The 206,193-nt window shown below is 42.2% G+C and overlaps 1 protein-coding gene and 1 long non-coding RNA gene across 14 annotated transcripts; one reads left to right on the top strand and one right to left on the bottom strand.

The window, feature by feature from the left end:
- Window positions 1-37,455: 37,455 nt before the first annotated feature.
- Window positions 37,456-184,434, bottom strand: EPB41L3 (erythrocyte membrane protein band 4.1 like 3). 13 transcript variants are annotated; one of them, XM_039219342.1, is made up of 24 exons: window positions 184,331-184,434; window positions 128,557-128,768; window positions 124,167-124,364; window positions 90,391-90,495; window positions 89,171-89,213; window positions 81,260-81,335; window positions 78,791-79,009; window positions 78,371-78,458; window positions 72,914-73,066; window positions 68,901-68,998; window positions 67,791-67,966; window positions 64,317-64,537; window positions 55,196-55,249; window positions 52,454-52,489; window positions 51,541-51,732; window positions 46,877-46,951; window positions 46,445-46,543; window positions 44,116-44,238; window positions 43,097-43,480; window positions 42,164-42,295; window positions 41,593-41,691; window positions 40,427-40,507; window positions 40,041-40,157; window positions 37,456-38,585 (listed from the first exon to the last, which is right to left on the bottom strand). In XM_039219342.1, exons 2-23 carry the CDS (start codon window positions 128,755-128,757, stop codon window positions 40,047-40,049), a joined length of 2,964 nt encoding a protein of 987 aa, XP_039075273.1. In that variant the 5' UTR covers window positions 128,758-128,768; window positions 184,331-184,434; the 3' UTR covers window positions 37,456-38,585; window positions 40,041-40,046. The 13 variants fall into 13 exon arrangements, with proteins under 13 accessions (XP_039075273.1, XP_039075272.1, XP_039075274.1 ...); XM_039219341.1 differs by lacking the exons at window positions 52,454-52,489; window positions 184,331-184,434; XM_039219343.1 differs by lacking the exons at window positions 46,445-46,543; window positions 46,877-46,951; window positions 184,331-184,434.
- Window positions 138,311-147,607, top strand: LOC120221778. Its single transcript, XR_005525891.1, has 2 exons — window positions 138,311-138,572; window positions 147,409-147,607. It is a non-coding gene; the product is annotated as an uncharacterized LOC120221778 (long non-coding RNA).
- Window positions 184,435-206,193: the final 21,759 nt, after the last annotated feature.

The raw sequence follows: 206,193 nt of genomic DNA, 5'->3' as shown, positions 1-206,193 counted from the left end.
CCCCCCCACATCCATCAGTCCTCAGTTTTTGTCAGCATTCAAGAGTCTCTCATGGTTTGCCTCTCTCCCTTTCCCCCACCATTTCCGCCCTTCTTCTCCCCCTTGTTCCTCCATCAAGTACCTCCTAATCCTCCTATACGTGCAAACATATGATATTTGTCCTTCTCTGCCTCTTAAGTGTGTTTTAAGGACTACTCTGACAGGGTCTAATTTGATCATTTCTCTAGATCAGTTATTTCAAAGACAATAACTTGCCTTATAAACTGACTGAAATTACCTTCACCTTGATGTGGGTTTCTCAAAATTGCACTTTGTGAATAAGCCAGAACGATGTACATGGGTCCATGGGTCACATACTTCGTATCCTTGTGCCTCTCCTCCTTGAAGGCAGATGAGATCCTAGAAGAAGAGGGTAGGAAAACCCAAATGACCACCTATGAGGGGGAGGGGACAATCACACAAGTCAGGCCCCTTCTCCTCCCATAGCCAGAATGGAGCATACTTCACTGCCCCACTGCGTCTAGCAACTGAGGTTCTCCTGCTGCGGTGTTTGAAGATTAGACATGTGGAGGGAGAGTCAAATTCTGATGATGTAAAGAAGGTGGCAATCTGCTGGTTTTCCTGGCCAGTCTCGCCCCATGTGTAGTGCAGGACTCAGAGTGAATGCTATTTACCCATCTGTAAGTTGGCCTCATCACCACTCTCTTCTCACCAACATTCCAATCTGATTCAGGCAGAGTCATGCCTCAAAGTTAAAGTTGTGATTTACTGAATTATTCAGTAGCTACCAGATGACTTTTGTTAGTTATACTCCTTCCTGAGAGGTGGCAATGCACCTTGCCATAAGAGACAGGACTTCCTAAATCTACGTACTGCTCAGGAGCTATGAGTCCCCTTCCCACGGCGAAAGGACACAGGAAGTCTTAAGAATTGTGACACCCAGCAAAGACCTGCAGATGTGGCCTGATGGTCTCTCAGAGAAATAACTGCTTTAGGACCTTGGAGCTTTAGGTTTACTTTGGGCAATTCTCATTCAAGCTCCCAGACTGAATGACTTGTGAGATTTGTGGAAAATGAAGAGAACGTAGTGGAGATTTGCAAAGCTACCTAAAGCAAGTTAAACAAGTGCTTTTATCACCTCAGGCAAAAAAGAATGGCCAGGTTCTCAGGAAATCTAATTTGTTCAATAACAAATCCCAGAAAAATGGCAACTCATGCTCAAAATGTCACAAGCCTAGTCGTGCAATATCCCTGTATTGAGTCATTTATTCAGTATTATTGACTGTCACCTAGATGTTATAGCTCAAAGGAAAACATCAAGTTATGCAATATTTTATCTGTAGTACATATGTCAAGCTCAAAAGTAAACCATATTTAACCATTAACAAAGGTGTTGGAGTGTTTCTGGACCCTTGAAAATGGCAAAATGCTTTTGATACTCAGGTTACCATTCCCAGATAATATCCTTCAGCTCGATGACACAGGGGATGCCACCACCACTCCATGCAGGCGTTGGGCTGGAAGAACAATATGTAGTTTCCAATGACAGGAGTAAAGGACAAACGTTGTGTCACATTAAAGTTTCTGGTTACATGAAAAACTATGCTCACCTTGACCCCCGCCCTTCACCAAAGGAGTAAGAGTACGATTGATAAAAAATGCAACACAGGGAGTGAAGATGATTTAGTAGAGGCCAAATGCATATAAGAAATACTGTTATGCAGTGTGGAGGTTCCTCAGGAAACTAACAATAGAACTCCCCTATGACCCAGCAATAGCACTGCTAGGAATTTACCCAAGAGATACAGAAATGCTGATGCATAGGGGCACATGGACCCCAATGTTCATAGCAGCACTCTCCACAATAGCTAAAACATGGAAAGAGCCTAAGTGTCCATCAACAGACGAATGGATCAAGAAGATGTGGTTTATCTATACCATGGAATACTACATGGCAATGAGAAACAATGAAATCTGGCCATGTGTAGCAACATGGATGGACCTTGAGGGTGTTATGCTGAGCGAAATAAGTCAGGCAGAGAAGGACAAATATCATATGTTTGCACGTATAGGAGGATTAGGAGGAACTTGACGGAGGACCAAGGGGGAGAAGAAGGGCGGAAATGGTGGGGGAAAGGGAGAGAGGCAAACCATGAGAGACTCTTGAATGCTGACAAAAACTGAGGACTGATGGATGTGGGGGGGAGGGAGGGCACTTGTGGGGATGCGCACTGGGTGTTATGTGGAAACTAATTTGACAATAAACTATTTGTAAAAAAAAAAAAAATACTGTTATGGTCCTTTGTATGTAGTCCAATGACGAGGTCACAAAGGCTCGGAGGTGCATTTTTACCTTTGTCCTCATTTCTTCCAATAGTGTAAAAGTAAAACATAACACGAAGTGTAGGGCAACAAAATGAAACAGTCTGTAAAATATGACATGATCACATTAGAAACCGCTTCCATAGTAAGGTTGTTTTCAACGATGTGGGCTCTCTATGGCATAGGAGGGCAGACGGCTTGGGAGACAGGGGTGAGAGGGTGAACTAACCTGTTGAATAAAATTTTTACAGCATTTCAGGCAAATTGGTTGTGTCTCTAAAGACTGATAACGAGAAAAAAGAAAAGAGAAAATAATTTCATTTACAACACATCGAAAAGATAAATAAAATACTTAGGAATAAAGCGGCAGAAGTGTTATACCCTAAAAAATACAAAACATTGCTGAAATAAGTTAAAGAAAATACAAAGAAATGGATGGACATCCTGTAGTCATGAATTGGAAATGTAATTATTGTTAAGATGTTACTACTACCCAAAGTGATCTATAGATTCAATGCAGTCCCTATCAAAATCCCATTAGTGTTTTTTGCAGAAATAGAAACATTGATCCTAAAATTTCTATGAAATCTCAAAGGACTCTGAATAGGCCAAATAATCTTGAAAAAAAAAACAAAGCTGGAAGTCCCATCCTTCCTAATTTCAAAACTTATTACAAAACTACAGTAACCAAAACAGATGTAATGACCAATGGAATAGATTGGAGAGCCTAGAAATAAATCTTCACATACTTCGTCAAATGATTTTCGATACAGGTGCCAAGACCATCTGATGTGGAAAAAACAGTCTTCTAAACAAATGTGCTGGGAAAACAATAGCCATATTTAATAAAACAAAGTTGGTCTCTCATTTTATAACATATGCAAAAATTAACTCAAAATAGATTAAAGACCTAAATGTAAGATCTCTAACTATAAAACTCTTATTTAAAAAAAGACATAAGGGAAAGCCACATGACATTGGATTTAGCAGCGAACTCTTGGATATATAATATCAAAAGCAAGGATAACAAAAGAAAAAGTTGGTAAGTGGGACTTCATCAAAAACAAAAACTTTTGTGCATTAAAGCATGCTATTAACACAGAGAAAAGGTAACCCACGGAATGGAAGAAAATATTTACAAATCGCATATCTAATAAGGGGCTAATACCCAGAATATATAACGAATGGATAGAACTCAACAGCAACAACAAAAAACCCCCAAGCAACCAGATTTAAACAATGGAGAAAGGTCCTGAATAGACATTTTTCCAGACGCATACAAGTGACCAATAAGCACATGCAAAGATGTTCCACATCACCAATATTTAGGGAAATGCAAGCCCAACCTACAATCAGATATTACTTTACCCCCATTAGGATGACTATTACGTCAGACAACAACAAAAACAGAAAATAACAAGTGTGGTTGAACACGTGGACAAACTGGACTTCCTGTGCACCATTGGTGGGAATGGAAAATGGTGTCTCCATGATGGCAAACACTATAGTGGCTCCTCAAAAACTTAAAAACAAAATGATCATATGACCTCACACTTCCATTTTTGATTATATGTCCAAAAGAACTGAGAGCAGGCTCTTAAAGACATACATGTATAACAAGGTTCACAATGGTATTATTCACAGTAGCTAAAAGGTGAAAGTAACCCAGTCCACATCAATAGATGACCAGATAAACAAAAATATGGCACGATGGAATGTTATTCAGTCTTTAAAGGGAAGCAAATTTTAACATGTGACAACATGGATGGACCTTAAAGATATTATGCTAAGCGTAGAAGCCAGTCACAAAAAGGTAATAAGCACTGATTCTACTCAAATGAATACCTCCAGAAGTCAAATTTATAGAGAAGAAAGGATAATGGTGGCTGCCAGGGCTGGAGGGCTGTGGAGGGAATGCGAAATTAATGCTTAATGGGAAGTGTTTCTGTTTGGAACGATGTAAAAGTTCTGGAGGTAAATAATGGTGATGGTTACACACAATGTGAACGTACTTAATGCCACTGAATTACACACTTAAAATGGTATATCTTCTTTCACGTTAATTTTATCACAGTACAAAAGAATTGCAGGTAAAATTATAAGTAGGATTTAGGATACAGTCATTTAAAGACCAGAGGATGTTGTGTATCCTGTCTGACTGATAAAGTAACACAAAATGTTCTAAGTATGACATGTGTCACATTGATATTAGATGCAGAAGTATTATATAATCTAAATATGTTCTGATTTCTACATTGCAACCTAGAGCAATAAAAATAGAAAGTTAAAACTTATTGATTTATTGGGGCATCTGGATGGCTCAGTCGGTTAAGCACTGGACTTTGGCGCAGGTGATGCACAATCTTGCAGTTTGTGAGTTTTAGCCTTGTTCAGGCTCACTGGTGTCAGCGTGCGGAGCCTGTCTTGGAGCCTCTGTACATACCCTCTCTGCGTCTCTCTCTCTCTCTTTCCTTCTCTCAAAAATAAATAAGCATTTGAAAAAATTTGACTTATTGTTTGATTCCCATACTTACACTGTGAAAGCATTTGAAACATGAATGCAACATATCCAGAATTAAACATATTTTTCCAGAATTATCAGTAGCTAGAAGAAAATGTAGTAATGGGAAGAAGTACATTTGTTTCCAAAGAGAATTCTCAGAAACATTTCTAAGCTTCAGATTGTATTGAACTATTTCTGGGAATGTTGCCTTTAAAGATTTATCCAGAAAGGCCTCGGGCCAGTGAGAAAATGTGTTCAGGGATTGGAAAGGCAGAAAGATAATGGATCAATAAAGCTTTTTTCAAAAAGTAACATAGGGGGCGCCTGGGTGGCTCAGTAGGTTGAGGATTCAACTTTGGTTCAGGTCATGATCTCCTGGTTCATGAGTTCGGGCCCTGCATATCAGGCTCTCTGCTCTCAACACAGAACCTGCTTCAGATTCTCATTCTCCCTCTCTCTCTGCCCTCTCTAGCTTGCACTTGCTCACTCTTTCTCTCTCTCAAAAATAAAAACAAACATTAAGAAAATTTAAAAATTAAAAAAAGTAACATAGAACTCCTTGATAGGACATTTACAATTTGTCATTACTATTTTTATGTTTTGTTTACCTTTGTTTTAATATTTTTATTATTGAGACAGAGGGAAACAGAGCGTGAGCAGGGGAGGGTCAGGGAGAGAGGGGGAGACAGAATCTGAAGCAGGCTCCAGGCTCCCAGCTGTCAGCACAGAGCCGGACGTGGGGCTCAAACCCACAAACTATGAGATCATGATCTGAGCCAAAGCCAGACACTCAACTGACTGAGTCACCCAGGCGCCCCTGTTTACCTCTTTACTCTCTGTCACAGCAGAATATAAGCTCCATGAAGACAGAGATCTTATCTACCTAAATCACCATGTACCACTAGATATACAACAAAATCTAGCATATAGCAAATATCTGTATATACTTGCTGAATAAGTAACTGACTTTTATATCCAACAGCACCTAACATGGTCTTAAGCATGGTAGGTAATAATAATAAATAGCTATTGATCTCATTATGTTTGCAAAAAAACAGATGTTAGTTGAGTAGAAGTTTAGGACGACATAATAAAAGTCACTGAGACCTTAAGGAATGGGTATTGTATTTTACTTAGGACGCCATTGATTGTGAGATAAATAATTAGTTTCGGAAGCGTTAAGAAAGAAAACATTTTGCTGCTTAAGTTGTGACCCACCATTAAGTGTGATACACATCTTGATTACAGAGATTTTAAGAGTGTGAAAAATGTGCTTCTCAAAATGTAAAAAATATAGTATATAACATAGGCTTTTCTCTAAGACCTATTTTAATGTGTTTTTTTTTTTTTCACGGTAATCTTGAACTGAAAGGACCTTAATAGGCATTAGTCTAAATTTTCATAACTACTAAGGCAAATGGGTGCTTATAGAATGATGCGGATGAAATTAAGGTCCATATAAACCCAGGTATGTTTAAACAGCATTTGAGATGAGGAAGATGATCAGATTCCAAGCACATATTCTTATAAGAAGGAAACAGAAAGAAACATCAGAGGGGAAGGATGAAGGGATCTTGATCAGATTTATCTTCTAAAGATCACCTTGTATGCTGTGACATGTGGATCCCAAAGAGGACACAGAGACACCAGCCAGAGGGCTACCGGTTAGCCATACTGGTAACTTGGACTATCATGGGTAGGCTGGGAAGACGTACACAGATTCAGGAGATATTGTAGTGGCAACATGGACAGGATTTAGTGATGCATTAAATTTTGCTCCCAACCATCTTTTAAAATTATTTGGCAAAGACTTATAGTGACATATGCCTCCGATTCTAAGTTTAAACAATAGCACACCTTAGGAAATATTCCATTATTTTTTAAAACATATTATTTGACTTATTTTGGTTGGCAGAAATAGTAAGGCTCCCATGTTTCTGGGGATATTATAAATTTAATTAATTTCTTTCTTTTAATGTTTATTTTTGAGAGAGACAGAGAGACAGAGTCTGAATGGGGGAGGGGTAGAGAGAGAGGGAGACACAGAATTGGAAGTAGGCTCCAAGCTCTGAGCTGTCAGCACAGAGCCTGGTGCAGTTCTTGAACCCACAAACTGTGAGATCATGACCTGAGCCGAAGTCGGACTCTCAAGCAACTGGGCCACCGAGGTGCCCCGAATTAATTCATTTTTAAGTAATAGATTTCTTCGTGCCAGAATTTCTAGTGTCAGATTCGCATAAAATGATAAAGGTACGCTGTTTCTCTAAGGGCCTGGTTTCAGGGGCCATTAAGTTAGGGGAAGACACTTGCTCTCCCAAATCTGTCATTTGTGTGTGACATGACATGTCATGGTAATCAGGGCCAAGTTGGAGAAACTTCTGAACAGATGCATACAGCAAATTCTCTTTGTGCTGTAAATTCTCAAGCCACTTTTTTTTTAATGTTTTTTTTTAATTTATTTCTAGGAGAGAGAGAGAGAGACAGCGTGAGCAGGGGAGGGTCAGAGAGAGAGGGAGTCACAGACTGAAACAGGCTCCAGGCCCTGAGCTGGCAGTCAGCACAGAGCCCGACGCGGGGCCCGAACCCACGAACCGCGAGATCATGACCTAAGCGAAAGTCGGACGCTCAACCGACTAAGCCACCCAGGCGCCCCACAAGCCACTTTTTAAAGAGTCTCCAAAGGGCAAACAGAAAAAATAACATCAAACTTCACACGAGAGGTTTTAATTAAAACCGAAAGTTCTTTGAACTATTATTATAAAGGGTAGAGAAGGCAAATGCCTTGAGGGTTTTACCTCCATCACGAGCCGTGGATGCCTTTGTTCCTTCCTCTTGCATCACACACTCTCCTGTTGTATGTTGACCTAGATTATGAATGGATATAAAGGTCAAGGGTAAACCGAAGTAAAGTGAATAAAATTACAATTGTATGTGCGTGTGATTTATGAGCAAGATATTCAAGAAGAAAAAAATTACTAGCACAGTTCCTAGTGCGTATAAAACACTGCAGCAATTAAAAACAAGGGCAACTTTATATTTTATAATATTCATGTGTATGCACAGTACTTACATAGGAAGTAGGAAATGCTAGAGGCAATCACTACAGTGACTTCTGATGGTGGTAGAGGGTTATGGGGTGGCTGTGGGGGTAAATTTTCAAAGACACAGCAGAAACAAGACCTGTAACTGTAAGGGTTTAGTGGTGGGGCAGAGACAGAGCTTGTAACTGAATCCTCCAACTCTTGCTGGAAGCTCATTCCACAAAAGACTTTGCCAGAGACCCTTATCATGGGATAGTCTACAATTGCCTTTTCTACTTTCTTTTTCCCTCATTATACCTTATCTTTAAGATGTAGGAATGTGGCTTTTCCCTCACTTCTCTTTCTTTTCCCTCACTTAACTTTTATTCTTTACTTACAAAGACGACTAAATATATTTGACCATTAGATTCTACTTAGGCTGCAGAAAGGTATTTTTTAAAGGAGATTCACCTCTCTGCTCAATAAACATCTGTTGTGGATTGAATCATATCCTCAAACAAGATATGCTGAAATTCTAACCGCCAGCACCTATGGATGGGACCCTATTTGGAAATGGGGCTGTTACCCGATGGAATTCGTTGAGATGAGGTAATACCAGACCAGGGTAGGCTGGCGTCCTTGTAAGAGAAGAGGCGGAGACACAGACACGCAAGGGAAGAACGCCATATGAGGCAGAGGTTGAAGCATGCGGCTGCTAGCCACTGAATGCCAAGGATGGACAGCAAACCACCAGAAGCTGGAAAAAAATGGAAGATTCTCTGCTGGAAGTTTCAGAGGAGCACGGTCCTGCCAGCACCTTAATGTCAGACATCTGGACTCCAGAACTGTGAGACAGTATGTTTCTGTTGTTTTAAGCCACCCAGATTATGGTATTTGTTTAAGCGGCCCTAGGAAACTAACAAACCATTCATCTGTCCATCTATCCCTGCCTCCATCCATCCATTCATCTACCTATTCATTCAAATGGCATTTATTTAGCACTTGCTGTGTACTAGGCACTGTATACGGTACAGTAGATTTGAGGGGACAAAGATGAGAAGGAAACCATCTCTGGTTCTAAGAGCTTTTAATCTCAGGAGACAAGATACTTGGGGGACACAGAGAGGACGGACCCTCTCTCCGTGGCACGTGCAGATGGCGGTGGTGTTGGTCTTAGCAGAAAAGAAACTTAAAGAGGGAGTAGACAATTTTGGGCAAAACAAAACCAAAAAAACAAAACAAGCAAAAAAACCCATTTCCAGATATAAGAACATAGAATCCAATGTTGAAAGGGAATTTACAGGTTACCCTAAATTTTTAAAAATTTTTATTTACTCTTGAGAGAAAGATAGGGTGTGAGCAGGGGAAAAGCATAGAGAGAGAGAGAGACAAATACACAGAATCTGAAGCAGGCTCCAGGACCTGAGCTGTCAGCACAGAGCCTGATGCGGGGCTCAAACTCATGAGCCGTGAGATCATGACCTGAGATGACATTGGACGCTCAACTGACTCAGCCACCCAGGTGCCCCTACAGGTTACTCTGTCTAACCTGTTAGCTCTGTGTAATGAACCCGATGCCCTTACAGGTTGTGATTAGCGCCGAATCACACAGCCAGGGGCCAGGCTGGACCAATATTACTGTGGGCCATGCACAGAGCGAGTGCTTTCCCTGCACTAACTCCCTTAATCTTCACCTCAACCCTCCTTTTACAAACAAGGAACCTTAAGGTGCAGAGACATGAAATGATTGGCCCGAGGAAGGTGGATTGTCTGTTAAATGGCCAGCCTCGGGTCAGAGCCAGCTTCAGGGCCTCAGGCCCCTGCCCTGTGCAACAACTGCACAGGTTTAGAAATTCCAGATCTCGTTCTCTTTCCACTGTCCCACATTGTCTTACAACAATTTATAAAATGTCACATTAAAGCCAGTTCCCTGTAATGTAAATTAAAACTACTAGAAAGAGATTAGAATTAAAAATGTAATTGTGCCTTTAGGCCTCACATTCTTTTAGCCTCAATGGAATGTGCTGTTCATAAATCACGTGAATGGTACAGGAATATTCATGCATTCATGTAAATATTGAAATTAAATTACCATTTCTATTGTGACTGCAATCATCACAGATAGGGATAAGATTTATTTCTCTTTCAAATTTCAAAGGGAGAGAAATCTAATGAAAATTATTGTTATACATTGATGTGCAGTGGTTAGGATACCAAGATGAGTTATTCTCGTGAATATCTCCAAACAAATTTAGTTCACATGCATATTGATGGTCGTGGAGTTTGTACGTAAAAATACAATTTATATAGATTAAGAACTTTGAATTATTCAACAAGTATTGTCATCCTAGGATAAAGGGGTCTATTTTGAGGCTTGAAGAAACAAACTAAGGACAAATACAAGTAATTCTACTCTACATAGGAATGGTAAGCTTATGTTTGCATTGTCCCAGGAGGCGAAGGTGGTAGAAACTGCGATTATAATGGTGTCGCCAAATCCTTAGACTTTTCGTGCTGTGGTCCACCAGGAGCTTTGCAAAGCAGGGACAGGGCTGGGATGTTTACCGGATGCTTGGGAAAATGAATGGGAAGGAGCTGCAAGGAACCGTGATGTTTAAATATCTCACTTAATCTACCTCACGCATCTTCTGTTACAAGTGGCTTCATAGTTGTGAGACCCTCTCGGGTCTGATAACTGAGTCTATCTTTATATCTACGAGGTGTGGGTCACTTCACAGATGTCTATACCCCTGAGACCTATTTGTAGCCTCCATTTCCTGAACACTAACCTCTTTCATGTGTCCCACATCTAGGAAAGGACTGTACCTTCTAGGGTGAATTAGGACTTCCCCACAGGGCTAGGGGATATTCCTAGGCAGGGGCATTTGTTATATTCTCCAGGGATACAGGTGCAACACTCCCCCACCCCAATCTACATAAACAAGTCACACATCCAGGCATGCCTGTGGTGGGGAGGGCCTTTCCCTACAAGGAGGGTCAGATTTTCTCGCAACTTCTATTTGTTCAGCAGGATCAGGAACTGCAGAGAGTCACCATGGCTTTCCGCAGGCATCACTTAAGAGTTTCAGGTCATAGAATTTGCGCCCACTTACGTATTTCTTCACTGAACTCTTCACGGAAACGGTAAATAGTAGGCATGTCATTTGGCTACAAGACACATAACTGATTTCCATTCCTGGCTTAGAGAAATCAGCCTCTTTACTTATAGTGGTAACATATAAGAAGCCAGTTCTCTTATCTGATTTAAAAATGATTTTCCTGTTCTATCACTGATCTAGTGATTTTGTTTATAGTATCTTTTCCCAACAGAGGTTTTATATATTCCTATATTTTTTGGTATTAGCTTCTAGGTTTCCAGCCTTGAACGATAAGTTCTCCCTCGTTGCTGGATTGTATAGGTACAATCTCATAGATTCTCTTGTAGTATTTTAATTATTTTATTACTTATAGGTGCTTCTTATTTGCATCTGGCATGAATTTTTGACTATGCCTAAGTTGGCAGCCACTTTTATTTTCTAGCTATTTATGCCAGCACCATTTATTAATAGTCTATTTCTCCTACTGAATTAAACTTTTTTCACATAGTAATTCTCATTCGCTGATGCAGTTTTTCCTCCTTGCTCTATCGCACCGACCGCCTTTCTGTTCGTGCACCAACGCCATCTGGGTCTGGTGGCAGTGGCTTTCCTGTGTGGTGCATACCTGGTCTGGTGCAGCCGGCACAGGTTCCCTCGGGCCTCGCTCACGAAGAACTTGACGTTCAGCCGTGAGGAGCTGAGCAAGCAGACGAAGGCACTGGGAGGGCCTGGCCATTTCTGCCCAGGGGAGGGACTCTACCAACGGCAACATTTTTGCTTACGAGCTCTCCCCGGGGTTGGCTGGGACTCTGTCACATCTGCATAGCAGTGGTGGCTCCTCCTGGCTCTTTCCTTTCACAGGTGTCAGATCCCATCAGGAGCCCAAGACTTCCCCTGTCCCATCCTGCTTCCTCCCCCTCCTCACATTTACCTCTTCAACTGCCTCTGGCTCAGCCGCTGCTTTTCAAGGACTCACGCTGACACCTAAGGCTGATTCTCCTTATCCGCAGCTGTACCCCATCTCCTTCTCTTGGCTAGCCTTCATCTTTTGTTCTTCCAGGTAAACATTATTAGCATCTAGGATTGCAGAATTATCTCCATAAAAATAATAGGTTGGGGGGTGCCTGGGTGGCTCCTTCGGTTAAGCATCCTACTCTTGGTTTCAGCTCAGGTCATGATCTCATGGTCTGTGGGTTCGAGCCCTGCACAGGGCTCTATGCTGGCAGTGCAGAGCTTGCTTGGGATTCTCTTCCTCTTTCTTTCTGTCCCCCCCACCCCCGCCGTCTCTGTCTCTTTCCCAAAAAGAAGCAAACATTAAAAAAAGAATTCTTTTTAAGTATTAGAATAAGGACCAAAGCATTAACAAATTCAACTCGGAAGCCAGGACATAACACTCTGCTCTCTTCCACCATCCCCACCACTTCTAACAAGAGGAAAGGAAGCGGAGCGTAGGCAAAGGGCAAGTTCGGATTATATTTCTTTCACTCAATAGCCAAGTGGCCTTGCAAAATGTACCTTTGTGTTTCCAAGCCTCCCTTCTGTGGTATCTAGAGGAACAAGGATATTGCCTTTCTCACCTGTTCTTCATCAGGCAAGCATGCATCCGGCTCACCTGGAGAGGCTTTCATTTTGTTTTGAACCAAAAACACAGGAGCCTAGGTCTCAACTTGGGAGGGGGCCTTGGTGCTCAGGTGATTGTGATGTGGACTCTTTTCAGTCAGAAAGGTCTAAGTTATGCTGCAGCATTAAGAGGACTCTGAATTTCTTATGGCTTAACACATAAAAGTTTATTTCTTCCTCATGTTACATGTCCCTTGGGGGCTGTAATGGAGAGAGGGGCTCTGTCTCACAATCGTTGAGGCCTCAGAATCACATGGGCTCCACTGTCTGGAACATTCGCATTACCACGGCAGAGTCTTTACTTTGCTGTGAAATATGGTAAGTACTGCACATATAGGGCTATTTAAATTTAAATTAGTTAAAACTAAATAAAATTTAAGTCAGTCATAGCAGCCACACTTCAAGGCTCTGAAGCCACGTGGGGCTGTGGCTACTCCACCAGACAGCCCAGGTGTGAAAGATTTCCATCACTGCGGAAAGCTCTATACTGGACAAGGCTGGTCCAGTATACATTCGCTCTCCTTCCCTTGCATGCCAAAATTCTAGTGTTATACCTCTCCACACAGCCTCTGAGTGCATAGAAATGCTCTGACAATGGTACTGGGAATTGCTCAGAAGCTTTCCATGAGGAAGGACGTTTGCAAGCTACAACGCTCCTAAGGCAGAGTATGCGGGTGTGGTGCCGGGGGAAGATGGGGGCTTTATTTCTAGTTAGCAAAGCTAATGATAAAGGGACAGACCAGGAAAGAATAGATGTACTTGAAAAAGCATCCTGTGAAATACTGGTGTGTCCAAAAGGGGACACCAATGGTTGTAAAACCAAACCTATAAGGATTCTATTATGATTGAATAAGTTGAGAGGGCAAAGAGGACTGACTTCATATGCTTTTAGAAATAAGAATCTTATGCATAGTAAGTGGGCTAACTAACCTCCATCTCTACTGAAAACAAAATAAATGATGGGATTACATTTATGAGTGAGGAAATTCATTTATGTATAGGGTAGGATGTTTTAGGAATGAAAAATATCTAATTGAAAATAATCATCTATAGGGGCACCTGGGTGGCTCAGTTGGTTGAGCATTTGACCTTGGCTCAGGTCATGATCTCACACTTCACGGGTTCGAGCCCTGCATCAGACTCTGTGCTGACAGCTAGCTCAGAGCCTGCAGTCTGTTTCAGATTCTGTGTCTCCCTCTCTCTCTGACCCTCCCCTGCTCATGCCGTCTCTCTCTCTCTCTCTCTCTCTCTCTCAGAAATAAAATATTTTAAAAAATTAAAAAAAAATATTCATCTATAGTATTATAAAATGGAAGCTGTTTTCTATATTTATAGAATGGAAACTATTATACTCCATATTAGTACTCCATGCTCTGTAATATTTGAAAATGTCGGACAGATTTAAAATTTTACTACATGGTCTCTCAATGCCTTTTCCAAAATTGTGATTCTAGGGGCACCTAGGTGGCTCAGTCAGTTAAGCGTCTGACTTCAGCTCAGAGCTGTCATGATCTCACAGCTCATGAGTTCAAGCCCCGCATTGGGCTCTGTGCTGACAGCTCAGAGCCTGGAGCCTGCTTCAGATTCTGTCTCCCCCTCTCTCTCTGCCTCTCCCCTGCTCATGCTCTCTCTCTCTCCTTCTCTCTCTCTCAAGAATAAATGAACATTTAAAAAAAGTTGTGATTCTATTTAGGGGCCTGTTGCATATCCAGTGGCCTATGAATTGTGATATTTTAGGACAGTGATTCTCAAAGAACTTTCAAACTGTTTTCCTAATAATACAGAGATGTTATTTACCCTTTTTATAGTGTGAAAAAACAATAGTGGCTAAAACTGCTGGCTCTTTAGAACAAATCCAGGTAGTGGGGAAAAACTCTCCCAGCAGTCATGTTATTCAGCACAATGCACTTGTAGTGGAAAGGAAAGAAGGAAGGAAGGAAGGGAGGAAGGAAGGAAGGAAGGAAGGAAGGAAGGAAGGAAGGAAGGAAGGAAGGAAGGAAAGAAGGAAGGAAGGAAGGAAAGAAGGGAGGAAGGGAGGAAGGGAAGAAAGAGAAAGAAAGAAAAAGAAAGAGTAAGGAAGAAAGATGCTCTTTATAGAGCAATAAAAATTACTAATTTTATTTGATCTCAACTCTTCATATGTCTTTTAGTATTTTTGATGGTGAGATTGGAAGTATGTAAAAGCACTTTTGTTGCCTACCAATGTATGATATTTGTTCTGAGGAAATGCACTTGTGTGGCCATTTGAGTTGCAAAGCAAACTAACCAATTTATGCTTTGGGGTAGGATTGATCAAGAGACAAACTACACTTGGGTTTTGGCAGACATTTTCTCAAAACAAATGAAAAGAGCTGGCTGCTTCAAAGAAAACTACTTCAACTGAAATTAGTTTTGCCAATGATGACATTTAGGCTTTCAAGTTAAAATTAGAGCACTAGAAAACTTGTCTTTGCTACTATAAGATTTGCAGCTCTGCAACTTAAAGATTTTGAGTATTATAGTATTAGTGGTTATACTAATGAATGAGATTTTTGAGCTTTATATAATTAAATATATCCACACTTAAAAGATCTGCATAACCTGGCGAACCAATATTTTCCAAATGACCAATGCATAATATTACAATCATAAATTAAGTCATAAGTACAAGATACAAACCAATGTACTACAGTGTAAAGGAATATAAGAAGTATGATGATATGGCTTTAGATTCTCTGTATATCACTTGAGTTTTGGTGTCATATTAAGAATGTACAGGGGCACCTGGGTGGCTCAGTTGGTTAAGTGTCCGACTCTTGATTTTGGCTCAGGTCATGATTTCATGATTCATGGGATTGAGCCCCGTGTTGGGCTCTGTGCTGACAGCCTGGAGCCTACTTGGGATTCTCTCTCTCCTTTTCTCTTTGCCCCTCCCTTGCTCACGTACACGCTCTCTCTCTTTCAACATAAATAAATAAACGTTAAAAAAAAAGAACATCCAAAATTTTGTAAAAAGACCACTAAAATATTCTACCTTTCCAACCACGTATCTTTCTGAGGCTCGATTTTCTTCATATTCTTCAACCAAAGTAATATATTGCAACAGATTGAATGCAAAAGCAGATATGAAAATTCACCTCTTTTTCCATTAATCTAGACATTAAGGAAAGCTTTAAAAATATAAAACAATCCCACTATCCTTACTGAGTATTTCAGTTTTGGAAAATAGAGCTATTGTTAATTTAAAAAATATGCTATTTATGCTAACATATACTTGATTTATTATTTTTAAATGAATTAAATTTTTTAACATTTCTCCACTTCAATTTCAAATAACATAAATATTTGGTAGACATGACTGAAAAAACACCTCTTGTGGGGTTCTGAATTATTTTTAAGAGTATGAAGAAGTCATAAAAATAAAACATTTGAGAACCACTTGCTTGGGACTAACTCAGAACTTGATTGAACACCATGGACAGCTCCAACCGCTGCCACAACAACACTAGAAATTCCCAAGGTCTCAGTCTAGTACACAGAATTCCACAATTCCATGTATTGACTCTATAGACCTTAAGTCACTGTAGGCCATGAATTTTTTTTCAGAGAGTTTTAGAAAAATATTTCTGAACTGAACTTAGGGAATATTTATTGTTCTTGATCTGTTCCTTAAAAGTATATTAAATTTTTAAGATCGAAAATATCTCATGAAAATGATCTAAATAAACTTGCCAGAATGACACATATTATGCGATAATATGTTTTATTCCTCATACATATGAATAAAACATAAGAACATCTTGTTTAAAAGGCTAAGTCATTTAGAAGAACAGTTCTACACACAAAAAAGGAATTATATGAGCAGAGGTACTAATTGCCCTTTAGTTGCCACAGAAGCATTTCTGGGGTAAGTTTTCTTGCTGTATAAACTCTTCTATTCTACCACTTAGAGTAGAATAACTTATTTTAATAAACTTAAAGTCCTTGTCACTTTGTAAGTATGTGACATGAAACAACATGCACTGTGATTTGACAGGACAGTTGTTAAATAAAAAGTCAGGCACAATCATTAAAGAAAGCATTCTAAAAATAACTTTCTTCCAAACTCTGCAGGCTGCTAAGAATATGCAGTTACCTTCCTGATTAAAAATGGTTTGTTTTTCATTCTATTTTTTTAAAAAGCAAAATTATTCTACTTCATTAAACTTACTGTAGAATATTTTAAGGATTTCCCAATATTATTAAATAAGATGTATGTTGGAAATTTCCGAATGTCACTATATAATTACAGCCCAAAGTTACATCTATGTCTGTTCTTTGAATGACTAATTAAACTAACCTTTTGTACCCCAAACCACAAACAGATAAAAAATGAAATATGGATATTATTGATCAATTTTATTATACCTGGTGTTTTCATATGTTGATAACTTTGTTAACTTTGGGGGACTGTAATAGCCATCAAATTATAGTTACATGTGAGTGAGCAGAATGATGTTAACATGGAACATGGAAATATCTAAATATTGGCTTTTATGACGTGGAAGCTTCAAAGAGACACAGACTTTGGAGAGGAATGACCAAGTATACTGATGTCTTTTCCTTTGGAATTTACTCTACATTTTTTTGAGGGTTTCTCTTTAGTCTTTGGAAAGACATGAATATAATGTGGAATGGAGGTTTTCATAATTAGATTTTATATTTAAAAACTTATTTTTTTAATGTTTTTATTTATTTCTGAGAGAGAGAGAGAGAGCAGGGGAGGGTCACAGAGAGAGGGAGACACAGAATCTGAAACAGGCTCCAGGCTCTGAGCTGGCTGTCAGCATAGAGCCCGACGTGGGGCTCGAACCCACGAACCGTGAGATCATGACCTGAGCAGAAGCTGGATGCTCAACTGACTGAGCCACCCAGGAGCCCAAAAAACATCTTATTTTTAATTGCTGTATAGTTAATATGAAATATTAGTTTCCTGTGTACAGTTTAGCAATTTGACAATTACGTACATTACAAAATGCTCACCCCCAAGTACAGTTACCCCCTTTTGCCATATAAAGTTATTACAATATTTATTGATTGTATTTCCTATACTGTCCTTTCACTCCCCTGATGTATTGATTTCATATTAGGAAGTTTGTACCTCTTCATCCTCTTCACCTATTTTTTAACAAAATTTCATCTAAGGAATCAAATCCCAACCTGAATGTTTACTAAATAATGTTCATAATCACTCTCTAAAGCATAGTTTGTGGAACTAGAAACTAGAGTTTGTGGAACAGTCTGTAAGTATTTTGCATTTATGGTCTGTATTATCACTGTGCTAAGTCAATACATACATTAGAGTATGTATTGAATACATGATCCTAATCTGCATGAAACCTAGGTGGAGCAGTGGATGAAAAACATAGAATCACAGAAAACAGACAACGTACAAAGTTACTTGGTTCTGGATAGAATTCGGACAAGGAAGAAATCAATTTGGACTATGTGAAATTGTTGAATAGACTTTACAGACAGGGGAGTCTGAGTTTCACAAACAACGTGGAAGTTCATGGCAATGTAGACGTAGATAGGATATCATCTCTGACCACTGAAAACCTAGAGTCTGGTAGGAAAGGAAGGTACAAAGCAATGCCTTCAACATGATGCTGTGCCTCTAACAGCAGGGGAAGGCAAAGGAGTCCTTTGTTTGGAGCGTTAGCCATGGACAGTTGGCCAGGATGCCTGGATTAAGCTCTGAAGAATGAGTTAGATCACCTGTTAAAGAAAGTGGACAGAGGCTTCACACAGAGGGAGTAGCAAGAATAAAGTCATAGAGCTGTGAGGTGGCGACCAGTCTGTGGAGAACGTAAATTATTTACTATGGAATAGATGTAGGCAAAAGGTGAGGCCAGGTCTAAATCTTGTGCGGATAGTGGTCATGGGCAGTGGGTCAGTGAGGAGCTGGAGCAGGGCCGGGGAGCCAAGCCTTAGGAGGATGATAGGGGACTCTTGGTGTCCTAACCTCTCCTTCCCCCAGGTGCACACCACACTCACATCTATAGAAGATTCTATTCATCTCAGGCTCAGAGCTGAGAGAAACCTAGACTGAAGGTATTGCTGGTATGGCTCGGGGGGAGCACCCAGAGAAGGACCCCGGAGCGATTTCTCCAGGTGGCATTAGTGCAAATGCAGGGAGCACTGCCCCTGAGTCTGTGCGTCCCCAGGATGAGGACACGGCTGAACTCATGACAGAGCCTAATGCTGTCACCTCTCCTTGAGAATGAACAGATCGAGCTAAGGCTGTGGCATAGGAAAATCATCTAATTTCAAGAATGTGGTTTGACTGTTTAAACTTGGGTTCAGGGGTTAGGGTTGCTTAAACTTCGAGTCAATGTTCCTGGAATATATGTAAAATTAAAATCTGGAACGGAAACACTTAAGGTCCCTACGGACCTTCCTTTGGCTCAGTCTATGGATTCTGCAGAGCAAAGCTTCCCAGTTGGTGAACCGTGGCATCTAGGCATAATACAAATGGGCCAAAAGATGGGTTGTGAAATGTTGGTTTTCCTAGTCTATCATCTGTGGACTGCATTACTGCAAAGACCCCCTAACTGTCCTCTCTGTTGTGATCCTCGCCCCTTTGTAGTCTGTGACAGTTAATGTTGTGTCAACTCGACTGGCCATGGGATGCCCAGATAGCTTATAAAACATTAGTTTCTGGTGTGTCTATACAGGTGCTTCTGGAAGAGATTAGCATTTGATTTAGTGGACTGAGTTAGGAGGTCTGCCCTTGCCAATGGGGTGGGCATCACCCAATGCAATGGAGTCCCGAATAGAACAAAAGGTGGAAGGAAAGGGGAATTCCCGCTCTCTTCTTGAGCTGAAACATCCATCTTCTCCTGCCCTTGGACATCAGTGCTCCTGGTTCTCAGTCCTTTGACTTCAGACCTTAGTTATACCATCAACTCCCCTAGTTCTCAGGCCTTGGGACTTAGAGAATGATACCACCTGCTTTTTTTGGGTCTTCTGCCTGACAGATGGCAGATTGTGGGATTTGGCTTCCATAACTGTGTGAGCCAATTCCCATAATAAATTTCCTCATACACATATTTCCATATATATCTCTTATTGGTTCTGGTTCTCTGGAGAACCCTAACTATTACATAGTCTATCCTCAACACAGAGGATAAAGTCATCTTTTCAATCATATATGTTTTATCCTTCCTCTGCTATCAAACCTGCCTTGGTTTCTCAATCTCACTTGGAGGAAGTCCTCACAGTAGCCAGTAGAGCTCTCCATTATCTCACCTCTGTCATTTGTCCTGTTTCATATCACACGATTGCCTGACGTGGTTATTTTGCTCAACGTGCAACACTTATGAAACAATGTTTCTTAAACAAGCTGGTTACATTCTTATCTCCGCTTTGCATATGCTTCTGACTCCTGGCTGGAATGCTCTTTTCCCACATAGCCATCTGACTCATTCCCTCATCTTTTCCAGGTCTTTGTTTAGAAATCATCTTCTTGGTGAGGTCTTCCCTGACCACTCTATTCAAAATTGGCCAGCACTACCATAGGCCAGCACTATCATTGCTCTACAACCCTAAATTTTACTTTATAGTTTGTCTCCTCTGACCAGGATGTAAACTCTATGACGGCAGGGACTTTTTAAAATTGTTATTCATTGCTGAATCCCTGCTACTTAGAGAACTTGACAAAGAATAAAAGCTCAATAACACTTTTTTGTATGAATGAATAAGCAAATAAATTTTGACACAATGGAATAAAAAGTTCAACTGGATTTAAAATCTATTATCACAAGAATTTAAAAATTACATTTGTCAATATGAGCGCCATTGTGGTATTTAAATGTATCAATGCCTTATTAATTTAAAATAATTATAAAATCAATGGCTTATATATTTTTATTACCTTGTTATTTAAAAATAACATCAATAGAGACTACCAGAATTTGAATAAATCATCAGTACAATTTCTTGTGCAGGAATCATAATGGAAACATTTCAAGCATTAAAAACAGATATTAAAAATATATGTTCATAGAAACACCATGTAAAATTGATCATAAACATTGAAAATATATTAAAAACATTATTTAAAAATCGGAATTGTATATCTGTTAAAATATACTGTCTTTATATTTTACCATAATTATATGAAGGAGAACTATTATTTTTTTTCAAAAAGCCCATCATACATCCCCATCATACATACCCCATTTTCCATGCAAAATTATGATATATTATGTATGCTGTTAAGTAAATAAGGTCGGCAAGTGCTGGTCTAGAGGGCTCACCATGAACCAATATCCAAAGTGTGAATGGGGCTTGAGGGATGGGGACTCGAAGTGTCTACACTCTAGGCCGTGGGTGAGTTGTGAAGTCTCTTGTGTTGATGCTGGAAAGGTGGGTACGTTCTCAGCATGAGTTGCCTTGAATGTCACAATAAAGTTTGGCCTTCATTTTATGGGGATAGAGCAAGTTGTGGCAAATGTTCATGAAATATTAGACCATATCTATGGCATTTTGCGGGCCAAATGATCTATCAGCATATTCATAATGGTCATGATTTGCTAGAATATGATTTTTTACTCATTGGTCTCACTCTTTCAGATGCAAGTCCTAATCTACTCTCTGCCCCTTTTCTATACTGCATCACCTCCCACATGAAAATCAACTTTAGAGATAGTTGTCTCCTTAAGTTGACAAGTAGGCCTTGATCACGGCCTGTTTTAATTTGGCGGCCCAGGTATACAGAAGGCCAAAGCTACCTGTTCTTCTTGATAAGAGTGTGAGAAGACTGAGGAGGAAGAGGCTCATATAAATTTTGCTGTGATTTTCAAAGTTCCTGATATTTTCTTTCAGATAAGGAGACGAGGTTCTTTTAAGCGGAGCCCATGCCTTCATGGTCAGGACAATAGTTGGTGTTCCAGTCATAGGGAAGGAAAGGAGATGAGAAAAAGAGTAGTCTCAATCTCCCATCTGAGTACTAACCAGGCCCGACCCTGCTTAGTTTCCAAAATCAGACAAGACTGAGCATTCAGGGTGGTACAGCCGTAGACAAGAGTCATCTAAATCTCAGCAGCACTTAAGAAATCCTGTAATTGCCAACACTTGTGGTGACTTGGGTTATCACCCCTGGGTGCAAAGAGTCTGCAGGCATCATACCATTGAGGGTGACTTTAGATTTCAGGTACTATTGAGGATGACTAGACATGTTGTCCCATCCAAAAGACTTGAAAAGTTTCCAGAAAAGAGTAGGAGCTGGTGATGTTTAGGCTGAGCACTCCTGGTGATGGACAACACACCTCATAGGGGTGCTGGTGGTCATGTGATCAAGCTGATGAAAAGCTGGCCGACAGTAACCCTGAAACATGGAGGGCGATCTCAGAGCATATATGAAATCTAAGTCAAAACCTTGAGTTAGAGTAGATAGAGCATGCAATGATCTTGAAAATGGACCTGAAGATTCAGGTCCTGGGTCATATGGAAAGGTCTGGAAGGAGAGTGATGGTTCCATGGGTCCCACCAGGTGTAGAGCTAGTCGGATTCTCCCCACAGTGCCCCCATGCCCTTGATTCAGCTGAGATGGGCCCTTATTTCTGTCCAGGAATCAGGATCAGATATTATCCAACTTCTGCACTCATTTCAGTGGTTTACTAGACACAGGTGTATCAGGTATTCTACTAGCTGCTGGGAATAACAAAACACAACGTAGTTTATCTCTTCTCAAAAGCTGGCTGGCCGCTGGGATTCTAGATTGCTGACAGGTAACAATGGTGGATCCCACCAGGGGAATTGTAGCAGTGGGGGAGTCCTGGGAAAGAATTCACTCAGCCTTCATTCGGAAAAGAGATATTCTGCGTAGGATCTTGGCCACCTTAATTTGGGAGCCTACCAAGATGTGGATTTGAGGCTTCCTACAAGCACAGCCACGGTCACTGTTCATAGTCCAGGCCAAGGGCCATCGTCTTAAGTTGAACTCAGGCAACTAGGACCATGAGGTTTGCTGATGAATAGATTATTTCCATTTGTGCTCTTCAAGATGTCATCAGAGTTGAGCCACACTTGCTGAGTAGTATCCCAGAGCTAATTGTTTAAATATAGGCCAATAGCTGAGGCTAATGAAAAAATTTACCTTACAGTCATCATGAGGTCCTCTGGAAGTCTGAGCTCGACGGAAGGCCAGACTTGGATTAGAAGTCCAGTCCTCACGTCTAGTCAGGAGGTAGCTAGCTCAGTGTCCAAAACTGCCTTGTGCCATTTGGCTTCTCCATCCTCAAGGACAACTCCTCTGAAACCAAACTAGGTAGCATTCCCCTAAATAGATTCAAGCCTCCTGACAAAACTGTTGAAAGCAGAGCAAAATGATCCCTGAAATGTAGCAATGTCTTGCAACATTGCAGCAAATACACTGGAAAGTGAAGTACAAATCTGGCAACATTTAAATATAGAACGCATGTGATATTTGCATGGGCTAAACCTGGATCAGACAGAAGACACACTAAGGAGGCTCTAAAATCTAGTACTAGTATTTTCTATTCTCTGAGTTAGGAAAAGGAATTATAGCATTATTTGGGTTACTCTTCATAGGCCAAGTTATATATCCTTAAAATACACTAGTATGCTAAATGTATGGATTTAGGATATAGTTTGGAAATGCACACAGACTCTCTCAGCATAAAAAGGAATCACAATTATACACATACAATAATGTCATGAAAAATGAAGACGTTGATAGTAGGACAACTTAATTCATTCTAGTAGACAAGGGGGAGAAAACCACTGTATTTGGATGAGTGGTCTTATCAGCCCTGAGCTCATTCCCAGAAACAGCTGGATAATCCCGTTCCAGAGTTCATTATCCTCCTCCTTCCACCCCGCCCCCCCAATGGTGGGTGGGTTTGACATCTCTTAGCAACAGTGCAGAAAAAGTGTTTCTATACCCAAGGCATACAGGAGTGCTGATGCATAGGGGCACATGTACCCCAATGTTCATAGCAGCACTCTCCACAATAGCTAAAACATGGAAAGAGCCTAAGTGTCCATCAACGGACGAATGGATCAAGAAGATGTGGTTTATCTATACAATGGAATACTACATGGCAACGAGAAAGAATGAAATCTGGCCATGTGTAGCAACGTGGATGGAACTCGAGGGTGTTATGCTGAGTGAAATAAGTCAGGAAGAGAAAGACAGACACCATATGTTCTCACTCATATGTGGAACTTGAGTAACTTACCAGAAGACCATGGAGGAGGAGAAGGGGGGAAAAGTTACAGAGAGGGAGAGAGGCAAACCATAAGAGACTCTTAAATACTGAGAATAAACTGAGGGCTGATGGGGTGGGGGAGAGGGGAAAGTGGATGATGGGCATTGAGGAGGGCACTTGGGATGAGCACTGGGTGTTGCATGTAAGCCAATTTGACAATAAATTATATTTTTAAAAAAGAAAATGTGTTTCCACTTTAAATTAATTAATATGCTACATCAATCCAGGGCTAGCCTTGTTATGAGTTCCTGCCAAATAGATTGTGCTCACGCGGCAGGGAAACCACTGATTCTACCGAAACAGCAGGACCTCTGAGGGGTGTCTGCTGCGTGCACACCAAAATCTGCAGAGGGTTCACGCCGTGGACTGTTTCTTTGGTAATCCACCTAACAAAAGTAAGGGAAGTATGGCCTCATTAGTACCTCCTTTGTACTTTAGCATATTATTTCAGAAGGGGAAGGCGATGTTTTACCCTTGTTATCTTCTCTTGATTCTTTAAATCTCTATGTATGCGTGGCCTCAGCAACTTCTTACTCAACATGTCTCCGGAGGCAAGGGAAACAAAGGCAAAAATGAACTACTGGGACCTCATCAAAATAAAAAGCATCTGCACAGTGAAGGAAACAATCAGCAAAACTAAAAGGTAACTGATGGAATGGGAGAAGATATTTGCAAGTGACATATCTGATAAAGGGTTAGTATCCAAAATCCATAAAAACTTATCAAATTCAATACCCAAAAAACAAACAACCTAGTGAAGAAATAGGTTAAAGATATGAACAGACACTTCTCCAAAGAAGACATCCAGATGGCCAACAGACACATGAAAAAATACTCAACATCACTCATCATCAGGGAAATACAAATCAAAACCACAATGAGGTACCACCTCACCCCTGTCAGAATGGCTAACATTTACAACCCAGGCAAAAACAGATGTTGGTGAGGACACAGAGAAAGAACTCTTTTGCACTGCTGGTGGGAATGCAAACTGGTGCAGCCACTCTGGAAAGCAGTATGGAGGTTCCTCAAAAAATTAAAAATGGAACTACCCTACGACCCAGCAATTGCACTACTAGGTATTTATCCAAAGGATACAGGAGTGCTGTTTTGAAGGGGCACACGCACCCCAATGTTTATAGTAGCACTATCGACAATAGCCCAAGTATGGAAAGAGCCCAAATGTCCGTCGATGGATGAATGGATAAAGAAGATGTGGTATATACATACAATGGAGTATTACATCGCAATCAAGAAGAATGAAATCTTGCCATTTACAACTACATGGATGGAACTAGAGGGTATCATGCTAAGCGAAATTAGTCAGAGAAAGACAAATATCATGTGACTTCACTCATATGAGGAATTTAAGATACAAAACAGATGAGCATAGGGAAGGGAAGTAAAAATAACATAAAAACAGGGAGGGGGACAAAAACATAAGAGACACTTAAATACGGAGAACAAACAGAGGGTTACTGGAGGGGTGGGAGGGGGATGGGCTAAATGGGTGAAGGGCATTAAGGAATCTACTCTTGAAATCACTGTTGTACTACATGCTAACTAACTTGGATGTAAATTTAAAAAAATTATTAAAAAAAAATAAAAGTTCATTATCCAAAAAAATTAAATCTATATGTATGCTTTAGTTCCTTAATATTTTATTTGCATGAACACATTCTAAACTCAGTCCAAAGGTGAAGGCATTTAGGACCTGGTTGGGACCTAGTACCGAGAAGCAGGATTTCAGAAAATTTGAGTTTCAACGGTAAAGGACAACCTTTGAGAAGTTTTGGTGTCATTTAGAAGTTGGCAGATTACAGGGTAAGCCAGAGCTAGAATAATTGAGCTTTAAAGACAAGGCTACCATTAGCATGGGGACAGTGGCGTGCAAACAGGCACATACGTATGTTTTGATTTATCTGGAGCATTCTCACCTGCGGCAAATTACACCCAGCGACAACCTGAGCTCTGCTTTAGCTTTCTTTGTGATATATTCAGTCAGCCAGGTAGGTTCTCATCACCCTACCTCCCACTCCAAGCCCAACAAGTTACATTTATTTATAAAACGTCTGAAATCCAGAACACATGTTCCAGAAAAACAAAATTACACTGCAGATCTTGAGCCAACTACGTGAGCCCACAGAACCTTGAAGGTTAACTGCTATGCAGTCAAGTATTAACAGTGCCATTAAGACCGAACCATCATGCAGGATGACGTGTCTGTTGAGAAAATTCTGTTGAGAGATGCCAGGAGCGTTCTGTGCCCGTGGTAATGGTAGTGGAGAGTGCTGGCGCTACACCAGCTGGCCCATGGGGGTGAAAATCCCCTGTGGGGCAAGACCAGCAGAGGTTGGGAATCGGTGCCTCTTACCCTCAAAGGGTTTGAATTTGCCTCTGGCCTCGGTGAGGAGGAGTCGTACAATAAATGAGCATCCTCAGGGGCGCCTGGGTGGCTTAGTCGATTAAGTGTCCGACTTTCGCTTAGGTCATGATCTCACGGTCCGTGGGTTCAAGCCCCGCGTCGGGCTCTGTGTTGACTGCCAGCTCAGAGCCTGGAGCCTATTTCAGAGTCTGTATCTCCCTCTCTCTCTGACCCTCCCCTGCTCACGCTGTCTCTCTCTCCTAGAAATAAAAATATTTAAAAAAAATGAGCATCCTCAACTTGGGAGCAGGGAGAGGAGGCAGCACAGACTTGCTCTCCTTGGGCAAACACAGAATTCATCGGGTCTGAGTGTCGCAACCAGAAAGGAGTCATTGCTTACAATAGGTCAGGCACTATCTGAATCGCTTAACGCTTAACTAGTTCTCACGGCACACATGAACTTGCCATTTCTGTTGGTCTGAGCTGGTCAAATGTTGTCATTTTGACATGGTTTAAACTATCGCCGTACACATTTTCCCACCTTACAGATTTGAAAGACTTGCTAAAAACTTGCCCAGTGTCACAAAGCTAGTAAGTTGTTACAGATCAGGTGTTCTTTCTTGTAGGGACAAATAGTACATGTGAAAGGGGACGATGGAAGAAATGTAATGACAGATTGTTTACCAATGGGTTTAAAGGGAAATCCAGAAGGATGGGGAACCTCCTGGAAAGGCCACTCTAGAGACGTGAAGGAAATGGACACGAATGTGTCCTGGCCTCAGGACAGAGTGAGCACTGGGAGGCAGATGGCATGGAAGGAAGGGTTGAGTTGAGCAAAATATCAAAAGAGTGTGTGTGTGTGTGTGTGTGTGTGTGTGTGTGTGTGTGTGTGTAGAGTGGAGGACTGTAAGTCACCACTACTCATGCATGGCCTTATAAATGGTGTTAGCATTTTTCTTTTTTCATATTTAAAAGGGCTGGAGTCAGGTGTTTATGCTTTTTAATACACAGTCCCTGTCAAAAAATTCCATAGGCGCCATTCTGGGCACAGCAGGGGCATTTCATGGGCCACTGAAATGGAACGACAGCTAGAAATTAGTCATTAGTTCTTAAATAACATTCATTTATTGTCAAGCCTTAATTAATAGGTATCCAACTGGCCAGGACACTCAACTAGACTTCTGTGTCCCCTTCAGCTCCTGCTCCCTGCCAGCTCACGTGTAGGAGGAAGGAGGAATGACAAGCAAACATGCAAATAGTTTTAAAAAGCCATCAATACCCAGAGGAGCAAGTCCTTAGTAAGCTCCTGGCCTCTGCCAGTCATGCCCGACTCGTCTCTCAATCCTCTGTTTTCTTACCTGTCTGTTGCCAACCTTCATTGCTGTTCCGACCTGTGGTTTTCTGACCTGTGACAGTGCCCTGACTCTGGTCTCGCCGCAGCCTCTGTGATTCAGGTAAGTTCAGGCCCAGGTAACTCGTGGCTGTGCCGGCTGGTCCCTCCTGTTCTCGATGGTCCTCAGGTCCCCATGTACCCCCTTCCTCCACGGACTTCCATCTGCTGACACTGGTGTGTGGGAAACTTGGCCTTTCTCAGAAATCACTGGAACAAACATGAGCAATGATTTCCACAGAAGGAAGCCAGGCTGTGTGAGGAAGTCTTCAATCCGAAGGATAATTTCTTTTATTTTAAAAATGTCAGAGGGGTGCCTGGGTGGCTCAGTTGGTTGAGCGTTGGACTTGGGCTCAGGTCATGATCTCAGTTCATTAGTTCCAGCCCTGCATCAGGCCGTCTGCTGTTAGCAGAGCCTGCTTTAGATCCCCTGTCCCCTCTCTCCCTGCCCCTCCCCCGCTCATGCCCCCCCTTTCAAAAATAAATATTAAAAAATAATAAAATGTCAGAACACCACAATCATACCAAAGCTATCCAAGTTGACCTGATTTGCAAAGACGCCCCTGACAATCTATCTGGTGCTCTCCGAACATTAAATGTGAGAGTTGATGACATGCTTCATGCTTCCAGTGGGTCATCTGTATTTCTGTTCACAGGAAACTCCTCTTCACCTTAATCTGTTTTTAAAAGTTCAAAGCACTTAATGTTTGCACATGAAGTGAGTTTTATACTAAGTTTTGATGAGAAAGTCGCATAACAAACAGGCTGTTACAAGGAATTTATTCCAAAAAGCAACTTTCAGGGTCTGTCTTGAGGTCAGTACACATTCGTGTCCATTTCCTTCACCCCCCATCTCCATAACGCTATATAGTGACAAGAAGTGTTAATATGAAGACTCTGATACATGGAAAAAATCCCGGAAGGGTGTTCTGAATCATCAAATCAGAAATTCATAGTGTCATTGGCATTAGTATTGTCTTTAAACAGTGTAAAGTCATCCATGAACCATATAGTGCAAACTAATCAGACTAGTTTTCCCCAACTATCTCTGAGAATTGAGAGATTTCAAACAAAAAAAAAAATTCCATTGAATCATTAGTTCTATCTTTTCCAAAAGTTCAGATTATCCATGTACTGGAAGCACCTGCTCTTCTATTTTTAAACTGCCCTTACATGTCACCTATACGATACAGATTAGGAATTATAACACTGGAAGCACTACTTGATAAGAAATCCAGCCCATTTCCACACCGCTTGCAGGATATCATAAGCCTGGCCTGAAAGCTGACATTTGCTGTCCATCTTGTTTTTCCTTTACCATCTCTGGAGAGGAGATTCCCCACCGCCCGCATCTCCCCCTCCAGGTCATCTCCATCCTTCCCCCACCCCTCCCTCCTCTCTAATCCTGTCTTCAGACTTGGCTCAGCTCCTCTGGTAGCAGGATTTGCAATCAGAACCGGCAGGTGGCGCCCTTGGGTGACCCTCAGTCATTCACACTGGCGTGTTTCTCTTGGGACCTTCCCTTTATACCTCCTCTGGTCTCCATTAAATTGTCAGTTAGGTTAATGCTCCCACAGTTACCAGAGCAGGGGACAGCTCTGGCAGATGGCAGCTGTCTGGAATCATAAGGTGCCAGGCCTGTGAAGCATTCCTGGGTGACAGGCTTCTGTTTTCTGAGAGTCCTGTCCCTCGTCTCTTTACGCCCCTCCCCCAACTCACCCCTCTTATAAGAAAGCCAGCCACATCTCACTTCACGGTCCTCCCAACCCCCCCCCCCCCCCNCCCCCCCCCCCCCCCCCCGCCCATTACATTGCCCCTCACATTCTCTTGCATACTTTTTGTTTGCCTGCATGCCTTTTTATGAACAGCTTTGCGGGCCACGATTGCTTTTTCTCCAGTGATGATTTACTTCAAGGCTTTTTGAAGAGTCTGCGTGTAAGGCCAGTCTTGTGTGGTTACAACAAAGGAACGCTGAAGCACTTTTGAGGGCCTCACTGCAATAACTTATTATTATTGGTGCCTCCTTGGAAACTCGTGAATTTTTTTGCCACTTTGGTTATTCTTATTGGGGTTTACTAGGCCGTTCCTGCTGTGCCTTGGAGACACAGCTCCTGGGGCCCCTGGGTGGCCCAGTCGGTTGAGCGTGTGACTTCGGCTCAGGTCATGATCTCGCGGTTTGTGAGTTGGGGCCCCGCGTTGGGCTCTGTGCTGACAGCTCAGAGCCTGGAGCCTGCTTCGGATTCTGTGGCCCCCTCCCCCTCTCTCTGCTCGTCCTCCGCTCATGTTCTGTCTCTCTCTCTTTCAAAGATAAATAAACACCAGCAAAAAAGACACAACTCCTTGTTCTGGTACCATTATTTCCATCCTGACTAGTGGCGTTGCTGGTTTTTGCTTTTGTCATTTTGCCATCCTTGGTCTCTCAAAGTTCCTGGGGATCACAGTACTCTGTCTCACAGCCTCCCAACATGCGGCGGATAACGGTATTGCCCTGGGCATATTCAGCACTAGAAACATTCCATGCGTGACGTTCAGAATATGGCCTCAATAAATCCCCACAACAATTTGTACGGGGATAAGTTAATTTTCTTTTACCGACAATGAATCACAGGTGAAAGACTTACCCCCCCCAGCAATCCTCAATCCTAAATTATTGCTCTTTCCACCAGGCCAGTAGTTCTCCAAGTGCGGTTTCCACACTTTGACAGCAGCAGCACTGAGAACTTGCTAGAAATGCTAATTCTCAGACCTTGCCCCAGACCTACTGAATCAGAAACACTGGCAGTGGGACCCAGGGTTTCATTGCTTTTTTTTTTTTTAATGTTTGTTTAATTTTGAGACAGAGAGTGACAGAGAGAGAGTTGGGGAGGGGCAAAGAGAGAGGGAAACAAAATCTGAAGCAGGCTCCAGGCTCCGAGCTGTCAGCACAGAGCCCTGTGCAGGGCTCAAACCCACAAACTATGAGATCATGACCTGAGCCAAAGTAGGATGCTTAGCTGACTGAGCCACCAGGCACCCCATGGGCCCAGGGTTTGAATGTGTCCTCTGTGTATTCTGATGCATGCTTAAGTCTGAGAGTCACTTTATGAGGCCATTGATTCTCCACACTGGCCATACATTAGATTCATTTGCGAAGTGTTAAAAAAACAAACAAACTGTAATACCTGGGCCCCACCTCCAGACCAATTAGCTCAGAATCTTCGGAGGCCGAGACTTCAGTATCATTAAAAACCAAAGCCCCAAGCGGATGTAATGTGCCACTAGCCACCATCAATGGCTCTAGATGATGCAGAGTCTACTCTGTGAATTCCTTCTTAGTCGTCAAGAAGCATCCCCAGTGGGGCACCTGGGTGGCTTAGTCAGTTGAGTGTTTGACTTTGGCGCGGGTCATGATTTCGTGGTTTGTGGGTTCCAGTCCCGCATCGGGCTCTGTGCTGACAGTTCGGAGCCTGGAACCTGCTTCGGGTTCTGTGTCTCCCTCTCTCTCTCTGCCCCTCCCCCACTCACACTCTGTCTCTCTTCAAAAATAAGTATAAAAAAAAGGGTTGCCTAAATATTTAAAAAAAAAAAAAAAAAAAGAGCATGCCCAGGAAAGGTGTGACATGAACATAGTCAAGCACACAAGTGGTTTTTCGAATTGTGCAATGTTAAAACCTATTAACTCTGTGTATTCGGACAGTAAGCATCCCAGAAAATGCAGTAAATATAGCTAATCCACAAGTATGTACACACCTTAGCCAACAATTAGTGCAACAATCATAAGAAGCTGTGTGCTTAGGATCTGGATTCAATGCACATTTATTATATGCTTAATATTGTCAGGCGTGCTAGCCGCTTCATATTCACTGTATCGCTGACAATATTAGCTAGATCTTCCCCATAGCAAAAGCACGAACCACCTACAGAGGGGTCATCATACATGATGGGGGGGTTTTTTTTTCGCCTCTGAACAAAGTGAAAATTGGCCGATACAGGGAAGGATCCTAGCTGTGGTCACTCACATCACAAGGAATCAACAAGAAAAGGATTTTGCAGCTTCTGGATTCTTTCCCCAAGCTAAGGAATATTTTTTTCTCAGAGGCAATTAGCTATTTCTGCGATAAACTAGTTTGGGTTCTCATGCACAGAATAAGTGATGCATGGTGTTGAGGGGAGAAAAGGCAGAATGAAACTCCATTTTATATTTTACAAAGAACATCTCATACATCCTATTGGGTCACGTACTTTCTCATGGAGCTAGAGGCTTTCCACCATATAACCTTTGTAGCTGGCTATCGGTCCCTACTTAACTATGAGTAAACTCAGGCTCAATGTTTAAGTCACTGGCTGTTGGTGACAAAATTAGTGACAGGGCACAAGATTGCTGAGTCCAGTCTTTTGATTTATCTAGTTTTTGAGTTCATATTTATTTAAAGATGGGGGTAGTGACAGGGGGCTTTATGCAGAGGGAAGCAAAGGTTAAGCAAACCGAAAGAAGCATGATCTTTCAATTATACTGTGGAAACACGGAAAATTACTTTTACGGTTTACTAACTACTACCCTTCAAAAGCAAATATGCTGCCTAAACTGCTAATGTGCATTCAAGGCAAGGCTTATTCATTTGGAAAGATCCAGCATCGGGTGTTACTATAAATAACCTCATTCTCTGTAATAGAAACTCATCTATCACCATTCTAATTAGAACGTGACTAAAGAAGTCAGTAGTTAACAAAGGCATTTGTAACATTTGGCGATTGTAATAATGGCTTTGAAGTTCCAGGGAAACGTCACTTTTCCAGCTTCCTTCTCATTTATGTATGGTTCACTCTCCATTATTCTCAGGCTGTAAATAAAATTATTGGTATTACTTCATAAACTTAAAAACATGTATATAATATTGGTTTTAAGACACTCAATGAAACTAGAAAAATAGAACAGCACAGGGAAGAAAGAAAATCATTATACATTCTGCCATCAGAGACAGGAAATCACTGCTACCATTTTGTACAGCTCTATGCATTTTTTGTGAGTAAACATTTTTACCTGCTTAAACTGTTTTATCCAGTTTTACACTAATTAACATATTAGGATTATTTCCTCCATAAGGTCAGTATTTTACAATTTTGGGTGGTTGCACAGTATTCTATCTTATGTCGTTTCCATTATTTACTTACAAATTTCCTACTGCTATTTACTGTTAAAACTTTCATTTTTATGAGCAACACGGAGCTAAATAAACATCCTCCTCGTACATTACTTCCTGTACAACTCTGTGTCTTATTTAGGAAAAATCCCAAGTGGATTTGCTGGGTCAACATCTTTGCAAAAAATTTAGGAATATGTCTTATTGATCCTACTCCAGACAAATCAGCAACTTCCACTTCCACCACAAGCGGCTTTTGCTTTGCATCCTCAACCAGGCTTGGAATTAAGAGGATGCTTTGGCCAACTGATTGTTGGAAAATTATACTGTGTTAAAAATGTGCATTTCTTTGTCATTGCTTGTCTTCAGAGATCATTTTGACTTCAGTATTATTCAAAGGGAATAAGTAAGCCTGAAATTCAGCCAAAAAATATTCTAGCTCCTTCTTGTTGCATAGGGCACTATGAAAATCCGCACAGGGGCGCCTGGGTAGCTCAGTCGTTTAAGTGTCTGACTCTTGTTTTTGGCTCAGGTCATGATCTCAGGATCATGAGATCAAGCGCCATGTCCAAGCTCTATGCTGGGTGCAGAGCCTGCTTAAGATTCTCTCTCCCCTTCTCCATCCGCCCCTCCCCTGCTCTCTCTCACTCACTCTCTCTCTTCAAAAAAACAAAAACAAAATCCATATACTATCTTGGCTGATAAGCTCTTCCTTAAACTTGTAAAACAAGAACCTGGCCAATCTCTTAAAAGATTACATTTATCTCATAGAAACATGACAAGCCATTGTGTGGGCGTGTGTTAGCAACTACACTGGGGGGAAAGCATTAGCTCCTTTTCTTACCCTTCTTCAGAGTTAATCAGCTCTGATAAAAACCATTTGTCAAAATGAAATGTCTTTTTGAGAATACAATTTTACATGCACCAATGGCCTGCCACAAAATAGTTTTTTTAAATGCAATAATCCAATTTCACTCAAAGAGTAAATGCTCATTAAAACATAAGGCCACCTTGATGGCAATCCAAGACAGATGCTTCTGACACTGGTTAATTTACTGTAGTGAGAACGATAAAAAAGCTTTTAATGGAAGGTACATATAACCTTCCTTTGTAATTCAGAAGCAATTCTGGATCCATGTTCCAGAGTCCACGTTAGTGTTTTTAAAATGGCTGGGGTTGACAGTAATAGATGTGCTGGAAAGAAGTCAGCAAAACTGAGGAAATGGATTACAGTAATTGTAAAAAAAAAAAAAAAGGGGGGGGGGAGGCGGTGGACTGAATAGTTCTACAAGGTGTGTGATCTAACACACTATGCCCAGGAAGAAGGGACGTGGTGGTCTGTGGAATTTGGAAGGAGTACAAAGAACATGGACAATTCCCCTGGGAGAGTGAAACTGCGTGGAATTCCCACGCTGCTGGCACCGCCCTCAGCCCTCTTGCTGGGGCAGTGGACCTGTCACTATCAGTGCACGTCCATCCGCGAATCTCAGCACTAAGGCAGGAGAGGAAGATGTCCACACAGGCTGAGGACTCGCCACCCAGGCTAAGCTCCACCTGAGCTGCACTGAATGGAAAGCAGGGGGCATTTTGCCTAAAGGAAAGTTACCATCTGGACTCAGCAATTCACTCTCTGACTCCAGAGAAAGGATCCTATGGATTGTTCTAAGTCTGGCAATTCTGTAACTGATGTTTCTTCAGATCTCTGCGAGATCAGCATGGAGATGCAGGTTACCAATGGCTGCACCATATTGCCTTTAGGCTTGCAATTTATTTTTCTGCTCATTTGAGAGAACCATAGATGCTCGTTTTCTTACACACTGCATCTTTGAGAAGCAAAGTGTTTCTTTTTTGTGGGGGAAATTGCTAACGAGGTGGAATTCTTCAGTTTCAGAAAGTGTGATCTCCAGGGTCTTCTCCACACCTAATGCATTGCTACATTTTTCTGTATTGGCAGTAATGGAAAAATGTTCTGAGATTACCTGAGAGTTTAGCAATGAGCATAAGCCAATTGTATACATTAGCAGCATCTAGCTTTAACACTGTTGAGTTAGGGAATGTTAGTGAATTTAAATTTTAAATTTCTTGGTGCTGTCAACAGAACCTTGTGACTTGCTTCTAATCAACAGGACATGGCAGAAGTAAAGAAAAGCCACTCCCTTGATTATGTTACGTTACGGAAAATTATCTTGCTAGCAGACACTTTAGAGTCTCCTCCTTCATTGCTGGTTTTGAAAAAAAGCAAGCTTCCGAGGGTCCTACAGCCAAAGGAAAATGAATTCTGCAAACAACCGTAGAGAGCTTGGAAGTGAATCCTTCCCAGTTGAGCTAGCAGAGGAGACCCCGGCCCTGGCTGACACCTTGACTGCAGCCTTTTAGAGGAGCCAGTAAAACCATGGCCAGACCGCTGAACCATAGAAACTGAGAGATAATAATTATGCATTCTTTTAAGCTAATTGTGTGGTAATTTGTTATGAAGCAATAAAAGCAGATACTGATTTTATAAGTGGCCATCCGGCACTGCTGTCATAAATACCCCAAAATGTAGGAGTGATTTTGGAATCCCCAAATAATGATGCAGGCTAGAAAAATTATGAGGAGCATAACAGAAGGAAAAGAAACCTTGATAATATATAATTTTACGAAAATGAATAAGCACGTATGGCTGGGGACAGAGAACCATGAAAACACTAGGTTTGGTTTTAAACAGTGAACACGGACAGTGTGGTGACTACTGTTAATACTGTATTGAATATCTGGAAGTTGCTAAAATAGTAAATCTTAAAAGGTCTCATCACAAGAAAAATTTGTAACCATTAATGGTGATGTATGTTAACTAGACTTATGGTGATCACAACATATACAAATATTGAATGATTATGTTGTACACCTGAAACTAACAATGTTATGTTGTGTACACTTAAATAAAAAATTAAAATTACATTTTTACATTCTTACATTTTTAAATTCCAGTATAATTCACATACAGTGTTGTTAGTGATTCAGCAATTCTATACATTACTCAGGGCTCATCATGAAAAGTGAACTCTTACTCCTCTTCACCTATCTCACCTACCCACCTCACATCCCCTCTGGGAACCCTCTGCTTGTTTTCTATAGCTAGGAGTCTGGCTTTTGGTTTTGCTTTTTCCTTTGTTCATTTGTTTCTTAAATCCCACATATGGGTGAAATCATATTTTTCTCTTATTTCACTTAGCATTATGCCCTCTAGCTCCAACCATGTTGTTGCAAATGGCATGATTCCATTCTTTTTTGTGGCTGGGTAATATTCCATTGTGTGTGTATGTGTGTATATATATATATATATATATATATATACACACACATATACACACACATACACACACACACACACACACACAATCTTTACCCATTCATCTATTGGTGGGCACTTGGGCTACTTCCATAATGTGGCTATTATAAATAATCCTGCAATAATCATAAGGGTGTATACTTGCAAATTAGTGTTTCTGTATTCTTTAGGTAAATATTCAGTAGTGTTGATTCCTGGATAAGAGCAATTCTATTTTTAATATCTGAGGAACTTCCATATTGTCTTCCACAATGGCTGCACCAATTTGCATTCCCACCAGCAGTGCATGAAGGTTCCTTTTTTCCACATTGTCACCGACACTTATTTCTTGTGTTTAGCCATTCTGACAGGGGTGAGGTGATATTTCATTGTAATTTTGATTTGCATTTCTCTGGTGGAGTGATGCTGAACTTCCTTTCATGTGCCTTTTGACCATCTGTATGTCTTTGGAGAAATGTCTGTTCATGTCTTCTGCCCATTTTTTAAGTGGATTTTTTTTTTTTTTTGCTGTTGATTTGTATAGGTTCTTTATATATTTTGGATACTAACCCTTTATCAGATATGTCATTTGCAAATATCTTCTCCCATTCAGTAGGTTGTCTTTTAGTTTTGTTGTTTCCTTCGCCATGCAGAAGCACTTTGATGCAATTCCAATAGTTTATTGTTGCTGTTGTTTCCCTTGCCTTAGGAGAACTGTCTAGAAAAATGTTGCTATTGCCGGTATGTCAGAGAAATTACTGCCTGTGTTCTCTTTTGGATTTTTATGGTTTCAGGTCTCACATTTAGGTCTTTAATCCATTTTATTTTTGTGTATGGTCCTCAACACATTTTTTCATTGGTTTCAAACACAAAATGATGCTCCTAAAATGAATATGTAGTATTGACAATCAGGACAAATGGATAACTTCTTCACAGATAAATAAGAATCTGATTCCCCCCTAAGACCAAGATATGTGGTCAAATCTAACAATTTCCAGGGGGAAATATATTTTTTTAATTAAAGAGTTTTTGAAAAAAATCAGCAGGTTAGGTAAAGTGTGACACAAGTGTACGCCAGCAAGTGGATTTGGGTGTTAGATCGGCAGTTCGTAATAAAAGTCTTATTCTCAGACCCTGGCATGAAGGGGTTTGACGTGGATGAACTGTGGGAACACACTGCATGGGCCCTTCTAGAATGCCCCAGCTCATCTGTTCAGCTATGGCGTGGATTTGAGAGAGGGAGGGGTCTCTCTGGTAGATTAAAAGCACCCAGAAACACCGGGGTTTATAGGAGACCCTCTTTTCTTATAAAAAAGGTAAAAACTTAAAATTTTGAAAATGAGATTGTGTGGTATCTAGATGTACTTGGAGCAGGCTTTGAAGTCATGCAAATGCTACCTCTTGGCTAGATACACGCAATACTGCAATTATTACACGCAGAGAATTTAGAGCTTTAAATGCATTTACCATTTTTATTTTGCTATGCAGAAACATACATTCACCATGGGCTGAGTGATGCAGTTGACAATATAATGGAGAATAGATCTTTTTGAAGGCTATTTATAACTAAACACTAAATACTTTAATTACAGTGGAAATTCTGTACAATTTAAGGCTTGGCTCTGAACTAGATTGTAAATATGGACCAGATTTGGAAATAAAACACTTTTTTTCAAGTAAAAGAAAAAAAAAATCAACTTAAGAAAACATGAGGAAGAAGGAACGAAGAAAGAAAACAAAGCAACCGAAGCCCGATAGGTTTTTCTGGAGTGCAATTTCATAATGTTGTAAACTAACAAAAATGGAGGTTTTCTTCCCCCAAATAATGACAATTTACATACTTAGGACTTGTCAGGGAAACTCTCGGAAGCTTTCCAGATTGGACGCAGACCAAAGTGAACGAGGAAGAAATTTCACATTAATATGCTAAAATCAGTACTACCTTGTAACGGATTAAATCAGACACACAAAGCAGGATTGTAAGCATTAAATATTTCCGGACGATCGGGAGTCGTTGCTGTGTGCGGGCGAGAGGAATAAAACCAAGGGAAACAAGTACAAGATCCAAGTTGTTTACTGAAGAAACGCGGTTATTGGCACATCTAATCTGGAATAAACCTGACACATTGGACGTAGACAGCTTCTAGCATTTTAGAGTCATCTTCACCTGTCTGTAAACAAAAGATCTGTCACCTAAGAAACTGCAATTTTGTTGAGACTTTGATAAACTATGAAAGGCATGGATTGTTTATGTGTTACATGAGATCACGGTTTATACTGTTGGTTATGAACGTGCAGGTATAGCTGAAAACTTAGACACTTGGTGGAAATTAAAAATGCTACTCTTTTTGTAATTTTATCGTTGCTTCATGCAATATCAGTTTCGTGATGCTGATTCGGATTGCTTTATTATGGGAAGATCTCTCTGCCAGTATCTTTATTAATGGTCAAGGTCAGTTCTTCCGGATTGAAATTTTCCATGGGCAGATACGAGTCAGTTGGGTTAGAAGAGGGAACTCCATATAGGCTCTGGTTTTCCTAATGGTTTGCATGACTGGATTCATGTGCAGGCTAAGTTAGTCCTGTAGGAAAGAGATTTGATCAGTTACTCGTTGGAAAACACCCGAGAGTCTTCCTCTGATGAAGGCCACAAAAAAAGTATCTTGAGGTTATGAAATGAACTTTTTGTCAAGATACTGTAAAATACCAGCGTAAGTCACTGACATGGATTCTCTTAAATAACTACAACATCACCCACATGGTGGAAGCTCACTGAAGGAAACCTTTTTCTTTTCTCTTGTTTTTAAAAAAATTTTTTTAAATTGTTTTTATTTATTTCTGAGAGACAGCATGGGCAGGGGAGGGTCAGAGAGAGATGGAGACACAGAATTTGAAACAGGCTCCAGGTTCTGAGCTAGCTATCAGCACAGAGCCTGACACGGGGCTCGAACCCACGAACTGTGAGATCATGACCTGAGCCGAAGTCGGGCGCTCAACCAAATGAGCCACCCAGACGCCCCCAAGAAAGCTTTTTCTGCTCTGTCTTCCCAATTATATTATTTATTTGAACATAATAAGTGACTTTTGCATTTTGTCCTTTGAGAGGCCACTCATCAATCCATATGCCTGACAGCAGTGGTAGAGACCTCCTTATTTCGCTTATGCACGTAAAGGGTTCGAGAGACTTCTATCACGCAAGCAAGTGTGCAAGTAGTGCAACTGTTGCATTCGGCATTCAAAACCCTCTGGGGATGCTCGGGGCCCGGGGATCCTTGCGCAGCAGGTTAGTATGTATAACCTGTCTGTGCACACACACAAGATGTTATCTGCTCATGATGCGAGCCAAAGAGCCACTGAAAAGGCATGCACACAGGTTCTGCAGAAAAGCAGGACCACAGGACTGCATTTTTGCCTCCTCCTGAGACATGATGCTGTACTAAGCAGCGAAAAAATCATCCCAAAGAATACAGAAAATGTAAGACATCTGACATGGAAGTGGGTGCCTGGGTTTCAAATGAAGAAACAAAGCAAAAACAAGAGCATGAACAGTAGCATAAACCAAACACAGCTGCAGAGGAAGCTTACGATGAATGGGGTAAGGGTGCTGTCCAAAGAAGAAAGGGGTACAGTTTATTTCCCGAGTATCTGGAACACACAAATTGTACCTTTCAGTATGAAACGGCCTTAGTTCTGATTAGGCCTCATGGCCGGTGAAATCAAATCTGAACTTTCAAATTTGGATCATGAAGAGTGCAGGGCATGGATGAAAAAGGAAACACCAGTGAGGGCATGCAAGCAGAGACTGCTTCTTTCTTGATCCTCTAACTGGCAGAGTATGCAAAATGTCCACAGTATGGAGCCCCCAAATCTGAAACAAACCAGCACCCGGAAACCAACTCTCCATCCCTTTGGTGAGTAGCCCTGCAAAATGCCAGTGAGAAGAAAGATAGAGGCGGCGGCAGGGGAAGGAGAGGGGGAAGTGTCCCATGCCACATGCCAGCCGAGGCCAAGTCTAGAGAATCAGCGTCGCCTCTTACCTGGGGTCAATCCTCTCCATCCTCTGGTGTGATCTCGGTCTCTTTATGGACCACTACTTTGGTCACTGACATGTCAGGGTGCTGCTCTTTGGCCTCTTTAATTGCCTGAGCCAGAGCCTATCCCCAGGAAGTCACAGAAGGGCAAAGACAAAAAGGGGGTGGAACATGCATGATCAGTAGCGAGGTGGAGACTTACGAGCTAGATCTATCTACGCCATTTACAAATGAGGTACAATGACTGCAAAAGGAATTGTATGCTGCATATTGGAAAGTTAATTCCGAAAACAGTTTAGACCGCATGATGGACTAGAAGGACAGCACTGGGAAGGGTAAGGCTGATCCCTCCGTTTCTCGGCCCAGGGTTTTTACCCTCTTGCGCACACTACCTGATCATGGTCAATGTCCGCATCTCCTGTGATGACTATTCGCTTCTCAATCCTGGTCTCTGAAATGCCTCCTTTCACAGTCTGCGAGGGACAGAAAAGTGTCATAAATTGACCCACTCGGAGAAACAGTCACTGTTCAATGGGGAATTGGCAGAAAATGCTAACGGAGTTTTAAATAACATCATTCATTAAGAACTGAAACAATTCTTTGGCAATTACTTAAAACTGTTAATTTCAGAAGTGAGCCCGGCACCCTCCTACACTGTTGGTGGAAATGTAAACTGGTGCAGCCCCTCTGGAAAACAATGTGGAGGTTCCTCAAAAAATTAACAACAGTACTCCCCTATGACCCAGCAATAGCACTGCTAGGAATTCACCCAAGGGATACAGGAGTGCTGATGCACAGGGGCACATGTACCCCAATGTTCACAGCAGCACTCTCCACAATAGCCAAAACATGGAAAGAGCCCAAGCGTCCATCAACTGATGAATGCATCAAGAAGATGTGGTATATTTATACAATGGAATACTACATGGCAATGAGAAACAATGAAATCTGGCCATGTGTAGCAACATGGATGGAACTTGAGGGTGTTATGCTGAGCGAAATAAGTCAGGCAGAGAAGGACAGATACCATGTTTTCACTCACATGTGATATAGGAGAAACTTAACGGAGGACCATGGGGGAGGGGAAGGGGAAAAATAGGGAGAGGGAAGAAGGCAAACCATGAGAGACTCTTGAATACTGAGAACAAACTGAGGGCTGATGGGGGAGGGGGAGAAGGGAAGGGAGGTGATGGGCATGGAGGAGGGCACTTGTTGGGATGAGCACTGGGTGTTATACGGAAACCAACTTGACAATAAACTATAAAAGAAAAAGAAAAAAAAAGAAATGAGCCCGGAATGCAGTTCTCTGGGTGGGGCTGGTCAGTACTTCTAGAACATCTACCATGTGCTAAGCACTGGACTTCTATGTTAAGCAAAGGGTATTAGAATGCACATTCCTAAACAGAGACTGGCACATAAGGACAACTGTCCCAGAGAGGGGCGTGAGAGGGCTCTAACGTGGGCTTCCTGATGGTCACAGAACTCTGGGCCTGTGCAGCTCAACCAGGAAAAAGTGCTGTGTGACTGCCTTCCTTTTATCTGTTCCCACCCCACTTACTTTGGTGATGTGGGTGGTGGTCGTGGTGCTGGTGGTTTCAGATGTGATCGTCTGAGCGCTCATTAGCACACCTGGCTCCAGATCGGCAGCAGGATCGACCTGCGTGAGCAGAGGAACGGATACCACACTCAAACACTTACCCTCCGGACGTTTGCTGTGTTAGGTCAGGGCATTACAATGACGGGCTTCTCTCCCACACCTGCCGTGCCGTTCAGTCAGCACACGGGAGCTCTGGCTACGCGTACGGCGCAACCCAGTGCAGCCAGAGTGAACCATCGTTAAGAAACTTGGACTTCAGAATGGTGAGTCGTGTCTGCCTGAACTATTTTTCCTGATCCGTGGCTATGGAAATAGGTGCCTGAGCCTTGTTCTCCGTTTTGGGATATATGAAGACCTGCTTAAAGTCACCTGAGGCTTTTTTGCTTGGTAATAAAGTTATGCTTATTACCATTATTGCTCCTGACAGACACAGCTCGGCTAGGTAAGTGTCGTGTGCTTCTACTCAAATGCAGTAAGCCAGTAAAGGGCCAAAACAAGGTGCCGGGGCTCCAGTCTCTACAGGCGGCCTTACCTGTGATGACTCATACGTTATGGTTTTTGTTTCTGTGTGAACTACCGGCACTTCCTTGGTAGAAATTTCTAGCTTTACTCCTCCTGGTGAAACGCTGCCAAAACTGATGGTTTCTGTCTTCACAGTTGACGACTGTACCAACGGGAAGTAGGAAGAGTGGCTGTTACAGTTCGCACAAAGGCATAATTTTCGTTTCCCCCCCCGCCCTCTCTCTTGGTGGATATGAATAAGCACAGGTTAGTATGAAATAAACGTTCATGTACTACATGGGGAGGGTACACTGAGGAATGAAGCAGACACCAGATGCCAATCTTTCAGAATTACATTTTTTTCCCGTGGGATGTTCCAGGTAAAGGAAAGCATTTTGAAGGAGATGTTTAAAACAGGATTTTTATGTCCCCCCTCCTCTACTGCATAAATCAAAAATAATAAATCAGCCTTCTGTTTAATAGCTTCTTAGAAAGGAGGAATGGATACTAAGACATTAACTGCCTCCAACAGCATATTATACTTCAGGAATGTCAGAGAGATAAACAAAGTTCTGGCATTTGGTACCGGGGCAAGCATGGTCTCTGGGTAAGTACCCTGATCAAAAAAGGAAATTTATCAAATGCTCTATTCTCTTGGCTGGCCATGCACTGCCCAGGTTTACTGCCAATTACAGTAGTTACAGCAAAGGTAGAAACCATTTCCTGGAACTGCACATTATCAATAATCATCAAATGTGTGTGAAAATGATCCCAAAGATGGAAACCAGCATGGAGGCCCCTGAGATTGCCGTGCAAGAGGGAAATAAGAGGAGAACAAACTGCACTTGGAAAAGGTAAAAAATTCAGCTTAGCTCCTTCCACCTTTATGCTTAACTAAATTTCAGGGACTCCCATACATATCAGTTTTACATTCGTGCTGAAAGTAATATCAACTACTAGTTACCTCGAAATGAGGTTTTTGTTCGCAAGTTTCAGAAACGTGGACGGCTGCACTCTGCTCCTCCTCTGACTCATGGGAAGCAGTGGCCGTTCCTTCCTGTTCGAGGACAGCTGTACCGGCCACCTCCCCCTTTTCCTCTTTAGCCCCCTTTGTCAGGGCAGAGCCCTCCTTCCCTTTCAAGCCAGAAGCATCAGCAGATGCTGCCTGTGCCGCAGCATCCACATCCTCTCCAGCCGTGTAAGAAGCATCCCCACTCGCATGCACATTCATGACATGTCTTTCCTCCACCAACACGGTTTCCTGCACAACCTTCTCGGTGCTAAGTGGCTGGGGCTGCTGGCTTGCTTCCACCTCTGTTTTGCTGGGCTCTGTCTTGGTTTCTGTTTTCTGCATGGAAGAGATTGCAGTGTCAGTGGGGCTTTCCATAAACCAAGGGTCAAAAACCCAAAAATAAAAGCAGCCACTCACCAGGCCGCCTAAAGCCGGCATCAAGTGCTCATGACTAGAAACGCTTACAGAAAATATGAATTGGCTTTCATTCCTCCCACTAGCACCTCTGATGTGCGCCCCCGACCCGACACACACACACACACACACACACACACACACACACACACACACCCCACCCCGAGCCTGTGCTACATCTGGAGAGCCACAAAAGAAACGGGATGCAGTATAAAATGCAATTAAGACAAAACAAAAGTGCTGTAGCCCACCCCCACGGATTGTGGCAGCTTTCTTAGACCCAACAGAAGGCATCAAATGCTTAAAGTTAAACGCGATCACAGTTTCTCAACCTGATTGCTTCTGGAACATCTGAGGTATGTTCTCACGGTGGAACTACAGGCACAGGACAGCTATGCCGGGCAGGCACAATTGAAAATAACCGAAGACACCTCGGAGGTGTTTAAGGCAAAGCAGCTGGGATGCAACACACACGCGCACGCTCGCACACAGCCAAGAGGCATAAAGAAAGGCAGAGGAGCAGAGCCAGGAACACCAAGGAGGAAGCAATTGGCCACCTGAACCCAGCTTTGAGAAGTAGAAGTAACCCCTCCTATGAATTCTGTTGGTTTTCTCGCAGAGTCTAATAAACTGAAGATTTCAGAGCCATCCATGAGCTTTTCGGCAGAAGACTGTTTAGTCTGGGTGAACAAAGAAACGGACAGTCAAACACAGAGACAGGAACACAGGCGGGCACATTCACATTCACAGCCGGTTAGACAAAACTGTAAGGGAGGAAGGAAGGAGGTGGGAGGAAGGAGGAGGGAATCTACCAAAGTTGGGAAACAGAAAAGAATGGGAAATAAAATAGCAAATTGAGGCGACCATGAGCTCTGGTTTGGTAAAGCAGAGAGAGTTATTAGGACATGGGCGGTGCTGGTTTAAGCAGACCATTTTCCCTTCATTGCAAGCCGCAGCAGCACTACCACATCTCGGGATCGGGGAGCTGGAAACAAAACGCAAAGTGTTGTAACGCTTACGCTGGACTGCGGTGTTGATCTAAACCATGACAAAACTTAAAAAGCTTGGGTTGGCTGCTCTCAACGAAAAGCCAAACAGCGAGAGGAACGGAAAAGTTTAGGGTGGAAGGGCGCTGCCTCAAAAAAACGTCATGCTGGAATCTGAAACGGTGGCCCAAAGGAAAGGCACTGGTTACCACAACTCGGGATGAGGCGGACTCGGTAACGTAATGAGCAGTGGCCACGGTGAAGGCCGGCTCCTGCGAGTATCTCCACTCGGACAGGCTCTTCCGCCTGGGACCAAAGAGCCCCACTTTCAAGACCTCGCCCTCCGGCGCTGGCTCCGTCCTGGCCGGGCGCGCGCCCTCCGGGCCGCCCTGGGCCGCTGCGTCCCGGCCCAGCCCCGGGGCCCTCTGGAGCTCGTCGTCTTCGGGGCTCGGCCGCCGGGAATCGGCCTCCTTGATGGGAGCCAGGGATTCGGACAGTTTCCGCTTGGGGGTGTGCACCTCGGGTCCTCTCCTGGATTTCTCATCGGGGACAACGTCCAGGACCTCGTAATCGGCTGTGACCGGGATGATCTTCATGGACTCTGCCAACCCTCTGTCTGCTTTCTGAAGGGCTTCCAGACCGCAGGGCTGTACTGCCTTCTCCCCTTCCTTGACCTTTCCGGTCATGGTTACGATCTTGCCTGATACGGTGTCGTAGGATTTTCCTAGCGTGTATATTTTCTGTTTGCTTTCTCCTTTCAATTGCATTTCTCGGGCCAAGTCTTCGAAGCTCTGCATTTCAATGGCACCATATCTTAACAGATCGGCAGGGATGTCACCGGTTCTACTGCTCACGGTCACCACCTTGTAAGTCACAATCTTTTTCGAATCACCATCAACTACCTCAGTGGGTACTTTGTCTACAATAACCCAATCCTCTGTGCCCTATATTTGAAATATAAAAGCTAAATTAGAAATGCTGATGGTCTCATTTCCAAAATAAGAATCCTTCAAGAAACCGGGGCAAAAGCTACGCTGTGATGTGACTGCATAGGGCTGGTGCTATTATCTAGTAATTCTGGTTGTTAATCTCTTCTTATCCAAAACTTAGAAACTCTAACCTTCGACTTGGAATGCAGTCTGCACATAGAGTTGCAATTTCAGGTTTCTTTAAATAGGAACATAACTTGGTGGTAGATTTTTGCAAGAATATATCGGACCTTATGTTAAACGTCTAATTATTTCATATTTCAAGATTAAATGATGTTAGTGAAGGTGTTGTACGAGTTATTTCGCTTGTGTGGACACACAAAGACAGTTTTCCATGGTAACTAGAACACTGTACTTCATATCTGCTGTTTTCATAAAAAACTTGCCAGCATTCCACAAATTTCTGTGAATATCATATTTCATGTTTGTAAACTATAGTTTCTTATACAGGAGACCAAATCTCCCATAGCACTTACTATGCAATAAATACTGAGTGTGCTTGTAGTCAAGGCACTACAGTTGGGGGCATTGTTGGAGCCTCTTACAAATAGGTCATGGTGGCCCAATCGTATTTACAACCAAAGTTCATGGTGTGAGTGGTTTCTTGGCCACTTTCCTTAGTCTTAGTTCCAATACGACAGAAGAAATGAGAGCAAAGAGACTGGTGTCTGAGAAGGCTAAGAGGAGGAGTCCAGGCAGTTGACTAGTCTTAAGAGGTCACAAAGGAAAGGGAAACCAAACCAGGGGAGACGAGCACCTTGGCTTACATGTTAAACTACAGTGTCTCCTACTTCGCTGTTTGTCTTACTCTGAAAACTTGAATCTAGAAATATGTGTGCCTTAAGGAGAAAAAAAATACAGATCAGCCTACATGTTGGTGCTGGATTAAATGAAATGAATTGAAACATAACCTCTAGGGTCGATGGGACAGTTTTCTGGAAAATGATTTGACGAGAGGTAACCACAGAGCCCGCAGAGTCTCCTTCCTGCATTTTCTTTATCATACTCGGCTAGTGGGAAAACCAATAAAAGTTCAGAACTTTCAAAATCAGTCAAGTTCATCTAAATTAGTATCACTCTATGGGTAATGCAGATAGTAAGAAGTCCCAATAATATCATTAGAAAGCATAATATAGTCACCTAGTCGCAAAAGCCATAAAGAATGATTGCTGATAACTAAAATCGTAAGAAAGTTCCTTTTCCCCCTCCCCAGAATCTAAGCAAAAATGATATACATACCTTAGTTTTAAGCAAAGTAGATTTAAAAAGGAAAAGAAAAACTAATGACACTGAAATTTGAAGAGAATTCCCTTTTGGGAAATTCCTTTATGTTTGTTTTTTACCTGAGACTCAAGGAATGGAGGGCTTTCTTGCTGCAAAAATATAACTTTCTCAGAAATTTCTCTTTCTTCTTTGGTCTGTTTGAATAAAGGGGGTTGGGTTGGAGAAGAGGAAGTAGACAGTTTCCAAAAAAGGCAAGTTAGAAAGAGAGTTCTTTCATTGTGTTATACATATCATAGTCAAATTCATCTCTTTCTGAAGAAGTGAATTATTGTTTATGAATTTGAAAAAAATGGTCTGAAGCCATCTCCAAGTTTAATAATTACTTCCAAAAAGTAACAGATTGTTTTTTGAAGCTCTAGTGTAGGACTCACACGTTTTCCAAACACAAAACACACACGAACAATAGAAAGAGTTCCTTGGCCTTTGAACAGTATCTAGGTCAGTTGTCTGCAAAACTGCAGAAGTGAAAGATTAAGATTAAAAAAAAAATTAAGTGAGAAACAGAAGTCCTCACTCTTACATGGGACAAATCTTGCTTAATCCTGGGCAAGGGAATGAACAAGGGCCACTGCACCAGCGACTACTCTGAGCAAACCCAGTCAAGCCTGCATTGCTGTCTTTACTGTTCCACGAATAAACAAAGGGTACTCAAAAGTTACAGCTTTACTTGAACTTCTGTAAGATGGTGAGTGACTCTAAAAAGTCCATTTCAAAATATCTCGGTAAAAAGTAAGTACTTCAGATCCTGCTTTCTTTAACCTGTAACATTAAGAAATGTTGAAGTAGACATGTCATGTTAGCAGCCTGCTTTTTCCTTTTACCTACTTTTTGTTGCCTTCTTTAGTATTAGTAGGAATTTCAAGTGGCAAAGTATTAGCCACTGAGCCTAACTCTATGCATAGCGTATACTACTCCATGGAGCAGTGAGAGAAAGGGTATTTAGGAAGAGAATTCTAAAAAATAATAATAGAAAGCTCAAAGTTTCTAGGAGAACAGAGCTTTTAAAGTAAATCCTATTGTTGTAAACAATATAATTTAGCGAGAGCTATTTAATATTCCTACATGTGTACAAATCTATCAGTACTACATTTAATAGTTTCCCTATAAGAGGTTGTAAGGGAGCATCTGGAATATTCTCCTGGAGGACCTACTGACAGATTGTGATAGCATCATTCTCCCATGCCCCCTTTCTGATGAGGAACAAGCAAGAGATTTTCAAAGGGGAGGAAAAAAAAGTCCCTAGCCTTCCCCATTTTGGAGAAAGGTATTGGAAAAGACAAAATGTACTATGTGGAATCATTACATATGGATTTTTGTTTTGTTTTGCTTTCAATTTTAGCCCTTTTTTTCATAGAGAAATAAGAAACAGGAAGGAAAGGTCAAAATTATAGGTACTTTTCAGAATACCACTGCTAGGCCTCTAATTATAATCACCGAACTAAAGATTATTCCTAAGATGAAAGCCTGAAAAAACCCAATAATAGCAGGAAAACAGTGGTTTTCAGCATCTCCTGGTATCTGACATCAACGAATTTCAAAATATCTTTGTCTTTAATTGAGTGTATCAACACTGTCTGTATTCGGGATGGTGTACGTCCGCTGAGAGATAAGGTTAACATAAGGGGACAGATCTTAAAATAAAATCCTATATGTATGGTCAACCCCAATTCAGTTTGGCTAAAGACAAGGGATGAGACGCCAGTAAAAAAAAGAATCAGTGTTTACTTTTAATACGGGTCAGAATAGAGTCAGCTGTGTACCCCAAACCTTTTGTTTCATTACTTAAACATTCATCGTTATATCATAACTGGGAAATAAGGCTTTTACTGCTGTGCACAATGTACAGAAGTGTTACTCACTTTCAGGGGATTAGGGATTTCTGTAGAGCCATAACACTCATTTCTCCCTGGGCCAGGGCTGTTCAAACGGCTGTGCATTAGAATTACGTGGAGAGGTTGTAAATAATAGCAGTACGTGGGGTTGCAGCTCAGACTAACTAAATCAGACTCTGATCCCTGCCCCCTTTATTTTATAAAGTAGGCTCCATGCCTCAAGCAGGGCTTGAACTCATGACCTCGAGATCCAAGAGTCGTGTACTCCACCAACTGAGCCAGCCAGGGGCCCCCAGACTCTGATTTAATAGATCCCAGGCATCAGTATTTTAAAATTTTTCCTGTAGGTAATTTTAATATGCACTTAAGAGTTACCCCCAAGGCCTGGGTCACAGAAGTCAGATTCAGAGAATGAAGATAACTCTCCCTATGTGTAAATAGATGATCATGGTGAATGGGGTTTCTCTTGTTTTTGTTTTTTGTTTTGGCCCAAATCGAGGCCCATTCAAGACCTGAGTAGCAAGAATAGAGCTGGACTGGAAAGCAAATGCACAAGTAGTGTCAATTCTAGTTATTCATCATAATTATGTTCAGTGAAATCACCATGAAGAGTGTTAGAGAATACTGAACCACTGGCTTTATGGGAAATACATGGTTAAGGCTTCTGTGAGCTTCTGGTCATGATACTGTTAACTGCTCAATACATAACCTTGTCTTACATGTGTTTCAACTGCTCAGTACATAACCTTGTCTTACACGTGTTTTTGTTTCAAGACTCCTTATTTAAATACATATTATTGATCCATTAACGTTGAACTCACCGTCAACAGCACTATAACATGTTCCTGAAGGAAACTTCTCTTAACACATGCATTTTTCCAAAAGACACACCACAGCCTACTTGTGCTTCGGAACACTAGCTAGCAGTTCAGTACTACCTTTGGGGGTCATATTAAACAGCAAAATCACCCTCAAAAAGGCAGCACTAAATAGGTCATAAAAAGCGCATTTGTTTAGAGTATGAAAACGGAAACAAGAAGGCAGAACACGGCCTTGTTCAACCCAAGCTGGGAACGTGCACAGTGAGCGACTCCAAGGTTTCACCACCCTGTGGGGGCCTGCAGAGCACTGTGAAAGTGCCATTAACACTGATTTCAGGGTTCCAGTGAATTTTAGCAAGTAGGCCAATGTCCAAATATGGAATCTGGGAATAAGGAAGATTGGCTGTGCGAAGCTTACATACCTATAGAACTACCACCTACACGAAAAAAGAAGATGTACTGATGCTGCATAAGTGCTAACGGGTATTGCATTTTGGTTGTGGTTTGGAGACGTTGAGGATTCAAGTGACGGGGAGGGAATATACCTTAGCAGGGACTAAGCCAAGGTGCATCAGAAAAGGCTGTCTCGGGAGGGATGTGTGGACAGAAGACACACCTGGAGCCCTTCACGTACCATACATCTCTCCTTCCTGTGTGTGCTGGGCCCTGCATATGGGCTTGGCTATTTTCCCAAGTTAATGAGGAGCTGCTTTGGGGTATCCTTGCTACTTCTCTGCTGTTAACTCCATATTTGAAAGTTGAACCCACTGGCACTAAAATCCTCATTTTATAGTAAACATCCAATACATTCTTAGAATATAATCACCACGACTAGCTCACCATAGAGTACTCAAGTAATCTGACTGAAACTGATGTGTCATGGTACAGAAATACTCTGGTCCCAGTACTTTTCATTTATTCTGCATACAGGGCCCTTTTCAATGTAATTCAAATGGATAGAGACCTTGTCACTTTTTAGCTGGGATTGGAGCTGTTGTGAACATAGTGATTGGGGTCACTTTTGATCAACAGCTTTCAAGGGAAGTTTAGAAAATGATCAAAACGAGTATAATTATATTCTTCTTTCCACTGCAAGGAGCTAAGCATTGCATATAGACTATTATTTGGAGGGTTTTTCTGCCACAAAGTCCTAAGTTTTAATTTTCTTCTGTTCTGTCTCAGCTTTCTGGACAAATGTCTTACAGTAAAGGAGCCTTGAGAAGAAAGAAGGTAAGCAACGTAATGCTACAAAGAGAGTTCTACAAAACTACTTTCTTTTGGAAGACAGGGAAGGCAAGATGATGTCTAACAGCTGACAGTGGCCTCACTGCCATGTGTGGGTCCCAAGGTGGAGGCCTAGAAGTAGTGTCAGTGGATCCTCACAGTCTGGTGGTACATTTCAGAGAGCTTTCCAACACGGAAGACTCTTACTTAAAAAGGCATTGTGGGCTCTACGCAGTCCATTATAAAATAAAAATGGATTATAAATCTGTTAAAATAACCAATGAGGCATATTTTTAAAAATGGGTCAAAAATCAAAATCCAATCAAACCCTGATTGCATCAGGGAAAAAGCCCGATGTAGCGTCTTCAGAGTTAAAGAGGTGCTGAAATGTGGTCAGCTTCAGATGAGTGTCAGTCAAACATTAGACAAATCCATACACCTCATTTTGCAACTGATGAGAAACATTCATGAGGTTTCAGATCATTTCTTAAGAGGCAGCAGAAAAAGCATTTTCAGAAAAAAAAAAAAAAAGTTCATTAAGACAGTATCTCAAAGTTTCCCAGCTGTGAAATCTAGGTTTACAGTTAGAATGAACCCATCGGCATGCACTGTGGTTCCCGGGAGCCTCCCTGTTCCCTCCATGCACCCTGTGGCTCTACTACTCACTCCTCAGCCACCGCATGCTTTCACTTTGCAGCCCTGACTATGTTGGTTCAGGGTATACACAGACAGGGGGTAAGGCTGTCTACTCAGAAGCCTGCCCACTCCGTTCCCCAGGCGCAGACCCTGCAGAGAGGCAAGGCTGGTGAACAGAAAACAATGGCGATGCAGAGCCTGAATACCGACCTCTTCGGGTACGAGCGGTTCGATCATGGGTGCGTCCTCCTGCCTGGCGGCTAGTCGCACTGGGGAGGTAGAGAGCCTCTTTTCCCATTCGTTTGTGATGGCAGTGTCTGTGGAGGTTTCTAAAAAGGTTCTTTTCAGCTCACTAATATTGGTTTGATGTTTCATCAGGTCATCTTGAGTTTTATCTAGCTCCTATATTCAGAACATAAAGAATCCAACGGTCAACGTTTTACATTTGCCTTCCTATCTGTGTGCTTTTTGTTTTTAAAGTAATGCCAATCTCATTAGTAGTCAAAATAAAAGAATTCTGATCAGGGCTCATGACACTACCACAAGCACTTTGGTGAAAATGTGATATTGCTACGGAAAAGAGAAGGAAAAAAAAAGCTCTAGTTCACGCAAGCATAAAAACCAAAAGCGTTTTTAGAGGCAAACTGTAGAGTGTAATTCACACGTAACCAGAAAAAATTAAAATGAATACACACAGAAGAAGGGATCTATATCTAGGAGAGAGGAAGGAATCAGAGAAGGCTGAGAAGGTAGCCCCACTTATTCACAGGTGAGAGCACACGGTTCATGCATCACTGTATGAGCCCACGGGTATGCCACTAAAGGAAATGTCAACACGCAAAAGCATGCACTGGTATATACCAATACCAACCTCTAACATAAGATTACTATGTTTGACATACACATTTTCACCCTTTATTCGCTTAATCAGACTATTCTGAAAAAAGTGGAGAAGAAAGGGAAAGGTAAGGGACGCGGTAGTCACGGGAATCAATGCCGTCCTCCACACTGCACCGACAACACGGTCACCGGCTACGGAGCATGCTGGAAGACTGAACACCGTAGACAGACAATGACTTATCACGCACTGGTTTTTGCTTTTGGTTTCTTTTTAATTTTCTACCTGTGCCTTGAGCTCTGCATCTTCCTCCTGGTCCGACTGCCAGCGTCAAGAAAGAGTGGGAAATAAAGTCTTACCATGTAATTGACTCTAGGATCGCGGAACTATGGTCTATATCAACTTGCTAAAAGGGGACGCTAGTTTGCTCTTGTATCCGGATGTCATTTCTTTTATGCAAGTGGCCACATTCTCACATATAATAGGAGACAGGAGTAAAAGATTCCTTGCCTGGTGGGTCTTTGACACTTTAACCTGGAGACTTTTAAGTGGGATCAGCGCACACTCCTAAGTGGGAGGTGACAGCCAGGGCCTGGCCAGTTGTCCTTAATGAACACTAGGAAATGGCTCAGGAAGTAAGGGGAGCCCCACTGAAACAAATTCACAAGAATGGTTTTGATCACCCAATAATGAGTGCGCCCTTGGGATGTATGAATCTTTATCATCTCGTAGGGTAGCTATTATTTTCCCCAACTTGTAGGCCAGAGAACAGAAGCTCAAAGACTTTAATATAGAGGTCCCCACACTTAAGAATTTGTTGGAACCCTAAAAAAATTAAAAAATATATATTTAAATAAAAAATAATAATAATAAACAAAACAAAAAAGAATTTCTTGGAACCTTGAGTTTCTTAAACCCATATATACTTAAAAATAAATTTGGCAAGGGAGAAAACTGATATAGTGTAAGTCAAGAAGTTAAAAAAAGAATCACCTACCATCAACATTACCATCATTTCTTTCAAATGTTTTTGAAAAATACATTTATCTAAAAGCCACTTCATTATCCTCATTTTTCTAATCTCAAGAACCTGTTTAATCCTCGGACTGGTATTTAAGTGCCAGTAACTAGGTAACCAGGCCACGGCACTGCACACGGGCAGGCAGGAGGAAGCCTGTGTCTCTCCCGGGGTGGGGGTGGGGGGAGAACAGGGGTGCACCTGACCCAGGGCCTGGGCTCTGTGCTACAGGAGCTAGCCACAGGGTAATTATAGGTGAGAACACAGAGACGCCTGAGCAGGCGTCAAATTAGTCTATTGTGGCCTCCGCCTCCTCATCTCCTTAATGGGGCAAGACCGCCTGCCCGGCAGGCCTCACCCTGCACTACTGTGGTCCTGGCTCCTGAGAGGAAGGAGGGAAAGTGTTTAAAAAGGGTGAGAGTGCCCAGGTAACTCTAACACAGTGCTGGCAACACACTAATTCTTAACTGTGTCGTGCGTTCACAGATCTTTAGCTTTAAGCTTTACAATTACCCCTGTGGCAGGTAAGGGTTTTGCATGCTTCAAATGTTATAGAACAACCTTTAAAACTGCTATAAAGTATTTTTTTTTCATTTAGGGCACATATTAAGATTATAATGAAGTTTACTGAGTGTGTTAACATGTAGCTACGTGTAACTAATAATTCTTAACAAAATCAAGATATAATTTTGTTATATTTGGCACAGAAAATCATTAACTCATAATAAATTTATATGTGGTCGCTTAAAAGAACCTGGATAGTTGTTTTACAGTATTACTTAAAAAAAATTTTTTTAAGTAGGCTCTGTGCCCAAGCAGGGCTTGAACTCATGACCTCAAGATCAAGAGTTGCATGCTATACCAGCCAGGTGCCCCTACAATGTGGTGGTGGTGGTGGTGGTGGTGGTGGTGGTGATGTTTTTCAATGCCAGTGCTATTTTTTTAACTTAAAAATTATGATTTCCAAACTTTGAATTTAACTCTGGCATTTTCTAAGGATGAAACAAAGGAGTTTAACAAGACTCCTTTTTAAAAAGTTTTCCTAAAGATATTTTCAATTAAGTATTATACAGATGCTATTTACATTTTTAGTTCCTTAATATCGAACTTTAGAAAAGACTATCCTACCTGGATGATGTAAAAAAAAAAAAAAAAGAAAAAACAAAAGAAAAAAAACTTAAACATGATCACAAAGTAAAAAAAAAAAATTCTGCTAGCACTTTAGGAAAGGAATGTTTTGGCTTCTATTACTATAGATATGGCTTTTATAGAAATTTTCATTACTGGTAGAGAAGATTTAAAAAGCAACATTAAGCACACACATTTAATGTATCCTAAAGAATTTATAATGGATAAATGATAGCACAGTATCTTTCCTATCACTTTCGATGTAATCATTAAAAAAAAAGTACTAATAGTAACTTGCTCTTTTTTTTTTCTTAGAGAATCCTTTTCTTTTAAGGGACCTAGGTTGTATCCATCCAGTCTACAAAAATAAGTTAAGAGAAGTATGATTCTTTTAATAATTATTATGTGCCGATTTGGGATTTAAGGGATTTCAAAATATGTCTGTATCTAGTAAATAAACTCATTAATTGTGAACCCTCCTCCTCCCCCATCATGGCTACCACACATCAACAGCCTCTCATTTGGGACAGGGGAATACATTTTTTTTTTTTAAAGTATTGTTGGTTTATCCAAGGGTTCTCAAAATGTGATCCTAAAATGGGCAGAGTCAACATCCCTGGGAATTTGTCTGAAATGCAAATTCTCGACTCCTACCGCAGACCTTCTTCTTGACCGAGAAACATGAAGATGGGGCCCTGCAGAGGACTGAGAGTTTGAGACCCACTGGTCTAGGCAGTAGAATATATTTAATTTTCCTACTTTCTAAGTTAGAACTTGGCTCCACGTGAAAAGCTAATATGCAGAGTCCCCGACCGCAGAGCCACCCTCACAAGGCACTTGTGTTAGGCAACTCCTTCCGACACCTGCAGCAGGATACCAACCTCAGTGGCGGTGGTTTCCCCGTCAGCCGCGGTGTCCGTGCGCTCGCTGTCAGTCTATTGATCACAGAAGTGACCAGGGTCCGGGAGGAAGGCAGGAATAGAAAACAAACCCATTTGGTCAAATAAGGCATGGCACGGGTCAAACAGTTCACTCTCTTTCTATGTGATCAGTATGCTACTACCTTCCCACAAGAATGCAGATTCAAGCAAAAGCACAAGAAAGGCCAGAGCTAGGCTTTCTCAGCAGAGCCACTCAGAGGAAGACCAGAGGCGCACAGCCTGCGGGAACCGCAGGAACTGCATCAGCCGAGCTGACTTGTCTGGTTTCGTGTCTCGGGAAAACCAAATTGTCGTTCTTCCCCCCCCTTTTAATTAAGCCCCCGAGAAAGGTCTCTTAAGAATGTTTAATGCATATAAAATTGACGTTTATATCTGTTTTTCTATTCTTGTAACGGGTCACATTTGAAAGGTAAGGTATAATGTAAATTTAAATAAAAAGCTACTGTAACAGTCGCTGGACTTTCAGCCCCTCATTTATATCCTGTTAATAATTCGCACCCATTTATGACCATCAGGCTGTCTGCATTACTTATTAATTATAAAAGGCACATGCCAGTGACTCACAGGCATATGTTTTATATGTGAAAACAGAACTCAATTTTCGAGGAGCAGGGTTAGCTAGATTTTTTTTATAGACTAAACGTGGTGTTTATGTTGCCCCACCCTCCAATATAAAGAAGTATCTCAAAGTACGTATGTAAACATCTCTTTCCAAAACAACCATTCAAATGATGCAACTTATAATAAAAAAAATAAAGGGCGAGAAAGAGAGACGTCTACTCGTAAACATATAAAACAAAGCACAGCATTTGACAGGGCCTAAGTTTTTTTTGTTTTATTTTTTTTTAATGTTTTTTTTATTTATTTCTGAGAGAGAGAGAGATAGCATAAGCAGGGGAGGGTCAGAGAGAGAGGGAGACACAGAATCTGAAGCAGGCTCCAGGCTCTGAGCTGGCTGTCAGCACAGAGCCCGATGTGGGGGTCGAACCCACGAACCGTGAGATCATGACCTGAGCCAAAGTCGGATGCTTAACCGACTGAGCCACCCAGGCGCCCCAACAGAGCCTAAGTTTTTAAGGGAGAATCATAATGGCATTTTTAGGATTGGTTTTTAAGCTGTTTCATAGAGGTTTATGATTTAAAACAAACTAGTTTCTCTGGAGTCTAGGAGCACCATCACCGTTGAAAATGGGACGTTTACATGCCAGAATACAATATTAACTGGCTTTCCCTCTGCAAATGTCAGCTAATCATTAATAAGATTCCCTTGAGCAAGGATGAACGATTAATATTTTGAAAACAAAAATCAAAACTGGGGGCGGTAAGCTTGGGAACCTGCCTCTTCAAATCATCTTTCAATCCTGACAATAAGGAATGTCAAGAAGGATGACAGGGACAGTGTGATGTTCACATCCTCCTAACTCTGCCTAGGCTGACTTCTTGGCACTGTCCCGAATTTTCATTTGATATATTCCTACAAGAAAACACGTTAAAAATTCATGTTTGGTACGTGCGCCCGAAGTAGCCAGCTACCATGCTTCAGTAGAACACAGCTCCCAGGGGTTTGGTAAAGAATGTGTGCGGGCACGTTTTCATGACCTGTCTTGGCAACACCTGGTGGGGGAGGGGTGACCATTAGTTTTCTCTGAATGGTGATCATTGCTATGGTACTAGCATGGCGTCACTGACTGCCAGCCTAGGGAAAGGCTGACTTGACTTAGGGGGAGAGAGATGGGTTATTGTTCAAGTGTTCGGACTAACTCCAAGAAGCCTTGGGCTTTCAAGGACAAAGAATGACCTGTGTGTCCTGTGCTGACTAGTTTTGTGAAACACTTCCAAAGGGCTTGGAAGTATTTCTCTCTCCTCCTACATACTTTCCCTTATGGCTTTAAAATTCACTGAGGCATCTTGGCTTTTAGACTACAGTCATGGTTAAGAGTGGGGAATCTGATGTCAAACTGACATGAGCTCAAATCCTTGCTATTTAAATTTGTGACACACTGGACATGTTTCATATTTTAGTCCCAATTTCCTTTCAGTAAAATGGAGAAAGTAACAGCCCTATCTGTATCAGGTAATGGATATTTAACATCCAATATAATGGATATTGGATAATGGACATATAATTGGATATATAATATCCAATATAATGTCTGACACATACAGACCTGAAAGTGCCTACGGTAACTGTAATATGTTGATATTATTATATGCTAGTATCACATTATAACCTTATATAATTATCACTACTGCTTTTTCTAGCTATACAAAAAAAAAAAAAATAGTTTAGGCCATATCTAAAGTCCCTTAGATTCTTACTGACTCCGTAGCCAGTTATTCAATAAATGTAGTGCACAATCAGTAAATAGTTAATAAAAGGCTGAATAAAGCAGTTTTTATAGCAACTGCTCATTATATGACTGAATAAAACTACAGAAGGTACAACACGTCACAAACTATCAGATAATTCTCCGTTTACATAACTTAAAATGTGAAAAATCGGCTGATCAATTCATTTTTCCTCCAAATTTGAATCTTCTTCATATTTTGAAAAAATCCCTCACAAATTAACACATAATTACAATCTATGGTACGGTGGGCTAAATACAGCTCATGTTTCTTGACTGATGATGTAACATTCTGTTCCCTTTCTCATGTGACCATTCCTGAAGGTACAAAAGAGAAAAAATGATCGGCCAACAAGCTTTATAGTTGAAATGATTATGCCTTTTCTCCACTGGGGTTCGCTCTTGAGAAAGGAGGGAACTAATTAAGCCACTGCAAGATGTGAAAACCTGAAGCAGTGATGGTAGAATATTTGAAAAGCCATTAGTAATTTTGCAAAACGAACATGACACAGCTGAACCGTATGCTACACGAAATCACCCCGTTTAGCTGCCAAAGTGCTTGAGGCCTGGAGACTAAAACAGGCCATGTAAACAAATGGCTTTTTTTTTTTTTTCTTAAATGGAATGACCTACATAGGAGTCCTCTGGCTCAGCCTGACCCAGAGCGCACAGCTCTTAACACTTGGGGTTAAGAGAAGACACTGAACAGATGGCCACATGCGAAGTCTTGTGTCAGGAGAGCTGTCGTGGTTGACCCAGGCTGGAAAGGAGGGCTGAGGAGACCGTGGCAGCTAGAGCTGGCTCGCAGTCGCAGAGGTTTGCAAGGACAGGGACAGTTATCTGCTGGAAGGCTCCGGTCACGTGGTCCCTGGCTTGCGCCGGGTAACCGCTGTGATTTGTTTTGCTGATGTAATGCAGACATGCCCAAATTTAACATTAATTTTCATGCACTGATTACAACAAGATGTACACCCTGGATTAGGCACAAGATCTGTGTGGTTTTCTACAGAAAAGTTCGGTTATTTAGATTTCAGAAAAGCATACAATGGCAATCTTTTTTGGTTTATGTTAGCTTGACGACTAACTCCTTTGCTAAAGGCAAAATATACTTCCAGGTTGGAATCCAGCGCATACTACGGTCTTTAGAGATAATCATGTGTTCTTAATGTTGTATGTTCTAGTCCTACATTATTTGATAATATTGCCTCTATGAAAAAGAGTGATGGTAAAGGCTAGGATTCATTCTCTTAAAATATTTTCCACAGAAGAAAATTTAGTTCTGTATTAAATATATATTTGGAGCTAAGCAATATGATCTAAGAACCTTGATAAAGGGTGAAAAGGGCCAACTTTTATTTAAAGCATCTATGAGACCATTTCCATTTTTTTCCCCTTCTGCTAAGAAATGGTTGTAATATCACTAAATATAGACACACACCTTGCCATTCTATACGCTCACAGGTGCCCCTCAAATTATGATTTCTAGCTGAGCTGAAAACTGAATAGATTTTCCTTTTTTTTTTTTTTAGTGTTGCTTTGACTTTGTGACTTTTTTTTTTAAATGCTGGGAGTGCTGGGCTTGTCTCCTGCCACAAAAAGCCTTGCTCTGTGAGAACGGAAGAGCTGGAGGGGCCTGGGGAAGGTGTGGGCAGGCGGGTGGGTGACAGCCGGGCCCCGAGTTGGAGGCTTCTGTTCTTCTCCCCTGCGCTCTGTCTGAAGGGACTGCGGGGCTGTTCACACAGCTGTGGCATCATGTGACAGGAGAGCAGTTATGAGGCAAAGCTACTGGCTGCTGTGTCAACTCACCCGCTGGCTGGGGTAAAGGGCAGGAGATGGACAGGCAGCAGGTTTGCTAAGACAGAGGCGGAAGGCCCCATCCTTTCCGCCACGGAGCACATGCTTGGCTGAGAGCCACAGGTGCCTCTCCAGCCTCCCTGACCTCCCCAGACTGTCCCCCTGTGGGTGTCGATCTTTCGGCCCACGCCAGTATTGAAAGAATCGTGGCCACCCCGTCTCTGCACTGGTGTGGTCAGGGCGACGAAGTCTCTGCCTGTTTTTACAGTGTGTGGACATCTTAAAGGAGTTGCTTCCTAGGTGTGAAAACTGCAATCCCTTCGGGTCCTCCCTGCGGCCCTATCGCTGACTGAGGTCACGAGGGCCTTCTCAACTACTCAAGCATTTTTCTCTGACCCCACACGCCCTTGGGATCTGCCTGGATCACCTGCGTGAGTCACAGCGACAGTCTGGCAATGACAAAAGAAAAGCATCGTGGGGACATGTCAGAATCTGCAGGGAGGAGAGGCATTTCCAGTTTAGGGGAGCTACCCCACACCCCGATGAGGATGACACCCCTCCTGCGATGGTCACTGCCACTCGCCTTGAGTATCATTATGCCAGGATGCGTGCAGCTAACGCTCCATAAACCTGGGTCAAACTTATTTCTCCATCCTCTAGGTCATTTACTTTACGAAACGGTAAGCAACCAGAACCGTTAACCTAACCCGGATTTTTTAACAGCGCTCAGGGGTTGTTTGAAACTGACTTCTGAGTCCTTCAGCATCCGGAGAATTCAGTGGGTAGCGGAGCGATTCCGGGCTGGGCGCAGGCTGCTCCATCCACATGGTGTTGTGCCTAACCCTGGGGCCGGGTGGTACTCCCCGACACACAGAAACCTCTCACATGTCGGCACAGACAATAAATGAGGCTCTGAAAGGAGGGCCGCTAGTGCGGTAGGCGCCTAACACTGTTTCGGACCGAAGCCCCGACCACGACAGGGAAGTGTGTTCTGTGCCGAGGTACACACCTCTTCCTCTGAACTGTCACTCGGGTCATTGTCTAGTGAGGCACTCAAGGAGGCCGCCTTGGGCTCCAGGTAGCAGAGGCACATAGCCAGAGGGAAGGAGAGAGTGAGGGCATATGGCACTGAGAAGGAGGCGGAGAGCAGAAAGAAAAAGATGAAGAGGAAACAGGGCACGAGGGAGGGTGAGCGGATCGGGAGGTAATGCTGCAGGCTCTGGGGAAGGAGGCTGGTTTCCGACAGGTTGGGGAAAGAGAGGTACCCATCGTCGTCTAGAAGAGAAGGGAACGACTCCGGGAGCTGTAAGGAGAAGGAAAACAGAGTGGTCCCTTTGCCGGTTTGCTGTCTGTAGCTAAAAGCCACATCCTGGTCCCCTAAGGACGGCTTCCCTTTGCGGTCAGAGTCCGGGGCAGGCTCTCCGCGCACGGCGCCTGTGGCCGGCTCGACCCCCGGGGTCTGGTGGTCATTCTCCTTACACCTCCTTCGGAGCTCTGGGGGGGATGCGGGGGGACGATGGGCTGATGAGGGGGAAGGGGGGCATGAGTCAGTGCCAAGCCCAGGTGACTGATGTGAAAGAGACAGAGAGAGACAGAAAGCAGCAAACAGAGGTGCAAAAGGACAAAAAGAAAACTGCAATTAGTTACTTTTCTTATGGGTATCAATATAAAATTGTAAAACAAGAATTTTAGCACTAGGGTTGTTCATGTATTTAAAGTATTCAAGCTACATGCCAACGATGCCACGAATGGCTACCGTTTCCCCATCAGACCGTCGATTACAGGCTGGGCTCTTTAAAAAAAAAAAGTCAGAACCGAAGATATTGGTGGGCAATCTCAGAGTCTACATGTTTCACACCATCCACAATGTTTGTTTAGACTCAACACCTCTAGGAAGTTTCAGGGTTTTGAGAGCAAATGTTAACTCTCGGATAACTACTTAAATCAAGACTTTCAATAACGTCTCCTGATCTCCAGCTAACAGATCTGTTACTAAAGTTTGGTTGATTTGAAAAATAAAAATGAATCCAAGTTTTGATTATTTAAAGAAAAAAATCTTGAGCATCACCTTTCCTTGCTTAGTCAATCCCATCCCAAACGGGTGGGTTTCCAATCAAGAAGTTTCTGGCCCCACTCCCATCTGATCAGCAGTGCCACTCAGGGAGTTTGACAATTAGCAATTTAGGAACTTCTGCTCCACACAGAATTGAGGTTCCTTTGAAAACTTCTATTGGGGCTCCCTTCTCCATGATGCAAACAGAACTTAAAACTCAAATGAAGGTTTCAACAGGCTAACTAGCAAAACACCATGTGTTTTCTTGTGAAACACATCAGCCTTTACCTTTGGACTATTTGTGGTCCGTAAATGACAGAAAGGTACAATCTCCCAGCCTTCTAGTTTTTCTTAGCTTGTAATCTCTATATGTAACTCCCCTGGTTGGAGTCCTTAACAGAATGAATGATAAAGGCAGGCAGCCCCATAAAAGTGTCCCCAGGGAATTCATGCTTCTGCAGGGAAAGAGAGGCCCCCTTTCCATTCTCTCTGGCCCCTGTGGCCTCTAGAACCACAGCAGGCTTCCTCTCTGTAGGTGGTGGAGGGCTGCTGTGCAGGGGCAAGGAGGGGGGAGGGTGAGGGAAGCAAGCAAACTCCCCACAGGACCTAGCACAGCTCAGAAGTTCAATTCAAGGTCACACAGAGCCTGAAGCTAGACTCCCACTGCTCGCTGTGACACTCTGTGTGTGTACGTGTGTGTGCACATACACCTGTGTTTTGCCTAGAGACTTGAGAGCGTGGAAATTACCCAGCTTGCTTTCTAACTCCCAATCCTCACTTGGTAACTATAAAGACAGAGGGTAACAACATGTGCAAATAAAACTGTACCATGGATATATTAGAATTTAGAAGTGTCTCCTTTTAGGCACTAGACAAGTCTTTTCTCAAAACTCACATCTGATGTGAAGCATTGTGTTTTAAATAAACATGACCTTGCACAAGTCTCATTCAAGCGAGAATAATATATAAAACGTCCACGCTGACTTCTGCCTGCAGACTATGGTTCCCCTGGTGGTGGACGGCTTGCCTGGTCACCTGGGGCGATCATTAGCCTGGGAAACATTCCTCCTCTCAAAGCAACCTAGGGGACCAGCCTTTTTAGAACTCTTTTCAGTACTACTTTCATTTTGGTTAAAAAATGAGTACCCTCTTTGTTACTTGTTGAAGATGGAGAAGAATAAAATGAAGGTTTAGTTTTCCATGCTGCTTATTCAAGTGGTTTTTCAAGGACAGCTCTGCCCTGTAGAGAAGAAAGATGGCCATCTGCCTACCTAAGCACTAGGTCAGGGCCACTGCCTTTCTGAAGGCATTTGGGTCAAAGTGCTGGCTTCTCAGAGATTCAGACTAGGAGAGTCACAATTTTTTGTCCTTTTATTTTCCCATGGCATAAATGGCAAGGGGATGATAGTTTAGTGCTATATTTTATATAAACAAATCTGTGGTCTTTTCAAATTAAATAAAGAGACAGAGCCTGGGTCTATTTTGGGAGCAAATTAAAAGTAATTTCCTTTAACGTGCCACTTAATCACAGTTACACATCCATGAGAATTGTCAGCTGGCGGGGGTGATTTCAGGAAATCGTGGAAATCGTCTGCTTTTCACGCATACTACCTTTTTCTCACGTCCTATTCAAAAGCTGCCTTGACTTAATTGGAGGGTAAGAGTGTAGAAACAAAATTCAGAACAAAGCATGCTTTAACAGCAAAAGCGATCCAATATCCTTGCTGTCATCTCCTATCATGTTTTTATTTTTGTGTTGGGTAAATAAATGATCTTACCTTGAAGAAAATGATGGATAGGGTTTCACGTGGAAAAGTCTGACATAACTACCATATGTTGGGGATCTACTCATCCCTATGTAACTCTTGTCCAAAGGAGCATTTTTCTTTAGAGACCCACGTGAGTCCCAGCCACATAAATCTATGTTTGAAGAGCCCAAGTTCAAAAGAACACTTGTGAGTCTCATCTAGGCAAGTTTTAGCCTAACCTGTGAGCCACACAACATTTTTATTCTGCTATTTTACTCTGTACATTCCAGGAGCCGCTCTGTTTTGCTATGATCATTACCCACAAAAATCCCAATATGGGTTTTTATTTATTTATTTATTTACTTTTAGAGAGCTGCTCTGCTACTTATATGATCCTGAACCAGAAGCAGATTGTCTACAGGTTTCCTGACTTATTTTTCCAAAAAGTTGCTTTATAATTCCAGATTACCAAAAAATAAATATGCCGTAAGAAATACTGGATGAAATGAAGTTTAAAAAATATAATGAATAAAACACCTTGGAGAAATTGCTGCCAAATTCACCTTCCCTCTTCCCTTACAAAGTTCTGCTTTAATATCTCTTTTTAAAACATGTCTGCTTGCTACTTTGATGATTAGATTATGGTCACAAGGTTAAGAGGGGTAACAGTGTATAAATACACAGGCTATGGTCACTCAGTAACTTGCGCTCATATGAATGGCAATGTGGTTACTGGACAGCTAGAAAAATATACAGTCCTTGGGTAGGAGAATGGGGCCAGAAACAAAGAAAATAATTTTAGTGATAGTTCTGAAATGTGAGCCCAAAGAGAAGTGTCATATGGCACTAAATATATCTTTAAGGTATACAGACAGGATGGCTGTTGAAAGTCTTACAGAGCTCAAATAAAAATTTTCAAAAAGTTAAGGAAAAATCTTTCAGAAGAAAAAAGTCGTCAGAGGAAATGGCAATTTAAAAATTGACCACACGAACGTGACTAATGCTGAAATAGGAGTTACCCTAAGTCTGATGAGCACATTCCTGGTTTCTAGCCTCGGAATCATTAAGTAGTTTATAAAAGTCTAAGCAAGCTCTCGGAGGGAGTCTGGGAGATGTACCTTTCCCTCGTGCCGTACTGCTGCCACCGGCGTGGCTTCCTCTGCCTTTTTCCGTCTCTCTTCTTCCTCGTCCCGTTCCTCCTCGGCCTTTTTCTCCGGAGTCACAGTGGTGATCAAGTTGGTCTGAGAGATGCCCTTTGTTGTGGCGTACTGGCCAGTACCAACCTCTGCAGCAGACACAGAATCCTTCATGTATATTTCATGGTTTTCATTCACTGACGCTAAAAGCAAATATAATTGAAGAAAAAAATGTCTGAAATAGTTAAGGCAGAAGACCACCACCAATTATCCCATTATGGAAAAAAGTAGCCCTACCCACGTTTGTCTGAAAACTCCAGAGCACTGCAGGGACGCGCATCGAAATGCTATCAGAGACTCAGCTTTCTGCGTCTTCTACACCAGTGTCTTAAAATTATTTAAACGCTCATCACCTGAAGCCACCAGAGTAATTCTCAGGCTCTCTGGTGAGGATAAGCGTGAGCGTGGATGCGATGGAGGGGTTAAGAGGCTGGGCTGCTGCAAGCCTGTTACCCTACAGAGTAACTGGCTGGGCACCGGCACCAGGCACTAGTGGGCAAGTCCCGCAACTAACAGCAGTATTTGCAGCAGACAACTGCTCTCATACACTTGACTTTGAACGAATCTTTGGAAGTGCCATTCAGCAAGGAGCACTGAATTGGGTTCTTTAATTACAGTCATTAGTAATGGTTAAAGAGTCCATCACTCCTACAATATCAAAGTCCCATGGTTGATCATGAAAATTAATGATCTTGGTGGGATTATAAAATTTGGAGCGATTTTACAATCTAGATGGCAACTCTGTTCAGCTGGAGTGTGGAAATGTTTTAATTCTGACTGCACTTTAAACAGACTACCGTGATATGCATACACTCATTCATCTCTGGTATTTTGGGAAGACAAGACAAATGTTGCTAATGAAATCCATGCAGATGTAAGACATGCAAACACAAAAGGTAGAAGACACAGCCTTTCATCCCCGCTAAAATGTCTTAGTGAAAGATGCTTAATTCAGTTATGTTTTTAAAATCTGGTACTCATTAGTTTAGGCTGTAGGTATATACAACTTATTTAAACTTATAAATGATGCTTTTCAAATACACAGGAGCCAATCACGGGAAAAACATAATCAGCTTCATAGTTTAGGAAGTCTAAAATGTAAATGGAGAAAGATATTATAAAATGCTTTTATAACAGCTAAACCATTTCATTAAGATACTTTCACTAAGATATTTTATATTTCCTCATATTGATGAAAGAAAGCTCGTGTGAGACGCAGTTTTCCAATGGGTCAGTTAGGCTGTTCTACATAAGATGCAAACTTGCAAAAAGCAATTTGTGTTCCATCATGCAGCCAAGGCACCCCACTCGGCAGTGCAGAAAACATACTGGAACTGGCAGGACCCCAAAGAGTGAGAGACAACACATACTAACATCACTTTTGGGCAGGGAGGAAGAGACAGTATGGTATTAGTACATTTAGTTCACAATTGTCTTCTGTCTTGTCAACAGTCATTATCACATGAAAGGTCATGAGGAAAACAACATTCACAACAAATGTGTTCCCTTGGGTACACATCACTGAACAAAGTGGATGAGAGCCAGGGAAAAAAGAGGTGAGTCTACAAAAGTTCCTTCAACACTGACTTATGGAATACACAAAGAGTTTACGGAGATTCTCTAAAGCAAAAAGAAGAATAAATGGAACAAAGCAGTAAGAAAAACTTCAGTGTTAACGTGAATATTTCGTTATCTTAATTCAGCCCCAAACGGTCCTAATGAACATTGTACTCCGGAAGTTTAGCTCCACGTTAGAGATTTGAAAAACAGGCAACTATTAGAAAGTACAGAATGGTTAATTAAGTTCATAGGCCAGCTCACAAAAGCCTACAATAATAATTATGAATGTAATTATTATTACACCTATAACAAGAATGCTTTAAAACGTGTCTCATTCACTCTTTCTTTGCAAAGAGACTTCCTCCCATATTAGGGATGATGATGAAAACTGAGACCTGGCGAATTTAAATCATTTGCTGGGTGCTACCCAGATGGGCTTTTCTTCTTCACCAGTTAACATACATAATATAATGCTAATGACACAATTTTGACTTCCTCTACAAACTGTTTATAAAGGATTCCATAGCAAAAGGCAATCTTCTAAAGCAGAGGATGCAGGAAGTAGGTCACCCCACCAGCCACACTGGGCTACAGGGAAAGGGGAGAGAGAGCCAGGACTATGGTGAGCGGTGGCAAAAATGTGAGGAGGAAGGTGATCCCAGACAACGGTGACTTCATTATTTTACTATTTTAATTTCACAGGTTTTGCCTATTATTAAAATTGTACATACGTGCTAGAAACTTATGCTTTTTATATACACTGTATCTTCTATAAGACAACTAATGTCCAGGTAGAATTAGAAACAGAAACTTGGCCATGGGTCACTTTCTTTAATTTTTTTTTTTAATGTTTATTTATTTTTGAGAGAGACAGCATGAGTCGGGGATGAGCAAAGAGAAAGGAAGACAAAGAAGCAGGCTCTGGCCTCAAGCTGTCAGCACAGAGCCAGATGTGGGGCTCGAACGCGTGAATCATGGGATCACAACCTGAGTCCAAGTCGGAGGCTTAACCAACTGTGCCACCCATGAATCACTTTCTAAGTAAAGTATTATTCCAGCTGCCATGTGATGTTGAAGGAAGCCCATCTGTGCATAACCACGGACAGCAACACAAAACTGTCACATAAGACAAAAACTTGCTAAAAACTCACTACTATGTCATTTCTTAGAAATGTTATTTACGTGATTCTCTCCCTGTGTAACTTCCACAATTTGCCTTAACGGTGGAGAACGTTTACATGGCAATGCTCTCCCAGTCCATCTGGTGCAGTAATTAATATTAACAGGAGGATTTAACTTGGAGCCTTTGGATCTATCATTTAAATGCCATCCTTTCTACCGGCTATCATGCACTGACTGGTAACAGTCGCATTTCATCCCTGAAAATTCTGTAGAAATGGAGATAAATTTAACTTATGGTCTTCCTTCTGAAATAAATGGACTGAAACAAACCCGATAATCATTTAAGGTCTGCCAACAAGAGACCCAAATTATTTACAGAGTACGTGACAACTGTATTTAGAATGAGATCATCTTTCTCTACATTCAGGGTGCCGGCTGATGAAAGCTATGCTCTTCATTCCCTAAGCACCATTCTTTTATGGAATAATTTTATGTAAATATACCAATAACAGACATTAGAATCACATAGGCACTTTTTTTTTTTTTTTTTGGAGGGTGGGGGTTACAACTTGCCACTCGGTCACAGACCAAGGAGTGCTTTTGATTTCACTGTGGGGGATCTACGGTTATTGAAAGCTTGTGATGGTTTCACGCTATTTCTGGGTAGCCACTCATAATTATTATTAGTAGTAAGGATTAGGAAGTGATGCCTACCTCCATCCAAGCTGCGAGACATGGTATAGCGTTTGCTAGATGAGCGTTCGAAGTAAGGAGCAGGACGATCTATCAATGCACTGGCTCTTCTTGTTTGGGCTTGTGTTCTACCACTGTAACGGAACTTGGAGCCCAAGGTAAGGAATTTCTTTGGAGGTGCTTCTGGTAACAACAGTCTAAAGATATTAAAGAAAAAATACCAGAGAGACTATTGAGTCAAATATTAAGAATGCCATCTTAACTTTTTTAGTCAAAGGTAAAGTGTTTTGTATGGTTAACATATAAGATGTTAAATGAATGTTGTTTAAAAAATTTTTTTAATGTTTATTTTGGAGAGAGAGAGAGAGAGAGAGAAAGAGAGACAGAGAGAAAAACAAAGCATAAGTGGGAGAGGGGCAGAGAGAGAAGGAGACAGAATCTAAAGCAGGCTCCAGGCTCTGAGCTGTCAGCACAGAACCTGACTCAGGGCTCGAACCTGTGAGCCGTGAGATCATAACCTGAGCCGAAGTTGGATGCTTAACTGACTGAGTCACCCACGTACCCCAAATGAATGTGATTTTATAGGGAAAAAAATCAATTCTCACAGGTACATGTCAAGCAGGGAACTGTAGAGAGGCTATAAATACAATGGGGGCCAGCTTGGACTCCATGAACTTTAATGTCCCATGCGACTGAAGAGTTTATGGTTCTCTAAACCCAAAGAGCAATTAAATAGGTGATCTTAGTGAAGAAGAAAGGTGATAAAATTGTTATTTTGTAGAAACAAATCTGATAGTCTGAGTACTGTATGTAAACAAAGGAGCCCAGCGTATTAAGAAATGACTGAAATGGTAAGGAATGGAGTGAATCCTTGACGTGGACATCTTATAAAAATAATGAAAGGGCGCTAAAGGTAAAAAGAAAGGGGGGTAGATGCATAAGACAAATTAAGGAAAATCCTTCACTCAGAAGTTCTTTTAGGATTTCTTGTCAAGAAACCTGGTGACAGTGAACTTGAAGGAACAGAAAGGATATACTTCCACATTCTTCTTCCCAACCAACTTTTTCAGTAGAAGTGATTCCAATCAGTCTAAGTCTTCCTGAGGAAGAAACAAAATCATCCTTACCTACCTGAAAAATGTGTGATGCTCAACACATACTTTCCATAAACGCTTGGCAGCCCGATGGTTTGGTAGCTTAAACCCGATTGTGCTTTCAAATTGTTCAAACTAAATGAAGAAAAAAAAAAAAAACCACACAAACCACATGTTGAGTAGTAAAGGCAAGAGTGCAATTATAAATAACATAAAAGAAAATAATTTACAAAATCATGCCCCCTCTCACAAGTGTTTTCCTTTACTCACAAAATCAAGTGCTCTCTGCAGAATTCACGCTATACACATTGACTCGTTAAAAGACAATCTTGCATTTATTCTCCTTAACATGCTGCAGACATAGATAACCACATTATGTGTGTAAATGTTTTATGTACGAGTAGGGATGTTATGGAAACTGAATGCAAAAAGGACAGTATCTGGATTTCTTCCGGAGGCCAATTTGTCCTGATCTCGTTTTTAAGTCTCATTTTCATGGTGTCTCTCGGACACCATGACCAGAATGTACAGGAATATACCAAATGTTTAGAGTCGGCAGCATTTTCAGGATGACATTTTCTCCCCGGATGCGGTCAGAAAACGTGCGTATCTCCTAGGTAGCTGATGACCTGGTATCGGATTTGCTGATTGTTTACGCATTCTAGTATGCATTATTTGCTATCATATATAGATCACAGGTTGGGAGAACACAATTTCATTTCTTGCAGCATGTATAGCTCAGATGAAAGGAATCTTTCTTAGACTCAAAGGAATCTATCAGCTATTTGATTTCTCAAGGCGAAATATCTGACTTCCTGAGGAATGTTTTTTATTATTATTGCAAATGTTCAATATTTTTTAATTTTCTGATGACGGTATGCATCAGGCCACCAGAGGGCAATCATTTTAAACAGTAAAAGCTTTCCCAAAGAGCACAAAACAACCAGACTGTTGATGCAGTCAACAGAAAAAAAGTAATTTATGTACCAAAGAACCAAGAAGAGGGGCCTTGAGCGTGGCCTAGGAGATATAACTGTGCTTGGCTTTTTTTTTTCTTTTTAAAATTTGGTTAATATTTATTTATTCTTGAGAGGGAGGGAGGGAGGGAGGGAAAGAGAGAGAATGAGCAGGGGAGGGACAGAGAGGGAGAGAGACAGAGAATCAGAAGCAGGCTCCAGGCTCCAAGCCATCAGCACTGAGCCTGACACAGGGCTTGAACTCACAAACCATGAGATCATGGCCTGAGCTGAAGTTAGACACTTAACCCACCGAGCCACCCAGGTGCCCAACTATGCTTGACTTGTTTCTTAGTTGAGCAGGACTAGGTGGTGTTGGGGGCAGGGAGACTGGGAAATACATCACAAGCTGCTCCAATCACAATTGCCCCTCCCAATTTTTTACTCACTTGGGACATTCACGTGTAGGAGCAGTTGTGAAAGTCGCTATTGGCCAAGAGCCCCAGTCAGTCAGCACACTAGAGTATTCTGGATCGTGACTAAATCATCAGTTTATTCATCCTGCATCTAATGTGTACCATACGCTTGCTTGCTGCTACAAGAAGCCAGGACGATTTTCTTACTGCTGTCTTCCTTAGACCAGAGATGACCCTGCGCTTTTTGAATGCTTCTCTATCTCTCTGTGCTTTGTACCAATTTCTCAACCTCTTCAGAGCCTTTGTGCCACCACTCACTTTTTCTTTCTTCTCAGCCTATTTACGATTGTGAGAAAAAAAAAAGGTGGGAGTGGGGGACAACTTTCGTGAAGCCTGCCTTATGCCTGAACCACAACCCCATCTCACTCCTTGATGAAGGTCAGGAAGGAGAAGCCTTGGCTACTCCACCCCTTACTTCACTGCAGCCTGGAAGGTGCTCCCACCACTTTCTCGAACTCTTCAGTGGAACAATGGGCTCTGTCAAGTCAATGCACTTTTCTTAATTCTTAGCCCACAGGTCTTCTCAGTAACATTTGGCCCAGCTGGTTAAGCACGTGCCCAGCATCTAGTCTAGTCTCCTTGTCACTTGTGACTTTTTGCCCCTTTTCCCACTCTGGCTGCTTTTCTTCATCTCCCTATGTTCCTCTTCTGCCTACTCCTCTCTCTCAAAAAAAGTGATGTCACCCAGGGTTTCTGCTTGAGGGTCTCTTCTTCTGTAACTTCCCTTGTTCTATGGGTACCTTATTTCCTGCCTGAGGCCTTGAACAGAACAGATGCAATTGATGACTCCTTCAAACTTGTATTTCTTACTATGCAAGAATCACCCCCTGAAAATGTCTCCAAGGAATTTAACCATTTTTTCCCCCTGAAATTCTCCCTGTTTTCTCCTCTGATCAATAATATCACATCCGTCAACTTCACACATGCCACGTGCAGGCCTCCGAGGATCACGGACTCCTCCTCAGCACCTTCCTCCACCCGGTGTCCAAGCCCTACTGGTTCTGTTTCTGAAACCTCTCACAGTTGCGCCTTCCATTCTATTCCCACAGCCTCTGCCCTAGTTTAGGTCTTACCACATCACTGCTAAGCTGCTGAGTCTCATTCCAAATTATTCGTCTAGTCTATCACGTCCTCTTTAAAACCCTCCATGGCTCACTACTGTCTCCTGACGCATTTCTCCAATGTTCCCAACCGGGCGCTCACGGCATGTTTATTCCATGTACGCAGAATTTTATCATATGCGCGATATGTATCACGATGACAGAATTCTTAGTATGCAAGACTGTTTCTTTGCTAAACAGAAAGTTCCTTAAGGATGGGGACCAACATGGTGCCCGGCAATAAACAGGTGCTCACTTAGTAAAGGTTGATGAACCAAATCTACATTGGTTATAAGTTTACTATGCAATTTTGGGGAATTATAAAAAATGAATTTCAGGTATTTATGTGAAAAGCTTACAGATTATTTCAGTCTTCACAGACAAATTTGACTTTATATTTACATTAAACAGGATTCCTTGCTGTATAGTCTGATTTTAAAGTGAGGTACAGCTGACATATAACATTATATTAGTTTCGGGCATATCACATGATGATTCAACTGTGAGATGATCACGGTCAGTTTAATTAACATTCATCACCCCATGTAGTTACATTACAGATCTTTTTTGTTGTGATGAGAACTTCTAAGATCTACTTTCTTAGCAACTTTCAAATATACTACACAGTATTATAACTATAGTCACCATGCATCACATTACATCACATGTCACTTGAGTTTTAAATTACATTTTCCACCAATGGAGAGGCTGACTTTGAAGACAATAATTCTGTATTGTACCAGAAAAAGTTCAGAGACACAGATGAGCCGCAATCTTAGCGCTCGGCCTGCCTCCATTAGATTATGCATGACCATTAGAAACTGGATATATTTATTCATCATCTATTAAACAGATAATAGGAACTATTTACCACTTATTATGTGTAAACCACTTTGGAGGATATAAGCAGTTCAGGATGGTTGTGCCCAAGGAGCAATGATTAGTTAACAATTTTGATTTTCTCATCAGTCTATCCGATTGAAAGAAAAACGCAGAAATGTACTAGGCTATGAGACACTTACGTAATTTACCTTTGGTGTCTCTGGCTGTAATCTTTCTTGTGCTTTGATCACATTATCGCTAAGCTATTCATGTTAGGGTGCCAACAGATTTGGAGTACAAAGACAGGGCGTGGACACATAAAACAGGAAGAGACAGACAGGAAGAAATCTATTTTTTATTCACAAAAGGTTTAGCACCTAAGAGTTTCTTTTATACTGCAGTTGGAAATATACAAAACATTATTCACAAATCCTGATTTTACACGAAAGTCTTCAAAAATAAAAACTTTTCAAACTTTTCAATCTATGCAGTGGGACGACATTAGAATCAAACCATTAAAAAGAAGAGAATATTTACTGCTGCTTATTGGAAAAGCTTACGACAAATTCTTTTAGGCACGGAGACATAACTCACCATGTCCTGTGATGTTTGGAACTTGGGTGCAGGCAATTTAAATTTCTGTATGCTATCAGGTACCCTTCTTCTCAACGTACATGCAGATTCAGGGGTACTTACCTCTCCCGGCCGGATCTTAATGTAAAAGTTGTTCCGTTTGTATGAAATTTTTAGAACCTTTGGCCAAGCAAATCTGTTTATTCTCAGTCGGTCACGATATATCAACAGACCACTTGCACAAACTCCTAGCATAATTTCTACTCCTTCAGAATCCTGGAAAAGAGCACCAAGAAACAACGGATCAGTATTTCACTTACTTCCACGGACAGCTGAATAGGGGATTTAAGCTTCCGTGAAGGAACCTGTATTTGACTACCTATAGCTCTAATTTAAATATGAAGAATACAGTGGCTGGTTTTTTTTTTTTTAAACACTGCCACTAAATAGTATGCCCCTGCTGAAGATACTAATCACTATGGAGCTATGTCAGAGTAAAACTGGCTCACTCAGATAACCTACAATGTAATATCACACACAGAGAAGGGCAACCAGAGGATGTGGTAATAACAGTACAAAATCATCGCTGATTCTAAATGTTTCTAAAATGGTTAGAGCTGCTGAATGTGTATTAACTCTTTTTGTTTTCACTGTGGTATTTTGTGACAGTTGCTAGGACTGTTTGTAGTTTACAGAGGAGGAAACTTTTCAGGCATGAAGAGGTTAAGTGTCCTTCCCCGGTGAATATGGGCAGCTTGGTTCCAGAGACAGAACGTTCAGCTAATACGGATACCAACAGAGAGGCCCTGTCCCTTCTGAAGAGTGTGTTGGAGTTTGTTCATTAAAAAAGAGGCTTAAAAAATCTTTTTTATACACCATTAGTGTCAGAGGAAAATTTAAATATAAAATTATTAAAATTTTTTTTTTTAACAGTTGTTCATTTTTGAGAGGGAGACAGAGTGTGAATGTGGGAGGGGTAAACAGAGAGAAGAGAAGAGAGAGAGAGAGAGAGAGATGGGGAGGAGACAGAGAGACAGATAGAGGGAGAGGGAGACCCAGAATCTGAAGTGAGCCTGATGCGGGGCTTGAACTCATGGACTGTGAGATCATGACCTGAGCTGACTGAGCCACCCAGGCGCCCCAATATAAAATAATTTTTTAAAGTATGAGTCTACTTCCCCAACGTGCCTGGAACACACACACTGCCCCAAGTCACAGTCACGTTTGAAAACCAGTTCACATACACGAATATCAGTGCATTTTCTGTATGTATGTAGTTTTCTTTAGGTGGGAGCATGCTATATTTGTAACTTGCTTGTTCTGCTACTTGCACATTTATATCTCCTTTAGGTCACTTCCTAGGGATGTGGGATGAGAAGTCGAGGTGAGAGGTCATCAGAGAGGTCACATAAAGCTCAGGAGATGTATTGTGTACAGCCTATGCCCCCTACATGTTGTATTTGGGCGAAACGGGGTAAAATGAACACACGTGATGACTCTGAGTAGGGGAAAAACAAAGGACAGAGGCAGGACTGTGTGTGAGGCTCAGCCTCCACCTCCTTGTCTCACTGGATGCTGGAAGCAGGGGGCGCATAGGAAGTGAAGCTGAGGTCTCCTGTCACATATTAAACAGCAGGACTGGCCCTGGAGCTGAGTGACTCTGCAGCAGTGAAGAGGGGAGGGACATGGAAGAATCCAAACAGGAGACTCTGACTCATCTGCACTGTGGAAATTGCCTTCCTCCATCTTGCCAGTGCAAGACATAAAATGAATATTTCCAGAATCAAAAATAAATATTTTGGTCCATCTCTAGGAAATGTTAAGTCTACAACTACCATCTAACCAGATTAAAATGAAATATTTTACCTTGGAAACGGATCGCTCCATTGAGAGATGAAATCGCTCTATAGAAATGGAAATACTTGATGGCAGGATATTACAACATAATTAAATCCTGAGGAGAACTCAAAGGCCACAAACTGCCCACCATCTATCAGGGGCTTTAATCTGAAAGAGCAATTTGAAGAGCGATAGCCTGATCCTGACAAATCGCTGGCACTATTGATCCTTCAGAACTAGCCTCTCTGCTCACAGGGCCGCTCAGAGGTGGCCCCTCGCACCAGGAGCAGAACTGCAGGCGTGAGGGGGCGCTGTTTGATTAAAGCTCCTTGATTCGCTGTGTGATAAATACAGACCTTAGTTTGGGAAATGGGCCTCTGACCTACAGACGAAAGGACATTTAAATTTTTTAAAATGTTTGTTTGTTTTTGAGAGAGAGAACGCACGCGAACAGGGGAGGGTCAGAGAGAGAGGGAGTCACAGAATCCAAAGCAGGCTCCAGGCTCTGAGCTGTCAGCACAGAGCCCGATGCGGGGCTCGAACCTACAAACTGTGAGATCATGACCTGAGCCGAAGTCGGAAGCTTAACTGACTGGGCCACCCAGGTGCCCCAAAAAAGGACATTTAAAACCTCCTTTGTTGTTATTTGTTTTAAAATCATCCATTACTGTCTTTGAATAAATGAGAAGACAGAATCCTTCACGGGGAAGATCAGGAAGCCTCCTCTGACCCCTCCTCTTCTCCTGCTCGCCTCCACCCATGCTCCTCTGTGTCCCCGTATCACTCTGCTGTCACCAGCAGACCCAAGCAGGTGGCGCTCCAGTGCGTTTCCTCCCACACCTCCTTCTCCTCAAGACTGGAAGCTGCTTGAGGGCAGGCGCTCTGGTTTACCCTGTACAATCAGTGGTCATACAGCGCCCCCTAGCATGCATTAGGCCATTACAGGTTTGTTAAAAGAGAGGGCAAGTTAAGAAAGAAAATGTCAGGAATAAGTGGGGTTTTAAATTGAGTGAGCGTTTCCATTTCCTTACTCCAAAGTAACAACAAAATAACACTCTTGATTATCAAGTGTTCTGCCACAGCCTGTAGTCTTGACATCAGCTTGGTGATTTTTTTTGTACTGAAAGCTGTCACAGCGGTCTTTATTGGGGACGTGGGTGTCTGCCTACCAGTAAACACATTTAATGCTCCCTTTAGCAGGGAACACTGAAGGGAGATCTGGATAGTCTCAGTCTATCATAATTAAAGTAAATGAGTGCACTATTCCCTTAATTTAAAATCACTGCTCAAACTCTGCATCCTTCATTTTTCACTCGGTCCCTGGGACAGCCGATAGGGATTTTTATCTGTATTTCAGAATCTTATATGAAATGAATGACTCCGACAGCACCTAACTCAGACTGACATTAAATGACAAACAAGCAGAGTCTTCCTAAGAAAAAAATACAAAGCATTTAGAAGAGGTTTTGCAAAACAAAGGACCCTCATCTAATACTATGTTATGTATTCTTTATCCAGAGGCATGGAGTCCAAGATCACAATTCGGAATTTCTAAACAGGCCCTAAAGCCCCAGGGCCTTTCAGACCATCCACAGAAGAGAAGCATCTCACTTATAACCGGAAATCAGTTCTAATTTAATTCAGTAAATTTCCTTCTTGAAATGTGGCTGCACCAAAAAATGGGAGTCCACACAGAACATTCGTTATACTTAATATTCAGATGAAATTCTATAATAGGCTGCATTTGTGCTTCCTTAACTCTTTCGTTTTAATTGGCTGGATTTCAAATCATATTAGTGAATGAAAAAGCAGTGATCTATTTTAATTTAGTAGCTATAGCAATGTTAAGTGATTTTTATTTGTACTGATAGGAACACTGATCAATCTGGAGCTACACGGCCCCAGATGCATCCCCTAATCTTTTATTTATTTATTTTTTCCCGGGCAGTAAGTGAATCATCATGAGTAATGTAACTCAAAAACAGCTTTCAATTCGCTCGAATTTGCAGGCTACCTTCATTTCCTTCTCGTTTCCTTATCTATTAGCCACCTAGGGAAACGCTTGAAGAGAAAAACAATCTTAGTGTATTGTCCTTATTTTCTTTTTAAAAATCTTCATCCTACCGTATACAGCATAAAATACACAACACTTCCTTATCTGAGTGAAAAAGAGGCGAAAAAACATAATAACTGGCAAGTCAATAGAGCTACACCTGCTGTTGTAATTACACACCAGCGTCAAGGAGTTTGGCATCCCATGTACCGGCGCATCCCTCAGATAGGTATGCCCCAGCCAAGTCTACGAGATTTTGCTAGTGTTCAGGCCCTCAAGCCTTGGAAGTGTCCTGTGTGATATACAGAACGGTCCACAGACATAAGCAATCAAACCTGTGTTTGCTGGATGGCCGCCATTTCGTTGTCCAAACTCAGCGGGGACCAGTCTGCCGACCGAGAGCCCAACAGGGAGGGGCCCCGCTTGCAGCATCAACAGAGCCTGCAGATCATAGATTTCCCTCCCACGGGTCCTCAGGGTTGTCGCAGTCCAGCTGGTACCTCTCTTCATTTGTTGGCCCCAACCCTGACACTGTAAGATACTTGGATGCCTGGAAGCCTGTTAACTGCGTGTTCCTTGGGTTCCAAATCATGAAACTGATGACTCTGCAGTCTGTTAGTACCAAAGGCACGTTCCTATTCAGGAGTGATAGTCTCTTGACAGCCCAAGTCAGAAGGAACTGCCCCTGAACTTCAAACACCGATCTTCTCAACGCTACTCAGAGTACCACAATCCATCCCAAGATCCTAACAAATTTTGTGTTTTGGATGAAAGTCTTCACAAAGCCTGCCTGTGCCTGCACAGTACTTTTATTCATAGCTGCTCATATAATAGACTAATAGTCCATACGGTCATTCTCTCACTGCTGAAAAGTACAGATATTCTGGGAAAAGCGTGACCTGAAGTAAACAGCTTTATGCACCTTCACCACCTCAACCGGCCTACAGCCCAATCCCAACTTCTTCAAAAGACTCCGTACCCAAGATATAATTTTAACATTTCGCCAATCACCAATCAACTAGGCAAGCCTTCGCTTGGGGGGTTAATTTTGGTTGAACTTCAGAATTACAACCTTATCTCAAAGCACTGATTATTTGTCAGAGAACCTAAGTTCTAGAGAGTTATTTCAATTTAACAGGAATTTGCTAAGTGCCTGGTGATCGTCCAGGCCAGAGGCATAAACGGCACTTGGCACGTAAAAGAGGTGACACTTGGGTCCTGACAGTTGGCCAAGTCTGCACAGGTAAGACAGGAAGGAGGACAGCCCAGCTGAAGACAGGCACATTCAGGGAGAAGGCGGACACATATCTGGCAGAAGCGAAGGGCACGTGCTGGCACAAGGTGGGAGATGAAACTGCGACAGGGAAGGGGCTGAGTCAGGAGCTTGTTACATGAAGATACATTTATAAGTGAACAGATAGGCAACCGTAGGCTTTGCCTCCTGTGGGGCTTTCAGGAGCCAAGGCCGGGAGAAACGGGAGTTTGAGCCATGCGGAGCAAACCCTTCAGTCAAAACCCCGGAGAGCTGAATTTGCTTGATCACAGAGTAGGCCTGAAAAGCACGCACAGAGCTGAATCCCCCAAGCTTTTATTTCTAATGCCAGGAGTAAAAATCACCAGCTTATATTAATGATAATCTTGAATGTAATAAAACCGAACAGGAAGTTTGGGGTTTAAAAAATGCATACCTTGGCATGATGTAAATCAACCCCATACATGGACAGTTTTTTGGCATTTTCCAAGAAATGCATCTCTGCTTCTGCTGGCGTCATTCCTCTGATAAGAAAAAAAAGTGTTACAATGCTGCTTTACTTTTACCTGGAGGGGCTGTAATCGTTCCCACTTCACCCCTGGTTCTCTACTAAGCAAGTCCCCGAAGAGGCACCAGCAGATCCGTGCTCTGCAGGGGGAGGGGGAGAATAACCGGACAAATGGCTCTGAAAGACCATTGGAGCGAGAACCTAAGTACCCAGAACCGTACCACGTTCCGGACCTCACTCAGCTACAGTCCCAGCCTCCGTGGTGCTGAAATCCGTCCTGGGAAAAGCAGGACGCTCACCCATCGGGGCGCACGCCATACGGAATGTTTTCAGGGTTCCCGCACTGACCTGTGGCTCTTGTGCAGCTCGATCACCTTATCTTCCAGTTCTTTCGTGTGGTTTGGTGCGAAGCGGAACTCGCTGATGTAATCACTCCCACACTCATCTGGGTCATAGTCTCCAAGCTCTGACTGCACAGTGTAGGAGCCCAACAGGGCCAGAGTGACAAAGGAGCAGGGCAGCCTTCCAGACACGATGTCATCTCGCAATTGTAGGCAGAGGTAGTACCTTCCAGGAGCCAAAGGAAAGGCAAAAAGCCAGTGTTAGGACATGTGAAAAGCACCGTCCCGTAAGCAATTTCTTCCTGTGGAAAAATCTCACTGGAACAAATGTTCCAGAGTCTGTATTTTGATTTAGATGTACGGGAAAAATGCTGGCTACAAAGCCCAGTACTTAAGGGCATCTAGAGGCAGGTCAAAGCTCAGAATAAATCAAGCTTTTATTACTAAAGCACAGAGTAAAAGAAACCTCAAGACTATTTCTTTAACATCTTTTATAATAACTAACGTTTAAAGTCAAATGATTGATCCCCCAACAAAGTACTCCCTGAAATCTCTGGTTGGGGGAATTATCATATAAAAATGGTGCTGTTAAACGCCAATTATTAGGTCTCTACTAGCCCTAAGGAAGGGCCATTTTATTTTATTTTTTAATATTTTTATTTATTTCTAGGAGAGAGAGAGAGACAGCGTGAGCAGGGGAGGGTCAGAGAGAGAGGGAGTCACAGACTTTGAAATAGGCTCCAGGCTCTGAGCTGGCAGTCAGCACAGAGCCCGATGCGGGGCTCGAACCCACGAACCGCGAGATCACGACCTAAGCGAAAGTCGGATGCTTAACCGACTACGCCACCCAGGTGCCCCAGGAAGGGTCATTTTAATGTCTCTGTTAAAGGTCCTGCCATACGACCAAGACAGATTTCAGGTGACTCAACAGCTAAATTGTCATAAACTCTACTCTCAACCTCCTGCATTCCTCATGCAATGGTCTCTTTATGAGAGCAATTTCTCCTATTTCATGTTCTCATTTTTCTCATTGTTTTTTAATTTAGAGGACTTTCTAGAATCCAGTTGATAGGAAGATTAACTCTGAAGAATTACTACCTGAAAATCTGGGAACCTCCTCATTAAAAGTAAACAGCTTTATATTCAAGGAATAGAAAACATTTTCTATAGAATTTGGCCAAGATGTCATACGAGTATCTCCATTAAAGCAGACTTCTCTGTTATTCTGCTTTTCAAGATCTATAGATATAATTCTAGCTGCAGGAGACCTCAAGGTAAGTGCTAACATTGATGACATTTTATAATACTCTTCAAGGCCCAGTATATAGGTATAATAATAAAATATACATACACCTTTCATATAAGAAATAAACTGTAAATCTGCTGAAGCTTAAGACTGTGATTAAAGTCTCAAGGTCCCTTCTAAATGTGATTTTAAGCTGATGATACAAGGAAACTCCATGTAATACAGACCCACAGGCTCTATAAACGTTGCACAAATAGGCAGGAACTATACACTGCATTTCAAATCCAGGTATATTTGGCTCTATAACCAATCAATTAGCCACAATTAAGTGGTCCTTCATTATTATTAAAAAGTTATCTTTAAGTAAGAAATCCTACATTTTCTTTGATTTAATGCAAATGTAAAAGAAATCCTCCGTAACTATTTTTACACTTCTCCTAACAAGCCTGGTGAAATTATTTTTACTCCTAGCAAGGCACCGGAGCTTTTTTGGATAGTTTCCCTTTTCTGAAAAGCCCTCCAAGGAAGGCGTGAGGCTTACACAGAAAATCCAGCACCTGCGGCACAACGTCACCCTGACTGGCTGTAAACTGGCTGTCAAACAGGGCGAGAGAGTCACGTGTTCCAAGGCAGGATGCGGAAAAGCCCAGAACACATAACAAACCCAGGCCTGCCTCATAAAGGAATCTCCTCGCACACCCAGAGCTCACTCATTGCACTAGAATAGTTTTACATCTGATTCCTTTCTTCATGTCTTCTTTCCCTAAAATGAATTAATCATTTTCTTTGTCTAGACAAGTCACAGAAAGTAAACTCTTAAATGTACACAGGTTTACGTGTATCTGTATGCGTGCATGTGTGTATCATTTCTTAAATAGCTGCTGTGTATCAGATTGATTATTTAAAAGGCATAAGCATCTAAAGACACACTTTGGCTCGGAGTCTGAGAGCAGGGCTGCTAGGAATTGCTAGCAGCAATTGGATGCCATCCAACGTGACCGTGGCCAGTGGATGACAGTATCTCAATGCGGCGGGCTTTCCCGCCACGGTCAGGAACAGGATTTGGCAAATTTTCTCATCAGGTATTTGTTCTCCCTCTGCTGCCTTTGGTTTGCCATTTCTGCGGGATGACTCTGAGGTGAGCACATGTACGCAGGCTTTTCTCTGGAGGATAAAGAGAAGCAGCTTTCCTGACAGGCCTGCCTTTTTTCAGAGCCAACTTTCAAATACCTGGTGATGTCTTCAGATAGCTGGGCAGGGTCTGGAGGGTAAAATTTCACATTAAATGAAAAGTGCCAAGCACCACCTGCGGAGAGGAGAGAAAAATTAGAATCGAACCAAGGAAAACCCTTTGTATTTCTTACGCTGATGGTTAGAACTGCCTCAACTCCAACCCAGGCAACATCTGCTCCCCAGCGGAAAACAGAAGGTCTCCGTCAAATGAAGTCCAGATAGGTGTGAAACTTCATCTAGGTTTTAAATCTTTTGCCCAAATCCTTTTTGGTGCTTCTAACTAGCTTGGAAATGGACTAGACTTCCTCCCTTTCTCAGGGACACAGGTGAGCCTTTGGAAGAGGACAAAACAGGAATGATGTGGACAATCCTCAATCAGAAAAGTCTGGAATTGGTTCCGAGTTCCATTGCTAGGACATTCTGGACAGCTCACATACCAACAGTGCGGACATAATCCCATTTCCTTTGTCCTTCCTGCTCAGTCACTGCAGGTCAAATCCCATTACAATACATGTCAAGGAACCATTCACAATATTTTTATTTTCATGGAAGGTTTATTGTAGTAAATATTTAAGGGAGCTGCTCTCTAGGCTTCTGAAAATTCTCTTCGTAGTTGGGGAAACATTTGGTTCAAGAGAGGCCTGAATGTATTAACTGTACTTTACGAAGTTGCACACCTCCTTATTAGCCCATGACTTGGGCTGATGCTCTTCACACCTTGCCTTTCATTATCCTAGGGCATTGACCTCTGGCCTCTCCAGTGAGGAAAAGAATCAACCAGGTGTCAGCTTACAGACACTTACTCTCTGTGCTGTCCATACTTCTGCTTGAAACATTAAGCGTTACTCAAGTCTCCATTTCATTCATACTGTCTCTAATTCTGTGTGGCTTATCATTATCAACAAGGAAAAACAGCCTTTTCTTTTTACATGTACTCTATCTGATCACTCCTTTAGCTCATACTCACTTCATTTTTCTCTTCTGGCCTTTTAAAGCAGGAACTTGTTAAAGTCTGGGTGTTCCCTCATCGGACATTTATTTGTTCCCTCCGTGCAGTAACCACAAAAGTGCCGCAGTGCAGACCTTGCCTGTGCTCTGAAAAATGCTACTGAAAAATCCCTCCCAGTCTCCCTGGCTTCTATGCTGGAAGTCTTTCCTCTACACCGCAAGCTGTAGCCACTTCCTTTTCACTGATTCTGTGATCTCAGAGTCCAGCCCTTATGTTTCAGATATTCCCTTAAGACGCCCAGACACCCCCTTCTCCCCATTAATTGACTTCCGGAAACTCCATTTTCTCCATGAGTCCTTTGCAAACATTCAGAAGAAAGAGGGAATATTTTAAGTACTAGCTGCTTTCCTTGGGCCACTCTCCTGCATAGGAGGCAAACACTTGGCTGCAGAGGATACCTATATTTCTATTACTAATGGCACAGGTACATTTACTCATTCTAGCAAATTCTTGAGACTACCATTCATATTCCACTTAAAATTCTACATGGCAGGATCACTACCTGAGTTGTCTTATAGAAAGGTGGCATAAGGCCAGGTATCACTGGCTGCTTAATATCACTTTTAAATCGCTCAGAAAATACTACTGAAACAGGACTATAAGAATTATAAGCTGTCTGTCAATCCAATATATTTCTAGTGATTATTTTTCCAAGTCCTTTTGTTATTTGAAAAATGGTCTGATCTGGTTTTACTTTCCTATTGATTCCTATTCATTTTCTGCTAAAATGGATCCCCTCACTGCTTGCCAATGGTGAGGTTCATAAACGAGAGCTGGCTTTCCCCCAAGCAAATGGAATGAAAACTAAAGGATTAAGTTATGAGAAATGGATTTATTGCTTTTTTATAATTTTTATCCATTTCAAAGTATGCCTTGAATGCAATGAATAGTTTAGCAATGTAATTAAACAATCTCCTAATAAATTCAAGATAAACATTAGGTTGGAAACTAAGACATAATAAAGGTATAAGAAAGATATTTCAATGCACAAAACCTCACAGCAGGAAAATAAATTTCAAACTATAGTTGGGCCTGTGGTACTTGCTAAAAATGCCAATTCCTAGGCTCCACCCAGAGATTTTTAGTCCAGAGATTTGGTATATGGGCCTAGAAACTTTGTGTGTGTGTGTGTGTGTGTGTGTGTGTATGTGTTTTAATGTTTAGTTGAGAGACAGAGAGAGTGAGAGCATGAGCAGGGGAGGGGGGGAGAGAGAGAGAATCCCAAGCAGACCCCACACTGTCAGCGCAGAACCTAACACTGGCTTAAACTCATGAAACAGTGAGATCATGACCTGAACTGAAATCAAGAGTCAGATGCTTAACCAACTGAGCCACCCAGGTATCCCAGAACTTGTGGTTTTAATAAATCTCCTTGTGGCTTCAATACAGGTGGACCATACGTTGAAGTAGGAAGTTTAAGGAAACTACAGTGTATACCCTAATCAAGAAAAAAAATCTAGTTAAATGAGGCATAAGTTTGAAATTAACGAGACAGATTACAGCTCCATATATATTCCCATAAAAAATCTTATAGAAACCAATCAACGGGGGAGCTATGATTATGTAATGAATGCGCTCGCAAGCCTGAATCTGCTCAGATGACAGCCCTGGTTAGAAACACGAAACCACGTGAATGTGTTAAAACGATATTCCTAAAATGTTGATGCAGAATTTCAAATCACAAATTTATGATAGAAAACTATGAAACTGAAGAGTTCATTCTTCTAGAAAATTCTAAGTTAGTATTGTATGGCTGCCTAATCTTAAAATTTCTAAGGATGCTGCATTCATAGCATAAAATTACTATAGGTTAATTACTACATACAGTATATAGATCATATACTGTATATCATGAAATGATTAGGTCATAAATATATTTACATCACAAAATACAGTATATTTAGAAATGTAAACATCTGGTCTGCATAAAAATGACTAGAATTACATTTTTTCATAAGAACAAACTCTTCAGTTTCAGGATTTTCTATTTCTCATCAATTTGTAACTTAAAATCTTAAGTAGCTTAAAATATCAGGTTGATTGCCATTCTCTGGAAGACCTAATTTTACAAATATACTGTGGGTCTACAGCATAAAAAGAATGGAAACATCCTTCAATCATTTATAACATATATAAATGTATATGTATTATAAAATACATATGTGTATGTATTTTAACTGAAGTACAGTTGACACTCAATGTTACATTCGTTTCAGATATACTACATGGTGCTTGGACAACACAACTCTAGACACTCTGCTGTGCTGTGCTCACAAATGCAGCTACCACTTGTTATCACACATCATTATTAAAACCCATTGACTATATTCCTTACATGGTGTCTTTCAACCTTGTGACTTATTCATTCCATACTTGGAAGCCTGTATCTCCCACTCCCCTTCACCCATTTTCACTCATGACCCACCCACCCTTCTCTCCTTTGGCCACCATCAGTTCTCTGTATTTGTAGATCTGTTTCTGCTTTGTTTGTTTGTTTTAATTTTTAGATTACACACAGAAGTGAAACCTTGTGATATTTATCTTTCTCTGTCTGACTTATTTCACTTAGCATAATGTACTCTAGGTCCATCCATGCTATTGCAAATGGCAAGATCTCATTCTTTTTTATGGCTGAGTAATATTTTATTATATATACACCACCTCTTCTTTATTCATTCATTAGTCCATGGACACTTGGGCTGCTTCCATACCTTGGCTATTATGAATAATTCTGCAATAAACATAGGGGTGCATATATCTTTTTAAATTAGTGTTTTGGTTTTCTTTGGCTATATGCCCTGAAGTAGAATTGCTGCATTATATGTTGGTTCTATTTTTAATTTTTTGAGGAACCTCCATATGGTTTTCCATGGCTGCACTGCTTTACATTCCCATCAACAGTGCACAAGAGTTCCTTTTCTCCAAATGGTCGCCAACAATTGTTGTTTCTTGTCTTTCTGATTATCCTTTCCTTAGTATAATTTTTTATTTTTGAGAGAGAGAGAGAGAGAGAGACACAGCACATACATATAAGCAGGGGAAAGGGGCAGAGAGAGAGAATCCTAAGCAGGCTCCATGCTCAGCACAGAGCCTGACGTAGCACTCGATCTCACAACCATAATATCATGAACAGAGCCCAACTCAGGAGTCAGATGCTCAACCAAATGAGCCACCCAGGCGCCACAGTAGTAGCCTTTCTGACAGGGGTAAGGGGATATTGCCTTGTGGTTTAAAAAAATTTTTTTTAAATATTTATTTTGGGAGAGAGGGAGAGACAGAGCATGAGCAGGGGAGGGGCAGAGAAAGAGGGGGACACAGAACACGAAGCAGGCTCCAGGCTCTGAGCTGTCAGCACAGAGGAGCCTGACAGAGGGTTCAAACTTACAAACCGTGAGATCATGACCTGAGCTGAAGTCAGTCGCGCAACCGACTGAGGCACCCAGGCGCCCTTCTCCTTGTGGTTTTGATCAATCTGCATTTCCCAGTTATTTATATTTTGGAAAATGAGATGATGGTATAATAATTCCATCAGATATGATAATAGTTCTTTGTGTTGACAGAATGTAAATGTTGTGGAAAGAGGGCATGTTGGTGCATGGGAAATAAGGATACAGAGAAATATACCAAATTCAATTTTTAAAAATTCCAATGTTCTTTGTTTCCTCCTTTATCTGCAGGATCATCACTTAGTTTTATGTTGCAGTCACAAGTATCACCTGAGCTGCATGATGAAAATCTTTAAATCTCGGTTCTGACTGTCCTCTTTTTTCTCTCAGAAAGAAAGGTACGAGACAGGATACATGGGAAGTTAAGGAAAAAGAAAAGAATTCCATTAGCAATAGATAAGAAAAATTGATGTTTATTCAGCTTTTCTTCTACCAGTATTGTGACTTATCCCTGAATATGTAATATATTTTCAAAGGGCTTTGAGATTATAAATTACCCAAGAAAGAACAGCATTTCATTAATTAGATGAAGAGAGAAGACTTTATGCACAACATGTTAGGATATATGTTCAACACATCTGCTTTTAGTAACTCCTTGAAAGAATTCCTGGGACATATTCATCATCTTACATTGTTTATTAGGGCTCAGAACAAAAAGACGGAGTGTTTTCACAACTGGAGCTGTCCCTGGTTTCAATCCTCGTTTCTTTTGTTTTTTTAAATTTAAGTTTATTTATTTATTTTGAGAAAGAAAGAGTGGGAGAGAGCAAGCAGTGAAGGGGCTTAGAGAGGGAGAGACAGAATCTGTGCTTTCAGTGCAGAGCCTGACGTGGGGCTCAAACTCACAAACTGTGAGATCATGACCTGAGTCAAGATCAAGAGTGGGACACTTAACTGAGCCACCCAGGAGCTCCAATCCAAATTTATTTGTACCAAACTTGATTGTCAAATTTCTTATTACTAAATATATCAAATTTCTCCTAAAAATATGAGAAATGTGTTTTAGTTATTATACATAAGCATTAGTCTAATCTCTAGAAGTATAGTGACTTTTTTTGAGGTATCTACTATTAAACCACTTCTATCTGTTCACTACTCATTACTTTTTATTAGAACCTGGTGTGTTCTGGGGCGCCTGGGTGGCTCAGTCAGTTGAGTGGCCGACTTTAGCTCAGGCCATGATCTCAGGGTTTGTGAGTTCAAGCCCCGTGTTGGGCTCTGTGCTGACAGCTCAAAGCCTGGAGCCTATTTCAGATTCTGTGTCTCCCTCTCTCTCTCTGCCCCTCCCTGCTCATGTTCTGTCTGTCTGTCTCTCTCTCTGAAAAATAAACAAACATTAAAAAAATAATAAATTGAAAAAAAGAACTTGGGGCGTTCTGATAGCTCAGCATATTCAAAGGCAATGGAAATACTTGCTCTCTTTTAATAGGAAATTGTTGAAAACTCCATGGCCATGATGTTCTTATTAACGAGCTGTCCTTAGATTTATTCTTCAACTAGAATTAGTTTGAAATAAATCTAAATTTTATTGACAAAAAATAAATTGCTTCAAAAAAGTATCTAGTTTTTTACAATTATAAAGATCACCAATATCTACGGTAAAAGCATGAGCTACAGAAGGAGGTTAAAAATTAAAAAAATTAAAAAAAAATTCAGGGCGCCTGGGTGGCTCAGTCGGTTGAGTGTCCAACTTCAGCTCAGGTCATGATCTCACAGTGCGTGAGTTTTGAGTCCCGTGTTGGACTCTGTGCTGACAGCTCAGATCCTGGAGCCTGCTTTGGATTCTGTGTCTCCCCCCCTCTCTCTCTCGGCCTCTCCAGTTCTTGCACTCTTTTTCTCTCTCTCAAAAATAAACAAACATTAAAAAACATTTAAAAAATGTTTTAAAAAATCTTCTTTCTCAACCCCTTATATTGAGGACTTCTGGAGGTATTTTCTATTTTTTTAAGTTTATTTATTTTGAGAGAGAGAGAGAGAGCACAGGCACGTGCACATGCGAGTGGTGGGGGGCAGAGAGAAAGGGAGAATCTCAAGCAGGCTCTGCGCCATCAGCTCAGAGTCCGAAGCACGGGTTGAACTTGTGAGATAATGACCTAAGCCAAAAATCAAGAGTCAGTTGCTCAAGCAACTGAGCCCCCCAGGCCCACCCGGAGGTACTTACTATTGACAGCTTTCGTGCTTTTCCAAATTTTATTCCATATATAAATTCTGGAAGAGCACAAAAGCTGCCAATATATAGGGAATCAATATATATTTCTCCATCTCTCTCTCTATATGCATATTTTTTACACGAATATGACTTGTCTCACTAATTAGACCTAAGACATGTTCTACCTCATCCTATTTAATAGTTGCCTACTACTGCAAGGTATGGTTATTCCGTGATTGATTTAATACGTTCTTTATAAATGGATAATTCGATGGCTTTTAGTTTTTGGTTATTGCAAATAACATAATAAACCTTCATATATGTAACACACACACATTTCTCTCTCTTATATGTAACCTGGGCAAATTTTTACAAGTAAAATTAGGGGTCAAAGAATAAGCACATTTTAAATTTTAATAAACACTGGCAGAGTACCCTCTTAAAGGGCTGTACCAGTTCACACTCTAACAGTTGTGCATACAGTTGCCAGGGCAATGCATTGGTAAACTTGGAAAACCTTGGTTAACCTGCAGAAGTGAAAAATGAGGTCTTGTTTTAATTTGCATTTAACTGCTAGTGAGATTTAGCAACTTGTCTCCTACTTACTAGCTACCTGTATTTCAGTTTTGTGGGTTGCTCGTGCAATTGTTGCGACTTTTAGGAAATATGCATTTCTTAACTTGCCTTTGGGGACCAAGAACAGAGGCTGCTGGGGTGCCTGGGTGGCTCAGTCGGTTAAACATCTGACTTCGGCTCAGGTCATGACCTCGGTCTGTGGGTCTGAGCTCGGAGCCTGTTTCCGATTCTGTGCCTTCCTCTCTCTCTCTCTCTGCCCTCCCTGACTCACACTCTGTCTCTCTCAAAAATAAACAAACATAAAAAGAACAGAGGTTGTTACCAGATAGTAAACTTCAGTCTGACTTGGGACTCTCTTCCTCAGATAGTCAATAACTACTACCTTTAGCTTGACTTTTATACTTTTGTGGCCGTTAGGCTTAATTTAACATTAATAATTAAGTTTGGAACTTTTAAATGGTTAATTGCCAACTGCAGCATCACCTGATTAAATATTTCACACTCTGTGCGCAAGCAGGGAAATAGGTCAAGTGTCATAGTCATTTTATTCTGGAGCTGTGATGATTAAAAATGGGTATTTAAGCCAGACCAACCTGTCAAAGAGAAAACTTGAGATCTTAATCTGTCTTTTTAAAAATCCGTATTCACACTAGCTATGTGGGTATGAGCCAGTGCTCACTGACAATCTCATTTCACATTCCCATGTAAAATAATCCAAAAGAACTTACTTCGAATCTGTTTTTTTATTTCCTTAGCAGGGTCCAGCCAATTCTGAAAAGGAAATGACAATTCAAATTTGAACCAGAGAATAAAAATAACTTTACGATGCTCAGGTAGAGACATGCACTAAGCACATCTAAAAGGGAACGGTTGCCAGCGGGCCCTCGGAGCTGCACCCTTCCCCCACATCTGGGGCCCCTTCCCCAGGCCCTGGGAGGGCCCAGGCACTAGTCAGAGGGGACAATGGGTGTGTGTATGCACAATTCATGCATGAAATCATTTTCTTTTACAACACTACCTTCAAAGATTCGAGCCAGTGCAGAAACAGAGCAGAAATATACTAGTGGATTCTACATTCAGAGAAGCTACTAGAATAAATTAGACACATGGAGGTTGACCTACTGATGCCTTCGCCATTCAGTCCCAGAGTGACTTCTGTGGTTGCAGATTCTTAGGCACTTTTCTAACAAATGAACACGTGCTTGAGATTTCTTATTTTCCTCATCAGAAAACTCAGATGTTGAATAACGAAGTTAGACATTGTTCAGTGACTTGGGTAGGTATTAAGTATGATTCAATGCACAACATCAAAACAAAGTAACCTCTATGAGCAAAATTTCTGTGACTTTGTTTCAAGCACAAATACAATGGAAACAATTTCTTCTTCTTTATTTTTCAAGTAGTTGTGGGAATCAGTGAGGCAAAGACCTGAATAGACTTTATTACTCAGGTGTAAGAGTCTATAGGAGTATTATGTTAAATACCTGCTGAATACATTAGACAAGGGTCTGGCCAGCAAACAACCCGTGTCACAGTCTGATTTTGTAAGACTATGAAAGCATACAGACATGAGTTAAATACAGGACAGCAGTGAGGGAATATGTTTCCTATGTTAGTATCAATATATTTGATTTTCATGGGCTCGAATCCACTGACAAACATCATCCAAGAAAAGAACCACATAAAATGCTTTCCTGGAACCATAAATAACTCACGTATGAAATACTGACTTTCTGTTCCCAAAATACTCAAGATTAAAGGAAGTTATCAATAATATCTTTCATAAAGAAATACAGTGATTAACAGCATTTTGGGACTCAAAGGCATAAAATGTGGGAGCATGAGGAAGATGGAGAAAATGATCTACCAATTCAATTTTGGTAGACCTTTCAGTCTTAAAGGCAGCAATACACAAGACATACGTTTTGTATTGCTTTTAATTACTCACCTTCTGGTTTTCAGCATCTCGATATGTAAGCCCAAAATAGTCCTTTTCTAGCAAGTTCAGATGTTCACACACTTTATCAAACAGCACTTGGCCTCTGGAGCGTTTCTATGGAAAACAAAATAAAAACAAATCAATAATACTAAGTTCTCTCAATTGCCATGGATAAGAATTGATAAAATTTGAAGTATCGCTTGCCCTAACTGTTCAGTATGGGACACTGAAGTGTGACCACTCCACCATCTCTTCTTTAACTAGTGAAAAGGTTCAATAAACCAGGTCCACTCCTACAAAAATCGGCCCTACAACCAACAAATAAAACCAAAACTCACTGGTACCACTGAGTAAGTTCAGGCAACCTGCTGAGGATTTCTAAACAGAAGTAGCTGGGGAAATGATGTGGGGCTTAGATGCCTCAAATATCTTGTGAAACACTTGTGAAAAGGTACAAAGGACCAAGAAAAGCCATGTTTCAGAATGCCCTAAAATCAGTCCCCACACGACCACATTCGGAGCCTGGGAAGAATTGAGCCCACTCCTTATCTTAGGCAGGTGTACCCTAAAGACTTCCTATTCCAACTCTTACTTAGAAGTTCTAGCTACTGATTGCTTTCTAAAGCCCATTAACTTCATTAGTTTATTTATATTGTGGTTATTTTTTTCTTTTTGGTAACAAATTTCAGTTTCATATTACAGTGTTCAATTTTCTCTTAATTTCTTTTTGAGAAATCCTTCCTATTTAACATAAAATGTTCATAAAGTTTAAAATTTTAGTTATCATTTATACATATAAAGATGTGTGTGTGTGTATATATATATATATATATATATATTTTTTTTTTTTTTTACCATAACACAGTCATTTGGGGAAAGGAAAAAGGTGATCGGTCATCTGAGGGGGAAAAAAATCTATCAGCTTAATTTACTGTGATACCCAGTATCATATTTTCATGGGTTCCTTCCAAGGTCTTTCATCTTGGCCTTGGAGATGGAGATGGATCTGGCAACAATTAAATTATGTTTTGTTTGTATAGTGCCAACATGTCACTCCTAATAATTAAGCACTTTTTGTCTTTAAAATTTAATATAACAATGAGAGATCTAAAAATGGATAAACACCGTGTATGCCAAAATAGTAAATATTCAGAAACCTGTAAGTGCTGTATATTAGTAACCAACCATAATTATATTGGAAGATAACTGCTCAGCCCCCTGGAGCAGGACTACTTAGGAAAAAAGATACATCTATGATACAAAACTAAAGCCTAAATTGTAGCTAGCTAAATAACCAATGATGTGTTTGAAAAAAGTTTAATAATGCATGAAAATAAATTACATCTTAGCAAAACGACATAATAACAATGTTCCATGGATATGAATAAATGGTATGACAAGGAAATGCTGTTCACTGGCTTAAATCTTTTATTTAATAAATAGCATATCATCTCTGAATGTTGAACAAATTATAAAGTTTTCATAAAAAAACCCTGTTTCTTCCGATGCCTCTACTGGTATTATGTTCAGTCTGCAGATAAGAATACAAGTTCAGAGAAGGCAGAGGAGAGAGGCCGTGTTGTGTAATGCCGGAGGGATGGCTTTAGCAGATCAACCTGGGTTTGACTCTTCATTATGCCCTTTGAAGCTATGTGAACTTCTTGTTTTTCCTTCTGTAAAATGTGTGACACCGCCCTCTTCTTTGGAATTTCGGTTGACATTGAAATAAAACAAAGAATTCAAACCTGGGCCAGCGATGGCACATTACCAATCATTCCATCAACATTGGCTCTTATAGCCCAAGCGACTGACGAGGGGCAGGAGACATAATGTAGAACTTACTATGTATGTATTTTTGCTGATGGAGCACATAGACAACTTCTTTTGGTGCCAAAAGGCAGTTCAGTATTAATGTGTCCTGCTCTTTCTTTAGATATTAATTACCTGCTTACTGCCCAGACCACAATATTTACACACACGCACCCCCCACCCCACCCCAATACACGAGTGTCTGGCCCAAGTATTTTCTCAGTAAGTAAAAGTAAAACAAAGCAAATACAAATAAATAAACTCTTCCCTACAGAGCCTCCTATGTTCTCTGACCCAGCAGCCCTTCAATGGTGGAATTATTTCTGAATACGTCACAAGCTGCCTTGGGCATTGTTTTAATTAGTGGTCTTCTGGTCGCTGTGTTCTTCCTTTTGGCTAACAGGTGGCATGGATTAGCTCAAGCACAGACCACTTGCTAACTAGATCTTACTTTTCTGGCTCCTCACAATTTGATTTCTATTAAATGATTGATAGCTCTCTCCTGAAAAGACCAGATTTTTTCCTACTAAATATTTTAAACATTACAGACAGTTCTTAAGACAATTGCATAGTGGTCCATTCTTCACAATGGAGTTTGTTTTTCTCCCCCCCCTAAGAAACAAGATCAGTGGGCTAGGCTCTACTAGGGATAGCTATCATAAACAATAAAACTCCCACCTGCTACGTATCACCACAGCCACCAGCTAGCTAGATGACAGCTAGCTCTTAAAGAAGAGCCTTTTAAGTTACTTGGGTCTTCATTTTCTCATCCTTGAGTGAGGATGCAAGAGTCTATGAAGTGAGGCTGTCATGGGCTAGAGGCTATGATTGGGTTCCCTGTGTCATGGCAAACATTACTAAGGATTACAAGGCTCCTTCCCATGGAGCCCAGAAGTAGTTTTGGCCCCTCCTGCATGTGTAAAGAGAGCCTGCCAGTGGACAGACTCCTGGACAGGATTACCCCCAACTCCAAAATTTTTGATTCTTCTAACTCAGGTTATTATTTTGTGCTCTATTCAGCTTTTCAAGGCAGTTATTTCTACTTAACAACATTTGTGTGTATCTTTAGGTAATAACACCTAAAATGCAACTAACGCTCAACTATCAGACTGAAACTTTTTAATAATTTACATTAAATATGTAGTTACTGAAGACATGATATTCATTAAGGGATCAAATCTAGGTACTCTGCTGTCATTGGATGTGTTTATATATAGCCAGAATGAGTCAAGAATTGAGTAGGTTAAATAAATGTTGACAGAGGTTTATCTAAATTAACGGATAATTTACCTAACCAGAGAAGATAATAGTTTTTAGTTTTGTTTGCTGTTTCCTGTGAGTTAAGTCATGTCTCTGACTCAAGGACATTCATAGCTCATACCATTCAGTATTGACCCCTGAACACCCAGAAAAGTCAATTTTTGCTTTTCCTAGAGTAACAAACCAATGGTGGACTGCCTTCTTTCCTCTTTTAACCACTACAAAATGAGGTTCCTGTTTCTGATAAAGTACAAGGGGATATTACAGCCCAACAAAGACTTTACATATTTAAAGAATGGTAAATCCCCAAGCAGTATGAACTTTCCTTCTGAACTATTTTAATTTAAAAAAATTTTTAATGTTTATTTATTTTTGATAAAAGAGTATGAGCAGGGGAGGAAGACACAAAATCGGAAGCAGGCTCCAGGCTCTGAGCTGTCAGGACAGAGCCTGACACGGGACTCAAAATCAGGAGCCGTGAGATCATGGCCTGAGCCAAAGTTGGACACTCAACCGACTGACCCACCCAGGTGCCCCTTAACTATTTTAAATTTTTTCTAAATTGACTCATGAAAGTGTTGAACATTGGGAGAAATATGTCAAAAGACAAAAACTTTAAGAGAATGAAGACAAGCCACAGACTGGGAGAACCTATTTACAAAGACATATCTGATAAAGGACAGGTATCCAAAAGACACAAAGAACTCATAAAGTCAACAATAAGAAGAAAACAACTAAATTAAAAGCTAGGCAAAAGATCTAAAATAGATACTTCACCAAAGGTATACCGATGTCAAAAAAAAAAAAAAAAAAAAGCATGTGAAGAGATGTTCATCATCCTATGCCATTAGAGAATTGCAGATCAAAACAAGATACCACTACGCCCCTATGAGAATGGCTAAAATCCAAAACACAAACAAGACTAAATGTTTTCAAGGATGTGGAGCAATAGGAATTCTTATTCCTTGCTGGTAGAAATGCAAAATGGCACATTTCTCTTCACTTAGGGAAGAGAGTCAAGCAGCTTCTACAAAACTAAACAAACTCTGAATATACGATCCAGCTATCCTACTCCTATATGTATATTTATGTATATACAGAAACCTGCACATAGATTCTTATAGCAGCTTTATTCCACACTGCCAAAATGTGGAAGCAACCCAGATGTCCTTGAGTAGGTGAATGGATAAATTGTGGTACAATCGAGACAATGGAATATTAGCACTACAAACAAATGAGCAGCAAGCCATGAAAAGAACAGAGGCACCACAAATGCCTAATCCTAAGTGAAAGAAACCAATTGGTTATATGTATAATTCTGGCTATATGACATTTTGGAAAACGCATAACTATGGAGACAATAAAAAGATCAGCAGTTGTCAGGGGTTAGGGAGGGAGAGAGGAGAGGGATGAACAGGTGGAACACAGGCAATTGTTCAGGGCAGTAAAACTACACTGATACTATAATGGTGGCTACATATCATTATACATTTGCCCAAACCCACAGACTGTACCACACAGAGTGAACCTTAATGTAAACTATGGTCTTTAGTTAATAATCGTGTATTAACACTGGTTCATCAATTATAACAAATGTCACACACTAATAGAAAATGTTAAAAAGAGGGAAAGAGGAGAGCAGGGAGAAGAGAGTTTGAGGGAGTTATGTGAAAAGTCTATGCACTTTCTGCTTAATTTTTCTGTAAACCTAAAACTGATCAAAAAAGGGCTATTCATTAAAAGAAGAGGAAGAGTGACAAAAATACTTAATGCCTTATTTTTAAATAATTCATTAAATGCCTAAAAAGGTTAATAAAGGTAAGCTCCAAATGATTTTACTTTTATGAGTAAATGAAAACTATATATATATATATATATATTTTAAATTTACACCCGAGTTAGTTAGCATATAGCGCAACAATGATTTCAGGAGTAGATTCCTTAAGCCCCTCACCCATTTAGCCCATCCCCCCGCAGAACTCCTCCAGCAACCCTCTGTTTGTTCTCTATATTTAAGTCTCTTGTGTTTTGCCCCCTCCCTGTTTTTATATTATTTTTGCTTCCCTTCCCTTGTGTTCATCTGTTTTGTTTCTTAAATTCCTCATATGAGTGAAGTCACATATTTGTCTTTCTCCTAATTTCGCTTAGCATGATACCCTCTAGTTCCATCCATGTAGCTGCAAATGGCAAGATTTCATTCTTTTTGATTGCCGAGTAATACTCCATTGTATATATGTACCTCATCTTCTTTACCCATTTTATCCATCAACGGACATTTGGGCTCTTTCCATACTTTGGCTATTATCAACAGTGCTGCTATTAACACTGGGTTGCATGTGCCCCTCTGAAACAGCACACCTGTACCCTTGGATAAATACCTAGTAGTGCAATTGCTGGGTCGCAGGGTAATTCTATTTTTAATTTTTAATTTTTTGAGGAACTTCCATACTGGAAAACTTAAAATTTTTATTAATACTGAAACATTTTAGAGAAATCAAAAATTTGAGTCACAACACATGCCAATGGTAAAGTTAACTCATTCTAGGCAAAGCTGCCTAGCATGCTCCTCATGCTCTGTACGCACATATGGGAACCCCGAGTCTGAAGCGCCTGCCAGAAAAGCCACCACAATCTGGTCACAAACAGGCTGGGTGATGGAGCAAAGTGACTGCTCACGAGCTATCCCGCACAACAAGGGAATCCAAACGACAAATAATGAAATGACAGGTTAGCTAAGGTTCAGGGTCTTTGCTTTCCTTGAGCACTAAATGCAAGAGGACACATCTGCCATCATTACTGAAATACAAGCAAATGAAATAAGCTTTTCTGCAGCATCAGTGAAACTTCCCACAAGTCAAAGAGAATCCAGTATCTTTAACAACAGTGCCTATAAAACATTAGTTTTCAATGAACTGCTCATCAACTAGCATCATCTGACAAGTCTGTGATAAAATCTGTTTTTATTTGTCCATTAGAAGAGCGATTTTTTAATGTTTTATTTTGGAGACAGTGTGTGTGCACACATGCTTGGGGAGGGGGAGAGGGAGAGTGAGAGGGGCCTAGAGGATCCAAAGAGGGCTCTGTGCTGTCAGCAGAGAGCCCAACGCAGGGCTGAAACTCATGAACTGGGAGATCATGACCTGAGCTGAAGTCGGCTGATTAACCGACTGAGACACCTAGATGCCCTAGAAGATTAATTTTTAAAAATTAATTTCAAATATCTTAGTGTGGAGAATTTCAAACATATACAAAAGTAGGGAGGACATATAATGAAGCCCTGCAAACTTGTCACCCACCTTCAGCCAGTGCCTTCTGAGGACCATGAGACTGAGTCATCTCGAGTTCCACTCAATTTATCTTTCCCCTGGTTATTCTGAAGCATGTCAGCAAATAATTTTATCTCTATGTCTTAGTATGTAATCCTATTCTTTTATTTCTTTATCTTTTAAAGCTTATTTATTTTGAAAGAGAGACAGAGAGTGCAAGCAGGGGAGGGGCAGGGAGAGAGCAAAAGAGAGAATCCCAAGCAGGCTCCACACTGTCAGCACAGAGCCCGACATGGGGCTCAAACTTACATACAGTGAGATCATGACCTGAGCCAAAACCAAGAGTCCAGAGTCAAACCAGAATTGGATCAAGCTTCTAGATCTAACTGCCAGGTTACAGGAAATACAGGAGACAGAGGAACACATTAAGTTATACCACAGAGATGCACAAACTGATGCTAAGTTGAAAATATCCTAAGTTAAAAAATGCATTTAATGTACCTAACCTACCAAACACCATAGCTCAGCCTAGCCTACCTCAAATGTACTCAGAACGCTTACAATAGCCTATCATTGGGCAAAATCATCTGACACAAAGCCCATTCTATAATCAAGCACTGAGCATCTCAGGTGGCTTAGGGAACAAGAGAACAGCTGCCTGGGCAGAGAGCGGCTGCACGGCACATCGGTTGTTTCCCCCCACGGTGGCCCGGCTGTCTGGGCGCGACAGCTACCGCCTGTTCCCAGCATCACGGGAGAGTATCCACCACATATCGCTTAGCCTGGGAGAAGATCCAAATTCAAAATCTGAAATGCTGTTTCTGCTGAATGAGTATCACTTTCACACCATCGTAAAGTGAAAAAATAGTTAAATTAGCCACCGTAAGTCAGAGACGGCTTGTGTTTTAATTTCCCCAGCTGTTTCAAACATTTTTATTTCTTTTTCAGTTCAAGAAGTCTATACACTGCAATTGGCTGACGTTGCTCTTTAACCTCAATCTGCAAGTTCTCCATTTATCTTGGCTTTACCTTTGAAATTAATTTGAGAGACCAGGTCGTCGAGCTCTCCCAGTCTAGACCTTACTGTGTGCATCTCTGTGGTATAACTTAATGTGTTCCTCTGTCTCCTGTATTTCCTATAACCTGGCAGTTAAATCTAGAAGCTTGATCCGATTCTGGTGTGACTGTTTCCCACTGAGTGAGGCTATGCAGTTTCATCAGGAGGCAAAAAGTGACTCTTCCCTGTTTTGGCATATTGGCAGTCGCTGATGATCATTGCCCTAGATCCATTAATTTGAGGTTGCAAGATGAGCATATGTGAATCCTAATGATTCCTCCTGCCTTTATTAGTTGGAGTATGTCTATGAGGAGATGCTTCTCCTTGTTCAGTATCATTTGTCACATAAACACAGTTTCATGACTAAAGTTGGGACCAATGCTCACTCCTTTGCTCCTTTTTCCAATTTCAAGATAATGAGCTCCTGGCTGCATCACCCAAAGCCACCAATTAATATTTTGTTTTATACGATCCTTATGAGCTCTAAACAGGTTTGCTGTGTTTCGATCAATTTCAGGCACTATCCCTACTGACGTTCTGAATGTCCCCCACTGCTTACCTTGCTTACTGCATGTCATTTCCTCTCATCTTCATGAACGCTTCTCCAGTGCTACTTCTATAAAGCATTTCCTGTCCTCCCGGTCACAAGTGGTCTCTCCCTCTCTCCTCTGGGGGCTACGTCACCATATAGCACCAAGAAGGCACTTGTCACAGTCTGCCTTGTATCACAGATGGACCTTACATACCTACTGACCACAGAGGCGTGCCTCCCAGCAGCACCTTCCTACGTGCATCTTTCACGGAGTCTCGTTTTGGTCAAACACCAGTAAGAGATCAGAAAGGTACCGCAGTAAAACTTCATGTAAAATTTTACATAAGATAGCATAAGATAGCCAGTGTTGCAAAAGCCCTATTTTAAAGTCGGGATTTGTGACCACGGATCCTGGGCCCATTTTTTAAAAATGCCAATGCCCAGAAACCCATCTCATAGAACCAGAATTTCTGAAGCTGGGCCCGAGGCATTTATGCATTTTCAAGATTCCCAGGGGATTCAGGCAGGCACGACTGAAATGTTCACTTTAATTATGTTGATGACTTAAAATTCTTAAGTATAAGGACTCTAGAGCAAATTTTAAAAAATGTGTAACTTTTTCAGAATAAGTTTATACCTAAATTAGTTTCGTTTAGGCCTCCCGTACCTACACTCCTAGCTGCATTATGATAAAATTTATATACATACACAGGATTAAAATGTAATCCAATGAGTTAATATTTTTGATGTTTATTCATCTTTGAGAGAGACTGAGCATGAGTGGGGGAGGGTCAGAGAGAAAGGGAGACGCAGAATCTGAAGCAGGCTCCAGGCTGTGAGCTGTCAGCATAGAGCCTGACACGGGGCCGAACCCAAAAACTGTGAAATCATGACCTGAGCCGAAGTCAGATGCTTAACCGATGGAGCCACCCAGGGGCCTCTAATCCAACAAGTTTTCTTAAGACATGTAATAAGTTCTCAAAATGATGAATAAGCCTAGTGCTGAATAAAATGGTACAAATGAGAAATGATGAACCATGTTACTATTGAAAAAAAAAAACAAAACACTTGCATTTTAAGCCACGACTATACAAAACAAATGTTTGGGAGTTTGAGGTTTTTTTCATTTCTAAGGAATGACGTTTTCCCTTTGTAGAGCTAAATATGTTGACTTTTACTCAACAACCTGCTACATTCCTCAAGAATAAGCCCAGGTCGGTTAATAAATGCCTTGGACTCCCCTTTTGTGATGGCGCAGAAGCACGCAGGGCTCCCCTAGCAGGTTAGGGGGTGACGGGGAGGAGCAAACACAGGGAAGGGCCATTGAGGCGCTAGTCATGCCCGACCTGCAGCTCACCTGCAGACAGCTCCCCATACATGGGGTCCCCCAAAGAAGCACTGCCCTGATGCTCACGTCTCCAGAAATCAGTTCTTCACCTGTGCTGAGGACCACGTGTGCCCAAGCAGGAAGCGCAGCTGGGCCTGAGTCGACATGAAACTTACCCATAGAATTCGTTTTTCTCTTCAGGCTCACAAAGCCGGGACTCAGCCAGAGTGAAGCTCTCCTCCGAGAGAGAGAAGAGAAATTATAGAAATCTGTCAAAGTCAAATACAATCTCCTAGCTCTGGAAGCTGGTTACGGTTACTATCCACCTGCAGCTGCACAATCATGAAGAAACAGAGGCAGCGCGGGTGGCTGTGCCTGACGACAGGAGCTAACCACCAGTCCCTTTCTTAAGAAGGGCACGGGGGCCAAACCGACACCGACGTATACGTGTTTAAAGTCTCATTATTTATGTTTCCATTTCTTTCAACTATCCTACTGAAAAATGGGGGGGGAAACCCTCTTGTTATATTGGCTTAGATTCAAAACCACTTGTGTTAATACAAGGGAAAATGTATGATAGTTTACAAAAACCGACCTTCTGTATCTTATTTTAGCTATTTTGCAATTTAAGGCTGTGTCAATAGAGGTACTTTATTCTGCCATATATCTTCCTCAAATAGACCACAGATTTTCTCCCAGAAATGCAATTTCTATGTACTGTTTGTTGTGAACTTGTATTTCTGATCCCCAAAGACAGCAAACTGTCCATCCTTTAAAAAATTTTTTTAAAAATATTTGAGAAAGAGTGCATGCAGGGGAGGGGCAGAGAGAGAGGGGGACACAGGATCCAAAGTGGGCTCTGTGCTCGCAGCAGAGCCTGATGTGGGACTTGAACTCATGAACTGTGAGATCATGACCCAAGCCAAAGTCAGACGCTTAGTTGGCTGAGTCATACAGTGCCCCAACTTCCCATGTTTTTAATGCTCCTGAGACAGTCCTCCCTGATACCGCAGGCATTCAACATATGTGCCTACTAAGTGCTCATAGCATGAATCTGAATCATTTTCCCCTCACATTATCTTAAAGCAAAATGCCATCAGTTTTCTTCATGTTTCCTTTCCTAATAGTTTTCTGCACTGAGCACTTTTTCTATTTTCCTTATTTCCAAAGGTCAGTCAGAATTCTATTTCTAAATGACTGCATCACAACGCACCTGGAGTTTAGGAACATCTGAAACGCTCAGCCAGTTAGGCCAGATCCTGAGCCCGAATCAGACACCGGGACTCTATGTAAGTCAGCTTTTACCAGGTTTTCCATGTTCTCTTTTGGACTCTTGATAGAAAAACATTCGACTGTCTGCCCTAAATTTGATTTTTTACTTTAAATCCACATCTGGAAAGTACCAAGAGGCCTAAGTCAACCCAGGAACAAAAGATTATGGTGTCTGGTCAGACAATAGTCCATAAAGCCTTTTGAGAGATCAGAGGCTGGAAAGGTCTGAGAAACAAGAAATGGCACCTGCCTTATGTGGACTTACTTCCGTTTTGGGCCTCCTGGCTTACATGTAGTTCAATGCCCAGTTTAGTAGTTAGTATCATCCACATGGCCACGGCCAGAATCCATCCCTGCAGGGACAGAATTTAATGGGATTTTCCAGCCTCTGTGCTGATCCCACATGTGGGCATGGATCTGAGAGGGCTGACAAGAGAGGCAGACATGAAATTTCCTGTCTAGATGTCCCATATACTTTCAGCTCTTTCTTTAAATCCAAGAGCAATCAGCTTTTTCAGAAAGCCATGATGGTTACCTCTTTCAAACCAATGTTTCTAAATGACTGTACCACAATCAGCCCATTAGTAATTATTCTGACACATCCTTCCTCAATTAAGTTAGCAGTGATGATCTGGAGTGTTCTGTTAAAATAGGAGTATGAAACTCTTTCTTGGTCTTGTTTTTTTTTTTTAAGGTTTATTTTTGAGCAAGACAGAGACAGAATGTGAGCAGGGGAGGGGCAGAGAGGGAGGGAGACACAGAATCTGAAGCAGGCTCCAGGCTCTGTCAGCCCAGAGCCCAATGCGGAGCTCTAACCTATGGACCACGAGATCGTGACCTGAGCCAAAGTCAGATGCTTAACCGACTGAGCCAACCAAGTAAGTGCTCCTTGTCTTGATAAGCTTTTAAACAAAACGGTGATTCCTTTCCATGTCTCAGTTATCCAGAGATTATGACTCATCTAGCATTACTGAAACATCTTTAAAATGGGCATCACTCCCTATTCGAGTTTGTTTTCTCAACATTGTGTGTTCTACATGGGGAACAGAAGACAGCCCTGAGGCTGGGCCTTGGTTCTACAACTAGCTGGCTTGGTGAGGTCAGGCAAGTTACTTAACCTCTCTGAGCTTCACTGCCTTCATTATAAAATGGAAATAATACCAACACTTAAGATACAACAGGAAAGCACATTGCCTCGCCCATGGAAAGGAACAGCCAATCAACAATGCTGACTAGGAGTAGGCCCTTTCAATAGGAAGCCCAATAAAATCGGAGTTTCTAATGCTGAAATTTGGTGCAGAGAATGGTATAAGGTGGGAAGCCTCCTCCTTCGGCAGCAAAATCATCTTTTTTCTTTCTTTTCTTTCAGATAATGTCTTTATTTTTTAAATTTACATCCACGTCAGTTAGCAGATGGTGCAACAATGGAAATTACCCCATTTCTCTTGGGAAAACCAAATATTCCTGTAGGTAAAACTGGTAAATTGCTGAAAAGTAGTATCCTCTGTAAGCTGAGCGTACATTCAATGATCACTTACAAACACACACACCACAAAATGGTTACTATACATTGGGTCTACTGGCATGTTTTGGTACATTCTAGGCCAAAATGTAAGATAGTTATAGAATCATCCAGATGGCATACAGTCCTGGCAAAATGAGAATGAATTGTTCAGATGCACTGGAGTCGTCCTGTGTTTTGACTGGAACTCCGTGCACAGATACTTTTAGCGCATGGGTGACAAGTGTCCCTTCCTCAATGGGAAGCCTCTCCACTTTTTTTTTTTTTTAAAAGAGGCCTTTTTCACTCAGCCACAATCTGTTTCTGCCGTCGTTTGTTGAAGCAATTTCAGCCTCTATTTGAAATCAGACTTTTGTGCTCAGAGACATACACTGTGGTAGATAATAGCTTTCCAGCAAAGCATGTTTCTTCTTGGCCAGCAAAAACACTGGGCTCGGTTTTTTTTTTTTTTTTTTTTTTTTTTTTACAAAGAGTTTCACATCACACGTATGAGATGCTGGCAATGAACTATCAGACAACATTTCCTGCTGTTAATCTGCTAAGGATTCAGGTCACTAAGCCAAAGTGGGCAGAATGAATACAGAAAAGGAGGCCTAGGAAAGAGGAATGTTTGCAAGAGAAACAAACTTAGGTCATGTAAAGTAACCACGGGGTCTAATTCTGAGTGATGTGGAACTTTGAGAATTCTTTCCTGTCAGAGGAAGCACTCAATCTCTTTCCTAAGACAATTCCCAAAAAATAGTAGTAATAAATTAAACAAAAACTCAAATTGTGATGTATAATTCATTTGGTGAAATAAAGAGCTGTGGGCAGTGCAAAAGCTGACAATGAAAACATGAGTTTTATTAATATCAACTTAATGAGTATACATTTCCAGCACAGTCACTTTTGAAGTCTGTAAGGCATCGATGATCCAAATAATGAAAGAATTATACTGCCAGAGAGACATATATGTGTCCTTTCCATCAACTATGTTAGCCTATTCAGAGGGCAAGGCTGTAGGAGGAAGAGGATGGTTATCAGGTTATGGTATAACTACTCACATAATCTTATGATGTAATTATATCATTTTACCTTTTTTAAAATGTTTTTAAGAACTTTTATTTATTTTTGAGAGGCAGAGAGAGACAGAGCTTGAGTGGGGAAGGAGCAGAGCGAGAGGGAGACACAGAATCCGAAGACAGGCTCCTGTGCTGACAGCTCAGAGCCTGACATGGAGCACGAAGTCACAAACTGTGAGATCATGACCTGAGCTGAAGTCGGACGCTTAACCAACTGAGCCACCAAGGCGCCCCTCATTTTACCATTTTAAATTAAAATGATCTTATGGCATAGGAAAGACCTAGAATGAAACACAGATACACGTCTGGAAAAAATAGGATAGATGATCTCATTCTACGTGCTACTTGGGTCAGTCTTGTCTTCCTGTGAGCATATTATAATTTAGATTAGTATTTAAAATCCAGTAGAGAGAAAAAAGCCTTTTCAATCATTTAATATCTTGATTTTATATACACTTTAACTTTTTCTGACGTGTTTAATGCCTCATACGGAGTACTCTGGGGAACCGCTGGCTCTACGCGTCAAGGGTCAGTACCGTGCTCTGACACCATTGTATCAGGGACATCCTGGCTTAATGCTACCTGAGCTCTCAATCCTGGAAAGCCAGCACTAATCCTCTTTGCCGGTCATGGGGATGGGGGAATGGGGGTGGGGAGGAGCCTGCTCCACCCCGCTAAGGAGAAGGGAGGCCTCGCCCTAATCCTAGAATCAGAACAGACAGGTCCCGTCTCTTCCTCCGGTCTGCAGTGTTAGGAAAAGTTAGACGGGCAGGAGGCTGCTCTGATTCCAACAGTCCTAAGTACTCTTTAACCTCAAAAGAACGTTAGTCACTGCTCTTAACTGAATAGAAGATGATTATTTAAGTTTTGCGGTTAAAAAAATAAAAAAGCCTAAGTAGCATTAGCAAATGGTGGTTAATAACAATCACATAAAAACTGAAATGATCCAGCAAATCAAATCAAGAAAACTTGCTTTTAAAGGAGGCACAGGCTTTTGCCCGAAGAAACAACTCTAACATTCTGTTTATGACAAGAAAATGAAAAATATTCTCTTCAAGCAGAGCAAAATATCACACGCTCGTTCAGATTAGTCTGCTTTATCTTGCACTCACGAGGAAGCAACTCGCTTTTCTGGAGCTTACCTGCACTCAGGGGTAAACTGGGAGGTCTGAGCCGGAGACACTTAGAGATGTTCCCAGGGGCCCAGGCGATGCCAGTCCCGCTTCTTTGTATTGTTGGTTCTAGAAACCAGCCCCAGCCACGGCTCCCCAGGATGGACAGGCAGCAAAATGCCTATGATCCAGAATGCTCTGAGGGATGTGAAGTCAAGTTCCAAGGAGGTCCCCTCTGGGAGGTCATCACATTTATCTTCACTTCTGTTTTTACATAAAAACCTCAGGGAGAACAGGTCCGCGTGGGAAGAGCAGTGCCTGACTATCGGACTGAGTGGCAAGACGCTCTGGGGCACAGCTAGCCCAAGCGTGAAGGTGGGGAGATCCCGCTGCAGCCTGGGAGGCCCCGTCCGCCTCTGGCTTTTCCACTACAGAGCCCGTCCCTTGCTTCCACACTCCTTCAGACAGCTTCCCTCAGACCCTCTCCTCCCAGGCTGCCCCCTGCCAAAAAAAAGTCTGCACAGGCCATCTTTGTGCCCTGGCACGTTCTACCCGCCCATCTTTCAGATCTCTCCTCCAGTACCCCTTTTCTCCAGGACTTGTTCAAATCCCAGAGGACACACTCACACAGCCCCTGCACTGCAGTGGTCAGCGCGGCCACTTTACACTGGTTTCTATATGATCCCAATAGTATTACTATCAGCTGAGGCTCAGGGAAGCTGCTTTTACTCATGACTGGATTCCCACATCTATCACAGGGCCTGGCGTAGGGCAGAATTATTATTTTTTACAGGAAAGAATATCAAGCTAAATAAACGTATGCATCTGGGGTTGAGGTCTTATTTCAAGACCCTTCAGAAACTGCTCTGATCTTTGCAATTTGTTCACGACCAATTTACTTCTGTTTTCCTACCACATGGGTATCACCTGCTCTGGCCAGGCGTGAGAGTGTTGCAAACTTCATTTGCTCCCAGTTTTTGCATGAAGGCAATAGCGTATTCCCACTAACAAAGAACCTGCTAGTTTTTAGAATTCCCACTCAAATGTTGCAGGTTGACTTGTTAATAAATTTCTCAAGTTTTCCTCAAGGAGCTATGGTTCCACTCCATTACTTTCATCTGAGACACCTTACCCCTCACTCTGAAAGAGGAAAACCTGTGGAGGATCACGGTTTCTAGGGCCCTCTCTGGACTCCACTGTATTCCATTGGCCTGATCTTCTAGGATCAACAGACCTGTAATTACACACACACACACTCACAGTAGGGACGGTGTTGTGATGAGTGCGGACGGCAACTCGGCCACAGCACAGGGAAGTGTTCTGGATTCTCTGGAAAAGTCAGAAGAATGGTCTCTTCTCCCTCATCCAATATGGGAGAATACTAGATAAATGTCAACAGCAGATTGAGGAGCTCACCCTCAAGTGTGCAACTGGCCCCGTCACCTAAAAGCTGTCCAAACTGAAGTCATATTTTTGTAGCAGTCACAATGTTTAATGGGCTTCTGGTTTTAATAATCCCATGTAAAGGAGAGGGTTTATATTTACGTACCTGGGCACAGTTTGCTTTGAGGCTATCCTCAAAAGTGTACAAGAAACTCTTAAAGCTTTCAAGTTTTTCTGAGCTGAAATCGTTGAAGTCATGCTCTACGGAGTGCAGGGTTAGGACCTGGGGCATCTTTTTTTCTCTATAATGGCCTAGATCCAGATATTAACCCCAAGTCTTTGCTTAACCCTCAAGTACCTCCATGGCCTGTGTCCTTGCAGAAGGAGGGGGATTTTCTCTTTGGGAACATGTTCCTGTGAGGCCCTCACCTCTCCTGAGAGATGTGAATATGCCCCCTAATTCTGCTATTAAAAAATATAGTTCTGCAATAGATGGAGAATATAAAAAGCATTGCATCTCAGATAATTAGTGAGGAACGTCATCTCCAACTGACAAATCATTACTTACTGCTTACAGAAGGTCAGGTTGAGAAGTAACAGTCACGGAGACTTCCCTGATGCCTACTGAGGAAAGCAGCAGCAGCAGCTAGCAGAGCGCTGCAGTGGATGCTTTTCTCGAACAATTGGACTCGGGGAAAAAAAAGTGCTTCTTTGGAAACTCTCAAAACCGGGATGTTTTTATACTGCAGACACTGAGAGTCAAGGTTTCCTCCCCAGGGCCTGGTGGAGAGCTTAGGACATGGGTTTCTGGAGTGACCTCCTTCCTGGCTTCTTCCATTTTTTCTTGGTGCTGTTCTCTAGGAGTTTATTTTCTTCTTGTGCTGTTATGTGCACTTACATAAAAACACCTAAAGTCCTTGTGAGAACACCGCAGGGGATAAACAGACAGAAGCCCCAAGTTAAGTAATAGGGATTTCTGAAACAAATTTTGGTGGGATTTTTTTTCCTTATCATGAATTCTTGGCCAGTGTACTATTCAAGGTTTGCAGATCATGACATTCTAGATAGTTTTCTTTCCTCCTAAAGGAATAACTGGACACATTAACTGAAGCATTTTGCTTGGGGTCATCATTTAAAACCATTCATGAGCTGGATACGCTCAGTCTAATGGCATTTCCCTGAAGAATGTGGTGGCTCTTTAGTGACTTTATTTGCTGTCACCATAGCATTCCATAAGAAATAACAAGTCTCTTTATTCTTTCCAGTTTTCCAAACACCATAATAAGAACCAATTCCTTGTGCTAGCTATGTACATCTGCACGCCATCACTCATCCCCATAAGTAGCAGCGGGGAAAACGCGGGGCATTCCGAAGTGGCAACAGGACTTAGAGATAGAATTTTCTTTTACTCCTGCTAGGGAATGACACCAAATGTACATACCGGTTAAACACAGCTGTCTGTTACACTGACAACAATGCCTTCTCACACAGCAAGGAGGTCTTCTCTGTTGACAAGAAGAAAACCCCACTGATCAAAGCATCTCATGAATTAATATCTAATCTGGCCATTCTAACTTGCGATTTGTAGAGATATCCTGGACCAAGACCACAGGAGACCGTCACCAGGCAACGCCAACAAAACAGAGCGGCCTTGGCAGGAGAAGCAAGAAAAAGACCTAAATTTCACTTATCTAGAAATATGATATCTGTAACAGTCGTCACATAAGGGAGAGCATACCAACAAGCTATAGGAAGCTAGCTTTATTGGTGGAAATGTTACATGTTCCAACAGAAAGCTCCCACAACTTGGAGTCCCTGACCTCTTCTAGAAAAAACAAATAAAGAACTTAAAGTGCATTGGCTGGTCCACACAGCCCAGAGATTGGAGAGGAGAAGAATCCTTTGCTTCTCTGCTATAGAGAGAGGGAGGCAAACCCAAAGTGTGGCACGAGATGCCCTTCTTCCCTGGACCAGGCAGAAGGCAAGATGGGGATGGAGGGCAGCGGGTAATACCTGAATGAGGGGCAAGCCCTCACCACAGTCCCAAACTGGAAAAACCCTGGAGGCTATGCATAAGGAGTTTATGTTTTTGAATTACAGATAAAAATTTTAAGAAAGCTTTCTGAATGATCTCATGCTTTCAGTTTACAGCATAATTAGGGCACCTTAAAAATCACAACTATACAGTATGCTGATGTGAAACTACTAATAGTTGTTAAGTAGTTCAAAGAAATCAGGGATCAGTTGTTCATTGTAAGAAGTGTAATGTTATGGTTCTTGCCATCTTGTGTAATGGAGAGTCAAAAATCCAAAGGGCGGCAAAAAGCCAAACTGAAGAAATACAAGAAAAGACAGCAAACTGAAGGGAGGGTTACAAGACTTGTGCCCAACACTTCATGTTTTCTCAGAGGATGGTACTGCATACAACCTCCAGCTTCCTGTCTTCTACACTCAATAGAGCAACCAATGCTTTAATGGCATTTGTAAAATGATATCAGGAATGCTTTTCTACATAGCCTCTCTCTTCCAACTATTTGAAGGATACTCAGCCAACCATAATCACTACTATAATGTCCCCATGGGGTGATGCACACCCAGTGCATAAGCTAATGGCAAAAAGGGACAGGAATTGGGTGTAGGGAAGAACCGGAGGTGGGTGAGGAGGAGCTTTGACAAAGCTCTCCCCAACTTTAAATGCTAGCATTCTCCCAGGGCTCTGCTAGCCCTGCACTTCTGATTCATTCATTGACTATCCACGCAATCTTCTTCACTCCCAAGTCTGAGTTAGTATGAACGATAATGGCTCCCACAAAGCCTACCCATCTGCCCTCTCGTCCAAATGCTGAACGACAGATCCATTTGCAAGAACAGATTGCTACTCTCATACTCCAGGCACTTTAAATTCAATAGTTCTGAATTAAAGTCATTATCTTCCCCAATCAACTTTTCTCCTTGTATTCTACATCTGTCTACGCACTCAAACCAGAAATTTGGAAGTCATTATAAGTTACTGTCTCTTATCACTACCTATATCCCTAACCTAAAACTAATTAATCAACTCCGCTTTTTTTCAAGACCGTTCTTTAAAATCCATTCTCTCCCCTGTAGGTCATTGCCACTACCTTGGTTCTGGTCTTTAGCATGTCTTGCTGGATTCATTGCAAGAGCTAACGTCCCTGTTTTGAGTCTCTTCCTCTTCAATTACTATTTCATAGAAGTATGTTTTAAAAACACAAATGCCAAATAGCTCGCCTGCATAAAGCCCCAGAAACCCATCACCTCTTGTGAGAGGCAGAATTCTAAGATGGCCCCAGGATTCCTGGTCTCTCTGATGTATACACCCTGCACAGTCCCTGGGTCTGTGAACAGAGTGGGTCTCACTCCAGTGATCAGGTATGGTCTTGTGACACAGTTGACCTTAAGATGGGGACATAATCTCAGTAGGCCTGACCTGATTGTGTGAACCCTCTAAGGCAGAGTTTTATTTTCAGCTGGTAACATAAGGGGAGGCAGAAGGATTTGAAGGTAACCAGACTCAAAGTGAGGGAGGTTCTCTCCCTCTGAGACACACAGGGGCCTTGTGGCCAGGACCCAAGAGCAGATTCTGTAGTGAAGACTGGTCCCCAACTGATAGCCAGGTCCCCACGCCTACAACCGGGAGAACATGAATCCTGCCAAGAGCTCAAAAGAACATGAAGGTGGCTCTTTCCCTCATTCAGCCTCCAGATGAAGAAGCAATCAGTGAATAAACAGACTTTTGCTGTATGAGACTCAGAGCAGAGGATCAGCCGAAAAATGTGATGATAGATAGGTGCTGTTTTATGTTGCTAAGTTTATAGTAGTTTGTAACTGACTCAGCAATAGAAAACCAAAATATCTAAACAAAACCCATCCTTGTTACCACATCAAACCCATTCCCCCATGGGTCTTTGGTCTTCCTTTCCGGCCTTGTCTGTTTCACATGCCCCTCACATCTTACATGTATTCGATGCTGGCTCTTCATGTCTCCTTACCTGCCCAAGCCGCACACAGAATCATGTAAATATCCTGAGCGTAATTAGAATTACTCTGGGAATTCAAAAATAAAATACGTGAATGTCGCTAGACTTCAGGTTGCCTTAACATATCACCACAGGGACAGTCAGCCAACCTTTCCTAATAACTCGGGTCTACACGGCAAATAGTGACACACGGTGCTTACCATTTTTAACGACAATGAGCCAGGGCTGAGAGCACTTCTACTCCAAAGCAGGTATTTACAACTGGCTCCAGATTTGCACTTTTGCCTTTTTTGTCATCAGCCCTGTTTCAAAACCTAGGTCCTAAAAGGGAAAGAAGAGTCCAGGAAACACACCTCCCAACAGCTGCTCCCATTTCTTCAAGCAAGAGAGGGGCTCTCACCAGCAGCAGGGGATCTGTCCCAACACGAAAAGGAAGTGGACGGGGCAGGTTCCCATCTTTCTCCTTCCTGGCTACGTCTACTGTGTCCCTAGCTTTTTCATTAAGGCCCAGCATACCACAGAATTTCTAATAGAAGAGGCCACCAAACCAAACCAAACCACGAAAAAACAAAACAACAAAAAAACTCAAAAAACAAAACAAACCAAAAATCCCCATCCCATATCCTATACTTGCTACAGAGGACAAATATTTTTAAAATTTTTTAAATGTTTTACTTATTTCTGAGAGAGAGGGAGACAGACAGACAGACAGACAGCATGAGCAGGGGAGGGTCAGAGAGAGAGGGAGATACAGAATCTGAAGCAGGCTCCAGGCTCTGAGCTGGCTGTCAGCACAGAGCCCGACATGGGGCTCGAACCCATGAACTGTGAGATCATGACCTGAGCTGAAGTCGGACGCTTAACCACTTGAACCACCCAGGCACTTCAAAGGACAAATTTTTAAAGACACTTAAAAATAACACTCAAAATATTGCTCAGAAATCACGAGGTAAGAAATCAGAAAATACAGTGAGTCGAGGCTCGGGAACTAGAAAGAATGTTCCATGCCAATATCCAAAGGGACTAGACATGAAGGAAGAACAGGGTGATGTTGTCAGGCCCCTGCCATAACAGACTTTCCTGCATAATTTGAGAGTTCGTTACTGAAGCCAAGGAACACTGCACCTCCTTGCTCACCATAAAACGTGAGTCAGTTCAGGATGAGAGACTGAAAGCCAGAAATGGAGTGTATATAATGATTTTCAGAACATATTCAGGCTTGTTAAACACCTACTGATTTCCGACACCATGTTAATAGCACCTTAGCTACATCTTCTGTCTATTCTTGGCAGGTTCAAGCTGGGCAGTGTGAGAAGAAGCAAATTTCCTGTTTTCCAGGTCGCTTCTCAATCCTAATAAGCTTCTAGGCAAGTGTTTTTGTTGTTGTTATTTAAGACTAAACTTATTTTTAGGGTAGTTTTAGGTTCACAGCAAAATCGAGGGGAATGTTTTCCCACACACCTCCTGCCCCCAACACGCATGGCCTCCCCGACTGTCAACAGCTCCCACAGGGATGACATGGCTGTCACAATCAGTGACCCTACACAGATGCGTTAGTATCGCCCAGTCCATAGATCACACTGGGTTTCACTCTTAGTCTTGTACCTCCTATGGGTTTGGACAAATGTGTAGTGACAAGCATCCATCACTATGGTAACCCGCAGAGTCCCTTCACTGCCCTCCGAATCCTCTGTGCTCTGCCTGCTCATCCCTCTATGCGCCCCTAACCCCACTCCATCCTCTGGCAGCCACTGGTCTTTTATTATCCCCTAATTTTGCCTTTTCCAGAATCTCATATAATCAGAATCATACTGTATGTAGCTTTTCAGACTGGCTTCTTTCACTCAGAGAAATACACTTGAGGTCCCTCCATGTCTCTTCATGACATGACAGCCTATTTCCAAAGCACTGAGTAAGATCCCATTGTCTGGATTACAACAGTTTACTTATCCATTCATCTGCTGAAGGAGACAAGCACATCTCTAGGCAGTATGGAGGCTATGATCCCATCTTTATATTAAAAAAACCACCACTCTCCAGAGTGTTTTTATATTCTTAAAGGCAAGGCCTAGAAGGATACACTTTATACTTTATGGGGTAGAAGTTTATCAAGTTAGGGGAGCTTTCAAATCTGCTAGTCACTGGAGGTCCAACAGGGTCCCTGGCACCTGTAAGCATTTAACATCCACTCCTGACCGTGCAAGCCCACCCTGGGAGCTCTGGTTTGCAAATGAGAAAACAGAGGACACTTCAGGGAATGTGCAAAACAAATGGCAAAGCCAAGATGTCACAGGCTATTGCTACTACAGGTTGCTTCCCAAAGTTTAATACCCTTAGGCTCCAATTTGAATTCTCTATAGAGAGTCAATTGTGAATGCTTATTCTACTGCATGACAATCCTGCAGTCTGATTTGACTGACTCATGGTACTTCCACAGATACTCATGTGTGCAATTTTTAGGGCATCTACACATTATGAGGTTTTGTTTTGTTGTTGTTTTTTTTTTTTTTAACTTTATTCATTCACTGAGAGAGAGAAAGAACGAGTGTGTGCACAAGTGGGAGAGGCAAAGAGGGCGGGACAGAGAATCCCAAGCAGGCTCTGCACTCTTAGTCCCAAGCCAGATGTGGGCCTTGAACTCATGAACCGTGAGATCATGACCTGAGCCGAAGTCAGACGTTTAAACAACTGAGTCACCCAGGCGCCCCCACACTATGAGTTTCATAAACACACTTTTAAAAGCCTGCCCGCAAGTGATCCTTTTAACTGAAGTATTAAACACTAGCTCCACTACTCAGTGAATGCACTGAAATTAAAACTACAGTTCAACATTTCTACTGTAAATGTCTGTAAAGACATCTGTAAAAGTCTGTCTGTAAAGAACCTTAATGTTTTGAGTAGCACAGCATAAATACTGACAGGGCAAGTTTCTGAGCCAAAGTCCCGGGCTGTTTAAGTAAGTTAAAAAATTTGTCAAAGCTGAATCTAATTTTTCCAATTCACAGAAGAATTTTTAAACAGCCCCGCTTATTAGTGTGACTTGTACTGGACTCCCTGAGGCATGCCTATCTGATCTGGAAAATGAGAGAAGGCGTAAATATAAGAAAAATATAAAACTCTGGCAAGAATGATGAACAATTTATTTTTCATGCATTGATAGCCCCAAATGAGGTTTACATTCAAAGCTCAATGCATTACTAGCCTAGAAATGGGTGCCATACTTGGCTGCCATAATTTATTAATTGTGGCTGCACTAAGTATTAGCCACAGGATAGGTCACTAACAAAAAAAAATAAGGCATTTATTCAATATCACTATGAAACATGTTAGCAGAGCTTTCTCCCCTCTTTCATGTTTCCCATCTCATACTGAATTAGTTAACTGCCACATCCAAACAGCAAACATGACCCAGCTGAAATGCTCTGATGAGATTTCTCCCTTTTCCTTCTGCTATAAAAATTAACAAGATCATACCCATGATAAATGACAAAAAGGTATTTACTTACAAATACAACCCAATATTCCATTTGGGTTAAAAACCATCTTCAAAGTAACATGGCACCCTATGGACTTCCCTTCACGTGCAATGGACCAAGGACCACAATGCCTATGAGCCAGCCGAACCCTGAAACCAAGTACTGCCTGACCAGGTGCTTCCTTTTAAGACCAAATGTCACACCGACTGGATCGGTGAGTAGGTGCCAGGAGTCACATGACAACTAGTTCTTTGTAAATATTTTATCCTGTCTACAATAAGGCCTTCATTGTCATACTGTACTCCAGTCTTCTCTGACCCTACTTCTATATTTTGTTAGACACGTGCATGGGCGTACACACACACACACACACACACACACACGCACACACCCATCCACATTGTGGGGAACTGAACTCCAGTTCACGTTCTGCTCCTACTCGAAGAACCTGGGAGTCTACTGGACTTCAATTCTGGATTCAAAACGAGGTCACAGGTGCTGTTCTTAGGCCTCTGACCTTGGAGACAAGGTCAAAAGCCACCTGCCTCTAATTGAAGGTAATAAAAACAAAGTGATATCAAATTCAAGAGACTATCACCCCATGTAGAAATGGTCCAGGTTATTACCCATCTATGAAGAGATTTTCTAATCTTATGGCTGATACCAGGAGTCTCCTTCCTAAATAAACTTCCTTTAGGGCCAAGAGTATTTCCATGAAAAGAAAGGCATCAATTTAAATGCTAACTAAGGGGAGATGAGCTATAATCTTGAAAATTATAACCTGTCTTTCATGGGGAAACGCTGTAATTATAAAATGAACTGGCAATTGATCAGGAAAATTCAAACAAAAAAATCACAGGATAATGAAAACTGCTGCTTTCTGGAAGAGATGGCTAGGGTCTTCACTTTACACTGGCCTTTCCACTTTGAGCTAGACTGCGGTGGCTGTATAGAACTTGCCTAAAACTATTCTATATTAAGGCGAAGAGCTGAGCCAAGCCTCAACTTTGTTCCACATACCAATCTGAAGAGCTTCTGTATTATATCTCCAGTTAGTCTCTTCTTATTCAAAATGAAACAATGTTGCTTCTTAAATTCTACTCTTCCCATAGTATTTTATCTCCTGATCCTATACCCAGATTAGTACAACCAGAAGCAAGGATTTGGCAATCACTTTCAGAAGTTAGCGTTTAAGAAATTTTAAAAGAAATGGCATTCTCTCCATTGGCTTAACCCGCCTCTCTTGGACAGGATTTGCACACAACCTCCGAGCCCTTTTGTTCCCGGGGAGGCCTAATTAATCTCCTCCAGGCTTAGAGTCAAGCTGCCTGTTTATTAAAAGGAGACACTTACTAGAGCGTCTACCGCAGATGTGCTTCAAGGAGGTTTCAAAGCCTTCCAGCCACCAGCAGGGGAGGGGGCGGGAAAAGAGAGAGAAGGAGACGGGGCAAAAAAGTGAACAGAAGAGCCACTTTGATGGTTTTGCTTCCTCCCTTCCCCCAAAACTACATACATTAACTAACAAAATTTAGAAAAAGTGATCAGTTTTGATGTTAAAAGCATACAGAATTACCAGTAAAGGAGCTATTCAAGAATCTAATATGTTATTAACTAATTTGAAAAGTAGATCTTTCTCCATTTTCTCTTTTCATCCCACTATTTCACAAGCCCAAGCTGGACATAAATACTATGTTTTGGTTTGCTCCTTCTGCAGCTAAAGACTTGAAATGTTTCTGGAGCTACAGGAAAGAGACTTGTGAAGCAGAGGGCAGGAGATCTGGGTTCTAGTCCTTGCCTACCCATTCCAGGCTAGGTTTCCTCAGGCATACCATTAACTGCTCTGGGCCTATTTCCTCACCAGTGAGACAAAGTGAGAAGGTATCAGTGAGAAGACAAAGTCATTTCCAGTGTCCCTTCCAGATTTAAGACTGTGTGACTCTATGAGTAAGATAGTCCCCTATCTAAGCTTGAAGTCTTATATGGTTTTCAGTGCCTAGAACATAATAGGTCCTCAGGAAATACTTTATAGGAAAGCCTCCGCAAAATTAGTAAAACTCCCTGGGGGATTTTGCATCACATAGTGTGATGTTAGTTCTACAGACTGAAATTGTTATAAACACACAAAAAGAATTTGCATTAAGGTAAATAATAAACTCAAATGATTAACTTTTGTGTTAAAAAAAAAATACTCCGGTGCCTACTCTGTACAATCTGATCGATGTATTCTGGAAACGGCAAGGATTTTAATGAGGCGTCTTGTGGAGATAATGCCTTAAGCGCGGTTTTTGAAGCTGGGACACAGGCCCACTGCTAGGAAGGAGCCTGGAGACGCTGGCTGGGAGCAGACACTGGGGCCCTGGGGCCACAGCGCCAGCCCAGCCTGGATGAATGGGAGGCTGTGGTCACCATACAAGGGACCGACTGTCATCGGCCCTGCTGGGAGACTCTTCCCAAGGAGGGAAATGAGGAATGCCTTGGTCTAACACAGGGAAACACATCCTTGGCCTTCGGGGCCAGGACTGAGTGACGGGGGGGCATGGACTGGCACCTAGTATGTGGAAGCAGAATGGGTGCCAGGTGGGACGGCTGTGTGTCTGTCACACCCAAGAATGGCACTTGGACCAATAGGGATTCCTTCTTTGATGTGGTCTTTCCCTAAACCTCAAGTTAAACCCAAGAGCCAGTGTGCTATGGGGAATTATTTCTGGAGAAGCATCAGAGAGAGAGCAAACCCTCCCTGAAGCCCAAAGAAAGGGGTTGGTGGCCAAGCCGCCATCTCATGAGGGTCTGTGACAATAAGGCCACACACAGTGTAAAGGAATTTAAAAGATTTTGTCCAGAGCACAGGTGACAATCCTCAGAGACGTAACTGGGGAAGGGGAGGGGACATTTAAGCAAATAAACCAGATACAAAAAACACGGAACATAACCTGAAATCTTAAACACGGGATGGTGAGAAGTAGAACACTTCGGATTATGTTTCAACCTGAAAGACCGCGGCCTTCGTGAAGCGAACGGGTAATGACCAAGTCTGTGAAAATCAAGGCCTCTGTGCAAGTAAACAGCACGGGATCCACAAGACTGCTCTCCGCAGCAGGGGAGGCACACGCAGTGGAGAGCGGAACCCGCACCTGCCTGCGAGCAGAACAGGCAAGTTCATCAAAGCAGCAGCGGGGGGTGGTCGGACAGCACTGTGGGGACATGCAGGTGTGAGGGACAGGAAGGTGAAAAGGCGGACCCAGTGTTCCCACATCACATCATCGGACTTCTGACATCTGCAGAACAAATCTCCTGTCAGGCCTTAACTCCAAGTGACAATCGGCAGCAAAGCAACAAGAATCCTCAGTGACTGTCCCTTTGCTACAGCATCAATCACCCAAATGTGCACAGATGCTCAGGTTCCAAAAGTCACGCAACTTCCAAACCACCACCACCACCACCACCATCACCTGGCCTGGTGACAGGCTGGAGGGTCTGACCAGTTCTATTGCTTTGCATTTATACTCATTTTATTTTTATTTTTTATGTTTTATTTATTTAGAGAGAGACGCAGAGCACAAGTGGGGCTGGGACAGAGAGAGAGAGGAGACACAGAATGTGAAGCAGGCTCCAGGATCTGAGCTGTCGGTACAGAGTCTGACATGGGGCTCAAACTCGTGAGCTGTGAGATCATGACCTGAGCTGAAGTCAGACGCTTAACTGACTGAGCCACTCAGGTGCCCCTATCCTAATTTTAAACTTTATAATAAAGTGTTCATCAGATTGTTGTCTACACTCATGATGGACTATGAGAATTTTTTTTTAATGAAAACCAGAAGAAACGATTTAATAGCTTTGTAAAAAGTGTTCATTGTTCTAGCAAAGCCTTACAGAGGAAACATCTGAGCGCCTTGGAAACACTTAGTACTGGCTATGTCCGGTGACTGAGAAGGTGTGTGGTAATGGACCTTGTAGGTAAGTGTTCCTATAGCTGTGCCAGAGTCATCACACGAGAAAACCAAGTTAATTAAAGTCCTTCCATCCTCGGAAGTCCCCAGGGGCATCGATCTTCGAGCAGGAGAGCCGCCTGCTGTACAGGACACAGTGACAGCACGTGACAGATGGGGGGATATGGCCAGGCGTTCAGCTGAGCCGAGACCCAGAGGCCCACTGAGGTGAAATCGGAATTCATGTGACCTCACAGACTCAGAAACCCTGTGGCTTACGCAGTGTTGAGTGAACAACACTTGTACTGGTTGGGCCAAAATCCTTATTTTCTACTTTTCACAATTAATCATCTCTTATAAGCCACGAAAAGCAACAGGTACCCTAATCAACCCTTTTGGATCATGACAATCCAGTTCGTTCTCCAGCTGAGGACCTCCAAAGGTACGGTCAGGCTTCTTACTCACATAACCTACAGCAACTGGAAAACTCAGACACCAGTTTTGTTTTTCCAACCAAATCCCAGCAAGTGAAAATATGAAAACAGAAGGATGGCGTGGACAGTTAATGGAACCAAGGGCAAGACAGAGCACGTGGAGGTTTTTCAAACACTCCTTTCCTGATCAATAGTGAGAGGGTTAACAGAAAGCACATTTAGGACATGGTGCCAAAAATAGCCTTACCCTCTCTGGCTCCTTACAAGAATCTCTGGATGGCGTCAAGAAATGCTTGTTGGAGCAAACTGGCCCATTTCTGTGCTTGCTTGGGATTCTGAACCATCCCGGAGAGACCGAGCGTTACTCAGTTCATGGAGCCCATTCAACCAGTGGACCTCCTCCAGCCAGGGTCAAACCTGGGGGGGCTGCTTTCACAGTTTCAGTGTTGCACCTAAGTAGCTCTCTTTGATTTGCCCCAATCTGGATGGAAATCTCTCTCCGGTGTGGCTGATGCACTGGCATTTTTCCCTGGAGGTGCCAGTCCTGTGTGGATTTAACTGGGCCCATAAGCACTAGGTGTCCCTTACCGTTGGGTCAGCAGTATTTAGGACTTCATGGTTTCACACACATAGACGGCAGTGTCCTTGTAAGTCACGCCTGCAAGGGAAACTCCATGTAGCTTTTGCAGTGACTCACTGGACTCTCCCACCGATCGGGTTTCTTGTGGAGAACAAACCAAACTATGCCATAAAATGGTGTAAACATTTTACACATGCAAACACAAACTCATATTACCAAATACGGGCTCAAAGTTCAGATCATGTCTGATTTTCCTAAAACCAGATCAGACTAAATTAGCCACGGTGCCCAAATGAGAGAGAACACTTCTAATCCGGATGGTCATTAGGAAATACATTGTGCACTAAACAGTCAGATGGGGGAGGGGGGAGGCAGGTTCCACAGAACACAGAAGCAATGGGATGAAAATGTGGTGAGTACCATTTCCTTCATGGCATGTGACTGGGGTACTTTTATTTTCTCTTTTAAAATTTATGTCTGGGAAATAAACAGAAGCCATAGTAGTAAACTGGCTACAGGAAGTTGCTTGTGTTTTCTGATGGTCCAATGAAACTAAGAAGGAAATGGCAGCATTAGTAATTCTGGTGACATACGTGAAAATAGGGTAGGGTAGCATGGAAACATTTTCCAAACATATATATCAAGTTGCTTCAAAAGCCTTTTATTATAATAAGATCTTATATTTTACTAGTAATAATTTTTTTTTATATTTTAGACAATGAAGATGTAAGAGTTTTAAACAATTGAGAACACAGTCAGACGGAAAACCACTGAATGCTTCAATGACCTAAGACTACTCTTGAGAGAAATATGAAAAAGCCAGCACAAATGGAAAAGGCTTCCATCTAAACATGAGGATGCAGGGGTTGAAGATGACCACAGCACTAGGGGGAGTGGTGAAATGCTTCCTTGTGGTTTCAAAAGAAAAGCGAGAGGGGCTGTGCTATTCCGAGGTAGGAGTGTGTATGTGTGTGCATGTGGGTGTGTTCATGGGGGTCCTTTATAGGAGTCTATATATTCTCATGATAACATCATAGCAGAGGTGAGCCTTGTTGATTTTGATGGTAAAGTGATGAAGGCATTAAATAAGCCATGGGGGAAAACACTTAGGCATAGAGATTTCAGTAAAATAAAATGCCTTTCTTGATACCTTATTAAATGCAAAAAAAAAAACCCTAAAAAAAACCAAAAACCTTATACGTGTTGTTGTCTCCTGCATCCTGTTCTTAATTCACCTACAACTGTATGTGTTGGGGACGGGGATTACGAGAAGCAGAATTGCTTCCCAATTCAGATTTTTGTGTGTCTCTTCTCTCCAGGAGTCTGAGAGCAGGAAGGGGCACTGGGAGTTATCAGCTCTCAGACCGCATCTGGGGAGCTGACAGCTTCCATAAAGGCACCTACAATTTCTGCCGGAGTCCTCCTGCAGAGCGTGATTCACAAGGTCGACAGCAATAATTTAAAACATGCTTTTCTGGATCAAGAAGATGTGGTTTATCTACACCATGGAATACTACATGGCAATGAGAAACAATGAAATCTGGCCATGTGTAGCAACATGGATGGACCTTGAGGGTGTTATGCTGAGCGAAATAAGTCAGGCAGAGAAGGACAAATATCATATGTTTGCACGTATAGGAGGATTAGGAGGAACTTGACGGAGGAGCAAGGGGGAGAAGAAGGGGAGAAATGGTGGGGGAAAGGGAGAGAGGCAAACCATGAGAGACTCTTGAATGCTGACAAAAACTGAGGACTGATGGATGTGGGGGGGAGGGGGGATGGGCATGGAGGAGGGCACTCGTGGGGATGAGCACTGAGTGTTATGTGGAAACTAATTTGACAATAAACTATTTGTAAAAAAAAAAAAATAAAAAAAATAAATGCCACATAATTAAGAAAAAAAAATAAAACATGCATTTTCTGTTTACTTAAAAATCGGACTTCCTGTAACATCTAAATTTAGTTCTACTCTCTATACCATAAAAAAAGATGTGTTAAGACAGACATTGAATGCCAACTTTTCCAAGTAACTGAAAGTCGCTATCCTGTCCCCTCCGAAGCTGGGAGACATGTGGAAATGTTTTCTCTTTTCAACACATTCTATTTCTGTAATCATTCTTCATGAGAAGAGGTTTCCAGATCATTCACTATCTATAACCCTCTGCTGAATAAGCTCAAGTCAGAGCTCATTGTTTTTCTCATCATTAAATAGCTACCATTTATCAAGGATATGAGACATTGCAGAAAGTGTTCAAATTAAGTATCTACCTTAATCTTCTCAATAATGGGTTTTTAAGGAAAGTATATTCATCTCTATTTTTTCTGGTCAGCCGAGGTCCAGAAAGCTTGGGTTCCTTGAAATCCACAGGTTGCAAATAGACAAATCATTTTCACACCTGGGTCTGTGGGCTCCAATGAGTGCTATACTGCATGAGCTAATCAACAATAAATACACAGCAGACTGGATCTCTCCAGCCCAGTGAGACGGGGTTGCTGGCCACATTCAGGAAACCACACACTGCACTTCCACAGAAAAAAACCATGACCGCACGGGTGTTTCTGACAGCCACAGCACACAGCTGGTTAACGCTGAGTTTGAAATCGACATAAACCCAAAGATTAGTTTTTCTCAAACTGTTATGAAGTCTGACCACTCCTTCCTCTGACACATTGCTGTGCTGCATCTGATCCCTCAAAACACAGCAAAGTGTGACCTTGTTACTAGTCACACACTGTCCACTTCATGAGAAACCTGGATTCTGACACACAGTGCATTAGTTACTTTTAAAGGTCTGCATCACTTAAAAATGGTTCAGCTGGTGTGTGTGTGTGTGTGTGTGTGTGTGTGTGTGTGTGTGCGCGCGCACGCGCGCGCAACCAAAATGTTGATAAAAACTCAGCTTAGAGGAGAGCAAGACTGAAGGACACCTTGTCTAGGGCAATGTTTTCCACCACCGTTTACCTATTAACACCCCACACACCTTGCCAGCCAAGCTTTATGCGCTGTTGTCTGCATCTAAAATCAAGAGTCATTCTGAACATGCTTTTCCTACTACTATCCTGTTGCTACCTTGAGAACCACGTCACTGATTTACAATCCGTTTTTCTTCTTCAATCAGTCGGCTACAAATAGGTCCATTTCACTCTGCCACGCCCAAATTTCACTATCTTCTCCACAAGTGTGTCAGTCAGAAATGACCACGGTCTTTTCTACTACCAATGTCTGTTGAAAAACTGAGAATATTCTGTTGGCAAAGGATTTTGTGCCCCAGAAAAAAAGAATTATTAAGAACCTATCAAATTTATTTAAAAAATTGTAAGAGAAAATGACCGACCAACATTGTCATGTCACTCAAAATGTTTGCAGGGACACTACCACTGAATTATATTCAAAGTCCACAAAATAAAAATTCTGAACTCAAAAACAGATTATCTGGAACACATGGGATATAAATTAAGTCTACAAAATGGTCAACACTTATGCGTACCTCAATCAGCCCTGAGGCATTTATTTCCCCCACCCCCTAAATACCATTAAACCTTCTTCTAGACTCTTCTTTAGAAAGCTCTGGTAGCCAGGACGGGAAGGCTGCAGGGCAACCCTATTTATTTCATTAATAATAGAGTCAATAGACTCTCCTCAAAATTAAGAAAAAAGCTTCTCTTAGATCAATTTTTCCAGAAAGTAGATCCATGCTGGAAAAATACAATCTCTCTTGGTTACAAAAGTCCTTTATGGTTCAGAGTAAAACCCAGGTAGGAGTACATTACTGGATCTCCCAATTTCCAGAATAAACATCTAAATAATGGGACAATTTGAACCAAGAAATTAGCCAAAGCCAGAAAAATGTAAAAAATGGGTCTGTGCAGGGCAACCCTTAGGCAGGGTCCCTGGAGCATGTATTTCACTCCCTGCAGCAACCCATCAATATTTGTCTGGTCACAGGACAACAAACATTCTATCAGTTAATATATGATCAAGTAACGTGATCTCAGAATTTATTTTCAAAAAATCATTTTTTCTCTATGGGTTGTGAAGTAACCCAAGCCCATCCCCATCACAATGACATCATCAACATGAAATGGATTTGACTCTTCTGATCTGAGGAAAGGATTGGGTATAGGACAAGAGTATGAAAAATAAAATAGGAATGATGTGAGGTTGCAGACAGAGAAAGAGATGAATGAATGAAGGACACAGCAAATCAGGTGGGTTTGGAACTGGCTACGTCTTTTAAAAATTTTTTTAATGTTTATTTTTCAGAGACAGAGCATGAACAGGGGAGGGACAGAGGGAGAGGGGGACACAGAATCCAAAGCAGGCTCCAGGCTCCGAGCTGTCAGCACAGAGCCCAACGCGGGGCTCGAACTCATGACCATAAGATCATGACCTGAGGCGAAGTCAGACGCTGAGCCAACTGAGCCACCCAGGCGCCCCAGTACTGACTGTGTCTTAAGGGGACTAGAAGTGCATGACAACACACACACACACACACACACACACACACACACACACTGCCTGTGGGGCCTGGGGCAGACCTTCAGCACAGCCAGCAGAAGAGGTGAACTCTATAAGCACACGGTGGGAGGAGCTGGTGTAGACGAATGTGTGAGGTCCCTGTATGACCAAGGGCAGGGGGCTGAGGTGGGCGGAATAAGCTCTTTGAATGAAAATGTCAAATCTGGGGCGCCTGTGTGGCTCAAATGGTTGAATGCACAACTCTTGATTTCAGCTTAGGTCATGATCTCACAGTTGAGTTCGAGCCCCACATTGTCACTGCCCACATGGTCAGGTGCCCAGCCTGCCTAGGGTTCTTTCTCTTTCCCTCTTGCTCTGCCCCTCCCCAGCTCATGTACTCTCAAAATAAAAAAATAAACCAAAAAAAGGGGGGAGGGGAGGGGGGAAGGAGAAAGAAAACATTAAATCTGAAATTGAATCACCTTGCAGAAAGAGCCTGCTGCTCCCTCCCAGCTGCGGGGAGAAGGCCCTGTGGCCAGTGCACAGACACCCCTGCTCCTGAGGCCCAAGTTTGGGCCGTGTGTGTGTTCTCCGTGCTACATGGAAAATTCAACAACCAGCCATCTCCACCACTGTGGGCAGGGAGTGGGGTTCCCATCTGTTAACTTGGTCTCGCTAAACTTCTCTGACAAAGGTCATCTCATCGCTCCTTCTCTGAGAGGAATTTTAGTTCTCCTCTACAGAAAGAAAACTAGTATACCTTTTTTGCACTCAAAGTGCAACGCCCACCACAATGTATGTTTAAAAAAATTACCCTAAGAGCACATTTGCAGTTCAGACTATCCTACCAATGCCGTGTACAGAAATTTACAGGTTTACCCGATTAATGGTTGAAATTATTCAAATACAAAAAAAATATTATTCCATAATTTAAAATAGAAGGAAAATAATTCAAATAAAAAAGTATAACTATTCAAATAGAAAGAGTAAATTCGTTTGAATTAACTCACAAGATATTAATGAAAAGTTTTTAAGGCCCCCATTTTTATGTATTAGTAATACATATATATATATTTTTTTAAATTAAGATCACATTTTTCTTTTGACTGGACCGTCTTGGAGGCATCATAAGCATTTTTAGTAACACGATCTCCTGTTCGAGACTTTGGAAATAATTTTGTATTCAGAAACCAGGTCTGAATAACTTTCCAGAGATCTGAAAACAAGAAAGCGCCTGGATATTCTATGCCAACAGTCTCCAGTTCTCAGTATCTGGGACAAAAAAAAAGTTTTTAGATGTGCACTCACCTCCACGTCACAGGCATATTCTGATCCATCCAGAAGTATCACTTTGCACTGCATGCTTTTAGGCTTTTTGACAATCTTTAATGGAGATCTAGATAGTTTACTGCTCGATGATTTCTGAGAAAGTTTATCGTCTTCCAATTGCTGATACTCGAGCTGTTTTGCAGCCCCAGCGGCGAACTCCCGTTCCTTGTCAGTGACCTGTGAAGAGCAAACAATGAACAGTCTTCACCACAAGACAGGAAATAAATATTGCATTGCTCGCCAACCGCGGAACCCTCCAGACACAGGCTTTCCTATCTCCAAGAGCAGGAGAGATGTCAGGATGAGGATACTGTGAATGGACACGTATACGGATGCTGAAAATGCTAATGGTTTCACCGAAATAACATTCGCCATTTAAATGTACCAATAGGGCTTCATTTCAGTTTGACTCGAGGATTTAATTTAGAAGCACCAAATTCGCAAATGCCATCGAGACTTCACTAAGGAAAGGACGTTACAAATGGACTCCTGATTTATTTCACAATACATTAGGTAGTACAGATCTTTAAAATAAATCATTTAGGGGTGCCTGGGTGATTCAGTCTGTTAAGTGTCCAGCTCTGTCTCATGGTTAGTGGGCTCAGGCCCTGTGTCGGGCTCTGTGCTGACAGCCTGGAGCCTGCTTCGGATTTTGTGTCTCCCTCTCTGCCCCTCCCCCTGTTCACACTCTGTCTCTCAAAATTAAAGTAAACATTAAAATAAATCATTTAGATTTTATCTAACTATACTCTATTTTTTTCATTTACTGGATCCTTCTCTATTCCATGACCCACGGTGCCCCATATACATACATGGTATCTTATAAACTTTAAGGCCTCAAGAGTTTCAAGTATTAAACTTCTCAGTAATTTTACAACTGTTAAAATATTTGATTTAGCTCTAAATCAATTCAATGAAGCCAGCAGCACTGAAATTCATCACAAAGTAATCCCCTTAGTCTGTTTCCCCCCTCACTGTAATGAGCCAGTGTAAAAGCAGATCAAATCTGTCCAAAAGCTTTAATCTGCTTTCAAAGGACAACGGTGTGGTCCACACTAGACTCAAAACTGCAGAGGACCTCCTGTGCAACAGTTAAATTCTCCTCTGAATCAGTCCCCAGGGAAATCTTTCTGTACAGCTCTTCTATTCACACCCTTCTTCTTTATGTATGTGTGCATGTGTTTAGATACGTATGTTTTAATGAAGTATAGTTGACATACAATAGTGTTATGTGTTCAGAACAGTGATCAAACAATTCTATATGTTATGCTGTGCTCACCAGTGTAGCTGCCATCTGTCACCACACAATGTCCTTTTCTATTCAAAACCACCAATGGTATTAGTGCAAATTCAACTCAGGGGCCAGACTATCATTTCCACTAGTCTGCAAATACACACTGACAGTGCAAAGACAGACATGTTCCAAAATTCGGGTTAGGCCCGTTGAGTAAGCATGAAATTTCTTCTCTCATGAACATACTATTATCTTAGTAGCTCAAAGCACATGGCCTGGGCAGTAAGTAAGGCAGGAATGATGGCTTATCACTTCAACTTTTCTTTCTTTTTCTTTTTTTTTTTTTTTTTTTTAGTGGCTACCATTCTTGGACACTGTAATCACAAAGTTATCTTTCGCTGTTATTTATTTTGAGTTTTAGGTATGGATTTCTGCTTTTGAAATGGCATCTTCCATCTGGTTTTCCATCCAGGAGATTATAAATTAAGTCCTTTCCTCTACTACCTTGCATAGGAATTCAGGAAAGTTGTGAGAAGTTCTTCAGGATAAAAAGACACCCCCCTTTGCTGAGCGAAGAGACCAAGAAAAATGTGAAAAACCAACTTCAAAGGCCCAAAGAGTTGAGAAGCTAGCCGTAGCTGAACAAGTAAATGTAAGAAAACCTGGAGGCTCTGGCAACTTGGTCCAACTTTTTTTTTTTTTTTTTTGACTGTTAGTCTTCCCTATCAAAGCATTAAAATAGTGTCATAAAAAAGTCAAACATTAATTTTGGCCTTAGGCCAGTTGAAGAAGTCTGGTAACCTTGGAATTTTATATCACTTATTTGCTCAGTGCTTTATAACTTACACTTACACATCACACTTTTAATTTACATTTTCATCTCAGCAAAGGCAAAGTCAACAGAAGCTACGTTTTTATTTAAATTTCACTACCTGGAATCAACTTTTTTGATCTATTAGGAAAGGTGAAATTTCATTTTTCCTCTAATAAAAGTAGATGAGAAAAAGCTTTCTGGGCTACTTATCGGTCAACTCCAGACGCACCTGAAACCACCAATGTGCAAAGGGAGCTGTTGTTTCCAGGGGTCGTTTCCACGCACCCATCATGGAGTCTCCCACGCCCATTTTTTTCAACAACGTTAACTTCAAGACGAGCAGACCAGGGACCTCAAATGAAACGTCCGCTGTAGTCACACATAATGCATTACGATTTAAAAATATCAGTGAAACCCCTTTTGGCATATCCTGTTTCACTTAATCCTCGTGACAGCTCTGGGAGGTAGGTGTGTGGGTACCACCACCCTCAGTGGCACGTGAAGACAGGAAGGGGTACAGGACACAACCTCAACAAACTTCCTCCAGGTCATAAAACCACAAGCCTGCAATACAAATCCCGCCAAGCCCATGATTTAATTGTCGCTGACGACCAAAACATACTTCATTTTACCTCTAGTGTATAACTGGGGCTCCTGGTATCAATCAAAGAAAGTGAGGGTAGAGAACAGGAGAAAACCATCTTTTCTGATCTCTTTTTTCATTTTGTGAATGAGGAAGCTGAGGTGCAGAGACCTGACAAGTTCTCGGAGGTCACTAAAATCACGAGGGAAGAGCCAGGATTTACTAGTTCTCAGGACTCCACCACCAGTTACCTCTCCCTCCAAGGGCTTAGTATTATCTCTTATTTTGTTTCAAACATCTGACTTTCAAAAGATCAAGTACATGTATCACATCCAGGCACAGAAATTCTTCCTTCTCTATCATTATTTCCCACTCTCACATTTATTTCATTTCAGAGTTAGGAGGAAAGAATGGGGAAAAAATCCAGTCTTAATAATTTGACATTTCTGAAGGTTTAAAAACAATCAAAACATCACCATCATCACATCTCCAAAAAAAGAAAAAAAAAAGAGAGAGACGGTAAAGGAAAACCATGAGAACAAGAACAGCTCCTTAAGTCCCTTAAGTCAGAACCCAGCTCCGCATCATGAAACGGCTTAGATCAGACACAGAATCTATTTACAGAGCATGAAAATAAACTTAAAAAAATTTTTTAAATATTTATTTATGAGAGAGATCAAGACAGAGTGTGAGCTGGGGAGGAGCAGAGAGAGAGGGAGACACAGAATTGGAACCAGGCTTCAGGCTCTGAGCTGTCAGCACAGAGCCCAACAAGGGGCTCGAACCCACGAACTGTGAGATCGTGCCCTCAGCCAAAGTCACTCAACCAACTGAGCCATCTAAGCGTTCCAATAAATGCTATTCTTAATACTGTTTAAAGGCAGAACTTAAGGAGCATGGGAAAAGAAATAATCAGGATGCAAACATAGTTTGAGGTTATAATAATGTGTTGCGCCTTGCAAAGAATTTCGTCCCTTCTCTCAACATCTAGAATTTCTAGCCTGATACATGTACTTCCAACCTAGAAAAGGCCAATTGTTTGCAGGAATGCCCGGGTTTGCTTACCACATGAAACAGTATTCTAACACCTGCTGATTTCAGGTTTGAAGTTTTAAGCCAAAATAATTTAAACATGGATTCATTCAAAGCCCAAGTATAAACCATGCTTTATAACTTGCATGAAAGCTTTTAAAAGAAATATTCACACCACATGTGGCAACTTAAATATGTCTATTTTGGTAATAGAAGTGAACATACATACACATGGGAGAGGGGGAAAGACCCACCTCCGAACATCCACTAAACGTAGCTGGCAGCCTTAGGATCAGAGTGACCCCCCACCCCCCCGCCCCCGGGAAGAATCAAATTAGCTCTAACCCGTAGGCCTGAATAAACATCAGGAGCCAAATTAAAGCCACTGGTGTGGTGTCTGTCCTTCCTGTAAACCCAGATTAAGCCAATAACCTGCAGTCCAGATTTCGGTGTGGGTTTAAGTGCTTTGATCAAATGAAGGAGTTACCAAGCAAGACTGTAGAATGTCATTCAAAGTCTTAAAATAACAAAAACTTCCCATCTGCCTGGGACCAGAAGGGGGAAACGATGACCCCTCATAGTTCCCTGCAGTGCTAAGAGACCAGGGTGGGCCCAGACCCCGGAAAGGGGAGTCAACATTCCCTGACTGGTTTTGTGGGTGAGGCTCTGGGGTGTGGGGGAGCAGGTGGCCCCGGGGCTCACTCACCTCCTTCCTCACGGGGGTGCTGTGTGCCGCGGCCTCGAACTGTTCCAGGGCCTGCTGCTGGTCCTCTCCACTGGGCTCCGGCCCAGGTCCCGGCTGCGCCCCCGCCGCGTGCCCCTGTGCCCCCTGTGCCCCCGCCGCCTCCTGGGGCTCGGCCTCCTGCTCCGGCTTGGATTCCGAGTCTGAGCCGGATTCGGTCGTCATGGTTGATTGTTCTGCAAACAGAAAATGGCGAGGTCTCATCACTTGGTGCAATTGCCCTCTCTAGGCAGAGAGCGGGGATGCTCCCCGGAAGGCCGGTCCAGAGCCCCTTTTGTAAAGACAGGGACACCCCTGGGATCAGAACACAATCCTACTGCACATACCTAACAGGCGACTTGAATTCACCACAAAGACGGGTGCCTGTGAATGGTTCATAATTGACACTGAACAAGAAGCCAACATTTATTTGTAATGATCACAGGTTTTGTTCCTATTAGATTTTTGCCACAGATGGCCGTACAATGACATTAAAGTACTGTCACAATAATTACATAACTGAGATACATTTAATTTCAGAAAAATGAATCTGCTGCATCAGCTGGGTCTATATTTTAATCTCTGGGAAGGATGACCTAATAATGGAAGCGGATATTCTTTCTCATTCCGTCTGCCTTCCCATCTCTAGGCAGCACCCCTGCTCTGCCTCCAGAACTCCTGAATCTATCCATTCTTCCATGAGCAAATGCCTCTTCCCTGATTCTCAGAACCCTGGGATCCCAGTTTGAATGAACAATGACACCTATGCCAGAGGCTTCCTTGGTGACATGGAAGGTGTCCCACCCTGGACAAGCCCTGATCGGGGCTGGAGGGAGACTGGACAGCCTCACCCCTCCCTCCTTCACGAGTGAAAATTCACTGCTTCTTCCTGGCTTTCTCCTTCCCCTGAGTGCTGAAAACGAAGTCTGTCTCAGCCTTTAGGGGGCTCAAACAACAGGTCTTACTATAATAAGATATATAATCTGCTCTCACACCCAAGGACACCTACTGAAACATAACTACCATCAGGGCGCCTGGGTGGCTCAGTGGGTTAAGCACTCAACTTCAACTCAGGTCATGATCTCACAGTGCTTGTGTTTGAGCCCCACATTGGACTCTCTGCTGTCAGCACAGAGCCCGCTTCAGATCTTCTGTCCTCATCTCTCTCTGCCCCTCCCCCACTGTTCTCTCTCTCTCTCTCTCTCTCTCTCTCACTCTCAAAATAAATAGAAACTAAAAAAAGATAGAACTACCATCTTGTAATGGTTTGCTAGTCAAATATTTTGTGCCTTGGTTTCTACATCTACCAAATGAGGGAGGTGAACATGACCGTATCCAAAGAACTTACTTTCTGTGCTTACTTCTTCCTCTTACTAAGGGGCACACCACTATGTTTAAAGCAATTTTCTGCTCTAAGCAGCAAGAGAGGTACTATGCCAGTGGCTACCATGTTGTTTTAGCTAATTTCTTAGGTGTGTGGTAAATATGTCAAAAACAAATATCACAGACTGTCCTGTAATTTCCCTTCCTGATTCTAATTTTATGGTAAAAACATCAGGAGCCAAAGGGCTCATATAATACTGTAAGCAAATGATATGCTCATTAGTGTAATACAGAAGTATACAAAATACTACTCCATAGTAAATCACCATGGAGTTCCTATCTTCACACTACGCACCGGAATAGGTTTAATAATTTGAAGAAGCGGGAACATGCAAATACAAATCTATGTTACAAACAAAATACTACATCCATGCTTTCTATTTAGGGTTCCTTTTTACAATCGGCAGCTATCCGTCCTGTTGCATAAGAGACACGTTGGCTTGGCATGTGCTCAGTTGCCCGAAGCATATGTAAATATCAAGACCAAACACAGAACAAGACAGTAATCCAAATAAAACTATCCAATTTCTTTCCTGCCTCTTACATTACATTTTAGATTTTTAAGCAAATCTGAGTAAATAGTATATACTCTTTTGTATGCTTTTACTAGAAAGCATTAAATCTACAGAAAAGAGTGGAGGAGGAAGAAAGGTGATGGCATTGTGTAACTCAGAACCGACAAAGTCTACCTTTTAGAAGGGGAAAGATTAATTTTAATAGTTCAATTCACGGACCACTTATTAAGTACCAAAAAGAAGTCAAGCACTGTCCATGGTTTAGAAATAGAGGGGTGCCTGGGTGACTCAGTCGGTTAAGCATCTGACTTCAACTCAGGTCATGATCTCACGGTTCGTTGGTTCAAGCCCCGTGTTGGGCTCTGTGCTGACAGCTAGCTAAGAGCCTGGAGCCTGCTTCAGATTCTATGTTTCCCTCTCTCTCTGACCCTCCTCTGCTCACACTGTCTCTCTCTCAGAAATAAATTAAAAAATACATTAGAAATAGAAATAAACATGTAACTCTCCTCCTTACCCCAAGGAGTGGCAGAAATGGATTCTTCTCAGAATCCATGTTCTCCATCTTTCTTTTCATAATTAAACTTTGTTTTAGCTGGTACTCCTCCACCCAGCTTGAGACCACAATTAATTGAGGCCATGTGAAGAAGTCTGGACCAATGGAAAAAGAGAGAATATGTATTCAAAATGTTTAGGTCATTTTCATAAAAGCAAGGGCCCTTGCTCTAGGTTTCCTTTTCTCTTTGGCTAGAAAAAAATGTGGACACGATCACCACACACTCAGTCATGGAGGCCTCAAATTCAGAAGGACTCCAGAGCTGCCCCATCCAACCTGGGCCCCTGGACAAACTCATGGAGCTTGGCTCAGTTGCTCTGGATTGTTCTGTGAGGCAGAAATCCACTTCTGTCTTCTTTGAATCTGAGTATGCTAGCTCAGGGCCAATCTAATACATATTCTTCGGACTAAAATTCTACTAAAATACAGTCATACTCCAGCAGTTCCCATGTCAGTAAAACAAAGTAGCTTTCCCTCAATCTCATGTCCTCCATCAGCTACGACCATATTTCTCTGCTTTCCACTCCTAGCTTCTCAAAAAAATGTTGCTGACCCTTACTGTCGCCTCCTCCTTTCCCTTCCCCTCTCCCTGCAACCACTGCAGTCTGACTCCACTGGGGTGGCCGATGCCATGACCTCTTACCCACTCTTGTCCTCACCAAGTTTGATTTCTTAGCAGCCCCCGCCAGGGTGATAAGACTTTCCTTGTCAGCATTTCCTTCTCTTGGGATTCAGCATGCACCACACCCTCTGCCTTTCTCCTATCTCTCAGGCTACACCCTCTCATTCTCTTTTATGGGCAACTTCTTATCCAACCTCTACATGTAGGAATCTCCTGGAAAACACCTTCTGGCTCTCCCCTCCCTTTACATTTTCTCTCCAGCTAACGATATGCTTTCCTGGGGCTTTAAATACTTCCTAGAAGCCAACTGCTCATGCATTCGTAACTCTGGTCTGAACCTCTGAGGTTAAAGGTGCAGATGCCCACTTGACACTCCTTACTGATAGCTCATAAGTATCTATTGATTTTCCTTTTCCAAATCTGTTCCTCCCCACGCTCTCCCTCCTCACCCCCAAAAATGGCAATGCCATTCCTTCAAGCCAGAATTCCACAAGTCAACCTTGACATTTCTTTTTCCTTACCTTCCCTATCTAACCTTTTGCAAGATATATAGTTTTAAACGTAGATATTCAAATACCTACATAAAAACCTGTTTCCAAAATATGTCTTGAATTGGCCCCCTGCCACTATGCAAACTATCCTTTCTTTCCTGAACTCCTTAAGAACCTCCTCTTCCCTGTCGATTCCTGCCCACCTCTGTCTAAGTCAGATCTTCATAAAACATAAATGTATTCCTATCACTCCTGTTAATAGCTTCCCAATGTGCAAAGAAAAATCTGAACTCATAACTGCCATGGCCTTCAAGCCTAGGACTCCACACCCTATCCCGGTCCAGAGGCACTGCCTCCCCCTCCCCCACTATGATCCAGCCAAGGGATCACCTTTTGGTTTGCAATGCCCAGCAAAGTTTTGTGCCTCCAGGTTTTTTAGGCATGCTGTTCTCTGTGAGACCGTTCTTTCCTCTGTCCTTAAAGTGACCAGCTTCCCCATTCCCCAAATGTCACCTGAGAGAGGCATTCCCATTTTATACAGTTATTCTACATGTGGTTATGGTTTCTTGCCTATAACTTATCAGATTTAATGCTTATTCAAACCCTCCACTGACTTCCTTCCAACGTACTCCTGAATGGGAAACAGGTGTGCTTATACCCCAATATACCCAGTACTAACATAGTGCCCTAGGACATACTAGGTATTTCAATAATTTTTTGAAGAATAACTAATAAAATCGACCCCATTATTATATCTGCCTATGTAAATGTGTAATAACTCTTATAGTCTTTAACCATCGTAAAATATCTCAAGTGACGAAAAAGTAGGTATTTCCAGGTTTAATGCAAAACAGAACGCAGTTACAATGTTCAGAACTGACATCTCCCTACAAGGTAATAGATATTATTGGTCTGCTCACACGCTAATGCTTTTACCAGGAGACCAAAGGGTTTTTCAAAAACTCAAAAAAGAAAATGTTTAGGTGGTTTAGAAAACCTCTAGAAGAGAAACCAAAAAGTCACTGGATCACAAAATTAACAAAACACAAACAACTACTAGAAAAAGTGCATATAAAAAGATGCCTAATTTTCTTCCTAGACAGGGTGTTTTTGCATATAAATCATTTTTAAGGGGCGCCTGGGTAGCTCAGTTGCTGGAGTGCTGAATCTTGATTTCGGCTCAGGTCAAGATCCCAGGGTCATGGGATCAAGCCCAGAGTTGGCCTCCATGCTAAGTGTGGAGCCTGATTAATATTTTCTCTCCCTCTCTCCCTCTGCCCTTCTCTCCTACTTGTGCATTAAAAAAAAAAAAAAAAAAAGATACCTTCAGTATCTTCTATTTTCTATGAGTATATTTAAGATTCTCTCTTATGTGTGTTTCAGCAAATAATAACTATAACTTAATAATTAGAAGTCAAAATGGTTACAGAAGCAGAACCAGAACTGTATCTCAAAATATAATCATTTTAGTTCATTTCATTTTCAAATCTATGTATAATCTTTATAGATCTAATACATGAAAGTAATTAGGAGCAAATAAGTTGTCACTGTGTGAGCCTGGGTGACTGACTTAATTTCTTTAGTCTCCTGCTTCCTCTTCCACAAAACAAAGGGTTCAGCCTAGAAATTAGCAATGACCTAGGGTGGTGGGCGTGGGGAAGTGAAGGTGGAGGGAAGTGAAAGGTACAAAACTTCAGATCTTCTTATAGTTTAAGCCAACAAGTCTGTCACCTCTATCACCATCTTCTTTCAGCTTCCTTGTCTTTATAAATATAACTAGTTTTTACAAACACGTAATGGAAGTACAGACTCCACTGGGGTGGATGTATCAATGCACTCTAAGCTTTAAAAAGTTGTCCACCGGGCACCTGGGTGGCTCAGTCGGTTGAGCATCCCAGGTCAGGTATGATCTCGCAGTTTGTGAGTTGTGAGTTCGAGCCCTGTGTCCCTGCTTCGTGCTCTCTGCTGTCAGCACAGAGCCCACTTCAGATCCCCTGTCTCCTTTTCTCTCCCTCAAAAAAATTTTTTAAATTGTCCAATATGTGTTAAAATAGTTACCTTTCCAAATACATGGCCTTCGCCCCTTGTATATGTGAACTAAAAAGGAAAAATTAGTACAGGCACATCCCAATTTTGAATTTCAGTTTTATTATTCTGGTCATGAAACCATTTTTTTAAAATTTTTATTTCTAGGAGAGAGAGAGAGAGAGAGAGAGCGAGCGTGAGCAGGGGAGGGTCAGAGAGAGAGGGAGATACAGACTCCGAAATAGGCTCCAGGCTCTGAGCTGGCAGTCAGCACAGAGCCCGACGCAGGGCTCAAACCCACGAACTCAAACCCACGAACCGCGAGATCATGACCTAAGCAAAAGTCTGACGCTTAACCGACTAAGCCACCCAGGCGCCCCCATGAAACCATTTTGAGACCTGTCATTCTCTGTGATTTCGTGACTTGTCCCCAAGGCAGAGAGCCAGGTATACAGAAGCCGAATAAAAATACAAAATGGATAGAACCCAGCAGCCACCTATCAACCATTTCAATTATAACATAACCTACCATTACTTTCTAGATTTCCACGAATATACCATGTAATACTTGACCTGTCATGGATCACACAAATCACAGACCCTCAAACCTTAAATAAACTTCTAGGAACTTGTCAATGTGTAAGTATCTGATTTTCGCCAGAACTACATGCAGAAGATAATGAAAGAAAATCATTGCTGTTTCTTGACTAACTACAAGAAAATTTTCATTGCTGCAGGGAGACAGTAAAGTAATAAACCTTAAAAATGCAAGGCATTTTTGTTCTGGAATCTCACGAGAATATGTAATTCCACATATCTGAAAGCACGTAGATCTGTCCTGTATGTGTGAGTAAACAGCACTGGCAGCCTGCATCAATTTCAGTTTCAAAATTTTGAAGTCTTCTTCCCTACCCACCTGCCAATATAAGTGAGTGATAACCTGATTTTTAAATTGCAAACAATTAAAAGTGCAAGCATCTAAATATAGTACTTTTAACTTTAACTCATTGTTTTCATAACTTGACAGCGTGTACTTCTAGTCTTGTACCCAAGTGCCAAAGCATTTCCTCCAAGTAGATCTGAAGGAGATTTGCATTGCTTTCGTTTTTCTTTCTTACACTTAACCCCTTGCTTTCTTGGATGCCCCTTTCCACTTAAAATTGAACATTACCCTTTCCAAATCACTAAAGGCCACTATTTTCCAATGCTCCCTTCCCTTCTGATACATTTACTTGGGACTAAACGTAGCTGTCAATTATTTCCGTTACTGAAAGTAAACACCAGCACTTGCAATTCCAAATGGAAAGGGATACAAAATGCTTTGGCGACACTCCACCCTTTCTTTAAACCAAATTTACCTTATCTGCTATTTTGCTTAAGCTAAAAAAACGCTTGGATGGCTAGAAACTCCGAATCCTAAAAGCTGGGAAAGGACTTTCATTCCATATTTCCACAGGATGGCAAGAAGGGTCCTCTATCTTTTCATGAAATGTGAATTGTATTCAATATGCCTCTCTCAGGGAAAGATTTAGTAAATGACACCAAAGGAAATGGGGATGAGCTTCAAAGAAGGCAGTGTGCAGGTCTATATGAAGCCATCGTTCCAATCCCCAGTCCCAATCCACCTATAAAAAGTGGCCATGGCTTTGTCCCTCTGCAGCTCTAATTTTCGATTCCATGGAAGAAAAAAAGTCAGTTTGTCCTCATCTTCTCCACTTTTAGAAGGAGCATTTTAAAATCTCTGTCTCCTGACTGCTTAATTAGCTTCCCTATTCAAATGTACCTCCCTCCCTTGCAGATAGGAAAATTCAGTCATGCTAAAAGACACTGACCTAGCCAGGACTTAGAACAGGAAAATGTGCAATGTCATTTACGTGCATGAAGCAGGATTCCTACTGAATAATCCAGCACTTTGTTAAAAACAAAAAACAAAAAGCCTTCATACCATTTACCTGTTTTCAGGGATAGAAGACTAAAATGGACAAATTTTTTTAATAAAGCAAGGTTTTTTTTCGTCTTCTCTTTCAAGTATAAGTTCATGGGAGAAGAGAGGCCTGTAGAACTTTATAAACATCAATGTTTGTGGGAATGAAATAGTACCCACCCTCAACTATGAGGGGACGGTAGACAGTAATATCCCCAGGGCACTTCTGCAGGATTCTGCTTATTTGCATTAGAAAAAGAGGAAAAAATAAAAGCCCTCAACCAACCATTGTCAGACACAAAAAACAAACAAACGAAAAAACCAAAACAACAGCCACAAGGAAAGCACATCAGCCTGCTCTTGCCCGCCCCCCTCCCCGCCCCCACTACAGCCCTCATCTTTCCCCTCCAGTATGGTCCCAAGCTCCTCACCATCCTTTACAGCCATGCTTATGGAAGGAACTGGCTTCTCACATTGACCGAAGCCTCCCTTCCCACTCACTCTTCAGAGTGTCCCCCATTATTCCAGCACAACTTACCTCCCTACAAGCCAATAAATCCCAGGTGAAGAGGACATCCCTTCTCATCTTTGAACTCTCTGTGTTTTGGACACTCTCTTGATTTTTCCTTCTGCCTGTTCTGGCACCTCCTTCTCATCTCCCTTTGCTTCTTCATGGCTTGTTTCTCATTTTCTCTTTCTCAACTTGATAACTCTCTAGGAGTCCTCACACTCTCCAAACCCTCTTCCTTGGAGAGCTCCTCTACTTCATTTCAAATATAAGAACTCCCAGATAGAAGGTCCTCAGTTTGGGACCTCTCTGAGCTACAGATCCATATATACAACTCGACTTTCCACCTCTCTTACCTGGAAATCTCAGCACCCCAACTGAACACTTCTCTATCCAAACCTTTGATGCCCCCTCGCTCCCAGCCCCCATCTGCTCTACAGCAGTCTACCCCGTCTCAGTAGTAGGTGGATTTCTATGTGTCCAGCTGTTCATGCCAGGAACTGGAACAGCACCCCTCTTCTTGCCCCCCACTCAATCTGCTTCATGCCAGGCTCCTGCACCTCGAGTTGTATGCAAAGAAGGAAGACAGCAGAGAGTTCTATGTGGAGGTTATCAGTCAGTCAAGGGCAGGGCAGTGTGAAAATCAAGTGCACTTACTTGTGTGGGAACATGACGTCTGCTGCGGCCGGAACATAAGGGGGGGGGGGTGTGGCGATGGGCAAGGGACAAGTGGGGCAGAGGTCAGGTCCTGCGAGGCTGTCTGATCCCGCTAAGGAGACTCTATGGCATTACAGAGACCACTCTGGCGGCCACAAGGATGACTAACATCAGAAGGGGTCGGCTGGACTCTTTCATTATTTCAGCTCAAAACTAGACCAAATCAACAAAGCAAGGAGGCCTTGATGGGGCAGCCATGGACCAATTACTCAAAGCACGGAACAAGGGAATTCAAGGACCTGGTCATTACAAAAGATCTTCCTATGACAACCTGACAACAGAGAATTGAGATGCTAAGTGTTTCTGACTAGCAACAGGGATGATGGGTAGTTTTTCTTTAAACAAGCTTTTTGGCCATACCCACCTCAACTCTTATAAGCCAATATGCCAACTCCTATGGCATTGGCGGACTTCAAGATTATAGAAGCAGAAGGCTGGATTTTTGTTTTAATGAAAATGACACAATCATTCAAAAATTACTTTCGCAATTACCACTGTGAACCTGCAGAGTACCCAGATCCACTGAAATGGAGACAGATTTCTCAACAGCGCTGTACATCTACAATTCAGAGTTGGGAATTTAAAAAACACGAACAACAACAACAAAAGGCCACAGTCTCCTGTTTTAAGGAGGGTACATTCTGATGGTGACCCTATGAAGCAAACCAACCACAGCGCTCAGGATGCGAGAAGAGGGCTTTCAACAAGTCTGAGGCGGCGGAGAGGGTTTCCACAGGAAATAACCCTAGTTTGATGGAAAAATAATCATTAACCTTCTGTCCCAAGTGAAAGGGCTAGCTTTGAGCTTTGTAAAAATCACGGGGCTACTTCAGGGAGATAAACGGGGAATCAGGGATAAATCAAAGTGCAGAAGAGGCACCCTGCGGGGGGCAGGAGGACACAAACCATCTTCAAGTCCGCCACAGGCTCTGTGACCTCAGTGGAATGTATCTGCTCTGGTGTTCCAAAATTCTGAAATTCTAGGATTCCTGGGGGCCAGAGATACTGTTGTATTAACAGCATGAAATCTAAGGAAATATTGTCCTTTAAGATCAAAGAAGACAGATACTGAGCCTCCTGACTGGCCCCAAGGGCACAACGCAAACAGGGCAGGTGATCTGGGCACCCCAGCAAGGAAGTCAACCTCCCACCCTCCCCACCCCTGCAAGGTCACCTGAAGGCTTCATTAACTGAGTCAATTAGGGTTTTATTTCACTGAAGCTACACTTTACCCAGATAATATGAAAGGGCTGAAGGAAACAGGTAAGATGTTGAAAAAAAACCTGGTTTATTTTTGGTAAGCTTTTAGCTTTTCAAGCTCAAAAATGTTTAGTGCTAAGTGTGAGCAGAAATATTAACAAATGCGGTTTAGAACACAGAGAGGGTGTTTATGATTATGTAAGTGACCACCTTATCAATATGTATTCATATATCCTAATCCAACTGGTGCCAAACACCAGGGTACAAAATCCCACATACCCTTGAAACACCAAGAATATTTGGTTGTTCCCAGAAGTCCCCACATACATTTCAACAGGCCAAGAAAGCAGCTGACTGCTATATATATGGGGGCTTGTGTTAGTGAAGGGCCTTTAACAGAGTTCAGTAACAACACAAACAGTAGGAGACACAGGTTCCTGAGGGGACAAACCACTTGCAAATTAAATCAATAGAGTGGAAGAGGAGCCACTGTGGTTACTGCACTATAACCACTCTGATAAACGCAATCAAGTTCCCAAACAGGGTCTCCTGAGCTCCAAAACTGGGAAAGAGAACCTTTGGTCTGGGAGTTGTGAGATTTTAAAGGAAAGGGTACATTCATGGCAATGACAGGGCTGCTCACGTGAACCAAGTGTCTTTACTTTTGGCTGGAAATGTATCAGTTAAGGTTAGAAATACTGCCTACATCATTTCTTCGCCCATTAATACATTTGCTCAACAAACATTTCCTGAATAGCTGTTCTGAGGCCTGGGGAACATCAGATAAAGACAAATGCGTCTCTGCGCTAATGGAGCCTATGTTCTAACTGAAGGGCAAAAAGAAACACAGTCAGCTACAGATAGATGTTATTAGATCATCCAATCTAATTTTTTAAAACATTTTTATTTATTATTGAGAGACAGAGAGAGACAGAGCAGAAGCATGGGAGGGGCAGAGAGGGGGGAGACATAGAATCTGAAGGAGGCTCCAGGCTCTGAGCTGTCAGCACAGAGCCCAACATGGGGCTTGAACTCACAAACCGCGAGATCATGACCTGAGCCGAAGTCGGAAGCTCAACCGACTGAGCCACCCAGGCACCCCTAGATCATCCAATCTAAAGTAGATGGGTTCATGAGTTTGAGCCCCGAGTCAGGCTCTGTGCTGACAGTTTACAGCTTGCTTGAGATTCTCTCTCTCTCTCTCTCTCTCTCTCTCTACCGCCCCCCCACATTCTTTCTCTATCTCAAAATAAATAAACTTTAAAAAAAAGCAGATGGATGGCTGCTTACATTGGGTGGTTAGGGAGGCTTCTCCAAGAAGAGGAAATACATATATTATATATATAAATGTATAGATTTTAACATTTATTATTTTTGAGAGATCATGAGATGGGGAGAGAAGAGAGAGAGGGAGACACAGAATCAGAAGCAGGCTCTAACTCATGGACTGTGAGATCATGACCTGAGCTAAAGTTGGACAGTTAACTGACTTGGGTGCCCTCCAAGAATAGGATATTTAAGTCAATATTCCAGTATCGTGAACAATCTACCCTGTGAGGATACAGGAGTTGGGATAATACCTTCCAGAAAGACTACTGTCTGGGCCCTAAGGACAAACTGTGTTGGGGTGGTCAAGAACTGAAAAGAAGGTGGAGGTATAGCTGGGGCCCAACAGGTGCAGGAAGAATGGCACCCCACACAGGAGAAAATGTGAGTTGGGGCCAGACGGTAAGGGTCTTTCTTGGTAAGCCACTTTATGCAGGTGAATTTTATTTAAATGCAACGGAGCATTTGAGATGAGGAATGATAAGGTCTTCTTGATACTTTAAGAAGAGAGAGCACTCTGGGCTCCAAGTGAAGGGGCAAGGGTGGGACCAGGGAGAGCAGTTAGCAGCTGTGGCAAGAGTCTAGGCAAGAAAGCCCCAGAGCAAGGCGGGAGGAGAGGAGACGGAGGGGAGGTGCACTCGACTTTTGCCAGCCGCAACTCTGACTGGGGCTGTGAGACCCCAGGGGACTGGATTATGCTGGCAGGCAAACTCCCTTACAAGCCTTAGGTCTCTTAGAAACACAGGGATTCCTAAAGGTGAGAAGGTGGCAAAGAATGCATTCTCCAGTAGGGAGGGAGCCTACCAACTATCAGAGGTCAGGCAGGCGTCACCCAGGACTCTTTTAGGTGGTGCTCCATCACCTTGGACAAGGGAATTCATCTGTGAGCCCTATACCATCAGCAGTTTTAAAAATATCTCAATCGGTGAGAAGCAATGCCTGGCTTTATTTATAATGCGTGTATTCTGGTGGTCTACGTGACAGATCCAGTTTCAAAAAAAAAAAAAAAAGGCAAACATTAACTTGAAAATCTTTGGCCTTTTGGGTGTAGAATGCATTTATAGACTTCATTGGAGAACCTAGCTAATGGCTAAATGGCATTTGTACCTATATACTTGTTTCACACATAATCTGGCAGAGAATCTTAGTCTCCATGAAGCTTTAACAGGATTACCACCAAGATGCTGTCATTATCAGGAACCTGGAGACATGTCAGTAGAGTTTCTATTCTATGATCTTTACACCAGAATCCTGCTGGTGTTATTATTTAAATTCCTAAACTGTCCATATATGAAGTATATCTTGTTGTGGGTTGGACACAGAAAAAAACCCACCATTCAAAACACAGGGCAGTGTTTCCCCACAACATATTTATATGTTTGTCACTGTGACGAGCATTTTAATGTAGTATTCGATATACACGGAAAACACTCTACAGAGCTTTCCCGGGGATAGGAAATTGCCAAATAGCTATTTATTTTCAGGAGTTAATGTGAATACTTGAATTTAGGTTCCTGATAGCTATGTTTATAGTAGTTCATTAGTGCTTCCTATCCCTGAAATAGAATTCAAAATGGATTATGACTTCATTTCCCTTAGCCAAAGGCATTGCCATACTATTCTTGAAATTTTAAGCAAAAAATTAAAACGGAAATTTCAGGCCACCAATGAAATACAAAAGAAAGAGCAGAGTGTTTAGCCCTGATGGCAAAGTGAATCCTAGAAAGAGGGAGAGAATATGTTTACGAAAGTGAAACTTTCTCTCCACTTTGTTAAACTAAATCTTTCTTAGGCAGAAACTGTCACTAAGTCCTCAACATGAATATAATTCAAACAGCATTTTTGCTTGTAAACACTCTACAAATATTATAAAATGCTGCCTTATACGGCTTCCTAAAAGCAAAGTTCACCTTCTCAAATGCACAGGGCCTTCATGAGTTGAATTAACAGTTGAAATAATTTCTCATAAATCTTTTGTACTTTCATTTTACTTTTTTAATTAACAGGGTACGGCATTAGAGAAAGTAAGGAAAGTTGGTCCCAGGTCACCCACAGGTGCCTGGTGCTAAGCTCCTCCCTTACGTTCTCCCCTGCAAGCTCACCCCTGACCGCCCAGAAGCAGCGTTACACCCACAGGACAGGTGGCTACAGTGACATTAGTGCAGGCCTCACCCAAAGTCATATAACAATAAACCCAGAGGCAACATTAAATCTGGTTTCTGCCTCCAAGAGTAAAGCTTTCTTCCACATAAGTTTACTGAATACACCAATAAAATTGGCTCTTAACTTCTAAAACTGGACAACTTTTCAAAGTTAGTATTTTATATGATCATATATAATTCCATATTGCTGATATGCTATTTTACACTTCTAATTAACATACATCAAATAATAAAGTATAAAATTATATTGTTTTCTCTATTTTAAATTATATATTTAGATGTATACATTATACATAATATGCAATATAGTCTATATTATGTCTAATATAGAATAACAATACTAGTTTCTTCCTTAAGGAAAAAAGGCTTCTAATCTAGTATGAGCCTTCAGGATTCTGGCCCAGGTTGCCACTTTATTCCTGGAAAACCAAAAAAATAAATGATCATTGTCACTTCTAGAGAAAACATGAATGATACCCACTCTGCTTCTAGATTCCTGTTTACAACCTTTCACTAATAAGTGGCTAAATTTAAGCTTCAAACAGACAAGCCTAAGTTTTAACTGGTTTCCACTTTGTAAGCGTGTAGGTGGAAGGCCTCAAACTGACAAGGAGCCAGTAACATATGTTTCAAGTGTATAAACGTCCAACGCCGGGGAACCCGGGTGGCTCAGTCAGTTAAACGTCTGACTTCAGCTCAGGTCATGATCTTAGGGTTCGTGGGTTCAAGCTCCACGTCGGGCTCTGTGCTGACAGCTAGCTCGGAGCCTGGAGCCTGCTTCAGATTCTGTGTCTCCCTCTCTCTCTGACCCTCCCGTCCTCATGCTGTCTCTCTCTCTCTCTCTCTCTCTCTCTCAGAAATAAAACATTAAAAACAATAAACGTCCGATGCCACTGTTTAAAATTTTCACAAATTTCACAGCTAAAAATCAAAAAAGGAGAGAAAGGGAGACAGTGTGTCTCTTCTGCCCTGCTGGCCAATTCTATCTCTGGGAAGAACATATTAGCAAAAAGTATCTTTGGCACCTTAACGTAGGAGCATATTTTTCTATTACCCAACATCTGACTCTGCATCTGTGAGAAATGAGGTGTGAACCATATAGACAGTGAATAAATTACAACAGAGTCAGATTCCATACAGTCATCTAAGAGCAAGCAGCTCGCGGATTCTTGCTGAAGTGGGTTCTCTCTCCCACAGAACCACTCATTTTAAAAATAAGGCAAAGGTTACAGCAGAGACTTCCAACCTTCGCACCTTAGTGAGGGGCACTCTACCCTCTGACACCCAGGGCCAGCTGGCCGAGAATCTACACTTGAGGATTCTTTTTATGGGTGCTGAGGACCAGCAGAGCAAGAAGAATGGCTGTCTCAAAATGACCAAAGAACAAATACCCTGTCCTCCAATCCCCTGTCTGTCCACAGAAATGTTGCACACAAACAGACGGTGAATAAATTGGGAAGGAACAAGCAGGTTGTGATTCTGAGTTTCATGGATATGAGACGGAACAGCAGGTTTCACTTCTATCCCAGAGCCTTGGAAATTCAGGTGCACAATCTGGCCTGGCCATTTTCTGTAACTGCATGCATGTCTCAAGGCTTTTATCTCTGTGGCTCGCTGCTCACAGCAAGCCTCATGCAGGCACCCAAAACTAGTCACCAGAAGGATATGTGGTGAGAATACGAAAGAAAACAAAGGAGAAAACAGACCTTCCAAAACCCAGAAAGGTGGGTTGCCTGTAAGTATTTGTACCTTTACGAATATAAATCTTCAGAGGAGTCCAGACAAGAGTCACTCAGTAGGAATAACATCTGATTAAATCAATAAAGAAATATGGGGGTGGGGGGGGCGGGCGGAGGGCATTTCTATTGCTAAGAAAAAAATCAATTACATGGGGGAAATTCTAGCCATTCTATTAGTTTCCAGTTAATACTTGTAACATCATACAGATAGCCATTACTGGCATCCTAGTGGTCACTGAATGTATAAATGAATGAAGGGTTGAATACATCGGTTTCATTTAACAGGACTGTGCCTTGTCACAAGTCTACAAACAAGGTCTTGCAAAATCACACCTGATTCACTGTGGCCCCTAAAGCCCTTGGCTGTTTGGCGGTACCACAGAATACTGCACTGAACAGAAATGAATAGAAGTCATTAGCTCTCAGCTTCTCCGAGAAGATGCTCAATTTGATCTGTTTCCCTTTTTTAATTTTTTTTATTTTTATTTTTTTATTTTTTAGAGAGACAGAGACAGCGTGAGTAGGGGAGGGTCAGAGAGAGAGGGAGACACAGAATCTGAAGCAGCTCCAGGCTCTGAGCTGTAGGCACAGAGCCCGATGCGGGGCCTGAACCCATGAACCGTGAGATCATGACCTGAGCCAAAGTCGGACGCTCAACCGACTGAGCCACCCAGGCGCCCCGATCTGTTTCCCTTTTTAATCCCAACATTTTCTAGGATATTTCTGTACTCCAAAGCCAAATCAATAGAACTTGGTTTTCCCCAAAGTTAGAGTGCAGGGTTTCTCTGCCACCCCACAATTCATTAACTAAGCATTTGCAGACTCTTACAACAAGTACTACAGAGAGAGGAAATGGGAGCCCCTTCGGCAGTCTGGATCCTCCTATCCTTTGGGGGTTTTGACAGACTGTTGAGTTTTTTCATCCTTCAATACATATGCCAGGCCAAGTCTTGAATTATTCTGTTTCTACTGTAATGCGTCAGCTTTTATCTCTATGATGGTAATGGATGAAGACTACAAAGAATGTTCTTCAAAGATCTCCCTGGCACACCAGTGAGCTGCCTGAGAACAGTGCCTCATCAAGGTCTCTGAAGGTGCTGATAAGAGAGGCTTCCTTATTGCAGGGCTGTTCACTCAGGGCCTGAAGTGCTAAAAGGGTTCCCCATTCGCTACTCAAATTCTTTGTAATTAAAGCTTTTGGAGCCCAGCTCAGCCACCACCTTGCCTCCTTGCCTCCTGCCTCCGAGGTGACTCAAGTAGATAGAAATGCAGCCATGGTTGGAGCCGCCTTCAGATACTCTGATTACTGGGATTGAATTTCCCACACAATGTACTAAAAATGACTGAATGGTGGCTACAGGTGTGATGTTCCATTTATACATTTATATTCTTTTTCTCTAATGGGCAACTAAGCCAATAAACAGCTCTTTCAATTTTTAAATCCACATATTTCCAGTTCAATGGGGATTAACTTAAAACCCTACAGACAAAAATAAATTTGAAGAAAACCTGAAAGGCTGAAATGCAATTCATCTTAAAAAGATTTTTTTTATAGGTTCTTCATGCTCTATGGTTTTGTTTTGTTTTTTTTTTGCGGTTTAATTACAGTAACACCTGCTTCACTTCCTATGTTGATAATTTTTTGTAATTACTAAACTTTTCACAATGAAATTCATTTTAAACCCTTTAACCTGTCCATTTAAAATGGAAGCAAAATAAATCTGTCTAGGTGAACGCTGTATCTGTAAAGAAGCCACACGAATTCCTGGTTTCAAACTCTTCTGTTCAGAGGGGGCCCTCAAACAGACAGGGAAAAGGGGGTCTTCTGCTCCCTCAAAGTTAGCTGCGGCAGAGTCCACTGGAGAAGAGGAGAAAACGTTGCAAACAAAATTGGGACCAAGAAGAAGAGAGGAGGACGTAGGTCCTGACACATTTACCAGGGGGGACTCTATCCTTACTGGAAAGGGTCCTACATAGTCAGGGCAAGGGAGCTTCCTGGAATCCCGCTGGCATTTCTAATCCAGGAGGCACAGAGGCTGACAGATTAAACTACTCCCTGAGAGCAGGGAGGCCATTCTTCCCCATGGAAGAGATGGGTGACAAACAACAGTGGTTGTACAGCTGGAGAGGGTAGGAACTCTGGAGAGGCTGTGGGTCCAACATCCAGACTCCCCATGAAAAGACAAAGTTTGTGTGATAAGTCAAAGTATTAAGAGCGATCATTTTTGGATGGCTGAATCTCTTTTTCAGCTTTTCTACAAAAGTGGGACTTTCTTAAGCAGAAGAAAGCAAGTCAACCAAATCTCTCTTCATACAGACATATTTATCACTTCTTTATTTTAAAATTTTTTCAAGTTTATTTTGGGGGGGGGAAGAGAGAGAGAGAGAGCAGGCGAGCATACATGCTCACATGAGTGGAGAAAGGGAAGAGAGGGAGAGAGAGAGAAACACAGAATCTGAAGCAGGCTCCAGGCTCTGAGCTGTCAGCACAGGGCTGGACAAGAGACTTGAACTCGTGGGCCACAAGATCGTGACCTGAGCTGAAGTCGGACGCTCAACCGACTGAGCCACCTAGGTGGCCCTAGACATATTTCTTACTTCTTTAAAGTACTTTCAGCTGGCTGACTTCCCCACATTTTAACTTAATCTGTTTATAGAAAAAAATGATTAATTCTAGCAAAATCTGTTGTCACGCTTCTGAAATACATCTATTCTTCTTCTACTAATATAATTTAGTGCCACCATTCAGCAGATAGAGCAAACGGGTTGAAGGTTGAATGGGCGGTCAGAAGAGGCCACTTGGATCAGAATCACCTGGGGTGATTCAGGGCTATTCTGGTAGCCCTGAATAGTCCCCGACCAAGCTGTAGGCGTGGGCAACCTCTGGCATCACCTGCCTGGGCTCTGCCACCACCAATTCAATCCTGGCGGCAGGTCGCATGCAGAGGTAGTTTTTAAAAGCTACTCTGGGATTCTAGAATGCAGGCTGGACGGAGAAGAGTAGGACAGCATTCCTGCACTTTTAATGAATGCCCAAGGGATTCTTATACTGCAATTTGCTAACCACTGCTCTATAAGGAAATTACACACCCCAAAGCTTTGGATCCACTGCATTTGGAGACAGAAATGACAAGTAGATAACAAATCACGGGCCCTGGCCAAGGCCATATCAATTGGCCCTTCTTCTGATTATTGCCACCAAATCAAGTCAGCAGTCTTGCTGCTTTCTGCATTTCATAGATGTATATACCATTTTTTTTGTTTATGCAAAAGGCATATGCAGAGTATATGTTTTTGCATTTTAAGGTCTGCATTTTAATACTCTTTAACACTCATTACAAGCTATACTCCAAAACTGATATATTCTTATGTCTCAGTCATGTTCAGTCTCCTTCCCAACAGAATATTCAGTTATAAGAGAGAGAGAGTGAGCACGTGAGAGAGCGAGAGCAAACGAGCAAGCAGGGGAAGGGCATAGAGAGATGGAGACACAGAATCCAAACCAGGCTCCTGGCTCTGAGCTGTCGGCACAGAGCCCAACACGGGGCTCAAACTCGTGAACCATGAGACCATGACCTGAGCCAAAGTCAGACACCTAATGGACTGAGCCACCCATGTGCCCATGTCATAGTCTTTTCTGATACCATCTTGACTATGTTCTTTCATTCCTAGCAGCCCTGTTGAGTTTTCTGCGGAGTATCAGGATGGGAGTGGAGCTGGCAGGGGGTCCAAGAAGATTTCAAGCACCTTTCACCAAACTCAGTCTATTATCCCAACTAAGCACTAGGAACCTAGCATTTTCATAGCTTCAGAAACACTGGTTATGAAAAGAGCATAACAGAGTAACAAAATAAAGGCAAATTATAATCTACTGGCTACTGTTTTCTACTGGTATTCATCCCTAGCTGGATTCTTGACAAGTTTGGAATTGAGAGGCGAATTCTTTCTATGCAAGAAAGTGTTTTCAATAGCTCGCCATCCCTTTCTTCTCCCTGACTCAACATGAAGGGCAGCCACATCCTGAGCCTTCCTAACCCTCAAGCTTCACTTTTATCCTACACCATGAATCTCAGCAATCATGACCTACTGAATGGCATGTTGTTCTTCAAGAGCCCAAGCCCTGAGTGTGCTGCCCCTAGAAGCTTCCAACCCACCCACTTTCCCCGAGCACGGCTGAACCTTATGTTTCAAAACTTGGCTCTGACCCCACCTCCAATTCGGATGCTGAGTTCCCACCTCCCCGGAAACAGTCTTGGCTGGGTGGCCACGGGGCTTGTGCACGTTCCTACCATTATGTGGATCTGACTGTATTTGTAGCAACATTTGCTTCTTCGGAGAGTCTCTGCTACCAGACAATTTTCTTAAAAGCAAGGAATGGTTTTGACTCTCTGTACTAGAAGTCTACCTCAAACCTAAGGTCTCTTAAGAGTAAACTCGGGAGTTTTCTCTCCAGGTCTTACCCCACAGCCCAATCCATCTTTCAAGGAGTCTCAGGCCAAAGAAAATACAATCGCAAAAACTAACAAAAAGGCCCACATTCAGTCCTTTCAGTAAATCCTGTGGCTCCACCTTCAAAACTGATCCAACTGTGGCGACTCCACCCCTCCGGGCACGCCTTCACCTCTACCACTGGTGCTCCATCCAGCCCACCATCTTTGCTTGCCAGTTACTCCACTATCCTAACTAGTCTCCCTACCGCTGCCCCTGCACTCTCTGTAGTGTTTTCCATACAATAGCCAGGCTGATCCTTGTGGAGTATAAAGCAAATCGTGTCACTTCTCCACCCAAAATCCTTCCGTGACTCCCCATTTCATGAAGAGTAAATGGCCGTCATTATATGCCACCTAAAGAATGATCCACACATGCTCACTCATCTTCTACTTCTCTCCCACTTCCCTGCTCTGGGCAGGTATCCCTCTTCATCATACCTCTGAAATAGTGGGACCCTCCCCTCAGGGGCCTGCAATTCCAGCTGGAATGTTCTCCCCTGGTTCATTTCCCCACCTCATCATAATCTCTGCTCAAATTCACCACCTCTGTGAGGCATCCCCATTAACCTCCTCCACTGCCTACCTTCCTTCTCCCAGAACACATCTCTAACCTATGAAATATCTCACTTATCTGCCTCCTCCCACGGGGAGCTCCAAGCCCCAGCAACCCTACTGTGCAGGAGAGTGTCTGGCACACAGCAGGTGCTCGCTGAATATTTGTCAAAAGTAAGGACTCAGCTTTGGGTCTGCAGGCCCTTGAACAGTGAATGTCAGGCACTTAACAGTCACTCGTTAGATGATGCTTGCTGAATTAGGACACCCATCTGCCAAATTCCTGAAATGCTATTTGAAATTGTGCTGTCTGTTACAGTTATTCCAGGCAAAATGGCTCTACAATCAACATGCTTATTGAAATTCCTAGAACCATTTTTAACAAAAAGACACTGTGACCTAGTGAAAGGAGCTTGGGCAATGATCTCAGACAAGCACGGGCTAGAATCCCGGCTCTGTGACCTACTACATGAACAGTGTGACCTTGCCAATCTCAGCTTTCTTTTTCTTTTTGTCTTTAAATGAGTTAACATCTACCTCAGAAGGCTGCTTTGTGGACTGGAGATGATGTATATAAAACATCCGGCACATAGCACACATCTCTGATAAACTACAGCTATTATTACTATTATTACTGTTTCCCTTAATTTCTCAATGCTCTGGAAAAACTGCCCGATGTGGACTCTTCTTCAATGGAAGAGGAGATAGGACAAAAGTCCAGAGGACTTGGTCCCCTAGGAGAGAAAGGCACATCCAGGTCCTTGGCCAGAGAAAGCAGTCCCCATGATCTCGAGTGCTGATACCCTGAAATCAGGCCATTAGTGCCTAATCCCCCGGAAACACTGCGGTCACAGATATTTCTCAACTGGGATGGATTCCTTTAGGGCTTCTCCAGAATGGAGCGGATAGCAATGGGGTCTCCATGTCCTGGGCCTTAAGAACTGCTGTGACCTACTTTCCTCATGACCACCGCTAAGGATAGCCCTCAAACGCATAGGATCCGCAAGGCAGTCTGGGTAGCGGGTGGAATAAAGCCAAGCCACGAGCCACCCCGGCGGGGGGGGGGGGGGAGCAGAATTAGAAGTACTCATACACTAGTAACTTATCCCCACTCAGGCACAGCACACTTGCTCCACATTTATCTAAAAGAGGAGCACTCCATTATGTGCCAAATAAATAAGGTAGAAATGTCTATTACTCAGAAAAGCACTTCAAAGAATGTCCCATCCACGCCCTATGCTGACCCTGATGTCCCTTACAATGTCTCCGGTATGATGAGGCTCGGGTAAGGCCTGTCCAAGCTTGTCAAATAACAGAGCAACCAAGAGACACGGAAAACATCAGTGTGAGGTCCAAGAGGCCTAAGATAACCTATCTAGCTTATATTTAGCATTGACGATTTGGCACAAGACTGGTCCCGTTTGAGAGGGGATTGACAGTGAATGGCCAAAGGACATTATTTTTAAAGATATTATAAGAGACATTAAAAAGAACCTTTAACCATGTTTTCCAGATGGTATTGGTCACTGATCTCCCACAAAGTGTTAAAATCTAACAGGCCATGTTCAGACTTTCGCTGCTACTTAGCAGCTTTGTGAATTGAAGTTACTCAAACTCTCTGAAAATAAATTTTTATCAATGGCAGAGTGCAGATAAAATACCTCTTACGATAGCTGAGAATTAAGTAAAATCACGCACATAGGGTAGCATTTAATAGAGTACAACAAGCATCGGAGGCATTCAAGAAATGGCCCAGGATTAATTTTAAGCCATGGGAGCAATTCCTCTCCTATCTCTGGGCCAGAATTTATTCTCATATTAGTGAGGGGGAAGAATGAATGCTATGTTAAAATCCAATGATGACTTGGGCAAAGTTCCTAAAGCTTATGAAATATTATCGCCTCCATTAGAGCTTTATCGGCCTTAAGGATTGCCAGTGTGAATATAATCACATTTAATAAACCAAATGAAAGGACAGGTTGAACCCTCTGGCCACTCTGTCAGAAGATACGCAGCGGCATCCGTCAAGTCCATGGACTTGCCGCTTCCCGTAACGTGCTTACATGAACTCTGTTAAAAATCGGAGCTTGTGTGATAATTATCTTATTCCAGGGCTCTCTTAAGAGGAAGATAAGGAAATGGAGGTCAGACAAAGGTTACACAGAACAATGATGCCCTTGGTTAGACAGGAAGTTGATGAAAACACATTTTCTGGGCATCAAGAAGCCACAACGATAAAGTCATAATTACTACAGCTGAATCCTTATCTGATCCTATAAATATTTCTTCTTCTTCAGTTAGCTTCCAAAAGGCATGCTAAAACAAATGAATGGGAAAAAAATACTCCATTTTCTAAGTTATGTTCTCCCCTGGTGATAGGGGGAAAAGACGAGAATTAAAACTACAGGACAATTTTTATATTAACATTATCCAACACAAAAGATCTACCACCCACTGGAAGATCTTCCATTTCTTCTAAAACTTTTGCAAAGTATTCATGTCTGTTTCCACTCTTCTATTTTCTCATCACCATGTATCTGCTTCTTATACATAACAGCATCTAGTCTGAATCAGAGATATTTGATCTGTTTATTACTTGTGATGCCAACATCTAGGGCAGTTAAGCGAAGATTACATACGAATATCGAAAAGCATACTGTGTTTAATCATGAGAACACAGAGGATATTTAGAGACTTCTACTTGATGTCCTCAGCCTTGGAGTGCTGAGCAGTCGCTCCTGTAAGGGTCACAAAGACCAAACTAGAAGAGACCAGACTTCAGGGTCAGTCAGGCAAATGCACTCGAAAGTAACAAAGGCAACCGTTTTCATAATCAGACACTGAAGAACACTGAGAAACTCTTCAGGAACACTTAGACTGGTTTCGCTTTTGCCTGAGAGAATGCTTTTACTCTGAGAGAAGATAACCCCGAGGGCACTTAGGAGTATCCTCTAAGGGGACTGGCCTCAGCAGCACTGGTGGGTCAGGTCCCCTTCTGGCCCAAAGGAGACCCCTGGTGACCTCCCCTGGTGAGCACTCATCTCCTTGGGCTCAGGAGTCTTAAAGGGCCACACCAAAGCACCCATTCCTGGGGACTCCCCCAGTCAGAGACAGCTGCCTTGGACAACAGGGATCTGAGGGGAGAGGGTTAACTATGGCAGGAAGAAAGAAACGGTTGGAAATTTAAACCAGAGTGAAGACATTAATCTTTCTATTTCACGGTTTGCTACCTTAGAATCACACTAATCTAAAAGGTTAAATCAAAAGAGATCAAAAAAGTTAAGTCTGCAGGCCTCTGACCGGATGTGCTTAAACCCAAGATACCAGCTCACATAAAGAAACTGGAATCATCCTCAAATTGTTCTGCTTTGCCTTTTTTTCCAAAGCACTGTAAGTAAATTTCTCCTGTAGGATTTTTGTTGTTTGCTATTATTCGCTTTGTTTTGGTAGGTAAAGATAATTATTCTGGTCTTTCTCTTTATAATCACCCTTGATTCATAATCATTCACTTATTTAATCCATCATTCAATAAGATTTAAATGCTATATGCTGAGTCCTAAGGATGTGAGACTCTGATATCTCACTTTTGACTTGGCTTACTTTTTTTTTTTTTTTTTTTTTTTTTACACCACTGAATGTGTTGTACACCGTTAATTATTAAAATGCCTAAATACAAAGGTGCCTGGGTGGCTCAGTTGGTTGGGTGTTCAATCTTGATTTTGGCTCAGATCATAACTGCACAGGTCATGGGAGCAAACCCTGCGTCAGGTCTGAGCTAAGAGCACAGAGCCTGCCTGAGATTCTCTTTCTCCCTCTCTCTCTGCCCCTCTCCCAGCTTGTGCATGGACATGCACATGCACACTCACACACTCTCTCTCAAAATGAATAAAAACTTTAAAATAAATACACACTTACATACAAATGAGTCACTCACAGCTAACACCAACCTAGACCCAGGTCAGAAGGACATGTGCTCCTGGAACACACGGATTCACCCCACTCTGCAGATGCATTATTTCAAAACAGAAATCAGGGAAAACTAGTATTACAAGATCAGTTTTAAAATAATACGTGAGGAAAAGCCATTAATACATCAGGAAAGCCATTAATGAGATAGGACTCTGTATGTACTGAGTAATTTCGCTATGAAACGAGGATTGAGGAGCCAGAGAACTACCATCCATAGGATATCTGGTCTATTAACAAGCCCCATGTCAAACTGTACCTAGCAGGGTGATATGAGGGCCCAGAGGTGCCACTTCTCTTCCTTAAGGAGCCAGGTAGAGCACCATCCCATACATAAAACCAAGACCAATTCCTAGGCATTTGGGGAGCCCCAAGTGAGCATCTGTGCTCAGGAGCAGTGCTCACATTCCTCGACACAGGCCACACTGGCCTGGAGATATTCAATCCCCAAACTGACCACGGGGTCTGTCAGCAGGGAGAAGCAGTATTTTTTAGCTTTTTTTGTTTCAGTGCCTAGCACACAGATCACATATTTGTTCAACAGATGTATACGGAATAAGATACAGCTACTAGATTCATTTAAAGTCTACCCCATCACCCTCAAATTCTATCTAAGAATTATTAAATTTATAACAGTATTTTTTTTACTCAAATTCTAGTTCTGTTTGCCCATTAATTTAGGAGAAGAATAAGTGAGGAGTCGAAAGGAGGCATCAATTTCCCAGAAAAAGAAAGAGTGTTTAAAGTAACCATACTTGTTTGTTGTCCCTTTAGTCAAGAAAAAGCAATCAGCATTCCACAAGTTTCAGGATACCTGTCCCACAAGGGAAAAACAGAGTGGAAATAATCTCTGTTGATCAAAGACCTTCATTCCCAATAACCCCGGAGAGGCAGGCAATGGATTATTAGCCATGTGCCTCCCACCTCTTGCCTGCCGTGGACCTATTGTTGAGTTTGATATGCTTTAGAACTTCCATTATAAGGAAGGAAAAACAGAGTATATGAAATTCAAGCAAATTAATTTGACTTCCTTCCAATATCTCCTTAGAAAAATGGACTTGAAAAAAAATATACAAAGAGACGGTAAAAGGATCTGAATCCCATTCAACAGCTATGGCTTTTTGTCTATATACACAACGTTCCCTTATTTGCAACGGTAATTAAAGGCTCCTTCAAAGATGGGAAGAGAGGAGACTTGGCTTTGGCCCAGATTTGTGTGTGTGTGTGTGTGTGTGTGTGTGTGTGTGTGTGTGTGTGTGTGTTTCTCCCCACAGTCATTCAAACAAGGTAAATTGTGGTGAAATATGTAATGTCTATTTCATGATGCTAAACAGTAGCTTTTTTGGGTTTCTTTTCTGCATTTACCATACAAAACATTTAATGATCAAAGTGGTGATACCCAGTGCTTACTTTCCAAAGGTCCTCAACATTCCGACCTTCCAGACACACGCAGAACACCTCCTGGCTAGAAAGAAATGTATGCCAGTGATAGGGCCGAAAAATCAGAGGAGGGCCATGTTGCTAGACATGAAAAATGTATAAACAATAATCTGTACCCAGATCATTCCAAAAGGTTTTCAGAACAAAGCCAATTATTTGAAAATAGCTTTCAAGAAGACAAGATCAGGTGGAGTTAGAATTTTCTTTCTGGCCAAATTCAGCAACAGAAGAAAACAGTACAGGTTTGGAAGAATCAGAAGGCCATTAGCATGGATTTTATTATGAACAACCATGTTGGTTGAGGCACCACGTGTTACTGCTAGGGATGTAAAGATGCACAAAAAGACATGAATATACATTCCCACCCTCAGAGATCTCATAGTCTAGAGAAAACACAGACAAGCAAACAGTTCTGAAACAGAGCTGAGAAATAACCCGAGGTGGGGAAGTCCTGGATGCTAGGAGACATAGGGATGGGGCGCTCAGCCTCGACTGGGCAGACCAGGAATTCCTTTCAAGAGAAAGAAAATCTGAGGCCCAAAGAAGGCAGCAAGGTGGAAAGACAGTATCTGAGTTTGGGGAGGGGGTGGGGGTGGGAAGATAGAGCTGAGGCGAATGAGGCCAGCAGGAATCTAATCACGAAGGGAACTCAAGGCACAGGGGGAGCACCGGAGGACAATTTAGAGGTTTTAAGACTTGGAGTGGTGAGGCCACTGGTAGTTTCCACACACTGCACTGGCTAGAGAGGAGACAAGGAGTTAGAGAGTAGACCTGGGGCTGAAAGACAGGGAGAACGTGGAGCTGTAGCGCTCCCCATTACCTCCCTCAGTTAGAACTTCCACCATAAACCACGTCCCCCATGACAAAAACATAGTGAAGTTAAAAAGGGCAAATGCGGGTGCCAGACAGATCCTCTGGTCCCTGTTCCCAATAGCCTACCTGGCTAGGCTCCACCTGTACAGAATGCTGGAGCCACCAGCCAGGGGACGAGAGTGCATTCCACAGACAGGCAATCCACTGAGGCAGTGGGTCAGGGTAAAGGGCACTGAGCAGGGTGCCTGGGCATCAGTGGATGGTGTATAGGAAGTTCTCCTAGTCAGGCAACATGCCTCACTATTGAGGTAGTTGACAGCGGTCTCTCCCAAGTATTTCTGGATTCTCCTTGTCCTAGGCATGCACAGCTCAAGCCAGAAGTGAATCCTTGCTGTTTTAAGACACAGAGATCTGGGGTGGTTGTGGCAGCATAATCTCAGTCCATATCCTAATGGACTGAACGGGAAAAGGCCACATGTCTAGTGTAATGAGAAGGGAAAGCCCAGGATGTTTGTGCCACATTTGAAAGACCTAGAAAAAAATGAAAGGGTGGGAGAACCAGATTAAAATTGACGGTGGCAACCTAAAAAATGGACAGACTTTTCTCTCATTTAAATATTTATGGAGTATCTCTTCTGTGGCTATGTCAGGAAACCACTCACATCATTCACTGGTCTCCCTCTATCAGAGACATGGTACGAGAGAGGGTAAGGGCATAAACCCTATGTAGGAATCAGAGCTTGGGTTCACCAGGCTCCAGTTACTGAGCTGTGTAACTTTGCATAAGTTACTTAACTTCTCTAAGTCTTCTTACTGAGATCTTGAAGATCAAATAAGAGAATTCATTTGATTTATACTCTGGCACATATAAATACTTAGTAAGTACTCAAATATTAGCCATTATTTACCATATGTTCAGATTCCTAAGCCCAAAGTGTACAGGATATAGTGACTTATAGGAATAACAGCTTATCCAAAGTAGAAGACCATGCTAATGTATTTCCTAATAGAAATCTGATGAGTAAAATGATAAAACAAAGCTAGAGTTGCATTTTCAACTTGAAATCTTCAGGAAGACTGGTGTGGTTAATACAGAGGCAAGAGCATAATTATAAGGTTACAAAAGCAGAAGAAAATGAGCATTTTGCTCAGTGTGTCTTCTGTATTAAATTACAACTCTCAACAACAACATAGCTGACATCAACCCTCATGCAATGATTATTTCAGTACAGAGCACTCCTTCCTTCAGGCCCCAACCTAACAGAAACAGAATGCCAGAACAGCTGTTAATAGAGCATAATCCTCACCATCGATTAGAGTGTGAGGTTCATTTTCCCTTTACAGGATAGAGCAACAACAGAAAAAGTTGACATACATTTTTATATCTGATGCCAGTCACAAATGGCATCCGTGTTCCTGCACTCTTTAGAAGAGTCATTTGAAAACACAACCAAAATAAGACATTGTAGTATGAGTGGTGAAAATATAGGTAATAGGAGATTACTCTTGAAATACATTTACTTCCTCCACTTACACATAAGCATGATAGCCCATCTATAAATACTTCTTTTTCATTTTCAATGTCATTGTCTTCTCTTTCAAAGACAAGTACACAAAGCCAGTTTATTTGCATTGAATACTATTAACATATGTAGTAATAAAATACATACCATAGTATCTTATTTTTATCAAGAAATGTCAAAACATTAAAATAGTTACAAAGAAACCAGGTATTTTCAAAAGAACTTACGAAAAATGCTGTCTGAGAAGTATACTCAGAGGAATCATTAGCACTTTCTTGGGATTACTTTGGTGCTTGAGGGCTGTTTTTTTAAAAAACAGACGGAATATTTCTCATGCCATATGTTTCTGGCAAGAAGGTGGGATTTCCTTGGTCTTAGCATCCATTAATATAGACAGGGCCCAGCTGCACCCAGAATGGTCTGAGAGTCCAAATTACAGGTATATAACATTTCATTTCTGTGCTATCTTTAAGTCTATGAATAGTCAGATTTTCAAACGCACAGTTTTGATCTACAGAAGGAAGGTATGCGTTCTCTTCCTCGCAGGGCTTTTTAAACCAACACGATTCCAGTGATTGACCATCAATTTATAATCACTAACACTAAGTAGGGTGATTTTCACAAGTATCTAAAGCTAACATATGTTGGACAGGACACTCTATTTCCATTCTATATGCACTTTGGCTCCCTCGTGCCCACAGCAAACAGCTGTCATTTACATGCAGTCCTGCTGCTAACACTTTATGTAATTCCTAAGGGGCTTCCCAGCCTATAATTAGCCTTTCCAGCTGCTGCAGTGTACACTGCTGGGTGGAACTGAGAATTTTTTGCTTTATAGCATTCCCTAAAAAGTCCTCTTCAAGATGGCACTGCTGGAATAACACTGTTCAGAATTCAGCTTGGGGAGCAAATACAAATTCTTTGCTTATGAATAGGTCTGTCCTACAGGCAAGGTTTGCCTTAAAATGAACTCTTGAGCCATCCACATGAGTAGGAAATTAAGACTAAGCATTAAAAAAATGGGAAGTTCAAAACGATACTAGAAACTTCCTAATTCAAAGCTGCAGAGAACATCAGTATTGAACCCGTTACAACGGCTCTCTTAGCTTTTTACGTAATTCTCCTCCCTGGGCACCATCAGCAGGATTAACCAAAACAGGGTGGCAAGAAGGAACTAAGACAGAGCCGGCAAAAATCTCACCGTTTCAAAATCCTCAAGGTCAACAGTGCCTGCAAAGAGAGTGCAAGTCCAAGACAAGTGAACAAGTAAAAGAGGAAGCATGCTTTACATTGAAGTCGGTAAAACAAAAAGAAGTCTGATTTTTAAGATTCAAAACCCAGAGCGCCGTCCTCCGCCCCTTGAATTCCAGTCGTAGGACTCACAAGAAACAAATGTACAGAAGCAGACCGTCTCCACAGAGAAGGACCTGCTGCATTTGCAGCGAGCAGTCATCCTCAACCTTAGGACAGCATTTCTGACCAAGGAAATGACTCTTCTAATAAACCAAACCGCAAGTGCCCATAAAAAGTCAGGTACCCCCAGAGCTAATAACCAGGACAGGCTCCTTAAGGATGGGAAGATGGTGTTGACTAACAAACGTTCTGGGGGCTACAGATGCCTCTGGTCTGTGGACCACACTCAGCGACCCAGTCCGGGGTGGATGTCCACACCATCTATGCACGTGCTCCTCCCAGGCAACGGACGCCTGGCCACCTCAGGGAACTAACATGTTCTGCTGCTTGGAAGAACATGGTAACAGCTAAGACCAAGGGCTCAGCTACTGTGTGGGTTTTGAAATGCCACAGTCAATACAAAATTAAGAGGATACTTTAGGGAAATATTTAAGGAATGGATGTGAAGATGAGCTCTCCAGCCCGAGGATGCCCCGCACCCTGTGTTCTATGAGGTGAGCATCTGGGAATTCTTATTCCTCTTACTCATTCTACTGACCGTAGAGAGAATTTCTCCAGCCAGAAGTCACATGGTCAGTAGGGGACTAGCATGTCCATGCTAGTTCTTGACACTGTTATTTCCCATGTGAATTTCTCAATAAACTGGTTTATTTCTTCCAGAATCAAAATAGGGCTTTAAAACTATCTCTGATGGAAATAATAATCACTGCTCCTTTCACTTCCAGGACTCCTTAAGACAAAAATGCTCAACACTGCGGACTTGCAGCATTTCCATTTCACTGCGTGTAGCTAGATTATCATCCTGGGTGTCAGCTGATTTGACGAATGTAAACTCATTTTAAGATAAGCCTAAGCAAAACAATTAGGGAGACAGATGTGATGATTTCTTTTAACTCAGTCAAAATGTGTAGTATTTACTACTTATTTCTATCAGCAGAGGTAACCAAGAGTTGATTATTACACAAAGCCTGCTGATCAGAATGACTAAAATAGAGTAAGGGAATTTCCCAACTGCCTATTAATTGTTAAAATGCTACTTGTGAAATGGTTGTCGAGCCAAAAATCCTGTTTCTCACAGGAACAGTGTTATAAATTATAAGTTAAGCTTCAAGGAGTACCTAGAAGAGTCTCAAGCCAGATGCATACAAACAATATTTTACTAGAGTCTCTAAGACCCATATGGCTCCATAAACCCAGCAGGGATTAGTTGTGAGGGAAGAGGGCTGGGTGTCACTCAAAAAGGCCAGCAGTATTATTCTATCTGGTTCAGGGCCCCGTCACCAAACATTGCAAGCAATCCTTGGCACAATTACGTACTCAATATTTGTGAGGGACTGAATGAATGGAGATGCACCAACTAAAATCTAAGAGCCTGACAGAGTGGGAGTCTGTCATGATCCCATAGGAAGATCTGCTCAAAGTGCCAAGGAAAGAAAGAAGGACAGACAGTGGTTGCTCTCAACTTAAATGTTTTTATATTGGAAACAACTTAGATTCACCTAAAAATTAACTATGATTTTTAAACCGAGAAAGTCTCCCTCTCATACTGGAGCCCCACTGTGCCTCTACAGTGGATACAAGGTCAAGGTTTTTTAGTATCCCCTCCCCACCCCCCAGATACTCAATTGTCAAGCACAAAGATGTCCACCAGCTCCTCTATGTTCAACAAAAGGGAAACATCTTCTACACATGGCTCCACACCCTGCTTTTGCGATCAGCAACGTAGGGCACAGGCATCACCTCCTCCCACTTCAAATGTGTTCTCCTTCAGGACTCTTGACACCAGGGTCCCAGTCTTCCCCCAACCTCACTGACTGCTCTTGGGTCTGTAGACTCTGGAGTATGACAGGGCTCAATCCTTAGAGCTCTGCGCTTCTCTACCTATGCTCAGTCTTTGGAGAGCTTAACCAGTCTCATGGTTCTAGATATGGTCTCTACCATCCCTCCCCTGGATCACAGTACTGAGCTAACTATTCTCTCTGGCCTTCCTTTCTCCTCCCCACAGAGTCTATTCTTTACACATCTTCTAGAGTTCATCTCTCTCTTTTTCTTAACGTTTATTTTTGAGACAGAGAGAGACAGAGCATGAGCAGGGGAGGGGCAGAGAGATGGAGACACAGAATCTGAAGCAGGCTGGCTCCAGGCTCTGAGTTGTCAGCACAGAGCCCGACATGGCCTCGAACCCACGAACTGTGAGATCACGTCCTGAGCCGAAGTCGGATGCTGGACCGACCGACACACCCAGGCACCCCTGGAGTTCATCTCTCAAGACAGAAGGTCAAGGGGCTGCTCGGCTCAGAAGCTCCCAACCACTTCTCTTCACACTGGTAGAAGCCAAGGCTGTTCCACACGTGGTCCCATTTCTTCTCTGACCTCACCTCTTATTACTCTCCCTTTTCCTCTAGCCACATTTGTGTCCTTGTAGCAACTAAAGCCTCCAGGCCCATCCCCACCTCACACCCTAGGCTGGAGTGCTCTTCCCCCAGACACCCATGGCCTCCCTTGCGCCCCCTTCAGGGCTCTGCTCAAATGCAGCACCTTTCCAAAAGATGGCCCTAAAGGCACTCCCCAGAATTTCAACCTGCCCTTCCAGTTCCTCTCCCTGCTTTATTTGCTCCATAACACTTCTCAGACCTCTCACATTCTATATTAATTGTTTACATATGGTTTCTCACCTCTACAGCACAACCACCAGGACAGCAAGGATTTTTATTGGCTTGTTTGCTGCTCGATCTTCAGTTCCCAGAATAATGCCTGGCACTCAACGGTGGGCACTTGGTAAATATTTGTTGAGGGAACTAACGAATAAGCAGCATAGTGTGAATACTATTTCTTAACAGTTTCCGTACTAGATGGATGAAACAATCTCCTAATGTTTAACACTGGCCGTTGGCCACTGTAGGGATGTAAATGCTTAGGCAACTGGATCCCCCCATGGACATTTAGGGTTTTCCCGTGCTTTCACTGAGGAACGATATCACAACAAATGTCCTTCTATGTGGTCATGTATTTGAAGATAAAAAGTATTCGAATGGACAGATTTGAACTTTTCCTTTCGGCATAAGGATCTCAGAAGTTAAAAAGAGGAAGCAGCGGCTCACGAAGAAGTGTCTGAACCCATTTGTCTGGCAAATTAGCGGGTGATCTGTTTGCTCCGCAAAGACGTCAGCTCTGCTGTGTCAAGTGACATCCCACAGTGAATTATTACAATAAAATTATAGGGTTGATAAGAGAGAAAAATTGCAGGGAAAACGACTCACACAAAGCTTTGAGGAGAGGAAAACATGACGGAAACAACAACAAATCCTCAACAGTTGTGCTGCAGTGAAAGCACACAACACGGTCCCGGCGAACAGGGTCCATGCGGCCCGGGCCCTGCTTGTCCACCCAGTACAGGTGCAGACACACGCGGGGAGTCATCCCAGCCTGCCCAACTGCTCGGCACCACTTCCAGTAAAGGCAGGGGGAGATCGATGATGATGAAACTCTGTTTTCCACCCTCAGTTACTTCTGATGTGTCCATTGTGTCTCATTTTTCTGCTTTTCAAAAATTCTCAGGGAAATAGTCACTTAGCTATCACCTGTAGCCAAGAATTGCTAGACCTCAGCAAATCAAGTGCCGAATAGGTTTTAAGTTTTTAATTTTAATTTTTATCTTTTGTTTTTAATATAGTTTATTGTCAAGTTGGTTTCCGTATAACACCCAGTGCTCATCCCAACAAGTGCCCTCCTCCATGCCCATCACCCATTTTCCCCTCTCTCCCTCCCCCCCTTCCACCCTCAGTTTGTTCTCAGTATTTAAGAGTCTCATGGTTTGCCTCCCTCCCTCTCCTTAACTATTCCCCCCCCCCCCACCCATGGTCCTCTGTTAGGCTAATGTTTATTTTTGAGAGAGAGACAGACAGAGTGTAAGCAGGGGGAGAGGGGTGCAGAGAGAGAAGAGAGAAGATGACACAGAATCCAAAGCAGGCTCCAGGCTCTGAGCTATCAGCACAGAGCCCTACATGGGGCTCGAACTCACAAACTGCTGTGAGATCACGACCTGAGCCAAAGTTGGACACTTAACCAACTCAGCCACCCAGGTGCCCCCCAAGTAGGTTTTAAGAGCAGAGGCTGGTTCCTATGGAACTGTTGGATGCCTTTCTCAAAAGACCATGCTGAAGCCACCAGCTCCATGTTCCCTACACCCAGAGTCACGAAGCAGGCTCTAACAGAGCAATGCTGAAGAGCCCTTCACAAGGTCTCCTCACTGAGTCGCTGTAGGAGCTCTGCCAGAAGTGAGGGTAGGATCTGCTTTATTTTCAACTGTGAGGTCCATCCAACACACAGGCTTTGTGTTTCCACAGAAAGGCTGTACTGTCCCTCCACCTTTGAGGTAGATTCAGCTGAGTAACAGCTTTTCCTCTAGTAGTTGGTGACCCAAGTGTACACTGGCTAATTTCCATGGAAGTCACTAGAATGACATCATTATCCACAGCAATGCATATGCAGGGGAGGACAACCAAAGCCCAGAACATCTGCGTGGATCAAAGCAGCAAGGGCTGCTCAGCAGGGAGATTGCTCAGTCTTCTGAGGCAAGTCACGGAGCTCGTCCGAGACACACGGCTGCACCTCCGCCTTCACTGCTGGGCTTCATAATACATTGACCAATGACAAGACAAAGGAACTGGCAACATTTCAAGGGTGTCAAGCCAGACACGCCCCCAAAAGAAATAGGCTTCAAATTATGGAAAATACAATCAAGGCCAAATAAACTAGGTTAATAGATTTATTTCTGAGTTGTGTTAGGTGGACAGGTTTCTGAGTCATAGAGTATTAATCTAGGAGAGACAAGTAAGCTGCCTGCGTCATATTAGAAAGCAAGGGAGTGAGGTCAGGATGGTTAAGTGCCTCCCCAGGAGATAAAAGTGTTCTGGCTAGAAAAGGCCAAAGTATAATAATTTATCTTCTGTATGAATATGACTTTGTTATTAAGGTCACTGCCAATCAAATAAAAAATTAAAATTACAAACTTGTCCTCCAAATATTTTCCAGGAATTTAAACCCAATTTTTCCATGGGCAGAATGCTATTTAAAGAAAAAATATCTAAGAACTAGTATGTGAAATCTGATTAATAATAAAACAGGGGCGCCTGGGTGGCTCAGTCGCTTAAGCGTCTGGCTTCAGTTAAGCATTCGACTTTGGCTCAGGTCATGATCTCGGGGTTTGTGAGTTTGAGCCCCACATCGGACTCTTTGCTGACAGCTCAGAAGCTAGAGCCTGCTACAGATTCTGTGTCTCCCTCTCTCTCTGCCTCTGCCCCCTCTCAAAAATAAACATTAAAAATGTTAAAAATAATAATAATGAAAACAGTACCACTTTGAACTAGTTTCTCTCCATCTGTGTTACACAGAATAACACTTACTGACATTCATCATTTAGGGGAACAAAATTAGAAAATGCAACACTAATTGACTTTTGTATTATTTCTCTTCCAGGTAATGTCACCCATGCATCCCTTCCTCACCCCCCAGGTTCAAAGAGTTTAAAGCTCAAACCTGCACTCAGGACTTAGAGACCGGGCATACTACCAACCTAACAAAGATGTTGCAGGCTAAGAGGCAGAAAAAACAGACTAGAATATAAGCTCCAGGTGGGCAGCAGTTTTCTGATTTCTGCTCACCACTGTGTAGTAATGTGTCTGGGATCTAATAGGTTCCCAGGAAAAAATTTGGCAAATAAGTGCATGAATATCAATAATTTAGCTGGCACTCAACAGCATTGTGATTAGCTTAGTCATAAGATATTGATAATGACAACTAGTCTCAACATCAGCCATTAAAAGCCTCAATCATAATATATGATATAAACAAAACTTTAACTTGTAGCAAGAACGCAACGAAACATTATCAAACAATGCATCTCAGGAGGTTGTTGACCACAACTAAAAGGGTTATCTTTGTAAACAGCAACATTTACTCCTTTCAATACCAAACAGAAGTGTAGAGTTACAGTACAGTAACAACATAACCAGTGCATACCCAGACACCTGAATGGTGATCCGGATGAAAAGTATTTGTCATGCAAGGCATACTCGACAGACTATCTTTTAGAGACTGTACATTTCATTGTTTCGTGCCCTACTTCAAAAACACGTAAGTGCATTCATCAGCCTGCTCACCATAAAATGTCATTAGAGTTCAAAGCCTTTAGAACACATCTATTCCCCTGCTTTCTGACCCATGTCTACATTCAGCAATTTGAAACCATGAAAAGCTAACGTTGCTTCTACAAGTCTTCCCAAGAGGAGCCAAATAAGTAAACAATGAAACATAACAAAGCAAAGCAGCAGACACAATAGGCAAGTTTTCTATTTGGCTTCGGCACAGCACAAATCACATTACACAGACTGTATTTCAAGACTGAAAGAGAATATTAAGGACCCCCTATCCAAAACATCACAGGTCAGGCAAGCAGGGATACACAGGAGGAGCGATTGCCACGACAATTTCCATCAGGGCTATGTCCGTTCTACAAGGGCCATGACGACGGTGAAGGCAGCGGTTTCCATACAGATGTCACAAACTGGTCAACTGATGTCACGGAACATGAAATGGTGCTGGCTGTCGCTACCGAGCCTAAATTGCCCACAAGGGTTTCTGAACGGAGGAGGGTATTCAAAGTGGAGCTCTCCAAGTTCTGTTTTGCCCCTGTGTCTTCCTCTGATTCTAGACCACCACAGCCTCCTCCTGATGAATTCTCTTTTTCGGTCTTCAAACCACTGAAATCAGGTTTTGTGTCAATTGAAACAGTAAACCAACACTCCAAGTCACAAACAGATGGATACTCTCAAGTAACTATAAATAAACGTATACATAATTTGTATCTAAAAGGATTAGGTACGATCTTTTTGCAAAACAAAATGCAAATCGTCCCCATTTAATTTTCAAAATATATTCAACTTAAAAGAAGTTTAACATCTGTCAGTTATCACTTTGTCTTCTTTGAGACTGTCCAAGGTCATACCCTTACTAGGTTTTTGTTGTTGTTGTTGTTTTAAAAACTTCTGGTTTAAAATAAAAAAGATCTTTAAAACATGTATATATTTTTATAATGCCCTACAAATATATATTTAAATATAGATGTTTATGTTTATATACACACGTATCTCTAAATATATTAATTTACTTAATTCTTACAACAAACCTATGGAGTGGGTATTATTACTAGTCCCAAATGAAGAAACTAAAGCACACAGATGTTATTTAACTCTCCTCTGGTCATGCAGACAGTAACTAGCTGGGCTCTTAACTACAATATTATACTGCTAACAGCTGCTTTCCTACCATCCTTAATTTTAACAAATATAAACAAAATACTTCCGTTGGTCATTTTCAGGAAGCAGGGCAGATCAAAGACTCTACATTGCTAAAATATAATCTCATCTCTCCCTTTGACGTGATGCCCTTTGGGCCATGCAAGGGGGCCGCGCTGCTCTATCTCCACCACTCAGAAAGTTAAGTCCGCTTCACTCTAGGGAGGAGTATCGGGAGGAGCTGCTGAGCTGGCTGGGATCACGTGGCCGGAACGGAGAGGCGTGACAGACAAGGCCTGGGTGCCCAGCCCACCCCTGCAGCCGAGGAGCAGGGGGCCTGCAGAGGCAGCCCCAAAGAGTCACAAGAAAGGAGTCAGGGGCAGTTCCCTGGAACACAAGGGAGCAGGTGGTGGTCAGACTGAAAGACGTACACGACACATGTTACCACGGTGAGATCACCTGTCTAGCTTATCTCAATTCTTCACTTTTAATCATGCATTTGCAGGGAACTCAGTTTTAGGACGGATATGCCACACTTGATGTCATTCCACTCAAAATGATAGCAGTAGTGAGAGCAGCCAAGTAACAGAAGTTCCCCTTCTTGGATGCCCTTTCAACGTTTGCTCCCTGCTGGGCCCAAGGAGAGCAGGGCTGGCCAGCCCAGGGGTCTGGGGGCGGTGGGGGTGGAAGCGGTCAGCGTAGGACAGCGAAAGCAATGAGGAGTCTGTCCAAGAGCAACAGCATGGCCTAAGAAAGCTTTCACGTGGATCCGCACTGTTCCATGAACTCGCATTCTGAATCCAACTCTATGAAGTATTAGTAATATTAATAACCCGTAGAGCAACATGATGAGGTCAGCTTTACTACAGTTCCCATTCTGGATATACACTTAGCATGAGCATAAATGTCACATAAACCCAAGGCTAGGATTACCATCCACACTTCATAGCTGAAGAAACCTGGGAGGCTCTGTCAGTTGAGTGTCTGACTTAAGTTCAGGTCATGATCTTGTGGTTTTTTAGTTCAAGCCCCTCATCGGGCTCGCTGCTGTCAGTACAGAGCCCACTTTGGATCCTGTCTCCCTTTCTCTGCGCCCCTCCCTCATGTACTCACTTGCTCTCTCTCTCTCAAAACTAAAATAAACATTTAAAGAAACTCTCAATTTGCTCATGATGGCATTGTTAGAAAAAAGTGACTGAGCTGGGATTAAACATACACACTGTGTAATATATACAGACAAGTAATTGCCTGTCACAAATCTGATCCCCAACTCATACACTGATTATAACACATATAAATATTGTATTATAATCATAATACATATGCCTGATTATTATATAGATATTACATATATAATACAAAACACGAAGAATCACATCTTCTTAGAACTTAAAAGTGTGTGGGGCGCCTGGGTGGCTTAGTCGGTTAAGCGTCTGACTTTCGCTCAGGTCACGATCTCACGGTTCGTGGGTTCGAGCCCCGCGTCGGGCTCTGTGCTGACAGCTCAGAGCCTGGAGCCTGTTACAGTCTGTGACTCCCTCTCTCTCTGACCCTCCCCTGTTCACACGGTCTCTCTCTCTCCTAGAAATAAAAAAAAAAAAAAAAAAAAAAAAAACAGAACTTAAAAGTGTGAGAATGATCTTCAAGCACACAGACCCTCTAGATCTTGCATTATTAAGGAATACCTAAACTGGCATCTTTTTTTTTTTTTTTTTTTTTTTTTACAACTCAATGAACTTCTCTTTATCAGGCAGATGTATTAAAATCATTGCAGTGTTTCTAGTACCTCTTCCAGAAAAATACTTTCTATAGGAGAAACAGTCAATGCATATTTAGGGCTTATGAGAATCAATCATAATGATGTTACTATTTCTACTAAGATATTTTCAACTTCATCTCCTTTTCAATATCAGATAAAAGAACACCAAGAAACTAGACCATTCCACCAGACAATTCCCTTTCATGAGAAAGCCAGAAAAACAATGACCTAGGTCATCACAGTGTCTTAATTTTTTTTAATGTTTTATTTATTTCTGAGAGAGAGAGACAGTGTGAGCAGGGGAGGGTCAGAGAGGGAGACACAGAATCTAAAGCAGGCTCCAGGCTTTGAGCTGTCAGCACAGAGCCTGACACGGGGCTTGAACCCACGAACCATGAGATCATGAGCTAAGCCGAAGTCGGATGCTTAACCGACTGAGACACCCAGGCGCCCCATCACAGTCTTTTTCAAGAGAGCTTCAACATGAGCTTTGTTGACCTGGGCCTGAGACGGAATCCTGACTAAAGCTCATGCTAAAGAATAATGGCTTCAAATTGAGTCACGGTTGCCATCAGGCATTCTAGATTCTGTGAAGCCAACTGCGGGTGGACCCTATGGGGTGGAACACTTGGATGTCTTGGGCAAACCTACTCCTGTGGGTCATCAATGAAGAACTTCATGAGGAAGGGTTAAGGGGGATGTGGGACTCCCACAGCTGTTAGAGAATATCTAATGTGATGTCTTATCAGTCAGCTCTCCTAAATCAGACATGCTCAACTCACACTAATCTCAGAGCCTCATGAAGGAATAAGTCACTGTTGGCATCAAGAAAAAAGGAATATATAGTTTATCCTTGAACAACAGAAGAGTTATGGGCACCGACCAGCCCCTACAGCCAGATATCTGTGTATAACTTTTGGTTCCTCAAAACTTGAACTACTACTAGTCTACTGTTGACTGAAAGCCTTACCAATAACCAACAGTCATTTAACACATATTCTGTAATGTGTATTACTGTATCTTATAAGAAAGCTAAAGAAAATATTAAGAAAATCAGAAGAGAAAATACTGTACTATGTTTATCAGAAAAAAATCCACATGAAGTTGACCTGCATTCAAACCTGTGTTGTTCAAAGGTCAACTGTGATTGAAACCAAATTTAAGAATGAAGAGAGAGCATTCAATTTCACTGATGCCAGGTATCTGGAGCTCGACAGAGAAATTCTGGATTTCCACCCTCCTGCAGTCTAGACACGATACTTAAATTTAGAGAAAAATGTAATTTCCTATGAAGAAATAGAAATCAGGTAGTAATGAAAACTTTCTTTGGGATAAGAACTTCTTTAATTTGTAGATGATTTTGCCATATATGAAAACACGAATTTCTTTATACCTTACTATTTCCTACTGTATTCCAAATGAAAAATTATCATTCCGTTTTCTTTCATTAGAATGCATGCCTAATCAAAACCTCACTTATCTACTTGATATTTCCCTGAAGAGCTCAGAATTAAAAACCAACCGCACCTTGATTTTCCCAGCAGAAAGAGTGAACATGAGAGATGTACAAATGATTTTCTAAATTACAAGACAATGGAATATTCATTGGTAAGGGGAAAAAAACTGTTTGCCTTAGACTGTGCTAAACTTGGAAGGGAGCAAAGGGGGCAGGCCAGATGGTATGTCTGGGAAGGTACTGACAACGTGGTAGTGTTAATTCTTAAGGAGGGGGTAAATTACGATATTCTAACGAGCATCACGAATACCAAGTCCAAGTTAATTGAAAACAACTGGAACCCAACTGTCACTCTGGAAGCATGACACAGCTCAGTGATGTAGGTCTTGATCTGGCACACATATCAATGCTTTCACATCCCAAGATCATCCTGCAGCCCATACAGGCAAGCTTTCTCATCAGACAATCGCACTTCTTAAGGTTATATTTACAATTGAAAGTTAAATCACTTTTAAATAAACCAGAGTCACTAAATGTTAAAGATTGACTTAAACTTCTCCTTCATAAATTCATGAGACTGTCTCACATTGTATTTTAAACTCCTTCATTTAACAATTTAAAAAACTTTTTTGTTAATGTTTTATTCATTTTTGAGAGAGACAGAGAGTGAGCAGGGGAAGAGCAGAGAGGCAGAGAGAGAGAATCGAAAGCAGGCTCCAGGCTCTGAGCTGTCAGCACAGAGCCTGACGCAGGGCTCAAATTTGCAAACTGTGAGATCATGACCTAAGCCAAAGTCGGATGCCCAACTGACAGAGCCACCCAAGTGGCCCATAAACAACTCCTTCATTTAAATATGTCCTGGGCACCTATTACGTGCTTAGCACTGCTCTAAGAGCTGGGGTTTATGTCCACGAACAAAACAGCCAGAAGTCCTGTCCTCACAAAGCTGATATTCTCTGCGAGGGGCAGATATACAAGAAACATAAGTAAAATATGTTTAGTATAAAGAAATGTAGCAGGGAAGGGGAACAGGTAGTGTTGGATGCAGTGAGAGGTGGCGGGGGCTTACGTGCCAGAAGCAAGCTGAGTAAATATGCTGGTGGAGAATGTTCCAGGCTGAGGGGACAGCAAGTACCACATCTCTGAGGTGGAAGCATGACCCTGTTCCAGGATGAGTAAGGAAGCCATGCACATTGGCTAACGCATCTGGTCCTCACTAACAAGAAACACGCCATAGAATACTACCGATGTCAAGGTGCATGAACACAACGTAATGCTGACTGAAAATAGTAAGCTGCTAAAGGAGATGTGTGTGTGTGTGTGTGTGTGTGTGTATACTATACAGCACATCACTTGTTTTTTAAACATTAAAAGCAATACCACAAATAATTTGGTGATAACTATACATAGTAATGTGGAACAGATTAAAGAACGGTTATCATCAGGCTAAACACAAAGCCAGAAAAATGGTCACTCAGAGGAGGGAGGGAGGCATAACTGTAAAGGAGAGCTTGGGAAGACCCAGCACTTCTGTTCTACTTCTGAAGCGTGATGGTGGGTACACAGGTGGTCACTATCCTATTCCTCAACCTTTTTGTGTATCAGAAATATTTTGCACGGTTTTTAGAAAAGAATCCTCAACTTGAGGGTGTTATGCTGAGCAAAATAAATCAGGCAGAGAAGGACAGATACCATATGTTTGCATGTATATGAGGATTAGGAGGAACTTAACGGAGGACCGTGGGGGAGAAGAAGGGGGAAAATAGTGAAGGAGAGGGAGGGAGGCAAACCATGAGAGACTCTTGAATGTTAAGAACAAACTGAGGGCTGATGGGGGGGGAGGGGGAGGGGAAAGGGAGTGATGGGCATGGAGGAGGGCACTTGTGGGGATGAGCACTGGGTGTTATATGGAAACCAACTTGACAATAAACTATTTAAAAAAATAACCAGAAAAAAAAAAAAAAAGAATCCTCAACCCTATTCCAGCATCCTCCAGTTTCTTAACCATCCGACGGTCACGTTGACATTTACCTTGGAGTAAAAGGCAGCACCAGGACTTCTGCTCAGCAATGATCAAGAATATTTTACACCCCCCCCCCATGGGATTATTTGTTACCATGAGGAGAAAGGGGGCAAATTAAGGGAATGAAAAGGCCATCATCACTCTTCCGGCACTTTTCTGAAATTAGAACCTTTCACGGTCTACAGAAAACGACTGTATAAAAGAAAATCTATGCTCAGTGCTTTAAACTTAACTGCCTGTCACAATTTCAAATACAGCCCCTTCTCTGCATAGAAGTGGAGTATTTTTAGCAATGTCACCTTTGCTTCTCTATATGCTTCTTTAAAAACAAAAAATAACACACCGTGGACAGAAATTCTTACGGTGTTTCATACCTCACCGCGCATGCGTCTAGTCTTTGCATGAGCGAGCGCCCAGCCATCGCAGCCCTGCAAATCCGGCTTCTCCTACTTCCTTACTTTCCCCTTCTCCTTAACCCACTGCAGTCTGCCCCTCACCCCCACCCCTTGGGATGCCCTGTGCCGGGGAGAGAACGGAGAGCAGGGAAATGGGCACTTCTCTGGGTTCCAGAGAGCTGACCAGCCTCGAGGCTGCTAAATGCAAAGTTGTTTCAGGAATGGGATCTCCTGGATACTCCGGAAACACCCGCCCCTCCCCCAGGTTATTACACTCACCTTCCTCAACTTTAACGAACTTCCTATATTAATGACTCCAAGCCCTGACCTTGAAGCTGGATCCCTCCAGTGGCCAGATTCCTCACCTCTTCTTGGAGGTCCCAAAGGACCCTTGGGCCCAACTCCTGACCTCCATGCCACCGTCACCAACACACCATCACCCCAGGCCTCCCCGGGTTGATGTAAGCTCAGTAAGTGGGGCCCCACCTCCCAAACCCAGCTCATCACCAAGCCTCCCAATTCCATCTCCTAAGTCCCACCTCCTGCACACTTTCCAAATGATTCACTTCCCTCCATCTCCATGACCATCTCTTTACTTCAAACTACCCTGAATTCTTCCCTGGATAGGGATTCTGCTTCTGGTTAGTGAGTACTTACTACATGCAAAGGACTTTACACAGTATTGTTAAAAGGGCTGATTTATTGTGGAGTATGATTATTCTTAGTTTACAGAAAAAGGAAGTAAAATTTTTAAGGCTGAGTATTTCCCAAAGCTATAAATCTAGACCGCTGTGGTGTTAGGATTTATTAAGAAGTTTATGGATTCATTTGTTCACGCAAATGACTCAAAAACAGTAATTTTAACTACGACTGATATATTGTCCCTTAAACTAAATTCCCTAAGTTACTACAAGAGCCAAAGTAACTTTCCTGAAAATCACATTTGACCACATCCTCCAACAGAGCAACTGCCTCCACATCACCCACAAGGTGCCACGGCTCATGGGGCCCTGAACTCTGACCCTTGCTGCCTCCAAAGCTCATCTCATCTTCTCCCTCCTCTCCCTGGATCCCATCTTGCTTCTTAGCTAGAGGCAATTTCCTTCAATTCCTTGAAGTGACTTGGCTGCCTCTTTCCTCTCGGCCTTTGTCCCTGCTGCCCAGTCACCCCAAACACCCCCTTCTAGCCCACCCTAGACCCTGACAGCCCTCCCTGGTTTCTATCGTATGCCGATGCTAGGTCATAGTGCTCAGGTAGTAGGTCTGACTTCTTGTCCTCTCCCTCCAGGACCACACACCCAAGTCTGGGTAGGTGAGGTTCCTTGGTCTCATTTAGTGCCCCATTTCCCCTATTACTGCACCGGTCATGGCAGATGGGAACTGCCAAGCAGGCAATTACTTATCTCTGCGACCTGGGTGACAGAGCCCCAGGAGAGTGAGCACTGCTGTTAGGTTTCCCTACCACTCTACAGCTGACACCCACATGCTGCTGGCTCTTAGTAAGTTCTCAGCACACACTTCACTGTGAGCAGAGCAAATGAAGGCACAGAACTGTGGGAGCAGAGCATGAAAGAAGCCAAACATGTCCCTTCCCCTAACGTTTCCATCTTAACTCCCTACCAAGACTATGGCTTATGATCATCTGCATCCTCACAGCTGGGAGAGGGCTTTCACATCAATTACACACCTGGTCACGGAGATGATTCCATGGGAAAAACAAAGAGGTTGCTCTGCAAATTTAGAGCTCTCGCTCAGAGAGGTTCAGGGGCTTCTTTTAGCCACATTACACTTCAACACAGGCCTCTGGACATGTCTGCTGTGTACGCCCGTGAGACACTTCAGAAGACGAAGGAGCTGGGACACAGCCAAGATTCTGGATCCTGTTGACCAGAGTCGCAGTCAGGACTTGGCAAAGGGGCAGCAGAAAGTGGGTTAGGCTTGGAGACAGATGTAGGTTTCAGAAGCACAAAAGCTTTTACGATCTGGGGAACGTTCCTTAAGGATGATAAAATGATGAATTCAAACTGGAGTAACAAGCATCATGAGTTTCACAGTTGGTTGACATCTGAGTGGGACAGGAGAAGAAACTAAACGAGAAAGAAGAGAATGTGTATTCAAAGTCAAAATAACAGCCCAAGAAAGGTAGCTACAGGAAAGGGGTGGCAGGAGTGAAAGCTATTCATTCAGCACGGACACGGCCCCCAGACACACGAGGGTTACAGATGCAGTTCCTGCCCCCGGACCACTTACAAGGGAGAACTGGTGTCGCACCCCATGAGAAGGGAAACAAACAGGAAGGACTTCATAAAATGCTAAAAGTCCCCAAAGGATAGTGTCTCAAGATGTACTCCACACCCACAGCCACTGTGATCTGGTCTTGCTTCAGAGCATTCATCATTCTCTGTCATCATATTTATTCCCTCATTGCCTGTCCCCCTGCTTAAAACACAGGACGAACAGGAAAGCAGAGGTCTGCTCTTTCGTGTTCACCGCTGCAATCCTAGCACCAGGCGAGGTACCAGGTTCATCAGGAGCCTTCCATAAGTATCTGTGGAGTAAACGAATGAATAAAGGAGCAAAACTTTACAAAGGCTCAAAGTGCCATGTTTTGGCACATGTCATTGGTCTTTAGAGTCTAGATGTAGATTTTGGTTTATGTCAGCGAGTCTTAAAATTAACTATCACTGTTGCCAAATGAGCATCCTGCTTGGACAAATCATAATTTCAAAGAAGTCTGGCTCACCACCAAGCAGCTGAGAAGAAACACGGGCAGTAAGCTTGAGGAGGAAGCGGAGTCAAAAGACGGGGTTGGTTTGTTTTGCTTCTTTCTTTAGGCTGCCAGACACTTGAACCAGAGTCATTTGGAGAAGGAATAGTTGGGACAGAAGCTGGCCTGGGTGAAGAAGACCTGGATTCACCGGGGAGGACAGTTAAAACATTCACGGAGACAGAGAGTGTGGAAAGCAGCCAAGGGCAGAGTGGAGAGGCTCAATCAAGGGGCAGTGTTTGATCTGACCAGCAACACGGGCTCTTTGGTGCACTAGCAAGTCCACAGAAGGTCGTTTACGATTCTAGCCAGTGGAAGTTGGGGGCAAGGAGATCACCAGGCTGAAACCCAACTCTTAAATAAGAGCTTGTGGAAATAACAGGTAGGACGGTGAACAGGGACACCAGTAAATGCCTCAGAGGAACATTTTACTGGAAACGAAGAAGGAAAAGAGATGATGAAATTTAATTTACTAATATGTGTATAGTCCATCCTTTACCCTTTACATCTATTGTCTAAATGTTAAGGCACTCTTACAGCTCTTTCCAAGATTCAAGTTTGGGGACATCTAGAGACATAGCAAGGAGACGGAGACAAGTCAATGTCTGAAGATGGTTAAATAACTCCTCTTACTTGCGGCCTCTCTATACCAAGAGCCATGCTGTCAGGAGAGCCTCTTAAGACACTTCAAGCTACACTGCAGCTATAGCTCCAAGGTCTGGAAACTCCCTCTGGAATTCATCTTTAGAGCCTAAGAAACTGCTGTAACAAGTATAAAACACAAGTGGCTTTTGTTGCTTCTCTACAGAGAGAAGTGAGAAGTGTGTCCTTCTTAGACAGGAGTATAGAAAAACAATGCTAATTAACATGCATTATCATGTATTCGGGCCATTTACCACTTATAGGAGAGATCGCTAAAAATAGTAACATTTGGACACAAAGCTTTTAATTACTTTAATTTTCACACACAGAACTTCACAGCAGTTTAAGAATATCTATAAACCCAAATAGCTCAGTATGATTTTGATCAATAGAATCACCTTTACTCACAGAAGCGTATCTTCTCCACTGATTTATACACGATTTTAATTTTTTTAATGTTTTTAAATTTATTTCTGACAGAGAGAGTGGGGGGGGGGCAGCATGAGCAGGGGAGGGTCAGAGAGAGAGAGGGAGACCGAATAGGAAGTAGGCTCCAGGTTCTGAGCTAGCCATCAGCACAGAACCTGACACGGGGCTCGAACCCACAGTGAGATTATGACATGAGCCAAAGTCAGATGCTTAACCGACTGAGTCACCCAGGCGCCCCTATACTTGATTCTAAAAGAAAGAAAAGTACCCCCAACTGAAGACATACTGAGCCACATATTTTCACTTTACTTATTTAATCTTCCCGACCATTATGCTACAGAAATACCATCATCCCAATTTAACAGATAAGAAAGCTAACCTATAATCCTAACTTCCTTAGTCTTTTAAGTTCATTTCCTAGGGCCACAAAAGGGATTCAGTGGTGGGCCAGCCATAGTGAAAACAAGGCAGGGCACTCTATGCTGAGCACTCTCTCCAACATTAGTACTATTTAGTGTATTCTCTTTCCAGAAAACGTATTCACCAGACAATAGCCAATAAACTAGAAAGGTGTCGAGCTAAGATTCCTTAAAGTAGCAATCACAAAATTCAGTCCAGAGTCACAGGATCAGCATCCACTAAAGCACCTGTTGGGACATACAGATGCTTGGACCCCGCCCCAGACCTACTGAGTGACAACTATGGACGGGTCCCCAGAAATTGCTTTGTAATAAATCCCCCACTAGTTCTGTTACACGTGAAGATCTGAAAACCATCATGGCTAATTCCTTGCAAACCTCTGTGACTGTCATTTGGAATCGCAAATTTGACCAGTCTACAGCCTCATTGAGGGTCATCTTTTGGATCACGGAGGTTGAGGTGGAATGTCCCCAGAATTCCACACTCCTCTTGCAGATTTAGCTTTAGAGGCTCCTCACAGTTCCTCACAGGTCCCTAGGAAGAAGTGAAGTAGGCAAACAACAAAGTGCTTTATAAATGGGAAAATGTTTACTATGTGCCTACTCTCATTTACACAGGCTCTAGGTGTCTTTGGATCTAAAGGTCTCATTTCAGCCTTCTAGTTGGCACCATCACTGCCATTTCACAACTGGGAAATGTCCAGAGAAATGAAGCAACCTGCCCAAACGTACCTAACTGAAGGTGAGCAGATGTTTTGACCCGTATCTACTCCAACTCACTGTATTCTATTGTACAATACAGCTCTTCCCCATGAATTACTGCTGTCTCAATTTCAGAATTTAAAGGGAAGTGCTTTCCAAATGTCTTGAGCTAACCAGTCAGCTTCTCTACTTTTTCCAACCTCATACTCTGTCCACTAACAGTAGTCCTCTGAAGCTCAAGTTAATAAAAGTCAGCACCTAGTAGCACAAAATAATGGCATAAAGTAAACAAAAGTCAAGAATTCTCTCTCCATGATGTAACTCCAGAAACAAATCCCCAAGCAACTTCCAGGCCATCCTCAAGCTCAGACTCCATAATGGCAACCTAGCGGAAGTTAGCGCCATTCCAAGTAGTGCCATCTTAAGACCATAAAGCTATTTTCCTCAGACACATGAATATAGGCAAAACCAGATGTATTTCAAGTAAACCAAAGATGGATCAAAAACATGGGCTAGTCTATTAAATAACAGAGTGGCCCACATCCCTGGAGACCCTGCATGAAATCTGTGAACGGAGTCTGACCTCTGTTAACCCTCACTGCTGAGGACAAAGGACGGGTTCAGAAATCAGAACCAGATTGTCCCTGGAAGCCCAATGCCCCCACCGTACCTCCTAAACTATCCCAGACTCTCCAGTGTCTGGGCTCTGAATTCAGAGTGTAGTTCATTTACAGGCTGTGGTGTCTGCTGCCTGTTGGAATGTGCCAGTATGCATGTGGGGAGACAGTGGGTACCTGGGACCTAAAGGTTAAGCTGTGCTAGCGGAGGTCATGTGAACAGACTATACACTACAGGTGAAAAGAAATCAAGAGATGTGGGGAAATAGGTCTTGCTTACATAAATGGGTTAGAAAAAAAGCTTAGGGCAGAGAGCCGACACCATAGGGTGAAAGCACATGAGGTTAGCTAGTGAGATACTGTGATGGGATCATGAGTAACTTGTTAGATCACCTGCAGGAATTTACTTTCCATCTGGCGCCCATGTACCTTGATCACAAACTCCACTTACCCTCCAGACCCTTTACTTCTTACATACAAGTTAATGATTACTGTCAGATTGTTCTCTTCACATTCACCATGTGTGTAAGATCTTGTTTTCTTCACATTCACCATGTGTGAAAGATCTTGAGCGCTCAATAAACATGGAGATGAAACCCCTGTTTGGGGCTCTCGTCTCCTCCCGGACATCAGCCTCTCTTGTATTCACTTCTGCACCCTCTCTCTTGCTGGACAAGAGAGAACTCCAGACTCCTAGTTTTCGACAAAGAAATATATGGCTAAAGTATAATTGTTTTAGTTTCTTATAACTAATATGCACACACAACACTGAGATGTACACAACTACCATTCGAGATTTTAATTCTGCTTAATGTCCTGTTTTACTACAGCTCTCTGATGTGTGTGCTACAAGACAATGATGAAAAGTACAGACCGCAAGTAGCAGGAGGAGGAGGGGCTGGATGACAAGACTTCAAATAACCACCATCATTAAGGTAATGATCCTTCACCTGTACTGTATAGGACCCAAAGAAAATTATTATTTCCCATTAAAAATAACGATGTAGATATAGACTTGTATACACAAGAAAGCTTCCCAGGACATACTGTTGCATAAAACAGAAAATGGTTACATATTAATGTTTAAGCTAGAAATCTATTCTTGTAAAATATTATGTACCTATCTGAATCTGTACATACATAAAATAAAGCTACTGCTATTTACTAAGCACTTATGTATCAGGGACTATGTGCCTTACTTTGCATGTGTTGTAGCACTTAATTCTCATATCCTGGAGATGTAAGCATTAGGGCCATTTTAGAAATTAGGTAACAGACTCAAAGAAGAGACTTGACTCAAGTCACAGAACCATTAAATCGCGAGACAGGGAGCCCAACCCAAGTCTGTCCGATTCCGGGACCCACTACGGTATATTATACATTCCAAGGGATAGCTTCGGAAGGATGTTTGCCGAAAATATTAAAAGCAGAGGACTTTAGAGGATGAGATTTTTTTTCTTTTAGAGTATTTTAGAATTTAAGCAATTTTAAGCATTTTTAAAAAATATCTCACATAACAAAGATATTTTAATTGGAAGGGTAAACAGCATGAAAATCTTCCCATCTTCCATATATCTAATTTCCACTCTAAATAGTCCAATAGTAACAACTAATCTCCGACTAAACATGACCACAAAAAAATATATGGAGTTGCCAAAATATCAATCATGGAGAGAAATCCTTACAATGCATTTCTGAAAAATTCTGGATTAGATAGGCTATTAACACAAGACCATTTATCTCCAGACTCCTATTCTTCCAACACATCCTACATTCATCACCAGATAAACACCCTTCTTCCCTACTCAGCTTCCCTCACTGGCTCCCCACTATCTGGTAAAGCCCCAAATCTTCTTTAGCCTCCTATCTAAAAACCTTCCACAATCAGGCCCCACACTTCCTCCTTCAATTTATCTCCTACTACTCCCTAGTGTAAAAGCTACATTCCAGCTAAATTTAGGCCTGTTGGCTGCTGGAGTGTCCTAATCAGGAATGTCTTCTGAATGACTAATCTCCATCAAAGTCCAACCATCTTCCAAGGACCAAAACAGAAAATGAAGACTATTCACTAGAGGTTTCCTATAAAGGGACACATGTAAGAAACAGAATACTAATACGCAGAATGGGCCACATAAATAAGCACTGAGCATTATAAAGCATTTACAAAAATTTGCATCGCTAAGTGACAAACCAGATTTTGTAAAATTCATGACACCAATCCTTGTAAGAGATCACATTATACAGCACTCCGCCAATCAAGCTGTGACTCATATGTTGGAATTCTTACTTTCAAGTTATTTAAAGAACTCTTAGAATATTTAGGTATTCTTTGCAGAAATAAATACATAGAAACAAAATCATCTGAGGTGCCTAGGTGGTTCCGTTGGTTAAGTGTCCAACTCCGGCTCAGGTCATGATCTCAAGGTCTGTGAGTTCGGGCCCCGTGTTGGGCTCTGTGCTGACAGCTCAGAGCCTGGAGCCTGCTTCAGATTCTGTGTCTCCCTCTCTGCCTCTCCCCCATTTGCACCCGGTCTCTCTCAAAAATAACATTTATAAAAACCTAAAAGCAAAACAAGAAAAGAATCTGGCTAAGGTATTCCTACAAATTCTTTACTTGGTCAGATTTCTGACTCCTTTGAATCGCTGGCCAGCTCCGTTACTGTTGTCTCTGCTTTTTCGCACTATGCCACCTCCTAGGTACCTTCATTGGTGAGGCACTATTTCTTACCAGTGCCCGTTACTCCTCTGAGATTTTCTTCCAATCAGCTGCCATCCAATCTCCAATTTCTGATGCACGCTCTAATCACTGGAATAAGTTGCCTGCTGTCTCTCTGCCACACGGCTGAGAGCAGCCGTGAGTCCTATCCCCATTTCAGACATGTTAAAATGGGGAGTTTTGGGGGCTTGCATAAATACACAGAAATACCCTGTCTGAGGATGTAAACACTATGGACAGATCTGACCAAAGAGGAGAGCTCTACCACAGAAAATAGTTTTTATTCTCTTTTTTAGTCTGACATCAGGATCAAGATCAGCACCCAGGCCTAATCCATTTTCAGCTTTTGTCACACTTCACTCAGAGAGATCCCTCTCCTCGTCTTCTGAGAATTCCCTCTACACTGACGTCCTCCATGACACCAATTAGAGCTGGCAGGAGAGGAAGCAGGCCGCCTGCAGATCTGCCCTTAAAAGAAGCCATTCTTTTTTCTCTTGGTACCTGCAGTATTCTCTTCTCTGATAGGGGAAAGTCTTCAGAGCCCACCCCATTCAAGCTAGGGGCACAACAGCAAGCTGGTTATGAAGGGGGGCATGCCATTAAAAATGACTGCATACATGGGGCCGATAATTCTCATTTTTAAATAAAGCAGCAGTGCTTTTGAAGCCCTTTCAAATGTTTTTTGTAGCGAAGCAGGCGTCACAAATGGCCTCATTTTTTCATGCAAGTTCATATGTATTTACTCCATGCTATAAGTGTTTAGACCTGTGCTCGGTTTGGGGAGGAAGCTCCAAGAAACAGAAGACCCTACTCACATCGTGCACTCACTCGCTCAAGGAAAACTGGAGAGAAAAATAAACACATGAAGCATGTTAAATATTGTGTTTCTTTCCTAGGTCCAATTCAGACCTTTCTGCTTTTTCTTTTAAGTTCGTTAAGGAAGGGCTAGAAGAACAATGTATCAAAATGTCAGCCATCTAAAAATTAAGTTGTCAGCTTTTTCTCCCTACTGCAAATTACAGAAGAATTAGAGGTTTGGTGCTAATAGAAGCTTACCATTCTAAAGTGTGCAATTTAACCAATCACCACAGGGTCTAAAAATGCAATACTGAAGACATTTCCCCAAGTGATCTGCAGTCCTGGGATCTAATTTCAACTTCTCTACTTGTGTTATTCTTCCCCTTTCAACCGCCCGCCCCACCCCCCTTGCTTTGGAAATGTGTTCTGGAAGAGCTACCCAGTTAAGAAACTGCCCAGGGCCTCACATGCATAATAGACTCACATGAAATACAAGGCAGTCATCTTAACCAAGGAGGTAGAAACAAGACAATGAAAATCTGCAGCTACATTCTATAGGCCTTCACTTCTTCATGCTCATACCACACTGCATTCAGAAATACGAACTGTATTTCACAGTTTCAGAATTTCAGACTTCTGTTTATAATTTATTCAATACTACTTTGGGTAAAACGGGTCTGTGATCATCTGTGCACCAGAAATCTAAGTTACAATTAAAACATTAATGTATAAAATAATTTGCCAAACAAAACTTGAAATGGAAATCAATTACCCCAGATCACTGCAGATATCTTGTAAGCTTGTGAAATCTCTAGCTTTTTCCATCCTTACCAATTGCCAATTGCAATCACATCACTTAAAAATCTATTAGAAAGAATACTGGGTACTGCCTACCCAGAAAATACACTATTTTTACAGAAAACAGTTACTTTTAAAAGACGACACTTCTAAACCAAGAATTCAGCAGGAATGCTGTTTTAGTACAAAGAATAGTTATGTGCATAAACATAGGTATATAGACTCATTATTCTTGCTCTCTAATTTTAAAACGACCCTTTTAAAGATTACAATATTTTCCTCAATAAAAGGAATATGCCATCATTTCACACACACACACACACACACACACAAATACCCCTCTTCTTCCCTGACCTATGGAACACACTCTCCTACACAGCCTTGAATTCACATCTACCTTCCGATTCTCCACACAATACCTGATGGCGCAGTTCAACTTGAGAAAGGAGAGTCTCATTCATTTATCAGGCAAAGTTAAAGCCAGCAAGATGCTTCAGACCGTCTGGTTCTGCCTGCCCCACCCTTGTTTCCTCTGAGCCATAGTGATGTCACAACACCAGGCAGGGCAATGACTTCACTGCTCCAGTCCTCCCTCTGAGCACACAATTCTTTGCAGCCAAGGCAAATGACAGCGGAACCCTCAGGAGTGTCTGATGAATTCCCAACAAATTAGCAGCTAGCAGGCCTTTTGAAAAAATAAATGTAGCAATTGCACCACCCAAGATCTCTCTAAATGAAGTGGTGCTAAACAGTGAATTTGATTCGTGGTTTTCAATAGTAAGTCTATCTTCCATAGTAAAGCTGACATTCAGGGGGGAAACTGTAGTTGGATACTTAGAAGACACTCTGGGAATCAAAGAGGATTAGGGCAGTGAAGTAAATCAGAAGCCTCTCTCTTCATTACACTTAAATTCTCACAGAAGACAAACATGTATATTTTTCAGCCTACTCTTGCAGTTTTACTTCAGGGAAGAGGACATGAATTCTAATTTGTGAATTTTAATACTTTTTTAAGCACTAACTTAAAAGATGAATATGTATATTACACCACTTAAGTCACTACCCTGGACAAAAAGTTCATGCCATATTTTAATTCCACATATAGTAAATCCAGAAAAGAGTCACAAGATGATGACAGTATCACATCTCTCAATATACGAAGGCTTGCCTGTCTTCCACCTGGGCAGCCCCTATTGCATTTGACCAAACAATTAAAAAAATCAATGTATATATAAAATAGCTTCTGATCAAGTAAAAAAAGAAAAAAAAAATCCCTGGTCTCCTATTTCAACACAATTCAAAGTTGGCCAAAGTCCAAGCACTGTACAGGAATTGACAAAAAAAAAAAAGAAAGAAAGAAAGAAAAGAAAAAAAAAAACCCTGCCTTTAGCCTAAGTCACATTCAGGAAGAAGAAAGGACTTGAAAATTAAATGTAAACATTTTGCAGAGACACTGACCTTTGACCTTCTCAATACTTCACCTAATGGGAGATTACAAATTAAAGTGGCTACTCTTTTTGTTACTGATGAATCATTCACAAAATGTTTTTTTTTGCAAAAAAAATATTTTGCCTGAAGTAGATTAGCTAAACTTGACGCAGTAACTTGTGCATCTGATACATTTTGCTTTTCTAAACCATCAGAACATTATAATGCAAATAAGAAAGTTTTTAGTATTCAGACAGGTTTATCAATGCCTTGCGGAAATTAACAAATTATTCTAAGTGTTTCGCAATCTAGGCTTTATTTACTTGCACAACGTTGTTACTCCAACTAAAGTTTTTTAAAACTTTGAAACCAAAATTAAGATCCATGTTTTACAAACTTTGAATGAAATATAAATCACCTCCTATTCCCCAGAGTTCACTCAAGCTTGGTGTGCTCCCTTTTCTAAATGGGGCTCCTCTGCTTGATTTGCAGTAATCAGTCCTGGGTCTGGGCTCCCAGATATAAGCGGAAATTTATCATGCTTGATCCCTTGAGGATTTCAATATTAGAGAAAACTCTAAAAGGTTGTTTTTAGCACTTAAGTGTGATGACTCTTCCACCAGGGATGTTAATGCTAAGAAGGGAAACTCTAGTACACCTAAGCCACCTCAGAAAGCCTAAAAGGATCCCCCCAAAAGGTCAGGCAGGATATCTGCAAAAGCAATTCTGCAGGGCTGCAAGACTCATGTAAAAACACTGAAACACCAACTTAAACACGTAATGGAAGCAGTGCGTTAGCAGGACTGCTTGGCCCTCTCAGGATTTCCCAGCCAAGCTTCCACACGTAATTAATACCACATGTTTTCTTTATCATTCCGTTTGTTCTGCAACAATCCCTTTCCAACTTTAACCCTGGGCTGCAACTGGAAGAGAAAACCCCAGAAAACTTTGGATTCGTTAAGTATAAACCCCGAAAGGAAAGACGGATCCCGCTGCAAAGGACCAGTTACGACTTACTAGGTAACCACACCCACCGCATTGCAGAAGACATGAACTTGGCGGGGGATGGAGGGGAGAGGGGAAAGGGGGAGGGGAAGAAGTAGGGCGAGATGAGCGGTGAAAGCCGAGAAAGCGAGCCCCCACGGCAGGAGCCGGGAAACACCCGCCAGGAACTGGCTGAGACCACGACTCCCGCGGTCCGAAGCCCCGGCCTCCCCACCCCCGCGCGCCGCAAAGCCGCCCTCGCAGACACCTCCCGAGGCGGCTCGCAGTCCCTCGAGCGCCAGGTGAGCAGTGCGGCTCCCCGCCCCTCGGCCTCCCCGGGCTCCGGCGGCTACGCAGGGGGCCAGGCGAGCCGCGGGCTGGGGCAGGGGGCGCCGCAGGTGCCGGCTAAGAAGCAACCTCTCTAGGACGCTCCCTCCTCGTCCCCCAGGGGCCCGGCGGCAGCCCCCGCCGCCGTCCGGGGGACGCCGCCCCACAGTTCAGGGAAGGCGACAAGTTACATAAAAGCGGCCAGCCCGCTCGGGAGCCGGGATGCTTTGTGCCGAGCGCACCTTATCCGCCCCGCGCCGCGCCCGCCGGCGCCAGGCAACCGGGACGAGCCCGCAGCCGCGGCGCGCCGAGCGCAGGGCCCCTCCCGCCGGCCGGCCGGCCGCCCGCCCGCCCCGGGCGGCGCCGCAGTGTCGCCCCCGGCCCCCCGCCCCTCCCCGCGCAGCCCGCCTCTCCCGCGCCCCCAGCCCGAGGGGGAACTTAAAACATGGCGCCCCAAATGGGGGATTGGGGCAAATTGGTACAGAAGGGGCGCGGGGACCGAGCCGCCCCTCCGGGCGAGGGCTCCAGCGGAGGCCCCCAGGCCGGAGGCCGGTGCTCAGGCTCCGCGCGCCGGCCCAGCCGATGCTGCAGAGCGGCGGGCGGAGCGGGCACGTCCCCGGCGCGTCACACCGGCTCGGCCGGGCCCCGCGGGGGTCCCGGCCAGGGGGCAGGAGGGGGCCGGGGTCGGGCCGGGCGCTGGGCTCCCGCAGTCCGGGCGGCGCCGGAGCCACGCGTCAGCCGCGCACCCCGCGCGCCTCGCCCCCGGCCTCCGGCGCGTCCTCCGCGCCTCGCAACCCGGAGACCCCCTCGGATCCCCCCGCTCCGGCGGCCAGAAAAGTTACCTCGGCTGGGCAGGGAGCCCGCGCGCCGCGGCGTGGGGACGAGGCTCGGGCTCGCGTCCTCCCGGCTGTGCGCAGGAGGCTCGGGCGTGGGGAGGAAGCCGCAGACGCGGGCTGCTCGCCGCCGCTCCCCGCCCCCCTTTGCAGGCGGCTCGGAGGCTCCGCGGAGCTGCGGCGGGGGCACACGCCCAGAGCCGGCGCAGAGCAAGCCAACCCCGGCCCGCCTTCGCCTCCCGGCTGCGGGGGAGGGGGCCGCCGCGGCACTTCAGGACAGTTAGGTTGTGACTGGCCAATCCATCCTGGCGCAGGGTCAGGCTCGGGGACAACGCCTCGAGCCCGTCCGTAGCCGATAGAGTGAGCCTTTGGAGCTCCGCTGTAGATCGCCGCCTCGGCTCTCTGTCCCCTCCTGACGCCTCCCAGACACCCCTTGTGAGAACCGGGGGGAGGGGAATGGGGAGGGCGTCCTGGCCAGCAGGTGAGTAATTTATAGGCTCAGGGACTGCAGTAATGGGTTTTTTTTTCTTTTTGAAAGCTAACATTAAAATTGGTGGCGTTTTGCACAGGTGGGTGTCCAAGAAATACTAAGTTAATAGTATTAAGTTAATAGGGAACACCTGAATTAAAGGTTGGAGGAAGAGGTTTTCTGCCTTTCGGCAGCTCCCTCCTGCTGTCTCCCACCTCCCCACCATCAGGGTCCACAAGTTACAGGTGGTCTCCCAAGCTTCCCAGTCTATCAGGGAAGTAAGTCATTACTGATCAGGCAGCTGAAATGGAAAGGAGGGTGCGGATGATCCGATTTACAGGTGGAAGAAATGATTCCCTTTCGTCTCACAATACCTAAGCTCCAATCAAGTAACCAAGTCATATTTATTAAAATGTTTAGGGCCCTTTTTAAATATTCCTGGACACCCTTTCAGGAACTCACCCTCTCATTTAAGGGAAGAGGGGCGGGTGATGGACTCAACAAAATTATTTATTGCATTTACTATTGGGTGCCAAAGATGTGGTGCAAAATAAAAGCCGGTGGCAGAGCTGAATAGGCTTGGTCTCAGTGAAGCCCCTGGAGGTGGGGAGACCTGGCCTGGGTTTCTAGGACAGGGCAAAAGCGGTAGAAGAGGGGAGGGGGCATTTTTCAGGTTATGTGGGAGAGAAGGTTGGAAAATCACGGTTACTATGTTGCTATGGAGTCTCTGAACCAGTATTCTGTAGATGTTGCAGCCTTGGGAAATTTGAAGCCAGAAAGTGGGACTTAAGTTTTGTTAAAGGAAAAAGAATCTGCTGCCTAGGCAAATACAAGGAGCTGATAGGGATCGATGGTGGCATTGCTTCAAGTGTCACAGGTAACAAGGACCTCAACTGTCAAGTGACAGATAAAGGTGATAGTTCAAATACCGGAGATATATTTGGGGATTACCTGTATTAACTTCCTATCTGGGCCACAGGAGGCCACATACCACATTTGTACATATATGGACAGGTGTGTGTGTATGTGTGTGTGTGTATGTGTGACATGTCAGATCTGTGAATGAAAGGCTTTTCTCCCCCTTGTTTGTGTGCTCTCTTTTTTTTATAGTTTATTTAATTTTGAGACAGAGCATCAGTGGGGGAGGGGCAGAGAGAAAGGAAGACACAGAATCTGAAACAGGCTCCAGGCTCTGAGCTGTGCACAGAGCGTGATGTGGGGCTCGAACCCATGAACCATGAGATCTGACCTGAGCTGAAGTCGGATGCTTAACCCACTGAGCCACCCAGGTGCCCCTTGTGTGCTCTCTTAAACACTCTCCTTTAAAAGTGGACTTAAACAAATTGTATTGTTTACAACAAAAGCTAAGTTGACATTATCATTTCAGACACAGATGGCTTCACATTTTCATTCATTTTATTGCCATATTTCTGCTGGGTGTTTTTTTTTTTTTTTTTTAAATCGAAAGCAAACTGTTTTCTCCCTGATTCACAAATCTTAATCTTTCTGGTGATGGAAAAAATAAAAAATGTACGGATATCTATTTTCTTGGGAGAAAATGTTAGAATACTAAATATTATTTTTCAAAAGCTAGGAGTACCTAGCTAATTATCCTAATTTCCACAAATTCAAAATTTGGAGTAAAAACCATACTGCTTTGTAGGTAAAGAGTAAATCTGGGAAGCAATTACCATGAAAATCTTTGGCTCTCAGCTTTTCTTTTTTGTTTTTCCTAGCACAGAGTGGGGTGGGGGGGGGGTGGGAATACCAAACAAAAACTTGTATGCAGGATTCAGCTCCACCAGTAACATGCTTCCAGCTCTGTAATAAATTTTTACTTCTAACTTATTAATATTATGCAGGAGCCCCTCATAGTCCTGTCTGTCTCCCCACAGTGCCTCACTGAGTACACTGCAAGCCAAGCACTGAACATTTTTGCTAAATGAATGTATGGATGTCGACGATTGAGCTCAGTTGTCACTATATTTGAGAGTGAGTTTCCTCATGTATGAAATAAGAGACTGTCTCCAAAATTCCTTATGCCTCAAAACAAACAAACGAACAAACTAGGGGTCTGTAAAATAAAAGAACATTATCACACCACAATACCTGCTGAGTAAAAGCAATCATGAAAAACCTTTTTTAATTCTTAACAGGAAGTTTAATTATGTGCTTTTCTTCATGGAAAAGAGAAGTAAAGTAACGAAATTAAGTAGAAAGCAAGGTGATGATCTCGTTACAGTTGGATTTGCTTTCTTTCATAAAGACTAACTTCTCCCTGCATCCCTCTCACTACCAAAAATGAAGCCACCTGAAACCCTAGAGAAGCCTACTAGTATGAAGCCTCTTCTGGTCCTTTTCCAGTAAGTTACAGAACCGTAGCTCTTAGGTCAAGGGAATGCCTTTCACATAGTCCTAGAGTTCGTGGAGTTTGTCCTGCAAACCCAGTTGTCAGATTCCCAGTTTACTCTCTCCACATGGCAGATACCAAAATAATCCATGAAACGTGGGGAAGGATTCCATGACTCAAGCCCAGGTCTCAGGATGCCTGTTCTGGCCTCAAGCACCACACCAAGTCTTGCCTTACCACCTTAATCTTCCTGAAATTATTCTACTGCATACAAAATATATTACTGAAGGCCAACAAGCCATCTGGATTTCTAACCATGGCACAGAGAAAACGGGTATGGCTAACTCGTGGTAAAATCCGTGTGTGGAACTTCATCCCAGACCGTTGACACAGGATGTGCCCAAACCTCCACCCCACCATGGGTGCCAACGGCATAGGGACTCATTGGTATTGGTACTCTGCTACCTGTTGAGTAAAGAGAACTCTAGCCTGATAGCCAAGGCAAGGGCAGAATTTGCAGCCTGTATCACAGCCATACTGTCAGCCTCATCGACAAGCCCCCAGAAAGAAATGGTGGAGAATCTTTCCGGTAATCACATCAGAACTTTGCCCTCCAGCATGAGAATTAGAAGAATATCAAAGCCTAACCAAATCCTACAAATGTGGCTGCTCTAATAGACATGCAACACTCATTTTTGCCTTCTTTGACAACCTCCGACCACCATCACACGAGGCACTGGGATACCTTTTCAAATTTCCATATTCTCCAGTAGTTTAACTGCTTTTCAACCTAGAACGCTTCAGTAAGACGTTAGCTACACTTGCAGTAACTAGGTAAGGCGTACTGTATGCTTAGGATAATGTCAGGCACCTGAATTGCATATCAAGTCCTTGAAATCAGGACACAAAGTCTTCAGCCTCAGCCTTACCAGGGACCATAAATAAGAGAAATATGTGGATTAATGCCTCATTCAAAAGCCACAAGCTTATTCTAATGAAATAAATTTGTGTAAGAGTTTCTGGGGTTTAAGAATAGTGTCAAGTTTATAGCTCATTAAGGCTTCCAGATGCTCTCTTCATTCAGGGTTTGTATACATCATTTCAGGGGTCTGTATACATGCAGAGCACAGATGCAAAATGAAGCAAAAAAAACACCGATAATTATAAATGCAGCATAAAATGTACAAAAATATGTACACATGAGAAGGAGCAAGTTTAGACATGCCTACACATCATTTTAAAAAATCACTCCTATTCAACAGAATTTCATATTTGCCTCCTTTCTGTCTTCATGTTATACTCTTGTAAAAATATGAGTCATAAAGGCGGGGCTGATACATATTGTGTAAATTTCACTGTATTAAAACATACTCTTATGATGTTTTTAAAGTTTTTTTTTACTTTTTCTATTTCATGTAAATTTTAGAAATCTCAGCACTTTTAAACAGAATAATTTTAACAAAAAATTTAAGGTTATTCTAATCCTTGGTTCTTTGTAAAGTTTAAATGCTCAGTTCTCTTTTCCCCTTAAGTAAAAATAAAAATCCATTAGGACTGTATTTGGCCAGTTTATATATAATGGCAAAATATAAAGAATGGAAGTTGGTACTCTGCAAAATGGCTAATTCACCAGCTCCCAAACTATTCACCATCTGAGACCACTGTGATATACTAAACATGGTCAGTATTGGGTTATACTAAGACACTTAACATTTCCATCACTTTGTCCCAAAGGACATAAAATAAATGCCAGCAAGCCTCTCAGTCTCCTATAAAGTTGTAAATAATCCTAACCAGCTATTATATATATTTTTTTCTAACAGCAGTCAACAAGAATTAGCAGAATAAAAAATGGGTAGTAAGATGCATTATGCATTCATATGTCTGGTTTATTAACTTTGTCTCCGGGTTTATGTTACCGTCTTCAGACAAACATGCCATAATTAACTTTATAAATTAAGAGATACACAGCTATAACTACACCAAGAAAAATGTCAGCCTTGCTTTTTAATCTGATTCCTGCTTTCCAGCACTTTCTTTTTTCTTTCCAATTACCGCACTGTACTTGCACACTTTACTGTGTGGGTTAAACCTGAAAATGTGATTCCACTCTAGTCCACAGCTTCTAGAATGTTCTGGGAATCAAGGAAAATATCTAGAGTATCTGTGTCCCTTGAAATAAATCTGGCGTTTAATAGGTCAAACCCATTTTTTTTAAAAAAGCTTCTGCTATTGACTCTTTCCTGTTCAAGGTGAACTTGGAACATGCAAGGTGGGCTTCTTTGCAGGTGACAGAAATCTGAGAACGATCCCAGTGTTTCCCAATCCAGATTGTTTGTAAGGAGCTGAAATTTTATATTTTCATGTCAACAGGAATCTTGGAAAGTGATAAAAGTATTCATGCCATTTACCTCAAAATCACTCAGAGTGCTTGTTAATACCACCCATCCTTGGGTCCAGCCCTAGACTACAGCAAATCAGAATCTTTGAAGGCGCCTGGGTGGCCCAGTGAGTTAAGCGTCCAACTTCGGTTCAGATCATAATCTTGGGGCTCATGAGTTCGAGCCATGCGTCCAGCTCTGTGCTGACAGCTCAGAGCCTGAAGCCTGCTTTGGATTCTGTGTCTCCTTCCTCTCCCTCTGCCCCTCCCCCGCTCGTGCTCTGTCTCCTCTCTCTCAAAAAAAAAAAAAAAAAAAAAAAATAGAACCTCTGGAGTCCAGAGAGCAGGCACTTTTAACAAGGTCCCCAGGACCCAGGAGACCAGTGCACAACAATAATCCCACAGGTGGCCAAATTAGTGTAGTATTCATCCAGATGTTTCCTAGAAGTTGGAACAGAGACAGGCAGTGGGAGGTTAGCCTCATTCAGGCATATAGGTGAGCAGAACTAAAGAAGGTCTACACGACAAGCCAGCACACACTTTGCAAAAAGAGTTATTCCTTGGATCCTGTCATATGCATCAATTTACAACAGCAGTTCATTAGCAGTAAGTATAGTAATAAATAACAATGAAAGATTGTTCTGTACCCAATTCCAGCAATAATTGGATTAGATGCCCATTTATTGAAGATTGCAGTCAAACTACAACTCTGACCTTAATTCCCAAGTGCACAAAAGATCTTTACAAAGTTGCCAAGGGATGTCTCATTAAAACGGGAAATGGAGAACTAATTGCTGGTAGTTTTGGTTAAGTGTGAACTTTGACTATCTCAAACCCTGCAAAGAGATACCTTAAATTAATACCTTCTGGTATAACATACATATGCAAACAGACACCCCTGCACTGATGAATGGAAACTAGTGAACAATAAATAAATTGACCAGATACTACATCTTTCTACCCTTAAGTACAACCTAAGGAATTTTGTTTCAGAAAAACAATGTAGTTCATCTCATTAAATTAATGGTTTATTATAAGGGTCTTATATTTTTCATATGGATTTGTAAGGTTCTTTTAATTTTATAGTTGATGAGACCTAGAAGCATGAAAAATTTTATTCTAGCACAGCATCTACATATCTTTGAGCAACAGGATACCATGGGGGCATCAGAAAATATTTTCTTTCATTAAAAACGATGTTAAAGAATGAGATTTCAGCTCAATAAAAGAGGGCTGCTACTATAATATGGACCAGGCTGTCCTGGGAGCAGTAGGCTCTCGTAAGGAGATGTTCAAGGAGATACCAGAATGTCAGTATTGCTCCAGAAGGGAGTCCTCTATCAAGTGGGCACTTTGGCAATGCCATATTTAAAGTTATGTCCAACTCTGAGATCAAATTGTTTTCCAAGTGTTTGCCACTCAGGAACCAGGAATTGTCCACAATTCTTCACTGTTGAGGTAGAAACTCAAACATTGACTTCATTAAAATACACAGATTGTTGTATAGTTACGTGTTATGGCATAGCCAACAAAACTTGTTATAGGCTGAGATTCATTTGTCATTGGTTTAGGGCTTGTTCTCTGTAAATCTGATGACGGTATCCATCACCCGTTCCCCTCCCACATGTTTTCTCTGATCCATCAATTTAATCTACTTGACCTACCCTTATCAGACCCTTCTTATCTCTGAGCCAGGTTTTACAGAGAGACCTTAGGTGGCAGAGGATGATATTAAGTCAAGGTATAAAGACTCTAAATAGGGAAGTATTATATTTTTAAGCCTTTTCCTGAAATTTTTCCAGGTGTTCCAATGCCCATTCCCAAATTTCTCCACTGTTCAACAAAAGCAAGCAGGCATACACCTACCATATTACATATATGCCCATGAATATAATTAGGGCTCAATGAACAGAATATTAGAGATGATACCTTAAAGTCATTATGTGGCCTGGGGCAAATTTCAGCTTTTCTTGTTATATGTATGCACTGAAATTATTCCTTCCATTTTCTGTTGTATTAGAAGAATGTGATGGTGGGGAGAGCACCTGCTGGGTGACTCAATCAGTTAAGTGACTGGCTCGATTTCGGCTCATTTCATGGTCTCAGGGTTTGGGAGATGGAGCTCTGCATCAGGCTCTGTGCTGACAGTGTAGAGCCTACTTGGGATTCTCTCTCTCTCTCTCTCTCTCTCTCTGCCCCTTCCCCTCTCTCAAAATAAACATTAAAAAAAAAAAAACAGAATAACATGATGATTCTTAACCATGGCTATACATTAGAAGAATCACTTACTTATGGGAACACTTAAAAAAATAGCAACTAAAGTTCATTTATTATTATTTTTAAAAAAATTTTACTGTTTACTTATTTTTGAGAGAGAGAGAGAGAGAGAGAGAAAGCAAGCAGGGGAGGGACAGAGAGAGAGGGTGAGACAGAATCCAAAGCAGGCTCCAGGCTCTGAGCTATTGGCACAGAGCCTAATGCAGGGCTTGAACTCATGAACTATGAGATCATGATCTGAGCCGAAATCAGGCACTTAACCGATTGAGCCACCCAGGTGCCCCATTTATTTATTTATTTATTTTTATGAGAGAGAAAGAGAATCCCAGGCAGTGTCCATGCTCAGTGTGGAGCCTGACATAGGGCTTGATCCCACAACCCCAGGATCATGACCTAAGCCAAAAATCAAGAGTCCCATGCTCAACCAACTGAGCCACATAGGTACCCAAAAAAGATAGAGCAACTGAAGTTCAATATCATGCCTGGGTGATAGATACATATGGGCTTACTATTATAATTCTCTTTACTTTGTGTGCATTTGATGTCTTTTATAATAAAAAGCTTAAATTAAAGATATCATTTTAAAATACTGATGCCTGAGATCTATCCTAAACCAATTAGATCAGAACCTTTGGAAAGTAAAACCCAGGTATCAGCATATTTTTTAAACCTTTTCCAAATTAATTTTATGTGTAGGTAAAGTGGAAGAACAGGAGTAAAAATCACAAAATGGAATGTTAGTAATTCCTCAAAAGAAAGATGCCATAAAAGTAAATGTTAATAGAATTAATATAAATTATTGTTATTAATAAACTAATTAACAGATATTGACTATCTATTTATACCCTTTAAAAAATTACCTGAAGTACTAGATAAAAGCCATTGGATTAAACATGCATGTACCCATTATCCTCCGTAAAGCTAGCTGGATTTTGAGCACATTTGGTTTCTTGGTCATGCCTACCATCAGATTTGTTGGTACTCACACTTTTTAGGGGAAACCTATTACTGTAGCTGGCTGCCCACTTCACTGTAATGTGTCAGTAAAGCGATGGCATATTTAACAACAGGCATAAAGAACTCCTAACACACTAAATATCATGACTAGGATTTCAACAGCTCTTCAAACACTCCAAGAAAAAAAATTATCATTCACGGTTTTATTCCAAATTCTTGTGTGAGATAGAGAAAATATACAAGAGCACTCCTGATTATCTTAGGTGATAAATTAATAGAAGGTTCCAGCAGGTAATTTTTGATGGAACACATAAAAAGATTTGTAAAAAAATTCAAGGGATCTATAGGGAATCATGTCTAAATAAATATAATCTTAATGTTTTATGAATGGGAGCTAGCTATTTTCCCTGGGGGTGTTCAGACACCAGGTTCATGGCACCTAGCCCAGGGATCGTTATTTGTACTAAGAGTCAAAATGTTTTGATCATTTTTTGTGTGTGCGCACGAGCCATTTTACAAGCTCTTGTTCTGTGAGACTACCTTTTCACCATCACAAGAGCCTCGGGAGTTAGATTCTGTGATCACCCCTATTTTATAGAATGGAGAAATGAGGCAGAAGGAGGTTCAACAATGTGTCCAAGGTTACACAACGGCCAATACGGCCAGGATGGCCTTGGGTGATCTGACTCCTTAGCTGGGCCTGTAAGGTCTCTAACTAGAGAGCCAAACACACACACACATTTGGTTAGATTCCATGAACTCGCCAATACCTGACTGTTTGTTTTGACTTTCAAGAATGATAATTTTACAGTACAAGAATGCACTGCACTGAGAAACATTGCATTCACTGTGAATGCAGAGAAGCACTGAGTTAAGGAATGACTTTCTACTACCAGGGGCATTTTAGAGAACAGAGAAGTCCTCTGAAAAGTCTCTGAGAACACCGATACAGAAAAAAAAAAACAAAAAACCAACTCAGGTTGTTTATAGTTTAAGAAGCTATTGAAAGAACATAATAACAAATGCTAATAGAATAATAACCATTATTACTAACTCTTCCTTAATACAGTATGTGCCACACAATTTTAAGCGCTTCATATGTATATTTTCTCTTTATTCCTCACCGTTTTATGAGGCAGGAGCATTTATAATCCATATTTTCGAACGGATAATACTGAGGGCACTGAGCAGCTAACTAACTTGCCCTTGGTTACACATCTGGGACCAGTCAATTTTATTCTGCAACCTGTGCTGTTAACCATGATGCTAGATTGTTCTTACAGAGTTCCCTATGTTCAGCTGGAATTTCCTCTACAGGAAAAGAAATGTTAAATTTAAAAAGTAGTAGCAGAAGTGGAATCCTTATATAGATTTGTATCAACTTTACTCACCAAGAACATTCTCCTACTCCTTATAGTTTGAGAAAAAGACGCAAGGGGGAATGCTCTGACCCATTGGTAAATCCTAGTGGCCCCACCTTCAAAATATGCCCAGAATCTGACCACTTCTCTCCAAGTCCGCCACTAGCACTGTGACACGAGCCATCACCATCCCTCACCTGGTTCCTGCAACAGCCCCGTCACATTTCTCTCTTCTGCCACCCTGGGTCCTTTATAGCCATTCTCCAAACAGAAGGTGTTGTGATCCCAGGAGAACAAAACAGCTCATGTCAGTCATATATGTACCAAGGGCCCCAACGGCCCCCGGACCTGTACCATCCAGCCTCATGCCATCTGACCCTGCCATTTGAGCACGTCCCCCAACCATACCATCTCACCCGCTCTGGCCTTGCAGGTCTTCAGATAAGTAGGCTTCTCTCTGTCCTGTGCTAACATCCCCACCTGCTTCATGTCTGCTCATGTGTCACCTTCTCAAAGGGACCTACTCTGATAACCGTATTAAACCTCAGCCAGGGCTACCCCAGCATTCCTACCCCTTATCCAACTCCACCTGGCTCCCCTTGTGACCCACCACAGCCATCATCTCCTTACTTGTTATGTTTATTGCCTGTCTCCAACCCGTCAACTTAAGTCCTGCAAAGACATCGGGTTCTGGGCCTCTGTTCACTGGTGTCCCAGCTACCTAGAATGGCGTCTGGTGTAGGGAAGGCGTTCAATGTGCGTTTGTTGGATGAAGGAATGAAGACAGTAGCAGGGATTCTAACATGGGAGACTCTGGGGAGAAGAGGGATCAGAGGAATCGAAGATACAGACTTGAGGAGTTAGGTGCCCCGGAGTGATATTAGACACTAGAAGGAAGAGATTCAGAAGGAAGAAAGTAAATACCAGAAAGAACGGTGGGCCTATGATAGAAGTGTGTGCATCCTTCCATGCAATGTACCTCCTCCACACCCACTGGTAGAAGTGATTTTGGCAAAATCTCCCACCCACCCTAAAGCACTCCCCATCCTCACCCCTGAACCAACACAGATGAGGCCAGCAGCTGCACCTCCCACCATGTCCTCAGAGATGAAAGGCTGGCAAGGCCACCCCTTCCAAAATGACACTGGGTCATTACTTAACATCCGGGTGGATTTAACCAGCATTCATCTTCCCAGGACAAAAGAAAATCTGACAGGATCCAATCAGGATCCTCCTTACTCATCTGCACAGACAATGAACTTGACCACCGTGGCAGAAAAGGTCAGATCAACTGAAGCGGAAGTGTCCAGACTAATATTATTTTTCATATCAATGGTTGCCATGGTGATACTTAAAAAGATTTAGCAATGATAAGGCAGTGAATGCTTTTATGAGGCTGCTGGAGGAAAAGAAGTTGCAACGTACCCTCTGTCTTCACAAATCACTCTCATCCCACTTGAGCCCAATAAATGGCTCACTTCTTTTGATTGTACTTGGCATGCCCATGAAAGATGAGTTTTCGATTCTGTAATTTCAAGCTTGAAGCCCGTACTGTGTTTTTCCATTTGGTCTGCATTAAGGTTTTATTCAGTGATTCACAGTGCCTTTCCAGGGTCATCAGGCCATTTCTTCCTCTGCCAAGAATGTCTCCTCATCCCCAGGCTCTTCATCTACCAGGGCACCCAAGTTCTAAAGCCTCCCACCTTGGAAGGAATATCTGTGTGTATTACCATTGCCAATGTTATGCAACAGCCATAATTTAAACACATTTTTAGGAGACAGAGTATCTTAACCACTCCCTCCACCCCCTAGTGCTAGACTGCAAGCTCTAGGAGGGCAGCGAGTATCTCTTACTCATATCTCTTACTCATGCGTAGCATGGTACACTAATCCTTAAAAAAATAACCTGAAAAACCTCCTAGCACTAGGTATTAGCGAGCTTAGTGAATGACACCACCAATCCTCAGTCACAAAAGTTAGAAAGCCTGCTATCTTCCTGGCACCTTACTCTCTTTCAACCCCTTTATCGGATCTATTACCAAGTCCTTTGCATTTTACTTTCATCTCCTGGACCTGTCCACATCGCCTACTCCTTGCCCTCCGTTCTATAATAATCTCTTGTCGAGTCTCTAACCCAGCCTCCGCCCACCAACCCCAACATGCTTGAACTCTCAGAGATGTAAGGCCGATGCTGTGCCCCCTGCTTTGAACATTCCCATCCCACCGCTCCCAGGATGAGGACAACACCCTCGAATGCAGCTTCAGGGCCCCAGGGCCTCTCCAGGCTCCTGCATCATTCCCCTTCCTCTGCTCTGGGCCGGCTAGCCACTTTTTCTTTCCCCAACTAGGTCACATATACTCATTAGGGCCTCTGACAGCACCAATCTCTCCGTTTTCCAGCATTGCTACCACTGCAACGATGCACTGTGCGTGTGTATATGATTGTTGAGGGAACCACTGTCTCCCTTCATGAGTGTGAGGACAGGGATGCTTCTGCTCACCAGTATGTCCCCAACTAGCACACCACCTGGCCTGCAGGAGATAGGCCGTGACCATCTATGAGAAATAAACATTTGTAGACCGTCATTATTGGAAACAGTACAGTCCATCATATGTAGATGTCTGCCTGTACCGGTGGATGCAAGGGGCCCCCTACTTCTGCTGGACACAAAGGCTAAAGAAAAGCATAGACCCCAAATCAACAAGGCTTTTCAGATCTTGGACACTTAAGTAAGGTTCATAGGGGACACCCAAATATGTATCTGTATCATCTGCGAACAGCGACTGAGGGGAAACAAAAACCTTGCCATGCTCCCTAGTGGTGTGGCTGAAGTAGGAACATTTGACACCTGAACTGTTGCCAGTTGAGGAGGGAGAGTGACCCAACCATCCCTCGGACCAGAGCATCGGCCTCTGGACTTCACTACTGAATCCCATTTGCTCTCTGGATGTCAGTGATTAATCCTGTTAGAGGACTTGAACGGCAGGAAAATGAGACATTTATACATCAGACATCAGGGATGGGCTGAGGGAAAGCTGGGCAGTGTCTCTGTGTCTGCCCATGGCCCCACGTGGTAGACTGAGTACGAGACCTGGAATCAGCCCGCGGGCTCTTCAGCGTGCCAGCGCCCTGACCTTGGCTTGGGCCATGTGGCTTCATCTCTGTGTATCTGCTTTCTCTTTTCTAAACTGAATGACTAAACCTGCTTCAAGGACTATTGAGAGGATTAAATGAAATAATTGATTTAAAAAGCACTTAGTAAGCATAAGTGGCATACGGTGCTATTGCAGTTATGAGGACAGCTCACAATAATACCTGTTGGCCACTCTCCTCAGCCGCCGAAGCCCAGAGAGCCCTGGGGCCTCCTCCTCCCTTCATCTCGCCTCAGGGGACTCCAGGATGCTGAAGCGGAGCAAAATGCCCTTCGAGAACCGGCCTGCTGGACGAAGTGAAGGAGGATGGCCCTCACCCCTCAGGGTGGTGGGGGACAGGGGGTTTGGAACCTATAAATCCACTTCACAGATGAGCTGGGGAAGAAGCAGACGGGAGCCCTTGCACAGCTAATCTGCTGGGGCTGCTGACTTGGTCATACTGCCCGATGGAAACACGGAAAGTGCAGGAAATCACATCTGCTCACAGGGAACAGACCTCATAGGTCCAAATAAAGAACTTACATATGAACACGTGTGCTGGGCCCAATACGTCGTTTTCTTTCCAGTCTTGCAGCCATTGTTAGAAGCACCCTTAAGGCACTTATTTGAGAAGTTCTTTTAAGAGCATATGCCTCATTATTTGGGAATCCCTTCAAAAACTGCAAGTATTAATGTTGCTGAAGACGGATTATTTTTTGTTTTTGTTTTGTTTTTGTGGTTTTTTTGTGTGTTTTGTTTTGTTCGTGGGAGACAAAATGATTTCACACCAGGCTAATGAATGAGGGGGTCAGTAGAATCAGAGTCATTGGACGTCAAAACCAAACCAAACAGAACCAAGACCCTGAGTTTTAACTATAAACACACTCAACAGAATTCTTGGAATAGTTTAACATGCTAACTTGGAAAGAAGTTCAAAAAGTCTTTCCAAAAAGATCTTGAACAACAGAACTATCTCCACCCACACAAATAACTATCATTTATTGAGTGCTTACTATCTGCCAGGCACTCTTAAGGCCTTTTACATACATTCTATTACTCCAGATTAAAAAAAAAAAAAAAAAACTCCTTAAGTCTATTATACCTATCTTACAGATGAGAGGTTAGGTCATGGTCATAACCAGGCAAACAGTGGAACTGTACTTACCTGCATAGAGGGGTATTTACTTGAATATCTCTCTTCTCCAAGAAATCAGCATTACTTTCAATGAATGAAGTCTGATGTATTTGTTTTTTTTTTAATTTATCATATAATTCTCAAGCTTCCTTTATCTGCTACAAACATACTGCAACAACTATGCAGAATTATGGAGCCTGAGGCCTAAACCACTAGGCACAGGGCTTTCCAAATGTACAGAAATCCTCAATGCCTAGGTGTACCATTATAAGACCCTTTCAGAGAGGAGGCAGAAATGAGCCTAATAAAAACCTCAAAATGAGCAACAGATAATGGCATTTGTATCCAGATACCATTATGTTACATGGAGACTTGAAGCCAGTAGTAAATAGAATAATTATTTATTAATTAAATATTTATAAATTATTATTTATATTTTATAAATTTAAATAATAAATAAAATTTAATAAATTTAATTATTATAAAATAAAAATAAAAATTTAAATAATAAATTCATTATTTATAAATTAAATATCTATATAATTAAAGATAATATTTAATTATCTTTAATTATATAAAAGCTGCACAGCCTAGGTGTTTAAAAGCTGAGTTTAAACCTGGTTCTGGAATCTGTTGGCTCTGGAATTAAGTTATCTTCAGGGCCTCCATATCTTAGTTGAGAAGTAGGGATGACCACGTCACCCTTTTCATGGGGTTGTGTGAGAATCCAATATGTTAAACTCTTCTGGTTGTGCCCAGTACATAATAAATGTTAACTCTTATTATTCATATTTATGTAAAAAGACATTAATTTTCTAAGCATCATCATCTGGGAGAGAGTACACCAGGACAGACATTCATATTCTATAAGTGTACTTAGTCTTTGACAGTAGTGCTTTAATTCAATGACCCTACATCAGGTATGAGTTTTTTGAGCCTTAGGAGGATTTTCCTTGCCAACATTACACAGTGTCTGAAATTAATTAAATGATAGTCGCTAAAGTGGAACGTTTCCAGGACCATTTCTGTATAATTCCTCCAAAAAAACAATAATTTGGCATATACTCCTTAGGAAGATGAATAAACACTTTTTCCCCCTCTAGAGAACTTGGTGATCTTCAAAATATTTGCCTACAGTTTCATTTTGATGAAGTTGAGGCAGCCACAGTCGGTCTAAAGTTGCAGGTCAATAAAACAGATGATAATGTTTTCTACCATGGAATGTTCTCATATCATTAGATCAGGACATATTAACACACCTATTTACAAATTAACGGAGAGGGAAATTTTCCCTGGTTTCCTAATTTAGAATGCCAATTTTATATGAGAGAGACAGAGTTATGGGTATTCTGGATTACATATCCCAACAGTAGGGGTATTGCCTTTTGCCGTCAGAGCCCTGTTTTCCCCCACCTTACCATGAAAATGAGGCCAGAGACCATGCCATTAGGGCTTCCTGTGAAATCCTAGCTTACTCAACAGCCACCACAGGTAGGACCCTAATGGCAAAGCTTCATAGCAGCAATACAAAAAAAGGCAATTGGGTATAATTAACATACTACAGTTTATCCAGATGTTAAATGTATCGTGGATGGTATCGGCTTTTGTCCAATACCTGGGAAGCCAACCACTAAAATAGTCTTTCTGTGGGAAAATGTCTGCTGAGTTCCAAATAATCAATCTACAAATGAACGTGTGGATGTAAATGTTTATAAATTCATGGTTATTTGGTTTCATTTGAAACCCTCTTGCAGTTCATGCCAATCATGCGGCATGTATTGGTTACCTCTCTAGGAAAGGCTGTGAAGACTAAGCAGAATCACTAACAGTTTAATTACTATCTCAGCTTCTTTATATGCAATCTAAATAAAATATTTTTCACCTACCACATAATTGACAAGTTTTTCTATTAAGACAGAGAAAATTCGGGGCGCCTGGGTGGCTTAGTCGGTTGAGCGTCCGACTTTCGCTTAGGTCATGATCTCGCGGTTCGTGGGTTCGAGCCCCGCGTCGGGCTCTGTGCTGACTGCCAGCTCAGAGCCTGGAGCCTGTTTCAGTCTGTGACTCCCTCTCTCTCTGACCCTCCCCTGCTCACGCTATCTCTCTCTCTCCTAGAAATAAATAAAATATTTAAAAAAAAAAAAAGACAGAGAAAATTCATTATATGGCACCTATATTATGACAATGGTCATTATATTTAAAATTCTGCAGGGTGTCTGGGTGGTTCAGTTGGTTAGGCATCCGACTCTTGATCTTAGCTCCGGTCTTGATCTCTGGGTTGTGAGTTCAAGCCCTGCGTTAGGCTCCATGCTGGGTGTGGAGCCTACTTACAAAAACTAAAAACTAAAATGAAAAATAAAATACAATATTGTCTGCATGTGCTCTAAAGCATGAATATGTTACTTAACCTAACTTTATATTGATTTTTCCTTTCATCTTATTTTGATCTTTGGCTCAAACACTATGATACCATCCCAGTGTGAAAAATATACATACCTCCATTGAGCTTCCCCAAAATTCTCCTATCCCTATAAATCCTCCCAGAATCTGTGTGCTGGATTAGGTTTTTCTGGAACTCTGAGTTTCAGAGATGCTAAAAGTAATCTAAGGTGTTTGTATAAATGGGTGATGTAAAAATGGAAATAGCACAAGAGCTGATTAAAGCTAAATTTAAAATTAGATGGGTTCCCTTGATTAATGGCATAGCAACGGTGATGAGTGATAGGTGGAGAACATCCCAATCCACCCTAATCTAGATTCTGGAGCTTTGAGAGTGAAGAATTCTCATCCCTACCTTAAAATTAATTTCTCAGAACAAGCTCCCCCAGAGAAGGATTTAAAAAGACTAAACAATTCTGGCAGCACAAACTACTTGCTAAGAGTAACTTTGTAATTTTAACTTTTTCAAACTTGATGCACTTTGTAGGAAGAGACAGTTACCAAACTAAGGCAAAGCTTCAGGTAAAGTACAAGTTCATCTAAATAGGCAAATTAAGCACACAGATCCTAAAAGTTCTAGAGAACACTGCAGGGTACCCCACTGCACCATTCCAAAAATCTACATTTGTTCAGGTACATTGATCAGGAAAAGGAACATTTGCACATTTATTGAAAGGAAATTAAATGACGGTGTTGTTATGTGACTTGAATGTTACATTCCATACTTTACATAGTAATTTTCTAAGACTTTACATCAGGGGGAAAAGGAAAACAAAGAGCTTACTATCTTCTGTGGTTTTCGTATGGCCAGATAAGGCAAATCCTTCATGAGAAGCATCAAGCTTCTAAAAGGCCGGTGACACACTGAATGAGATGTCCAATGGGAAATATGATTTTTCAGATACATTGTAATTAATTTTTAAAATTTGCTCCATTTGGTTAGCCTGGCACATCCTGGAGTGCCCTAATTTAGTAAAGAAGTGCTAAAGAGGGAGAAGGGGCACATAGGAAGAACACAGGAGCCAATCTGAAAGAGCTCCTACTGGCCTGGGATGGGACAACTTAAGCAACAAAAATTAAATAAGGATAATATTGGATTATAACCCAAAGAATAAAGTAAATACCCATGAGACCATATTGCTATAAACACATGACTCAGTAAATAAATGAAAGGAGGAAAAGGAACAACTGTTCCTTACAGAAGAATTCAAACTAATAATTGTAGGATGAATGAAGGAAATGGAAAAATCAGTATTAGGAAACCACAGGAAGAATTGCTGCAGCCAAGATTCACTAGAGAACGTTCAAATTAGTTGGTGAAAGCTTAAGTTGCATAGTTTCAAAATATCTCCCCCCAAATATGCCTTAATTACAAAAAATAATGCTGCCCCTTCCAGCAGAGAAACCCAGCAGAACCACCTTAACCAAGTGATGAAAGTTAGTATCATCAGGGACAAGTCATTAGCTGTCAGGGTGCACGCAGAAGGCATATCACCTATGTGGAGTGTTCCTCAACATGCATAACCTCAATCCAATCATCAGGAACCATGAGACAAAACCAACTCAAGGAACATTCTACATAATGCCTACATGCCTTACTCTTTCAAAGGGTCCACGCCATGAAACACAATATTAGAGGACACTAAGGAGATTCCAGTAAGTCAATTAACATGCGAATGATGCCAGAATGGATCTTGGAACAGAAAAACAACATTAGTGGAAAAATTGCTGAATATAAAAAAGTCTGTAGTTTATAGTATTGTGCCAATGTCAGTTTCTTAGTTTTGATCATTGTCCTGTGTCTCTAAGTCGTTAACATGAGGGGTAGCTGGGTGAGAGCTATACTCTATTGCTTTTACAACTCCTTTGATACATTGAAAATTATTTCAAAATAAAAAGCTAAATACTAAATAAATGACTGAAAAACTGCTTCGCTGCTTGCTCTGCATCTAAACTGCATTGTATCTTGAGGGATGAACAGGAGTTAAACAAGGAAAGTGAGGCCGCCTTGATCTTCCTAACTGGCATGGTGGTCTTTAGTAGGTGCTCTTAAGTTCATTGATTTCCTAACCCTCCTTGCATATTAGAAATCTTACATTCCTTTCTAGGAGATGAATAGAAAGCCCTTGCATATCACAGAACAGGAATTAGACTTCTTGCAAAACCCTCAAGCACTGAAAGTTATAAACAGACACCACCAAATCTACACAGAATCTGGAAATGTGATCAACGACTGATCAACGACCCCATGAGCTTTTAAAGTCCTCTTGGATAGTCAGAAATCAAAGAGTTGGCTTTTGGACAAGAGTCCACATTGCCTCCAGGTGACCAGCCTCCTGAATAAAGCTTATGTTCCTTTCCAGTCAATACTTGTCTCTTGAGTATCAGCCTTTCAGGCCATGGGCAGCCAAACATGGGATTCAGTAACTAACATGGGGATTGTAACTACCTTAGATAAAGAAGAATTAATCATATGACTTGGCTCCACTTCTTACTCAACCAATTATGAGCTGTGTGACTTAGTTTCTTCATCAATAAGTAAGGGACAAGGCCGGATACCTACCTCATGGAGCTAGAAATAATGACTAAATGAAATCAACCATATAAGGAGAGTAGCATCCCTGACAAATTGTATAAACCCACTCAGTGTTAGCCATGCTGCTGGAGATGATGGCAACGACATTAGATGAATGCCTATGACCAGCCACTGGTATACATCTTCTCCCTCCACAAAGCCCCTGAGGGTCTCCCACCCACACCCCTCACCCACAGAAGTCACCAACACTCTGGCCTGGATACCACCAATATAGATTCTCTCAGAGATCCCCTGACACCTTCCTGGCCCTGTTCCTTCCCAGTTTTGTTGAGATGTTTATTAAGCAGTGACTATGTGACTTAGGACTATGTCAGGAGAGCAGAAATAGATCAAAGAGAGCTGGTCCCTTGCTTTGGAGGGAAATATAGACATGCTACTTGTCCGATGGAAGAGCAGTTGTGACCAACTCATTTCACTGAATGTAGGGGGTGGCCCTACTGGAGGTGGGCCAGGATCCTACTGCAAGAGCACCTAACACAGCCTAAGCGGAGGCTTTCTGGATGAACAGGAATTTAGATAGCAAGGAAGGAGGAGAGGTGGGTGGGGAAAGGGCATTCCAGGCACAAGAAACAACTAATCAGAAAATACACAGGATCCTTGAAGTAGCCAGGGGGATGGGGAGCTCTGTGACAAGAGAAGGTGGGAAGAAATTGAACAGAGGTAGGTAACCCCACCTTGATTGGTGACTATGTATATCAGGGCAAGTCCTTGAATTTTAACCTGTGGGTGGTGGTTTGTAGTGAGGGAGCGACACAGGTAGATTTGTATTTTAGGGCTGTTGTTCTGACAGCATTCAGGAGAAAGGATTAGAGAGACACAGGATGGGTTAGTGTCAGGACCACCAGGTAGAAGAGTTCTGCTACCCTTTAAGCAAGAAATATTGATTGATAGTAATAAATCACTTGTTATTATTATGACAATAAGTTATTAGTAGGGCACTAATAGTAGGGATGGCAAAAATGAGAAGGATTTAGAAAGAGACAGAAAACACCCCAGTAGGACTTGATGTCCGTTGCTTGGTCCAATTTGCATGCAATGCCTGAATTTTGACTGAATTTGACCTTCACTATGAAAGGAAGGGTCTGTAATGGATCTCGTTCTGAGCGTAATCCTACCTAAAGGGGAAAGACTCCTAGGGAAGGGGAGGAGGGAATGTGGAACAGACAGCGGGTCTCTGGGCAAAGCTCTGGAGGCGGTGGGGCTGTGTACACAGGTGGAAGGACCTGTGGTTCTCAGAAATGAGAAAGAAGGACCGGAAGTTGAGCTTAGTTACAAATAAGCTTGGGAGTGATGGGCCGGGAAGTGCAGGGAGCTCACCTTTATCCCCTCTGTGTCTCATCTAAGTCCCCAAGGGAATAAAAGTTCTCCCGTCTTTCCCCAGCTGCTCCATTCCTACTGAATTTCCTGCAGGGGTGCCCACAGCCACCCACAGCCTCCATCAAGGCTTGTGTCATAAGGGAAGATAGGAGACATCAGACAATGCGGGGTGAGACACAGACATAGGGCTTTTTTTTTTTTCCAATTCACGGTAACATCTACAGGGCAACTAAATTGATAATCTGAACTTTTCCCTCAAACAAACCATCACATAGCAAAATATTCATTATCTGCAATGATGGTGTTCCCATTGGAATATGGATACCTCTGGGAGCACACAATTTTTTTTAATTTTTAATTTATTTATTTTTTAAATTTTTTAATGTTTTATTTATTTCTGAGAGAGAGAGAGAGAGAGAGATAGCATGAGCAGGGGAAGGTCAGAGACAGAGGGAGACACAGAATCTGAAGCAGGCAGGCTCTGAGCCAGCTGTCAGCACAGAGCCCGACTTGGGGCTTGAACACACGAACTGTGAGATCACTACCTGAGCCGAAGTCAGATGCTCAACCGACTGAGCCACCCAGGTGCCCCCACAATTTTTTTTTTTTTTTTTTTTTTTTTAGGAAATCAGCTGGCACTTGTCTAGTTTTAAGGGACTCGGTTTCCATATTCTCAACTTCTACATCTGAAAACTGATGTGCCTGAGAAAGTAATAGCCATCTGAGGTTCCCCTCTCTTCCCTCCCATTTAGGAACCCCTGCCTCCTACTGGGTGACACACAGGCAAACACAATCTCCAATCTCCACAATGCATTGTTCCAGAACAGCAAGCATCTGCAGGCAAGAAAGGGAAAGCTAGAAGATGGACAAAAATTTCTTCAGGGATTAGAATCACTTCAGTAACTGATTAACAAATATTTCCCAGCTCAAATAAATTTTAATTTTTTCCTTCCAACCAAATTGAAGGACAAAATGAAGTCGCTAATAGTTGAGTTCCAAGAATTAGGAGACATTTACTGTAATACGGTTCTTCTTTCATTTGCATCCACCTTTAAAAAATTTTTTTTCAATGTTTATTTATCTTTGAGAGACAGAGAGAGACACAGCATGAGTACAGTAGGGGCAGAGAGAGAGAGAGGGAGATACAGAATCCAAAGGAGGCTCCAGGTTCTGAGCTGTCAGCACAGAGCCTGACATGGGGCTCGAACTCATGAACCGTGAGATCATGACCTGAGCCAAAGTTGGACGCTTAACTGACTGAGCCGTTCAGGTGCCCCTTTCTGCATCCACCTTTGTAACTCAATAATTTTGTTTGTGTTTATCTAAGAAAAAGAGAGAGAGAGAGAGAGGGAGAGAAAGAAAGAAAGAAAGAAAGAAAGAAAGAAAGAAAGAAAGAAAGAAAGAAAGAAAGAAAGAAAGAAAGAAAGAAAGAAAGAAAGAAAGAAAGAAAGAAAAGAAA

Source organism: Hyaena hyaena, unplaced genomic scaffold (genome assembly GCF_003009895.1).
Source record: "Hyaena hyaena isolate Hyena2069 unplaced genomic scaffold, ASM300989v1 scaffold_812, whole genome shotgun sequence".
In the NCBI taxonomy this organism is placed as follows: Eukaryota; Metazoa; Chordata; class Mammalia; order Carnivora; family Hyaenidae; genus Hyaena; species Hyaena hyaena.
This window is presented reverse-complemented; position numbering and strand designations above follow the sequence as displayed.

Excerpts from the sequence above, each read along its gene's own strand:
- EPB41L3 (XM_039219342.1), bottom strand. The coding sequence starts at position 128,757 with ATGACGACCGAATCCGGCTCAGACTCGGAATCCAAGCCGGAGCAGGAG. Across the intron at positions 67,967-68,900 it reads GAGCATCACACATTTTTCAG|ACTGTTGTTACCAGAAGCAC; the intron begins GTAGGTAAGGAT and ends TAATATCTTTAG. Across the intron at positions 64,538-67,790 it reads GTCTCGCAGCTTGGATGGAG|CGTCAGTGAATGAAAACCAT; the intron begins GTAGGCATCACT and ends ATTTGCTTTTAG.